This window comes from Dioscorea cayenensis, chromosome 12 (genome assembly GCF_009730915.1).
Source record: "Dioscorea cayenensis subsp. rotundata cultivar TDr96_F1 chromosome 12, TDr96_F1_v2_PseudoChromosome.rev07_lg8_w22 25.fasta, whole genome shotgun sequence".
NCBI lineage: Eukaryota > Viridiplantae > Streptophyta > Magnoliopsida > Dioscoreales > Dioscoreaceae > Dioscorea > Dioscorea cayenensis.
This window is the reverse complement of record NC_052482.1, coordinates 3,640,783-3,929,140: the sequence shown is the minus strand read 5'-3', so window position 1 is coordinate 3,929,140 and position 288,358 is coordinate 3,640,783. Positions and strand designations below refer to the sequence as shown.

Sequence of the window (288,358 nt, the reverse complement as noted above, 5' to 3'; positions counted from 1 at the left end):
GAGCACTATTACCTGGTTTTGACAAAAGAGAGGAACTGCTGAGATCTAGTTCTCTGCAGTTAAATGGAATCCATCCAGAGGATCAACAGAAATCATTTGGCCAATCACTGGAGTATGGTCACCCATCCCGGCCATCTTCAGCAACTGACAAATCTGTGCTCATTGATGTTCAAGGTTTGCTCATTTTTAAGACATTATCCACCTGTGATTTATAATTGTTCTTAGCTCATGCCATTGTATACTAAGTGCTAACGATTCTCTTCTTAATTTTCATATCAATATTTTTCTTTAATTGGAAAAAGGAAGAATTAAACATTGTAGAGTATTTGTTAGATTGATTTTGCTTAAGAAATCATACATTGTTTCTTCAATTATAACTGGCTTGTGTTCGCATATGGTATGAGTGCTAAGAAGTATATTTTGATCTACACTTCATTTGGAAACAGATTCCCGCCCTGATTCGATACTCTTCAGCTTTGGGATCGCAGAACAGTGCACCAGGCGTGAGAAAATCTTGCAGTTTCTTATGTCTGGATCCAATGTTGTAGAAGGAGAAGGCCTGAATATATCTTTATTATCTGAACTAATGGGTCTTCAAACTTTGGCAATCAGCATGTGCCCACAACCTTTGGGCCCGGGAGATGATTTCTTTTTGCATGATTTCAGCCCAAATGGGTCCCAGACATTCATAACCCCAGAAAAGCAGCTATACTGCCCTGAGCTTTTATTGGATTTTGTTGGGGACATGTCCCGTAACTCAAAAATTATGGTGCACCCAGATGGTCGAGTCCTTTTCATGGGTACTGGGGCTGAGATGAAGGATCTACTTTCAATTGTTGCGGAGCTTTACATGGCAAAAAATAGAACACATGGTACTAAGCAATCTATGCTAGTACCATATTTTAGGAGGTATGCATATTCACATTGTTTTGAATCTCATTAATTCTAGGTTTGAGCTATACAACCATTATTCATTATCTGTACTAATATTTGATTTGCTTGTCGGGACTTTTGAATGTTAATTTTTTTATGAGTTCATGTGAAAGCCTCTGGCTACACTTGTAGAGGATTTTCTAATTTGGTGCCAAATAGCCCTTTAGGCAGCAACATCTACTCAAGCACAACTTCATGAGTATACTTGTTGAGAGGATTACATGGTGGTTGCTGCCCTAGTAAAGAATGATTAAAGAAAGAGATCAACTTGTGCATGAAGTGGTTCTTTTGGTTCATTGCAAATTTGATATTATATTTATAGTTAAAGTGTGATCTGATACAATTCTTGGGCTCCTAGTGTCCTTCATTCGAATATTGCATTTTGTTACTCTCAAATTTATACCTTGCTTTTTTGTAAATCTAAATAATTTGGCAACTGGCTATTGAAAGCAGTCTAAAGTGTACTGCTTTTCACTTGCTCAACTGTTGGATTAGAACGAGTCCTCTCTTGATGCTTGGTCATGATAACTCATGATAACTCAACTCGTCATATTTATATAATTTTTCAAGAATTCTTAAGTGTTATGGAAATCAAGAGAAGTGGTCTGGTTTGAAGTTTTCTGGCCAAAATATTTATTGCAAATTCACTTCTTTTGTTGCATAGCAACGCACAAATTTTTTTGTATATACCTTTATATAATTATTGAACTTTATATAGTTGCTTGTCTATAAACATTTTTGTTTATATTTGATGCACGACTCTTTCTTATCTATTTATTTATTTTCTAAGGGACTAGTGCTTTTTTCTCCCTTATGCTAAGAGGTTATATTTGCATTGTTTGTTTGTGAATAGGTGGGGCAAAAATACAAAGACAAACAACCGCAGTTTGTCGGGTTTACAAACTCATGATGTTACTCCACAGAAAAGGTATGGTTTGTGTTATTTTTCTTGATATCTGGAATTGTTTTACATTTTCTTCTTAAAATATAGCCCATGTCATAGCGCATGGTATTTGAACTACTGATTATTCTTCTGGCTAAGGATGAGTTATCTGTTGAACTGCCAAATTAGTAGACTGCTTTATTAGTAGTTATTTCATTCACAAACTATGTTGGACAACTTTTTCCTGATTAACTTCCAAACCCTGAAACCAACTTCAAAATCAATGTGCCAGCTTTTTTTACATTAGGTTTCATTTGACTGGGTTGCTTGTGGAGGAGCTTCCCACTCTAAGAGAGGTGTGATTTTGATAGATGACAAAAAGGAGAAGTATATGATTTAACAGAATGACAAAATCCAATAATGAGTTGATATGCCTATAATCCGACACTTGTGTAGATTACCTTTATCATCTGTCCTTCATGTCTATAGCACACCATATCCACCAATCGCGACCATATCATATCTCCATGATTGTGGATAGACAATTGTCTTGCAAACACATACATGAACCCAAAACTATCTTAAGCACAAAAACTGCCCATTATAAGTTGCATGTCTAACAGAAGTTAAATTGCATGAGAGAAAAGCTGGTGAAGAGTGCACATGATGATAAATGAAATCATTGGAAAAGTGATCTAGCATAAAGTATCATGTGTAAGCCAGCTGATCTACACCATAGTAAGCACTCACTGACTCAAGATATGGTATGACTTAGTTTGTTTGTGGTTTATCATAGCATATGTTGATCGTGATTTCCCTTGCTAATGAGACTTTACACATAAGGTATAAATCAGGGTTTCCGATCGCAATCACTTGGCTGACATGATCTGGTTAATGATAATCAGAGAGATCTGCCAACAGCATTGCTTCTCTGAAACATACATGAACTTTGTCATTGGCTCGTAAGGGTATTTAGTAATTACCAATTTTATGAGTTTGTCCAGAGTTAGTTAGTTTTTGTGTCTTTAAGGTTTTAATGAAATTTAAGTCCCTAATATACAGTATGTCCTATATGCGAAAAGCTTTTAAGTTGTACGATGCTTTCATGGCGTAAAACTTACCTGCTTTTCGGGGTATAGATAATTATTTCTCCATGCTTCTGCATATACTGTATATATATCCATAAGCTTTTGTACAAGGAAAATTTGACTCCTTAAAAATCACCACTTACTAGAATTTTGATGGATAAAATTTTACTCCATAAACAAGTTTTTTTTGTATTTTCCTGTACTTAATGCAATCAAATATTTCAGTTATGGATAAATTTTTACTTCATAAACATTTTTTTTTTAAATCTTCTTCTGAGCTTCTCTTAATGCAATCGTATTTTTCAGTTACTTAGAATGAAAATTTTCATTTATGCTTTTCTGCAACCAATCTTGTCTCTGTTATTTAGTTCTTGAAAAATGTCAGCCAACTCATGAGGCACACAGTACACGTAAAAATATCCTCTTGTACTGAAAGTTATAATTAAATATTGTCTGTCACTTTTTTGTGATGAAGCCCTGAAGCTGTCAAGCTGAAGCCACAAACCAAAAAGCAGCGAAGCAGAAAAGCCGGCAATGAGAGGAATATCCATGGGAAGAATTATTTCAGTGCTTGTGAAAGCCTTCTGACTTTCATTGCAGATGAGAAAGTAAGCAAGACGGCAGTGCATTCACTGAAGAAATCAGGTCCGGAAATAACTCAATTCCTCACCCAGTTGTCAGCCGGAATTGCAGGAACAGGTCTCGCTGTCCTTTTTTCTGTCATGTACCAATTGGCGAGCCAAAGAGTGCCTTTCTGTATCACCAAAGTATTGAACACTGGTTTTGGTTTCAGTTTGGTTTGGCTCTCTTGGGCTGTCAACAGATTAAGGTATACCATCAGCAATGTGAGCAAAAACTTGAACAAGCTGAGCCCAAGCGATGACGGTACTCAAAAAGTTGAAGAGTGCATGAAAGAAATTTTCTTCAGAGCATTAGCGGTGATGGCTGTGGTCATTTTGAGGTTTGCGTAACGCTTTGATCTTTTGCCTGTTCTGTAAATGAAATCTGACTGACTTTTTGTTAGAGTTGATGATTGTAAAACAAATGGTACAGAAAAAAAGTCAGGGTGTCGCTGGAAAGCGGACAAATGTAAGATGAGGTTGCATTGTAATCAAAGATTTATTGACATGTAAATCAATTTTGAGCTTCATTAAGGTTATAATCTGTTGTTTTTCACTTTGTTGACCTGAGCAAAATGTTCTGGTGCAACTGAAATTTGCATGAGCAGCACATTTTAGGGCAAGCCTCATAATTCATTTGTTAAGGATTTATTTTGCATTGATGCCTGCAAAATGGCTTTGCTAGAGTAACTAATGGCTCTGTTATTTAAGTTCATATGTATTGATAAGTCCAGGTACTTAATTGCAATAGCTTAAATTATATGTTGAATTGATATGTTTGGTTTGTATTTAACAAGATATCAGAGTTTGGTTAATTTGTTTACTTGTATTATGACTACTTAAAATATAATAAGTTTAATTTAAAAGGCGTATTAAAGTAATTAATCGTGCATTTTCACAATCACTGAAGTGAAGAATAAACATAAGACTTGCAAGAATTGGAAAATGTAAGTTAGGAAGATGATAAACAAGATCATGCGGAAGTTGATCTTAATTCATCACAAGGTTGAATTGTTGAATCAATTCAGTGATTTTCATTGTTTAAATCAATTTAAAATAATTTAATTTAAACATCCGACTTTAGCATCACTGCATGGTTTTTAGAGACTGACCAGAAAGAAACAGAGCATTTCTTATCATTTTGATGGTGCTAATGACTCATTAGGGAAAGAACAGGTTATCAGCAGCATAGTAGCCTTGAAGAGCAGTAAATATATTTCATAAAAAGGTCATGCTGATTCTTGCATGCATTAATTATTGCAATGAAAGAAAGGCATGTATTTATTGAATATATTAATTGGCATTGATACCAGATTTGATTGAATTTATTACTATACAAGAACCAAGATTGCATAAAGTTGCCATTGCATGAATTTTTCCTGCAGTTCTTGCCTTGAAATAGAGAAAGCCTAGAGTTTCATTTACTCTGGTATCATTTCCATTGCTTTACATTGATTGAAAAATCCATGCAACATGGAGAATTCGATTACTTTCTCAGTAATCGAAGTTGATGATCAAGCTTCATCAGTCTCATCAGAAAAGGGAAGAACTAAGAGCATGAAGCAGTATGTATGGGTTATTCTCCTTAAAACTTGGAAAGTTTTTTCTTTCATTTCACTAACAATTCTTGCATTCCGGAGTTTCCTTAAGAATGTCAAGAAACAAATATTTTTTCCATCCAAAAAAGAAGGATCAGAAAGACGGGGAAAGCTATTGATATTCATCAGAGCGGTTGCTTTGTTTTCATTTCTGGTATATATATTTGAAGCACTCACTCATTTGAATGCCGATGTATTTGATCTTCCCCACAAGGCCTATCAAGCTTGGCTTTATTTTAGAGTAGATTATTTAGCTCCATTGGTCATTGTACTCTCAAGATTTTGCACTGTTCTTTTCATCATTCAATCACTAGACCGTTTTGTATTATGCCTTGGTTGTCTGTGGATCAAGTACAAGAAGTTGAAGCCAAGTATAAATGATCTAGCCTATGATACAGAGGATCCTGCAAATTTTCCCATGGTTCTTGTTCAAATCCCGATGTGCAACGAGAGAGAGGTACGTGAATTTACAATGAATTTTTCACTCTTTTTCTAGATATTTTTCATTCACAAGTTTGTTCCATATTAGGTGTATGCGCTATCGATTTCCAGTGCCTGCAAGTTAGATTGGCCGAGAGAATGCCTGTTGATTCAAGTCCTGGATGATTCGGACGAAGAGAGAATACAACTTCTTGTTCAACGCGAAGTCTCGATGTGGAGGCAGAAAGGTGTAAATATCATCTACAAACATCGATATCACCGAACCGGTTACAAGGCGGGAAATCTGAACTCTGCAATGAGTTATGATTATGTCAAGAACTACAAATTCGTCGCGATATTCGACGCTGATTTTCAGCCAAATCCGGATTTCCTCAAATTAACAGTACCGCATTTCAAAGTATTATATCGTTCTACTCTGAAATTAAAACCAGTTTATTGCTTAGTTGTGATTATTATTCCACTGTTTCTTGATGAATGATTGTAGGGAAATCCAGAGCTTGGTCTTGTGCAAGTTAGATGGTCTTTTGTAAACAAAGATGAGAATCTTCTCACAAGGCTGCAGAACATCAATCTGTCTTTCCATTTTGAGGTGGAGCAGCAGGTTAATGGTGTGTTCTTTAACTTCTTCGGATTCAATGGGACGGCCGGAGTGTGGAGGACCAAAGCTCTTGAGGATTCGGGAGGATGGCTGGAGAGAACTACTGTCGAGGACATGGATATTGCTGTCCGTGCACATTTGAAAGGATGGAAGTTCATTTTCCTGAACCATGTCAAGGTAAAATTCCTTGCTCATATGTTTGGTTCGTATCTAATATGATAGTAGAGCTTTAAAATTTCTCCGAATGATCCAGGTCCTCTGTGAACTTCCCGAGTCTTATGAAACATACAAGAGACAGCAGTATCGGTGGCACTCTGGTCCAATGCAGCTCTTCCGGCTATGCCTACCGAACATAATAACTTCGAAGGTCACTACTTCTGAAACTCCGAACTAATTATAAATTTCTATAACAACTTTACCATCGAAAAATATGACTTGCACTGCAGATATCAATTTGGAAGAAATTCAATCTAATATTCCTGTTTTTCCTGCTGCGGAAGTTGATACTGCCTTTCTACTCATTTACACTATTTTGCATCATTCTCCCACTGACAATGTTCATCCCAGAAGCCGAATTACCAGTTTATGTCATCTGCTACATCCCGGTCTTCATGTCACTCCTCAACATTCTCCCATCGCCGAAATCTTTTCCGTTTATAATCCCCTATCTACTATTTGAGAACACAATCTCTGTGACCAAGTTCAGTGCAATGCTATCAGGATTGTTTCACTTCGGCAATGCTTATGAATGGGTTGTGACTAAAAAGTCCGGGAGGACTTCGGAGTTCCTAAACATGTTTGAAGAGAATACCGACAATGAAAAGACGATGAAGATGAAGAAGAAGTTGAATGGAATTCATAAAAAGGAGTTAGCATTGGCATTGCTGCTTCTTGCAGCATCTGCAAGAAGCTTATTGTTAGCTCATGGTGTGCATTTCTATTTCCTGTTGTTCCAAGGTTTGTCTTTCTTTGTTGTTGGATTAGGCTTGATTGGGGAGCACTGATCAGTCTGAAAGATGAGTGAATTTGGGTTCCATGTTTCACTCAAACTAATTTTTTTTTTCTTGTTGGAGTCTGAACATTGGATTATACCTGAACTTTCTGGTCAAATAAATTCATGATTGTCATTATCAACATCATTGTTTCTTTACTATTTCTCCTTTTATTTTTTATTTTTCTCAGTTTTAGACGGGATGAATAGTTGGTAATAATTCACCACAAAGTACGCAAAGGGGTGACAAATTAAAGCCTTGCTCTCACAGTTGATTATGTACATCCATATTTGTTTGTATTTTTTAGGGCACTTGTTGCTTTGTAAAAAAATAAAAAAATATTTTTTTATTCATATATTTTGGTGAATATTTATTTTTGCCATTGATTTTCTAAATATTTAATCTGATATCTGCATAGGTGGTTTAATTGACTCAAAATTGTATTTCTAAATTTTACATCCTAAGATTGAAGATCATATATACATATTCTCATAAAACACAAATAATATATAGCCAAAGACCAAATAAAATGTTAAATTGTCAAAAAAAAAACCTTCATATTTTTACTCTAATTTTATTGTCATATGAAACATAATATAGAAAATGGAGGACCGGCAAAATAATATATATATTATTGTCAAAATACATTATTGTCAAAATACAACAAGCATCGTCAAAGGGACAGAAAGACATGAAGGTCCATTAGTTACTATAATTTAATGATCACTAAAGATTTATCATATGGGACTAGGGGTGTATTTGAGTCGAGCTGTTTTTGAGCGGCTCGGTGTTCGGTTCGATAATGGCTCATTCGTGTTCAACTCATATTGTAAACGAGTCAAGCTTGAGCTTCATTTTCAAACTCGATTAATAAACTAGCCAAGCTTGAGCAGCCGAGAGCTCGGCTCATTTTGGCTCATGAACACAGTTCACGAAACACAACTCGTGAACAAGCGAACAAGCTCATGAATAAGCTTGTTTATAAGCTCGGTTGTGAGCTCATTTATATATTACATTATATATATATATATATATATTACATTAATATATATATATACAACGATATTATATATCCATGTATATTAACTTAAGTCACACATATAGAGTTTTAAATTACTATTCAAAGGCTCACCTCGTTAAAAACTCGGGTCAACTAATTTATTAAGTTAAATGAGCTCACAAAATAAACGAGCCAAGTTTGAACACCACCAAGCTTGGCTTGTTAAAACTTGTGAACAACTCGTTTATTGTATAATTAAAACTCGTTTATAGTATCATTTACAACTTTATTTACAACAATTATTAATATAATCATTTATAGTGTCATGAATAAGCTTATTTACCGGATTGTTAATAATATTACAAAAAAAAATTATAGATAGTTACATCACAATGTTTATTTTGTTCTTATTGTAATTATTTGTTAATTTATTTAATGAAGATTTTAACAAGCTTGAACTCATGCCTTAATGATTCCATAAACAAGCTTAAATTATTTTTTTACTAAAATAATTTTCAAACTCAAATCGAGTTGAGTTGCACTTGATAATGATTCATTAAATAAGCTTTAAATAATACTTTACTAAATAAAAAATAGAAAAAAAATCAAGCCTTAATCAAGCTAATGAGCCAAGTTTAAGTTTCGAATTTTCTTAAGCTCGAGTATGAAACTCGAAATAAGCTCGGCTAAAATAGTAACTAGCCAAGTTTGAGCCTGAAAAATGAAGCTCGAAGAAAGCTCGGCTTGAGCTCGAGCTCGATGAAAATAATGTTGAGCAGCCAAACTTGAACAAGGCAAATTCGACTCGACTCATCTCGTTTACAGCCTTATATAGGATGGCCTAACAAATTGGGCAATAAAGACCTGCTACGTATTCAATCTATTATATTAAGAACCATAACTATAAATCCTTTTATAATGTAACCCATGCAAAGGTGGAAAAAAGTTCTAAACTTTTATCTCCTTGTATATTTTGTATTGAGTTACTAATAGACTGCGGATGGTTTTCTTGCATATGTTCAATCCTACAATTTTTTTTAAAATTTCAGCATGCAATTATTTTCAAACCAATGGAACATTTTGTTCTATCATTTGATTTATTATATTATATATTAAAGATAATAAAAAGATATTACTTTTGTATTAAAATGCTATATACTAATATTTTTTGTTATCAAGAAAATTTTAAAAATTAATAATTAAAAAAACTGAATTTATGTGTTTATTGCAACTGTAGACCTTTTGTGACAAGTAACAAGTGAACTAGGCAAAAAAAAAAACATTATTTTTTTTAATCGTATATAAAATAATAATAACAGTAATCATAATAATACTAAGCTATATTTTACAAAAAAAAAAAATTGATAAACTAAGATGTTTTAATTAAAAAATAATTAAACAATTATAAATCACAATTAACACATAAAACAATAAAAAAGTGGGCCTAAAAAAAACCTACACGAAAAGGGGTATATATTCAAATTTACCATTGCAAAAAACGAAGGGCTTGTACTTAATATTCACAATTAGTGCTACTTTTAATAATACAAAAACACTAAGGATGTTTTTGCAAAATAACGTCAATGTTTTCAGTTTGCCCGTGCCAAGAAGAGAGAGAGGGAGAGAGAGAGAGATGTCCTTCTCGTTCTTCAGGTCGGCATCGAGGTCACCTCAATGGACCCCATTGGAGCTCGTCTATGCTATCCGCGAAGGCCTTCGTGCCCTCGACACCGAGACTGGCGCCAAGGTGAAATCCTTTCATCGTTGTTCTCTTTCACAATCTTTCTCTCTTTTTTTTTTAATCCCTGTTTTGTGATCATTGCAAGACGCTTTTTATTTTGTTTCCTTTGTTCTTTTGGCGTTGTTTTTGCGTTTAATGTTCTTGGGATTGTTTTTTTGATAGGAAAGATTTAAACTTGATGTTGTGTTATGGATGAATTCCTGAGGTTTGATTTTGCTGATACGTAGAATTGGCGTTTCCGTATTCATTGTTAGAATCTAGTTGTTCTTCCACTTAGTGATCTTGGTATCAATATATTGATAGGAAATATTGCAACTTTGATTTTGTATCCTGAATGATTCCTTAGTTTGTTCTTTTTTATATATGGAGATGGTGTTTCCATTTGTTACTAGTTTATGTGCATTGTTATAATGTTGGATTATTGAAAGCTGATGCACATTCTCTTCTGTTTCCATTGTATGTCTGTCATTTTATTGTTCAATTTAGTGATCTTGGAATCATTGTCTTGATGTTGTATTGCGGAGGAATAAGTTGTTCAGTGTAATTAATATTTAACAGTGACATTTGCACTAGTTTTCATATACATTGCTAGGATGTTTTACATTTTGCTAGCTGATATGGAGTTGATTTTGTTTTCCTTGTATGTTTTTCATTGTGTTTATTTTTATTTTTCTATCAATGACCCTGTCAACTGGAAGGGTAGAGGTTTTGATGTTTTATAATGCAGGAATTCCTTTTGTTGATATATGCTGGTAGCCATTTGATGTTGCATTAGAAGAATTTTTATTTCTTTCCTCACCACTATTGTTTTCCTTCAGTTTAATTTTTTGGTGTGACACTGAAAAAACTGCATCTAAAAAATTCAAAATGGAAATTAGGACAGATCGAATATAGAAACTCAAGGATGAGAAACAAGAAACATGACGTAGAAAATTGTAAACTACAAACATGGAGCGAAAAATAGAAAGTGCTGGTGATGTAACTATTCCTTCTTTCTCTACTAATCAAAAGCTGCATATGACAACATGTTTGTCATGTCTCAACTGACCAAGTGGTAAATGGATTTTCTCACAGTAAGTTTGATTACATGATATGACCTTGCATTGATTACTCCTCAATGTTAATGGTTATTTGGAATGGAACTCTATCTGTGAGAAGAGGGAGTTAAATGCCAAAAGCTCATGTAATATGTTTGTTGCCATGGTAGATATTGTGTTTTTGCTTTCCTGTGCCATCTGTGCTTTCTATTCTTTCCTCTTGATAATGATGACAATAGTCTCTGCTTTTTCATAATATGACCAAGGATTTAGTCACTTTAACCATTTAGCATATTTATCAAGCATGTTCATTTTCTATTGGATTAGGCACTTGAAGAAGTTGAGAAGAATATACTTTCAATGAAACAATTGCTGTCAGGAAATGGGGAGGCAGAACTGGACCCAAATCAGGTTTCACAAGTAGCTGTTGAAGTTTGTAAGGATGACCTTCTATCTCTTTTTGTCCTAAAGTTGCCAACTTTGGGATGGCAAGTGAGTTCATTCTGCTGTTGATACAATTTTCAATTAATATTTAAGACACCTTCAAACTAAATAAAGCTTTTAATACAGGCTAGAAAAGATTTAGGGCGTTGTTGGTGTATTCTGTTGAGCCAGAAAGTTGGTTCTAGTTATTGTTGTGTTGATTATATTGACAACCATGTCGAACTCCTGGACTTCCTTATCGTTTGGTGAGTTATAGAAGTAGAACATTTGTTAAATTTGCTAGTTTATACTTTTAACTAGCTAATTTGGTGATTATAATCTATACTTGTAATTTAGGCATTTTGCTTTAATCCATGCATGCTCACTTGAACTTTCTCACATTTACACTCAATGCCTTTTGTTTCTCCAATGTTGATTGTGTCTACATTTTTTTCTTTTTCTCTTTTTCGAGAATCTGGTTGATGCACTTACTGGGAGGTTACTCTGGGCGATTAGATATGGACATGAGATTTGGAATATGAGCTTACGATGTTCTGTTGTTGACAAGTTAACTTTTGAATTTGCTAGTTTTGTTTTAGGCTTGAAGATTCTCTCTTTGTATAAGTGTGCCAATGACTGCATTTGGATGGTATAACAAGTTACTTTTCTGACCTTGCACATGTTTGAACTTTGAATGTCTTTGTAATTAATTGTATAACTATTTATCATTTCTTAGTGACTTCTTATCCGAGATATTTTTGTGCTGGAGGTGTATTCTAATATGATCCGGAATTTTCTAGCTACCTACATTGTATCAAGAATTAATTACTGGTGACCGAGGCATGTAAGGCTGATTTGGAAACTATAATTGTTGAATAATGTCAATCAGTCTCCTCATTTTTGTTTTTGAGTATTGGCTAGCTGTTAGACTCACTCTATTGCTCCAAGCCTATTGCCTTTTCATTTTTATGTGAGATTGGGCATCTATGGATAATTTTGTAGCTAATATTGGTTCCTGATTTGCCATTTATTTTTTAGAGTTGGAGATTTTCTGGAAATTTCTCTAGAGAAAAATAAACTTTTTTTTGCAAACCAATGACTATGAACTTGGTTTGTGGCAGTGGTTTATAGTGATACTAAGGCTATAATCTATTCACAATTTCCACTTCCGTTATCACATGAATGCCTGTTCTTTCAAATTATTTTCAAGTGCAGTCCATCCTGTTGAAAAAGTGGAAACAAGAACAGATAAAACTTCAAGCATCATGCACCCTTATGCATTGGCAGCTTTTCCTGATTCTTCCAAGTATTAAAATTGTAAAATACATGCTGTTCATATGTAACGTAGAATCTCCTATTTATTCTTGACTAGCTTTATGTTCAATGAACTTCTTGTGTAACATACTGGGATTATTTAGCCCCTGTGAACCAATAGCTTTATTTTCGGTTATTCTTTGTCATTATTAGTTTCTTCATGTTGAGGGTTGACCTCATATTTCCATTAAGAAACATATTCAATTTTCAGCAGTTTACTCCTAAGATCCTGTATTTAGATTTTAACCTGTGAAGTATTTCCCTTATAAATTCTAATATTAATGCAAGCACAAATTTAACTAGTACTAGCCTATCATCTATAGTATGCTCACACTTTATTTGTCATTGGATGCATATGTTGTGAAATGACTCTCTACTGCAGTAATGATGTGTTTGACAAATTTTTAATACCTAGATTGAAAATAACTCATTTGTGGTAGAGTGTAAAAATTATTAATATTTGGGTTTGTGAAGAATGTTGTATAGAAATTGTTAAATAGAAAGCTTTCTTAGACCAGCATATAAGTTGTAGTCTGCTGTAAGGGTTCTACCTTATGCGCTCGGCGAAGGGTGGTTTCGTGCCGAGGGAGGATGACCGATGAAGCCAAGATTGGTCAAATTCCAAGTCCAAACAAGACATTAGTCGTCCGGTGGCCTATATGCGGGTTGCAGTTTCGCATGGTCGAGAATCCCAGCCGGGAGTGCCGAGCGAGGGTACACGGGCATGGTGCCGCAGGTTACCGAGAGCTCGCCAAGCAGCGCGCATGGCGTGATGCACGTGGCCGAGGGATTACGACTGAGGAACCTAGATCGATATGATCATAGGTCGGAGGACCGATATTTGGCTAAGTATGAGCTAATGAGCCAGGTCGGTATGAGTATGGGCGGTGCGATCGATATGGACTTGTACGGTCGGTCGGGCAGATCGGGCGGGCGGAGCGGGAGCTCTTAGCCAGCTGTGAGCCAACATGACACGAGACGCGTGGGCATTAGCGAGTGTCATTACCGAGGGGATGGGCCGAGAGCCAGATTGGCTATCGATAGGCATCGGCACACTTGGGCTGACAGGCAGGCACTATCGGCAGAGTGGGGTGCATTGGCCGGGTGATACCGTGACATGACCGGGCGTGTGTACAGTGCCGTTGTGCGGGACTCTAGCTCGATCTTGATGGTGGCTGGATGAGTCTGAGGTACTGTAGCAGTGTGCTTTCTCGCCACTGTAGCACTGTGTTTGTTGTGATGAGACAACTTAACCCATCTTGGCCGTTGGATTGGAAGCTTGATGTCTTCATCCAAGGGAGGGGTTTGGCTATAAATACCCTCTTTTTCCCTCTTGGTAAAGATAACTAGAGAACTAGAGACTGGCTTACTTGGTGTAGCTAGCTCTTGGGGCTCTGTTCATCTTCATTGGGAGAATGAAAGTCTTGGCTATGTCATGGTGGCTCGTGGTGTATCTCGGTTCATTTAATTGAGAGTTTATCTTTGCTCTCTATTTCCCTGTCGTGTGCTTGTAGTTCCTTGTATCTTCTATGTGGTGGCTGGTTGGACTCCTTAGACCCTAGACCTGGTTTTAGGCGGTCTTTGATGGTGCTTGTTTGCTTGTATGCTTTGTTTACTTGATGGACATACTTGCCTTGCTTGTTTCTTGGGTTGTTTTCAACCTAGGTTTTCAGAGGCTAGCTTGTCGCCTTGGTGGCGTGATGAGCGCCGTACGGTGGATCGTTGGTGCGATCGGCAAAACCGTGAAGTGTGCCATGATGTAACTGATAAGACCTCGTTAAATTTTACTAGAATGCTTCTAACTTCAGCATGGTGTTTGTTATAATTATTTTTCATTGTTCTTAATTGCATTACCTTTTGTTTTTAAAAAAAAAAATATTGTCTTTTAGTGTGTAAGAAACTCTTTATTAGAAATTAGATCATGCCCAATAGGTTGCCCTTTTCTTTTTAAGTTTTCCTTCCATGAGTTTCACTGTTTTATATGCAACTATTAAAATCATCTTATGCAGGTTTATTCTACTAATTATTATTATTATTTTTTGAAACAGCTATAATAATAAAGAAATTGCTTTGAACTGCGGTAACATGTTGAGGGAATGCATCAAGTATCCAACTCTTGCCAAGTAAGTTGTTCAATTATTTTGGTCAAGTTGGAATTATTTATTTTATTTTTATATTTGGTATGTGTTTTATGTTCTGTATTAATTCAATATTGGTTAAATACTTATTGGTCTGTATTATACTAATACCTTCTTTGGCATGATGAATTACATTCATTGTTGATGCTTTGCTCTATTACGTATATAGGTTCTTTTTCTAAGGTCACATTGTTTTCTTCTTATTGGAGGTGAATCCCAATTAAATTTAAAGGAATGCTTATTAATTATGACTAAAGTCATGTAATTAAAGTTATTAAACTGTTATCCCCCCAAATGTTTTAGGAGCAAATTAACTGCCAAATGCAGCTTCTGCAATCTAACATTTAATTCTTCTCAATCAGCAGCATGAGAAATCTAAAATGAAGTTATGTTTTAGTCTGATGTTTTTTCTAGAACAATTTTTTTGTAGTTTTGAAGAAATATAAAATTTGATTGTACTTGATATGCCATTGTAATACGTGAATGATTCCAAGATTATCTTCTTAATAAGAAGGTGCCTTTTCATTTGATCCAAAATCTCTAGATTGAATACTTAGAATGATAGGAATCAATTTTCCTGTCATCTATTAGTGTTTTTTTATTGCAAGCACATAGAATCTAGTCTAAACTATGCATTAAGATCTATAAAACTCTCTTTTGGGTGTTTATGCTTATTTGATGTGTGTTTGTGGGCATTTACTTCAAGTTTCACTCTTAATAATAACAAACCCTTTCCAGTATGATTACAGCTCCCAAGGCAACCAATGATATCTTCTCTTTGGGAAGGTATATAAGGGTTTATAAATATGCATTATTTTGTGTAGGTTTACAGAGAAATTTAAGGTTTTCAAGTCATTCAAATCCTGAAATCAATGTGCAAGATTTCATACTTAAGTTTTTTTTTTATACTTGTAGGTTCCCTACTTATGGTAAGAGAAGATATTTACCAATTTTCTTTTAACATTCTTTAAAAATTAATTATGAGGAGAGAAAATCTATTAAAAACATTATTTATCATTTGAGTTCATATAGAAAGTAATAGTCAAATCATTATAAAAGTTATCCTCAGAATTATTTTGCCTGATATCTTTGGGGTTGGCCCAGAGATATAGAAAGTAATTATCAGATCACCAAGCTAGCATAGTCCACCAACCCCATGGGATTGGCCTAGCACAGCTTGCAGTTCATTTGGTTTTTAATTTAAAAAATAAAAAAAATCCAAAAAACTTAAAAAATTCAATAAATTATAAATAATCAATGAGTAAAATTTAGGAGCATTTAAAAATTATCTTAAAATAATCATGCACATAAAAAAGAGAACCACTAATACGATATATATATCGACTATTGCGCGCGAGAGAGAGAGAAGGGGTTATTGGTTGTGCTAGCCTGTGGCAGGCTGCGAACCCGGGACTGGTCCGATTTCTTAAATCTTCTTCTTTGGATTTTTTGCAAAAAGATATAAACAAAGAAACACAATTAGCAAGTAATCATTGACGTAGGTGTTTGAATAGGAAGTAGTCAGCAAGGTAAAGCATATGATTGTTATGCTAACTAGGCCCCGGGGTTTGAATCATACAAGTTATCTGGGTATGTACAAGAAAAGAAAAGAAAAAACTATATTTTTTGTCTGCCCAACGGTTTTAATTGTAAAAGACATGGCTAAGCAGTGTATAGGCATAAGTAGCTTGAATGACTGTTCTTGATAGATTGCACACTGAGTGTAATGCAAAAATACCAATTAAGCAGCCAAAAAGATTGTAGTAAATAGGCACCAGTAGCTTATGAGCAGCTAGGGTATCAGTAACATAAGCTAAAAAAGCAGGTATACTTCTGGGGATAGAAAGTAAAACCATTTAACCAACAAAAATGCATACTTAACTGTGACATTGACTCCTCCGTTGGCTTCTCATTCTATACTTGAACCATAGACTCTTCCCTGTGCTCCAAATTCTTATTTCACTGCTATCATAAATTAATGAAAATGATTACAAGAGAATAAAATTATGTGCTTATCGTTGACACATTTTTTGACTACTAGGTTATTACTGTATTTTTGACTACTCAATTGCCATTTTTATACTACACTTGTAGGCAATCTATGAAGAAATGTCATCCAAGCAACTTTAAGTAACTTGTGCCTATATGCTTCCTAGTCATGTCTTTTAGAATTAAAACTGTTAGCAGGCAAAAAATCTTTTTTCTTTCTTTTCTTGTGCTTACTCTGATGGCTAGTATAATTAAACCCCGAGACCTTGTTAGCATAGCAATCATATGTTTTATCTTACTGGTTACTTCCTATTTGAACACTTATGCCAAAGATTACTTGCTGATTTGTGTTTGTTTGTTTATATGTTTTTGCTGAAAGTTTTTTTTTTTTCTTCTGGGTCAGTTTATATTATTATTCAACAGGATGTATCTTTTTTTCTTGTTTAGATCTATTTCAAGCATATTTGGAATTGTCAATTTGAAGAAGTTAATTTCAATTATGCAGGATTAAAGAAAAAAAAATGCAAAAGACATATTACAAATAGGAAATTATATCTTAACGAGTTGGAAAAGGAAATTAGTTTATAGCATGTACGTGCAACCAACATTTAGCTATCGTCACATTCAAAGATGGCCAAGGTTATCATGGTTTGAAAAGTTCCTTATGATTGCCCAAGTGATAAGGAAAAGTTAGGGCATAAGGATTATGTGCAGAAAAATATCAAAGAATTTGTTGTGCTAAGAATTAACACCTTGATTGGTACTTATATTAGGAGGAACATCGTAATATTTGATAGTCTCTGAATTTCCAAGTTGGTTTTTGCAATTCTAAGCACACAAAACTATATGGGACATTAATGGAATTGATAAGAGTTCATTCGTTTGTCTCTGTGATATGGAATATTGTGTTCAATGGACATGCATACCTATGCTTCTAAGCTTTTATTTATTTATTTATTTTTTCATCATTAAGAAATACTTGGTTTAAATTCTGCCCAAACATCCTTCAATTTATATTTTTCTTCTTGTTCTTGGTGTTGCAAGAGACTTTATGTGAATGATCATTAGCGCAGCTCATTTAAAGTAATTCCTTTTCAATGTGATGCAATAACATTGCACCTGCGAAGAATGTCAAAAGCCTTCAAACCATTGTCCAGCAAGGATTTCTAGAACCTTGTTGGATTGTTTAGTAAGTAGTGCTGGTAAAAAACTAAGATGGTCAGAGCTTCTCAAGTTTTATTCAGTTTGAGCCCAACTTTAACTAGATTCTCCTAGGCAAACAACAGGAACTGAGCTGAAAGTTTGGAACTAAATTTTGAGCCTGCTTAAGCATGGGTTGGGCCATTCCAACTCAGATTAAAATGGCTTGGTTTAATATTGAAATATATTATTTATAATTACTATTATTTTTCGATGACAACTCAAAATCTTCTCTTTTGGTTAGGGCTTTAGTTTGTTTTGGAGGCTGCTTGGGCTCTAATCACTCCCTTTTGCTAGCAAGTGCATTAGTTGCTCAAGTAATGTAATTAAAGAGTAGAGTGTTGATCTCATGAGGACAATGAATTCTAGTACTAACTTTCATCCTATTATTTAACCAAACAATCAATAATGAAATGGTTTCAAGAATCGAAAGAAAATAAAACTAAATGAACAATCAATGAATCAAGAATCAAGAACGATCTCTATGAATGAGTTCGGGGACAATCTAAACATGAAAGATAGCATTTGGATCATGAATCCACCTAGGAATTCCCTTGCTTCAAGAATCTATCAAGCATCTTTCTCAAGATAATTGGACTATGGAGATTCTTACATTATGCTAATCCCTTTCTTAAGTCAACTAGCAACTAATCCCATAAGAAGTGGATTAAAATCTCTTTGTATTCCCATTCTCCCTACTATTTCATTGCATGTTCCATAAATCCCTCTATTAAGTTTAGCCCTAATCCAAAGGATTTGCATCACTCTATCTCTAGGTGTGCTTACAACCTCTTTCATCTAAGCTAGATCTATCATGCAAAGGATTTCTCAATCTCAATTACATAGATCAAGTGTGAATTAATGAGATCATAATCTATAATTCATGGCATTCAAGCACACGTAATTGAATCACAAGATCAATGAGAAAGTGAGAAACATATTGATAAAAAAGAAATCAAATAATAAGTCCATCTCTGGTTGCATCACAATCCAAGCACCAAAGTATATATCTAGATGCAAGAAATATGAAAACATGATGACTCTCTCGAGCTTCACGTCCTTGTTGAGTTTATGGAACCCTTTCCAAAGAGACTTGCTTCAGAATCTCTCTTGTCTTCGATCCACTTTTTGAACTCTTGGAAGCTTGGCCTAGATTTCTCCATGGCCAAGAATCTTCTCATGTGCCTTTGAGAAACATTAGCAAATGTCCAAAAAGTGCTCTTGAAAAGATCCGTAAAAGTCTTCTAAAAGTCCCCCTCTTCTTGATCACTTACGCTATTTATAGTCATTGAAATTGGGTCTAACCACAGGCTTGATAACTGGCATGTTTCAGCCCATGATTATTGAAATAAAATATCTGAAAATTGAATTTAAGCTGGCCATGGTCGTTGTTCTTGAGCTAACGGCCATGGTTGCTCATCATGGTCTCAAACAAAGCCGTGGTACTTCAGCTGGTGGCCGTGGTTGCTCACCATGGTCTCAACCATGGCCATGGTTACTGTCACGGGTATAATCTCCGTCGATCGGGCCATATGGCACTTGCTCGATGCAAGTCAGCCTCAACAAAGATTTTGCCAAGAAAAAGCTAAGGAAAGAAGATAAGAAGACAAAGGGACACCAAAGTAAAAAGAGAATTTAACTCTCTAAGTGTAAAGAAGGTTTGCAACCAGCCTTAGGGCCAAAAACCAACCTTCCCTTTGGTAGCTTAAAGCAACCCTTTTATAGCCTGTGGCAAAAGGGATAACCTTTCCCGGCCATTTCGGCAAGTGGCGGCCATATCGCGCCATACCGGCCCTTCTGCGCCCACGCTCTACGCTTGTCCAGGTCTTTGCTGCGCCATGCTGTGCCTGTCCACGCCATACCGCAGCACCTTGTGCCATGCTGCGCACACTGCCGAGCCATATTACGCCTTACCACGGCACCCTATGCCATGCTGCACACCTTACTAGGCTATCATCGCGCCTTGCCTGCGCGTGGGTAGCCATTCTTCCTTGTCACAGCCCATGTCGTACCAAGCTTGTGTCAGCCTATCTCCCTCGATATGGGGCTCGGTCAGTCGTGCCCATGTCTTTGCTCAGTCCTGTTTATATTCCCTCGGTCATGTCATGCCTTAGAATATTATTGGCTCTCCCGGCTTGATGTTTCCTGGTATTCCCACGCCTACTCGACCATGGTCTCGACCATGGTGCCCGGTTCCGTATGCGTGTCCCAATCATGCCCTAAGCTTGGTTGTGCGGGAAATTATTCCGGCTCATGACCTAGTGCTGTGTCTGACCGTACAGTCCATGTCTAGTTTTTTGGCGGATGGCCTTCTCTTGGCTATCCACTTGGCTACGTGACCCTGTTAGTCCATGCCAAGGGCGGGTACCACAAAGCCCGTTACAAAACTTCCCCACCTGAAAAGCTCGTTACTTTTCTCCATCATCTCCTGTTGCTCAAAAGCAAAGTTATGCTCGGCAAGGCACCCACTGCCAGTGCTGCGCTTGGCGACTTTAGACGGGGCAAGAGGCTTATAGCTATATGCTAAGTTGAAAGGGTTTTGACCGGTTACTGAAAATTGGTGTAGGTTGTTGAAGAACTGCGCCATGTCCATCAAATCCAGCCAATTATTTTGTGAGGTCAATACATAATGACGGAGGTACTCTTCAAGCAAGGCATTGATGTGCTCAATCTGTCCATCGGTCTGGGGTGATTGGCGGTGGAGAACTTTAGTTCCATCCCTAATAAACAGAACAACGCCGTCCAGAATTTGCCTATGAACCGGGCGTCATGGTCACTCACTATGTGTTGTGGCACACTGAAGTGCTTCACCACATGACGAAGAAAGAAGGTTGCTGCCTTCTCGGCGAGGCAAGTAGCTGGGGTTAGAATGAAGATAACATACTTAGTGACCTGATCAACAACTACCATCATTGAAGACATGTCGTTGACCTTCAGGAAAACGAAGATGAAGTACATGGAAATCGACGCCCATGGTCGATCCGGGACTGGTAGCGGCTGTAGTAGACCCGGCTTATCCTGTTGGCATACATAGCATGACTTGACATAGGCCTCTATGTTACTCTCCATGTTCGGCCAATAGTAGTGCTTGGACAGTAAGGCTTTCATCCTCTCCTTGCCGGGGTGTCCAACCCAACGGGTGTTATGGTCCTCCTTCATTAGATTAAGCCGGAGCTTCCCATCCTTAGGCACAAACAGCTTGCCACCCTTGGCGTGGAGCAACCCGTCCTTCACCCAACATTGGCACACTACTCTTTCCTCAATGTCTCCTATCAGCTTCAAGTACTTGGCGTCGGCCTTCACTACCCCCCTGATTTGTTTAGTTAGGCTCATTGTTTAAAAAGGCGAACGAGGCGTATGCCTTGAGGCGTGCCTCAAGGCGAGGCGGTGGCCGCTTGCCTCAAGGCGTACGGCCCCATGGTCGGTGGCGCAGCCTGCGCCCCAACCAGGTGAGGCGCTCCGCCTCGAGGAGGTGAGCCTCGAGGCGGAAGAGGCGTATGCCCCGTGAAGATAAGAAAAGAAAATCGCGGATGGCTTTGAGGTGGTGGTGATGGCTTTCGGTGGTGGCGGCTTTGAGAAGGGGACGGTTGCGGACTTGCGAAGACCGGAGAAGATGCGGACGGTGGCGGATGGCTTTGAGATAGTGTGGGCCGTGTGGCAGATGGCTTTGAGATGGTGGCGCACTGGCGTCTTTGAGTCGATGATGAGAGGAAAGAGACAGTGGTGGAGGCTAGGGTTTTTTGACCATCATCAAATCAATGGATGATATTATTCTAAAATAAAAATTAATTATAAAATATATATTTTAATAATATGTCAAAGATGTTCACCACCTCTCTTTAGTTGAAAATCATTAAAAATATTAAAAATATTTATAATTTAAATACTAATTTAACACTAATAATTAATATAAATTAAATATTATTCTTTATTCATTATCTACAAATTATTCAAAAATATTTTTTGATATGAAATCAAAACTAACTTTAAATGAACTATGAAATAACTTTAAGTTAAAAAAATATGAAAACCAAAGACAATAAATCATTTTATTATAAATTTTATGACTATTTAGTTTATTTTATCAATTATTATTTATAATTTTCATTTTTTGTTGAGGCTTACGCCTCGGACCGCCTCGAGGCTTACGCCTCGCCTCATAAAAGCAAAACGCCTCAAGTACGCCTTTCGCCTTTTTAAACCTTGGTTAGGTTAGATGCCACTTGAGTCAATGCGGCCACATAATCCATGGTTTGCTTTTGACTGAGAGCATTGAAAACCTAGTTGTGACGGCTGGGTTTTTGCTGCCATTCAAAGTGGTATTTTTGAAGAAATTGCTGCCAGCGAGCTTGCCGTAGCGAGAGTTTCCTCTGTATGGCGAAGTAGGTATTGGCGACATTACCCATCTTGATCACAAAGCGGGTACCCAAGAGGTAAACTCGCCAAACCTAGAGATAGTGGATCACAGCTAGCATCTTCTTCTCGTGGGCGGAATACTTCATCTCTGCATCCTTGATCTTCCAGCTCTCAATGGCTATCCAATGACCCTCCTAGACCAGAACACCCTCCACTACCTTATAAGATGCGTTAGTATGCACTTTAAAGGGTATATTAAAGTTGGGAAGCTTCAGCATTGGTTCACTCAAAGTGGTTGCCTTTAACTTTTTGAAAGCCTTCTTTTGATCTTCCTTCCAAGCCTATGGCCCGTCTTTCTTCAACAGATCAGTCAAGGGTGTCACGATCTTGGAATATCCTTTGATAAACTTTTGGTGGTAGTTGGCTTGCCCGATGAATGAGCGCAATTTTGAGACTTTGCAAGGTGTTGGACATTCTTGGATTGCCTCAACTTTTCTCTGTTCCATGCGGACCTCTCCCTGCGTAATCAAATGACCCAGGAACTTGATGCTACGCTGAGCGAACTGACACTTCTCCAACTTTATGAAGAGCTTGTGCTCTCGCAACCTACAAATCTTGTCTATTGCCTGCTACGAACTAAATCAGAACACATTCTCTTTGAAATAAAAGAGATAGGGGCAAGGTAGTCAAATCGAGATTCGAATCGTGAATCGAAATTCTAAATTTGTGAATCGATAATCGTGAATCGAATCGAATCGTAAGATTCAGTTCACATTTCAAAATCATATATATACATTAATACATATATATATAACATGATTATATATAAAAAAAAATTCTAAGTCATGCATTAAACATAAAATAGTTTGGAAGACATTTTCCTAGTTTGAGATCTTTTTTAAGTTTGGAAGACATTTTCAAGTGTTAAGCAAACCTATATATTGAAAAAAACTTAGTTATTTTAAAAATAATTGAGATTTAAAAATTAATAAAATAGTCACAGAAAGATTAAATTATGTTAAAGATTAGTTTTTAAAATAAAAAGATTTCTTTTCATAACAAGATTTTTAAGATAACAAATTAATTCGATATTAAAATTTTAAAAGAAAACATTATCTTTTAATTAATCTTTGAATTTGTTTTTCGATAACAAATTCAAAGATTAATTAAATAAGGGCCAATTTGTCTTTTTCTTTTTTCTTTTTAATTCAAAACTCATATTAACTAGGAATCGTTGATCTTCTCGATTCATATCGATTCGACCGATTCGGGACCGATTCAAACGATTCATTCACGATTCTAGATCAATGTCGATTCTTTTATAAGATTCGAACCGTTACGGATGAAAAACGATATGAATCGTACGATTCGTATCGAGAATCGTACGATTCTAACTACACTGGATAGGGGTTCGAGCTTGATTTACATAGTGATAGAACAAGAAGACACTCCGGAAAATAAAAGAGAGAACACACATTCCATATAACTCCCAAAATCCGGGGAACTCGACCTTCCTTAGGTCTTTCAGTCGCTCCCCTAGACCAACCCTAGGTCATCCTTTTTATGCTGCGGGACACTCGGGGTCACCGTCCCTTTCCACATCTAAGGGGGACATGTCCTCCAACTTTGGGATTCCTGAACAGCGTGCGGTCCAGGGCAGTATTCACAAACCGGAGCTTCGGGGGAGTTCGCTGCCCGTACGAGCTTTTCGTGGATCCTAATACTAGAAGGTTAAGTGAGATGCCTCCTTAGTCCTTCCTATACTCTTTCGCCCTTGAGACCCTACGCTTCTTGGGTCCACTTCCAGCCTCCGCTAACTTGATTTTCGTCGATGTTCATGAGTCCACTACCTTGCGAATATGACTAGGTTCACTGTTGCGGTTAACGTATTCCTGGCACCTTCGGCAAAATGGTAACAGAGAAGCGGTCCCCTCAAAGAGTGCATCGAGAGTGGCTTCAACTCGCTCCACGACGCTTTCTAGCCGGCCTAATCATGCTCCAAACTGGTCTATTTGGCCCAAATCATAGCGGATACTGAGCATGTCATCAAAGAGGCTCTCATACCTCTCGCATAAGGGTATAGAATGGACCCATCCCTCTGAAGGGAAGCCCACTATGCTGTCCAGCCTTGTGACACTGACTTCGATTCTCCTGCCATCTTAGCTTCTCACTAAGCTTCTAACTCTGATGCCAATTGTCACGAGTATAATCTCCATCGATCGGCCCGTGCGGCACTTGCCCGATGCAAGTTAGTCTCAAAGAAAGTTATGCCAAGAAAAAGCTAAGTAAAGAAGATAAGAGGACTAGGAACACCGAAGTAAAGAGAGAAAATTTAACTCTCTAAGTGTGAAGAAGGTTTACAACCAGCCTTAGGGACAAAAACCATCCTCTCTTTTGGTAGCCCAAAGCATCCCTTTTATAGTTCGTGCCAAAAGGGATAAGTTTTCTCAACCATACCAGTAAGTGGCGGCTATACTGCCCCATACCAGTGTTGCTGCGCCATGCTAGACCTCGCCACGCCATATTGTGGTACCCTGTGTCATGTTGCACACACTGCCAAGCCATGTTGCGCTTCACCGTGGCATCCCGTTCCATACTACACATCTTACCGGGATGTTGTCGTGCCTTGCTTGAGCTTAGGCAGCGATTCTGCCCTGCCATGGCCCATACCACACCGAGCTTGTGTTAGCCTATCTCTCTCGGTATAGGGCTTGGTCAGTTGGTCCCATGCCTTTGCTCGGTCCCGGCTATGTCCATGTCATGTCTTAGAATATTATCGACCTTTCCCAGCCTAATGTTGCCTAGTACTCCCACGCCCACTTGGTCATGGTGCACGGTTTCGCTCGCGTGCCCTAATCACGCCCAAAAGTTGGTTGTGTGGGAAATCATTCCTGCTCATGACCGAGTGTTGTGTCCAACCGTACAGTCAATGTCTTAGTTTTTGGTGGATGGCCCTCTCTCAACTATCCGCTTGGTCACGCGGCTCGGCCACGTCCGTGCTAAGGGCGAGCGTCGCAAAGCCCCATTAGAGTTACCAACTGTGGTTTCTGCTATGCCCGTGATTAAGGCCATGGTGCTCTCTGGATTCAAGATTCTCTTCCATTCAAGTGCAGGACATGCCACGACCCTTACCACAGTTATGGGGGTAACTATTGTTAAAGCCCATTACTATAAAAGCCCATTACTATAAAAGCCCATTTACTCTAGTGTATATAGGCACTTGTAAATATTGAGATGATGATAACTATTTCTCTTTTTTCTCTCTTCATTTATCTATTTTAACATGGTATCAGAAAGGGTTGAGAAGCCTTAACTCGGGTCATCTTCCGGTCATCACCTCCAAGCATCATGTCATCAAACTCTGGAATTAACCGTCTCAACTTCTGGCCAAGATCTATCTTCTCCAGCAAATCTAGAATCTGGATCTTCTCATCCTCTCCTGCTATCTCTAACCATCTTCAACCATCATCTAATATCATCTAATATCTACATCCTTAGCCATCTTCGACCATTCTGGTAAGATCTCAGTTGCCGGGCCTGCCTCCGCCGGCCTTCGTCAAGTCGCTGGCCTTCCTCAAGTCGCCAACCTTCGTGGGATCTAATTTAAAGAATCTTTAAAACACAAAGAGACAGCACAGTGATGGCGCACAGTACCGACACACAGTGACGGCACACAGTACTGACACACAGAAACATGCAATAATAATAAAAAATATGTCGATTCCAATTCAGCCCTCTGATTCGGTTATTGGCAGTAATGCTCTTCTACACATGGATATTCGACTTAATGGTCATAATTATTGTGAGTAGGCATTTTCGCTACGCATGCTTTTGCGATTGGTTGGTCTCGCCACTCATGTAATTAACGATCCTCCTGATGAGGTGACGACTGTTGCGACAGCTATCAAGGCTTGGCGGGTTGTCGATGATCGTGTCATGGGTATCTTATGCATGAGTGCTGATATTTCCATCAGGATGGCCTTTGTTGATCATTTATCAGCAAAAGATATTTGGGACTATCTTCAACAGCGCTATCTACACACCAGTGAGGTACTCCGGTTCTCCCTACTACAAAACCGACTAAGTCTTCAACAACATGATCTATTAATGGAGGAATTCTACACAGTCTTCACTCGTGTATCTGGTCAGTTGGATGCTATGGTGCCGAAGGGATGCTCTAGTTGCAAGAATTATGCCAAAAAACAAAAACATGAGCAGTAGAACCTCATGTTTTAGTCTGTGATGCGCCTTCGCTCCGAGTTTGAGCTAGTACATGTTTAGCTTCTTGGCCATACTCCTTTTCCTACCTTTGTTGAAGCACGTGCAGCTTTGATTGCCGAGGAGACACGTCTTCGTGCACTTGCTACAATTTCAACAATCCCATACACTGTTTTGGCGGCTTCTCATCGGTCTGGAGTGATCACGGGTTCTTCTACAGACACTATCGTCTGCACTTATTGCAAGAAAACAGGCCATAGTGCTCAGAATTGCTTCAATTTACATCTTGAGCAGCTTACTGAGTTTCGGGTCAGGCGCTCCTCTGGATTTCGGCGCGGAGTTACTCCTGGCACTTCTTGTTCAGATCCTCCTGTCAATGCATTTCGATCCGCTGCCTCAATGTCAATATCATGTACTTCTTTTGACATGACCTTCGATGGTTTTAAGCTTTCATCCTGCAGACTTGCTCCTGATGGTACGTATATACAGACCGCCGATGGAATTTCTTGTTCTGTCACACATCAAGGGATTCTTTCTACCTCTCGATTTACTATTCCTCATGTGTCACTTGTTTCTCAGTTGTCTATGAATCTTATGTCTATTGGTCAACTTATCGACCTTTATTATTTTGTTGGATTTGATGATTATTCTTGCTATGTGCAGGACCGTCGGACGAAAGCTGTGATTGGTACTGGCCATCGTCGTAGTGGTTCTCGTGGACTCTACGTTCTAGATCATCTTTCTCTTCCTATTCCTTCCACTATGACCACGCTCTCCACTGTTCCTGCTTCTATGATCTATGTTTAGGGATCTGCTTTTCCTGCTTCTGCTACTTTTCCACAGTGGCATCATCATCGCCTGGGTCATCTATGTGGCTTACATTTGTCTTTCTTAGTTAATCAGGGTGTTTTGGGTTGTGTGTCTATTGATGTTGGTTTTCATTGTTCAGGTTATAAGCTTAGCAAGCAAATACAACCCCCATATTCTTTTTTATTTCGTTCATTCTGATGTTTTGGGTCCTGCTCCTTTTATTTCCAAAGGTGATCACAAATATTATGTCATTTTTATTGATGATTACTCTAGATATACATGGGTCTATTTCATGAAACATCAATCTCTGTTGTTCTCTATCTATCAGTAGTTTGCTAGCATGGCTCACACTCAGTTTTCTATTGTCATTCGTGTTTTTCGTTCTGATTCCGGGGAAGAGTATCTGTCTACTATTTTTCCATTAATTTCTCTCATCTGAGGGTACTCTTTCTCGACTTTCTTGTCTTGGTGCTCAGTAGCAGAATGGGATCTCTGAATGTAAGCATCGTCATATGATTGGGACTACTCGGACTCTTCTGATTTCATTTTTTGTTCCTGCTCATTTTTGAGCTGAGGCCGTTTCCACGACGGTCTATCTCATTAACATGCAACCATCCTCTTCTCTTCAGAGCAAATGTCCTGGAGAAATCTTATTCGATTCTCCTCCTCGCTATAATCATCTTCGAGCCTTTGATTGTGTCTATTATGTCTTACTTACACCTCATGAACATAACAAGTCAACAACTCAATCGATTAAGTGTATCTTTCTTAGGCATGGTCTTGAGCATAAGGGCTACCGTTGTTATGACTCTTCTGCTCGTCGCTTCGCATATCTCGTGATGTCACTTTTCACGAGAGCCGTCTCCTTTTTCCACAGAGTCTATTTCGTTTCTTGGAATTCCTACTTTGGAATTGGTTCCTACCATTGAGCCTTCTGTTGTTCCTTCTTCGTCTCTTACTCCACCTCTAACTCAATCTTCCGTTATACCTTTACCCTCAGCTCCTGAGACTTATCATTTTTACTATCGTCGTCGGCCTAAAGTTCCTCATGATCTCCAGCCCTCCATTCCTGCTTCTTTTGATGCTCCGACCAGTACCACTGATGCAGGGTCTGATGGTCTATTACAGATAATTGCAATAATAATAATTGTCATGCCCCAGCCCCACAGCTGGGCCCGCTGACAGATCGGCCGCATCCAATGGGACTGGGCCCCACTGGATGCAAGGACTCATCTTTGACTTGGTCATAGTCAACCCTAATAAGCAGAATAGGAATAGTAATACAAAACCATAAATAAGTTAACAGAAACCGAATTAATACAAGTATGGGCTTAAACAGCCCTACAGAAATACAGAGTCATACAAACAGTCTACAGACCAAAATATACAGACGGATACAAGTCTTACTCACACAAGGAAGTTCACTACAAAGATACTACAAAGCAGGAAATACGACTCCAAGATACCCCAGATCCTAGACTTGATCTTCTCCTACGAGAACAAAAATCACAGAGTGTATGAGCCACAAGGGCCCAGTAGGATCGTAGAAATAACAGATAATGCAGATATTGCAGAATAATTATAAAAATTCACACAGAAATACAGAAAATGCTTAGAATACAGAAATAATCAAAAATACAAAAACCCCGCAGAAAACAGAGGTGTACATCTCCCTGATTGATAACAGAAATCAACAGCTCGAGGCTGGATCATCGACTGTGAAGTTGGAACTAAACAAAATATCAACAGCCGAAGCCTGATCTTCGACCGCAGTCAGGGGGTAGCGCTACTACAAAAACCATGTGCACATGACTACGACTTACTCCTCCTAGCTGGGCGAGCCAGGAATGAAAATGAACTAAAACCGCAGAAATACGAAATACAGACAGAGAAAGTACCAAATAAATAATGCAAAAATAAATAAATTAAGAAATAAAATAAATAACAAGTAAATAAATAAATAAATCAAATTACTAAATAATTCAATAATTAAATAAATAACAAATACCAAAAATACGGAATTACACGGGTGCGAGAGGCTACCTGGCTCCGAGCTACAGAGTTGAATTCACCAAGTCTCGCAAATTAAGGCTTGCTACAATAATCAAACCCAACAAAGTAAACTACACAGAAATAATTCTTGGGCCGGGCTTAACTTACAACCAAGCCCTTGAGGAAGAATTAACAATCATTTAAACCACAGCCTTAAGTTAAAATCACCAACTAAAATAAAAGGTTAAGCATCTAAACACCCAGTTTAAACAATGAGGATTCACTTAACAAATACACCATGATAATTAAAATTTAGAGCATCTAGGCCAATTAAATCATCAGGACATCTCATTCACAATTTAACAAAAAACATATATAAATAAACTATCATACATGATAAGAGGGTGCCATGTTTTAACATTTAATTGCTACAAATAAATAAGCATAAACAGTACTAATAACACAAGCATTTAAAATCAGGTCTAATTAATGAGGTCTCAGCCAACCTTCTAGTAAGCATCAAACGATTAATAAAATTCAATAATTGAAGACTAAACCAAGCTTCAGAACATCATCAAGTGCATGTTGCATAAATACGTATATAAATAAATCTAAATAAATTAACTCATGAAAACATGCTTGCAAGATTCCAAGTCTTTGAGGATGTATGCACAATATAAATGCAGATCTCATGCTTACTAGTAATCAATACAATTAAAGATTAACTAAGAACATGATTACAATCAACAATTCAGCATGCTTTGCAGGATGACAGATTTACACAAGTGCAAATATATATATCTATATATTTATAAATACAATTTCACAAGGGTATATGAAAATAAATTCCAAAAAGATAATACAAGATGCTACACCTAAATTTTGGAAATATAAAGAAACATACAGAATTATCTATACCATAAGTTAACTAAAGCAAAGGTCCAAAAATTTAATGAAAGAGGTGTGCTCACACTTCAGTACTTACAATCACCATGCTGCACTCACTCTCCAATTAAATAAATACATCTAGCTCAAAAGCAAGATTAGAATTAACACACAATACTAACAACTGAAAATCACCCTTGTGCTAGGATTTTCTCAACATAAGTAGTCAGAGTTTACCCAGGTTTCATTATATAGAAATATACACAACCTTACAAGAATATAGTTATAATTATGCACTAGATGTATGGATCTATATATATAAGATAGACTTCAAAGCATGATTACATGGTCAGGTCCACAAAAGCAAAGGCAAATTTATAAAAACACACACCACGGCTACAGATCCAAGATCAAAGCTACACATATGCATAATTAATTAAGCAAACTAAGGTGATACACACAAGTCATGCTTACTGTCATACTTCAAACAAGACACTAGAATATCAAAACCACCTCAGACAAGGGAGAAGAAGCATGCAATCGAGATCAAAGCACCAACAGCCTCACAAGATCCAAACTCCCAACACAAGAGCAACACACCTACCTCTAAGCTTGCCGGCGAGAAAATCTTCCACCAAAGTCCAAGCTTTAGACCTCTTCCAAGGAGAAAGAGCTTTCAAGATTGAAGAAGATGTCTTCAGCCCAAGCTCTCTAAAAGTAGCTCCAACTCAAGGAAAGACAACCGACCAAATCCGGAGTTCACGGGTAACATGACAGGGAGGTCACGGGTAAAACTAGCAGAGGATGGGCTCCACTTCCTGAAAAAAATATCAGGATGCTCTCTAGTCAACTTGGTTAAAAAACCAAGCTGAAGGACATTACAATAATAATCCAGATAGAAATACAGAAAATGATCAGAATACAGAAATAATCAGAAATACAGAAAATACGTGAAACCAGAAGTTTACATCTCCCTGACTAATAACAGAATCAACAGCTTGAGGCTGGATCTTCGACTCTGAAGTCGGAACAGAAATAATATCAACAACCGAAGCTGGATCTTCGACCACAATCGGAACGAATACGCATGTTCGCTAGCGCTACTACAAAAAAAAATGTTCACATGGCTAGGACTTACTCCTCCTAGCTGGACAATTTGCCAGGAATGGAGATGTACTAAAAACTGCAGAAATATAGAGTACAGACAGAGGAAATACCAAATAAATCACTTCACAATATAAATAAATAGCAAGTATTGAATAATAAACAAAATACCAACATAAATAATGCAAGAACAAAATAATAAATAAATAAATAAATTTCTAAATAATTAAATAACTAACCACACACTAGAAATACTGAATTATGCGGGTGCGAGAGCCTACCTGGCTCCGGCTACAAAGTTGGGTCCTTAGATGCCGCCGGATCTAACCCTCAACTAAAATTCAAGGCCTAAAGCTAGGGTCACTCTAATGAAAAGATCCTAAAGCCAGAAAAAAATTAACTCTTAAGTCAAGGACTAAACCCTAACTAATCACAACACAAGGCTTGAGGAGGGTAAATTAATCAACAACCAAAAAACCCAAGAACACAAATCTAATAATTTGAGTTTATAAATACACCTAAACATTATATATATATATATATATCAGCTAGGATATCATACAAAACAAAAATATAAAATGAGAATACACTTACACATGCACCAAGGCTTCATAATACACATGCACAAATAAATAAATAAATAAATAAATATATATATATACATATATATTTAAAAAAAAAACTTAAACAAAACATGCTTGCAGGATTCCATGTTTATATACGTGTGTGTGTGTACACATAAAGAATTACTCTCTAGTTGCAAGCTTACAACTTCAAGCTTACCGATATAAGTATATATATATATATAACTATATATATACCGATATTAAACTAAGGAAGCATGCTTACAGAACATCAGGCATCTACACTAGTATATATATATAATGAATCAAACAATGGATGCATGCTTACACAATGCAATAAACCAAGATAAGGAACACAAACACCAACAAGATTCAGTCAACATTAAGTAAAACCAGGCACAACAAGTTCAAGCTGCTACAAGAACTAAGGCTGCAAGCATAGGCAAAAGCTCAGAATTTTCTACAAGAACAAGCCTACCTCTAAGCTTGTTGGTGAGTTGCCAGTGTAGGGGTCGATTCTTCAGTCGCCGGAGCTTCCAAGGAAGAGGTTGAGCTGTTGGACTGCTGGTTTGAGATAGAAGAAGGCTGGTTTTGAAGAGGAAGGTTTGCTAAACAATTAAATCAGCTTCAAAAATGCCTCCGAAAGCATCCGCTTAACCAACACTAAGCTTCAATTAAAGTGTTGCATAATTGCAAGCGTACGATTTTCGCCAAGTAGTAAATAAGTTATCGATCGCACGAGGACCAAGCGCAATTACTAATCTATTGCAACAATAGGCTATCTAGGTATTTAAAAGATGTATAGACGGAAGACTAAAAACAAGCAAAATAAACTACACAAATGGAAATGCATGAATCAGGGCTGTTGTCACGCCCCAGCCCCACAGGCAGGCCCGCTGGTAGATCGGCCGCATCCAACGGGGCTGGACCCCACTGGGTGTAAGGCCTTAGATTTGACCTGATCAGAGTCAATAATACAGAACTACAAATAGATCAACATGACAGAGTTAATACATGTTTGGGCTTTAGCAGCCCTACAAAAAACAGTGCCACACAACAGTTTACAAACCAGAAATACAGACAGGATACAAGTCTTACTCACACAGGAAAGTTCAACTAAAAGGTCTATAACTACAGACAGAAAGACGATTCCAAGATAAACCCCCGATCCTAGGCTTACTGTTCTCTTGCGAAAAAGAAAAATCATAGAGTGCATGAGCCACAAGGGCCCAGTAGGATCGCGGAAATAACAGATAATACAGATAATACAGATATGCAGAATAATTATAGTCCAGACAAAAAAATATAGAAAATTCTTAGATTACAGGAGTAATTAGAAACACAAAAAATACGCGAAAACAGAAATGTACATCTCCCTGACTGATAACAGAAATCAACAGCACGAGGCTGGATCATCGACTGTGAAGTCAGAACAGAACAGAACAGAATATCAACATCCGAAGCCTGACCTTCGACCGCAATTAGGGGGTAGCGTTACTACAGTAAACATGTGCACATGGCTAGGACTCACTCCTCCTAGCTGGGCGAGCCAAGAATGGAGATGTACTAAAACCGCAGATATACAGAATACAGATAGAGAAAATACCAAATAAATAATGCAAAAAATAAACAAATAAATAACTAAAACAAAGACCAAGTAAATAAATAGATAAATCAAATTACTAAATAATGCAATAATTAAATAAATAACCAATGCCAGAAATACGGAATTTTGCGGGTGCAAGAGCCTACCTGGCTCCGAGCTACAAAGTCGGGTTCACCAGATCCCGCGAACTAAGGCTTGCTACAATAATCTAACCCAACAAAATAAACTACACTCAGAAATACTTCTTGGGCCAGGCCTAACTTACAACTATAGCCCGAGCTACACAACAAGAATTTAGACAATACTTTATAACCACCAAGTGATAAATAACAACCAGATTTCAAAGCTAAAATCAGAACAACCATGCGCATAAATGTATTCACATATGAAAATAACAATAACATGAATGATTAAAGACAATGCCATGCTTATTTAACAAATATTTAATTGAACCAACAAGAAACAACTAAGCTACAAGTTTAACAAGTTTTAAAAACAGCTTCAAGTCAAACAAACCATCAGATCCCTCATTAACTACATGATTATCTATATATATAAAAAATTATAAAGTAAACAAAAGAAGAATGAAAGGGTCTATACTCTAGTTGACTGCTTAAATCTCATATTAAAACCGCTTAGATATATATATATATGAAAAAAAAAAATCTCCTCAAGTTGACTGTTGAAGAGACTCACAGACAAAGATGAAAACCTTGAATCCTGGTGAAGAATTAAATCCAGAAAAACTCTAATCTCCCTAGCAGCCGCCGAAACCAAGGTGATACGATCGGAGTTCCTCATCACAGTTGTCTCTTTAGTCTAAGAAATCCAAGGGATGGTCGGGTGAACAATAAGGAGTTTCGAAGAGGAAATGGCCTTTAAATGCAAGCTCTAAAAGAAACCAAACTCACCAATAAATCAGCTCAAAACAGCACCCTGACTATATCCGGAATTCACGGGTAAAATGACAAAGAGGGTGGGCTCCGCTTCCTGCAAAAATCAGGATGCTCTTTAGTCAAACTTGGTTAAAGAACCAAGCTGGAGGACATTACAGTTGTGGACTGAAGACCAGGTTTGGTAGGCCTAGGTTAGGGAACTCGCCACAAAGAGTAACGAAGATGCGCTTGAATCTCTACTAGATTTAGGTTAAGGGTAATAATCCTTAGTAACTTGTCACTCTCTTTCAAGAGATAACAAGTTGATTAAGATCGAGCCACCCCCCTACTTTTGTGGTAAGTGAACTTTCTCAAAACCCTATTAAGCTCGATGATTAAACTACAAACTCTCAAGAAACACCTTTCAGTGATTTCAGGATTGACTAGGAATTTTCGAGATCTGGAATAACCTTTCAGTTATTCTTGACCCCTAAGATAGAGCAAGCAAGGCTTTCATGCTTACAAGCTAAGCATCATAAATCCAAAGACAACTCAAATCAATCTACCATTAATTCATAAAAGATCCATATAAGAAACAAACACATCAACCATCACTACTTTGGGCTAATCCCAAACCTAGAGGAAAGTTTTACACTTCCATGTCTTGATTACAAAAGAAAATTAGAGAAGTAAAAGTCATGTAAAAACACAACACATAAGGACTTGGAAAACCCTCCTTATTCTATCCACCAGTTTAATCTCCAGATTTTTTGTAGCTATTCTTCTTCCCTTTTCGGCCTCCTTTAAGAGCCTTTAGAACTCCTTCTTTCTCCAGCCGCCAGTCTCTTTTTTCCTGCCTTTTCCCCTTTGTCCTTCAAAAACCCTATCTTGATGCCCTTTATATCCCCTGTCAGGAACTGGGTCCCAGGAACTTTTACAAACCACATGCGGGTTGTGTATCCTAGAAAGGCTGGCCCACTTAGCAAGTGTTGTTATTGTCCTTTGTGTCTTTGGAACATCCTCAATTCATCCAAGTTTTGGGTCAGCTCCAACTTCCTACATGCAAAGTGACTAAAAGAAGTAGTTTGTGCACAAAGGGTGAATAATTAATTACAAAAGCTAGGAAAATGCATGCTAAATGAAGAACAAACAGCTGAATGCATGGTTATGACTATGCAGTTTATATACCCAACATAAAGCTCCAACAAAACTCCACCAAGCCGACCAGATCCATAATTTCAAGGAGACATGTGGAGTTGGTGGCCTCCACAGTTTCTCCAATCAACAGTCAAAGAAGGGGGTGAACGTTACATTTCAACAGGCACATGATCGTGATTATGATGAGACTTTTTGCTCCTGTGGCTCATCTAACTACAATTCACACTTTGATTGCTGTGGCTACTGTTCGTTCTTGGACTATCTCTCAGATGGATGTGAAGAATGCTTTTCTTTACGGTGATTTACATAAGGTGGTATATATGCATCTGCCTCCTGGCATTGAGACATTTGAAGGTCATGTTTGTCGCCTTCGTCGCGCTCTCTATGGTCTCAAGCAAGCTCCACTTGCTTGGTTTGAGCGGTTTAGTTTTTGTGGTGCGTGCAGCTGGTTTTTCGCCCAACGGTCATAATCCTGCATTATTCATCCATACCTCACCTTGCTCCTGCTCTATGTTGATGATATGTTGATTACTGGTGATGATATGGAGTATGTTGCTTTTATGAAGCAACGTCTCAACCAGCAGCTTATGATGTCTGATTTAGGACCTCTCAGCTATTTTCTGAGGATCGAGGTGACTTCCATAGATGATGGTTACTATCTTTCTCAGCATCGATATATTCAGGACCTCATTGTACGCTCTGACCTTACTGATTCACAAACTGCCGCTACACCTATGGAGCTCCATGTTCAGCTTCGACCCACGGATGCCACGCCATTAGAGGATTCTTTTCGCTATCATCATATTGTAGGCAGTCTTGTCTATCCTACTGTTACCAGGCCTGATATTGCTCATGTTGTTCATGTGTTGAGCCAGTTCGTTAGTACTCCTACTTCAGTTCATTACGGCCATTTACTTCGTGTATTGTGTTATCTGAGGGGGACAGCATCATGAAGTCTGTTTTATGCCCATTCCAGTCCTCTTCAGCTTCACGCTTGGATTCCACTTGGGCGAGTGACCCTGTTGATCGCCGGTCCATCACTGGTTATTGCATATTTCTTGGCACTTCTCTTCTTGCATGGAAGTCCAAGAAACAGACTGTTGTGTCACGTTCTAGCACTGAGGCAGAACTTTGGGCACTTGCTACTATCACATCTAAAATTGTATGGCTACATTTGTTGTTGGTTGAATTTGGTGTCTCATGTGATACTTCTACTCCTTTTCTCTGTGAGAACGCTGGTGCTATACAGATTACCAATGACCCTGTGATGCATGAATTGACCAAGCATATTGGTGTTGATGCATCTTTTATATGTTCACATTGTCAGCAGTCGACCATTGCTTTTTAGTATGTGCCGTTTGAGTCTCAAGTTGCCGATTTCTTTACCAAGGCCCAGACTCGAGAACACATCTGTTCCATCTTCTCAAACTTTGTGTCTCAGATCCTCCTGATCCACCTTGAGTTTGAAGGGGGTGTTAAAGCCCATTACTATAAAGCCCATTAACTCTGGTGTATATATACACTTGTAAACATTGAGATGATGAAAACCATTCTCCCTTTTTCTCTCTTCATTTATCTATTTTAACAATTGTGTTCCTTTCAGAAACGTCGATCTTCATGATTCGGCTTCGAAATGCTCCAAAACCCATCGTTTTTCTTTAGAGATATAAACTATGACCTGGACAGACAATATGAACGAATTAAATACTTGAATAAACAAATTATATCAAACAAACAAGCTAAATGCTTCAAGTTTTAATACAATATATGTTCAATCAAGCACTCATCATTCTTAAATCCCATCTCAACAAAAGGGAATCTTACATCACAACCAAGCATGGTCTAAGTTTGAGTTGAGCCGAGCTCAAATGTGAATGAACCAAGTTCAATATCATCATGGAAGTATTCATCTTTACTACTTTTTTCTGTTCCAATACATGCTGTGCTTAGAAGCTTTATGCCTGATCTCATATGTGTATGTTAACATGGCTTGATTAGAAGCCTTTTAGCAACTATGACATTTCCTGAACATGTGATTTTCTACGATGAGGTTTGGAATTTTTCACTCATTTTGTTAGGCTGCTGTGTAACCCCATAACTAGCAAAATCCAATAGTTGATTCACAAATTGACCTTATATTCCCTATGTTACATAATATTGCGGCAAATGAGTATTGATTTTTCCTATGCATATATCCTATGGATCATTCGCAGAGATTATGGTCTGTCAGCTAGTTTTGACTAGATTTTACAAATTAATATTATATTCATTATGTTACATAATGTTGTACCATATAATATCATTCTCCATATTGCAGATATATTCTGGAATCAACTAGCTTTGAATTGTTCTTCACATATGTAGAACTCCCAAACTTCGATATTGCCTCCGATGCTCTTGCTACTTTTAAGGTTAGTTATGGATTTCCTGAACTTTTTGTTCCTTTATATTTTCTTATCTTGGAAATTGTAGATGATATCTGTTTGGAAATTGTATTTGTGCTTATTACTTGGGAATATTTGACAGGACTTGCTTACTAGACATGAAAATGCGGTTTCTCAATTTCTGAGTTCCAATTTTGAACAGGTCGGCAAATAATTTTGTTGGTGTTGTGCCATAAGTGAATTTCCATTTGTGGTTGTTCTCCCATTTTGGATTTTCACATTGAATTTTGCCTTTTTCCAGTTATAATTTTCTTTATATATTTCATGCAACTCATCTGGTTTAGGGATGTGGTTCCAGTTCTTTGATCGCTACGAAAAGCTATTGACATCGGCAAACTATGTGACAAGAAGGCAATCCTTGAAGGTACTAGTGCAAACTGTCCACTCTTAGGGTTTCTTGCACTTATTAGCAAATCAACAAAGATCTTTTGTATTTCAGTTTCTTTCAGATCTTCTTTTAGAGTCTCCAAATACGCATATTATGAAGCGATATATTCTGGAAGTCCGATATCTAAAAATTATGATGGAATTATTACAGGTATTATTACCTCTTCTTTTGCTTCTATTGCTTTTTATGATCTTATCATGCCAACTCTATATGGGTGTGTATATATACTTCATGCAATATATATATATGGGTTGTCTTTGTTGGCTATTTTGCAGGCTTACTATTAACGTTCACGTGTATACCACAACACCTGGCATGATAGTTATATTGTATTTCGTCCATCTCAACATGTCTTCTATAGAACAATATATTATTAGCTCGCTGGAATTCTATGTTGCCACTTAAAATTGTCTTCTCTTTGTTTGGAGAAATTATTTCTGTTTGCTAATTAGTATACATTGTTGTTTGTATGCTGAGCTTATTGTTTTCCGGCTTTAACATATTTACTCATATGTAGGATTCAAGCAAAAATATTCAGAGATCAGCCTTCCATGTTTTTAAGGTACAGTTGTTTGTTCGAACACTTTCTGTTGTGTTTTGTTATGCGCATGTTTCTTTGTGAGATTCTCTGGGGAGATTACTGCAACTTTTCTGAAGAATAATTAAATTAAGATTACAAAGCATGTAGGAGTGATACATCCCACTTGACAACCTTGACAAAAAACTTTTTGACCATCTTTGATTTATGATTTTCCTGGAATAATATATAAAGGTGATATCTAACAAAATGATTGAAAATCTGAGCTGTAACTAATGTGAGGTCATCTTGTATGGTTGCCCCTTGTAATCACTCATCATTTTCAATTAAGCTTCTCAAAAGCAAGTCCATGTAATTGGCCTCTGAGGGGTAATATCAACAATATCATGTATAAGATGCAAAACTCAAGCACATACTACATGTGATCTATTCAATCAAAAAGTTTATATTAATAATTTATTTCTTGATGCTTATTAATCTTTTATCTAGTCATGTTACAAATTAACTAAACAAACCAACTCTTATAGACTAATACCATAATTCTTGTTAAGCAAATGAATGCTTTTGAACATAATTCTAGTATGACAGATAATTTTATCAATTATAAATAAAATATTTTTTTTATTAATGCTTGCGAGTATATACATTTGTATGTATAATGACCGTTTTACATTACGCACATAATATTTGACTTTGTGCATCCTCGTACCCTTTTTTCTGATCCCAATTTTACGACTAACTGGTAGTTGAGAATCAACTATTAGTTACTCTAATACATTCTAGTATTCTCTCCACTATTTCTTTCGACTTATTTTTTCTGCTTATGGCAGGTATTCGTAGCTAACCCGAATAAACCACAAGAGGTAATTGATACCTTGTTAAAGAATCGTGACATTTTGGTGATGCGTCTTTCTAATCTTCCAACAAGCAAAGGTGAATCTCATATTACCAACTTGTGCATCACTGTGATGCTCTTCGATAATTATATAACTAATCCATTCCTTAAAATGAATCTGTTCTTCAAAACATACTCTTATTCAAATGATCTCATAAATTCTGTGATCCTTGGTACAAATAATATGTAATGTCAAGTCTTTATCTTGTTTGAATCAAACTCGTGCAGTTATATTTTTTTTAACTTTGTGATTCATCGACAAATGTTACTTCGTTTGTTTCTCAAATGATATCAGTTGATGAATGAATGTAATTTTGATTTTCACTTTTTGTTTTTGTGTTTGATTTTTCAAGGTGGTGAAGATGAGCAACAACTTGAGGAGGAGAGAGATCTAATAATACAGGAAATCGAAAGTATGTCATCGTCACCTAATTCCATTTCATAGTTCTCTTTTTTCCTACATAAATCTTGTTTTTGCTTGATAAAATTCTTTATTGTTTCTAATTGGTTCATTGATTAATTTTGCATTTTAGTGAAATTCTTTGTCCGAGATTTTTTATGTTTTTAATGTGATTTAAAAGGTATGTAGTCACAATGATTTAAATAAAATGTTATGTTTTATGAAAGGGGTAATTAACTATTAACCCCTGATAAAAGGTTTTTTTCTTCTTCTCTATTAGTCCCTCTAAGTAACTTATCTTTAAAGTCCTCACATTTGGGGAATTTTATTTATCGGAATGTGTCATTTTTAATCTTAATTCTTGAACGATAAACATACACTGCACATTATAAAATGTTAAGTGCAGGGTTGTGTGAAGTATGTTTTTAATAACAAGGTATGTTCCTTTCAATTTTTCAAAAAATGAACTTTATATATATATATATATATGTATGAGGACCTATCATCTAGCAACGTCTCTGTATTTGAAATCTAATTATGTTCACAATATCCAACCGTTATGATTCATTCATAAATAGTTTTAAATAGTGTTAGATAATGTTATACAATATTATATAGTAATTATGCACAATCTGTACAGTATTTATATGAACAACAGCTTTTTAAATAATCATCTAACAGTTGTGAATAAACATATTTAGTGAACAGTTATTTACGTACAGATGCAGATGACTTAAACTATATATATATATATATATAATGCTTATAAATTTTTGCTAGGTACCTAGAGGTAAGGTTTTTTAGGAAATATATAAATTTAATATTATAAAAATTAAAGAGAGAATGATTTGTATAACCTCCTTCAAAAGGAGATAATTATTAATCCCGCCATTCCATTTCAAGTCTATTTTTAAAAGTTTTATATGTTCCAAATTATCTATCTACATACTTAATTTAAATATTAATTTTTAAATTTAATTTTATCAATTTGTTTTACCCTTATCTGGTAAAAATGGGGAATGTAAATTAAATACTTATGAATTTTTTAATTAATTTTTTTTTACTTTTTTGTGAAATAGTTAATCTGGACAAGAGTAATGTACTATTGTAAAGTTGATATTTGCTTATATACCAAACTTAATATTTTTTTTAAAAAAAAAACTATTTTTTGCCTCTTGCCTACCTTCTCTTTTGCTATTTAATTAGGAAAATTTTAAATTGGAATCAAGATTAAAGTCATTCTAATAAAGGATGTCTAACATATTTTGATACTACCCAAGGAGTAATTATTCAGTGTGTTTTATTAAAGATTAGAACATGAAGTATAACATAGTAATAAAAATATAATGTGGAGATAAATGAAAAAAAAATAAACCATAAAAAAATGTCTTCATATCCAAAAATTTTAATATTTTAAGTTCAATTAGCTTTGGCTCTAAATTAATGGAGGAATAATTAATAACTTGACAGACATGCCATGTCCTTAATGCAAGTAGGACATTACTTGCAACTTAAAACTTCTAAACTTCATTATCTATCTTTAGATTGCCTGTTTTATAGTTTAATCTCAATTACTATTATTACTTCACACTTAAGCATATTCAAGGGTTTGAGTTTCTCATTTTTACACATAAACCCTTGTGATATGTTAATATTTGGATTCTAGAGACCATCCTTTTATATTGCTTAAAACCCCTCTTGATCTTTTTATTTATGTTGTGAAATAACACTTTTTTTTCTTAACTTAATAAATATGTAGATATTGAAGGGTTATGTGAAACCAAAAGCAATTCTTTCTCTAAAAAGTGAGCTATTTTTAATATATAACTTTATGAAAAACATTTATTTAGTTATGTACTTAAATGGATAAACACCAAAAGTATATGAACATATATATATTTATCATTGATTCTCTCAAGTTTGACTTCTCTTTTGGTCCTTGAGACAGATATACATAAATAATATTGATTTATAATAGCATGCAAACAAAATTAGTTTTAATAAAGGTCTGATTTATTTTTATGGGATAAGCAAAAAATAAAAATAAAAAAAAACTACACGTAATTGTGATCAAACAATACATGTCTGTATAGATAAATATGCAAATTTTTAAGGGCTATTTCAATTAAAAAAACTAATTATTATCAACAAATTTTTTTATATTACATCAAATCATAAGGTAAATATTTTACTTAGAAGATGAGTTTGAACTTTAGAATACATGTGGATTAAAAATTTAAAATATTAACTCCATGCATTTGTTTCAAATATCAATATATTGGTATGTTAATCATGTTGAGCAATTTATAATTTCATACATATCTATTGGGTTTGTGTAATACATTAAATTGTTGCTTTAATCCAATCTGTTTTTTTTTTTAATTCTTTATTTAAATATCTCTTACATTAACTCACAAAAAAAAATGACACATATTATTACGTCAATTGTTATATTAAATAAAATGGTCAAACACAAATAAATTTATATAATTTAAGAGTCCAAAAAATATTTTTATAATTTACCGATTAAAACAAATAATGACTATAAATAAATAGATAAATACTGAAGGGTTTTTTGAAAATAAAAAAACCAACCATATCACCTTCTTCTAAAATAAAAATAAAATATTAAGGACTAAATAGCAAATCAAATATTACGTGGAGCCCCTTCACAATTTATGTACATTGTGGAGGAGTTGTTTGAAAATAAAACTATTTTTAAGCAAGATATATTTCCTTTTCAAAATAAATATTAAATTGTCATAACCAATAACCAAATGGTTTATTAGTATTCAAGTTTCTGTTAAAAATTTTTTATAAATAAAAAAAATTCAAATTACAGATGATGACATATCTTTAAAAATATAAATAATAATTATATACGAATGGGCCTACTTTCTATATATATGCATAGGTCCTGCTTCTACAGGGATTATTTGTGCATGCATTAATCTTTCTCAGTTATCTAGTCACTCATCTAATAAAAAACATTCAGGGACTATATAGCAAATAAAATATGGCAGGGAGATGTTTGCAATTATACACAAGAAATACTAAACATGTAAATAAATACATAAAAATTGAGGGGGTTATTTGAAAAAACAAAACTAACTTTATATATATCCCTTTCTCGTTCTCAGTTCTCCATTGTCTTCAATCACCGACTCGTTTCTCTCTTCGTCTTCTTCTTGAAACCCTAATCTCTGGTCATGAACTTCTTCAAATCCGTCTTCTCCGATCCCGATCCCGGCCAAGATCCCACCGAAGATGAACCCTCCGGCGAGGCCCCGGCCGGAGGCAGTGGCGGGTGGAGTTTCGATGGGCTTATCAAGACGATATCCACCAAATCCGAGTCCGTGATCCAGACGTACCGGCGAGATCTCGAAGAGTTCGGGTCCGGCCTCAAGAAGGAGACGGCGGCCTTCCGGGAAGCTGCCGCTCGCGCCGTCAAGGACCTCCCTGGATCCCTCGAGGCTGGTGCTTCCGTCGCGCAGGAGTCCCTTGAGTCCGTTGGCCAAGCCATTGACGATCTAGGAACCTCCGTGTTTCGGGGCACCGCCGAGATCATCTCTCACGGTAAGGAGGCTCTTCTCACTGTCGATGGAGATCCTTCCGATTCCTCGTCGCAGGCAAACACTTCTTCGAAGAGGTACAGTAGATTTGAGGCACAGGTGCTTGCAATCCAAGCGGATCCGGCGACTTTTACGGAGGAGCCGGAGGATGGGGATGAGTTCAAGAAATGGAAGGAGGGCTTCAGGTTGGAGGAGAAGGGGGATGAGATTGAGGGTTTGCTGTATGAGAGTAGTCAATTGGAAGGGTTTGTAGAGAAGTTGGTTCCCAGTGTTGTGGATTTCGATACGTTTTGGAGTAGATATTTTTATAGGGTTCATAAGCTCAAGCTTGCAGAGGATGCGAGGGCTAGTCTTGTGAAGAGAGTGATCTCAAGGGAGGAAGATGAGGAGTTTTTGAGCTGGGAGGTTGATGATGATGATGAGGAGGAGGAGGAGGAGAAGAAGGAGGAGGAGAAGGGAATTCAAGTAAAAGATGAAGAAAAGAAGGAAATTGTTGAAAAAGAATTGGATCATGGAGAAGAAAAGAATGGAATTGTTGAAAAAGAATTGGATCATGGAGAAGAAAAGAATGGAATTGTTGAAAAAGAATTGGATCATGAAGAAGAAAAGAAGGAAATTGTGGAAAAATTGGAGCCCTCAGAGGAGAACAAACCTTTGCAAGTGTCTAAAGATGAGAATTTGGAAGTTGTGGACAATGCTTTATCAGTAATCAATGAAGCAAAGCCTGGAGATGATCAAGTGCCCCCCATGGCTCTTGAAACTACTCCGCACTTGTCGAAGCAAGCATCTAAGCAAGAAGAAGTGGATCTTGAATGGGATGAAATTGAGGATCTTGGAGAGCATGATGATAAGAAGGTTAGTAGTTCTGGTGTTGAGAATCCTAACAAGGTGGACCTGAGAAAGAGACTCAATGTTGCTGAAGATGACGATGATCTCAGTTGGGATATCGAAGATGATGATGATGATGATGATGGACCGGTCAAGGCTTAACTCTATAGGTATATAAAGTTTGGTTTATGAAATTTACTGCATTCTGTTTATTTATTGGAATTATCTCACCTCTCAAGTTTGTGATTTCATTTCAATAATGATTGCATGTCATCTTGTCATTTACGTTGATGTAAATACATGCGTTGTATATCTAGGTTTTCTTAAAGTGCAAGCAGTTCAATAATTCCATGATCTTGTCTTGCAAACTACAAGTGTTTAAAGGGTTTAAACTGTCCTTAACACTCATCACTCTTTCTTTCACGGGTGTTTTATTCAATTTTATCACATTGTTCTACAAATTAGTTCATATCAATTTGTTGGAACTGAGCTTCTATTGTCTTGTTCAGTTATCTCAAGAATTTTGGTGCTATTTGACGCAGAATGTGTTCTTAGACCTGCAATTCCTGCTGATGGTGTTGTTATGTCTTAAACCTAAGAAAAATATATTACACTTGATTAGAATCAAGTTTTGCAACCTCTGCCTGTGGGAAGTCTCTTGCAGGTTTAATGAGAATTTGGTAAAAAAGAAATTCAACTTCTGGTGACTTCTCAAGCTTGGAGGTGTCACGTAGAAAATTAGCATCAACCATGTGTGTATTGGAGGACTCAAAAAACTTGAACTTTATTTCAGTTCAATAATACCCTAAGCATTGAGAATTTCTTCGTGAGCGTGATTAGTAGAAATGGAAACACACTTTATAAACTTGTATTTGTATAGGTGAGTTAGCTGGAATTTCCCAATGATTGAAGATTGAAATTCTAACTTCTTAGCCCTCTCAAGTCCAGTAGTTATTTGTTAGACTTATATCAAGGCCGATATAATGAAAAGAAATGTATATCTAGCTTTATAGAAACATGCTTGTTGGATTCCATTGGCCCTATGTTCACTGCCTCACTGACAACATACTTATTATCTATCAAGGCTATATTGTTGGAAGTTCTATGCATCAAAGCTTAGTAGTTATCATGAATTTTAGGGCTATGTTGATAGCTGTGACACAAATGTTCTGACTGTTATCATGAATTATATTTGTATGCGCTTCCCCTTTCGGAGAAATCCATTCAATCTTCCTAGCTTCTCCCCCCTTAAGTGCATTGCTATTTGCTAACAATCAGGTTGTTCTTGATTTGTGGAATTTTGGCTGATTGTAATCTAAATTGTATACGTTTTCAATGACAAATTATTTGCATAGATTCATTTGTCATTTTGGTGTTTCTTGTTTTTAAGATTCTTATTACTCATTTATGTACCTACCAGCCATCTGAGACTCTCCTTTGTACTTTGGAAGTCTTTTATACGAAAAAAGTTTGTGGTTGTTTGTGTGGTTGAAGAAACATTCATGAATAAATGAAACTTAAACCTAATTAATTAATTATTACGTTCTCTTTTCTTTCTTTTCGGCTGGTCCCTATTGCAGATTTCAGAGCTAGTTAATTAAATTTTATTTATTTTATTATTATTATTATTTGTCTAAAAGACTTGGTGCTTGTTTAACGGACTAAGCTGATTTTAAAGTCATACAAATATTTTGATCCAAGATTTGTTCTCAAAGAAGTACAAATAAATAAATACAACTAATGAAAGAAACCCAATTTTGAAATGATGCTACTATTCCACCAGTCTGGGTGATATCATAACCTTTTTTTTTCATTAGATTTATTTATTTTTAAAAATAATTACAATTAGTTAATAATTGAAAGAAATTATTAATATTTTTTTAAGGTGTAAAGAAATTATTAATATTAATATAATTTATTTTTAGTCAAAAAAAAAAAATACCTACTAAAACATTTATTTAAATTGCTAATTAAGTCAGTTTCAATAGTTCCTCTCTCAAAATGAATTCAAACAAAAAAAACCTCTCCTAAGTTTTGAACAGTAGGTTGATATATTTCATTCATTGCTTTTCTAATGTACAGTGCAACTCTAAAATCATATGGATAGGATTGTGATAATTGTATACCACAAAAGTTATCTCAGCCTATATAGCCCTCCATGAAAATTATATCCATCTATATTTACATATGCATCTAATCAATTGAGGGGCTGTTTGTTTGCAAGGAATGAAGTTGAGGAGGAATGAGATAGGAATGAAAATAAGGGGGAATGGATTAGGAATGGAAGGAAAACTGTGTTTGGTTGGAGGGTATGGGAGAGTAATTTATTGGGAATGAGAAAAGTAAATAGAAAAAATATGTGCAAAATGTCTTTTATGCCTTTATAGAGTAAATATTAAATAAATAAATACATTGGCCAATAATATTATTTTATTTGTAATATGTTGTCATTATTGTCATAATTATTTTTATAATTAATTTTTATAATTAATTTTTACAATCAATCTTCATTATTAATATTGTTGTTTTGTTACAATGTTATCATTTTATTTTTATTATTTTAGAATTAATTTAATTTATTGTTATTATTGTTGTTGTATTTTTATAGTATTAATTTATTTGTAATATGTTATCATTATTATTTGTTTACAATGTTCTCAACATTTTTCCTATATATATAGATAAAGTTTTAAAGTCAAGGGTAAAATGGACATTTCACCATCCAGATTAGGCATTCCTCAACCAATTGGGGTGAATGCCAATCAACCCTCTCCCCTCATCTCATTCCTCATAGATTCCTCCCACATTCCTAAGCCTGCCAACCAAACAAAGCATTGGGCCCATTCCCAATCCAAGCCTTGCAAACAAACAGCCCCTGAAATTACAGTGCAACTCTAAAATCACATGGATAGGATTGAGTTAATTTTGTGTACAACAAAAGTTACCTCAGCTTATATACCCCTCCATGAAAATCATATCCATCTATATTTACATATGCATCTAATCAATTGAAATTACAGTGCAACTCTAAAATCACATGGATAGGATTGAGTTAATTTTGTATACAACAAAAGTTACCTCTGCTTATATACCCCTCCATGAAAATCATATCCATCTATATTTACAAATGCATCTAATCAATTGAAATTTTCATAAAAAAAAAAAAATTACCACTATGTGGGCACTTAATTTAAATCTGACCATAATATCAGAGAGGAACCAACTAACTGAACTAATTAGAGGACATGTAACAAAACACAATATATGGGGTCACAAATAACCAGAGTTCAAGTAACTTGGCACACAAAAGATAGATTTTCACTTGTGACCAGCTTAATCCTAAATGCATACAAAACCCTAGAAAATGAGTACCAAAGAAAAAAAAAAAACTCAAGCGCACACAGCCATATATCCAGAGATTACCATGGAATAATAACACAGTTAACACAAAGCACTTCATATCACTTCCAAAAACAAATTTGTTTTTCTGTTTTTTTTTTAGCACTCAAGCAAGCAAGCAAAGTTTGTAAGTATTTTTTTTTTCCTTTTTCTTTTAAATAGTATATAAACATCACTAATCCCAAAAAAGATGAGCAAAACCAAAGATCAACTTAACCAACATCAGAAGGATAAATTACCCAAATAATAATAACAATAATAACAACAACAATAATAATAATAATAATAACAACTCACACCATGATAGTTGGCAAATAAGGAAGCCGCCTCTTCTGAATTCTAGGTGGAAGATGCCTGACAAATTTCTTTGGTCCAGGACTCCATGGCAAGAAAACCCCAGTTCCATTACTCCCTGGAACTATATTAATTCCATTTGGTGTCTTGGGAGGTTCAAGCATGATCACTGGTCCCCATGTAGCAAAAGAACCACCAATATTGGAACCATATCCAATGATTCCACCTGGTTGACTTACTTCATTAACAAGAGAACCATCTGAACAAGTTTGGTTGTTGGGAGGTTTAACTTTGATGAATGTTATGCAGACTCTTTTGTTTGATGATGGACATACAACATGCCTTGCCATGTCTGCACTATTCCCACGCATCACCAGGAGTGACCTGCAAATCAATCTCATTTGCATCAAAGTTTCATTGCAATCACAAAGCATTTACAATGGTGTGAGAGTTTATAGAAGTAATAATTCATATCAAAGTTCTTTGCAATTAACTAACTAGATGTGATTTTTGGTTCCTACCTAGAGTCTTGCTAGTTTTACTTCTTTTCCTTTTTCAATTGTTCTTGATAAGCTTAACTACGTGAAAAGAAAGCATAGAATTTCGAATGATTTTACTATGTATTAGATCTTGACAATCTATTAAAGTTTACAAGTTTTACTAGTTTTCACATTGCCCCCAAACAAATATGATAAAATTTCTATGACGAGACCATCTTAGAAAATATTTTGATGAATAACTTTTAATTTATTGAATATTTATTTTGCAATTCGCTAATTTTAAAATAACCGTTGTATGATATGATGGTTCTCTTGTGATATTTTCTAAGATAAACTCTTTTTTGTCCAAACAAACACTAGCTCTTAACATGTCAAATAAAATACATACCCTCGTTGCACTGGGAGAGTGAAAGAACCTTTATAGTTTCCTTGCGGATCACTGGTTAGCACTCTTCCAAAAGCCATTGTAGTATCAGAGAGCAAAAGAGTAGAGATGGGATTATCCAGGTGTGGTGGTTTGAAGTATGGCTGTGAGCTTTCATCCTGAATATACAATAAAAGTAATAACAGTAATGTCGTTTCTTTTTTTTTTTTATATCAAGATAGAGAGTAACATGATATAATACAGATATACAAATTAGTATCCTCATATTTCTAATAAATAGAAGATGTACCTCATCAAAGAAGTCGATGATGCAACTTGTTGGTTTTTTGCTTCCAGGTAACAAACGCCATTGAACTAGTTGATCGATGACAGTTTGTAGGACTTGAGGAATTGGTTCCATATTGTCTACATAAACAATGTAAACATTTTTAAGCAAAAAAGAATAAATGAAATTTAGATTTAAAGCACTATTAGTATGTATGAAAAGTTTTTCTTGAAAAGTTCAACTGATCAGGCAACCAAATTTTTTTTATTTCATGGATTTCAAAAACTTATTTTCTAGTGCCTACCATGACCTCAAATGATGAAAGAAATAAGATAACCAACAGGTATCCTGAATCCTAAATGGATATATTACTTAATAAACAATTGGAGCCAGATACACTAATCAAAGGAAGGCTGAAAAAACAGTTAACTAATCAAAGGAACTATTGACATAGTTACCTTAATATACTGTCATTTGATTTGCAAAGGGGATGGATAAGGGAAAAGAAGCAAACAATCTGATGTGGTTGGAAAGTTGTTAAAGCATTAGTTTTATCAAGAGAAAATTTAACATCTTGTGAGCTTCAAGATAGATCTGCAAGAGCTTTGAGAAATTGATTGCAAGTGAAAGACTAAAGACTTAGAGAATCAAGAAGTTACTTGCTGCCTCATCTTTGGTTGGCTGAAACAAGGGAACACCAAGCTGAATGATTTCTCTTTTGCTCCCCTTCATTTGTTTGTTGAAGGAAATGAAAGTTTCACCTGAATAAAAGACGTCGAACGTGTGTTCAAACATAAATCATTATTTTGAAGGGAATAGAAAAATGCTGAGAGTACATAATGCTATCTCCATATAAATAACTGCACCTCTATCACTCTAGATTAGTAGTGCAATATTATTGGAATAACTAATAGCATTCACTTTATTAATTAAGCAAAATTTAGATTTAAATATATCAGCCTGGGATCTTTTAAACTTTAATATGCTGAAGAAACAAGGGTCTAAATCCATGTTTTCCATACCTTCACCAATGAATACATTTAATGGGCTTATAAGGCTATAGATTTCATTATAGAACTTTTCACTTTTACTTGCCACTTTGTGATGCAGTTTTAACTATTAGATATATAGCTGTCGGAATACATCTGACCATTGACCTCTCTTTACTATGCATGCAGCTCACTGGGTTGTTTTCACCTTTGAGGTCTTCCTGTGTCATTTGGGTGGACATTTGAGCAACAACCTCCACGTTAATGTGCTAGGATTTAGGTTTGTTGTACCCTAAGATAAGAGAAACGCCAGCACACAAAGTCAAATATTAGGGAGCGCTTAGCAGGCCTTAAGTTGAGCTCAGATTTCTTAATATCTTCTATTTGATTTTAGTAATTGTGTTTAATTGCATGACAAATCCAGATGATATGTGTTTGGTTTTACCTCTAATATGGTACTAGAACCAGTATAATTAGCCTATTTGTAAAGCAGTTGGTTAAAGAAAACCTAGCAAATATCAAGTCAGGAGCTACATAGTTCTGTTATGGGAAATTATGTAAAAGTATAAATATCCCAAAATGATCTACTTAAATTTTATCAAAATAGCATCTCTTGAGTCTTTTAAAGTGCAGAATGATATTGATATAACTTGTGTAAATTCCCCAAAATACTCTGGCATTCATAATTTCAGAAAGAAGTCATTGTCTAAGTTTGTTATTCCATAAGGTTTAATATGAATTATTGAAAAAGATGACAATATGACCGGCTAAAAGCAAATATAGTAACAAGAAAGTTCAGACATCTACCTTAAAAAAGTAGTATTATTTATACAAATTAGTTTGTCAAATGTAATTGTGGACTCATTGATAGTCATTGAAATGTTTATCCCGTTAATGTTGATAAGTGAGTTGAAAGTTTATTTGAGGAATCTAATTATATAAAGAATACGAATTGTTAAAAATAAAAAGAAAAAAGGATATTTGTTGAGAAGAAACTCAAGTTGTCCGCATGCAAGGCAAATTAAATATATGATGAGCAATTAAGATATCGACATACATATTAAGGAAAATTATGAATGAAATATTAAAATTAGAGAAGACTATCACTAAGCAGTTGCATGTTCAAATATAAAAACATAGTAAAAATGAAAACATGAAGGATATGCTATTAAGATGGGTTTCAATTTATCATTAAAAAAAATACTTAAATACATTGATTAGTAATTTTACTAGCATTATTAACTTGTCCCTAGTATCGAGCTTATATAGAAGTTTATAATATAACCAGAAGTTAATATCACTCATAGATTCGTTTTGGTAATTAGCTTTTTACATCGCAAACAAATTAATTATCACGGCTGAGAAAACATAGCAGATGCAAAACCAAATACATATCAATTTGGTTCAATTATTAAATTAACCATATCATACAAATTTAAATAATGACAAAATGCATAGCAATTAAATCATTGAGGATACCTGAGAGATCTCCCCTTTGACCTGCAAGACGAAGTTCATTTACAAATTCAGAAAGCTTCGACAGCTCTGAATCTGTCAATATATCTTTGTAAAGTTTCAAACCTTTGACAATATTAACCTGATCAAATTTGCAAAAAAAGGTATCACAGAACAAAGTTAAAAATAACCCTCCCCTCACCAGAAAACACCAGAGAAACAAGCAAATATTGCTCCCAAATTTAGTTATCAATGAAAAGTTCTTCTAAGGAAGAAGTATCAAGAAGGAACTCACCATTCTCCCTTTCACTTGTTCTTTGGATACAAATCCTTTGGACACCTTGATTCTCTCTGGAAGTGTCGCACTAACTTCAGGGTCAGAGCGTATCTGATTAGCATCTAAACAAGTTTTTCCACAATGTGATCCTACAGTATCATGGATTTTAGAATATATTTAGAACAAAATGAAAACAAAAATAAAAGTGAATTAATTAAGCTATAAAAACTCCGAAATTTTATTTCTTTCTCTAATATCTGAAATTACTTATTAGGTTTATACATATATATATATATATATATACACACTTAAAAATAAATACAAAAAAAAAAAAACTTTATGGAGGAACATATGTAATTTCAAGATTTCGGAGTTTATGTGTAAAAATTCTATTAGTTATACATATTACATATAATAATTCAAGGTAGCTTTTAACATTTTGGCATTAAATGGTGCAAGGTTTCTGTAAAGATAATATCAATTACTTTATCCTAATTGGCAAACAAATTAAAAATAAATTTAAATAATTAGCTGACCATAGTTATCAATCCAATCAAGAACTAATTGACTTAATTAATTTTATTCACTCCAGGTTACTAAACACAACCTTAACAGAATCAAATAAATAAAATCTCCAAAAAGAAAATTAAATTATATGCCGTTTCCATTAAGAAGATCATAAATTAATTTGACATCCAGATGTATCTAGAGGTCAAAAGACTAACATTATTCAAGCTTATCCCATTTGAATAATAAAAGTTGATGTCATGTGTATGACAAAGCGAATAATTAAAGTTCTATATTCGCATTAGCGTAGTCTACTACGGAACGAAATGGAATTAAGCTATCAAAAGCCAACTGAAACCCGCAACTCATGACACATGAACAATAATTATGGGAGAATAATAACCTGACCCTGACTTGACCCTGATCATGACCTGATGAAAAACCGAATATAACTTTTGATCTCAACCACTCAGCAAGCACAATCTCAATTAACTATGAGATTCCCTAATAAATCATCCGAAAACATAAGCCACTAATGGTCCCCAAAATCCAGCTCATTCAACATGGTTGATGTTTGGGAGCTTCAAACAGAAGTCTAAGCTTCCTAAATCAACTACAGAAAATGTAAAAGAGAATAAAGGAACCTTTAGAATATTCCAAACAGCAATAATTTCAATGTCTTTTGGCATAATATATATATATATATATATTATTTAATATAAATTATTCAATTTTTATTTTTTTTTAAAGGTGCATTGATTTTGTTCTAACTCTAGGAAGGTGTAAAACTGGGATAAATCCTATTTTGTGAAATAGAAAGTAAAGTCATTATATTTAATGTGTTTTTGATAGAGCATAACATACAAACATTATAAAAGGGTCACTTTCTAATTTTTGTGTTTATTTTGGTGTCTGATTTTTCGATAAGATGGGAACGTGAGGGAAGTCACAACTAAGCACCATATATCGAACTATTTTTAATCCATCTAATATATTTTTGCAGAAATACCAACAATTCAATTTCTAATAAAAAATAACTTAAATAGAGAAATTATAAGTCTTTTTTTTCCCAAGTTATAACTACTTTCAGATCAAAGCTCTATCAGTAAAATTGAACATTTTTTCATGTAATAAAAAACTGAAATTTTGTATGAAGTCATATATATACAAAGTTTTAAATTTTATTTTTTTTATAGGCAAATGCAACAAGCATCATAATTAAGAATGAGCGCATAGCCGCACCCGATAGTACGGAGATTAAGTTTTAAACCCGCTCCCGCACAACGATTTTTATGGCAACATATGCACATGGGACAACACCAAACTTCTATATGGGAGCGAAGCTAATCCAATTACAATATTGCCATCTACAAAGATTTTAATTTAGAAGAATATAAAAATAGAATTATAAATTTTACATATATGAAAAAACCAATAATAATAATAATAATAATAATAACACAGTGTACCAACCTCAAATTCAAAGGTCTTGTACACGTGTCAAATTAACGTCCGGTCCCACAGGTTCACCATCAAAAAAAAGTACAACAAATTTCGACCGTGGCTTTTCAAACAGACACCAAATCGCGTGAACTAAAATAGAAAGGTTTAAACCCTAAAATCAAAATTATTAAATTACTAAATTATTAAATTATAGAGAAACTTTTGCAATCCCTTGTCGTATAGAAAACCCCAGCCGCCGCCAGACAAGTAGACAACCATCTCATAATAATAATAACATAATATTAAAAAAAAAATTAACAACAATTTTAAACTAAAATAATATATTTTGAAAATCAAAGAAAAACGGATCTAGAGAACCAAAAATCAAAGAGTATAAATAAATATAAATTAAAAAAAAAAAAAAATTTAGATCGCACTCACCTCGATCGCTGGCACCACCACCAACACCGTCTTCGGGAACCTTCGAATCAATGGAGGAATCATCACCTGATTCCTCCACCGGAGAAACCTCAGCCATCGATTTCTCGACCTCCTTCTCCGAGATCGGAACCTCATCCTTCAGAGGATCCTCCGACGGCCGTCTCCTCTCCGAGACGCGGTGGAGCTCGGCGGCCACGTCGGCGATGGAGAAGTACTTCTGCATGTGAAGCACAGGGATCCAGTTCATCCGTCGTCGATGGATGGCGGCGAACACCGCATCGTACTCTGACGAGTCATCGGAGATTTGAGCGATGTGCCGGCAAAGCGCGTCGATAATCGCGTTCGCCGCCGCGAACTCCCCTCTATACCAAGCTAAGATCGCCTCCCGAGCGAACCCTTCCGGCACCTCAGCCGTCTCCGTCGCCGTCGCCGTCGTCGTCGCCGCCCAAGAACTCATCGATGAGATAGCTTTCTCTTTTTCCGAGCTCTTCTCGTGAGGGCGGGGAAGGAGGGTTTAAGTAGCAGAGAGAATGATGACGTGGCGATCTCTCATTGGTTAGGAGGAGTCCAGTGAAGAAGTGAGGGCTCGATAATGAGAGGTATTTAGAGTCACTCGCTCACCAGGCGGTGACGGGATACTGCTCAGGTGGGAGTCACGTGGGTTTTGCTTTTTTTATTTAATTATTGGACGATATTGCCCCTGTGCTTCGGTTGAACCTTTCATGAGTTTGTTGGGTTTTTTGGTCAATTCGATCGTCTATGTAACATTTTGGGTTCTGTTCAACTTCTAGAATGTTTTTGATATTTCACTGATAATCACTTCTTTTAAATAAAAATGATTAAAATTTATTTTATTTTTAAAATTTCTATTATTTATTATTTTTTATATTTAAATAAAAATATATTTAGTAATTCATTTAAAATATTGGGATATTACTAATTAAATCAAGATATATGTTCCTTTTGCACTGGGATTCTAAAACTTTTAATTTTTTATTTTTTTCCTCAATTATTTTTTTTTTTATAATTTTTAGAAGTTATTTCTTATATCTCTTCAAATAGATCTAGAATCTTTGAAATTTTACTATCATAGAATATGTTTTTATATTCATGAATCATGGGTGATGATATGATCAAAAGTCATATGTAATGACATTTAGGTGGTTATATGAAAACTTACAAATGTCACATTTTAATTTACCTGCAACTACAAAGATATATAATGGAAAAAGAAAAATCCATAATTGACATTATGTTCTATAAGTTTCTTAGAATTTACGCAAAAGGATAAATTAATTAATTATCATATTTATTTTTATTTTTTAGATTTTATTTTTCAGTATTATTTGCGGCTTTCATTTTTTGTTGTTACTCATTTTGTAGTTGTATTTCTTCTTCACTTTAAAATTAACGGATTTTCGAGTCTATTAGTCTTAATTTGTATTCCCGCCTCATATTTTATAGTTTTTAATTTATTAATAATTCTTTTTTCTTTAATTAAATGTTATTTATTTATTTAATATCTTAAAAAAATTATTATATATGCATACATAAACATATATAATTTGTATGAAAAAAGAAGAGACAAGAGAAGACAAATGTTAGCAGAGAGCCCATGCCATAAGAAAACCTACCAAAAGAGGACAAGAGAAACTTAAAAAGCAAAAATGAAAGTGAAAGAATGAAAGAGTGTGACCATGGATGGATGCATGGCCCCATTCCATTCCAATTGCAAAAGGGCCCTGCATTCTTGTTTGCCGGCCATGAGCTCAATTGCAACACTAAACATAAGATCTAACTCTTGATCTCTAATTATCAATCTAAAAACTCATTAAAACTAGATTTATTATAAATGGAATAAAAAAGTGGCGTCTTCAGTTGAATTTGCATTCAACGGCTACCATTATTCTATACACATGTAGTACCAAACAATTTTTAAAAAACAATTATACACAGTAAACAACATTAATTTTACACAGTTCCATGTATAGTAATAGTCATTAGATGATAATTTAACCGCTATCATCAAATATCCTTAGTGAACGGTAATTTTGAGAACTTACGCAGACGCAATGTTTACCTATTAAAAACAAAATTTAGTTATAAACCCCTATAAATAGATGAACCTACATTAGAAAAATAAATTAAACTAATACAAAATCATACTATAAAATGACATATCTACAAATCTAGTGGGTGTTGGCAAGAAATTAAATCTAATTAATAGAGTAATGTTCTCAAATAATAATAATAATAATAATAATAATAATTTTTCAAAAATTATTTTTAAAATTTTCATTGATAGTAAATATTGATTTTTCCATGTAGAGTTTTTTTTTTTTTTTTTATTAGTGATAACAGAATAAATATACCCGGCATAGTTGATGAGCCAAAGATATAATTATAACATTAAAAATCACACAAAAACAAACTAACAAAAACAACTAAATAATGAAATAAATAATAAAATAATGAGCATCAATTCATGAAATAAATTTATCATGCTAACAAACATCAAAGAAACTAAATGATACCAAAATGCTTCATAAAAAGTATATGCTGATATGAAAAGAAGAAACAACTAATATTGGTTAGTGTTGGAGAAAATGGCTAAACAATTGATGGTCATTAATACATTGATTACTGATTCCCAAACATGTGCTACAAAAGTGTTTTTTTTTTTTATATAATAATTAATTTGTGGTTGCCTTTTTTGTTTTTATTAATAATCCAAGTTAATAATAAAACAATAACTTTTTAAAAGTAAAACCTTGAATTATGATGCTGATTGGAAGAAATAGATTTCTCCAAAGAATTTTGAGTATGTTGGATTATTACATGTAAGTTTAGATCACGTTCCCAATGATGAAACATGAAATATAATAATGAGATCACTCCAATTAAAAAATTCCTCTATGTAAATATAAAAATTATTATTTAAGAAAAACGTAAGCTCAATCATGATAAGCAATCAATCCATGAGTTAATATTGTTTTTTAAGAATTTAAAATTAAAATTTGTGAGACAATGTTGTAAATTAAAGGACTAGAAATGAATACAATGAAATAGTTGAAGGACCAAATTGAACTTAAATTGGGTTCAAAAAGGTAAAATAACTTTTTCAGGACCAAAAGTGCAATTTCCCATGCACATGGCTTCAGAATTGTAAGATACATACTTTGGAAATGTGTTTCATGGAAGCTGTTATAATACACTAATAAAAATTGATGACAATTAATATTTCTAAAATGGTCTATTTACATCGGGTTTTTTTTGTATAAAATGTCCGTGTCCTATTGAAGAAACAGGTTCGAACCTCTCAACTCATACAGAATAAAGACACGAATGTATTGAGATATTAACTCCTTATCCTTATCTTATCTGTGTATATATTGACACATGACTTATTTATATTTGCCAAAAAAAAAAAAATACTAGAATAAATGGTCATTCATCAACCACTAAAGAATCTATCAAAACAAAACTAATTCATATTTATTTTTAAAAATACAAAAGATCACTTTAAAAAAAAAATTCTAAAGCATGTTCACGTGTTGATTGTAGCATGATACTGCTGAAAGGTTACATAGAATGATGACAAGTGAATGAGAGAATATGAAAGATGGAGGAAGAACACAGAGCAATCTTCACAACAAAGCATACACATATATAATTATACTATTTGAAAAAAAAAATGTAAATAAAAATTACATATTAACCTACTCAAAAGTGCTTCAGTTCAAAGCAATAGAGAAAGATTGAAATGCACTCATTTTATACATTTCAATAGCTGCTTTAGAACATTAAAGAAAATATTGAATCAACATTACAAAATGATTAAGATCTGAATACTAGAAGAATGATGATCAACTATACTCATACAAGAAAAACATATGAGAAACAACAACATATACATGTACAACTATCCTTGCTAACTCCACAAATACATTGACAATTTATACTTCATTTAGGAGTATCTTAAGCATATGATGCAACAGTCAACTCCAAATTTACATCCTTCAATATAGTTTTGCTCAAGTGTAACTTTTCACATGATGCCAAAGTGAAGAATGAAATCAAAAATGAACCTCTATCAATATCAAGGAACTTAAATTTTTAACAATGATACCATGGATAAGGCATAATACATGACAACATAGATATTTACTCACCACTTATGTGGTTATAGTTGAGCAGGTGACCAATGTGCCTAATTAATGAAGCTCTCTCTAGAGGGAAGTGTAATGCTAATGCTTTTTGAATGACGGTATAAATGGAAAAGGCTGATGCTAGCTAGCAAGCTTGAAAGCGTCGATAAAAAGTCCATAGGTGAATCCCATCTTGAAGTTGTTTAGGAGTGCAAGAGGAAAGGTTACCTTGGGTCGACTGTAATAAAACTTAGTCGCATACTCTGTGAGGAGAACACATACCACAGCAGCTATTACATCATTCACACCTAAGGCACCGAACGATAGAGATATTGTTTGTGCAACATAAAAACCACCCAGCAATGAAATCCCACCAAAGAGTGCTCGCCGAGGACGGCTTTTGAAGTAGTTTCTTGAGACTTCAGGAATGATGCGAATGATATCAACCAATCTCCTCGGTCCTTCATTCTCCTCAACTGCGCTGATACTACGGAACTTGGTTAAATAACTTCTACGAGGAACTCCGGGTCTACTGAATGAATTTTTAGCTCCCACATCTATTCCAACATTGAGGAGACGCACTGGAGCAGTGATTAGACCATATGCCATTGGAATGTCTGAAAAACAAAACAGGTGTGCATATCATGCAACCATATAATTGTTCTACATTGTTTCCATGCCAATTCTTGTTACATCATCCAGTTCCTAGAAGCTTGATCTCTGTTCAGGCTTACAGATAAGAACAAGTCCATATCAAGTACGCAACTAGGCAAAAAATCTATTTCTAATGTGTTAAGAGTAAAGGAATCAGCAAAGACCAATAGAATTTGTCACTGATAGCCTAGTTTAGCACTTTAAGTAATGAAATTTGTGCAGAAATACTACACAATCTAACAAAAACTTAACAAAACAAAATAAAACCAAACCCTCGATCAAGTGTAAAAAAAAAAAAAAATCAGTGTGGCAGGCAAGGCCAAAAGGGTTATCTCCCATAAAACTAAAACTACCTAAATCTACTGAAATATGGGCACTAATTAACATTAGATTTCAAAACCATTAACTTCACACTCTTACTCCTCAATTATCATTTCCTCCATTTTTTTTTTTATCATAACCCATAAAATAGTTGTCTTTTTGAAAGAATCTAAGTTGTAACAGAAGAGGCACAAATTGCAAGAATTATCACCAGAATACTATTTGATAGAAGTAAACAGAAAAAGCGAAAGCTTTATACAATAACCAGCCCTATTGTCTGAGTTTAATCTCCAAATCTTGAACTTTTCCATCACTTCAGCACTATCAATCATTCAAACACAGACCAATAGAGAATCTCACTCACCAAGCAGAGCACAACAAAAATCAAGCCCTAGAAACCACAAATACATCACTACAGACTTCAAAACTCAAAAAGTCCACCAATCAAAGCGCATATACAAAAATCACACAAAATATAACAGCATATTCATCACAGAATCACCAATCTACAAGAAAGCATACAATGAATCGAGAATCAAAACAGATGATCATGATTACTATGATGATGGGCATTCAAGAACGAACCTGGATTGGATGGAGGTCAAGATGAGGCAGCCGCCGGCCGGAAGCTAGCGAGGGAGAAGGGCTTCGGCAGAGTGTGTGTGCCCGAGAGAGAGAGAGAGGAAGGGAATGGACCGCATGGTCTCGTGAGAAATCGGATTCGGGTCCCATTGAATCGGGTTTCGGACAGGTTTAAGGTTGGAGCGGATCCGGATCCGATTTGAATCGGGTTTGGGTCTGGAACAAGGCAGTAGATAGGTTTTTTTTTTTCAGTCTTTGGACAACAGTGAAATTAGTTTGCGGTTAATCTTTTTTTTTAAAAAAAAAAGTAATCTTATGACTCTCTTTTAATTTTGTTTGAGAGATTAATTACTTGTGATTTTGCAAGTAAAATGAAGGGGTAGGTTATAATATATATATATATATATTAAAAGTTAAAATTTAATTTTAATTTAAAATTTTCACATAGTTTATTAATTACTTTTTCTATTTTTAGAATCTTTACCATTAAAATTTTATCTAATATATTAAAGATTAATATCATATATATCATAGTCATCCCTAGGGTGCAATTGAGCCGAGCTGAGCTTTGAAGCATTCGAGCTTAGCTCGACAGAATTAGCTACAGGCTCAAAGTCGATTTGAGACCATACTTATAAGCTTGAGCTTGGCTCGAGATAGTAAACTTAAGCTCGACTAGAAAAAAGAAAGGAATTACCAGCAAGGCAAGACTAAAATGTCTATCTCCCATAAACCAAACTACTTGCATCCATAAACACTATATTTGTTGCAAATATGACTACCAATTGATATCAGATCTCAAATTTATTTCAAAACCAAATTCTTACTCAACCACGATTTTCCGTTCCATTTTCAATCTTGGCCCACAAACAATCTGTTCCTTTTGAAAGAATCTAAACTATAACAGAAGCACAAATTGCAAGGACCATTATCAAAACATTAATTGATAGAAAAAAAAAAAAGGAAAGGGAAACCTTTACACAATAACCAGCTCTATTGTCTTGTTTTCATCATCAAATCTTGAACTGCCAATCACACCAACAACATCAATCATCCAACACAAGCAAAATCAAAGGACAGTACAAAATCAAATAGAACAACAGGGCCCCCCAAACCCACAAACAGATCATCACAAACATCAAAACTCAAAAAACTCAATCAATCAAAGCGCATCGAACAAAATCACACAAAACATAACACCATATGCATCACTGAATCACCAAACAACAAGAAAGCATACCATAAAGCGAGAATCAGAACAGATGATCATGATCATGATCATGAACGAACCTGGATTGAAAGGAGGTCAAGATGGGCGTTGAGGAGGCGGCGGCGTGGCAGCAGCCAGAGAGGAAGAGAAGGGATTTGGCAGCTTGAGAGAGGGAGAGCAGAAGAAAAAAATTAAGTTTTGGAGTGATATAAGGGATAGAGGGTGGCAGGGATTCAGGGAATAGTCACGAGGCACGTGATCGGTCTGAACCTGGTTTGATTTTGAACCCGGTTTGAGTGAGATTATTTGTGAGTCTTTGAACATTAGTGAGATTATTTGATGAGCTCTTTTTTTTAAAAAAAAAAATCAAAAATTAATACCTTATTGTTAATCTTTATGATTTTGTTTTATTTATTATTTTTGGATAAATTTGGGCAGATACATGCTTCTGTGTGAGTGAAAAAGATTAATTACTAATAACTTTGCCTGTAGAATTGAATTGGCATTTTTTTTAAATATATATTTAAAAATTCTACTAATTTTTAATATTTGAATTGCAATCTAGTAGACTAATTTTTAATGTACCAATGTTTATAAAAACAGGAACTCAAAATTAAAAAAAAAAAGTTGTTTTATGTGCGTAGACACACATTAGATGTTTATAAAACTCTATTTGGTTTACTTAAACTTGTCGCTAACATTATTATTCTTTTAGGTAATAAAAATATTAACTTTATATTTATCTTTTTTTTCAATTTTTTTTTAATATAAAAACTCTCTTAATGTTGATTTACTTAAACTTGTCGCTAACATTATTATTCTTTTAGGTAATAAAAATATTAACTTTATATTTATCTTTTTTTTCAATTTTTTTAATATAAAAACTCTCTTAATGTTGATTTACTTAAACTTGTCGCTTACATTATTATTCTTTTAGATAATAAAAATATTAACTTTACTTTTACTTTATTTTCAATTTTTTTAATATAAAAACTCTCTTAAAATGTCGATTTAGATAACTCCCTAAAATTTTAAAGAGGTGAAAAATATACAATCTATATTTTTAAATTTTTTAAATTAGCCTCATAATTTGAACAAATTAATATTTTTATTCCAATATATATATATAAAAAAAAATCAGAGAGAAACCATACAATTCTTTATAAGAGAATGAAGACTAAGCACTGGGTGGCACAATTTACCAACCAAACAAAGAGACTTAAATACAACAACAGCAACAATCATCCTCATCATTATAAATAATAATAATAATAATAATAATAATAATAATAATAATAATAATAATAAAGGCAAAAATATAACAACCACTGGATTGTTTTTAAGCAAAGATCTAGAAAAGACTCTCAAACAAGAGACCTATCAGGTTTTTGTTAAGAAATCAAATTTTGAATACCTTCTTCACTGCTATGAAATTAGAGACACACACACAATATATATATATATATATATAGATAAGCCCAAACTAATATCCTGCTTTGTTTTGCTAAATTATAAAATGAAACAGCTCTTGATAATATGCAAAATCCACAAAAGTTATGGTGAAGATAAATAAAATTTCACAAAGTTTATTTATATAATAAATTTTTGAATAACATGTTTGGACATTTAAACCAGAAAGCATGGAAGCCAACAGCCAATTGTTGCCATGAGCTCATTTTTACCTGAAAGAACAAAAAAACACATCTGAGCAATAGGGAGAAGATTAGAGCAAGAATTGGGCTTTGAAATTCAGATACTTAACGGCAAATTTACATTTCTGAAGGCACTCCGTGGGTCTCGCTTCCGGTTCGTTTAGATTTGTGCTTGGAGCGCTTTTCCCGCTTTTTGCTCCTGCACAAAAGTTAGCAAAATACTTCCAGCAACAAAAATTGAAATGGTAAAAGGAAAATTCATGATTTGTTAATAGTCGAAAGAAAATACTCATCAACAGAGCTTGGATCCAAACAGTTCTTCAGTTTCCGGTCAATATGCCTCATGTCTTTTGCTGTCGGGATCTTCAGTTTTTCAACCTGCAGTCATCCTCGAAAGCATGTGAACAACCACAAAGGCGAAGAAAAGATGAGTAGTTAGGAATAGGTGTGTTATGAAACTTTGGCACATTCAACAGTATATAAGAGCAACTACATTGTTAATTTATCCATCCCCCAACAATTGAGTATCCTGAGCAACTTTGTAATGAACATTTCAATTGAGTTTCTCAACTAGATGATTATATTCCTTGTATTCAACACCATTAAGATTTTGAGTGGAAGGTCTCCGTGAAATTTAAACCGAACCAACAAACAAATTCATGGTTTGATCTATTACTGTTACCAGAACAATGAATGGTTTCCCTTTCAGTCCTCACAATAAACAAACCTTAGTTCCAGCTCAACCATGGTTAATATAAAGCTAACAGTCATCACCATTTTAGTGAACAGTTTTCTATTGGAAGATGTTAAATCCTCATCTAATGACTAAAATAGCAAATACTTACCCTAACCCTAACCAATATCATAATCAGGTAAACTTTCACACTGATGTCACTCCCTTGTGTCAAAAGAAAAGCCCTTCCAAAGTGCTAGTTACAGATCCTAATAGAATATCAATATTGAAGAATATCCTGTACAGTATAATTTCCACAGTCCTGTGCCAGATTTGACCATAAGCTTCAAGAATTAGAGACATTATAGAAAAACATTCACATATGACCGAGTGCTTACCAAAAAGTCAACAGCCTTCAGAGATTCAGTAAGCTCCAAAGTGCTATGGCTGGCGCATTGCCGATTGAATATGCCCTCTAAATAACTGCAGAAATTTATGACTTAATAGAAAACAGTTGGCAACATAAGAAGATAAAAGGTCAAAAGCCTTTCAAGGAAGGAGAAAGAGAAAAAGTGAGAAACCTCTCAAAAATCAAGTACCCTGTGCACCCTCATCTCGACCCTGCACAAAGCTGCCAATGCGAGCTGCACAAAGAGATCTCACGCACTAAAACATAAACTAGTATTTGATGAAAAATTATCTTGCTATTAAATGTGGCACCGACAAAACCAATTTCAACCAAAAAAAAGGAATAAGATGTCATATGAATGCAAAAATTCCAGCCTGAATTATGCAGGTACCCTGTCATGTGCCTATAATTATTAATTGGAAATCTATAAGTAGAATATAGCAACTGTTAAAGCCAAATCAAGGCATCAAATAACCTTAAAAGAATGATGAGATAAATGCCTAAGCATGGCTTAGATCCAGGAAAAAGATGACATACTAAAGAAACATGCACCATAAAAGATGAAAAGACATAAAGGCGCATTTCACTGAAAAGACATAAAAACAAGAATAGAATCATAAGAAAAATGTCCATTAAGCAGTCTGCAATGTAGATAGCATTTACCTGGCCAGGAGGGAAAAGAAGAGGTGCATCAGTCAGCATGATCTTATCTACCTCTGATTTAGCTGTTTCAATGAGATCCTATAGAAAAAGAAAAAAGAGAGTGAAGTTGAAACATTGAGAATTGTACCAAGTTATATACATAACATGATTGGATATTTTCCCTAAACACAAACAAGTATATATAAAACAAATTTTCTCCAAAAACAACACAAATGAATGCCAACAATAACATTTAGACAGCACCTTTCTAGAATAACAATGCTTGGTAGAGTCATCAATTAAGCAAAAGACAAAACCAACAATAAGTTCAAGATACCCTCAAAGGTTATTACAGGAGTTTGGTGAGTATTACCAATCAACAATAAGCCCAATGGCTAGAAAATGAATTTTTCACATGCAATTATCACAATCAAAGACCATCAAGTAACAATATCACACCAGGGTCCTTTCTTTCATATCAGAATCCATCAAATTCATGACCACTAGTTCAAGTCAATGGGTGTTTCTCATTATACAGTGTCATACAAGATGATTTATTTCTCAAGGACGTGATCCGTATTAAGGGAAAAAAAAAGACTGCTTCACTTGTCCACCTCGCTGTCCACCTAAAGTTATCATGTTGTAGTCAATCAAACTATTATAAAGGCCAGATTAAATTTTTAATTATTAGTGGTAACTAGGAAATTTGGTTATTAGATTGAGAATTTCTTTAGAAAGTCTTGTATCCAAAAAAGTTGAATTTATAATGGCCAATTAAGCATAAGCTGATTATCATGTTAGGGACATTTATAAGTTCTACTAGTATTCCCTTTAAATTCCCCATGACATCAGAAGGTCCTTGAACCCTAAACCATAAATCTTAAATCTTAAACCTTGAACCCTAAGGAGAATAAAATGGGAAAAGCAGTTGAAATGTGATATTGTGCCTACTTGAAACAAAAACCAGCAGTGCGGGCCATGATTGCTAAATGGTAAAGAAAAAGAGTAAATAGTAAATAAAAGGGAGCAGCAGTAGCAGCAGAAGAAAGCAGGAAAATTGAAGGAGACCTGGAAATGTCAGGTCCCTCATCATTTACACTTATGGTAGGTGTATTAAGTGTTAGTTATATGTAATTTATGTTATTAGTTCAGTCTGGTTGTTTAAGAGTATATTCCTGGCTTTTAAGGAGGAGACAGACATTTTGAATACAATAAAGTTTGCTTGCATTTAACAAGATAGTTATGGACAGAGTTTGGAATCTATTCCAAATTCTGGCATATTCAATCTATGTAAAACCTAATTCAGCCATCAAGGAAGATGACCTGCTTCTACTCCACATTCTAAAAGTGAGGTCAGGACAATCTCAAATGATATCCCTTGTGGAAGGTAGTATCCTATCATTCTGTATCATAGCCAGGTTACATCCTCGTAATAGAGATGAGCACATAGACCAGAGGGGGAGGTTGCAACATATAGCACAAAAGGTATAAAAGACCAACAACCAAATAGAATTTTGATGAATGTCCAACTAACAGCTGTACAAGATCCACAATGTTAATTTTATGGAGTTTTGCATGTCATAACCAAATGAATGGCATTTTAAAGTTTCAAAATTCTTCAAACTCAACAAAAAGAGAAAGATAAAAGTTGTGTTTGGTTAGTGAGTTAGAGTATGTTATCAAAAAAATCAATTTTGAAAATAGGCTGTCGGAATAATTTTTATGAGTTAACACACTATGACTTTTTTTACCACTAGTTAGAATTAAATATTTTAAACTTAAATTTACTATTAAGTTCATTAGAAGTATTTATTAATATTAATATTTAAAAAAATTCATTAATACATAAAATATTTAAATAATTAATTTTTTATAAAAAACGAAATAAATAAGATAACTCAAACATTGTTTGTTTGAAGCATCTGGCTAGCTTGCTGACCAAAAAAGACCAAAGTAATTAATCTTTGCTATCTATCACCTAAAAGGAATGAACTGCTAGCATCAGGGTTTAAGACAGACTTGTTGAGTCATTTTGGTCCATCTGAATATGAAAATTTTGACACAACTTTGAAGAAGTTTTAGACAAACGGAAATTGTGGAATAATATCCAAAGAAGTTTGAAGAATTAATGACAATGATACAGGACTAACCAGAACAATGATCGTTGGAAATTTCATATGAGAATTAAAACATGAAATCCAGCGATGCGTAGAGCAGTGAAGGCCATGAACTCTATAGGGGGCATTCTCCATTTCTAATCCATACCAAAGACAGATGAGTAAGAACTAAGAAAGGGACAGACATGGGGAATGTGAGAAATCCATAGAGCTAATCAGAGGGAAGCTATCACCTTGAAAGTCAAATACTATGTGCCACAACATACTAAACATACTAGTCTAAACATACTAAACATACATGCGTAATAATTATTCCTAAAACAAAAACCAGAATTACCTTGAACTTGCTTGGTTCATCAATTCTTGATTGGCAGAATTCCTGCAGAAGAAAGAGAAAAGCACCAATTACTATGTGCCACAACATTAATGAGACACTCAGGATATGCAAGACCTTCAAAACTTAGTCATTTTTAGATTTCATACTAAATAGGACATGCAGGAAAATATAAGAGCATGAAAGACAGACTCACCTCCATGTCAGCAACAAAGCCTTTGATTGGACGATAAGGAGCATACACAATAAGATCAAATCCTAAGCTCTGAAAGTACTTGATCATTAAGTATTTATGCAAACAACAAGCAGACTGATGTCATCAAACAAAATACAATAGGAAATGCACCTGAAGGACAAGCATCTCATTATTAAGAATCATCTTATGATCTTGTTGGATTCCTTTACCAAGTTCCTCAGCAGACACATGATTTTCTTCAACTTTGCAGGAAGCATATATGCAAGTTAGCCTGTAAACAGAAAAAAAGGCAAAAGGTGTACTGTATATCAAGATGGTGACCTACTAATTATCAACTAACAATGATATTTGTACTACTTAGCTCCACCTAGAACACAAGAATAATAGCACTACGAGATATTGAATGAAAGCAAACAGGCACTGTGGCATCTGTCGAAGTCATGTAAGTTATGGAGGTGCAAAACCATAAAAATCATGCTAATTAAATTTCCTATTTACGTTGAAGGATGCTAAGATGATAGAATATATCCAATCATTAATGGGGAAGCAAGAGTAACATAGGCTACTAAAACTGGCCACAAGGGCACCATAATCAATCTAAGGTTGACGGGCATAAAAAAAATAAGAAAGATAAAAAGGAAAAGAAATTCAGACATAGAACAAAAGAATTATCACGCACATTATGTGTTTAGGGTGATGCTCCATCACAGACCACTGCAAATAAAACCTTTTAAAGTATATGATAGCTGTTGCCTGTCACAGCGTGAAATAAGATTACTTTCTGAAAGAGTAACTCTGTTTTAAACAAAATGTCACCATAATGCCCATACCTGAATTTTGTGAGGGAACATAAATGCTCCGCAAACTTCTTGAATTTTTTGTTCATAAAACACTTGCATAAGTTGCTCTTCTTCACAACTAAGAGGCTTTGAAGTGGATTGTCTTTCTGTCGTGGAATAGTTGTTTAAGTATCAAGACAGTTAGACCAGCACAAGAAAGCTTGAAATAAAAAGGAAAAGAACATTTGCAAGAACACTTTCAAACTATTAATGAAGTAAATAAATTTTCAGCAAGTACAAAAATAGGAGATGAGCTTACCATTCTCTCTTTGGTCATGGATAGGTTCAGGATAGGATAGTGATCCATCAACACTAACTTCCAGACGTGTGGTACCGTACTTCAAGCAAACAATTATTCTTATTTTAGATAAAGAAGGAAAAATGATCCATACATTGTTGAGAAAGAAAACAACCATGCTCAGTAGGAGAAGAAAATGGTTAAAATGTCATCACAAAAAACATGAGCAAGATGGTTGGTTGTATCAACCTAGTAAATGAATATTAAGCTAAATTCAGGAATTGATTCCACCATAACATTGAATAAAGGTCAATGAAACAATTATCAATGCACATATCCCTGATTCATTTTTACTCAGCAAAAACTATCTTGGGTAGGCTACACCTATAGCAAATAAATTTACATAAAAAAAAAGATTTTTTTTTTAAAAAAAGGCAGCATCAAAAGGTTACCTGCTCCAGCATTTTTGCAGCTCGTTGATTTGCAGTCTCATGCTTTTCGACCTAAACAAAAGTGAGATACCAACACAAGAAGGAAAAGAATCAACTAAAGACATAAAATAAATAAATAAATAATTATCCAGAAGCATGTTTCATGTTTGCTCTTGATACTACCTCCACAATAGGTGAGTGGTACTTCATTCTCCTCCCAAGTCAAAGGTTGAGAGTTTAAATTCCTCCCAATTCAAGGTCGAGGGCTCACGACTTACCCACATTTATCAAAAGAGAAAAAAAGTTTGGCCTTGAAAAACATCTAAATGACACAAATTTCTAAAGAACCAAACAAACTGCTATTGATTGATGACCAGCACAATATGATAAAATTTTACAAGCATTATCACTAATTCCTAGAGAAACTAAAAAATCACACATTGTCACTTGAAGGCATTGAAGAAAAACTGATGTGGGAAGTGATGAGATTACCAGGTCTTCAGGAGAGAAAATCCACCTCGATCGATGGGTAGACGTCTGAAAATCAGCCATTGATCTTCCAATTTTCTTTCTCTTCGATTTCCCCTAAATTTCCAAACTTTTCCCTTGCTTTTTCCAAAATCGGTGAAAGATAAGGACCCACTACGAGAGAGTTTGCCTCGCGTGATCTCCTATCTGATTCTCAGCTCGAGCTCAGCTGTTTACGCAAATGAGCGGCGATTGCTTTCCCGGAGAGAGATGACGGCAAACACTCAACGAGAGAGAGAAGGTGGCGGCCACCCTCAACAAGAGAGAGAGGTGAGGCGGCGACGCCGGTGCTCCAAATGGAGGGAGAGAGAGGTCCCCGCCACACGCGAAGAAGAGAGACGGAGAGGGAAAGGGAGAGAGACAACTACCGAAGTGAAAGGGAGAGAGTTATTAGTGTAAGATTTGAGAGAAAGATGTGCACAAAACAACTTTACACTTTTACTCCTCAACTATGATTTCCTCTTCCATCTTTTTTTATCATAACCCATAAAATAATTGTCTTTTTGAAAGAATCTAAGTTGTAATAGAGGAGGCACAAATTACAAGAATTATCACCAGAATACTATTTGATAGAAGTAAACAGAAAAAGCGAAAGCTTTATACAATAACCAGCCTATTGTCTGAGTTTCCTCTCCAAATCTTGAACTTTTCCATCACTCCAGCACTATCAATCATTCAAACACAGACCGATAGAGAATCTCACTCACCAAGCAGAGCACAACAAAAATCAAGCCCCAGAAATCACAAATACATCACTACAGACTTCAAAACTCAAAAAGTCCATCAATCAAAGCGCATATACAAAAATCACACAAAATATAACAGCATATTCATCACAGAATCACCAATCTACAAGAAAGCATAGTTTGAATCGGGTTTGGGTCTGGAACAAGGCAGCAGATTGGATTTTTTTTCAGTCTTTGAAAAACAGTGAAATTAGTTTGCGGTTCCTCGTTTTTTTTTAAAAAGTAATCTTATGACTCTCTTTTAATTTTGTTTGAGAGATTAATTACTCGTGATTTTGCAAGTAAAATTTAGGGGCAGGTTATAAAAGATATATATTTTTTAAAAGTTAAAATTTAATTTTAATTTAAAATTTTCACATAATTTATTAATTACGTTTTCTATTATTAGAATCTTTACCATTAAAATTTTATCTAATATATTAAAGATTAATATCATATATATCATAGTCACCACTAGGATGCAATTGAACCGAGCTGAGCTTTGAAGCATTCGAGCTCGTCTCGACAGAATTAGCTATAAAAATGTAATATTAAAAAAAGTACTACTATTGTAACAATAGACCTAAAATTGGTTCAACTTGTTTGATTGCACATCAACATAGAGAGCAATTATTTTTTTAAAAAATACAAAAATAATCTCTAAATTATAAGGAAACAAATGAATAGTGTTGAGGTCTGTTATATATTGTTATTATCATCATTCTTTGTTGACTCTTTAATAACCGCTACGCTAACTATTTTGAATGGTTCTTAGTCATAAAGATCCAACTAAATAGTAATCTCCATAAATAAATAAAAAAAAAAACTCTCACCAAACATAGGAGAAAATCATTAAATAAAACAACCAACACATCATTCAAGTTTAGTAAGATGAAAGAGTAATTAGAGAAGCTCATAAGAAAAGCAAAGCCTTTGGAAAGCATGCATAGTACTTTACCATATTCTCTTTGAGAATGGAAAGCTAAGGAAAGTGGGGGGAAGATTACAAGCTTAGGAGCCAAGCATGCTTATTCTCTCTAATGAAGCAAAACACTTAAAAATTTATAGTGACCCACTTCCTCTAACAAAAAGGAAATAGGCCACACACTATGTCCTCTATTCAATCATGGTCTAGGATTCCTTTCACTAGAGAGGTTCATTAACACAATACACATAGCCTTGAAGTCAATATCCTATAAAGATCAATTGTTTGGCTAGCATCCATATTTGTTCAACGAGATTAAGCACTAATTAGGAGAGCTGAACTGAATTCATTTGTACAAATGCCAATGCTAATAATAAAAAGGAAAAAGAAAACAACTTCAATTATTTATTGGCCAAGCAATTCAAAAAAGGTCAATTGTCTGATTGATTGACAAGCTGATATATTCTTTGCTTCTTGCAGGTGATGGGATGTGATATTTTGCTGGGAAAAATCAGCTGCAGCTGTTCTACGATTCTTAGCTAATAATGGAAAGATTCACTATTAAACAAGCTATTAAAGAAAATCACAGGTTTAGGGTGTCTAATCTCTGTCATTTTCAAGCTAATATATTATTTTCCATACCACTAATACTCTAATCATTCTCAGCTTTTCTCTTTTAATGACAGTATCAACTGAGTTTGTGAGCAAACAGAAAGAATATATAGTTTGAGTGAAACTAAGCACTAAGAATTCCTAATCCTTTGTGCACAAGAAAGAAAAGAAAAAGTCTTATAACTTTTGTATCTAATCAAGTAGGCATGAACTTGAGGTTTGATTGGTCATCCCTTTCAAAATATATTAGGGTCAAATAAGCAACTCGCCGGCATAATATAAAAAAAAAAACGATCTTCTCTTTAAATTAAGGAACAAATGGACAATGTCTGGAATTTTTAATAATAAACACATCAAAGGACCAAAGAGGACAGTGAGGCACGTAAGGCAATTAAAAAATAAAAAATTAAAAACAATTTCTACATGCAAGGCCACTAATTTCTATGTGATTCTATTGCTATCATGATGCAGCTAAACTTAGGTTGAGGATTTCTTATCAAGTCAACTTTCTCTAATCCCTCATGTTGTTTCAATAATAGTTCAGTGAACTTGGGCAAGTTTCTTCTACATCCTAAAATAATAGAAGACATGACTTATTTCATGCAGTCACTATCAACTGCTGATTTTTTGTTTGTTTTGCAGGAGATGCCAGAATATTCAGCTCAAGATGTTTGCTAATGTTGAATGGATAAAACAATAGAAGGAAACTTAAACAGAATGATGCAAATAAATAAAATAAACCGCAATTTCCAAGTAAAAAAAGTTGACTGCGATCTAGATATGAAAGGCATTATTCTATGGTCTTCATTGCTCAAATCATTCATATATAAAAAAAAAAAAGGTGCATACTTGAGGAAGCTTCATTGTATGCAGTCCTCTTCATGACAATATTGAAACATCCGAAATGATTCAGTGTTGATCAAAGCTAGGAGATCACCTAACCCCACATATACAAAACTACAAGATGCTGCTAATATGGGAAAAAGAAAAGAGTTGTTTTCACCACAAGTTTCATAAACCATACACAGCTCTCCAAATCAAAAGGAAAACAGTAAATCCCACACCCCCAAGATCCAGATCATAACTACCCCAATGCATAAAATTCATTAATCAACAAACCAAGACAAACCTCGCCAATTTTAACAGATCATCAGTTTCATTGCAAAATATTTCTTCTTGTCGTTGAGTTCATTCATACATTAAGCACTGTTGAGGAGCTTCCAAAGCCGATTGAATGAAAATGAGAAGGATTGGGATCTCACCTGTCACAACCAGTGGCTTCTCGAACTCCGATGAACTCCAGTCCTCTTTGCGTCTTCTCAGTGATAGTTAAAACTAAATGAATTGCGAGGTTAGTTTAGCGAATCGGCGCTGAAGAAAAGAAGAGATCAAAGAGAAAGTCATACCACAGACGCCGACGAAGTACAGGAATCGGATGAGCTTTGAAGCAATGTTTAGGCACGAGGCAACGCCAGAGAGGTTTGAGGCGGCGGCAACGCCGGTGGTGACTCCTGTGAGTCCTAAACAGAGAGAGGAGTGCGGTGGAGAACCCGACAATGAGGGTGAGCGGCAGCGAAGGGAATTAGGGATTTGGGGTTTTCATAAATGGGAAGATAAGGGAATTAGGAATTAGGGAGTTAGGGACCTGAGGCGATGACATAGCGATGGTCTTCCCCGAGGATGATGAGGCGGCGGCGGAGCGGCGCTACGGCGAGAGAGAAGAGGCGGCGGCGGAGCGGCGCTACGGCGAGAGAGAAGAGGCGGCGGCGGAGGCGACGCAGCGAGCCAAAAACAGTGCGAGAGGGTAGTGTTTTGTTGGGGGAGGTTAATGAACTTAAAAAAAGGACAAAAGTGGGTTAGTTTGTTAATATGACCTCCTAAAAATCACATTTTATCATGGACTTTTTTTTCTTTATAATTAGATAAATATATATACACTTTTTAAGATTCAAAATTTGAACGAGTATATTTATATGTTGTTTTAAAATTTTAAGGTATTTTAGAATTTTATTTTTTTAAATAAAATGAGTATCAATTTTTGAAATAAGTATTTAAATCAGTATGTTTTATTAGAAAATTTTTAAAATTTTAATGTGGGTTCAAGAAACAATTTGATTTTATAAATAGAAGAGGAATGAAGTACTGCTCGGGTCGATTTTGAAAATAAAAAATAATTATGAAATCAATATTATAAGAATATTCTTTTAGATTAAAATGTTTCAAATTAGGAAACTTATAAACAAATATTAGTTTACTTTCTCAATATCTATTGTGATTTTTATATTTTTAAAAAAATTTCAATATTTTGATTCTATTTTGTTAAATATTTACTATTTTTTGTTTTTTAATTTGAATCATGAAATTTATATTATTATTTCATGTGCATAATAATTATAAATATTATAATTACAATAATTTTATTTATTTATTTTTAACTGATCTCAGTTAAAAATATTATAAAATTAATTAGAATAAAATATTTATTGGCCAAAAACGAAAAGCACATTCATTATTTTAATAATGTTAATAGTGAATATTAATATTTTAAAAAACCTATTTTAATACATAACTATTTATCTTAAATTATATAATCAAATAAAAAAATATGTAATAACTTGATTTACATAAAATAACAAGTTGATTGATTTCATTCGCATTTATTTAGGACTTAACTCTAAATTTTTTTGTTTATATATGTTTAACTATCTTGGTTTTTGCTTTATTTTTTTCATATATGTACTATTTATATTTTATATAGTTTATATATTTTGAATAGAACTGCAAATAATAATCTTATTTGTTTGTAAATTAAGGAATTCTCATAAGTTTGTAAATTAATTGATTAATTTAGATATCCAATTGATTTTTTTTATCATCTTATTTTTCATGATGTTCATATAATTTATAGAATAAATTATTATGACATTATTTATTTTTATTTATTTTATAATGTTTAATTTTTTAATTTAATTATGATTGTTAATATAAATCTAAAATTCAATTTTGATAATATTATGTTAAGTCAAATATAAATATAACAATTAAATAAAATTTGAAATAATATATTAAGAGAAAATATGTTGATTGACCAGGGATTACCCACGAATAACATGTTTGGGTAATTTGTGGGTAATATTGCAAAGTTAAATTCTTTTTAATTTACCCAGGGATTACCCACCACTATAATACACACAAACAATTTTGCTAGGTAATCCGTGGGAATATTATATTACCCACGAATTACCCATGAACAATTCTCCCACACAAATATTCTCTGGGTATATCGTGGGTAATTTCTAGGCGCGAATTACCCGCATTATTTACCCACAAATTACCAAGGGATGTTTATTACTTGGGTAATTTTGTGGGTAAATCCCAATCTATTCCCTGGGTAAATTTGATATATTTTATTTTATGAATTCCTTTCTATTTCGTGGGTATTCTCTGTGTATATACCCACGAAATGTGTCCCTGGGTAAATTGCCGTGGGTAAAATGAAATTTTCTTGTAGTGTTATAAGCTTGAGCTTGGCTCGAGATAGTAAACTTAAGCTCGAGCTCGCTGCGAGCTCGACTTGAAAGAAGCTCATTTTAGATAAAAACTAGCCGAGCTCGAGTTCGCTTCATGCTAGGCTCGAAAGAAGCTCATTTATGGTAAAAACGAGCCAAGCTCGAGCTCAAGCTCGCTTCTAGCTTGGCTTGAAAAAAAGTTTTTAAAAAATAGTAAATCATAATGACTATTAGTAATAAATTATTTTTAATAGGTATAATACCCGAATTGGTCCCTCTACTTTTCTCTCTTCCCTTTTGATCCATCTACTCACAAATGCTCCCAAGTAGTCCCTCTACTCTTGAAATTGGTTCTACTTACTCCCTTCTACTCTAAAAAAAGACAATTATTGGCTATATTTTCAAGAGTAGAGGGATTAGATGGAAAGAGATTAAGGGTAGAGGGACTAAATTGGGTCATTTTCAAGAGTAGAGGGATTAGTGGGGCGCATTTCTGAGTAGAGGGACCAAAAGGGAAGAGAGAAAAAAGTAGAGGGATCAATTCGGGTATTATACCTTTTTAATACATACTCAAGAAAAAAAAGCACATTTAGCAAACTTGTTTAACAGGTTTGTGACTAGTAAGTTCATTATTATGTTTATTTAACATACTTGTTAGTAGGCTCACGAGTAAACTCATTTACCAAGCTTGTGAACCTGCTTATGAGCTTGATATACGAGCAAGATCATGAGCAGGCTCACGAGCATTAACGAGCCGAGCAGTATGTGGCTTGAGCTCAGCTCGTTTAATAATTCGAGCTCAAATGTTAAGCTCGAGCTTTGCTCGAGTTTGGCTCATTTACTTAATGAACGAGCTTTCTCCGAGCCAAGCTCCGAGTAACTCGCGAGCAGCTTAGTTCATTTACAACCCTAGTCACTACCCAAGAAGAGGTAGTTCTATCGTAATCCAAGAAGAGGTTGGTGCTTGTTTTCTCTTCTTCCTCTTACCTTTTCCCTCCATGTTAACATCTCATAGTCGCTTCTTCTGAGTATACCTTCTGTATTAGTTTGGAGATTGTTTATTTGATACACTGATGTGAGTTTTTGTATTAGTTGATTAAGGAAAATATGAGGGATGGAATTTTGAAAACTTATTAGGAGGTATTATGCATTATTGATTATTAATTTACAATTACAATATTCAAATGTGTATTTTTTTTTTGGTGTAGGGTATTTATTTTATACAAAGATGTGGTCTTTTTGTTATCAACAAAAATATGAGAAGGCAATTTACAGTCTCTATTTGATACCCTTTTATTTATTTATTTATTTATTTATTATCTTGCATTGACTTGCTTCAATCCATTTCCACTTTATAGCTACGCTATATAAGGTTCCTCTCTTTAGATTTAATCCTGAAGCTCATGTGCATAATAATGAAGTTCAACCTGATCTTGTTTTGGTTTATGTAATTTTATTTAATTACATAATGATAAATAACCTGATTTTACATAATGCAAAAAATATTCTCAATAAAAACTCCAGTTTGTATATGTTGTATTAAACTAATAAGAATAACAAAGTCTTCATGCTTGCTGAAAATGTTTAAAGAATACATCAACTTTCATTTCACTTAGTAGGAACATAGAAACAACACTTAAATCATAATTTATATCACTTATTAGTAACTACTAACTTTGTGCCCACGCAATTTTTTTATATAGGTTGGTAATCATTTTTTTGATATGGCACATCACCAAATTTCTACCCATCACAAGGCCAGTATCAACTTAAGCCTTCCAAGCTCCTAAAAAAAGTGATCTCCCTTCCCTTTGATACCTTTTCATCTCCTTCCTGAGCCTCTTCCCTTCATTGATCTCCCTTCCCTCAATGGCCCCTTCGGGGTCATCCAAGGATCTCACCCTTCCCCCTCACCCAGGAACCAAGGCTGGCATCTCTTGGGCAAACATCGTCAGCTCCGAAGCTCCATCCAGCTATTTGGAAATACCCCATCATCTCCTGAAATCATATTTCTACAAAATCAAATCCTCCTCATGATCTGTAATCACTATCAATCCAGAGCCTTGGCTCTTTGCTCAAGATGGCATGCAATCCTTACTCTACCAGAAATTCCTGGGCAAAGCACTCTCCCTCAACCAGGCAAAGCTGGCTTTAGAAGACGCCTAGAGAGGACTAGGTGAGTTCTCGGTGGCGGATCTCCCAAATGGACACTACTACATTCATTGTTCTTCGCAGGAGATGCATAACAAGCTATTGTGGAAGGGTCCTTGGATGGTGGCCGGTCGCATACTTCAACTTACTATTTGGAGAAAAAGATATCAACCAGCATTCGAGCGACTAACTACTACTGTTGTTTGGATCCAACTTTACCATCTATCGATGGAACTTTGGGACGATGAGATCCTTGAAATGGTAACTTCCCAATTTGGCAAGGTTCTTAAGATTGATTCTCACACCACTGAGAGATCTAGTGCTAAATTCGCTAGAGTATGTGTAGAGCTGGATCTTTCTCTTCCTCTTCAACTACAGCGATAACTCTGTCTTTGTTCTTACACTTTATGAAAAGCTTCTGGTGTTTTGCTATCATTGTAGAAAGATAGGCCAATGCGAGACAAACTGTGACCAAACCAACAATCACCTGTGTCCTGGCTAGTATGTGCCCCCTGTATTCATGGATATTGTGTCAGTGCAAACTGGGCATGGAATGCAGGTTAATGGGGCTGGCAAGGAGCAAGACGACATCGTTGTGGACCTCATCATTCTGCTGGTTCCTTCTATTGATGACACCTCCTTTGGGCCTTGGTTGAAGCCGAGATCAGGACGTGGGCCGATATGGGGACAGGGTGGCGCCATGGGGGCTCTCGTGGCAGCAACCATTCCCTGGGAGTCAGTGACATGGCTCCTTGCTTTGTTGACCCTAATCTTGACGCGTGCCCCTCTGCATGGCAGCCAAACCGACATGTGGCAGAAATTTCTCGTCTTCTTAGAGCACGTGGAGGACATGCAGGGCTTGAAGGGCATTCCCTTCATTTCAGCCTTGGCCCCTTCACTCCCTCTTCGGGTCCTGAGGGAGACTTTCTCATTGATCAATGCCCCCTTTTGAATTCTTCGCATGCTCCCGAGGGAGACTTTCCCGTTGCTCCATGGTCTAACACTTTGGCTTCGGATTATGTCTTGCTTCATTGTTTGTGGTTTGTTAGTTGTTTGTTTTGTTTGTTTTTGTTTTTGTATTTTCTTTTTGTGTGTGTGATGGATGCCTTAAGATGATGTTCCTTTCTACCATGCAAGATGGATTAGGGCATCAAGCACACCATTTTTCTCCGTCATCTATCGAAATCATTGGTGGTCACCCCAATCTCATGGACTTCAATACTCATGCTTTCAGACTCGGGGAAGTTCACGAAACCCTCTTACTATGTTTTTATTGTCTATATTGTTGCATTCTATTGATTTAGACACATTGAGGGTAATGTGCATCTTTAAGTGGGGGGTAGAGTTTCGTGAACTTTGAAAATGTTTGCAATTACCCAATAAGGTTTTGTATTTTATTTCATTCAGGCAACTGCAATCATGTCTTGATTCACAACATCTCATTAATTTATGGCAAAATGCTGTGATTTTAATAGCAAAACCATCTTCACTGCCTCCTTTTTTATCTATATAACTTCCTGAAAATATGTTAGCATGAAAAAAATACATGTTTGGTCTGTCACAATGCTCATTAAACAAAGCAAAAGAAAAACAATAGTTCTTAAACAAAATGAAAAACTCTGTCTCTGTCATCAGAAGTCAGGTGTTCATCGTTACCGCCATTCGCACCAAATCCAGTAATGCATACAAAATCACCAGAAAATCACACTAATCAGCCACTTTTCACAATTTCAACCAACCAAAATTCTAAGATCAGGTAAGAAATCATAGATACATATCTAAATAAAGGAAAAGAAAAAAAATTAAATTTTAAATCTTTCGGTGAAATTTTGGAACCCTAGAAATTAATGGACTAAATCAAACTCGGAAATCTAGGACAATCGATGAAACTTAAAGTTAAAACACTGAATCAAATATTCAAATGATCTCAAAATTAACATCATTTCTCCCAAATCAGTGCTTTGAGAAAGAAGAACAACAAACTGAAATCGGTTGATCTATAGAGAGATGGATCTAAACCTTGACACCGGAGAAGGCGTTGGCGTTGATGGAGACGATGGGGAGGCAGCGTTGGTGGAGAAGACGAGAGAAGGTGGTGGAGACGATGGGAGGCGTCGTTGATGGGTGGGTGCTGGTGGAGGCATTGGTGGAGATGATGGGAGGCGTCGTTGATGGGTGGGCGTTGGTGGAGGCGTTGGTGGAGATGATGGGAGGCGTCGTTGATGGGTGGGTGCTGGTGGAGGAGATGGAGACGACGGGGAGGCAGTGTCGATGGAGAAGACGGGAGACGGTGGTGGAGACGATGGAGGTGTCGTTGATGGGTGGGCGCTGGTGGAGGAAATGGATCAGTCTCGTTTTGATTTAAGTGTAATGTTTTAAGTGTAATGGTTTTTCTGGGAACCGTTGGATCATTTGATCCAACGGTCCCTAGGGACATCCCCAGATATGGATTCTAGGGATGTCCCTAGGAGATGTAACCCCATATATATATATATATATATATTTTTAAAAAAGAAAATCCTCATGCCCTCTTCTTCATCTTCTTCCAATTTTCTCGCTCCAATAGACGTCAAACTCAATGGCTCTAATTACAAATAATAGTTCACTACCATTAGTATCATCTCTTACTCCCTCCATTCTTTTTTATTTGTCGTGGTTAACCGAATCTCACATACCAAAAAATTTAGTTATTTCACAAAATTTCATAAAAAATTAGTTATCTTTTCAAAATTACCCCTAATTTATATCTTCAAATTTCTCTCTCATATTTAATTCAAATAAGAGAGTTGAATAGAGTATTAAGGGTAATTTTGGAAAAAATAATAAATGCTTCTTGATGTTAGAAAATGACAAATAAAAAGAAACATGGATTTGTGACAGATAAAAAGAAACGAAAGGAGTACTTGGCTTGGAGGTGCTTGATCATGTGAATGGTACTTCTTTACAGCCTTCTGAGCCCGACCAATCATGGACTCTCACTGATCATCGTACCATGACACTTATTTGTTAGTCTTGTGAGGTCGATGTTCGTATAGAGATTGACTATCTGCTTACTGCTCACGCAATATGGGACCACTTGAGACACATGTTTGACCATTCCAATTTTGCTCGTCAGTATGCCATGTGGGACATTACTCACATACGACAACGTGAGTGCTCCGTTAGGAAGTATGTTAATGAGTTACATTCTATGTGGAGACAGATAGATTCTTTGGAGGCATCTACCTATTTGACATGCAAATGTTGGACAACTCGCACTCAGTCTCTCCAAATGTAGTGCACTTTTGAGTTTTTGATGTGTCTTTGTTATGCTTTTGAGGTTGTTCACAGTCAGTTGCTCAATCAGAACCCCCTTAATTCACTTGATGATACTGTTTGCAGTGTCATTGCTAAAAAGACCAGGATCAGCAAGCTTCCCCCCTAGTCAGTGTCCAAAGCTTCAGCAATGACAGTAGTAATAACTGACGTCACAGTCTCACCTACTACCTCATTCTCATACCATCTCTCCATCCCTCCATGCTGCTTCTGCTATAGTCATAGCTATTGCTTCTTCTGCTAATCTAACCTCTCAGGTTGCTCAACTCACTGAGCAGATTCATACTATATAGTCTAGTACTTCCTCCCTTACATCTGCTGCTTTTGGTCTGTCTTTCTCCTCCTAGATTTTAGATTCTAGTACTACTCATCATATGGCTGCCAATGCCTCTAGCCTAGTTTCTATTTTATACTTCCCACTCATCTCCAGTGTTTGCACTGCTAATAGAAGTCTTCATCCTCTCATGCAGTGCGGTCGACTTCAATCCACTTCATTTGACATTCCCCATGTTCATCATATTTCTGGCTTAACTCTAAACCTTCTCTCCGTTAGCAAGCTCACTGATCATGGTCTCACAGTTACTTTTTCTTCTTCTACTTATTTTGTACAGGACCATCTTATAGGCCAGAGGATTGGAACTGGGCGTAGAGTTGGAGGACTTTATCACCTCGACCATCTTCATCTTCTCGTTCTTCCATCTTCTAACATTGCTGCCTCTGTTTATTTCTCTGTTTATTCTCTTGATAGTCAGGCCCAAGCCTACCCTGCAGAATAGTGGAGAAGAAAGGTTTAGTTATCAAAGGAATGAAGCGTAGTCATTTTTTGTACATCCAGAAATAAGTTAGAAGTAATTACCTAAGCTATTTCAAATCCCCGACCTTCTCCAAGAAGGATATTGTCTATTGGTACCTTGACATTTTCAAAGCAGACTTCTGCATGTCCATGAGGAGCATCATCAAAACCAAATACTTGCAATGGTCTGATTATCTATACCCCAGGAGTATTGATGTCCACCAAGATCATAGACTATTGTTTATGAGTGGATGCAGTAAAATTTGTTTTCCCCTACGCATATGATTGCAGTAATAAAAATAAGTTTTAATAAACAATAAGTAAACCACATATTGTAAATTTGGAATAGTTGGTAACTCACCATCTTATTGAGCTTCATCACCGGCTTTCATCTTCCGGTGATGAGCTATTGACTAATCCCACTCATTATCGCATACTTGTCAGTGCTCTTGTTTATTTGACCATCACTTAGGCCGACATTGCATATGTTGCTCGTGTTCTTAGCCAATTTGTTAGTGATCCCTGCTCCACTCACTATGTTACACTCTTATTGGTTCTTAGTTATTTACGTGGCACTATCACTCGATCTTTATTTTTCTCTACCACGTCATCTCTTGAGCTTCGTGTGTATTCTGATACTGATTAGGTAGGTGATGCTACTAATTTGCAATCCACTACTGGTTTTTGTTTTTTCCTAGGTGACTTACTTATCTCTTGGAAAAGTAAGAAGTAATCTACTATTGCTCTTTCCACTACCGAGGTTGAGTATGGTGTTATGTCCTTCACTGCCAAGGAAGTTTTTTTATTGCGTCAGATTTTGATGGATTTTGGTGTCTCTCTATTTGATCCCACTCCTATTTATTGTGACAACCAGAGTTCCATCAAAATTGCCGCCAATCCTGTGTTTCACGAGCACACGAAGCATCTTGAAGTTGCTCTTCACTTTGTTCGTCATCATTACCTTGCTGGCAGTATTCTTCTTCTGTATGTTACCTCTACACAGCAGCTTATTGATGTCTTCACTAAGGCACATAGTGTCTCTTGATTTTAGTTCCTTGTTGGCAAACTCTCATCTTATAACCCACCGTGAGTTTGAGAGAGCGTGTTAGAGTATACATATATGTATGTATACTTGTATATATCCTGTTCATAAATGCATCTGTACACTTGTATCTATTTATTGGGCTTTTGCCCTAATGAACACAACACACTTCTCTCACTTTTCCTTACAAACATAAAAAAAACACAAAAGAAATATCCTAGAGTTCAAATAAATAAATAAATAAATATATATATATATATATATATAGTTACACATCTTAACACTCACGAAGTATATATATATATATATATATATAATAGAAATCAAGGAAAAATTAGGGAAAAGCTTAAATTACATGAGATACTCAAAACCATCACAAGCACCTACATATACTACATGATCCTGCCACAAAGAATCTGATAAAAAAAAAAAAGCAACTAAAAATTCAAGCATGGAAGAAAAGCTTATAATTATGCTATTTCACATTAGTGAAAGCCTTGCTACTATACCATTTGTCACTAGTAAAAACCTTAGCATATTAACCAAAAAAACCCTTTTATATGAATAAATTAATAATCCGATAAACACAATGGATTAGATTTAACCTTTTAACTTGAAACAATGAATCCTTTACCTAATAATATATCGCCTTTAAATTCTTTCCCCTAATTCCCCAATACCGAAAAGGAAGTCAACCTTGATCAATCACAAATACAAAACATGTAAGATATGGTATTCCCAGTATAGTGCACATAAACCTTTTCTCATAAAGGCTCCATAAGAGCAAGGAGACAACAAAGGTCTTGCACAAACTTCAACCACACATGGAGATTGGAGATGCAATAAGTACTTACCATTAATCTACACCCCTCAACTTTAAAAGTCCAATCCAACCTTGATCTCAAGCAAACAAGAATCTTATAATCTCTTAGTACACTCCAGAGCAAGGAGACAATAGAGTTCTTGTACAAACTCCAACCACAAATGGAGACTAGACTTGCAACAAGTACTTCCAATTAATTTGTACTCCTCAACTCCAAAAACAAAATCCAACCTTGATCTCAAACAAACAAGAACCTCAAAATCTCCGAGTATACTCCATAAGAGCAAGGTGACAATAGAGGTCTTGTACAAACTTCATTTACATATGGAGACTGGAATTGTAACAAACACTTGTCATTAATCTTCACTTCTCAACTCAAAAAAATCTAATCTAGCCTTGATCTCATGCAAACAAGAACCTCACAACCTCTGAGTTCATTGTCTACTACAGTTGTATGTTTGCTCGGTAACTATGTCTTAACTTTATCGCATAAACGCTCCAAGAAAGGAAGGATAAAAAGAGATCATGCTCAAACCCCAATAACACGTGAAAACTAGACTTGAATTTGTGATGAACACTAATCTACATTTCTCCAACCCAAAACGAGGAGCCTTAACTCATAGATAAAACACTATAAAAAATTCTCAAAAACCCTTCATTGATCATCTACTCAAATCTTCAGCAACCAAAAAAAAAAGATTCTTTTCAAATGTTTCTGCAAAATTGAAGTGACAACATAGGATAGGATAAATAATCAACTACATGAAACCACTAAATTATAGCTTGAATTCATAAACAAAACAAATCATCTGTCCTTCACAGTTTTATCTTTTAATCAATTTAAAAGAAGGAAGAAAAAACTTAAATTCATCAAAACAAACATAAACTAACTAAAAAATAAAAAAGCAAACAATTAAAGACACCCAAAACCCCTAACAATCTAGTTAACATAAAGGGAAAAGGAAAGAGGAAAAAGGAGGGAAAAGGGGACCGACCTTCTCCTCTTGGGTTGCCGCATAGCTATAGCTCCAGCCACCACTCCCTCTCTTGCTTGACACCATTGTTTAGATTGATGAATTAGAAGTGAACGGGACAAAAGGAACTCTAGGAGATGAAGAAGAGAACTCTAGATGGAAGGCGCAAAAGAATTAGCCATGTAACAGTGTTAATGTGGACAAATAAGAGTGACGTGAATTACCATGTCAGTTTGCCGTTAATGGTGTAAGAGCCAATAATCAAAATAACCGTAATTCTTAAGTTGGGTGATTCAATTGAAATTTTTTACAATTTAATGATCCAAATAAGAGTACTTAAATAATTAGTGGTGGTAATGGAATGGAGAATCCTCGATCCTAACTAGACGGGGACGGGGATTCCCCAATTCTTTCCCTGTGTGGAAAGGCAAGAAACTTGTCCTTGTTTTATGAAATAGAGTGAGGACGGGGAGAGCATTCCCATAGTGATAAAATTAGATGTTAGCCATTTAAATTTCAAATAATTACAAGTAGGACAAAAAACCATTTTGTAAGTATACGATGGAGTATTTTTGGTAAGTTTCTATATGGTAGTTTATGTTTAATATTATTAATACCATTTACGGGTATATTGCCAAATATATTTATCTTACTTTTAAATAATTCAAAAGGGAGACTGGAAAGTCTGAGTGTCTTACCAAGGAGCAACAGGAAAGTCTCCCTCAGGAGCATGCGAAGAATTCAAAAGGGAGCATTGATCAACGGGAAAGTCTCACTCGGGATCTGAAGAGGAAGTGAAGGGGCCAGGGCTAAAATGACGGGAATGCCCTCCACGTGCCCCAAGATGACGAGAAGTTTCTACCAGGTGTCTGTTGGTCTGCTATACAGGGGGCCGCACGTCAGGATCAGGGCCAACGAAGCAAGAAGGCATGTCACCGACTGCCGGGGAACGGTTGCTGCCATGAAAGCCCCCGCGGCGCCTCCCCGCCCCCGTGTCGGCCCACGTCCTAATCTCGGCTTCAACTAAGGCCCAAAGAAGGCATCGTCAACAGAAGGAATTGGAAAAATGACGGGGTCCACAGTGATGTCGTCCTACTCCTCGCTAGACCCATCAACCCGCATTCCATGCCCGGTTTGCACCAACCCTATATCCATGGATACAGGGGGCACAGACTGGCTGGGATGCAGGTAATTGCTTGTTTGGTCATAGTTTGTCTCACCATGGCCTATCTTTCTGCAACAATAACAAAACACTGGAAGCTTTTTCATAAAGTGCAAGAACAAAGATAAAGTTATCACCGTAGTTAACCCAAGTCCCCTGTTGAAGAGGAAGAGAAAGATTTAGCTCAATACATACTCTAGTGAATTTAGCTCTAGATCTCTCAGTGGTGTGAGAATCAATCTTAAGAACCTTACTGACACGCACCCGAATTACGTGTAACTACAAATGCACGGGTGTCGAAGTAATAATTACTCCGGTGAGTGGGTAGTCGAATCCACAGGGAACAGAAGTATTAGTATTAACTAATTCTTAGTTATCTAGTCGAAATCAATGGATGTGATAAATTGAACTAATTGCAAGAAAAGTTAATGAGTAGGCAAATAGGCAAGAAATAAAGTGAAGGAGTTCTCAATCAATTAATATGAGATACTCGGGCAATGCTCCTCCTAGGATCTAACATGAAGCTCAAGATTGGCTAAATGCTCCTAAACTGAGTCTAATGAGTCGAGGTAATCCAAGAACAACTGGCCCTTGCCTCCAAGCAACCAGTACTAGTCCTCTACAAGGTCCTAGTGGAGAAATCGCTCATTCTCAACACCTCACACCCCATACGATTGCAATAAGCTCTAGGGACACCTAAGAGTGAAACCGATTCCTAATGATAGATCCTGTCCTATTTCCCAGTGAAGGATCCCTAACCCCCTACAAGGTTCCGGTGAAGAAATCTATCAATCTCACGCCTCACACCAAATATGGTTGCATAAAGTCTAGGGAATATAGAGATAGAAAACACTCAATTAAAAGGGAAAGGGGACACTCCACTATTTCATAGCTCACCCTCTCAACACTCTTTAACCATGATGTTCTAACTCTAATGGAGACCTCTCATATCAAAGTAACAAATCAAGCAACGTAGATCAATCACAAAGATCAATAACACATGTAAGCAATGAAATCACAAGGTTAAAACTCAAATCAACTCGGATTAACTAGAAACATAAAGCAAGTCAATACAAAGAATAGATCCTAGGGTTCACATACCCAAATACCCACTAGGGCTTAGCCTTCCATGGGGCAAGTTACAAGACAAAACCATGAAGGAAAACCCCCTTGAATTCGTGATGATGGCCTTGATGGGTCGCCTAACGTCTTGAAGAATAATCCTCCGAAGCTAAGTCGCCGAAGGCTTCCTCTATGCTATGACGGAGAGAAGATAGATCAGAGTTGGTGATGGACGTCCCCAAATATAGCCAAAGGCCTCCTCTAAAACCCTAGCCGCCTTGCCTTCAAAGTGCTCCGCGAAAAACCCCGTAAAAAGTCTCCTAAAAATAGGGCAACCAACCTATTTATAGCTCAAAACCATGTTTATCACGTGCCCTCACACGCCGTGTGAATTTTCCACGCGTCCGCATGGGCTGCAGGAATTTCCACGCGGGCACGTGGACAGTAATTTTGCTATAGTGCTACTATAGTAAAATTGCTACAATGTTTTGCTACAATGCTTTTCACAAATGCGGTCCAAACATTCTCCTCTTGAGGCCACATAGTCGGACACACAACCATGTGGTAGGCTATAAGGCTTTTCTCTATCGACGCGTCTTTGAGAGGTCTTGCAATCTTCACAAAGAGAAGGAACATGAAGATGTGATTGCCTTTGTGCCCTTCCAACTAGTGAATTGACTTGAATCTCCTTGGAAGTTGGCACACAACTCCACATTCATGAACTCCTCTCCTGTCTTGGTCTTTGAATTGCATAAGAACTCGCAACATTGTGCCTTTATAGCCTATCTTTGCTTCTTTATGACTCTTCAAGGTATTCTCAACCTAATTGCACAAAAGAATACCCAATACACGATATGAGACATAAACTATATTTAAAATGATTCTCAACGCATGTAAAACACATATAAAAACATGTTTACTCAAGCACTTATCACTTGCTAAATTGGGAAGCTACTATTTCAAGGATCTCACCATCCCAAAGTTCCATCGGGAGATGGTAAAGCTGGATCCAAATAGCATCAGTAGTTAGTCGCTCGAATGCTGGTTGATATCTTTCTCTCTAAGGAGTAAGTTGAAGGATGTGACTGATCACCGTCCAGGGACCCTCCCACAATAGCTTGCTATGCATCTCCTGCGAAGAACAACAAATGCATTAGTATTCGTTTGGGAGATCTGCCACTAAGAACTCACCTAGTCCTCTCCAGGCGTCATCTAAAGCCAGCTTCGCCTGGCCGAGGGGGAGTGCTTTGCTCAGGATTTTCCCGTAGAGTAAGGACTGCATGCCATCAGAGTAGAGAGCTAGAGCTCTGGATCGATAGTGATTGCGGATCGTGATGAGGATTTGATTTTGTCAAAATGTGATTTCAGGAGATGAGGGGGTATTTCCAAAGAGCTGGATAGAGCTTCGGAGCTAACGATGTTCGCCCAGGAGATGCCAGCCTTGGTTCCTGGTCTAGGGGAAAGGGGTTCCCTAGATGACCCTGAAGGGGCCATTGAGGGAAGGGAGATCAATGAAGGGGAAGAGGCTCAGGAAGGAGATGAAAGAGTATCAAAGGGAAGAGAGATCATTTTTTTTAGGAGCTTGGAAGGCTTAAGTTGATACTGGCCTTGTGATGGGCAGAAATTTGGTGATGTGCCATATCAAAAAATGATTACCAACCTACATAAAAAAAATTGTATGGGCACAAAGTTAGCAGTTACTAATATGTAATATGAATTATGATGTAAGTGTTGTTTCTATGTTCCTAATAAGTGAAATGAAAGTTGAAGTATTCTTTAAACATTTTCAGCAAGCATGAAGACATTGTTATTCTTATTAGTTTAATAAAACATAAACAAGCAGGATTATTGAGATTTTTTTTTTTTTTTTGCATTATGTAAAATCAGGTTATTTATCTTTATGTAATTAAATAAAATTACATAAACCAAAATAAGGTCAGGCTGAACTTCATTACTATGCACATGAGCTTCATGATTAAATATAAAGAGAGGAACCTCATATAGCTTAGCTATAAAGAGGAAATGGATTGAATCAAGTCAATGCAAGGTAATAAATAAATAAATAAAAGGGTATCAAATAGCAACTATCAATGCAAGACCACATCTTTGTATAAAATAAATACCCTACACCAAAAAAAAAAATACACATTTGAATATTGTAATTGTAAATTAATAATCAATAATGCATAATACCTCCTAATAAGTTTTCAAAATTCCATCCCCTCATATTTTCCTTAATCAACTAATACAAAAACTCACATCAGTGTATCAAATAGACAATCTCCAAACAAATACAGAAGGTGTACTAAAAAGAAGCGACTATGAGATGTTAACATGGAGGGCAAAGGGAAGAGGAAGAAGAGAAAATAAGCACCAACCTCTTCTTGGATTACGGTAGAACCACCTCTTCTTGGGCAGTGACTAGGGCTGCAAATGAACTAAGCCGCTCGCGAATTACTCGGAGCTCGGCTCGGAGAAAGCTCGTTCATTAAGTAAATGAGCCGAACTCGAGCCGAGCTCGAGCTTAACATTTAAGCTCGAATTATTAAATGAGTTGAGCTTAAGCCACATACTGCTCGTCCCGTTAATGCTTACGAGCTTGCTCATTATCAATCTCATGAGTAGGCTTGCGAGCTTGGTAAATGAGTTTGCTCGTGAGCCTACTAACAAGTATGTTAAATAAACATAATAATGAACTTACTAGTCGTGAACCTGTTAAACAAGTTTGCTAAATGTGCATTTTTTTCCTGAGTATGAATGGATTTATATATGTATTAAAAATAATTTATTAATAATAGTCATTATGATTTATTATTTTTTAAAACTTTTTTCAAGCTATGCTAGAAGCGAGCTCAAGCTCAAGCTTGGCTTGTTTTTACCATAATGAACTTCTTTCGAGCCTAGCTTGAAGTGAGCTCTAGCTCGGCTCGTTTTTATCAGAAATGAGCTTCTTTTGAGTCGAACTCACAGCGAGCTCGAGCTTAAGTTTACTATCTCGAGCCAAGCTCAAGCTTATAAGTATGGTCTCAAATCGAGTTTGAGCCTGTAGCTAATTCTGTCGAGCTAAGCTCGAATGCTTCAAAGCTCAGCTCGGCTCAATTGCACCCTAGGGATGACTATGATATATATGACATTAATCTTTAATATATTAGATAAAATTTTAATGGTAAAGATTCTAAAAATATAAAAAGTAATTAATAAACTATGTGAAAATTTTAAATTAAAATTAAAATTTAACTTTTAATATATATATATATATATTATAACCTACCCCTTCATTTTACTTGCAAAATCACAAGTAATTAATCTCTCAAACAAAATTAAAAAGAGAGTCATAAGATTACTTTTTTTAAAAAAAATGATGAACTGCAAACTAATTTCACTGTTTTCCAAAGACTGAAAAAAAAATCCAATCTACTGCCTTGTTCCAGACCCAAACCCAATTCAAATCGGATCCGGATCCGCTCCAACCTTAAACCCATCCGAAACCCGATTCAATGGGACCCGAATCCGATTTCTCACGAGACCATGTAGTCCATTCCCTTCCTCTCTCTCTCTCTCTCTCTCTCTCTCTCTCTCTCGGGCACACACACTCTGCCGAAGCCCTTCTCCCTCGCTAGCTTCCGGCCGGCGGCCGCCTCATCTTGACCTCCATCCAATCCAGGTTCGTTCTTGAATGCCCATCATCATAGTAATCATGATCATCTGTTTTGATTCTCGCTTCATTGTATGCTTTCTTGTAGATTGGTGATTCTGTGATGAATATGCTGTTATATTTTGTGTGATTTTTGTATATGCACTTTGATTGATGGATTTTTTGAGTTTTGAAGTCTGTAGTGATGTATTTGTGGTTTCTTGAGCTTGATTTTTGTTGTGCTCTGGTTGGTGAGTGAGATTCTCTATTGGTTTGTGTTTGAATGATTGATAGTGCTGGAGTGATGGAAAAGTTCAAGATTTGGAGAGGAAACTCAGACATTAGGGCTGGTTATTGTATAAAGCTTTCGCTTTTTCTGTTTACTTCTATCAAATAGTATTCTGGTGATAATTCTTGCAATTTGTGCCTTCTTTATTACAACTTAGATTCTTTCAAAAAGACAACTATTTTATGGGTTATGGTAAAAAAAAAAGATGAAAGAGGAAATCATAGTTGAGGTGTAAAAGTGTAAAGTTATTTTGTGCACATCTTTCTCTCAAATCTTACACTAATAACTCTCTCCCTCTCACTTCGGTAGTTGTCTCTCTCCCTTTCCCTCTCCGTCTCTCTTCTTTGCGTGTGGCGGGGACCTCTCTCTCCCTCCATTTGGAGCACCGGCGTCGCCGCCTCACCTCTCTCTCTTGTTGAGGGTGGCCGCCACCTTCTCTCGCTCGTTGAGTTGTTGCCGTCATCTCTCTCCGGGAAAGCAATCATCGCTCATTTGCGTAAACAGCTGAGCTCGAGCTGAGAATCAGATAGGAGATCACGCGAGGCAAACTCTCTCGTAGTGGGTCCTTATCTTTCACCGATTTTGGAAAAAGCAAGGGAAAAGTTTGGAAATTTAGGGGAAATTGAAGAGAAAGAAAATTGGAAGATCAATGGCTGATTTTCAGACGTCTACCCATCGATCGAGGTGGATTTTCTCTCCTGAAGACCTGGTAATGTCATCACTTCCCACATCACTTTTTCTTCAATGCCTTCAAGTGACAATGTGTGATTTTTGAGTTTCTCTAGGAATTAGTGATAATGCTTGTAAAATTTTATCATTTTGTGCTGGTCATCAATCAATAGCAGTTTGTTTGGTTCTTTAGAAATTTGTGTCATTTAGATGTTTTTCAAGGTCAAACTTTTTTTCTTTTTGATAAATGTGGGTAAGCTGTGAGCCCTCGACCTTCGAATTGGGAGGAATTTAAACCCTCAACCTTTGACTTGGGAGGAGAATGAAGTACCACTCACCTATTGTGGAGGTAGTATCAAGAGCAAACATGAAACATGCTTCTGGATAATTATTTATTTATTTATTTTATATGTCTTTAGTTGATTCTTTTCCTTGTTGTGTTGGTATCTCACTTTTTTTTTTTTTTTGTGTTTAGGTCGAAAAGCATGAGACTGCAAATCAACGAGCTGCAAAAATGCTGGAGCAGGTAACCTTTTGATGCTGCCTTTTTAAAAAAAAAAATCTTTTTTTTTTATGTAAATTTATTTGCTATAGGTGTAGCCTACCCAAGATAGTTTTTGCTGAGTAAAAATGAATCAGGGATATGTGCATTGATAATTGTTTCATTGACCTTTATTCAATTTTATGGTGGAATCAATTCCTGAATTTAACTTAATATTCATTTACTAGGTTGATACAACCATCTTGCTCATGTTTTTTGTGATGACATTTTAACCATTTTCTTCTCCTACTGAGCATGGTTGTTTTCTTTCTCAACAATGTATGGATCATTTTTCCTTCTTTATCTAAAATAAGAATAATTGTTTGCTTGAAGTACGGTACCACACGTCTGGAAGTTAGTGTTGATGGATCACTATCCTATCCTGAACCCATCCATGACCAAAGAGAGAATGGTAAGCTCATCTCCTATTTTTGTACTTGCTGAAAATTTATTTACTTCATTAATAGTTTGAAAGTGTTCTTGCAAATGTTCTTTTCCTTTTTATTTCAAGCTTTCTTGTGCTGGTCTAACTGTCTTGATACTTAAACAACTATTCCACGACAGAAAGACAATCCACTTCAAAGCCTCTTAGTTGTGAAGAAGAGCAACTTATGCAAGTGTTTTATGAACAAAAAATTCAAGAAGTTTGCGGAGCATTTATGTTCCCTCACAAAAATTCAGGTATGGGCATTATGGTGACATTTTGTTTAAAACAGAGTTACTCTTTCAGAAAGTAATCTTATTTCACGCTGTGACAGGCAACAGCTATCATATACTTTAAAAGGTTTTATTTGCAGTGGTCTGTGATGGAGCATCACCCTAAACACATAATGTGCGTGATAATTCTTTTGTTCTATGTCTGAATTTCTTTTTCCTTTTTTTTATCTTTCTTATTTTTTTTATGCCCGTCAACCTTAGATTGATTATGGTGCCCTTGTGGCCAGTTTTAGTAGCCTATGTTACTCTTGCTTCCCCATTAATGATTGGATATATTCTATCATCTTAGCATCCTTCAACGTAAATAGGAAATTTAATTAGCATGATTTTTATGGTTTTGCACCTCCATAACTTACATGACTTCGACAGATGCCACAGTGCCTGTTTGCTTTCATTCAATATCTCGTAGTGCTATTATTCTTGTGTTCTAGGTGGAGCTAAGTAGTACAAATATCATTGTTAGTTGATAATTAGTAGGTCACCATCTTGATATACAGTACACCTTTGCCTTTTTCTGTTTACAGGCTAACTTGCATATATGCTTCCTGCAAAGTTGAAGAAAATCATGTGTCTGCTGAGGAACTTGGTAAAGGAATCCAACAAGATCATAAGATGATTCTTAATAATGAGATGCTTGTCCTTCAGGTGCATTTCCTATTGTATTTTGTTTGATGACATCAGTCTGCTTGTTGTTTGCATAAATACTTAATGATCAAGTACTTTCAGAGCTTAGGATTTGATCTTATTGTGTATGCTCCTTATCGTCCAATCGAAGGCTTTGTTGCTGACATGGAGGTGAGTCTGTCTTTCATGCTCTTATATTTTCCTGCATGTCCTATTTAGTATGAAATTTAAAAATGACTAAGTTTTGAAGGTCTTGCATATCCTGAGTGTCTCATTAATGTTGTGGCACATAGTAATTGGTGCTTTTCTCTTTCTTCTGCAGGAATTCTGCCAATCAAGAATTGATGAACCAAGCAAGTTCAAGGTAATTCTGGTTTTTGTTTTAGGAATAATTATTACGCATGTATGTTTAGTATGTTTAGACTAGTAATTGATATTTGACTTTTAACTAGTATCTGGAAGGTTGAAAGCAATTGATCTCCATATTTGATTTTGAACTAGTATCTGTAAGGTTGAATAATTATTGGACATTAATCAAGCTTGAGATCAATTGATCTCCATATTTGACTTTAACTTGTATCTGTTAGGTTGAATCTGTATGATGCTAAATTTCTTGGATGGGCACTGTCAGTTTTGTCTTTTATAACTTTGTGTCAGCAGGAAGGTTTAATACTTGGTGGATAGGTTAAGAAAGATTATGCCTGTGTCAATGTGATTCAAACAGGGGTATGTGAATTAAACCTTTCGGATTCGATTTTTGTTTCTCTTTGAAGTGTGTAACTCACAAATAAGCACTTCTGAGGAAAAAGACCCAAATATGTGTATTTCCTTCATGAGTGCTTATTTTAGGAAGAAAAAAAAACAGTTTTGGTTATTTTTAGAAGTTATTGTACTCTTGAGCAGTCATGTAGGCACGGTTGCTAAAATAGTAAGATTGGTGGCCACCACTAAATAAGAAGCTTTCTTGCTTTTTCATTTTTTATTGCATTGCTATTTTATTCTTCTTTCCTATCTTTATCTGTTTATTTCCCTAATATCTTTCCATTTTATATCATGCAAGAATATCAAAGTGTGTAGTTCTACTCTCCATGAGAAAGTTTGTCCTACAAAAATTAGAAAAATAAATTAATATACATTTCTACAAGTGGATTTGTGTTGAGGAGTGCTAAGGTGATTTATAATGAAGGCAATTAAAATAGATGACGTCAATTTCATGGATGAAAGAAACAAATAACCAAGGATTGGAATACTCACTAGCTCACTGTTGAGTTGAGAATAAGTTTCTTGAGTTGATTAGACCCTTTTGCTAATGAAGGATGAAATGAGCAAATCTGAGCTTACTCCTCATCAACCTTGTTTCTAACAGTATACATCTTTCCTATATCTGATAATCCCAACCTTGTTCTTAGATTTCGGAATAGAAATATGATCTTTTTATAGATTGCTGAAGTGGGTTTTATATGGATAGAAAACTGCAGTATTTAGTATGGAATCAATCTCGACCTTATTCATAACTATCTCCTTAAACATAAGAGCCTTTTCCTAACTTCAAAAATTGTCTATTGTCTCCTAAAACTGAGAAACATGCTCTTAATTCGTAATAAACTTTAATAATAGAAATAACACGTCACTAATGCTTAATATGACTCTGGTAAGTATAAATGATGGGTGGCCTTACATTGTCTTCATTTTTAAAGCCACACTGGCCTCAAGCTTGAACTGAGGATACTACTGTTTAACTGCTTGGATTCACATGTATGACTGTTACTTACCAGCTATGTTGCCTTATTCTTTTTGTCCATGATCTGCTGGAATCTACCTTGATATTGAAATTGCATTGTTACATGGTTCCAATTACACAGACATCTCCCAGCTGCTTCAGCAGGTGAATCTTGAGCACAACAACCACTATATATAAATAAGTGAATCGGGCACAAGTCTACTTGAAATCTGCAACCCTGAACTCTGATTGGAACCTTTTTAAACACTGCCCACATTCCAGTTTGTTTTTATTTGCTACCATAACCTTAAAGTGTGAGGCAGCTCAGGTGGGTTATGTTGAAGTTGCAACTTCGTTGCTCATCCTCACATTTGCTACTGAAATTGATGAGAATGGTCCATTGCTGTGCTTAACAGTGCCCTTTACCTGCGTCATTCTTTTCCCTGCAATCCCATTTAAAGCATAGACTGCAATGTTACCCATTGCTTTTCTCATGGGCTCATCCTTATGTTTATGTTCTTGTGATCCTTTTTGATGTTTTCCCTCTACCTCCAATGTGAAGTAGTTGTTCTCAGCCCTGGTGGCTAGATTTAGACTTCTTGTCACAACTGTAACACTGGCCCTTGGCCTAAGCCAATCACTAGAAAGGGTTTTGTCCAATAGTTGAGTTGGGATAGGTGATAGCTTCCCTCTGATTAGCTCTATGGATTTCTCACATTCCCCATGTCTGTCCCTTTCTTAGTTCTTACTCATCTGTCTTTGGTATGGATGAGAAATGGAGAATACCCCCTATAGAGTTCATGGCCTTCACTGTTCTACGCATCGCTGGATTTCATGTTTTAATTCTCATATGAAATTTCCAACGATCATTGTTCTGGTTAGTCCTGTATCATTGTCATTAATTCTTCAAACTTCTCTGGATATTATTCCACATTTTCCGTTTGTCTGAAACTTCTTCAAAGTTGTGTCAAAATTTTCATATTCAGATGGACCAAAATGACTCAACAAGTCTGTCTTAAACACTGATACTAGCAGTTCATTCCTTTTAGGTGATAGACAGCAAAGATTAATTACTTTGGTCTTTTTTGGTCAGCAAGCTAGCCAGATGCTTCAAACAAGCAATGTTTGAGTTATCTTATTTATTTCTTTTTTTTATAAAAATTAATTATTTAAATATTTGATGTATTAATGAATTTTTTTAAATATTAATATTAATAAATACTTCTAATGAACTTAATAGTAAATTTAAGTTTAAAATATTTAATTCTAACTAGTGGTAAAAAAAGTCATAGTGTGTTAACTCATAAAAATTATTCCGACAACCTATTTTCAAAATTGATTTTTTTGAAAACATACTCTAACTCACTAACCAAACACAACTTTTATCTTTCTCTTTTTGTTGAGTTTGAAGAATTTTGAAACTTTAAAATGCCATTCATTTGGTTATGACATGCAAAACTCCATAAAATTAACATTGTGGATCTTGTACAGCTGTTAGTTGGACATTCATCAAAATTCTATTTGGTTGTTGGTCTTTTATACCTTTTGTGCTATATGTTGCAACCTGCCCCTCTGGTCTATGTGCTCATCTCTATTACGAGGATGTAACCTGGCTATGATACAAAATGATAGGATACTACCTTCCACAAGGGATATCATTTGAGATAGTCCTGACCTCACTTTTAGAATGTGGAGTAGAAGCAGGTCATCTTCCTTGATGGCTGAATTAGGTTTTACATAGATTGAATATGCCAGAATTTGGAATAGATTCCAAACTGTCCATAACTATCTTGTTAAATGTAAGCAAACTTTATTGTATTCAAAATGTCTGTCTCCTCCTTAAAAGCCAGGAATATACTCTTAAACAACCAGACTGAACTAATAACATAAATTACATATAACTAACACTTAATACACCTACCATAAGTGTAAATGATGAGGGACCTGACATTTCCAGGTCTCCTTCAATTTTCCTGCTTTCTTCTGCTGCTACTGCTGCTCCATTTTATTTACTATTTACTCTTTTTCTTTACCATTTAGCAATCATGGCCCGCACTGCTGGTTTTTGTTTCAAGTAGGCACAATATCACATTTCAACTGCTTTTCCCATTTTATTCTCCTTAGGGTTCAAGGTTTAAGATTTAAGATTTATGGTTTAGGGTTCAAGGACCTTCTGATGTCATGGGGAATTTAAAGGGAATAATAGTAGAACTTATAAATGTCCATAACATGATAATCAGCTTATGCTTAATTGGCCATTATAAATTCAACTTTTTTGGATACAAGACTTTCTAAAGAAATTCTCAATCTAATAACCAAATTTCCTAGTTACCACTAATAATTAAAAATTTAATCTGGCCTTTATAATAGTTTGATTGACTACAACATGATAACTTTAGGTGGACAGCGAGGTGGACAAGTGAAGCAGTCTTTTTTTTTCCCTTAATACTGATCACGTCCTTGAGAAATGAATCATCTTGTATGACACTGTATAATGAGAAAACACCCATTGACTTGAACTAGTGGTCATGAATTTGATGGATTCTGATATGAAAGAAAGGACCCTGGTGTGATATTGCTACTTGATGGTCTTTGATTGTGATAATTGCATGTAAAAAATTCATTTTCTAGCCATTGGGCTTATTGTTGATTGTTAATACTCACCAAACTCCTGTAATAACCTTTGAGGGTATCTTGAACTTATTGTTGGTTTTGTCTTTTGCTTAATTGATGACTCTACCAAGCATTGTTATTCTAGAAAGGTGCTGTCTAAATGTTATTGTTGGCATTCATTTGTGTTGTTTTTGGAGAAAATTTGTTTTATATATACTTGTTTGTGTTTAGGGAAAATATCCAATCATGTTATGTATATAACTTGGTACAATTCTCAATGTTTCAACTTCACTCTCTTTTTTCTTTTTCTATAGGATCTCATTGAAACAGCTAAATCAGAGGTAGATAAGATCATGCTGACTGATGCACCTCTTCTTTTCCCTCCTGGCCAGGTAAATGCTATCTACATTGTAGACTGCTTAATGAACATTTTTCTTATGATTCTATTCTTGTTTTTATTTCTTTTCAGTGAAATGCGCCTTTGTGTCTTTTCATCTTTTATGGTGCATGTTTCTTTAGTATGTCATCTTTTTCCTGGATCTAAGCCATGCTTAGGCATTTATCTCATCATTCTTTTAAGGTTATTTGATGCCTTGATTTGGCTTTAACAGTTGCTATATTCTACTTATAGATTTCCAATTAATAATTATAGGCACATGACAGGGTACCTGCATAATTCAGGCTGGAATTTTTGCATTCATATGACATCTTATTCCTTTTTTTTTGGTTGAAATTGGTTTTGTCGGTGCCACATTTAATAGCAAGATAATTTTTCATCAAATACTAGTTTATGTTTTAGTGCGTGAGATCTCTTTGTGCAGCTCGCATTGGCAGCTTTGTGCAGGTCGAATGAGGTGCACAGGGTACTTGATTTTTGAGAGGTTTCTCACTTTTCTCTTTCTCCTTCCTTGAAAGGCTTTGACCTTTTATCTTCTTATGTTGCCAACTGTTTTCTATTAAGTCATAAATTTCTGCAGTTATTTAGAGGGCATATTCAATCGGCAATGCGCCAGCCATAGCACTTTGGAGCTTACTGAATCTCTGAAGGCTGTTGACTTTTTGGTAAGCACTCGGTCATATGTGAATGTTTTTCTATAATGTCTCTAATTCTTGAAGCTTATGGTCAAATCTGGCACAGGACTGTGGAAATTATACTGTACAGGATATTCTTCAATATTGATATTCTATTAGGATCTGTAATTAGCACTTTGGAAGGGCTTTTCTTTTGACACAAGGGAGTGACATCAGTGTGAAAGTTTACCTGATTATGATATTGGTTAGGGTTAGGGTAAGTATTTGCTATTTTAGTCATTAGATGAGGATTTAACATCTTCCAATAGAAAACTGTTCACTAAAATGGTGATGACTGTTAGCTTTATATTAACCATGGTTGAGCTGGAACTAAGGTTTGTTTATTGTGAGGACTGAAAGGGAAACCATTCATCGTTCTGGTAACAGTAATAGATCAAACCATGAATTTGTTTGGTGGTTCGGTTTAAATTTCACGGAGACCTTCCACTCAAAATCTTAATGGTGTTGAATACAAGGAATATAATCATCTAGTTGAGAAACTCAATTGAAATGTTCATTACAAAGTTGCTCAGGATACTCAACTGTTGGGGGATGGATAAATTAACAATGTAGTTGCTCTTATATACTGTTGAATGTGCCAAAGTTTCATAACACACCTATTCCTAACTACTCATCTTTTCTTCGCCTTTGTGGTTGTTCACATGCTTTCGAGGATGACTGCAGGTTGAAAAACTGAAGATCCCGACAGCAAAAGACATGAGGCATATTGACCGGAAACTGAAGAACTGTTTGGATCCAAGCTCTGTTGATGAGTATTTTCTTTCAACTATTAACAAATCATGATTTTTCCTTTTACCATTTCAATTTTTGTTGCTGGAAGTATTTTGCTAACTTTTGTGCAGGAGCAAAAAGCGGGAAAAGCGCTCCAAGCACAAATCTAAACGAACCGGAAGCGAGACCCACGGAGTACCTTCAGAAATGTAAATTTGCCGTAAGTATCTGAATTTCAAAGCCCAATTCTTGCTCTAATCTTCTCCCTAGTGCTCAGATGTGTTTTTTTGTTCTTTCAGGTAAAAATGAGCTCATGGCAACAATTGGCTGTTGGCTTCCATGCTTTCTGGTTTAAATGTCCAAACATGTTATTCAAAAATTTATTATATAAATAAACTTTGTGAAATTTTATTTATCTTCACCATAACTTTTGTGGATTTTGCATATTATCAAGTGCTGTTTCATTTTATAATTTAGCAAAACAAAGCTGGATATTAATTTGGGCTTATCTATATATATATATATATATATATATATTGTGTATGTGTGTCTCTAATTTCATAGCAGTGAAGAAGGTATTCAAAATTTGATTTCTTAACAAAAACCTGATAGGTCTCTTGTTTGTTTGAGAGTCTTTTCTAGATCTTTGCTTAAAAACAATCCAGTGGTTGTTATATTTTTGCCTTTATTATTATTATTATTATTATTATTATTATTATTGATAATGATGAGGATGATTGTTGCTGTTGTTGTATTTAAGTCTCTTTGTTTGGTTGGCAAATTGTGCCACCCAGTGCTTAGTCTTCATTCTCTTATAAAGAATTGTATGGTTTCTCTCTGATTTTTTTTTTTTTAATATATATATTGGAATAAAAATATTAATTTGTTCAAATTATGAGGCTAATTTAAAAAATTTGAAAATATAGATTGTATATTTTTCACCTCTTCAAAATTTTAGGGAGTTATCTAAATCGACATTTTAAGAGAGTTTTTATATTAAAAAAATTGAAAAAAAGTAAAAATAAAGTTAATATTTTTATTATCTAAAAGAATAATAATGTAAGCGACAAGTTTAAGTAAATCAACATTTTAAGAGAGTTTTTATATTAAAAAAAATTGAAAAAAAAGGTAAACATAAAGTTAATATTTTTATTACCTAAAAGAATAATAATGTTAGCGACAAGTTTAAGTAAACCAAATAGAGTTTTATAAACATCTAATGTGTGTCTACGCACATAAAACAACTTTTTTTTTTTAATTTTGAGTTCCTGTTTTTATAAACATTGGTACATTAAAAATTAGTCTATTAGACTGCAATTCAAATGTTAAAAATTAGTAGAATTTTTAAATATATATTTAAAAAAAATACCAATTCAATTCTACAGGCAAAGTTATTAGTAATTAATCTTTTTCACTCACACAGAAGCATGTATCTGCCCAAATTTATCCAAAAATAATAAATAAAACAAAATCATAAAGATTAACAATAAGATATTAATTTTTGATTTTTTTTTTTTTTAAAAAAGAGCTCATCAAATAATATAACTAATGTTCAAAGGCTCACAAATAAAAAACTCAAACCGGGTTCAAAACCCGGTTCAAAATCAAACCGGGTTCAGACCGATCACGTGCATCGTGACTATTCCCTGAATCCCTGCCACCCTCTATCCCTTATATCTCTCCAAAACCTAATTTTTTCTTCTGCTCTCCCTCTCTCAAGCTGCCAAATCCCTTCTCTTCCTCTCTGGCTGCTGCCCCGCCGCCGCCTCCTCAACGCCCATCTTGACCTCCTTTCAATCCAGGTTCGTTCATGATCATGATCATCTGTTCTGATTCTCGCTTTATGGTATGCTTTCTTGTTGTTTGGTGATTCAGTGATGCATATGGTGTTATGTTTTGTGTGATTTTGTTCGATGCGCTTTGATTGATTGAGTTTTTTGAGTTTTGATGTTTGTGATGATCTGTTTGTGGGTTTGGGGGGCCCTGTTGTTCTATTTGATTTTGTACTGTCCTTTGATTTTGCTTGTGTTGGATGATTGATGTTGTTGGTGTGATTGGAAGTTCAAGATTTGATGAGGAAAACAAGACAATAGGGCTGGTTATTGTGTAAAGGTTTCCCTTTTCCTTTTTCTATCAATTAATGTTTTGGTAATGGTCCTTGCAATTTGTGCTTCTGTTATGGTTTAGATTCTTTCAAAAGGAACAGATTGTTTGTGGGCCAAGATTGAAAATGGAACGGGAAATCGTGGTTGAGTAAGAATTTGGTTTTGAAATAAATTTGAGATCTGATATCAATTGGTAGTCATATTTGCAACAAATATAGTGTTTATGGATGCAAGTAGTTTGGTTTATGGGAGTTAGACATTTTAGTCTTGCCTTGCTGGTAATTCCTTTCTTTTTTTCTTTTTTTTTGGACACTTGATAAAAGGTTGGGTTTTGTTTTGTTATGTTTTTGTTTGATTGTGCACTATGTTTGGACAAATTTTATTTAATCTATCATGCCTCAAGGCCATGCACCTAATTGAAGTTTTTTTAACTTTTTCGAATGTATATATATATATAATTTTGGATAGGGGTTGTATTTTATTTTATGATTGATATGCAAGTGTGGTATTTTAGTCAGCATGTGGTTACTGCACATTATTGACTCTCATTTGTCTTGGTGCTGTTTTTTCACTGATGTCCATAGCTAGCTTGGTAATTGCCATCAGAAGTCAGATCCCTTATTAAGCGTTTTGAGTCCTATTTGAACCTTAACAATACCATGTTAGTTAATGATAAACATCTGATATGGAAGATGAGATTCGTCATGCAGATCTTGGAAAGAGAGAATTAATGGAAAGGATGAAAATCCATACCAGATCTTTTATTGTATTTCTATTGTGCTGAAGATGTCTCCGTAGTTTCATAGTGATCATCAACTTTTGGTTCTACAAATAGTCATAGACATCATTAGTCAATTAAAAAGAACCCAACTCACGGAAGAATCCTTGAAATTACTAGCCTAAATAGGAAACCGATTACATGAGAATAGGTTTATGTACATACACAGATACACTTATGTATCATGCTTTTACATCTTCAGCATCCTAATCCAGTGCATGTGTCAAACCAATTACAGCTATAATTAAAGAATGGGTTTAGGAGCCTCAAAATCTATGCTTATTAATGCTTTAGCTCATGGAATCCTCTAACCAAGTTTATTTGGCTATGTGTATCTTTTTAGGTATTTGGCCTTGCTATTTAAAAGTCAAGCAATTGTAGCAAGTAAGTCCTATTTGATGTGTAACTTTTCAGTGCAAATTTTTCTTATGTGTGACACTGGATTTGCTTTTCCTCTTTGCACTCAAGTGTTGATTGCTGTGAATGAACCTTGCAGCCTTTTTTTTGCATCTTCATTATGCCTTCCTTGTCTTAAAAAGCTGTTTTCAGCTTTCACCTTGTACCAAGAGAGTGTAATATTTCGAATAAATTTAGGAACCTTCGGTCAGTCTTTGCTAATTACTGTTTATGGTGGAAGAACTAACTTATTGTTCTAAGTGTTTAGGGCATTTACAGTCCAAGAACTAAATCGTTAGACAAATATCCAAAGTGAAATTGATAGATAGCATACACATCGATGTTCAAGTGGTGGCATGATGTGAATTTTGGATTGAGTATTTTTAGGGAAATAAAAAAAAGGAAACTTGATTTCTTGTATTGGTTGTGTGACTTGATGTTAGGAAGATTGTTTTTCTTTCATATCATCATTCCTCCCTGTGTTCCTTCTATTTTAGTTCGATCTGAAATTGTTTTAGTAAGGGGAGTTGTGTTTGGTTGATAGATAAGCCTAATTCCTCAACCAACCAACCATCTTATCTTGATTTAGTTATTTGAATAAATAATCTAATAATTATGTAAAAATCATTAATATTAATAAACATCTATCATTAATCAAAAAAATAAAATTTTGGTTTTGAATAATATTAATAAGGTTAAAATTTGCTATAACTTAGATGAAATTCCCCTAAACTCATTTATCATAAATATGCTTTCTATATGTCAGCTTGTATTTTGTAACTATCAATTGAAGTGGAAGTTTTGTTTAACCTACTGAATTTGATGTGAAAACTTGATGATAATATTTTATGGAGCATTTCTTGTTTCTATAGCTTAATTTTCTCGGTACTCTTTGTGCTACACCACATGCCTAATTGTTCATCATTATTTTTATCACTCCAGGGCTGCTTTGTGATTGCATTCCTTCCCTTATCTAGGTGATTTTCAAAGGTTAAGAGGCAAAGAAGAATATTCTGAATGGAAATGTCAAAGAGTTGTCTGCTTATTTCGTATTCACCTGAGATCATTAATGGGGAACCTATACTCGTCTCATCAAATTGCCTTCCTGTGAAGGCCGTATATTTTGAGCCTGCGGGGCATGCTTTTCATGATGCTGCACTTAAACTTCTTGGTTTTTATGAGGAAGAAGATGCAGATGCAGATACAGATGACCAAAGTGTTAAGTCTGATGATAGAGGCCAAGCATATAGAGCATCTACAGATTCCTACAGCAGCAAGGGCAAAAAGAAATCCGGTCCTGGAAGCAAGCAGCAAGACCATTATGCACTCTTAGGCTTGGCGCACTTGCGATTCCTGGCTACTGAAGAACAAATAAGAAAAAGTTACCGAGAGACTGCTTTGAAGCACCACCCTGATAAGCAGGCTGCTCTTCTTCTTGCCGAGGAATCAGAAGAGGCTAAGGAAGCAAAAAAGGCTGAGATAGAAAGCCATTTTAAAGCTATTCAAGAAGCTTATGAAGTCTTGATTGATCCTGTGAAAAGGAGGATTTATGATTCTACTGATGAGTTTGATGATGAAGTACCAACTGATTGTGCGCCACAGGACTTCTTCAAGGTCTTTGGTCCAGCATTCATGAGGAATGGGAGATGGTCTGTTGCTCAGCCTGTTCCCTCTCTTGGGGAAGAGAACATTTCAATGCAAGAAGTTGATAGCTTCTATGATTTCTGGTACACTTTTAAGAGCTGGAGGGAGTTCCCCCATGCAGATGAGTTTGATTTAGAGCAAGCTGAGTCTCGTGACCACAAGAGATGGATGGAAAGGCAAAATGCTAAGCTAAGGGAAAAGGCCAAAAAGGAAGAGTATGCTAGAGTTCGATCTCTTGTCGACAATGCTTATAGAAAGGATCCAAGAATTATTCGGAGGAAGGAGGAGGAGAAGGCGGAGAAGCAGCGGAAAAAGGAGGCGAAATACCTGGCTCGAAAATTGCAGGAGGAAGAGGCCGCAAAGGCCGCTGAAGAGGAGAGAATCCGGAAAGAGGAGGACGAGAAAAGAGCAGCAGAAGCTGCTCTAAACCAAAAGAAGTTGAAAGAAAAAGAAAAAAGGCTTATGCGGAAAGAGAGGACACGATTGCGCAGTCTTTCTGCGCCTGTCTTGTCACAACCTCCGCATAATCTCATAGATGATGATGTGGAGAGGCTGTGTGCGACACTTGACATGGAGCAACTCAGGCATTTGTGTGATAACATGGAGAGGAAGGAGGGAATCATTGAAAAAGCTCAACTACTAGCAGATGCATTGAATGGGGAGAAAACAAAAGCAGAGAAGGATTCACAATTGAACAGTTCTGAGAATTCAGGCCCAAAAGCTAACGGTGCGACAGGACAAGTGAAGAAGACAGACAACCCCTTAAGCAACTATGAGAAGAAAGAGAAACCCTGGGCAAAGGATGAGATCGAGATGCTGAGAAAGGGCATGCAGAAGTATCCAAAGGGGACATCAAGGAGGTGGGAGGTTATCTCAGAATATATCGGTACTGGACGGTCAGTTGAAGAGATTCTTAAAGCCACAAAAACTGTGCTTCTTCAGAAGCCTGACTCATCAAAAGCCTTTGATTCTTTTCTTGAGAAGCGGAAACCTGCACAATCCATTGCGTCACCACTTACGTCCAGAATCGAGTCAGAAGGTTTGCCTGCTGTACAAGTGGAAAACACTGCATCCAATTCTATGCCTAGTCAGACTTCCAGCAGTAATGGAACTGGCAAGAATCCAGAAAGCGAACCTATTTCAGTTCCTACTGGAGTTTCATCTGAACAAGACGCATGGTCTGCGACTCAAGAACGTGCTCTTGTTCAGGCTCTTAAGACATTTCCGAAGGAGACAAGCCAACGCTGGGAACGCGTTGCTGCTGCAATTCCTGGGAAAACTGTGAACCAGTGCAAGAAGAAATTTGCTTTGATGAAGGAGAATTTCAGAAGCAAGAAAAATGCTGAGTAAAATGAGCATGTTTTTGTTCATCTGGATTGTTTTCATTATCTTTACAAAAGGCTGCTGGGAAAGGATGAAAATTTTGCTGACTCTTTGAAATTAAGTTGGCATCAAGTTGATTCAAGTGAGAGAGACAAAGAGGGAGGTTGCAGTTCATTTTTACACCTTTTTTATGACTTATGTTATTGTCGGAATTTTGGATGATGTGGTGAATGTTGTATTACCAGAGGAGTGGAATATTGTCGATGTAAATGAACAAAAAATAGTCGACTAATAGTTTGTCAAATTGAACTACACAGATAGCTCATGACAGGCAATTTTTTTAGAAAAAAACGAGTGTGTAATATAGCGCTTGGAGCTCTCAACTTTCTTGGTATGTTTTTGAGTTGGTTTTGCTTCATTAGTGTTGTTCATCATTTCACCTTTAATTAAAATCAGTAGTATTCACTTTTTTTTAAAAAAGAAAAAAGAAAAAATTACAATTTTACCTCCTTGTTGGTTTCCTTGTTATTAATGCTAATATTTTTGGTGCTTGATCATCATTATGTAATTATCTTGAGATCTTGTGCAAATATTATTTCTATTTCTAGTTATTGTGTTTGATAGGAAAATTTGGAATAATTAAGGATAATAAAACACATATTACTAATCAGCTAAACAAGATTATTTTTATCTTTGTCATTCCAGTCTGATTTAAGATCAAAAACCAAAATAACAAAAAGAGAAAAAAAAAAAGTAAGAAATATCATTACACTTTCATCGACTTTCTTACTTCACAATAAACCCAAACCAAAATAATTAAAAAAAATATATAGATACAACAACAACATGCCTTTCATTTCATGCATATAATATTCATAGATACAAGAAAACAAATCCCAATCTCAAAGGTCAAAGACCAAAATGACACCCACTATATATAAATAAGAAAAAGAGCCAAAACAAATAATTAAAACAGTACATATAATTAACACAACCTTCACTCTTAAATATATCTCAATTCTTTTTTTCATCCACACAACATATACGATAATAACAACAACAACAACAATAATAATAAAAACACAACCCATATCATGCATGCATGCATAAATTCAATCTCAAATCAATTGGACGTAGCCTTTCCAACATTAGAACCATTCCTAAGCTTGTTCCTAACACGGTTAATAAAATCATCAGCCTTACCATCAATATTCTTAGTCTCCAACCTCTGAGGTTGTCTTCCTCCTGCCACCGTCGCCGGCACCGGCGCCGGCGCCGGTACCGGAGGTGTTGGTACAGGTAACTGTGCTTGTGGTACTACAACCTTTGGAGCCACTGATGTAGGCACTGATGGTGGCGGCGGTGGTGGTGGTGCTTCTTCTTTCTTGGTGGTGGTGGTTCTCCGGTGAGCCTTACCGGTCTCCGGTGGATTCACCGGAACTTTTTGTTGTGCTTGTTGTTTTTGAATCTCAATCTTTGATGGTACTTGCACTTGGACTCCATCTAAAGGTTTCTTTGGAGGTGGAAGAGTATTGTTGATTTGTTGGGGCTCAATGACAGTTTTGGGAGGCAATGATGGTGTATCATGATGTTGATGTTGTTGATGATGATTATCATGAGAAGATGGATTGTGGTTATTGTTTTCAAGAACTTGTGGAGGTTTGTTTGGTGGTGATTGGTTTGGAGTGGTGGTGGTGGTGGGTTGTTCTTGGTTCTTGAAGGTAAGACGGCGAAGAGGTCGAAAAGCCGAATTGTTGACATTGAAGACATTGAAGAGCTTCTCACACATGCCCATTGGATTTTCCTTCTTGCTCTCCATTTTCTTTTTTTCTTTCTCTTTTTCTTTTTTTTTGAGGGTGGAGGTTTGGAGATGAAGAGAGGGAGGGGGAGAAGGGGTTTTAAAGTTTTGGAGTTTTTGTTTTTGGTTTTGGTTAGGGTTGAGATAAAAGAGTGTGAATGAGACTGAGAAAGTTGGCAAATGGAGGTTGGATTGATATATTCTTTGATTTTTTTTTTTTTCTTTTTCACAAATGCCCTTAGAAAATAGGGTTTTTTATTGGAAGGATACCTCTTTATTATGTGAGAAGTGTAATTTTGTTGGGTGGAGTTTATCTTTATGTTTATCCTATTTGGTTTCAGAATAAGTAATCTTCCCTATTAAATAGGTATAAAGATTATTATTTTTTCTATATTATATATATAGAGTAAACTACCCAGATAGTCCCTAAATTATGGGGTTGTTCTTATTTTGGTCACTGAAGTTCAAAAATTTTAATTGCGTCCCTCAACTATATATTTTTTTTTCCAATCAAGTCTTTCTAGCGAACGGCATTAATGGCAAGCTGACGTGACTCACCACGTCATTGGCAACTTTACATGTCAGCTTGTTTGCTAATTCCGCTTCATTTCCTTTACCTCTACAGTGAACTTTTTTTCTTTCCTAAACTTCTCACTTTCCCTTTCATTCATCCACGAAGAAAGCACTTGATGAGCATGGTGCCGAGCAAGAGACCGAGCAATCGCTGAAGTGGTGTCATGGAGGAGAATAATATTAAGGTAGGTGCTTTTTTTTTTAAGCCCATCGTCTTCTCTTTCCTTGCCCTAAAATAACCTTGGTATCTGATTTTGGTTTTGATTTTTGTCTCATGAAATCAAGTTTTGAAGTGACCATTACCTGCATTTTTTTTTTTGGGGACTCTGGGTGATGGAATAGAAATTTGGTCATTTTTATGAGAGTCCTGCAGTCAAATTCAGCGACAGTTTCTATTATGGAAAGAAATTTCTAAGATAGATATCTAGTTGTCTATATTTCTTATGTGTTCTCAATATTATTCAGGATATGGTAATTGCTTGGTGTAGATAGCTCTCCAGTGAATGAGTGGCATAGAATTCCAAATGGATTAATGCAACATTTGTGACTCTCTTCATCAAACAAAAATTATTTGAAACTATGATAGGCTAATATGTGTTTAAGATGCTATTATTAGAAAGATAATACTTACTTATTAGAATATTTTTACACTTAGTAACTTCATCGGTCAACTAGGAAAGCTGACGTGGAAAGTTGCCAATGACGTAGTGAGCCACGTTAGCTTGCCGTTAATGCCATTTGTCAGAAGGACTTGATTGGAAGAAAATACATAGTCTAGGGACGGGATTGAAATTTTTTGAACTTCAGTGGCCAAAATAGGAACAACTCCATAGTTTAGGAACTATCTAAGTAGTTTACCTTTATATATATAATTAATTTTAAAATTATAGACATTAATAAATATTTATTATTTTAAAAAATTAAGTTTAATATTAAAGTACTATATTTAATTCTTGTTAGTATTAATTAAGTCAAATTTTGGTAAAAATTTTCTTCTTACACAAAAATATATATATATATATATATATATAACTCTTTTAATCACCTATCTTATTTTCTAACCAAACATTGGGGTTTTTTTGTTTTTTTTGTATACATGCCATTTGGTTTATGGAGTATGTAGAACAAATTTTCAAAGATACACAAGCAAAAACCTTATATTTATTTTCATAGTTAAACTTCATATAATTTTATTTCAGTTCTTGAACTTGAAGGGAAGTGCATGAATGATGGTGAAGGGCCTAAACCATGAAAGAAATGAATGATTCCAATTATTATTCAAAATTGAATCAAAATGAATATTTTGGTATTTTTAAGGACTAAATGAATATTTGCTTCGGGGACAAAAATGCACTCAAAGTGGAACCCATTTTTAGACCAAAATGAATAATTTTATGTTTAAGAATTAAAAATAAATTCTTATGTATAATTTGAAAACAAAAATGCACTCAACATAATCATACAAATACACAAAACACTTCCTTCTCCTGTAATTAAAACGACAAACACCGTAAAAAAGACAAATAACTACAGAGATATACCGATTATAATAGCTTAATAAATGACTACCACATGCACCTAAAATGATATATCATGGACCATATTCTCTACAAGTATAAATCTTCTGTCATACAACCCTGTAGAAATGAAAAATACGACTCGTCCTTGTTAGATTTTATATTTTGGTACTAGTGGGCCCTATATGGGCTTTATATGGGCTTAGGGGTCTTACACCAAAAAGTCTCAAGACTTGAGTGGGCTTTAACTTCTATACCTATATATAAACCCATTATAGTTCTATTACACAACCGATGCTGGTACTATATTTCCAACACTCTCTCTCAAGTTCAATCATGCGGTCGAACTCGCAGCACTTAGTACACCGGAGGTCCGTTTATCAGGACTTGTACACTACTTTGTGTCTCAGAGGTCCTACATACATGGACTTGTACACTACTTGTGTCTCAGAGGTCCTATTTTAACTTGACTTGTGTTCCTTCTGGAACCTCAGAGGTTTTTTTACTAGGTCCCACTATAACTTGTCTTTTTTTTATCAGAATCAATTTTTTTCCCCGAAGCTCTGATACCATGTTAGATTTTATATTTTGGTACTAGTGGGCCCTATATGGGCTTTATATGGGCTTAGGGGTCTTACACCAAAAAGTCTCAAGACTTAGTGGCTCAACTTCTATACCTATATATAAACCCATTATAGTTCTATTACACAACCGATGTGGTACTATATTTCCAACAGTCCTTTATAAGAGATCTATACCATGATCTAATAAATAATTAATGAACAGTACTATACAATACTAACAATCTAATGAACAATATATAAACAATATTGTTAGTTTGTTACACTATGTGAGTACAAAATTTTGACATCACACCTATCCACGAATTGCATGAGTACCTTACCACTTGTACTGAGCTAGTGTTGGCTAACACACTTCTTATTTTTTTAAGTCCAAAATGGAAATGCTTTATATATATATATATATAAATTAAAAAAAAAATTGTTCTATAATTCAAGCCTCAAAATGCACTTATACCACCACTGCACACACAAAAGTCTCAAAATGTTCTATGTGGAATTATAACTTGTAGAGGGAGTCTGTATGCAAAATACTCACTTATATTTTAAGGACATATATGCAAATTTTGTTTATATTCCGATAGGACGTTGAGAAAAAAGATCATATATTCTCCCTTCACTAGCTTTGTTTTCTTTTCTTTTTAATTTAATAATAATAGTTATTCTGATTGATCACCAACGGCTGATAATTCTTGGAAGGAGTTGTAAGAACAATGGAAAGATAGTCATGATTTTTTTTTCTTTTTCCCTCCTTTTTTTCCCCTTTTTCATTTTATTATTTTTCATTTTTTTTTTCAAATATTTGAGAAGGTTTAATAAGAGCATCTAATGCTGCTAAGGTTGCTTTTGATTCAATTAAAAGTTAGACTTTGATGTATTATTTTTAATAATTTTAATTAATAGATGCGTTTTCCATATGACAAATATATTTTTTAATGATCTAATCTTATTCGGTTATTCCCTTAAAGCATATATTAAAGTTTGATAAAGAAAACTTCTATTTAAATTTTGCAACAATTAGAAAATTCTTATTTTAATTTTCCTTGTTTTTAATGTAATTCTATTAATTTCCATATCAGAATGGAAATTTTATTATGAAAATATTTTAAGTGTTAGATGCAAATTTTTCACAAGTGTGCTTCCATGTTATTTTAGCTTTATGAAAGAAAAAAAAATTGACAACTGTTTAAATTATAAAATAAATATTTCTGAAAAAAAAACATACAGACTCACTACATAAAAGGATTTTTGGGAGAAAAATAAAATAAAATATATATATGGACAGTCAAACAATAATTTAGATACTCTATTTAAATCACTATATTATTAAAATTTTCCATTAAATCACCTAATTTAAGAATTACAATTATTTTGATCAATGACACTTAAATAAATAGTGCATAGTGGCAATCCACATCACTCTTATCTCGTTACGTCAGCACTTTCATGTGAGTAATAAAGTTTTCTTTTGAGTGGATTATCATGTCAGGTCATTGTTAATGCCGTAAGCACCCCATAGCTAAAATAACTGTAATTTTTAAGTTTGGTGTCTAATTAAAATTTATTATAATTCGATGACTCAAATAAAAATACCAAATAATTAACTAAATGTCTTTGTATTTTAACAAAAAAAAAAAAACAAATCCAAAAGGACATTTAATTAACCAATGCTCAACAATAAATTATCACTAACATTTATATGCATAATTTTTATTTTATGATCAAAATACCCTTTCTATAAGTAAAATACCAAAAAAAAAAGGGTATATCAGTCATAAAATAAATTAAGTATATAAATAACACAAGAATAATCTCTAAATATGATATGGGTGTTTTTTTATAAATGGTATCAATTTCAATATTTAAATAAGACAAGGGGTTATATGCAAAAGACCATTGGAGAATCACATTCCCCCATCTTCTCATCTTATTAATCACATATTCAAATCACAACACAGCATAGCATATTAACTTTACATTAAAATCCATTCCAAATTGAAATTATATAATTCTGAGAATACTTTTAACAATCTAAGATCAATTGACAGAAAGTAATTTGCATAGGAAAATCAGATTCCAACACCAATTAAAGTCAATGACAATTATTGACTAGTCAAAATGATACTCAAAATTTCACATACCAGACTCTGAATCCAATCAATCTAATTCCAATTGAAGAAAGAACAGGGGTTGGTGTTGAATCAAAGCTCCTGAAACATTCAATGTAGCATAATAAAAATTGAGCAAAAATTTGGGCACTAAATCCAGTTTCTGAAGATTTAACTCAGAATGTTGATTGATTTTACTTGCAGGACATGAATTTCATCAGATGTGGCTTTGAGGCGCGGTTGTTCGATCTTTCCACATTTATTTTCTGAATTTTTCAGATTATAGAACTGAGAGAGAGACCGCAGCAGATCGTAGCTCGACACCATCATTTTCCCATTTTAGCTGAGGAGCAGTAGCTCCAGCAATATAAGCCTACAAGGGATACAACAAAGCAAAACATATCAGTGATTATTGTGTAAAGAATAAAAATTAACTCAGCTCTTCTTGCATGTAAATTCAAAAGGACTACTGGTCCCTGAAGTGGATCCGATCTTATATTTTGATCTCTAAGTTAAAAAATGTTCATCTTGGCCATCCAAGTGAGTATAAAATGTTTGATTTTAATCCTTAGTCATCCTTCGTGAGTCCTATGGTAGTCAATTGCTAATGTTGTGACTTAAGTGTTGTGTCACATGGTCCCTGTAACATTAGAAATGATCATATGGATTTGAGCTATGTGGAAAAGCCGGCACAGGGACCATGTGACACAACACGTAAGTCACAACATTAGCAATTGACTACCATAGGACTCAAGAAGGATGACTAAGGATTAAAATCAAACATTAGAAACGATCATATGGATTTGAGCTATGTGGAAAAGCCGGCAACATGGCATGGCATGTAAGTCATCACATCACTAAGTAACTTAGTTTGTGCCATGTGGCTCATGAAATGTGACGGAATGACTAAATTTAATATTTGTGCTCAGTTGGAGGATCAAAAGAAACTTTTATTATTATTATTATTTTGGATATAAGGGACTAAAATGAATGATCAACGTCCACCACCTAAGGAAATAGTTGTGGCTTAACCCAATACAAAATGCCATACACCAATCCTGCAGTTTGAAATTTGTGATCGATCCATTCATACACCAACACTGCTGCATAAAATTTTTGATCTTTTATTTACTCAGTTCTTTCTCAATTGTACACTGGCTAAAATCTATCGAGGATTTCATCTTGTTAATGTGAAAGCTTACCAGAACATCTGATAGCCCCATTGAGAAAATGCATGCGCACAATAATAAGATGTATACCATAAACATTATTTGACAAAGAGGGAAAAAACAAGAGGGCCATTAAAATATAGATGTATACCTTGCCACTGTTAATAGTAGCCACTAAAGCAACATGCTGGTCTTCCAACCCAAACTCGTAGAAGTAGTAACTCCTGAAAATTAAATATATTTGTTGAGGAAGAATAAAATTCGAAGCATAAAAAAAGCCGCACAGAGAAAGATTACAACAGCAATATGTAGCATTATCATCTACAAGTTTTTACCTATTTGACTTAGTTTCATACATAGTAAGTGAGATTTCATATTCTTGATGGCTTTCTCAACGAGAAAGAAGTGTAGCCATGAACCATTCATTGAAGTTCCTGCTGGATCATTACTCAGTAGTCTTCAACAAATAAAAACCCAGTTTTTCCTTCATTGAAATTTATGCATGGGTGTTTCCCGAATTGGTAGATTTATTTTCTTAAAACAAAATAAAATAATACTTTTTGTACAGGGTAGACTGGATAGCTCACCAAATCAACACACACACATTCGCGCGCACACACACACATAAAATAATAAATAAATAGATAATCAGAGAATTGGAGAATGTTTGAACTCTTTTTCCTATTTGAACTCAACAATACTTACAGCAAAGTCTGAGATTTATTATCAGTTTTGTTATTTGTTACCTTACAGTCTCATCTTCCCTGATTTTTATAGTCCGTGCTGAGTACAAATTTGCACCACCTGTGAAGAAAACAGCTATTCAAGTGTTCAAAACTGGATAAATGCAAAAGTAAAGTAAATGATGTTACTAGTTCTCACATGCCATAAACCAGGAAACAAATAGTGATTATAAAAAGTAAAAATCTCAATATTCAGACCACAGTGCCTGCGTGAAACTTACCAGGAACAAATATTTTGGCCGCCTGCTTCAGTGAACCTATATCTGTAATATCTTTTGCCTGTTCACATCAGCATAAAGAACAATTGCATTTGAAGAATCTATAAATAGAATTCCTGATCTGACATTTCCAGCTCACAAAAATCTCTATGTATATAGTTTTTGCACCATATGTCATCTTTCTGCTTTTCAAAGCTGACGAAACAGTTTACAATCAGGAAGCAATGTTCTATAAGAAATGATTTCTCACTCGTCAGGAGAAGCAGTCATGGCAAATCCAGCAAATCATGAAGTGGCTGATTGTAGAATTCATGGAAAAACAGCATAATGCAATAAAAATTTCAGACTAAATAGGACTTATGTATTAAAATTCCTGAAATCCCATAAACTTAACATGCTTGAGCAACCCTAAACTTAGCATGCGCCAATGGTTATTTCATAATTCCAAAAGGGGGTGTTTGGTTGAAATATAAGGACACGGGGTTAAGAAAATCTTTTTCAAATATTGGATTGGAGGGAAAACTTTTATTTGATTTGACTAAAGTTTGACTTGATTAATACTAATAAAAACTAAATACTTTTAAATTAAATTTTTTCTTTTTCTAAATAATAATAAATATTTATGAATATGTATAATCTTTTTCCAAATTAATAATGGTTATGCAAATGGCATACAATTTGTTTATGGACAATGATCCTCAACTAATGTCCAATAAGTTGTTTAGCAATCACAGTTATGTACACAGCATCACAACATTACCTCAAGGAAGGTGATTTTAAGTTGATTTGATGGTCGAATCACCACGCTCACAACTTCTGATCTATATCAAACAAGAAGTACTAAGACAATATTTAATAGCTGTGCATTTAATTAGAAGTTCATAACTAAAGCAATTAGGAACATAAAAGCTACTCGATAGCACCATAACCTTATTAAGATGGGGTGATTTATCTCTGAAACTTTTAAACTGCATAGAATTAACAATATGAGACAGTTACTAAACTATTCTAGATTAGGAAAACTCAATATGGTTAGGTATAAACTAACTTGCCGTTGACAGTTGTCATATTTGGTAAACATTCTAGCAACCTTCTACAGTTGATATTTATCAAGTAGAACACAGTTGTGGCTTTCTCTGCCATGAGGTACCATATCAAACTTCAATATCCGATTGAATAATAAAGTAATGGAAAATAAAAGAGGCCAGCAACAGAATGTGGTAAGATTTGAAAAGATGGCTTAGGAATTCTTGAATCCACAGTCCATCTGAGCCACTATTCAGCCCATTCTTTTTTGTTGTTAAATGTATTATTACTACTACTATTGTTATTATTCATCATAAGCAAAGCTTTGCTACTTGAAGAATCTGAAAACAAAAACGTCATCTGCCGAATTTAGAACATGTTGTTCAACTCAACTTGCAAAATAGAAATAAATATGAAAAATTTGTTGAACCAAGACAAAGAGTGTGAATAGTACAGTTGACAGAAGAACTAACTACATTGTGAAGCAAACTGAAAAACCCAATTTATTAGGTACAAGAATCAATATTTGGAAGGGATCTTGAAAGATTATTTGGAGAAAATAAATGCTTTCTCCTGTGAAATGTATGATTCCAATTTGCTTGGAAGACCAATAATAGTCAATATGAAATAATAAATAACTACAAGATAACAGGGATGAGGGATCAAATGAGATTACCCATCTGGAGATGCGAACCGAGCTGCAAAAGTCTTTGGTTTTGCTTTATCACCATATAGTGATAATCCAGCATTGAAATCCTGTGATAAGAATGAAAAAAATCAGGATGAAGTTGTAAGACTCAATGGATTGATACAAAAAAAAAAAAGATAGATGACATAAGAAATTTGATAGATTTGAAGATGAATCAATAGCTAAAACAGCATTTTGTATACATGAGAATAGATGAAAAGGTTATTGAGAAGAAAAAAAAAAGTTACAAATACTGCAGCAGACATTGTCCCCAATTATGCTCAAAAGTGATTCGAAGTTTCAGTTATGTTAATCTATGCTTAAAATAGTTTCCTTCTAAAGCCAACTTTATATTTTGCCAAATTGAATTCAACCATATTATGAAACTCAATGACCTATGTCCTTATTTATGCTAAATTAGCCTGCGGATTTAACAAAAACAGAATAATGAATTAATGAAAAGTCATGCTCCTTGAAGGAACAGCTAGAATGAGCAGTTGGCTAAGATAAAAAAGGTTAAATGGATGGCCATTAAATGGGATGGCAACCTTCTGTGCAACACACCTATTTTCATCACATAAAGGAATACAATAGTCAATGCCAACCAATCAAAGGACAAGCAAAATTCACTGTTAAAGGAAACAAACAAAGGTTATGCTTTATATGGCATGATCAAAGAAAACCAACGTACACGCTGTCCTTAGTGAGTATTGCCATGTGAAGAACATAGTTTCCTCCTCTGTTACTCTGTATCTCTGAAGTCACCAACAATCCTCCCATTACTGAGTCATCCATTTGGGCAGGAGAAAGCCAAATTTTATTCATAAATTGCTCCATGATATGAATTCTAGACAAATAAAAAAGTGTAGCAAACACCTAGTTAACTAAAGACGCCATCTTGAGCTCCTCTAGCGCATAGTCATTGCATTAACTAAATGGTTACTACAGAGCCCATGCTTAAAGGTATGTCCAAAAATATTTCTTTGGTTTTCTACAAAAACAAACAAAAAGAACAATTTTTGTAATCTATTCCTAAAACTTTGCACACAAAAAGAATCTTTAGCTATTCAGAAGCATTTAAAGGTATGTCCAAAAATATTTCTTTGGTTTTCTAAAAAACAAACAAAAAGAACAATTTTTGTAATCTATTCCTAAAACTTTGCACCCAAAAAGAATCTTTAGCTATTCAGAAGCATTTAAACACAAAAGAATGAGATCACCTTAAACCATAAACATCAAAAATTAAGATTTCCAAGGAAATTTATATTCACAACCAATTTCCCACACGAATGATCAACAAAAGAATAAACCATCAACAAAAAAGAAAAGATCTCCAAGAAATAACAGAATCATAACTAATTTCATCATCAAGCATCAAAAACAAAAAAATTCCACTAAATCACAGCAAGGAAAATAGTATCCATTTCACAACCTCAGGTTCCATAATATCTTCAAACTGAGGAGGGACGCGAATGGAGAAGCCATCACCATAGAACTGGAACCACGACTTGGTGCTGGAGATCCCAGGGAGGAGCGGCTTCCGTGGAGGAGCGACCTCCTGCTCGGCAACGGATAGGGCTGGAATTGGGTTAGAAATCACGGGTAAGGCGAGGGCGACAGCGAGAGAAACCATCGATGCAGCGGCGTTTCCAATGGCGAAGGATCGCCTTGAAGAGCAGTGGAATTTGGGGCTAGGGTTTTGTGGGGGTTTTGGAGGACAAGGCAAGAGAGAAGCCATGGCGTTGGAGATGAAGCATAGAATGGCGATATGAATGAGTGGAAGTGACAACGGTCTTATGGATTTGGGAAAATTACTTAAAACCCCCTAAACTTATCTTAATTAAAATTAATTTTGGAAAATCACTTAAAAAAAATTTGGTTCACGAAATCTTACATTACTAATCCGGAGTAGAATTATGAGAATGTGTTTACTAAAATATGTTGATAAGGATATATCTGATTTTTGTTTCGTCAACAGGACATTAATATATTTTAATAAAATATTCTTAATTAATAAGTGTTAAATAAATTAAAATTATGACATTTACTACTATCAATATTGAAAGTTGGTTAATAATAAATATTTAATATTATTAAAAATAATTTTTAATATTAAAATATTTAATTTTTTATTAATATATAAATGTTAAATAATTCATTTAAAAAAATTAATAATTAAATCAAACTTTATTATTTTAAATAAATATAAATTTTTCCTCTAATTTAATTATTTAATATTTAAAAATTTAACCTCAAATGTTTTTTTTTTTTACAAAATGGACAAGTCACTAAGTCAGGAGCATGCACAGGGCCGCGGATTGAACATCTAACCATGTGCCCTCACCTGGAGACACGGGGCTTGGGTGGTAAGTCCAAACCCACGTCAGGGACCCGGTACCACCACTTACTGTAGGAAAGATTTAAACTGGAGGCAATAAAATTTTCTTATCTCAACCTTAACAAGTGAGGCGCGGATGGATTTGTCATCATAAAAAACCCCAAGGGGTGAAGTTTCATCAAAAACGCACGAGTGGATCGGGAGATGACACGGAGCGCGCCCGTCCCGTCGTGGGACGTCGCGCCGGCGCCGCCGGGGCCGTCCCGGGCGACGGCGGCATCCCGGCCCGGCCCCCGCCCCCATCGTTTGGCATCACATGAAAACCCCCCGGGCCAAGTTTCACGGATTTTGGATGATCGTAGCCAATGTTCGATCGGGGGAGTATGCGTCGGCGTCGGGGCGGCCGGTCAGTCGACTTTGGAATCTCGCCGCATGTGGCTGAACTATCAGCTCATTCACACCTCAAATGTTTTTTTTATCTCCAACAAAATATTTGAAAATTTTTTATTTTTAAAATTTTTAAAAATTGATATTTTGGGAATTATATTGAGTATAATAGATAAAAAAAAATCACATTCCCCAAAATATAAAATTACCATCGTGAAAAGCCCCTAAGTTTAGCTTAATTAAAATTAATTAGGCAACAAAACGAACTAAAGTAAATTCTAACATTTCCAGGGATCAAAAAAACATTAAAAACTCAGAAAACTACTTGAAAGCCCCTAAGTTTACCTTAATTAACATTAATTCGGCAACAAAATCACCTAAAATAAATTCCAACATTTCCAGGGACCAAAACATAAAAACCTCTGTTTCATGACCGTTAACCTTATCCAAACTAAAAACCAACCATCCAATCCAAAGAAACCAAGAACACCACCTCCTTCTTCTTCTTCTCCTTCACTCCCATTCTCACTCCCACCATTCCATCAATGGATCCCATCCTCTTCTCCCCTTCCTCATCCTCTCCTCTCCTCCTCCCTCACCATTCCCTCCTCTCTAAGCCCCCTCCTCCTCCTCCGAGAATCCCATCCCTTTCCAATCCGATCTTTGCATCCCTTTCCAAGCACAACCATGTCTTGTCTTCTCAAAAGAGCTGGATTTCTCACCTCCACCATGGATTGGCCGCTCTCGCTCTCTCCATGGCTGTCAATTTCTCACCTTTCTCAATTGTTGCTCCTGCCTCTGCTTCCGAGTTTGATGTCCTCTATGAGCGGCCGCCTTCTGATTCCTATCTCGTTGATGATGCCAATGTCCTGAGCCGTGTGACGAAGTCCGATCTGAAGCAGTTGTTGTCTGATTTGGAGTCCAGGAAGAACCTCCACATCAATTTCATCACTGTTCGCAAGCTCACTGTATGAATTTCTTTTTATCATCATCGTCATCATCATTACTATTATTATTTTGGTGCTTGGATTTGAATGCACGCTCTTTCTTGTATGAAATTTTAGTGATGGCTTGTAGTACATATCAGTTATTGTAAAATAGTGAGAATTGAATTGAATGTGAGGAACATTGGGGTTATAGGAGAATGTTCATCTTATTTAAGACATAATTTTACAATAATGCTAAGTAATTTTAACTTTTTTTTTTTAATGGGAATCAAGTAATTCATGGTGGAGTGAACATTGTTGATATGAAGCTGTTATTTTCGGATACAAAATGCTGGAAGAACCTCCACATGAATTCCACCACTCTTCGGTGCTCACAAGCTTAGTGTGTTTTTTTAATTCTTTTTTCTCAATTTCTTATGTGAACACAATCTCTTTCTTATTTGCAATTTCAGTGATGGATTGTTGTGAGTATCAGTTATTGAGAATTGGCAAGAAATGAATTGTATGTGAACAAGGTTGGGGTTATTGGGGAGTGTTTACCTTATTTATGGACATAATCATACAATATTTTACTAAAAAGTGATTTTGACAATTTTTATGGGAATTATGTAATTCATGGTGGAGTGAACACTGTGGACTGTTGTGAGTATCAGTTATTGAGCAAGAAATGAATTGTATGTGAACAAGGTTGGGGTCGTTGGGGAGTGTTTTCCTTATTTATGGACATAATCATACAATATTTTACTAAAAAGTGATTTTGACAATTTTTATGGAAATTATGTAATTCATGGTGGAGTGAACACTGTGGACTGTTGTGAGTATCAGTTATTGAGAATTGGCAAGAAATGAATTGTATGTGAACAAGGTTGGGGTCGTTGGGGAGTGTTTACCTTATTTATGGACATAATCATACAATATTACTAAAAAGTGATTTCTGACATTTTTTATGGAAATTATGTAATTCATGGTGGAGTGAACACTGTTGACTTGAAGTAGTCGTTTTCTTATTCAGAGTCCAAGAGGTACCTCTGCTTAATTTCATCACTGTTTTCAAGCTCATTATATGATTTGCATTCCTTTTATTGTTCTCATCGCGTTGAGTGGAATGCAATCTCTTGTTTTTTGGATTTTTAACATAATGTAATTCTGCATGTAGTTTGTTTCGAGTGAGTTGATTTGAATGCACTCTTTCTTCTTTGCATTCTTGCCGTGTTGGACTTGTGCATGATGCATTTTGTTTATTTGGGTGATGGATTGTACTAAATATCAGTTATCCACAATTGGGAAGAATAGGAATGAATGTGAACTAGGTTATGGTTACGAGGGAATTCTCACCTTATGTGAGGATATAGCACTATGCAATAATACAGATTAATGAAGACAATTCCGAGAACTGTTTGATATTCTTTAACACTATAACATATGAGGTCATCCATGTCTATTAATTGTTATAATTGCCTGTGAAATAACTTTTGATAATTCTTAGGTTTCCATGTTTATTTGGCAAAATTTTATTTTGAAGAAGAAAGAAATCCTTAACATTGTCTTCAGTTAAACTTTTGGAATTGATGTTGGCCTTCATCTTTTAGAGCAAGGCAGATGCTTTTGAGTATGCCGACCAAGTGTTGGAGAAGTGGTATCCCACAATTGAAGAAGGAAACAACAAGGGTATTGTCGTGCTTGTTACTAGTCAGAAGGAAGGAGCAATCACTGGTGGACCTGCATTCATTCAAGCTGTTGGAGAAACTGTTCTAGATAATACTGTATCAGAGAACCTTCCAGGTAGGCCATTTGCTTTAGCTATGTATAAATCCTTAAACATTGTTGTGAATTTTATAAACCTGATTGGAAACAATTTCTCCATACCCTCGGGACGATTCTACAATTTGATATATTGAAGCCTGACGGTAAGCTCATAGCACAAATTCTGTGTGACATAGTAGATTTGGGCTCATATATTTCCCTAAGGTGAATGTTCAAATTAACTATCATTCCCTTGGTGCCTAAATGCCATCAAGGAAGGCATTTATTGATGTCAACATTTTGAATTTTGCCTCCTTTGTTGCATAATTCAAAGTACTCTAAACATCTGAAAAAAAGGATATGAATGTGGTGCATAGTGATTGAAAAATAATTTAAGCTTTTGTGAATTTTACATTGCATACCAATGTAACTGAATTTGAGCAAAACAACATGTTTTTGTTAAATGCAAGCTTAATGCCTTTGGGCTGCCAGAATGACAGTAGTTAGTGAGCACTATTCATTGGCTGCATTCTTTCTTCTTAAATTTCTAGAAAAAATATATCCTTGCTTCAGGTTTTAGTACTCTGCTTGAGATTACCTTCTTTTCTTTGGTTGATTGTACTATTAGATAATTATTTTTTAAGTTCATGTTTTGTAGTGTTGGCTACTGAGGAGAAATACAATGAAGCTGTGTATAGCACTGCCAAGCGTCTTGTTGCCGCCATTGATGGACTACCAGATCCCGGCGGGCCAAAGTTTAATGAGAACAAGCGGGAATCAAACTTTAAAACGAGAGAAGAGACCGAAGAGAAGCGCGGGCAGTTCAGCCTTGTGGTTGGGGGATTGCTTGTGATTGCCTTTGTGGTTCCTATGGCTCAATATTATGCATATGTGTCGAAAAAGTAGATGTTCTTTGCACATGTCATGCATTTTCTTGTGCAGAGAGGAAATTGGTCCAGAAATTAGGACCTCTTTGTAAGGGATTCTAGTTTTTACTGAAGTATTGAGATGTGTACAAATGAGTTTTAATTCCACGTTGTTGTGATGTTAAGCATTCATTGCATGTACAAAATTGAGGGTATTATTTTGATGGAGGTTCTTGAGTATGGATTACAAACTTTGCTGTGATTATTGTGAAGTGTGTTTAGTTCATGATGGTCACTTTTGAAATCATGGGAGATTCCTACGCACCGCAGGTTATTGCATTGTATTTTTAAATTATTTTCATGAAAAAGTATTTTATGCCCCCTTACTTAAATAATTTGAAATTTTTATTTTCCCAGATATGCTTTTAAATATACGACGCCAATATTTACTGAAGTGGTACTGTTTATGTATCGTTCACTAGATTTCTGTACTTTAAAACATTGTTTATTCATTGAGTTCTGTTAAATATTGGTTTGATATCTTTGCGATGAAGCCAAATCTTGATCTTTTTAATCCAACGGTCTAGATTGCTCTGTTATTTATATAGGGTTATATTTGTTGGGTGTTGTGTAATGAGAGAAAAGAGAGAAAGTTAGAGAGGGTGAGTTCTTTTGTATTTGATAGTGGAAAGAGTGAAGGTGTAAAGAGAGCTCTTGTTCTTGTTTGATCTCATTAAAGCAAGTAAGACCTTTGTTTTTGAAGTAATGCTAGTTCTTAGAGCTTGGTAACCCTCTTGTGGCTTTGTGCTTGTTTCTTGTACTCTTGTACTCTTGTTATTCCTCATGATATAGTGAAGCATTGTTCTCCCGTAGATGTAGGCTTGTTCTTAGCCGAACCACTTTAAATTGGTGTTTCTTATTTTATTCTTGTGAGATTGGTTGTATGTTATCCTTGTATTGCCCATTCATTGTGTGATTGTTAGGTATTGTGATATTGCACACCATGTGTTCGACGAATTGCCATACTAGTTTTGTGCTTCCTCACTGGTAACAAGTCTTAGTATAGGTCTCTTGTGGCAGAGTGGATTTATTATTGTGGAGTTATGATTCCTTATATATCATTTTTGCACACGTGATAGACTTTCATTACCATGCATGTTAACTTAACCCACATAGTGAATCCGTAGAGGATTATTAAGCAATTCTAACTTGGTGCATTTCTTACTTATCTCTCTCTTTAATGGTACTTGTTGCTTTTGTTAAAAAAAAAAAAAGACAAATATATGGGAAAATATTTATTCATTTTTTTTTTATGAATTGATATGACTCAAACTTTAAAAATAAAAGAAACCTTAAATATGTATAATGTTGGGTTAGTTATAGTAGAGATATGTCTCGCTTAATTAAGTAATTTTAAGTTGAATTATTGTATATAAAAAAATGCCAATATAGGTTTATTTTCTTGCAAGCCTTCCATTCTGAGGGTCAACCACAAAGATATATATATATATATGTATATGAAAAATTTTCAGTTTTTAAGGAAAAAAATCTTTTAACTATAGAAATTTATTCAACCTAGCAAAGTCTCTAATATCACCATTTGTTAATGAACCAAAAATCCAATGCTTAGATAAGTCTTCTAAGTAAGGTTATAATTTTACAGAACTTTGTTGTGTTCAAATTGGGATTAATACTATTTTAATCAAGAATGATCTCAAATTAAGCCTACTTCAAGTTTTATGTATTAAGTTGAGACTCGTCTCATTAAAAAAATTGTAGAATTCAAACTTGGCTCGTAGTATAACTATGGTAATTTAACTACAACGATTAGATCTTAAAATTGCTTCACTATTATGAATTATAATAGCATAGGTTTTGATGAAGCGTACTTGAGAGTATTACTATTAGGACCCGTTTTCGTCTTTTTAAATGGCTTCAATTAATCCCCTTAAAAAGAGGTTCATTACTCACATAAAAATATCACTCTGTTTGTTGCCTGACATCTTTATCTATCCCTATTTGTAAAAGATTATGGATCCATCCCGAGTGGGAATAACCATTCCGCCCAATATTAGATGGAATACTTATTCTATAAGGAGAAAATTACAATTTTGCCCATATTATCAAAGGTTTTCTCCCCAAATCTTATAGCTTCTTTCTCACATAGCAATCTCTCTCTCTCTCTCTCCCATTTCCGACTTCTTCCATCTCCTCAAATTGCAAATCTCCAATAGCTTGATTTTTTGGGTTGCAACAACTGATTTGTTTTTGTTTTTTCATTTGATTTTGAATTTTGCTTGAATTAAAAAAATAATTAATCTATTTAATCAACTTAAAATATTTAATTAAAAAAGTTTACTTTAATTGGTTAATTTAAAAAATAAAAAATTAGAATATTGTAAAAAAGAATTAACAATTAAACTATTTAATTATATCATGAAAATAAATAATCACATTTGAAATACATTAAAAAATTAAAATCATTTAAATATTTTTTATATAAAAATCATTTTTTTATTACAAAAGGTACGATAGTAATTTCTTTTACAGTGTTTCTTAGACGATGCCAATGAACCCAAAACTTTCTTAGTCAATTCAACCAAGTCATCGTGTGGGTCCCAATCCAATATAACTTTTTAATCAATGCATTTATTTCAAAATATTAATTAAAATATCACTTCCATTTGGGATTTTTTAGTTTATTAATAGCATTTGCATATTTATGATATGTGATTTGTTTATATTTTATTAATAAAAAAATATTATATTTATTTTAAAAAAATAATAAATTTTTTTAATAAAAAAAAAAATTGAGATATCAACTCTCTCTAATAATTTTAGTTGAGTGAGTGATTTGTCTATTTTATAAAAAATTATGAATATATATTTAATTTAAGTATTTTGAGATTAAAATTTTATTTTTTAAAATATATTTATTTCAATAATCATAGTTTTATAAAATAATTAAATATTAGTTATCCCATGTGTGGTTAGGCCAAAAGCATTATTATCAACCAAACATCTTATTACATTTTATAAAATCTATTTGTTTGTTTTTAGAAAAATTAATATTAAGGAACATTTATTATTTAGAAAAATAAAATTTTAATTTTAAAAGATTTAATAAATCAATTTATGAATTATTAGGGCTGTAAACGAGCCAGCTTGGCATATTCAAGCTTGCCTCACCACTATATTAATTGAGCCCTAACCGAGCTCGAGCCTACTTCGAGCATTATAAAATTCTATAGTTTAGGCTTGGTTTATTAGTTAAATAAAAGTCAGCAATTTTTTCATAAATAATGCATTATCATTGTTATTAAAAATATATTGTTTTTAAAATAATATTAAACTTTTTTATAATAATATTATAAATTAATGTTATATTTTGCATAAACTTATATTAGAAGGATGTGTAATATTTTTATAACACATTATTATTAATGATCCTATAAATGACTATGTTAATGTTATTATAAACAATTTTATAAATGCTTTATATAAATAAACTTGTTGATGATAATATAAATAATTCTACTAATAATTTTTATAGATAATTCTTATAAATAAATTTGTTAATAATACTATAAAAAAGTCTCTAAAAGATTCTTATAAACAAGCTTTTAATGATATTATAAATGTATTATAAAAATCGTGTTTGGTGGTGTTCAAACTTAGTTCTTTTACTCTACGAGCTTAGAAATTAAGTTCAAAAATCACTTATTTACTTTAATAAACAAGCCGAGCAAACCCCTCAATAAGCTGAGTCTTCCAAGTTTTAAACAAACACATTGGTTTTATTTACAACAATATGAATGAGCAATAGAAGTCAGTCATAATGGTAGAGGCTTTAGTTGCTTAAAAAAGCAGTTAGTTTTGTACTTACATAGCTTTCATTAACCGAATAACTGGTCTATAAAGATTTAAAAAAAAATCAATCTATGGATTTTAATAAAATATAAACCGATTATTGTTTTTTGACAAATAAACGATAAGCACCACCATTTAAAAGAAAAATAAAGATGCATAGACGTGACATTAATATCTCAACATACTTGCACCCTCATCTTATTCCATCTCAAGTCTTCTTTAAAATAAACACTCTACATAAAAAACCGGGTACCAATAGACAAAAAACACTATACTGCATTTCATTCCCAAGTTATAAATTAACAGAATGTATAACGAATTTCTGATTTTTGCAGGGTTGTCCAAGAAAAAAAAAATTTCCGGTATCCAATTCATTCCACTTTCACCTCAGACTCAAACTCATTCCAATTTCCAATATATATATATACAAAGGGAGAGAGAAGAGACACTAACCATTCAAAACCCTAGCGCCGAATCCCCTCTGCCCTTTGGATTCCTTGCGTTGGATCTCATGGCCGGCGACGATGCCGCGGCTCCTCCCACCGCGGAAATGGCATCCGCCTCCCTCACTCCCTCACCTGAGCGCCGGCGACGCGAGTACATCGCCTCCATCGTTGGTCGCGGAGCAGTGCCGGACGAGCTGATTGGCAAGAGGATCCGGGTCGGAGGCTGGGTGAAGACGGGGAGGGAGCAAGGGAAGGGCGCCTTCGCGTTCTTGGAACTCAATGATGGATCTTGCCTTTCGAACCTTCAGGTTATTGTTAACGCCTCCGTGTTTCCTCTTGCCCAGCTTGTGCATACTGGCACGTCGGTGCTTGTTGAGGGCGAGCTCAAGAAGCCACCGGAGGGAGTTAAACAGCGTGTTGAGCTTCATGCTGACCGTGTTCTGGAGGTTGGGCCTGCTGATCCGTCAAGCTATCCCATTCCAAAGACCCGGCTTACGCTTGAGTTTCTCCGGGATATCGTCCACCTCCGACCACGTACCAACACGGTATATGTTTTTGTTTATGTTTTTTTTTCGGTTCTGGATTAGTTTGTAATTTGGTAAAAATCAAGTCTTGACTGGTGTGCATAATGATTTGTGGATTTTGATAATTTAGGATTTATTTTGCCTTGAATTGAAACACTAATGATTCATACAAATAATGATTGGGAAGCGATATGCAATTTGCTATTATATCATGGATCATGAGTTGATAATGTTAATAGCTAATTTGATGAATTTAGAATCTGTAACAAGAATTTATCTTTTTTGGGCGGGGAATAAGTGCATTGGTTCATGAGATCAAGCATTTTGTTCGAGCGAAGAAGACTAGCTTATGGGTTGAGATGGCTTTGATTATTAGCTTGACCCAAAAGGCTTAAAGTTCATTAGTTAATATCTTTTACTAATATCCTCTATAGCCATTAACCTTGCAGGAGGACCTTTTTATCTGTCCATCCATCACTTTGTTGTACTGACATTTACGGCGTTGTCCAGGAAGAAAAATCTATTAACATTGGAGGCTTCTATTTAGCCTTTCATCAATATTAGATGTATGAATATGATCATTGGCCGTTGCCTTTTCTGGAAAAAAGATATTTTTTGAAAGCCAGAAATATGAACTGTCCTATTTATCTTGTGCTCCAGTGATTTTCTGAAACACTTTCTGCCGCAAATTTACTTCTGCTTCCCATATAAATCTTTCTAGGTTTTGTAACATCTCTCAATTGCTTGATTTTTTATGTTTCTGTTTAGACGTTATCTTCTTTATTGCATCAACTTGTGAAGAATCTCTGATTATGTTTTCTTTCCAGATATCTGCAATTGCCCGCATCAGAGATGAACTTGCCTATGCCACACATACATTTTTTAGGGAAAATGGATTCCGCTATGTGCATACTCCAATAATTACCACCAGTGATTGTGAGGGTGCTGGTGAAATGTTCCAAGTAACCACACTATTTAGTGATGCTGAAAAGTTGGAGAAGGACTTGAAGGCCAACCCTCCACCGTCGGAATCTGAAATTGAGGATGCTAGGCTGGTTGTCAAGAAAAATGGGGAGGATGTTGCACATTTGAAATCCTTGAAAGCGAGCAAGGAGGAGATCAGTGCGTCTGTGCTCAAATTGAACAAGGCAAAAGAAAGTCTAGCCAAATTAGAAGAGAGGTTTAACTTAAAACCTGGGATCCCTCAAAAGGATGGGAAGATTGATTACTCACGTGATTTTTTTGGACGACAAGCATTCCTTACTGTATCTGGCCAACTTCAAGTGGAGACTCATGCTTGTGCTGTGGGTAACGTCTATACATTCGGGCCTACTTTTCGAGCTGAACATTCACATACATCAAGACATTTAGCAGAATTCTGGATGATAGAGCCAGAGATAGCGTTTGCTGATCTTGAGGTACCTAATGAAGATTTGACATTTTCTATGTATATTTTAAATTACACTCACATTTCTTGATGAGATTTATTCCGTACACTAGGAATTTTTGGAGTCCTTTCTCGTAACCTAGATAGTTTGTTTGAAGATTTATATTATTTAAGTAAAGTTGGCTTGAGAATCTCAAACAGAGTGGGAGTATGTCAATTGTATTTTTTGGGAATTTGATTAAGAGTTTTAGATTTATATATTTGATGCAGGATGACATGTACTATGCGGAAGAGTATGTCAAATTCCTGTGCAGATGGTTACTTGACCACTGCATTGAGGATATGGAATTCATGGTGAAGAATTATGACAAATCTGCCATTGACCGTCTGAAACTTGTAGCCTCGGAACCATTTAAACGTATTTCCTATACTGAAGCTGTTGAACTTTTATGCTCTGTCACTGACAAGAAGTTTGAGAATAAGGTTGAATGGGGAGTGGATTTAGCATCTGAGCATGAGAGGTAGGCATATATTTGATGTATATGTTGTAAAAGGAGCTCAAGACATTCATTCTTCTTCCATGGTTAAATATTAAACAAGCTGCTTGATTTGATGCAGATACTTGACGGAGGTGATATTCAAAAGGCCTGTCATTGTGTATAATTACCCTAAAGAGATAAAAGCATTTTACATGAGGCTTAATGATGACAAGAAGACTGTTGCAGCTATGGATGTGCTTGTGCCCAAGGTTTGTTACTATCTTTTTACAGTTATTCATGAAACTCACAGTCCCTTCATACTTGCTTGTCTTGTGAGATCTAGGTAGCTTACATCTGTAATGCATTGTGTGTTTGTAAGTTTCTGTAGGAAATTTAGTTTTATAAATATGTCCCTGCATTTTTAATCTGAGATATTGTTATTTTCTTTTACTTTTCCTAGGTTGGTGAGCTGATTGGAGGAAGCCAGAGGGAAGAGCGGTATGATGCTCTTGTGGATAGGTACAAATATTTTGTTTAATTATTCAGTTATTGCCAATTTTAAGTTTGATACTGTGAGTAACAGTTTAATACTGTAGACGGTCCATTTTTTTGCTATATGAACATTTTTTTATCTACTAATTACGTGTTTGTAACGCCGCCTATTAAAAAAATTTCATGAAGGACAAGCTAATGTGCCTATCTAATCTCACCCACTAAATGTTATTTAAAGTAGACAGTCAGTATTGTGGTATTTTTTCATGTATTGCTTAAAAATTACCTTTTATGCACATTGCTGAATTAGAAATTCTTCTGCAATATGCTGTATGCCTATTATAACAAGTTTGATGAATGGTCATCTACTCTTTATGCCAGACCTCTGTATTATATATGTCATTTTCATTTGATATCATTTTACTTCTACATTTTCTTGATTTCTAATTTTGTTTTCAATCAAACGCATCTTTATTTCCTTTTCTTTAGTTTCTCTGCCCCCTTTTAATTGCCTACATTATATTGCATGCACAAGCAAGCCCAACTTTTGAAGATTTGTACCTAACCATGACATTCCATGCTTTCTCTCGGTCACCTTTGTACAAATCCTCCGAGAATCTTATTCTAGTGTTTTCTGACATTAGTTGTTAGCTGCCCTGAATCCCAAGTAGCTGAGGGTACTCATGCTATGTGACAAGTGTGTTCTTTTTTTGGCCATAAATATCAGGAGTATTATTTTAGTGCTTGTGGTCTCCCATTAACATTGCCTCTTCACTTATACTCTATGGAAGTGCATGCAGTTTCTAATTTTCATAACCTCCTTTGTGCATGTCATCCAAACACACCATGATATTTGCATCAGCACCAATTTACATGACATCGGGATTTTTTTTGTACAGAATAACCAGTGCAGGGCTACCTCTTGAGCCATATCATTGGTATCTAGAGCTTCGCAAATTCGGGACTGTCAAACACTGTGGATTTGGTTTGGGCTTTGAAAGGATGATCTTGTTTGCCACCGGTATCGACAACATCCGAGATGTCATTCCTTTCCCTAGGTACCCTGGAAGAGCAGATCTTTAAATTCTACAAATTTTCATGCTTCTATTCAATCTTTAGTTCTAAAATTTTATAAAGTAATTGATTAGTCTTTCTGAAACAAAAGACCAATCAATCATACTTTTGATTATGTTAAAGCCAATTAGTGAAAAGTATTTATGCAAGTTTCAAATCTTTTGATGGAGTTTGACTGAGGAAATTCCATGAAGGATAATATCAATGTGGATTATTATAGATGACTTGTTCATTATCTTTATTAGGGTATAACTTTTGCAAGAGACAGTCAAATTTGTAATTCTGAGTTTTTTTTTTCTTCCAGAAATTCAATTCTAGTATATTTTACATTTTTTTTTTTTAAAAGTTCCTTTTATAGTTGTAACATTTATTTTAAACATAAACTTTTTAAATCTTGCTGTATGGGATACTGTAAGGTTTTTTTTCTGCAGCCGCACATGATTATATTTAGGAGTAATTACCAGAAAGGCTGAAAAAAAATTGCTTCTTTATGGTTCTCCTTACCTAGTGTTTTTCTTAATCTATTTTTAAGTTTATGAAATTATGTTTATAAAATAATTTTTGGGAAATATCGATGGTCACGGACCCAATTTGATAGATATAATTGCCTACGAGGTATAGGTTAATAAAAGCCTATTTTGATAGACATAATCGCTTAGTGGTATAAGTTAATAAGAGCCATGATTTCATGGTTTCAAAGTCATATATATATATATATTGGGTAAATTATGTAAATAGTCACTTAGCTATTTGTGAACATGCCCTTAAGTATATAAATCCTCTAGTTTCTTTTCTAATACTTGTCCAAATAGTTTAGTGACCAAATAGTTAAAATATATATGCGATACAAGTATTAGAAAAGGAACATGGAGCGTTTATATAGGCTTTCATTTAACAAATGGATGGTTAAGATCAATTTCATCCAATGGCTCTCATGAATGGGGTAAGTGTCACATGTCACTAATAATTCATCTAACAACCTCTTATTATGAAAAAAATATTAAAATTATTTATTTAAATTATTAACAGTTGGTTACATTAGTGAGAGTAGAAATAACAGAGTAGAAGTGAGAAAAAAATAAATTATAAAAAAAATTAATGAAAATTATAAAGGTTTGGATGTAAAATTTTTTTAATTTAAAAAATTATTGTGGTTTTTTTTTTAAAAAAACTTAATATTAAAAAAATAATGGGTCCTTTGTTTTTTTAAAAATAAAATTTAAATATTAAAAAATACAGGGGATCATTTATTTAAAATAATAATAATAAAAAAATGTAAAATGTGCATTTCTGTAAATAATTATGAAAATGCGTAATTTGAAAAATAATTAAAAAAAAATATTATTTTAATCAATTAGCCGAAACCCTCTCTCTCTTTTTAATTATTCAACATCTACGGTCTCTTCTCCTCTTGATCCAAATTTTCAGTCTTCTATCTATACATCCTTTTTACACTCTTATGCTTTAGACACATACAAACGATGTTTGGTAATATAATGGCGCTAAGTTATATGGGTTAAAAAAAATGTTGGGTCTAATATTAAGTATCTTAAAATATATAAGATGTTTTCTTTTTATTAATAAAATGGTTTGTTTGAATTGTAAAATAGGAAATTATGTGGTTTGGTTATGGAATCAGGGTATTTTCTGGTTCCAGCTTATTATATTCTAACACGTGTCATATGATATTATTATTATTTTTAATTGTGATTTGGAGACACGTGCTAAGTTTTAATAGGAAGCAGGGAATACTTTGGTTCTGAACTAAAATAATTCTTGGTTTCAGCTTATTATATTCTGACAAGTGTAATACATGATATTATTATTATTTTTAATGCAAACACATTTATTATTTGAAAATTTTAATATACTTTTAACTTAGTGTATGTTGTGTGTGACTCGAGCACATTCGTTTTGTTTTTCATTTCGTGTGAAACAAAAATAACACAGCAATATTTTGAAGTTATTAAATAGTTTCTCTATTTTTCTAAAATTGTGTAATCCTCCTACTATAAATTATAATTTTTTAATTTATCTACTATTTTAAATGAGTGATACGAGTCTCTTTTTTTATTTTTTATTTTATAAGTTTAGAGTTATGGTTTACGGTTCAAAAGAATTGACATGGTTGAATTAAGTTAGAAGAATTGACAACATGGTTGAATTAAGTTAACAGAGAGACTCAAAAGTTATGATTTAAAGTAAAGAAACTAAAAAGATAAGTTTAAAAAAATTAAATAGACTATTAAAAGACTTATACCTATTTTCAAAACATGGCTTTTAAATGTTATTTTTTTTAATAATTTAATACAATCATATCAAATTTATTACAATCCACTAATAAAAAGATTCTAAAATTTAAAAATATACATGTGGATTAATAGATCCACTCTCTAATTTCATCTTCCGATCTCATTGTTTTATTATTATTATTATTATTATTTTTTTTACAAATAAGATAAATCCATGTTAGTCAGGCCAGACGCACAACTAAAAATTAATATGCGGCTAAGTGTCCTCATCCGATGCTATAAAGGAGTAAGCTATAAATAAACACAACACAATCAAGGACTCCTTATATAAGGGAGTAAGCTATAACTGAACACGTCACAATTAAGGATTCATTACCATTACTAAGGCCAGTAGGTTTTGAATTTGGACAGTGAATGTCCTATGCCAATGCTTTCCAAAATGGTCTAATGTCACTTGGCTGCGAACCTTTGACTAAAAAATCTTCAACAAAATAATAATTACATATATATATATATATGTTAAATAGGGTAAATTTTTCTAGTGAGTACTTAAGTTTGACCTTATATCAGTTTGAGCACTAATTTTCAATTTGTATCAAAATGAGTATCAAGTTTTAATTTCATTTTTCCAGCTGGGTAATTGGGGATTTTCGGTGGATTTTTGGTGATATGGACGCCGGAAAAATTGCATGGATACCATGGGTCAACGTCACCAGGGCTATAGTATTCTGGAGAGGGAGGAAAAGAAAAGGATGATGGGAGAGAAACTGACGTGTACGCCCTATGTGGACCAAAAAAAGCCACATTAGTTAAGTGGCTGAGTTGGTGAGTCAGTGACGTGGACTTAGGGCATCCGCGCAAGCTTTTCGGTGTCCACATCATAAAAAATCCAACAGAAATCCCCAATTACCCAGCTGGAGAAATGAAATTAAAATTTGGTGCTCATTTTGATACAAATTGAAAGTTAGTGCTCAATAAAGTCAAACTTAGGTACTCACTAGAAAAATCTACCCGCGTTAAATATCTGAACCAATTTGCTATAAAACTTCATTATTTCAATATACTGCTATGGTAAAAGAATGAAATTTATGCTCAGAGGTTGAATTCATGCTCCTCTCTTTATCTTTAAATTCCTAGTGTTATTATAAAATATGAACTTTATTAATTTTATTTTTTAAATATAAATTTTACTCTTAAAACGTAGAAATATACACAACAATATGAGATCTACCTTGCACATCTCTATATTCCCCTACCGAGAAATGGTAGTAGAATCTAAAATATTTTGATGGTTAACATGTTAGAGAAGCAAAATGAAGAAAAAAGAGAATTAACATATAATAGATCAATAATTAAAACTAGGTAGTGGTCTCTAACCGAATTAAAAAAAAAAAAATGAATATACTTTATAAGACAATAGAAACTTCATTTATTGTCAATGTGTTTAATTAATTTAAACATATTAAAAAATATATAAATAATATGATCATTTCTTTTGGTATTAATTAATTATTTTTTTAATTTTTTTTAAAAATGAGGAATTTTGACATCATTTGTAAATTTTATGGTCGCAGAAACTCCTTGATCAACTAAAATTATATCATAATAATATCTTTTAAAATCTTACTTGTTAAAAAAGTGAATTTTTTTTCCAAAAAAATCTTGTGGTTGTCAAGATTTGAAATAGAGGGGTTGTGTTTCCATAATTTTTTTAGCATACGTGATTTTTTTCTAATTAACAAAAGACTATTATAAAATGTTAATTTTTTTCATTATGTGATAAAAAGTAAATTTGCCAATTCGTTTAAAAAAATCTAATAATATGGCATCTTTAGTGAATAATTATAGCAAAAACACGTAAATATTACTCCAAATAAAATTAACTTTAAAACCAAAAACTTAAATCTATTCATATTATTGACAAAATTTTTAAATGAAATGACAATTTTACTTTTACTTGTACTAAATAAAGAAGGGTGACATCTTAACAAAATTTTCTCTTTTAATAACAACAAAAATTATGTACCCTACAAACCAAGAAGGGTGACATCTTAACAAATTTTTCTCTTTTAATAGCAACAAAAATCATGTACCCTGCAAACCAAAAACAAATCAAGATCCCTTTTTGGATATCAGCAAAACCACATAATAGAAATTTTTCCTTTTGAAAAACCAATCATAAATTCAATTAATTAAGAGTCAATTCTTTGCAACTGGACAGTAAACAATTGGATCTAAACCGGCTTCATAGTTTCTCTACTTGTCTCCCAGCTTTCCGGATCTTCAGCAATGGCAGAGTGTGAAGAGACTATGGTTATCCACTGTTGGTCTACTCCAAGGTCACTCAGCACTTGCCTCATGTACTCCTTTGCTCAGGTTTGATTCTCTTGCCTTCATTTTGATGTTTATGTTTTATGTTTCAGTGTTGTTCCTTCTGAGTTTAAGATTTTTGTGGGGGTTTTTGGAGTTGAAGTTTTGATTTTGAGGTTCATTGAAGTGTTTGTTAGTAGTTATAAGAGGTTCACTCTTGTTCTTGTGCTTTTGTTTTAGCTTTGTGTTTGTGAACTTGGTTGTTAGTGGTGAAGAATTGATTCATTCGGGCCATCTCCAACCTTGCTTTAGTTTTAATGCTTTCAATCAAATTTGGTATGGGATTAGTTCCAATCTGACACAAAATTTTGTACCAAATATGGAAATTGCTACAATGATATGCAACATGTTGGTGTCGCTGTAACAACGCTATATGTTTTTTTATTATTTTTTTATGTTTATTATTTTTTTTTCAGTTTTAATTTTCAGTTTTTTTGTTTTCTCTTTTATTATTATTTTTCTTTTTTTTTTAATAAAATTTATATTTATAATTTTATATTTTAATCAAATTAATAACTTATAATTTAAGTTTGTATTTTTCAATAAATAAAAAATAAAAAATTAACGAAAAATAATACACAAAATATAACTTCATTAAAATTAATGAAAAGCACACGAATAATAAAGAAAAATATAGAAAATAGTCGTAAGATAGATTATCATCGATAGTAATAAGGAAAAAACCACAACATTCAAAACACAACTAATGAAGGCTGAAGTATTTTTTTTATCAATCATATTTTATTTTATATTTAATAAATATTTATAAAAAAATTTAAAAAATAAAATTTATATTTTGAATAATATAATATTTAAATTCAATGGTTAAAAGTGAAAAAGAATTAAAGATGATTAAATTCATTAATAGTATGAATATATACATTGTGAAGTGAGAAAAATGTTCTTAGAATATTCTATTTTAGAGTTAAAAATGGAGATGGTGGTTAAAGAAACTTTCACTATAGAAGTTGTATTTTTATATAATGAAGAGCAAAATATAGAGTTTTAGGTTGAAGATAGCCTTAGGTAGTGTTTGTTTCAAGGGATTTGGAGTTACATGTGCTTTTGATGTATTTCATGTAACTCCAAATCCCTTACCTTTTTAAAATCCGGTGTTTGTTTTGATGTATTTCATTTTTCATGTGCTTTTGAAATATCATCATTGAGGGATTTTGGTTTACAGTCAAAATGACCGTAAAACCAAATTCCGGGAGTTCAAAACTAGTATATATGCATATGTATATATACATATATATATACAGAAATCTATACATATACATATATACACATACATATATATATATATACATAAATATATACATATATATATATATAGAAATCTATACATATACATATATACACATATACATATACACATACATATATATACATAAATATATATAAATATACACATACACATATACATATATACACCTATACGTATATGTATACACATATATATACATATATATACATAAATCTATACATATACACATACACATATATGTATGTACATACATATACATACATATATTTATATATACATACATGTATGTATATACATTCCCTAAATATACCTATATATAGTATGTTTACATATATAAATACACATATATACATATATATATAAATATATATGTATATATACACAAATATATATATATATATATACATATACATATATATATATATATATATATATATATATATATATATATATATACTCATATACATATATGTATATACTGCATATGTACATATCCATACACTTATACACATGTTTTTCAATTCCAGATTTACAAATCCTTCCAAACAAACATAAAATCTTATAATACAGATAATTCGAGTTACATCCAACTAAACACAAGATTTGATCAAGATCAGTATTTTGAAAGCCAAGTATTTCCAGTTACATTGTAACTAGAAATCCACTGCATTTAAAATTACATCCAACCAAACGCTGAGTTGATGTTCTGTATTGTTGTATATATTGATTTTGTTTCAGTATTGTTCCTTTTTCTTTTCTCTGGTGTAATGAAACGGTTAAAGTGGGTGTTGGAGAGTGAAATGATGGTTAGAGTCTAACCCCTTGTTTGGTGACGGGGGATGTGGAAGTCATCTCGCATGGAACAACCAAGTTTTTTCATGGCCTTCCTCTATCATAGCTTGGACACATGTCTCCCAACCACAATATAAAAAAATAACAACATACGTGTTAGGATGTATAGGGGAGGACTACGGAATAATCTGATTCTAGAATTAGACGAGATAACTGAGGGGGAGAGAGGAGGGGAGGAGAATGGATGTTTGAAAAAAATTTATATTTGGTTTAATAAAGGAGTGTGGAGTGGCAGTTTATTTATTTTTGTTTAGTTAGAATGAGGAGTGAGGAGTGAGGAAAGATGTAATGTGCATTTTACCAATTTATCGTTTTATATAAAATTAATCATAATAATATTTGTATACATACGTATCTAGGATTTTTTTGTACAAACTTTGTTAATATTAATATTAATAATAAATATTATTTGTATATTATTATACAAATAATAGTAATAATATTAAATTAACACTATAATTACTCTTTATATATATATATATAATTTTTATATTATTATTATTTTTAAAAAAATATTATTATTAATCTTCAATTGATACATTAAAAAAAATAAGAGAAAAAAATAATATGAAAGATGAAATTATGTTTTAAAAGGATATTATGGTAATTTTTCAAATTGATGAAAGGTAATTTGGTCTTTTTGATAGAGGTTTAAAGTTTTAATTTTTTTAATAGTCCTCTCCCTCCAAAAGATTTGGAAGAGTGGCATGTGAGGGCTTTGGAGGGGTGAAATTCCCCTCCAAACTCCTCCTTACCCCCTTTAAAAAGCCCGGCCAAACAAGGGGTAAAGGGGCGTTTAGTTCATGGAATGGCATTGGGATTGGGATGGAAGTGAAAAAGAAGCGATGGGGACGTGAATTAAACTATGTTTGGTGAGAAATCTATACATACTATTAAAGCAGATGTATATGCTGCTATGAGAGTGTTTTAAGGAATAATTTTAAATTTTTTTACCATATTTAAATTTTTATTTGGTTTAAATATGGTATTAATAAATGAAAATTTTAATTGCCTAGTAAATGTTCATGGACCTTTCAAAACTAAGGTATGCCAAAAGTTTTCGTTTAAGGGGTTATCTATACATATATTTAAAGTAGATGTATAATTAGCTTTGAGAGGGTTTTAGGGAAATTTTTTTAATTTTTTTTAAATAATTTTTCTTATTGCATTTAAGTCTTTGTTTATATTAAATGTGATACTAGTAATGGGAGATAGTTTAATTCCATTTATTTGTTTGCATTAAATGTTCCATTATATGTTTCAAACAAATTATAATTATTAAAAAAAATATTATATGAAAAAAAGTATATCGATAATTTGTAAAATGTTTGAAGTATAGTTATTAGAACCAGTTCAAACATTAGGCTTTGGGTATTAGATTAAAAAGTTTAATCTTCGGGTAAATATTAGGTTAATAAAAATATTTTTAAATATTATTTTAGAATTATAAATCATTTCTTAGTTATTTGATACATAATATATAATATAATATCCATTACTATTTGTTAATTATAAAATAAATAATTTGAAAGAAATAAGCAAATTTTTAATCACTTAATTGTAACTATAAATAAATAAAAAAAATCTTAACAAAGAAAAGCTTCAAGCATAAAGTACGCACTATTTTTTTTACAATTTACTTAATTAATGGAAATTGCGTATCAATTTTCTTTTAGCATAAAAAATAAATATAGCAAAAGATTGGAAAATTTATTCCAAAAAATAAAATCATGCTTACCCTAGTCACAGGAATCCCGATGATTCAGTGGATTTGGTTGGTTTAAGTGGCCCAATTTAGGGATTTTGATTGATTTAGGTACCAAATCATCAAGTCGACAAGTCTATGTTTAATAACTATATGAAAAATAGACACTAGAGTTTGTGGGCCATATATTTTCATTAATTATTTTTGGGTTTTATTGAAAATGGATAGAGTTGTAGTTGAAAATTTGAAAATGTCCAAACGGTGTAGAAAAATTGAAGAGCCGGAATTATGGGAAATCAAATTATAGAAGGTGTTGGAATTGGGCAATTTTACTTGGTTGAGTACTAACATTTGCTCTTATTTCAATTTGAACACCAACTTTCAATTTGTATCAAAATGAGCACTAACTTTGAATTTGATTGCGCCGACATGACATTTGGGTCTTTCCTGCTGGTGCAAATGACGTGTAAATTGGGAGCCACACAAGCATTCCGGCATCCACATCAATGAAAGTTAGTGTCCATTTGATATAAATTGAAAGTTGGTGCTCAAATTGAAATAACAACAAAGTTTAAAACTCAACCAAGAAAATTACCCTATTGGAGTTTCATAAACAGAATGAGTTTCTCAACAAAGTGTATTGGCAAAAATTTGATGAAAAAGAACAATATAATTTAGAGTCAGTTTATTAATCATGAGATTTAATGATCATGAGATTTAATGCTCAAAATAATAATTATTGTGGTTTTGAGTCTTTCAAAATGTTATAAAAAAAGCTATGCAATATATTATTGCTTAATTACATTTATTTTACCCTTTTATTTATCTTCTAAATATTATTTTCATTTTAGTTTTGGGTTGCTCTTCTACTAGGTATTGTTTCATTTGTAGTTAATTTATTAACTTTCTCGTACATGTTCAATGTATAATATTAGAATTTAGGTAATTAAATTACTTTGTTTATATTTTGAATTATATGTCTATATGCAATATTGGCACAAATCTATGTCAATATTGTTTAGTTTTTAATTGTTTTGTTACTATGTACTTGCATCATTTTATTAAATTATTAATTTAGAAAATTTAGGGCCAATAATATGGAGAAAATTCTATTAAAATTTGTGTTACAAATAAAAATATATACTTCAAAACTATTACAACCGCAAAAATCCAAACGCATAGCTAGGGAATTTATCTAGTATATTTCATTAGGAATAAAAAATAAGAGGATGAAATGTTATAAAATTACTTTTATGCCCTTATACAAATAATTTGCATGGATGTATAAAATAGTGAGTTATATTTAATAATAAATAATTTTTATTTATAAAATATTTTGAATATTATTATTTAAAATAATAATTATAATTAAATATTTAACTTAAAATAATTCATTTTAATTATTATTCTCTATAATACTATAATTAAATATTTAAATTAAATAGTTCACTTTAATTATCATTCATTTTATTTATTATAATTTAATATTTAAATTAATTAATTAATATTAATTATTATAATTAATTATTCAAATTAATAAGTTTTATAATTAAATGGTAAATAAGTAATTTACTCCTCGTTCCCTCCGATGTCATCTCATTCCCCTTAAAATTGGGGGCATGGGGATTCCCCTTTCATGCCCCCTCTAAACCCATTCTCATTTCCATTGTGGTATATCTAATCATCGGTATACTACTATTGAGGCATCATCTCTATTCCATTCCCCTATCAATCCGGAATCCAAATTGGCCCTAAGTTTTGCTTTTGGGGCTTATCTTGAAATGTTTATGTAAAAATATGTTTTTAGATTCTCTTTGGGCCCAAAAATGGTGTTGTTTCAAAATTTGTGATTCTTATGTTTATGCTTGATTTTTTTTAATGCCTATGAACTTGCTTGTTGTGGGTGGTGGTTGTGTAATGGACCCAAAATTAGTTCATGTCAGCTGCTTGAGAGAGATTCCATGGCCAAATGAGTGGTGGCCATCCTTCCCTATCAAGCAGGTCTTTTGGGATCTACTCTCCTCACCACTTGTGTGCAACATTGGTGCTTTTGTTGAGAGTCGATATGGGGACCATGATGGGAGGGAGGGGGTGGCTGCCTTCATGTTGGGTCATCTGGCGTATGCACGGGTAATGGCAAGGCCCCCAAATGAAATCGGACCTAGTTGGCTGCTCAAATAGACTAGCTGGCTCTACGCTTGCAATCGACCTTGATCAGGGGTGGCATGTAACGGATCCAGAATTAGTCCCACATCCACTACTTGAGAGAGATTTCATTAGTGCTTTCATTGAGGTCTCATGGGGATCGAGAGAAGAGGACTAGTTTGATTTCCGCTGGGGTCCTTTGGTCTATGCATGGGTAATGACATGTCCCTTAGATGAAATTGGACTTAGCGGACTTTTCACACCCTGAACCTGGCCTAGCCGGACCCAGTGCGCGGACAAACTGCAATAGACCCACAAGGCAGGAGCCTGGTGAACATGCAAGGCCTCTAAGCCTAACATATAGTGGAGAAAGAAATAAACTGATAGAAATACAAAATATAAGTACAACTTAAGGGTTACAACAAGGTTTAAATACATAGTAAAAGAAATACAGAATGACCACAAGAGGTTCTTAAACAACAATATGACTAATAATTAAGACATAAAACACAACTCCAAAGAACAACATCTATTGGAAGCTTGGTAAGGTCCCTGGGTTTACTGCTCTTGATTAGAAAAGGATTTCAAGAAGTCCATGAGCTCACTAGCCCAGTAAGTAATCCAAAACAAGCTAAAAACAAAAATTCAGATCTGAAACATACACAAAAATCAATAACACATAAATAGTGTAATTGAAGAAAATCAAAGTCAAAATGGCAAAGTAGAACGTAACAGATTCCAATGTATGTCTCCAAATTCACTAAAGATGTCAAAGGTCATTTGTTTACCCTTGATAACTCGAGCCACAAATACCATATGGTCGTTCATTGTTTCACCGAATGAACACGATGTTAGATGGCCATTAATTCTTTCACCGAACGGACATGGTGCGAAACTGCAGTTTCATTTTTTTGGAATTTCTTGTCGATGAGGTCAATGATTAACCCCCACTGACAGGGTTACGTATAGCTCATTTGGAGACCAAAACTTTCATACAAATTTTCATAGCCAAAAAACAGAATATTCACAATTGGGAAAATATTCAAGTGATAAATAATAAAGTAAACAAATAAATAATTAAATAAACAAATATAAAAAAATATGCCAATCTTCAAGTCTTAGCCTGATTCCCATGTAAAGATATAATAATAAAAATTTCAACTTAAACAAATATACCAAGATTAGATGGAGAGAAAAAAAATATTTAATCTGCAAATTAAAAGAAAAAGGTTTAAAAGAATGCATTTGGCTGAATTCAAGTAGCTGTATACAAAGTCAATTAAATAATGGAAATATAAACATAATAATTTGAAGATAATGGCAGCATGGTTATAACGAGTTTAGAAAATATTTATCTAAAAGAATAAACAAAAAAAATATGATGATACTCTCAAAAATATAATTTAGTGAATAACTTGGAATAAATTTCTGAAATTTTATAAAAATAAAAAGAAAAATAAATACAAGGGTGTAACTGATTACTTACTTGAGAATCGCCTTATCCCAATTGAAATCCAAGGTTATCTCTCAAGATGATCCTATAACCCCAAGGGGAGAACCAACCAAAATATGAATACTTAAGCATAGAAGAGTTCATGCATTAACTCAAGATGAGTTTAACCCAAAAGCCTAAGAATGTACTAGAAACAATGTGATGATAGAAAAAATAGTTTGTATGTTTCATTAGGAAAAGAGTACAGGGGTATATATAGAGAAATATTAGAGTTTTGTGGTATGGGCCTAATATGGCCTATTAACCAATCTAATTATAACATAACTCTAACAAATAGAAAAGAAGCCAATGCTCAGGATTATAAGGAGTTGCATGAGAGATACATGCACAAAGGCTAAAGATGAGCTAGCCTAAATACCAATAATTCTACAAACAAAGCATGGGTCTTTCTATCAACAATTTAGAAACTCTTAGCTTCAAAAGAAGTGGCAATGGAGGGCATCAACGACTAAGTATATATATATATATATATATCTATACACAAACCAAGGTCTAACTAGAGTAGTAGCTTAACTATGCCAAAACATATACATATATTCACATGATCACAACAAGGGATGTAGACCCATTTAAGAAATATTCTAATATACACATGCACACATATACTGCACGTGAAACCCTATACATAATTGCATGGTTCCTACAGGCTCCCTTTCATGTATATAAATATATAGTTTCATGCATATATAGCTATGGTTTCACGCATATATGTATATATATATATATATATGTATATATATATATATATATGTATATATATATATATATATCCACGAGGCCAAGAGATATATATAACCATGAGGTAGAAGCTTGGGTTTCATGCAAGGATAAGCCCATACAATCATTCAAAAAGGAGCAACTCTTCATGCAAACATAAGCATAGATATGCACACATATATGAGTATATACATAACCCATAGATAGCTAAAAAGAAAAGGCTTTGCAACTAAGCTCACCACCAACTAAACAACATGCAAACTTAATCAAAATGACTAGAAAAAGGCTTCAAGTTCCACTGGTTTTCAGGTATTAACATGGACTGGAAAAGATGTTAGCATGCACTTATGATCGCATGAGTATACAAGTACATGCAACTTATCATGGATTTAACATACAAACGCTCTAAATTCATATTCAAACAAGCTTCTCACACTTCTCATGCATCAAGCTCTACCACCACCAAGAGAGCAAGAGAACCTACCTAAACTTCATGGAAGCACTGACAGTTCACTATTCCTCTTAGCCTCGCTCGAACATCAAGACTAGGGTAGAAGACTGAACTCCGGTGATGGTACGGACTCCTCCTTAACCTTTCCAAGAGAGAAATGTGGAGTGGGAGAATAAAGAAAGAAGAATGGAGAAGAAGGATGGCCACGGGGGGGGTAAAGGCTTGGCCAAGTGGAAAACATGGATGTGATGGAGTTGGAATTTCCTCCGGGAATCCATCATCCCAGCTAAACACCCAAAACAAAGAAACAAGGAGACAAAGAGATGGGGTCAAGTGCAAAACACTAGCTTAGCATCCTAAGCATGCTTTAAGAGTTGGGTGGGGTCCAGAGGCTGCTCAAATAGGTTGGCTGGCTGCACACTAGGGCCTAAAGAGAGTGCCGAGCTTCAATCAAGGGTGGCATGTAACAAACCTAGAATTAGTCCCACAATGGCTACTTGAGAGAGATTCCATGTGCAACAAGTTGATTTTGTTTTAGTATTGTTCTTTTTCTTAGGTATGGTGCCGAAAAATTCTTTTTTTTTTTTTAGGGTTTAGAGTGGGTCTCTTGTTGGAATGAATGTTGTTTGGAGTCAGAATGAATGCTGTTTGGAGTCAAATGTTTTTATTTTAGAGCTCACTGAAATGTTTATTATAACTCATAAATGCTCATTAGTTCCCTTTTTAGGCAAAAGAAATGTGAAAAATTTAGAAATTTTGGCACTTATTTGTAAAAGGTGTTGTACAAACCAAACATATTATCTGGGTCCAATTCAACCCAAAATCTTTAATTGATAAAATGAGAAACCCAAGCCTATATATTTAAATCCATATTTTGCAAACTAACTAATATAGGACTATTAGTTACTCTAACATGCTCTCTTGATGTGTTTGTGTATTTTACCTAATTGCTATGTTGCAAACAAACCAAAGATATTATTTTGGCGTGATTCAACCCAAAAACTTAAGATTATAGAATGATAAACCTAGGGTTATACATTCAATTCCATATTTTCTAGATCAACCAATGAGATACTATTAGTTACTCTTAACATGTTCTACATTGGGTGATTTTATCTCACTACTATTCCATTTTATTGGATATGGAGAACTAAATGATATAGTTTTAAATGATCTTAGAGTCGGCATTATATGGTTGAATGGTGTTTAAAGTCAAATATTTGATTATGGAACTAATCAAAACATTTACCGTAACCATAAAATGCAATCTATTAATCTTTTTAAGTGAAAATGTAGCCATCTTCCCTAAGTAACTGAAGGTTAGAACCACAGGTTTTCACTCAAAATCGTGGAGATTATTGTTCCGAAGCTTTCATTCATTTCTATAATGTTACCCTATTTTTATATATGGATACATGATGGATGCATGGTAACCAAGCTTGGCTAGCAATGCAACTTATGCGTCATCCAAGTGCACATTATGAGCTGTTTCTCAAACTTCTAGGCATAAGAACCAAAAGATTATTGTTGATATAAAAGCCTTAAGTTACCGCCATAATAGCCAAGTGATAAGACATTTGACTTTCATGTGGGAGGTTTAGGGTTCAAGACATTTTTAGGTCACGCCTCTACTCAGTCAATGATGGCAACACACGTAGGATCAACAACGTGATATACAATGGAAGCATAATAAAATATACTAGCAAAAACATTATACAATTACTACAAGTTCAAGGAGAGGTGCACAATATTTTCAAGTCTAGGTGCTACAACTCTTGTTATAGAAAATAGATATAGGAAGCATAAAAAGATCTAGCTACGCTAGCATAACTTTTCCATCAACCACACTACTATGAACACTCTGCAATATGAAAAAGGGGATAACACCAATTTTATGAGCTTGAAAGCCCAATAAACGACCTTGTAAAAATAATTTAACCATGCAAGTTTTTAAAAGAAAAATATCCCAAAATGCTGAAATTAGTTAAATCATAATTAAACAAAAAAGTCAACTCAAAATAATTTGTTTGATCAATCCGTGTTTTACAAATATTTTCAAAATAGAAACCAATATAATAAATATAACTCATTTTATATTCAAAATAAGTTATGACTATTGTTTTACCAGTGCTATAAGTCAGATGCAAACTTGTTCACAACTATTAGTTTCTCGAGTTGGAATATCAAAAGATGTTATTTTAGTACTTACGACATAGTAGTGAAATTGAAATTAATTTCTATTCAGATACATGTCGGTAGGACTACCATGGGTCAGGAAACCCATGGGCTGGCTTGAACCTAGCTCAAAAAAATATAGGATTTGGGCTTAAGAAAATAGCCCAAGCCGGGCTGAGCTCAAATACATAGTCCCGATTGAATTTTAGGCTGGATTTGGGTCATGTGAATTTTAGCCCGGTCTAACCCAACCCAACCCGAATAACTAACTAAATAAATAATATATTTAAATATCAAAATAAATGTGTGTGTATATATATATATATATAAGATGATAAGATGTATTAGGAGTAGACATCTTTTTAGCTTTGCTTTTGTCCTTCAATATATATCTTTGTATAGGATGTTAGGATTTGTGTCTTTTTTCTCACTTTGGTTTTGTCCTTTTTTACTTTGCTTTGGTTGTATTTATTTAATTATGTGACAAAATATTAATGTTGTACAAGTAATTTTATTTATCTATTTGAATTATTTTGTAAAAAATAAAATATTGTTTATTTTTGGGTTGGGATAGGTTGGGCCTGGGCCTAATGAAATTCAAATGGCGCCTGGCTAGGCTTGGGCGAAAATAATTTGGCTCGATTGTGGCCTAGCCCAACCCAACCTGAATATATAGGCTGCTCTTTTGAGTCTAGCCCAACCAAACCTGGCACAATCAAGCCCATGTCCAACCCTACATGTCGGTACGGTCAATGCCTACCTCCATTGGCAAAGAAATAGGAGCAAATGTATTTGAAGGTGTAACAAAAGAAACCAAGTCCAAAATTAGAATCTATTTTCAAGTAAATTAAAAGAATCATTTGAAATAAGTTCTTTTAATACAAGGGTAAATCAAAAACCAACAACATATAAATAGAATTAAATTAAATTAATAGAATTAAATTAATAGATCATATTCAAAATTCTCAAATACATAATAAAATATTTAAAGCTACAGACACATATGTTAGATTTTGTACTAGTGGGCCCTATATGGGTGCTACATAAGCTTAGGTGTCTTACACTAAAAAGCCTCAAGAGTTAGTGACTCAACTCCTATATCTATATATAAACCTATTACATTTCTATCACATAACCGATGTGGGACTATATTTCCAACAACATATAAATGATACAAAAATTTAATATGCTTACATGATTTTGCTTATATAGAAAACCATACATTTAGAAATCCAATTGAATATATAGAATATGGAAATACTTAGAAGAGAATTATCAAAACATTTGACTGCTTTGCCTCTAAGAATTGAAAAACATAACCTGCAACCATAAAAGCTACTTACATTTAGAATCAGCCAAAGGCCTTTTGGGTTCAAAACTCAATCTTATAACTATTGCCTGGTCTCATTTAGCTTTCTCACCATTTAGATTTCACTCAATAGCTAGGATTCATGATTTACTCTATTAATAACAACAATGCATGAGAATTAACTGCAAGACCTATTGATACAACTACAAAAAATCACACTAGATTGTCTATAGGCATCATAGGAGTTTTCACAGAAATATTAGAAGTGAGAACAATGCCAAAGCCAATATGAGAAAAGTACAATTCAATATTCATGACCAATTTAAATAGAGGAGTGACACACAATTCACCATAAAAATAAAAGGAAAATGAATTGTATACCTCAACAATTCAAATCAATGTCCAATCATGAAACCATATGCGGAGTTGATAAAATTTAGCACTCCTAGCCAGGTGATGAATTATAATATGTTCAAACAAGCAATATTTTGGAGGGCTAGATCTAGCAATATCTTGGAGGGCGGAGAAGTGAGAAAATATGTTCCATGTGAATGAAGATGTTCTTACAATTGGGCGACCAAGGCCTAATACTATAGTTGTGCTAGATCTAGTATCTATTATGTAATCAAAACCTAAGAATGTTTTTTTTACTAGTGTTGAGAATAGTCCCACATTGGAAAAAGGAGGAGAAAGTTCACTTGCTTAGATATTCTATCTCCTTTTACCCCTTGAATTAGCTTTTGGGAATGTGTTGGGCCACAAGTGTCTATCTTGGATTATCAGGTGGGTGGTAATTTGATAACTGTTTTTTTTTTGGACAAATCTGCCTTTCATTCTACAAAGTGTGTGTGATTTGGATTAATACTGTTTTTAGTTTCAGGGAAATTTTGGCACTTTATTAAGTTGATTACTGTGACCAACCAAATGCCGTAGCAAAGGATTACCAATAGTATGAGTTCTTAACCACACATAGTTATATCAAGACTTTATTACTATGGTAATCTCATTACAAAGTAATATATCATTATTATGAACCAAACGACCCTTAGTAGTCATTTGCATTTTTTTTTTCCACAATCACTCATTTTTTTCTCTCCACTTGGGTGACACTTGAGAGCTTGTATTTGCTGAGATGCACTAGTCTAAGAAATTCTGATCCTCGGATTAGTTGTACCTTATCAACCAGACTGACATCGGCGAATCTTGCATGGAGGAAACAAAATCAGTCTTAGGATAGAGCTTAGCACACCTAATCCTAAGATTGGATTTCTAAACTTTGTTTTCATGTTTATATTAATTTATTGCATGCTTGACATAATCATATTATATCTTCTAACAGATGTTGCCTTCTCAAATGTAGTGGTTCTTGTGCTTATGCTTTAGCAATATATGTATGAAATTACATATTATTGATGGTGGAACAAATCATTCATTTTTGTATTTTTAGGATTTTCAATGCCATTGCCTCATTTGTATAAATCTGCATAGAGATTGTCTAACTTGATCTTTCTAATTGTTTAGTGTGTATTTTCTAATCTGTCTGTCATTTTCTATTCGTGTCTCATGTAGAGAGATGACATGGAAGTTCTTGATGAACCTCTTTATGGGAATTTTCTGAAAATTACTGGTGTTGAATGTCCCTATCCTCGTGATCTTTGATCCAAAATGGTAAGGCATAATGAGTGCCAACTTTTTTTCTTATTATTTCTGAACAAAAATAGAACACAGCTATAAATTAAATGCAATTTACCTTCGAACCAACGCTTTTATCCGTTCTGTTTTGATGAAAGTTTAGACTTTTAGCTTGGTGACATTTCTTACCCTCAATCTAAATGTTCTGGGCATGTTAAAACATGTCTCTTGTTTTCTACTGTACTGTTGAACTCAAATCAACTAGTCCTTGTTCTATAATAATTCTGTGGATGTTTGATATAATTTATCCTTTGCTTATGACCTCATCATGGTCTGTTTTTTTTTTTTCTGAATTATTATCTTCAACTCATTGTATTTTGATATCAATGGAGCTATATATTTGTTCTTTTAGGTTTCATTCTTGTTGTTCCAGTTCAAGTTTCAACTGCCTTTCTGTGATTGGATTGCTGACCATTTATGTAAGCTAATACAGAGAATTTGTTCTTCTGTTCATCAGGAGTCTGATGGTAATACGATTATCAAAGAGGTGATTTATGGTCCTGGGAAGAAGAAGTATAGGTACTCTAAGGTAAAATTTTATCCTCAGTTACTGATAACCCTATAAAATTTTCATTTGGTTCCTATAACAATTCACTATGGCATGTTAAACACTGATTTCTGGTAGTTGAATTATATGTATGCTTATTATTTATTTATTTATTTTTGATGTGCTTGTCCTATTAGTGCCATTGATTGAATTTGTTTCAGATATTTCATTAGTTTAAGGAGGAGTCTATCCATTGCATGGTAGTAACTCTATATAAAGGACCATAGTCTCTTTATTTGTAATTGAAAAAAAAAAAAAATCATTCAGTAAACACTTCCTGCAATCTATTTCTTATGAAGAAAAATCAAAAGGGCTATTTCCCATATAAAATTTGAAGGAAATCTTCTGGGTACAAGGATTCTTTCATTCTTACCTCCCAAACCAATCACATTGTTGGGAAATTAAGGCAATTTTTGAACTGTTCAAGAGCATTAACTATTTTTATGGACTGATAATGCTTTGATAGGCAAGGAGGAGATTTGTCTTGCTCTATTTAAGGATAGGAATAGAGATAATTTCTTTGTAAACACATCGTTTGACTTAGTTGATACCAATAAAAAAAGAAGCATTGATTTTCGAGATTTTGTACTAGCACTTAATGTAATTCACCCAAATTCTCCACATGAAGATAAAGTTGATTTTTGCATTCAGGCTTTATGATTCAGATGATACATGATTCATTGAATGGAAATATTTCAAGCAAATGGCAATTGCACTGCCATACAAATTTTGAATGAGATTGTATGAAAGGTGGTCAAATTAAAATGGAAATTGTTAGTATCTTGGAATCATCATTGTTGATGATAATGCCAATTCCATACCTAAATGAAGTAACAACAACTTTTCTAGTATTGCATTTAATTCCAAGGCTTATGGCATTGGCACTAGAAGACATTGAGAATTTCTCCACCAATAGAGGAAGACTTCTCAGAATCAACAATGAATTTGCTTATTATTTTGGTATTAGGGGTTTACCACATTACATTTTTTCTTTGTGAGAATATGTGCAAGCCTTTTTTTTTTTTAATTCAAATATGGTAATTGAGATGTGTTCCATAAAGATTTTAATGAATGACTAAAAATTGTTTGAGATGAAGGTATTGCAAAGCTCTTCTAAAAGGCTACTACTGAAGACAACCTTGACTGCATTACTAATATACAAAAAGTGGACCATGTCTTTTTTCCTTATTTTGCCTATTTTGTTGCATGCTACTTTGACAAAGTTTGATTTTGGTACAGTTTATCATGCCATATTTTCTGTCTTCTTCCTTTACTTTTTTAACACCAACAGAGTATGGCGGCACAACGGCTTCCAAATTTGACAAAGGATTTGATGAAGAAAGGAAAGCATTTCATGTTGATCCGCAACCCTCTTTATATCTTGGTAATTTACATGTTTTAGTACACTTTTCCACACATTTTGTTTTCAACTCATTGGAGATGTTTCTTGTTCATCTTGTCACTGTCAGACATCATTAAACAAAGTTATGCCACCATCATTCCTTGAACTGGGTTGGGCAGAACTCGTCTCCATATATTGTGAACAATGTGAACTCGGGAATCCACCGCCGGTAATAGATGCAGAAGATCTTCGACAAAATCCCGAGGTTAGCCATCTATGAGGATAGTGCATCTGATTGCAAAGCTGCATTTGTTGATTATTACTTGCCCTTGCTTATTACTATTAACCATGCCATGCTGTTATTGCCGCCTACAACTAACTTGCATTGCTTATTTTCGGTGACTGCTTACTTTAGTTTAAGCATTGTTACTTTTAGCTACCGAACAATTGAACTGCTTTGTTCTTGCTTCTCACATTTCTTTAATTAAGGACCTCTCTTTAACATACTTTTGTTGAGACATTGTTTAGGTGTCACATGTTTGATGCATTATTTTCCTTTTGATGCTTTTCTTTTGAGATTATACCATGTATGCAATGGAAAGTTCTGCTTTCTGCTCTAGGAGTATTAGCCTCACCATTTTCTGCTGCCTGCAAAGTTTTTGTGATAAAATGACTTACTTCAAATTTAGATTGTACAACGTAATTTGTCACAAACTAGTAAATTAAAGGTTAGTCAATATTCATTAAATGCTATTGTTATTACTGATATGGAAGATAGGAGAAGTGAAAGAATTAATCTTTATTCATTAATCCAATCAAGTGAGAACATAGGCCTTCATATAGAAGCCAAAGATATGAATATACCCCACCGCTTACGTACATACGTACATGTATATATACATATATATATATAACACCCCCCCTCAAACTCAAGGCGGATCATACGTCTTGAGTTTGGATAACATGAACTGATGCTGATCACGTGTCTGTGCCTTAGTGAAAAAATCAGCGACCTGGACCTCAGTAGGAAGATAATGAAGTGACACAGTGTGAGCACGGACATGACAGCGAGTGAAGTGGGCATCGACACCAATATGTTTGGTCAGCTCATGCTTGACTGGATCGGCAGCAATCTGAAGAGCGCCTGTACTATCGCAGTGAATGGGAATGGGCGAATGGATCGGTACACCAAAATCCTGCAGAATCGAACGAATCCAAAGTACCTCCTGTACGGTAGAAGCTAAAGCACGAACCTCAGCCTCAGCACTAGACTTGGCAACAGTCTGCTGTTTCTTAGTCTTCCAAACAACAAGTGAAGACCCAAGAAAGATACAAAAACCAGTGACAGAGACCCGATCATCAGGAGAGCTGGCCCAAGTAGCATTAGAATAGGCCTGTAACTGAAGAGTGGACTGGTGTGAGTAGAATAGACCACGGGAGACAATGCCACGAAGATAGCGCAGCACCCGGAGAAGATGCCCATAATGGACAGAAGTGGGGGCCGCAACGAACTGACTAAGAATATGCACAGCATGAGAAATGTCAGGACGTGAAACAGCAAGATATACCAAGCTACCAACAAGATGCCGATAGCGAGAAGGATCTGATAATGAAACCCCATCGGAAGCACGAAGCTGCAAATGTAACTCCATCGGGGTAGCAGCAGTACGAGTATCTGTCAAGCCAGAGCGATCGAGAAGATCGAGAGTGTAACGCTGCTGAGATAGTCGATAGCCATCAGGATGAGAGGTGATCTCGATACCCAGAAAATAACGAAGCGTACCAAGATCAGTCATCAAGAAAGTCTCACAGTTTCTGCTTCACAAAAGTTATGTGAGCAGAATCATCACCAGTAAGAATCATATCATCCACATATAGAAGGAGAATGGTCCGGCCACGAGGTGAAGAATGAATGAAGACAGCCGGATCATGTATACTCGGAGTAAATCCAGCAGCCTCAACTACTGTGCTGAACCTCTCAAACCAGGCACGTGGAGCCTGTTTGAGACCATAGAGAGCCCTGCGAAGATGACAAACAGAGCCTGGAGGCACTTGAAGGCCAGGAGGAGGAGTCATGTAAACCTCCTCGTTCAGGTCCCCATGAAGAAAGGCGTTGATGGTGGAGGTGGTGGTGATGATCGGCGGGTGATAATGGTGAAGGTGGTGAGGATGATGGTGATGGTCGGTTGATGGTGGCCGGTTGATGGTCGGTGGATGGTTGAGTATGGTAATGAAGGTGGTGAGGTTGATGAAGATGGTGATGGAGGTCGGTTGATGGTGGGGATGTTGTCCGATTGGTGATGGTGGCCGGTTGATGGTCGGTGGATGGTTGAGTGTGGTAATGAAGGTGGTGAGGTTGATGAAGATGGGAAGATTCAGGCTTTTTGAGTTGATGATGAAGGAAGGGATGATGTAGAGAAAGAGTGCCGAGGAAGATGGCCGGAGAACTTGACCGTAGAGGATAGTCGGAGAATGGCCGGAGAAGTTGGCCGGAAAAAAATATTCTAACCTAGCTCGGATACCATGATATGGAAGATAGGAGAAGTGAAAGAATTAATCTTTATTCATTAATCCAATCAAGTGAGAACATAGGCCTTCATATAGAAGCTAAAGATATGAATATACCCCACTGCCTACATACATACGTACATGTATATATACATATATATATATAACAGTTACTATCATCATCATTATTATTATTAAGTGACTATTCAGTTTCATTAACAGCTCAACATAACACTAATTATTAACAACGGAATTGGAAAGCAGATAATTTGTGAATTAGTAAAAGAGATATTGACAATTTGTCAGATCAAAAGCAAGATAAGCATTGAATCATTTGAAGATTATCTTGTATAGTGTTATCTCAATCGAAAAGAAGTAAACAAACTATCTTTGGACAATAGTTCTTTCAATGCCCCTTCTTATGGCAGTAGTTACACTCTTCTAAAGTTATTTTTGATATCTTTTGCATGACTGAATGGCTCTCCACTTTCTATTCTGATTTGATTGAATAAATAGATGCATATACAGTAATTACATGTCGATTTTCAGTGATCTAAGGCTGATTTCTCTCTGCTTATAGTTATACAATTTAATTATGGAAAGATACAAAATGAATAGGTTGTATATAGTTAATATTTGCAATGTCTGACAACATCCCCTCTCAAATTGATGCTGGTGGATCAACAAACCCAAATTTACCAATAAGAAATCAGTGATGCTGTCGAGTAAGAGACTTAGTAAACACATTGGTAATATGCAAGTCTGTGGAAACATGTGGAAGAGAAATGATGCAAGTATTTACAGTTTCTCGAATATAATGGCGATCCACTTCAATTTGCTGGGTGTGTTCATAGTAGACTTTATTAGTAGTAATTTGAATAGCACTTGTATTATCTGCATGGAAAAAAGTCGGAATAGATTGAGGAAATCCAAGTTTAGTTAACAAACACCTAAGCTAGCTTATTTTCCGGGGAAATTTTGATCATTCTCGTAGCCTCAGCTTATAATGGCAAGTGAGAATCAACAGCAAAAATCTTTCTTGAGTGGACTAGTGTCAACATCTCTACAATCAGAAAAGAGATATTGGACAATGGGATAGTGTTGCTGGGGAAGACCTTTTGCGCTATGGTGTGAGCAACTTCATCTCGATTGAACCCTTCCTTGCTTGATTAGGAAGACACTGGAGAATTTGTAAGCCTAATTAGTGACAGATTTTTTTAGAGTAGATTGCGATTTCTGTGGTTGAGCTAGTTAAGACTCTAGATGGAAAGTTCCTTAGGAAGACCCTTCTGTCAGAACATGTCAAGGTCGCACTCAGGAATAAGTGGGAGAGTGTGATGACTTCCATATTGTTTATCTACCCAATGGCTTCTACCTTATTAAATGTGAGCCCCAGGAGATGATGTTGAAGCTTCTATTTGAAGGTCCATAGACTGCTAATAGACTAGTATCACCATTGATGCTGTGACAAGGTTTAGACAAGTAATATTTAAGATAATGATTTGGTCTAGTATAACTATTACAGCAAAATTGTCAAGTGAGCAATTAAATCAAGATAATCATTTCACTACAATAATCTTAGGAATTAAACAACTTCAAGCAAGCAAGCATGCTTTAGAATTGAAACTAGAATTTGGTGTTAGATTGTTGGCAAAATAAATCCAATTAAAGCATGCAGACTAGTGATTAATGGAATGAAAACAATTAAAATGGAAAGAAATGTCAAGCCTTGATTAGGCATGCAATGAACTACCCTAACATTGAATTTGACCCTTCATGCAAGGTATGTCGGCATTAATCCGTGTGTTAGAGTATGGTAACTGAGCAAAGACACCCCTTTGGTTTAGTGCGCTTGGCAAAGGTAAGCTCAAGTGTCACCCAAGAAAGCCAAGAATGATTGAAGAAGAAGATGAGAAGAATGAGGAATGGAGGCTAGTATTTTTTTTTCAACGAGGATGCAGCTATTCAGGAAAAGAAGATGATGATCACAAACCCTAGAGAAAGCCATACACACACACACACATATATAAAAGTAAAATGGTGCTACCCGCTAGTGGGCATCAAGTTATAAAAGGATATGACTATTAGATGGGCATCCAACATGATAGATAATATGAGAGAAGTATGTTGTTCATTAGGGTAAAAGCCCAATAAATAGATACAAGTGTACATATGTTTGTATGTATGAACAGGAAATGGACAAAGTATATATGCATACTATATACGTATACCCTATAACTCTAACATATAACTCTAACATGCTCTCTCAAACTCACGGTGGGTCATAAATCGAGTTTGCCAACTAGGAACTGAAATCGAGAGATAGTATATGCCTTAGTGAAAACATCAGCAAGCTACTGTGTAGAGGCAACATACGGAAGAAGAATACTGCCAGCAAGGTAATGATGACAAACAAAGTGAAGAGCGACTTCAAGATTCTTTGTGCCCAATAAAAAACCAATAGTGGATCATCGATCAGTAGCATCACCTACCCAATCAATATCAGAATAGGCGCGAAGCTCAAGAAATGACATGGCAGAGGTAAATAACGAAGAACCCATAGGAGTGCAGCATAATGAGTGGAGCGGGGAGCACTGACAAACTGGCTAAGAACATGAACAATATATGTAGTATTGGGCCGAGTGATGGTCAAATAAATAAGAGTACCGACAAGTGTGCGATAACAAGTGGGATCAATTAATAGCTCACCATCGGAAGATGAAAGTCGGTAATGAAGCTTAATAGGAGTAGAGACAGTACGAAAGTCTGTGAGATAGGCTCAATGAAGAATATCAAAAATATTCTTATGCTGAGACACCAAGTAGCCACGACAAGAATAAGCAACCTTGAGACTCAAGAAGTAACGAAGAGGACCAAGATCTTTCATCTAAAACTCGGTGTTTAGTCATTGTTTCAGAGAAAGAATAATATCAGGATCATCACTAGAAATAACCATATCGTTAATGTAAAGAAGAAGAATAGTATGACCATGAGAAGTCAGGCGAGTAAACAGGGCGTAATCATGAGAGCTCTCAGTAAAACTAAGAGCAAGAATTACAGTGCGAAAGCGCTTAAATCAAGCGCGAGGAGCCTATTTGAGCCCATAAATAGCCCGACGAAAATGACAGACATACTGAGGAGGATGAGAGAAACCAAGAGGAGGGGTCATGTAAACATCCTTAGAAAGATCCCCATGCAAAAAAGCATTGGTCACATCTAATTGATGAAGTGTCCAGTCACAAACGGCTACAATAGCAAAGAGAAGACGAATAGTTGTCAACTTGGGCACAGGAGCAAATGTCTCCTTATAGTCAATGTAATACTCTTGAGTGAAACCACAAGCAACAAGGCACGCCTTATGACGCTCAATGCTTCCATTAGCCTGGGTCTTAACCCAGTAGATCCACTAATAGTTGATAGGAGTAACATCCGAAGGAATCAGAACAACCTTTCATGTATGCATACGCTGAAGAGTATTGAGTTCCTCTATCATAGCCTGTTACCACTGGCGATGCCTCACAACCTCATGATAAGACTGCGGCTCAGAATGAGAGTGAATACTAGCAAAGAAGGCCTAGAAATCAGGAGAGTAAGTGGAAGAAATCGAATGTGCATACCGGGCAAGAGGAAAACGAGTGCAGTCTGGGTAACGACGGGTATTGCACAACCGCAAGTGCACGGTTTTACCAAGTAGTAAATAAGTTATCGATCCCACAAGGACCAAGTGCGGTTACTAATCTATTACAACATAGGCTATCTAGGCAATTAAAAGATGGGAGAATAAAAACAACAAAGTAGTAGAAAGTACACATATTAGGAATACAGAGATGCAGGGGTGTGGACTAGGATTCAGATTTGGATGATTTAGGTTTGGGAACTCACCACAAAGAGCTATGAATGATGTGTTTGGATCTAAACTTAGTTTGGGTAGATTATTTGAAGGGTAATAATCCTCAACTACTTGTCACTCTCTTTCAAGAGATAATAAGTTGATCTTGATTAGGCCATCTCCTACTTTCGTGGTAGATGAATCCTTTCAAAACCCTAATAAGATCAATGATTAAATGATGAACCCTCAAGAATTACCTTTCAGTAAATTCAGGGTGACTTAAGAGGTTCCAAGATCTTGACTAACCTTTCAGTTAACCTTGATCTCTAAGATAAAGCAAGCAAGGCTTTCACACTCACAAGCTACGTTACTTTAATCAAAAGCCAACTAAAAAAAAAATCTAACTTTAAGCACAAAAGATCCTTACAAAAATGACAACATATCAAACAATCACTACTTTGAGCTAATCACAAACCTAAAGAGAAGTTTTACACTTCCGTGTCTCAATTACAATGGAAAATAGGAAGAATAAAAGTTATGTAAAAACACAGCACAATAGGGCTTGGAAAGCTCCCTATGTTACACAAAGATCTGGTCTTCAGTCTTCCGATCTTCTTCTTCTTCTTCATCCCTTTTCAGAGCCTTTTCCTTCTTTCCATCCGCCACACTCTGCTGTCCCCTTTCTTTCTTCCCTAAAAACCCTTTTATGATGCCTTTTTATAGCTAGTGGTAGGAATTGGGCCCCAGTTAGCTTTACAGACCACAGGAGGATTGTGTGTCTTTGGGAAACTGGTCCTCAGTCTACAGAATTTCTTGGTCAGCTCCAGCCTTCTACAAACAAAATAACTAAAAAGAGTAGTTTGTACAAAAAAGAAAGGGGAAATCATTACAAAGGCTAAGAGAATGCATGATTAATGATGGATCATTAGCTAAATGCACGTGATAATAATACAATTTTTATGTACAACAACAGGAGGCAGCAGGAACATCTTCAGGATAGGATGAGCCTGCAGGGAGAAGAGGCAAATCACCATAACCATCAATTCACCCAGAGGAGAGGGAGGGAGGAACAGAAAGAGTGTCAGAGGAGACGTTAGGAGGAGGCATAATATTGTCAGTGATAGTGACACCTGAAAGAACTACTAAATAAAGTGGAGATAACACATTAGAAGAAAATTGAAGAAAGGAAAGATTCAGATAAATAGAAGAAAAATAAGGTGTGTCTTCAAGAAAGGTAACATGACGGGAAATATGAAGGTGATGAGATAAAGGATCATAGCAGCGATAGCTCTTGTGTTCAGAATAATAGCCTAGAAAAATTCACATGATGGAACGAGGAGAGAGTTTGGTTCGCTCAACAGTGGGCAAAAGAACGAAAAAAATACAACCAAAAGTGCGAAGATGACCAAAAGAGGGAGAATGAGAGTAAAGACATTCATAACGGATGATGCCAGAAAGAGTAGAGGGAGTTCTATTGATGAGATAGACGGAGGTAAGAATAGCCTCAGTTCAGAAAGTTTGAGAAACACAAGAGGTAAAGATAAGAGCACGAGCAATTTCTAAGATGTAATGATGCTTGCGCTCAGCAACACCATTCTGACCAGGTGTGTAAGGATATGATTGCTAAGAGAGAGTGCCATGAGCAGAGAGTAATGTTTGAAAAGATGTAGAGAGATACTGCGTGCACTGTCAGAATAAAAGACTTTAATGCTTTTACCGAATTGAGTATATACCAATTGTGAAGATTGAGAATAAATGGGAAAGACCTCAAATCGAGAACAGATCAAGTAAAGCCAGGTATTTATCCGAAATTCATTAATAAATCAGATATAGTAGAAGAAACCAGCAAGAGATGAAAGTGAGGCAGGGCCCCATACATCAGAGTGAACAAGATCAAAGGTAGATTCTGAAAGAGATTCATGTGAAGAAAAGAGAAGAATGGTGGGTTTAACTAGCTTACAACCCATACATGGATGTAAAGAAGTAGAAGAAACAGAACTAAGACTACCTAAACTTGTTATGAGTTTCAGGTGAGCACTAGACAAGTGACCAAAATGATTGTGGTAATGATCAAGAGAACATAAAGAGGCGGCAATGTCAGAATACTGAAGAGCGGGAAGATAAAGATGGTCTAGGTGATAAAGTCCTCCAACTCTACACCCAGTCCCAATCCTCTGGCCTGTAAGATAGTCCTGCACAGAACAAGTAGAAGAAGAAAAGGTAACTGTGAGACCATGATCAATGAGCTGGCTAACAAAGAGAAGGTTTAGTGATAAGCCAGGAACATGATAGATGTCAGAATGTCAAATAATAAAGTGGGCTGAAGACGACCACACTGCGTGACAAGATGAAGGCTCCCATTAGTAGTGCGAACACTAGAGAATGAATGAGGAGTAGAAATAGAAACTAGGCTAGAGTTATCAGCAATGATGTGATGAGTGGGGTCAGAATCTAAAATCCAGAATGAGAAAAACATACCAGAGGCAGCAGATGTAATAGAGGAAGTACTTGACTGCATAGCATGATGCATGGCATGGATTTGCTCAATAAGCTTAGCAACTTGAGAGTGTAGATCAGCAAAAGAAGCAGGAGCTAAGACTGTAGCAAAAGTAGTATGGGGGGATGGAGAAATAGCATAAGGATGAGGCGGAAGGCGAGACTGTTATTGTTGTTGTTGCTGTTGTTGTTATTGCTGAAGCTTAGGATGCTGACCCTTCACATGTCTAAAACTCTTACAGTAACGACATATGACAGAAGATCTTGGAGAAAGAGACTTGAGAAGAGGGTGGAGAGGTCACAGCAAAAATTGTGTCAGTAGAGATAAGCCTGGGTGAGAGCACGCTTAGCCGGGTCTCCTCTGGAATGACACTAAGTAGTGCGAACACTAGAGAATGAATGAGGAGTAGAAATAGAAACTAGGCTAGAGTTATCAGCAATGATGTGATGAGTGGGGTCAGAATCTAAAATCCAGAATGAGAAAAACATACCAGAGGCAGCAGATGTAATAGAGGAAGTACTTGACTGCATAGCATGATGCATGGCATGGATTTGCTCAATAAGCTTAGCAACTTGAGAGTGTAGATCAGCAAAAGAAGCAGGAGCTAAGACTGTAGCAAAAGTAGTATGGGGGGATGGAGAAATAGCATAAGGATGAGGCGGAAGGCGAGACTGTTATTGTTGTTGTTGCTGTTGTTGTTATTGCTGAAGCTTAGGATGCTGACCCTTCACATGTCTAAAACTCTTACAGTAACGACATATGACAGAAGATCTTGGAGAAAGAGACTTGAGAAGAGGGTGGAGAGGTCACAGCAAAAATTGTGTCAGTAGAGATAAGCCTGGGTGAGAGCACGCTTAGCCGGGTCTCCTCTGGAATGACACTATAAACAACATCATCAAATGAAGGAAGAGGGTCCCAATTGAGCAATTGGCTGTGATAAACTCAAAGCCAAGATGAAGACGCATCAAGAACTCGAAAGTGCGTTGTGATTAGTAAGACCGAGTGCAAAGCTTGCAACATTTGCATGTTAAACAAGTAGACGTCTCCAAAGAATCAATCTGCCTCCATAGAGAACGTAACTTAGTGACATACTCCCTGACAGAGCGCTCACATTATTGTATGTGAGTGATGTCCTACAAAATGGCATACTGACGAGAAGAACTAGAATGCTCAAACATATGACTTAAGTGTTCCCACATTGAATGAGAAGTAAGAAGATGTCCAATCTCCATATGAACATTGATCTCACAAGACTGACAAATAAGTGTCATGGTATGATGATCAGTGAGAGTCCATGATGGGTCAAGCTCAGAAGGCTGGGAAGAAGTACTGTCAACATGACTAAGTAGCTCCAAACCAAGTAAGATAATACGAACGGTATTGAACCATTCTTTGTAATTGAAGTCATTGAGTTTGACGTCCACTGGAGTGAAATATTTTAGAGAAGATAAAGAAGAAGCAGTCATAAAGATTTTTTTTTTAATATATAGACACACACACACACATATATATATATATATATATATATTAAATTTTAGAAAGCTGGTGTTCACTGCATGTGCCAAAAGAGAAAATAATGCATGTCTTGAACTTGAATTGCACGAGAAACAAGATGTTGTTTTTTTTTAAATCTCTATCACTGAGAATATAATAAGGATAAATTTAATCACATGATCCAATATGGTGAGGATTTTGTGGATATGGTTGGGTGGAGAGAAAATAATATAGTGGTGATGATTAAATCTAGTCGGCTGATTGTCGGATCCGGTGATGTGGCTATCAAGACCGGCGGTGGAGTGGAGCTGCACCGGCTGTAGAGTTTGGATTTGCATGAAGATAATATGAGACTAATAGTGGAATGGCTATCGATTAGTGATTGGTGGTCGGCAAGCTGACGAAGCTAATGAGCTAGAGCTTGGACCAGCGAAGAAGAGTCGGTGAACTCGGCAATAGCAAAGAAGAGTTGGAAACAAGCAAAGAAATCAAAATTCAGAGATCAGCAAGCTGGAATAGCAAAGAAATCAAATCCGGAACAAGAAAAGAAGAGCTGGAGCTTGGACCAACGAAGAAGAGTTGGTGAGCCTGTTAACGGCAAAGAAGAGATGGTAACTCGGTCTAAAGTCCGACAGGAATCTGGTGAGATTGCCTGGCCTCTCATACCATGATAGATAATATGAGAGAACTATGTTGTTCGTTAGGGCAGAAGCCCAATAAATAGATATAGGTGTACATATGTTAGTATGTATGAACAAGAAATCTACGAAGTATATATATGTATACTCTATACATATACTCTATAACTCTAACACAATAGTCACAAGATGATGGAGAAGAGAGTAGGTGAAGACTTAGGTTGTTAGTTGTACCTAGGTTCCACCCAAGGTTGTCAGACCCGGTCCAGATATTGACCCTGCTAAGCCTAGGGGTCAGGGGTCAATGGGTTTTTGACCGAGGTGAACTGGGGTCAATAATAAAATATTTAAAAAAAATTATAATAATTAATAATGAGAAAATATAATATCAAAACCATAATTATAATATAAAAAACTACTCAAATTTGATATTTAAATTGATAAATGACCTTATATACACTAGTGTTTTCTATTATGTCATTTATTTTTTCATTTTTTAAATATTTACAAATTTAATATATTAATATATAATTATCGAATTTCTCTCCGTGTTATTTATTTATTGGTTAATTTTGTTAGAATATATAAGAAATTTAATTCAATAATTCTTATCCTTTTATATGGATGATACATATTATCAATAAATTAAATAACTTACCCGATCTCAATTGAGTTTTTGTTTTGTTTTAAATTTTCTTATATTTTTTATTAAGTTAGAATATTTTATTTTTATATTTTATAATAAAATTACACTCATTTAATATTTTATTTTCTTGAATAAAATAAATTTTTATAAAGTATTTACCATAACATATTAATGGATTTTTTTAAATGTTAATTTTTGTTGTTATGTTTATGATATATATATATATATATATATATATATTGTGTAATTCTAATTATTGCCTATAAATTGGAAATTAATATTAATAAATATATATATGATTTTGTGGTTTTTAATGAGAAAATAATAATAAAGTATTAAATATTGTCAAAAATAAATCCTAACATTGTGACCCAGTTGACTCGGCCGGGTCAACAGTTTCCCGGTTGAACCGCTCGGGTCACAGGGTGTTTCCATACCCGGTACAATGGGCTATACCCAGACCGGCTGCATGGGTTTTTTTGGTTGAACCGGCTAAGCCGGTCCAAGTCTAACTACCTTGGTTCCATCCCAACAACATCAACTATAGTTTCTTTCTTAATGGTGTCTGCATTCATAAGCATAAGAATTGTGTTTCTCATATGATTGATGCCAACAACATAGTTTTTATTGATAGGGTAGGAATAGAAGGACAGCTCCAATAAAAGCTCTGTGAAGAAATAAAGAAGAGTCATATTGATATTGGACAAGCTTAAACTAAAGCAAGCTAGATCGGAACTTCTTAAACCATGCATGGGGGGCTTGTTTTAAGTTATACAAAGAGTGATTCAACTTACAAACTTCTGAAGTAGAAGAGGAAACAATCCAGGATGTGCCATGTTGATATCTTCTTTGAGATCATGAAGTAGAAGAGGAAAACAAACCAGGTGTCATGTTGGTATCCTCTTTGAGATCACCATGAAAAAAGCATTTTTGATATCTATTTGTTGAAATGGCTAACCCTATGAGATAGTAATACCAAAAACTATTCGCACTATAGTAATTTTAGCCACAAAGCATATATCTCCTTATAGGCCACCCCATGCTCTTGTCAATTACTAAGAGAAACCAACCTAGTAGTCTAGACTCCAATTAGAGCAAAGTTTCATGGAGTAAACCCATTTACACCCAATAGGTTTTACTTAGGATGGACATGAAACACTATCCCAAATCTAATTATCCAAAAGACCCTGAAGTTTCACTTGCATTTGCATGTTGCCATCACTCATGGTTAATTGCCTATGAGTAAGTAGATGGAACTAAAATAGAGGATAAAGCAACACGAAAAGGTGTATTAGAAGAGCTATACTAATTAGGAGGATGGAAGACTATAGTAGAGCATCTCAATATATGTAGAACATGATCAGATGGTAGATCCGGAGTAGGAAGGGACAGGGATGGAACCAGGACTTATTGATGTGTGTGTGTGTTGCGGGAGGGAGGGGGCGGGGGTGAGGGCAAACTGTCAAAAAAATATTTCAGTCAACATAACAATTGCATTCGATACAAAATAATGCGATATTGTGACATTTAATTAAAACAATCACAAAAAAACATAAAACATTTATCTATAATAATTATAAACACAGTCACTAAAACAATTAAAGCTAAAATGAAAATGATTTTAAGGATTAACAATGATTTTAAACCTTAATTTACTATTAAGAAAATAAAAGGAAACAAGAACACTTACTAAATCGATGAGGCGCTGGACTGGCATCGGTATTGGGGAAGTCTAGTCGGAGCTAATGAAGTGGTTGAAAGTAGAAGCAGACTCAGAAATTATAGATAAGCGGGACGAATTGTAAAAAAAAAATTAATTATTAAAATTTTACAAAATTTATAAAAATTTATTTATATGTTAATTTATAGTTTAGAATGAGCATCAAACAATAAATTTTTATAAAAACTTTACTATAAATATAATTTTATATATTATATAGGTTAATCGGTAAAAACTAAAAACTAAAACATATATTTTTGGAAAAAAATATATTAAGTAATTTATAAAAATATCAATACATAAAATAATAAATTTTTATAAATTTATTTAAAATTTAGTATTTTTGAAATTATAGACATTAATTTGTATATAAAAAATTGATATTTTTTATAAAATAAAAATAAAAAAACGCTAAAAAAAGATATAGAGATATGTAAAAAATATAAAAATACAACAACCTATATATAGATATAGATATAGATATAGATATAGATATAGATATAGATATTTATAGATCTATAGAGAGAGAGACACATAGAGAGAGAGAGAGAGAGAGAGAGAGAGAGGAGGTCGCCCCCCTCCGGGCCCTTCCCCCTCTCCCTTCGCCTCTGTTTGGAAGCCAGCTGCTGTCTTGGAAACGCTGCTGTCTTGGAAACGCTGCTTGGGATGGATGTTGTTGCTCAGCCTGATGCACTGCTTTGAATAAGTGTGAGGGAGAGAGATGGGTGTCTTGATGGTAAAGAGTGGTGGTGCTGGGGTGTTGCTTGTGTGGGAGAGTCAGATAAAAGTTTGTGGTGTTGGTGGATGAGGGGCTGCTGGCCGGACTGGCATGGCCGAAGGGGGGCTGGTTGCCCAGTTCCATGGATCTGGCCAAACAAAAAAGAGTCCTGCCGGTGCTGAGGGGGGGCTGAAGCCCCTGCTAATCCCCCCTTGGTTCCGTCCCTGGGAAGGGATGGGGGTCAATGTTATTAAGGATGAAAGGCGCACCCTAGGCTCTAGGACCTTATATTGTCCTAGGCACAAGGTGAGAAAAAAGCTCTCACCTAAGCAAAGTAAGGCGCTTGCAGAGACAAATATACATACATACATACATACATATATATATATATATAATAAGATTTAACTTTAATATAAAACAATTATGATATTAATTACATCAAAAGATTGTTTTAAGACTAATAACTTTGAAGTTTAACATGTTCTTCCTAAAAACTATTCAAAATATAACTAATTAAAAATCATCATTAGATTCAAGTTCTAAATCAATGTTTCAATCTTCACTTAAATTTTCTCCAAAATTATAGCCATCTCGATTCTGCTCTTCTTTATTGACAACTTCCACTTCAACAACAAAAATTCTTAATCTAGATTATGATTGTGATCTAGTTACTGATGATGGTTTTCCACCCGTTAAAGCACTTACTACTGCATTCTATATCAACGCATCATCATCAAATACTGATTCATTTTTTGTATCATCTGAAGCCGCAACCATCTTTTCTATCAACTGTTCATTATTTTCATCCACGTCTGCTAATGAAATCGAATTGTAATGGACTATATTTATAAGAGTATTACTCCTTTTATGTCATTTATGAAGTTTTAAAGAAGGTTTTAACTTTTAAGCATAGCAAATTAATTTTTCAAAAAAATGAAAAACCAAACAAACCCATTTTGCTCTACATCTTCCCGCATAGGCATCATTAGGCAAGGACATTAACAATACGTACTGGTGGTGGTGATGGATGTTGTTTATCCACATACCTGAGGTATGAACCGTTTAGGAGAGGAAGACAATTCATCAAAGCTAGGAAAAAAGCAACATCGGGAAATAATTGATCACAAGTTGGGATGAAAAACTGATTTTTAAATAAAACAACATTAGAAGAAATGCAAAGCTTCTTAAAGGCAAAATCATAGCAAAGAAAGGCTTTATGATTTGTACTACATCTCATAAATGCACATTGAATAGATTCAGTAGAAAATTTATGACGTTCATGAAAGGTAAATGATAAATAAACACAACTAAGGGTATGTAGATGCAAATACTAAGGGTGTTGTTGATAAAGATGAAAATAAAGATACTCAAGATGTAAAGTTTTTAGCTAATTAACTAATATTACCTGGACTATATCACGATGCATACCGGTGTACACATATATACAAGTGAACACATGCATTAACTAATATGTGCTAAGCTCATACACTTAAGAAGGCTTTGGAAAATCAAAACACATATATGAAATCCTTGCTCTAGGTTTATAAAGAAACTGCACTAATGACACTTGAGCAAAGCTCTAAGCTAACTCCTTTCTATCTATAAGCAAGATTTGCCAGCCACACATGGTCCATATCATAAAGAAGGATAGGACCACCACAATAACAATACCAATAAGAATAGGAGCAAGAAAGTAAAGGAAATGAAGATCCAACTTAAAGAAATCTGTTAGCAACATGTTTGCAAGTCAAGCTAGTCATAGCTTAACGTTCAGCTACCAGTCTCAGCTTAAGATTTTTTTTTTTCATACAGAGCGGGAGCTGAAAATTGTCTCTCTGGCTCTCTTGGATTCTCTCCTTTGATGTATGTGTCCCAGCTCTCGACCACTACATAAACAAGCAATTGGCTTGGGATCAAGATACATTTTTTTTATTCATTTTCCAGGGCAAGGAAGAGAACAAAAAATCGCAAAGGATGGCAATCTCATTTTGATTTTTTTTTCATACACAGCGGGAACTGAAGATTGTCTCTCTAGCACTCTTGGATTCTTTTCTGAGGTATGTGTATCACCTCTGGACCACTACATAAACAAGCATATGTCCCAGCTCTCGACCAGTACATAATCAAGCACTTGGTTTAGGAACATGTTGAAGAATATTACTCTGAACCTCGTCACATGGCTCTACAGCATGCTCTACTGTGTACGTTGCATGGCGTAGAGTGAGCGGATTGGATGGCTGCATGGGAAGACCAACAGTGATTGGATGTTCCCTTTTTATCTTAGCTTTTATGTGTCTTTGCTTTTTATCCTTTTTGTTGTTTACTTTAGAGTACTGTGTCAGTAGCTTAGTCAACTTTGTTGTTTCTATTAATATGCACTCTTGTATTCTCCAGAAGCCAAGTTTAATCAGTTTAAGCTTCAACTCACTTCTCATTTGTCTACACATGTGTGCATGCTGAGAATATTGTGAGTGTTATCCCTTCTCCTCTAAACCTATCAGTGGTATCAGAGCCTGGTTGTGAGCTCGACCTTGAAGCAAGATGGCTGCGAATGGCAGTGGGTCGTCGCAGGTCAATGTGCCTCCGTTTAATGGAGATGGCTACAACCTGTGGAGCTTAAAGATGGAGACCATTCTCCTCTCTCGTGATTTATGGGGAATGGTGGAGAAGGGTTATAATGAAGAAGAAGAAGATGAGCACAAGAGAACAGAGAATATTAAAAGAAATGCAAAGGCCCTATGTCTAATACAGCAAACTCTGGATGCGAAGGTTCTCATCCGAATTTCACAAACAAGGAATGCAAAGAAGGCTTGGGACATTCTAAAGGGTGAATACCAAGGCTGCGCCAAGAATGCTGCTGCTCAGCTTCATTCTCACCGACAAGACTTCGAGAATACGCGTATGAAGAACGGAGAAAAGGTGCAAGACTACATTAGCAGGGTGCTAACTGTAATGTACCATATACGAGCCCTGGGAGAGGAGCTCAGTGATCCGGCTGTAGTTGGGAAGATTCTCCGAAGTCTATCCTCAAGGTTCAACCATGTGGTATCTTCTATTATTGAATCAAAGGATCTGAGTTCTCTCACCATTGAAGAACTCAGTGGGTCTCTCAGAGGTCATGAAGGGAGACTGGACGTTGATCAAGACCACATAGAGGAGAAGGCATTGTATGTCAAGGGTGCCACATTTCAAGGTGGCCGAGGAGGTAGAGGTCGCGGTCGAGGGTCCTACAGAGGGCGAGGATGTGGTCGAGGCTGGAATTCAGAACAAGGGCAAGGACAATGGAGCCCAGATCAAAGCCAAGGTCGCACTTCTGAAAGCAGCAAGCAAAATAAAGGAGTACAATGTTATGCTTGCAAAAAAATTCGGTCACATAAAATCACAATGCCGATATAGAAGCAAAGAAGGAAACGTTACCGAAGAAGCAAAGGAGGCTGATGAAGGTTTACTCTTTATGGCTTCTAGTGAAAATGCAAACGAAGGAGGAGGAACATGGCTGATAGACAGCGGATGTTCTAATCACATGTCAGGTAACAAACTTCTCTTTCAAAACATAGAAGAGGTGCCAAACAAAACTACTAGGTTAGGGGATGGAAAGACTCTAACAGTGCGAGGAGTTGGTTCGGTTACACTCCGCTCAAATGCTGGAACGACGCATACCCTGACCAACGTGCAGTTTGTGCCGAATCTTGCGCACAACCTGTTAAGCGTTGGGCAATTAATGAGCTCTGGCTTTATGGTGGAATTCTCGGGAGGGGAATGTACTATTAGAAACGATGCAACTAAAGCTAAGGTGGCTCAAGTTTGCATGACTTCGCACATGTTGTTTCCACTTGAAGCGGATGATGTGGGTTCGGCCAACGTTGCAAGAGTTGGTGGAGTATCTGACCTTTGGCATAAGAGACTGGGCCACCTAAACCTAAAGAGCATGAAGTGTCTGTCAGAGAAACAAATGGTCACTGGTCTCCCCGATGTGACAACAATAGAACCTTGTGAAGCATGTTGTCTAGGTAAACAATCTCGATGTGAATTTCCCATCGGGCAAGCACGAAGAGCTGCAGCACCACTAGAGCTTATTCACAGAGACCTTGTCGGACCTATGCAGACGCCTTCCATCGGAGGTAATCTTTACTTCTTCTTGCTGACTGATGATCATTCTAGACATTTGTGGGTGTATTTTCTTCAGCGAAAGTCTGAGGCTCTGGAAAAGTTCAAAGTTTTCAAGCTTCTAGTTGAGAAGCAACTGTCACTACCTGTGAAGATACTTCGAACAGATCGCGGAAGCGAGTTTACATCTCGAGAGTTCAAATCATTCTTGGAAGCCTCGGGCATCCGGCAGCAGTTAACAGCACCGCGATCACCCCAATAGAATGGGGTTGCCGAACGAAAAAACCGCACTGTGACCGAGATGGCGAGGACAATGTTGAAGACGACAATGATGCCAATGGGGTTCTGGGTTGAGGCGGTGGCCACAGCTGTTCACATTCTAAATCGTTCTCCGACAAGTGCAAATGGAGACCAGACACCATATGAAGTGTTGACGGGGTTAAAGCCGAGTGTAAACCATCTCAAGGTGTTTGGCTGTTTGACCCACTCTCTGGTCAACCCGTAGCAGAGGCAAAAATTCGACTCCAAGTTATCATCTGGGATTCTCATTGGATATTGTGATAATGCCAAAGCTTATAAAGTGTTTGACCCTATCTCAAGGCGAGTTCAAATCAGCAGGAATGTAAAGTTCTTTGAGAACAAGCACTGGGATTGGGGAAATGAAGCCGAGTCAACAATTCCTACGCCATGTGTTGACTCAGATGATGATGCGGATCAACATCAAGTGGATAATTCTCCATCGTCCATTTCAGCAGATGAGCAGTTGAGATCCATCCAAGATAATTACATATCTTCATAGTCCACAAACACTGACGAAGATGGCAGTCCTCCCTCAAGGTATCGAAGCATAACTGAAATTTATGATGAATGCTCATTTGCACTAACCGCTGCAGATCCCACCTCATTCGAAGAAGCTTCGAAATATGAAGATTGGATGACTGCCATGCAAGAGGAGATGCGAGCCATTCACAGGAATAAAACCTGGGAGCTCTCAACCCTACCAGAAGGGAAGAAGGTGATCGGTTTGAAGTGGGTTTACAAGTCGAAGTTCAATCCGGATGGCACTTTGTTGAAGAAGAAAGCAAGAATAGTTGCAAAGGGATACAGTCAACTTGTGGGCATTGATTTTATGGAAGCATTCTCCCCAGTTGCACGAATGGAAACCGTTCGTCTCTTCCTTGCCGTTGGGATCCAAAGAAGCTGGAAAATCTATCAATTGGACGTAAAGTCGGCATTTTTAAATGGAGAACTCAAGGAGGAGGTGTACGTGATGCAACCGAAAGGGTTTAGTATCAAGGGTAAGGAAGAGCAAGTCTACAGGCTTCATAAGGCTCTCTACGGTCTCCGGCAAGCTCCGCGAGCCTGGTACAGCCGCATTGACTCACACTTCCAGCAGATGGGCTTCATCCGAAGTACAAACGAACCCACAATTTATAGGAAGCATGGAAGGAATTCAGATATACTAATATTGTGCTTATATGTAGATGATATCATCTACATGAGCAGCTCCAACGAAATGTTGATTCACTTCAAAGATAGCATGAAGAAAGAGTTCGAGATGTCAAACTTAGGTCAGCTGAGATACTTCCTGGGATTAGAGGTGGTGTAGTCTGAACATTCGTTGTTTTTGTCTCAGAAGAAGTATACTGAAGATCTCTTGAACAAAGCTGGGATGCTCCACTGCAATCCTGCAACCAGTCCAATGAATATAAATGAGAAACTACACTCTAATGACAACTCTGGATTGGCTGATCCTACAAAGTATCGGTAGCTGGTTGGTGGTTTACTATACTTGACAAACTCTCGTCCAGAAATTATGCACGCTGTCGCGGTTGTCTCCTGATTCATGCATGCTCCATCCATGCATCACTATGGCGCGGTTAAGAGGATTCTGCGCTATCTTAATGGTACCATTGGTTATGGAATCCAGTACCTGAAGAATGAAGAGTTCAAGCTCACAGGTTACTCCGAGAGCGACTGGGGAGGCTCACCTGACGACCGACGCAGCACAACAGGGTGGATCTTCACACTCGGATCAGGTGCGATTGCTTGGTGCTCTAAGAAGCAGCCAATTACAGCTCTCTCGAGCACTGAGGCGGAGTATATCTCCGTTACATCAGCCGCTTATGAAGCTGTTTGGTTGCGACGTTTGCTAGAAGATATGAATGAAAAACAAGTTAACTCCTGTGTGATCATGTGTGACAATAAATCGGCAATCTCTATTGCTCACAATCCGGTGCTACATGGGCGTACGAAGCATATAGATACAAGGTATCATTTTATTCGTGATTTGATTAAGGATGGAATTATTGAAATCGTGTATTGTAGCACACACGATCAGCTCGCGGATGTCTTCACAAAGGGCCTGCCAAGTTACAAGTTCAAAGGATTCAGAAATGCTCTCGGCTTACGAAGTTCAGAGTAAGGGGAGCGTGTTGAAGAATATTACTCTGAACCTCGTCACATGGCTCTACAGCATGCTCTACTGTGTACGTTGCATGGCGTAGAGTGAGCGGATTGGATGGCTGCATGGGAAGACCAACAGTGATTGGATGTTCCCTTTTTATCTTAGCTTTTATGTGTCTTTGCTTTTTATCCTTTTTGTTGTTTACTTTAGAGTACTGTGTCAGTAGCTTAGTCAACTTTGTTGTTTCTATTAATATGCACTCTTGTATTCTCCAGAAGCCAAGTTTAATCAGTTTAAGCTTCAACTCACTTCTCATTTGTCTACACATGTGTGCATGCTGAGAATATTGTGAGTGTTATCCCTTCTCCTCTAAACCTATCAGAACAAGCTACTTTTTTTTTTATCCGCTTTCCCGGGTATGGAAGAGAACGAAAAATGGCAAAATATGGCAGTCTCATACAAAGCGAAGCTGAAGATTGTCTCTCTAGCTCTATTAGATAGATGCCTTTCTGAGATATGTGTCCCAACTCTCGACCTCTACATAAGCAAGTACTTGGGTTAATTAGGAGCAAGCAACCTTTTTTTTCTGCTTTGCTGGGTAGGGAAAAGAACGAAAAATGGTAAAAGATGGTTGCCTTGTTTTCATGATGGATGGGTAAGATGGTTTTGATTTATAGGCATTGTCTAAGACCAATCCGCTAGGCCAGGCAAGGAAAATACAACATATAACTGTTTTCACCAACTACTTTCGGGTAACCCTGAGGAATGTGGACGATTACTTCTACCAATTCAATGTATCTCTAAAATATGAAGATACTTACTTTATTATTGGAAAGGGTATTTGTAGCAACTTAAAGAAATCTGTTAGCAACATTGTTACAGGTTAAGCTAGTCTCAGCTACCAGTCTCAGCTTAAGTTTTTTTTTTCATACAGAGTGGGAGCTGAAGATAATCCTCCAAGATATGTGTCCCAGCTCTTAGCCACTACATAGCAAGCACTTGGCTTGGGAGGAACTTACTTTTTTTTTATATCTGTTTTTTTTAGGCAAGGAAGGAAACGAAAAATGGCAAAAGATAGCAGTCTCAGCTTAAGTTTTTTTTCATACAGATCGAGAGCTAAAGATCGTCTTTTGATATCTTAGATTCTACCCTAAGGTATGTGCCCTAGCTTTTGACCACTACATAAGCAAGCACTTGGATTAGGAGCAAACTACTTTTTTTTATCTGCTTTGCCAGGCAGGGAAGAGAACGAAAAATGGCAAAAGATGCCAGCATTGTTTTCTTGATGGAAGGGCAAGATGGTTTTGATTTAGAGGTATTGTTTAAGGCCAATCTGCCAGGCAGGCAAGGAAAAGACAACATATAGCTGTTTTCACCAACCATTTTTGGGTAACCTTGAGGAATGTGGACGATTACTTCTACCAATACTATGTGTCTCTGAATTATGAAGATGATCTCCTTGTTGTTGGGAAGGACATTTGTAGAAGAGTTATTTACAAGCTGCATTATATATGACACTGAGATGGGAAATAAACATTTTGCGTGTGATGGGGCAAACAGTCTCGTTACCATAGGACCTCTAGCTCATGTGAACAATGAACAGAGCTGCAGGTCAACATATACATATATATATATGCACACTTAAATGCAAATGATTGAAGGTCATATATGTATAATACATATATACTAGCACAAATGGTTGTGGTCCAGATACGTATGCATTTTTATATAAATGGTTGCTTTTTAGTGTCTAGCAACAATTCAATTCAAAGTAACAAAAGCATGGTTGAAAGCAAATATAGATATACACACAACTATTAATATCAAATACTAATTAACTGCCAACATGGAGATTATGCATGCGGGTATCCAGAAGTCTATCCTCTAAAACATGACATAAACTACATCTACTCCTACACTAATGAAACAAAACCACTTACCTCTCACACTCACCGATGATAATAGTGAAACTATGCTCGACCTCACCACCAAAACCTTGATGAGTAGTAGTAGCCCGTGGAGCTAGATCCATAAGCTAGCCTTGGTTTCTCTTAAGGGTACGATGTGACGAAAGAGCACTAGAGACACTAACATGATAGGTTGAGGAAAACATGCATATATGGATTCACAAATTCTTTAGATACGAGAGAAAGATATGCTAATGCCACTTCGAGCCCAACCTCCAATTCCTAGCATGGAATGAAGTCTTAAGTGGAGGGGTCCATATTTGATGCGGCAAAATCAAGAAGCCAAGACTTTGATAATGAATTATCATTACCTTGAAGCCTTGGAGCTGAGAAGGTTAAACCTATCATTTATTGTATTATTTCAAAAGTAAGAATAGTTGGTTGAGCATTTTGATTAACAACTGACATAGTTGAGGGTCTAGTTTGAATCTGATCAGTAAAGAGTTGCCACTAGTTGCTTGAAAACAGTGGTCTAGCGATTTTAAGGACATATTTAACAATCTTTGATGACATGCCCTTGACTTTTGTAATAATTATAAAAATTTTTGGTATAATTTGCAGTAATGTGCCCATAATTCTTGCAACTAAAACACTGATCCATACTTATATCTCTACAGTTGCTTTCCCATGAGCTGAAAAATGCCATGTGTGTTGCAGTAATTTTCTCCTGTTCAAGAGTGGTTTGTGGTAGACACTCTTCAAAAGCTGTTGGATATGGGCCAACCCAAGCCCATCTCATGTACACTCAAAACCTAACGTTGTGAACCCTATAGAAAACATTTAGTCTTATGTTGGGTAATCAGAAAACCTTTCACCACTTTGTATAGATTCTCTGCTTTGTTCACTGTGCAAAGTGTTTTTTTGAGAGTAATTATGCATGGTTTTACACCACATGCGCCTTCGCGCTTGACTGGTTGGGTGCCTCATTTTTAGTATTCTTGCTTTTATTATATTCTCTTTGCCATCTCAATAGTCATATTTAAGACAATTGATTACTTTTCAACGGATATTTTTTTGGCTCATTAGATGGCCTTCACTATATAAAGATTTATTCTATGATAAAACTCTCCCAATCTTAACAATCATCGAGAACCCTAGCACTATCTTTTTCTTTTTTATCTCCGTTCTCTTTCAAAGACTGAACCTTGGTTGACACTTGAGCTTTTCTCTTTGCCAAACGTGCTATGCAAAGAGTTCATCTTGCTTATAGGGTTAGAGTATCCTAGCCCATGGAGTAAAGTCGTTACAACTGCACGAAAGAGGCTAATTTAATTTTAGGATAGTGCTTAGCACGCCTAATCCTAGGCTAGATCTTTCCATAACTGTTTTCATTAAAATTAATCATGTTATTAACCTAATTCCCTACTATAATTGCAGAATATTTCCAACAACCTAACATTGAATTACTCTTTTGATTAATAGTATGCTTTTTGAATATTTGTGAACTTGACCGAAATACATATATTATTGTTGTTAAACTGTTATCTTCAAACTTACTAATTACATGCTCCAAACTGCAACTTCTATTTTGTATTATGATATATGATATATATTCTTAGTATTCAATATCAAACTACAACCTACATGTATTAGCTAATTGCTTAGCATCATTGTTTTCTATTTCCTGTATTATGCCTTTGCTACTTGATTGTTATGTGCTACTGCTGCATAAATTCTAAATTAATTTTGTTTACCTGCTTATACTTGTTGTTGTATGTCTTGTATTATTGCATTGTTGTTGTAATATGTCATACTAGTTGCCCCCTTCACCATTGATTAACACACTCTTCATATTATGTCAGGCACATAATCTAATATCTCTTCTAGGCTTGCAAAATTTGGCAGCAAGGTTAACTTTAGAAGGTGAAAAAACCAAACTGAGTTCTAGTTTTTCACCTGAGGACTGCATACTGCTCCCACTCAAATTTTCACATGCTGCCATAGAATTTTTAACATTATATCTTATTGACACTGTGATGAATACTTTGATTTTAAGACTACTAAGGATATTTGGTATGCCTTAGAGAAGGAGTATGGTCCTAAAAATGTAATTAGGATTAGCTGTCTTAGTATAGAATTTGAAAACAACAAAACATGGTAGATGGAGTTGATATGGGTGATCAAATCCATACTTTTCAGGATTACTTTAAGTGCTATAAAGATGTGTGGCACCATTTATAATCAAAGCCACGTTGTCTCTATTCTCTTGAACAAAATCCTATCATTTTAGTTTAGTTTTGCAAATGGTCTTCGGCATAAGAATGACTCCTTGGACCTTATGGAAGTCTACAACGCTATTAGATTGGAGGAGACAAACTAAATCTTTTCTAAGAGTGTGGATCCTCATGAGGGTCGAATTTATTTGCCTGAGCATAGTGATAGTCCTTAGAGTTCTCATTTTTCTCCTAGAGGTTATCTGTTTTTCCCAAAAGAGAAGTCCTTCAAGACCAAGGAAAAACCTTCCCATTCTCGTACTCATCCTTCTTAGTACGCTAAACCTTATGCCTCTAAATTATCTGACAAAAATCCAAAAGTTTGCTTTGTTTGTTGTAGGACCAACCATATCACTCGAGATTGGTTCTACAGGAAGACTAAACTAATCCAAAAAAAAAATTCAAGTTCACCCAAACCACAAATCAGTGTGCTTGAGATGGGTAATTGTTACTCACTTTAGGTCAGTTTCCTTAGTTCCTTCTATCAACTTAGTTTATCAAAACCTAGAGTGGTGGTTAGATTATAGTGCTAACACCCACATTTGTGTTGATCGTTTCTTGTTCTTCACTTTCTAAGTCTCACATGGAGGATGTGTGACCCTTGAAAATTGATCTGTAGCACACATGCTAGGGAGAGGATGCATCAACTTGAAGATGACATCTGGAAAATTTCTCACCTTGTTAGACATTCAACACGTAGCCAACATTCTAAAAAATCTAATTAGTGGTTCTCGTCTTATCCAAAGTGGTTATAACATTGTATTAGAAGCTAATTGTCTTGTAATCTCTAGGGGAAATCTATTTGTTGGAAAAGGTATTGTATCTAGTGGTCTTTTTAGAGTTAGTGTTTGTGAACCCTTTTATTTATCTCTCAATGAAAGTTCTAAATGTTCCTTTTCTTCATCTGTTGTATTGAATGTTGAATCTTGTGAAATCTGGTATGGAAGATTTGGTCATTTGAACTTTGGAACCATTAGAAGGTTAATGAATTTTGACTTGACTCTTAAATCCAAATTTGATCAAAGTTCTAAATGTCAAGTCTGTGTTCAAGCCTAACTACCCAAGAAATCTTTCCAAAACATCAACTGAAATTCTAATTTGCGAGAAGTAATTCATAGTGACATTTGTGATTCTAATAAAACTCCTACTAGATCTAGTAATCCATATATTGTTATACCAAAGCTGAAGCCGAATATCATTTAAGTAATTCATAGTGACATTTGTGATTCCAATAAAACTCCTACTAGGCTCTAATATCATGTTAATTCAATCTAAAACAAGTAAACAAGCTATTGAAGAAAGAATGTAATTTGAGAACTAAAAGAATCGTTCTTTTCATTTAAAATACAATTCAGGCACAACTCTTTTAAAATAAGAGTGGGATTAGGGTATTTTAAACTTAACCCAAAGGGCATTACTACCCTTATACTGAAAAATACAGTAATACTCTAACATATAGAAAATCAAAAATAGCTTTGAAATGATCCTATTAGAAGGGCTAAGGAAAGCCTGCAAACAATACCGTTAAACCCGGGAAGTGCCTAATAATAATCCCGTTTATTAACATGTATAAAATGTAACTGAAATCTTGACTTTCTGTCTTCTATTGGAACTATCATTGGTTATAATTACAGAATATTTATCTAATTAACTAGAGTATTTTTGAGATAAAAATGATAGAATTTTATTATATCAATAAATAAATTGCATTAGAGTGGGCAAACATAGGCATCTTCGACCATAGAACATTGAAAGTTATCTTTTAGTTTTTTGGTGATATAACATAATATTCAAGAACTCATTATCCAATCTTACCTGTAAGAAACATATTTTTATCAATTTAATCAACAGCTAGAGCTATGTGATCATTTTGTCCTACATTCATAATTTTTTTTTTCTTGAATTGTCACTTGTTGAAAATTTTGACTTCAATATGGATTTATTTGTTGCATTGTGCAGGCCGTGTTAAATGATTTATGTCATGATCTGGGCATTCCTTTCCAAAAATCAATGTTGAAGTATGGAAAACTTCTACTAAATAGCACTTCCTTACTTTATCTTTTTGAATTTCAAATGCTTAACTTCCTAGATTTTCTTTAGTCTTTTCCTTTACATGCTATAAGAGTAATTACAGTTTCATTACATATGTGTTACAAAATGTTGTAGAACTGTTGCTTTATAAATATCAAGCATGTTGAGTGTCAGATTGCAAATTGAATTCAAGCAGACCTAGGTTTGTTCAAGGGCCATCTTTATACAGGAATAATCTACACTAAGTTATGCACAAATAAAATAAATTTCTGATACGATTATTCGGTATTTTAAAGATTAAACAAGTTTTTTTTATGGCTTTGACAGTGATTCACCTACTTTACATATAATTTTTGTAGGTGGGAAGCTGGTCCAAAACCTGTAGATGGACTTTGGGCTCCTTGGTGGTACAAAGATGCACATAAATCTACTGGTTTCACAACATCACGGAGGACATACTCTATGGTATGGGTCTTGTTTTATTGTAATGTACTTGCTTTTTATATCATGAGCTAATGTTGTCACAAAATACTCTCTCCTATGGGAAACAAAAAATTAATCGAATGAGATTAACTTTGAACCTTAGCTAAGTTTAAAGAAAAAAAAATCTAATTTTGGAAGCATGGTCCTTCGAAAATTATCTGAGTTAGCTTGTGTTTCAGAAAGCCTCTCTCTACCTTATGATGTTAGTTTGAGTTTTAGAAAGCCGATTGAGATTGAAACTCCTAATATAATGTTCTTGAGCATAGGTAAAAATCTTTTCCTTATGCAAATGTGGTTTTTCTAAGTTCTGTGGTTATCCATCTTTATTTTCTACTTTTTTATTTTTGTTTATTTCTTTGTGTGATATAATTCTTTATCAATTAAATGTGGTTGCCACATTGCTCTTCACTAAATGAGTATCAGAGCTATGGTTTCTTTTCATTCAACGTTGAGAAATTATGTATTTGCAATTTAAAGTTATGCTCTTAATTGGAAATTACTTTGCAGACTACAATTGCTCTTTTTACAGTAAAAGTATGATACATGGTAGTAAAGACCCATTGCAATTTTGAACCCAAGTTTGAGGGTTAGAATTGATGTTTGAAGTCATATAAATAGTGTTCCTGTTTTTCCTAGGAGGGGAGTGTGAGTTTTGGAGAAATGGGAAAGATAAGACTCTCATTGTAATACTGCTTATTATGGTGAAAATCTTCTTCTCCTCTATGGGTTTTCCTAAAATTTTGGGGTTTTGGTGTCAATCTCTTTGTATCCCTCATGTTATGTTTGTTTCTTGTGATATCATTGCTTTCAATTGAGTTGAGTAGGATTATTACACTACTCAACAGAATTATTTAATAGTTGTTGTATCATTACATTCAATTTATGACTAGTGGATGCTAAATTTTGTTTGTTTTTTTTTTTTTTTGGCAAAATATTATCACAAATCCCTTTTGCTAAAAGAACAGATAGAGCATCCGAGAGTGGCACAAGCCATCGGTTATTGCATCCACCGCATGCCATCAATTGCCATGGCCTACTGATTGCATGCTCAAACTGCATCAAGTGATTTTCACTACAAATGCCTTGTTGCTTGTTCAATGCAGACTAAAAATATTATTCTTGGCTAATTGAACCAAAAAACTTAAGCCAATATGAGAGACCTAGGCTTATATATTTTGCTTTATATTTATCAACGTAAAAGATATGAGACTAGTAGTTAATCTAATACGCATTTGATGCATGTTGCAAAGAAACCAAGAGAATTAATTAACCAAACGATGATATCATGTTAGATGCAAACTAAACAAATTTTCAGAGTCCAATTCAACCCAAAAGCTTAAGTTAATACAACGAGAGAGCTAAGCTTATATATTCATTTTTGTATTTACCAACTTAAATAAGCGTGAGACTATTAGTTAATCCAACACTTCCGACCATCATTTTCTCTATTTTGAATACTGCACTTTGTTGTCTTCATCATGGCAATTAGGATTCTAACATTCCTTTTATCTTTGTGGACATACCTCAGCCGTTTTCTTCAGCACTTTATGACTTGCTAGAGCAAAGTTTGCCTTTCTATAACATGCTTAGACGTCACACGAGGCAAAAATCTTCTTTTAGCCCATCTTTACCTCTGCCTAGCTTCCTTATTCCTGCTAATGAGAAGCTGCTCGCTTGGGTTGGTGATGAGCTGTTACCTCATAACTGTGCAAAGGTATCAGAAATTAGTATAAAGTCACACAAATAAGTGCTGAATTTATTTTATTAATCTAACCATCTTATCATATGTACTATGTTCTCTCAAGGTTTCAATATTTGACTCAATTGTTCAAGGTGTTGATGTTGTGTGGGAAGTACTCTGTATCCATGACAGAAAGGTGTTCAAGCTTGAAGAGCATTTAGACAGGTCAGTAATTCCAAATTTCTGAACATACAACTTTTTATAAATTAATGTTGACCATTATAACATCATAATATCTAAATCTTTGATACTTAGTTATTTTGTCTAGTTTGGTATTCATTGAATCGAAATCTATACTCTGATTTAATAAGTGGTGAACATAATACTCATCCTTATTTTCATTTTAGAATTCTTTATTCAGCCAAAGCTTTAGCCTTCAACGATGTTCCAATTCGTGAAGAGGTGACTTTTTAAGATTCCATTTTTACGTTCTTAATTCTATAATATATTATGCCTCGTGGTGCATATGAACATTGATTTACATCTATACTTTGGATTCTTATGGTAATTCATTTTAAGAATTCATTGTTTTGTCATTTCTAAAATTGACTGAGGCATTTATTGAACTTCAGATTAAGGGAGCTATCTTCAAAACACTCATATCAAATGGCATGTTTGATAATGCTCACATCAGACTTACTTTAACTCGTGGGAAAAAGGTAGATTTGTAAAGTTTATTATTCATATGTTCATAATTTTCTTTTAGGTTTTTTGAGAGTCTTAACTAAGCTGATTTGGAAGCAACTATTGCTATAATTCAATGTTGCATCATAATAACAGTAAGCAACTGTTACTGTAATTCAATCTTGCATCATAATAGCTGTTTCCCTCTAGTGTTCTTATTGTGTATTCTCTTCTTCAGGTCACATCTGGAATGAGTGCAACCTTTAACCATAATGGATGCACACTAATTGGTAAATCTAAATACACAGTTTAATTTCTCGCTAATGACTTCGTCAAGCAATAGGTTTTTTAAGAAAAAAAAAATGGAAAAAGTTTGAGAATTTGAGAGGTTAAGAACATGTACTGAACTATAGACATTTTTTTTTGTGACTAATTTATATTCCTGAGATAATATGTAGATATTCTAGCCATGAAGTTCTTGAAATAATTCTCATTCTAATATATAAATTGACATTCTAACTACTTTCTTTATATATTCCAGTGCTTGCTGAGTGGAAACAACCAGTTTATGACAATTCAAGCGGTATAAAACTTGTTACTGTATCCACAAGTCGGAATTCATCCATTGTAAGATTCATGCTTATTTTCTTTATTATTAATATTGATCATCTCTTTTTCAATGAATGAGTTATCAAACTAGATTTCAATTCTTTCGACTCTTGTTAAAATTCTTAGTGCCTAATCTTCCATCTTAAGGTATGTATTGTGCTATGACAATATTGTGTCATGAAATAATGTAATAATATGTATAGGTTAATTTGCTGCATAATTCTCTTCTTTGATTGATATCTCATAAATGATATTCTACAAAAATTCAATATTCCTTTGTGATATTATTATTCATGCATCATAAAGTGTCTTTTGCTTTTGTTGATAGCCGCATGGGTTAATTGTTGACTTCATGTATTCATTGTGCTGTGATTAAAGTTTATGTTGTTGTTTGAAATTAAAATATAATTGTTTCTGACATTTCTACACACCAGACCACAATTGTTTCTTAAATGAAGATGCAATGTGAAGGAAAATAAGAATTTTCACTACCCTTAATTGGCTCAATGGTGAAATTTGCTTCACTGGTCACTTGTCATTAGCAACATCATATAATGATACATTTCCTTAATTGCACTCCTTTCAATTCAATTTTATCCATGTATCACTATGTATATCTTAACACATTCTGAACTTGAACAACTAAATTTCTTTTTGTCTTCTTCTAGTGCATAGATTCAATGATCCATCATAATAATCTCATCAACAATGAACTGGCAAAGGTTCTGTTGTTAATCCTTGACATACTCTTATACGTATAGCTTGTTAAATTTGATGGATTGATGTACTTGCTTAGAATTTTAACTTGTTGGACTTGCAGATAGAAGGAAAAGTTGCCAATGCAAGTGATGCAATTATATTGGACAAAGATGGCTTTGTGTCAGAGGCTAATGCTACAAACATGGTAAGGACATCACAAATCGTAATTATTAGAGTAATTGTTAGTCCCACATTGGATAATAATTTTGTAAATATGAATGCAAATATATAAGCCCAAGACTCTCATCCTATTGGCTTTAAGATTTTTGGTTGAATCAAACCCAAATTAGCATCGAACATAGTATTAAAGCATGATTTGTTTGGTTTGTTGGCGATGTAGCAGTTAAAATAGACTAGCATGTATTAAAAGTGGACATATTAGACTATAACTATGGATTTGAATATATAAGCATGTGTGTCTTGTCCTATTACCGTATGAAAGTTTGGTTATATTGGTTGATTTAGTTTGTTTGAACGTGGCTAATTAAAATAGTGCAGCATGTATCTAGGGCCATTGAATGAGTTTATACATCTGTTTTTGTTCTCATTTTTTGTTATGTAGTTCTTAGTGAAGAAAGGACAGGTATCAACTCCTCTTGCTGACTACCAACTTCCAGGCATCACTCGGGAAACTGTGAGTTCCATTGATATGCATTCTTCATATTAAGTAAATTATATCTACGACAGGGATCAAGCAAATCCTATTTTTTTCTCGATGTCCTTAAGAATTTTTTTTTATCACCATCCACCTACCCAAACAAGAAACTTGTGTTGTATTTTAGGATGTTTCGTCTTTTCTAAACTACAAGGTCATTCACATCAATGAAAAAAGTATCTATTGATTTTTCACTTATCCACTAAAATACTGCCTTTTGTTTATGTTGATTCACTCTTCACTAGTCTGAACTGCTATGCATTCTTTATGTTTAGTATAGTAACTAAATTAGCAATGGATGCAAGTTTGACAAATGAGAATAAGTGTTACTATTGGCGAATGAACCATCTTTCGTCATCCCAATCTATCTTATTTGATCGCTAACATGGCAAAAAACTCTAAATTCTCTAGAGAAGGCCATGAAATATCAAAATGATGATCTGACTTTTTTATCCATTTCACAAGTGTAGTAGCATGTTGAAAAGTAAATAATGTATTGAACTACTTTCAGGAACTCATTTGACTAGTATTACAAAATTTATTTTGAAATTGCAGGTGATGGAACTTGTTAGAAAAGATAATATTGTGTTACATGAGAGACGTATCAGTTCATCTGAGTTTCATGCTGCTGATGAGGTTTTTATATTCTTCAATGAAATAAAGTTTTTCCAAATTGGCATATCTTTATGTTTCCTTTTTTATTTTCCCCAATATGACATGTTAAGAATAATGACAAGCTCATTTGTTGGTCTTAATGTTTCTAACCAAATGCTCTTCTTCTGAATTTTTTATTGAAACTTGTATCACTACATGAAGGATTTGCAGTAAAAAAGAGGACTATTTTACTCTTGACTTAATGATAAAATCTTTATCACATCAATTTACCATTTTATCATTATGCTTCTCAGTGTTGTGAATTTGCTTTTCGAACTTGTATGCGATTAAGAATGCAATTTGTTATGGCTTGCATTTTCAATATTGTTTGCATTCTATGATTGATCTTTAAGTTGAGATCACTCAAGCATTTCATCTCTGTTGTACTTGTCCTTCACTTTAGCCATTACCTGAATTTTCAAAACTTCTTATTTCTATTCAATAAATTTTATTTCAAGTAACAAATAAACTCTATTAACTAATTTATCTTCTGTTAATATTTGCTATTGCAGGTGTTGATTACAGGAACAATGGGAGAACTCATACCAGTCAGTCCTTATTTTTCCTGTCCATAAAATTTGTTTGTTCTACAATTCTTTTTGAGAAAGGCAACAAGCGCCGGAACCCAGGGATGGACACGTGGGGGAGCAACGCTCACCACCGAACCGTGCCCTCCCTCACCTTGCGCGAGATGGGGATCGAACTCGGGGAGCCACGCTCGACACTCGAGGCGAACACCCTACGCAAGGGACCCGATGCCAATAGACCAAATGGTCGTTGGCTGTTCTACAATTCTTGTTACCAAGCATATAAAATTCATCATTAAATTTATACATTAATTTTCTACTCCCAAGACTATCCAATGCTTACAATTTCAATCCAAATGTTTGACACAAACAAGAGTGCATGGTCAAATCTAATCATATTCCTTTCCAAATCATCCTGACTGTTCTTATGAACATACCAATCAATTATTACAATGACAACTTGAATTCATTTTTTGTTAATACAATTGGAATCAACAAGATATGTTCTATTGGTTGTAATTCATTGTCAAAGTACATATTATAGCACTGTGACAACTCAGTCAACATTGTATCAAATGTCTTACAGATCATTAGTTATCGCATGAAAGTAGTATCTGAACTTTTTATCATTTTCTGCCGGAGAAGTGTACAATTAAGATTATGTTTTTCAACAGGTAGTTATGATTGATGGCCGCGTCATTGGAACCGGAGAAGTGGGTCCTGTCACTAAACAAATACAGAATGCCTACAAAGTTCTGATGACAAACTCAGGTGTGCCGATACCGAAGCATTTGGAAGCATAACTAGAAATAACCAGGTAAACTTTGTAAAAAATTTTCTTGTTGGTACAAACTTACACTCTCAATTACTTATCGTTGTATTTGCACTAGTCTGAAGATTTCATATGTGAAACTATCTTTAAAAAAACTCAATTTCAGCAACAAAATGAGATTTTGCTGATATCTTCACAGCTTGTATATTTATACAATGCGAAAATCGGAGATTATTGAATATCTGCTGAGATTGTGAGCATGTTTCAGTTAGACATTAATCATTTTCAATGTGTAAAGAGCTTTATATCATTTTGCATGACCTCCAACCAATTGCGCGGTCCGATATTGAGAATAGAGAATACGAAATTTGCTAAAGTTTTGACATTGTTACAATGGAAATAGTAACAGTTTGGTAAATAATTTAGAAATGAATGTGCACCATGGATTTCTGCATCTAGATTTTTTTTTTTTTGGGTAAAATGTATTGGTTTTTCTTAAATCATGAGTTGAAACTTTGCAGGATATGCATTTGGTTTTGGCGATCATTATGCGATTTCGATGGTGATGAACTTAATGATGAATGCAAGCTTTATTGGAGAGTCAATGAAATGTTAATGTTTGAACTTAAATTGCAAATAAGATTTTAATGTTTTCTTGTTGCATTTGTTATTCTGAAAAAATGTGTAATAAAATTTCCCTGCACTTCAAAATGGTGAATTTGATGTTGAAAGTTGAACTTTATCAAAAGGTCCAATTTTGACCTATATTTAGAAAGTCCCTATCTTTTGAAATATTACTTTTCAAGGACAAAATATATTTACAGGAACTATTAAAACGAAGGAAAGACAGAAAATTTTCAAAAAATAATTAGAAACAATTGAAGTAATTTTTAAAATTTTAATAATTAAAAATATGAAAATAATCGCATCAAAACCATGTGGCTCAATACTACATTTTTTTTTTATATTTATACGCCTCAACTAGTGTATTACCACTTGGTTATTGGAGTGTAAACATTGAAATAATTTAATTATAATTTAAAATATATTTTATTTTTATTTTAAAACAAAGAAAAATGAGTAATATATATATATATACCTTGTCTATCTAGAGATGGCCACGGGCCGTCAGGAAAACCGGCCCGGCCCGCCGGTTCAATGACCCGGCGGACCGGTTCATTGACCGGTAACCGGCCCGTACTGTAGATGGGCCGGTTACGGGTTGAGGTTTTCCCAACCCGTGACCAGCGGCCCGTCGGGTCAAAACCCGGTTCCAAACCGAGTTAATGTTATTGTTTGTTTTTCAATACCAAGTACATGTTGGTCATGGGATTTGAACCCATGATCTTAAACTTGGATAGCAAAAACCCAACCACTTGAGCTACAATTTGTTTCTAATATTTATTGGAAAAAATTATATATACATAGATGTAGGATATGGATCAAAATATTTTACATATATATTTAATTTATAAAAAATTAAGAAACCATATAATAAATTAAAAAATTATGCAAATCAATTAGTAAAATATCAAAGTATCAAACAATAAATTTTCATAAATATTTTTTTAAAAAATAATTATTTTGTTAATCTTCTTTTGGCTCATAAGCACCAAGTCCCTACATATGCACTCTTAAATTCTCTTAAATAGCGCACTCTTATTTGCCACATATATATTAGATTATTTTGTTTCAATTTATAAAATAAAAAAAATTACAAAAATTTGTTTTCAAATTATGTATATCAATTTATAAAAAGATATATTAGTAAAAAAAAATATCTTTAAATAATGGTTCACACCATATTATGTTGATTTGTAACTTTTTTTCAATGACAACATGATAAGCACAATAATAACCCTATTGTTAGAGACCAAAGTAAAATCTAGAGCCAACCCTAATTATAATAAATAAATAAGTTGATGATAACTTCAATTTAAAATAAGAATACTACTTGATATATATACATTTTGTTACACTTAAAAGAGTGTGCTAATAATTTAATTTGATAGATAAATAAATTAAAAATGTAGCATTTTTTATCTTTTTTAAAAATTATTTTGATATATTTTAAAATTTTTTAAGTTATTATAAATTATTTTAAATTTTTTGTTGTTTGGGATTAAATTTAAAAAATATTTTGCAACTTATTTATATTTATTTATATTTTACACTAGAAAAAGAAAAATTTGTAGGTCAATTGGTTAATGTTATTTTCCCATGTGAGAGGTCCTATGTTCAAACCCCATCCATGACAATTGGTTTTTGTTATTTACAAAAACCCGGCGGGTTCTGTGATAAGCCGGGCCGGGTCTAGTTCATTCACAGATTGAACCGGACCCGGTGGGCCTGCCGGGTCAACCCGGCCCGGCGGGTCTCCTCTGTAGCACGGGCCGGTTCCGGGTCCGGCTTCTAGTGAACCGGACCCGGCGGGGCCGGTTAACCGGCCCGTGCCCACCTCTATGTCTATCCGTAATATTTCAAAATTTAAAGCACTAGCATAACCCAATGGTAAAGCACTAGCATAGCCCAATGGAAAGAGGGGTGAGTAACTTGGGTCATTCAGTGAGTGAGTTAGCACAAATCCATAAGAATATACCAAAATACACAATATAAATCATCCAAATAATTCTTTAATAATAACACAAATAGTTTAGGACATAATCACCTACAACATAATCATTGATACAAAATAATGAACGATAATGTCAAAAAAACCTTTTACCCTAACTAGGGCTTTACAAATCAATTCCACAAAATACTGAACCCAAGATCCAATTTATAAAACAAGTTGAACATCAAACCAAGCTTTTATAATATGCAAATAGATAATAACAGTTCCACATATATGTGTGTATATATATATATATATATAGATAACAAACTATGTAATACGAGTTTCAAAATTCATAAAACACGATACTCACCGCCAAAACCACAAATTTAATATGACACTATAAAAAAGACTCAACATAGTCTAAGAACCTCTCTAAACCTTCATCGTGCTCTAGGCTAGGTTCAGAGCCGTCAAGATACTCATGTCCTTGACGTTGACCCATCGGTCCACCGTGTGGTGACCCCGGCTTCCTGATGAACATCCAGTCAGGGTTCTACTCTCCCGCCTAAACTGGACCAATAAGTCTGTCGGTCTTCCACGTCATCTCAACAGGTTGGCAGTGAAAACCGCCTACTGCAGTAGGATGCCACTAACCAAGGAATATAAACATACATCTCACAACGAGGAGTCCATAAGCAGGACAATAATCAATAATCAAAATTTTTGTCATTTCCCCAAGGAAATGATGAATGCAAAGCATAACCAAAGTTTTGCAAAGCCAAACAATTCACGACTTACAAAGCAAGTATCATACTAAAATTCTTTTCGTTGAACAATAACATTTTTCAAGTATGAAACATCAATAAATAAACTCATTTTAAGTCTAACAAAACCTCGATTTAAGTATAGAAGCTAATAAAACTTAGCTCAAACAATAAAATATAACTATAGGTATTCTCCTAGTAGAATTATACATAAACAATCTCACTCACAACTTAGATGATTTTACTTCCCCAAACACTAATTTTCTGCTAGTTCCTTGCCTCGAGCCAAAGCTTCACCTCCTTGCCAAAGCACACCAAAACACCACCAAGAATTAGCAAAATAAATCAAACAATGAAACCCTAAGTCTCTCTAACAAACAACCCTAAATCGATCATAGGGTTGGCTCAAAGCTAGGTCTAAAGGTCACCAATGAATTCCTAAGGGTTTAAGCTTCAATCAAATCCAAAGAAATCAAAGAAACAACTAAAGTTTATTGGTGCTACATTACTGTTATAGTCATATTGACCCTAACACAAAGGCTTTCTCTCGATTTACATTATCTAACCAAAAAATTTCTTTACAAACATTCACACAAATGAGTAATAATGACATTGACTTCAATTTGAGCTTATAACCAACCCAATCCATAGTGTATTTCTAGGTTTTTAAAAATTTTCAAAAACAAAGAAAAACGAGAGAAATGCAGAAGAAAAACCTTGGATCAAAGCCTTACTGAATTCATGAGTAAGAAAGGAAGAAGTTTGGTTTTTGATTTGCCGGTTATGGTTGCCTAAAAAAATTCTCTAGGGTTTAGGTGCTCGGCCGAAAGAAACAAAGAAAGGGAAAGAAGGAATTAATGAAGAATTCGTGTTGCTACAGTAACAACCTGCTAAGTTATGCTAAAAAACTATGGTGCTTGACTGACTATAGTTACTTAAAAAAAAAAAACTGGTTATAACAACTTCTGTACTTGTCTTTTGAGCACCTTTTACACAGAGGGGATGATCACCATTTGTCATGTGAATCTAATAAATCCATAATATTTTAAATCTAAAAATAAAAAAATAATCATCATTAATCAATTAAGTAGACTGTAAGATTAAGACTAATACTGCAGGATGGATAGCTTGTTACTTGGATTGCCTACGTGAATAAAGTTTTCGATGTTTTCAATATCCAGAAGTTTTGGACGGGCACGTTTGCATCCACACAAGACATGAAACCAAATAATTAAAAAATGTAAAAAGTTTTGGATTGGATGAGGCAATGCATGGCAGATTCCAGTGCTATCCAGCCACATAAATGCTACTTTAGGCATAATAAAAGGCACATGAATGAGAACTGAAAATAAAATAAAATAAAATGTGTAATAAAAATAATTATATTGGTCACCCTAGTCTCGTCTCAAGTTTGATTTGTAAAATTTTTATTATCTAAATTTAAAATATATCATATACAACAAAGTTACAAAAACTCCGGTGTCAAGTGAAAGAGTAGACTTACAATTCAATCTTTATATCATCGAGTGATGATGTATTTTTAACTATGCACATATCTCATTGTTAATGTTTGTTATATTTATCAGAAATAAAATTGTAAAAATGGGTAAAAAAAAATAGAAAGGACTTGGGGAAAATCATTAATAAAAAAAACCTATAGATCAGTTGAAAAATAGGGAGAACTCACATGCCACTTTGTAATTTTTCAAGAACAATAAAGTCATTTTGATTAACATTATTTTTCAAATGAATTTATATATTAAAACTCATATTCAAAAAAAAAAAAAAATTATGTGGATCACAACTAAACAGCACCAAACATGGAACTCATGCATAAAATAAACAATAAAATGAAGTTACAAAACATAGAGGCTGCTTTCCTCATATGGCAGTGGGTCACTTTCCATAAAATTTAAGGAAGTCATCCATATCAGTGCCCTACAAACTAGGGTCACTTTATCAATGGTAGGACACATGGAACCCTACAATAAGGACAACTACATCTCTATAAAATTCCACTTCCTGCCTTCTCACTTTGCACTCACAAACAAAGAGACCATAAACAACACTACTTTTAGCTCTGTCATTGGGCCCACTTTTCTCCTTTCAATTTTAATATTATAAAATATTATTTTTATTTTATATATATTTTTATAGTTTAATCATTATATGCACATAGATAGATCATCTTGTCATTATTTAATTTTTAAATTCAATACTATAATACAGTTAAATATATCTATATTATTGTTATGTATAGATTGAAAGAATGATAGTTTATGTATGATATCATTTAGTCCTGAAAATGGAATAATATGTTAATTTATTAATTGAATGATGCTTTGAATGAATACTATTAATGTAACAAATTTTTATATATTATATTTTAACTATGATGGATATCATTGACAGAGAATACATTGTGGTTGTTAATGTTTTTTTTTTTTTAGAATTTTTACATGAAGTGTAGCAATTGATGCAAATAATGTTGAAATATATTTGATAGTTTAACATTAAAGCATTATTATTTAAAATCATTTTATATACTAGATAATCTTATTGTTGAAAATATCTATGTTTAGAAATAGAAATTCTATAATAGTATAATTAATGTGATGTCTTCTCATAAATAATAATAATAATTATTATTATTATTACTCCACCTATCACTCAATATTCAAATATATCAAAATATTTTTTAAAATCATATCATATAAATGATTCATACATGCACCATATTAAGGCATAAAATGAAATACATACAGCAATAAGTAGTAGAAACCTGAGTCATTCAATTATTGAAAAAAAGTGTATCTTTTTATAAAGTAATCAGTACTTTACCCAGAATTATTTAGAGTTTGTTGCTCCTACGAAATCAATGTGCCAAAGACCAAAATAATAAAATTAAAAAATACAAATTTATTGTCATTATTTCATGTTGCTCCACCTATGGCCTAAATTTTTTTTTTCTAAATTATATCATATAACTATAAAAAAACTTAAAAAATAAAAAACAATTTTTATTTTGATGTCCTTGTCCCTTTAATTTTGGTGGAAACTTTTCATCATGAAGGCTAAACTTAATGAACAATTTTGGTTCAGTGCATTTGTAATGAACTATTCAACCATTCAACTATTCAACTATTCAAATGTTTCTCTCATAAGTCTAATCACTTGACTAATTGACATTGCAAAAATATTGAGTCCACCAAACAAGGACAAATCATATCACTAAAACATCAAAACACATAGAGATGAAGGTGCTATGCCAACAATATCTCATTATTATTTTTCATATACCTTCTTACCAAATAAAGCTTATTAAATCATTCAATTAAAATTTCATTTTCCTAGAAAAAAAAAATGAAAGGGTCATTTTTATAGTTCATTTATTTAGTTATTTTCTAATTAAAATAAAGAAACAACAATTAATTGTGGATAAATTTAATAAATTTATATGTTTACAAACAAATATATTTTTATTTCAAACTACAAATTTTATTGCAGTTGAGTTTTTTCTGTTTTTTTTAATGTTTGTTTAATTTATAATATATTATGTCATGCATCATCTTTAATAAAATCAGAATTTTTTTTTACTCCCTTCATTCTAAAATATAAGTTGTTTTTAAGAAATAATTTTAGTTGTAAAAAACAAATCATTGAATTAAAATTTAATTTTTATAGAAAAAAGAAAAGGGTCATTTATATAGTTTATTTATTTAGCCCTTTTATAATGAAAATAAAGAAACGACAATTAATGACATTACTACAATGGATAAATTTAAAAAATTCATATGTTAACAAATGATATATTTTTTAATGATGTAATTACTAAAATGATACTTCTACTTATGCATATCTTCCTTTTTAATCCTTCAACTTTAATTTAAATTTTTCATGCCCCTCTACTATTTTTATTGAAAAATCTTAGTTTAAATATAAACGGGTGTTTTTCCCATTATGGTGACCAACATAAATTAATTTATGCTAACGTAAATTTATTTATGTTTTAAAATATATTAAAAAATATATTTTTAATAAAAAAATATATTAAAATAATAATAACAGGTTTGAATCCTTTTGTTTGAAATTAAACCCATTCACCTAATTAACCCTCATCCTTGTTGAAGAAGATAAAACCTAGTTTACCCTCTCAATTCATCACCGATCACCATCGCTTTCATTCTAGTGAAAGTCTCTAATATGAGGTAGACCAATTACACATATTTATATTTACCTATTTTTTCATTATAAAAAATATTATTTAAAAAAAACAAAAATATGTATATTTTTTTTAAAAAAAAAAACAAGAAAAAGCATCATGGTGACCCACACTTCCATTCAAAAAGAGCAGACAAAAGTTACAAATTAAAACAGAGATTTCCAGAAACACCCTCATAAAGGACAAATTTCAAACAGACCCTCTATTAGTGTTACACATGGGTCTCCGTGCCCACCCTCCAAGTCCTACCCACCCCCTCCTCGTAAGTCTTAACGGGCCTCCTGAACCCGTAACCCGTTAATTCTTTTACCCGAATCCACTCCACCTTCTTCCGGATTCGGATCAACTTCCACCCTCCTCCGACCCGTTAATTTCTTCATCCATATCCGGCTCTGGTTCTCCTATCCGAATCCGATTCCGATATCTAACTCTTATAAACTGTTTGATTATTAAACTCCTCTCGGTTTATTTATTTATTTAGTTAGAGATTTTATTAAGTATTTATTTTTTTAAAAAAATATTATTTTAAAATTTTTATTAAATATTTTCTATAATTTTTATTAAATCATATTCAATTATATATTTTATTAAATCATATTTTAAATATAAAAATATAATTTTTTTTTATAAGTTTTAGATTACCAACTGACTTTAATTTATTTTTTTAATCCATGTAAATTAGTTAAACTTGACAAATATAAAAGATGGGAGGACTATTCAACCATACATTTTATTATTAAATTATATTTTAAATAAATATAATTAATATAATTTTTTAATAAATTTTTTAAATTACTAATTAATTTTAATTGATTTTTTTAATTAATAATTAAAATAGACAAATAAAAAGAATCGAAAAGAATAATTTGTTAATAATTCGATTTTCCGGTTACTCCAAAACCCAAATCAAACAAGTTTATCTTCTACCCGAATCCATTTGCAGCTCCCATTCAATCCAAACACTGTCCTTCCACATTCGGATCTCATTCCATTAATCAAACCCGAACCCGTTTATTCAAATCCAAGCAATTCTCTAGTTTCGGATTCAAGCCCACTACCAATCCAACCGAGCCCGTTACTGATTGGGTACGGGCTCCTCTTTCCAGCCCGAGAGCCCGAACCCGATATGTACTTCTCTCTCTCTCTCACGACAACCAGCGCCACCGCCACCATCTCGTCTCCATCGCCATTGCTCCATTTCTCGAGCTCTCAAACCCTAATCCTCTCCAATCGAGAGTAACCATGGGCTGCGTCCATGGCAAGTGCTGCTGCTGCCGCTTGTGTTGCTATACCTGTAATCCTTGCTGTTGCTCCGACTCTGGTTCCCAAGCCAACAACCACTGCTGTGTCGGCGATCAACGATCCCCCGATCATCTCCTACAACGCCCAACTCTCACCGGAGACTCCGTCGGCACGGCCCTGATCCCTTCCGCCGACCTTTGCCTCTATTACTCCACCCTCAGCCAGCGCGGTCACTACCCTGACTCTCCTGATCGTGAGAACCAGGACTGCTTCATCGTCCGCACCAACCTCCATGGCCGGGTAGACGCACACTTCTTCGCCGTCTTCGACGGCCATGGCCAGCTTGGCGCTCGCTGCGCCGCCTTTGTCAGGGACCGTCTCGTTGAGGCTTTGTCCGCTGATGGTTCCCTCTTTGACGACCCCGCCAGGGCCTACCAATCTGCGTTCCTTGCCACGAACTCGGAGCTCCATGAGAGCGAGATCGACGACTCGATGAGCGGCACCACGGCCATCGCCGTGCTGGTTTCGGGTGCCACCATGTGCGTCGCGAATGTGGGGGATTCGAGAGCGGTGGCTGGGGTTTGGAGGAATGGTTCAGTTGTGGCTGAGGATTTATCGCGTGATCAAACTCCATTTAGGAAGGATGAGTATGAGAGAGTGAGGAGGTGTGGAGCTAGGGTTTTGAGTGTGGATCAGGTGGAGGGGGTGAAGGACCCTGATGTGCAGAGCTGGGGGGATGAGGAGAACGATGATGGTGATCCCCCAAGGCTGTGGGTGCCCAATGGGATGTACCCAGGGACTGCATTCACTAGGAGCGTCGGGGATTCGACGGCAGAGAGCATTGGGGTTATTGCAGAGCCAGAAGTGTTGACATTGAAGATTTCGCCAGAACATCTCTTCTTTGTCGTCGCCAGTGATGGTGTGTTTGAGTTCCTATCAAGTCAGGCTGTGGTTGATATGGTAAGCCTTGCATTATTGATTCTTTGCTTATTTATTTAGCTAATTGATATATACTTCTATGAATGTTATTGAATGAGAGGATTTTGTGAATATTATTTGCTTGCATGCTTTTTTCAACCAGAATGTTTGTCGTTGTCATGTGTTATTATGTGATGTTTGATGCATGTTTCATGGAATATGTTCTCTGATACTTTACTTTTTACGGTTGAAACTCCGACAATCATTGCCCCTCTTCTTGGAAGTCTTGAGTTCTTCCTAGTAGAATTTGCTAGAAATTGTTCATTAATTCGTTCAAAATATTAAAAAAGAAACCTGTTAATTCATTTGTCCATTTTTCATGATGATGTAGTTAAATAGAATTTTTGTCTTCGTAGTTTTTATGGTAATGCGGCAAAAAAGATATTCATGTTCCTAGCTGTTACAATACTTCTGGCCCGATGTACACTCCTTTTAAGAAATGTAGTTGTCGTTCATGCATCCTAGGATACATGAGCTAGTTTGAAGACCGTATCAACTTGCTAATTTTATTTACAGCAGCTTGAATTATAATGACGATGACAATGATGATGATGACGTGTGCATTTACTTCTAGTTTGCATATGCAACATCATGTCTCTGATCATAGAGATTAAAATTTCTTTAGAACAGATGTTCGTATTAAAATGTACTGTAAAAATCGAGACTATGGTGAGTTTTTTCAATAACCTTGGGAATTTTATTCTAATATAGTGTGCTTGGCCAGTGGATATAGGTTCCTCAGTTTGATAGAAAATGACCAAGTACTAAACCTTAAAAAATAGGTATGGACTCACCAACTCAGAATATACTGAAGTTTAGACAATGCCAGTGGACTGGTGATTTAAAATATTAGACTCCATAAAATAGATTAGTTAATGCCCATGCAAGAAACCAAACCACATGAATGCCTTTTGACTTTGAACTTTGTGAGCCTCCTTTATTACCACCATTTAAGTGTGCACATTCTACTCAAACTAGAAAATGTTGAAGAAACCAAAACTATGGTTTATTTAAAGATTTAAAAATTGTAGGGCCATAAAACAAAGTTTCATAGACTAGAAGAATGGGATACTAGGAGAGTGAAATGGATCTTCAATGCACAAGGTTCCTTATGGCATAATAGAAAATTGTCTTCGAAGGTAAAAAGATTTGCCTTACCCTAAACTTCTTACACCAAAAGCAACAACTATTTCCTCACTAATGGTTACCACCAATTACATTCATACTGATGCTTAACAATTAAAATTTATAATTTTTGAGTTCTTTTGACCTCCTTTTGGGTAGTGTGCTTTTATCTTAATTTGATCTTTTTTTCCATTTTAATGTTAGTTTAACTATATAGGCTTGGATCTCAAACATCTTTTCACTCTAGCTGAACTCTGTAAGATTTTTTCAATGAGGGCTACGAACAATATTCAAAGGCTGTTTATGATCATGAACATGATCCCTTGTTAAAATATATGCCATAGTACATCAATTAACTTACCAAAAATTACTGGAGCTCATACTTTTGTAAATCAAAGATGTGAAGTAGAACTCACTCAGCACTTATATAGTTTTATATTTTATCTATCATCAGCAGCAATTATGGCTCTATCTCAACAGTTTTCTCATATTACTATATATTAAAGAAAAATCATACCAAACAGAACTGTTTGATGATAGCATTTAATTGTTTTATGATCATCTTTATGCTCTGCATGCCTCAAACTTGTTATCTTTTCAGGTTGCCAAGTTTATAGATCCCCGAGAGGCTTGTTCAGCTATTGCTGCAGAATCCCACAGGTTATGGTTAGAGCATGAAAATCGAACAGATGACATAACCATCATAGTTGTACACATCAAAGACGTGAGCAATTTGGTTCTAAGTTCACTTTTGTTGAGTATATATCATAGCTATATTTATACTTGGTTTGTGATCTGAATATTCTCCTTAAATTTCATCAGTCAGGTATCGGGACAATAGATGCAGCAAGTCAAACCACCAATAAATCTTCCATAGAAATTTCAGATAAAGGAAAAGATAAAACTGCTACCCAAGAATCAGATATTTGCCATCAAGAAAAAGGGAATTTACCCATAATGCAGTCTTGTCCCGTTGACTCTTCCACGGAACGAAGTCCTGCATGTGTTGCTCCTTCTCCAACACACTCTGTACTAAGAAATGGTAATTTTCTATTGCCATACTTTAGTGTTCTCATTTCTCAGAATAATCTATACCATGGTTCCTTAGTTAATCCAGCCAGATGTATGTTTGATTTGATATAGTTAGTTGCTATAACCTTTCTGCCTCTTCTAATTTTGTCTTTGATTTATTGAAGTCAGTTCATCTCATTACACCAGTGATACAGTACGTCTTTTGAAATTTAGTGAGTAGTAGTTGAAAGGCAAGTTGGTTACAATCACTGAGGTCTTGGGTGAATAATCCCAGTTCATGATAATTTAATTTAGTTTCAGAAGAGCATGATACTTTAAAATCATCACAAAAATGAGTATCTTATCACTGCTTGAAATTCACTTAGGTGAGAAAGCTTGCTCAAAAAAATCACTTGAATATTCTGCTTGATAATCATTACATGCATAGCGAGAGTTGATTATCAAGTCTCAAGAAGCTAAATATGGCTAAGAGCCTCGGATTCATCCTGATTTAGTGGTTGACTGTGTAATTCCTATGCTTATTGGTGTGTGTTTGGAAGTTTGTAAATGAAGGAGAAATTTCATTTGAGAAGAAGCAACTAGCTAGATAACTAAGATGATACTTTGGGAACAAGAAGTGAGCACACAAGGTGCAGGAAACAAATGAGTTAGGTCCCTGCATCATATGATCACCCAGCTTTTTTTCATAAACAAATCTATCTTCTAAGACTCAAGTATGTGGAATAAATTCTAGCAATCTATAGAATTCAGCAAATGAATTAGAAGCGAGTGGAAATAACCACCAAACAACCTAAAATCAGGACAAAGTTAAGATTTAGATAGAATTTATGTATATCTATTCCAGTGATGTGTTCCTCACACTTGAACCTTAGAAGTGTGTGGAAATAATCATCAAGCAATCATGAAACCAGGATAAAGTTCAGATTTAGAATCATAGATCGAAGGTATACCTTTTCTTCACTGATGTGTTCCTCGAACTCGAACCTTAGATATTCCTACACTAAAACACACCTGATATTATTAATCTACACTGTAGATTTAGTCATTAAGACTCAAAACTTTTCTAATCATTTTGCCATCCTTGGAAGTATGAGATGTTAGAATGTCATTCAGGGTATATATATATATATATATATAATATCATTTGGTGTGTCTCTAACTCATCTATTTCTTAATGGTTGTTAGGATGAATATGGTAATTGAAGATGCCTTTGCAACAACTGTGAGAGTTTAAAGACGACCTAATTCGGAATCCTTATGCTCTTTGTTATCTGTAATTCACTTGTAAATACCTTGTTGGATTCCAAATCTTCCGGGTGAGCTTTTACTGCCCAAAGTCATAAGGGAATGTGAAAAAGCATCATCGTCATTTGGTAAATCCACTTACATGGGCAGATTCCAACTTCTGAATCTTTTCTGAATCTCGGGGTTGTGACTGGCAATAAGGAGAACAAGTTCAAGTTCAAGTTCAAGTTCAAGGCACTATGAACAAACCATGTACTATTTTTCATGTTTTGCTGAATACTTTTGACCTGATATGTGTATAATTTGAGAAAATTTGTGCAGTACTGCATCTTTCTTCTGATGAAGTCTGAAATCTGAAGATGTTGATGTTGCTTTGCATTTGCTTTTCTGCCTGTGAATATGTAAAATAATAGCTCCCAAGAGTTTTTATTGTTAAGGAAGTGTTTTGAGTTGATGGGTTGGAGGGTTTTTAAATATATATTTTTTTAAAGAATGGTTTTTGTTATGTGTGGCAGCCTAGTATTTTTGGATGTAGGAAATAAGATGGGGGTTAGTGAAGGATGGTTTTTGTATTTTATTAAATGCAGGAATAAGATGGGGACAAGCAATAGATGCTTTCTTTGGGCTGCTTTTTTTTTTATTTAATTTGTTTAAAAAACTTTCATGTCTTTCTTTTCTTTTTCTCTAGTTGCTATTAATCCAATATATAAACATGAAACTGGGTTTTTGTCAAAATTAATAAAAATACAAAAAGACCAAAATCCTAAAAAAGGAAACCAATGTCAGTGCTTTTGGATTTTTCGTGTGATTAACTGTTCTCAAATTTCTTATAAAATTGAAGGTGTTTTTCTAGTTTTTTTAATATTTTTAAAGATTCAGAGAATAATCTCTCCATCCACGACACACATGGAAGGTACAAGCAAACAATGAAATCTGAATATTACTCTGATAAATTTTCAAAATTTTCTTGAACAAATAATTAAAAGCACTTAACCTCAACTCCATTCGGACAATAAAATGTTTGCACAACAAGAGTTACATCTCTAAACTAGTAATAATCTCAAACAATAAATCAAAGACAATCATAATAACCAATCTCATGTTCAAAATTCCAAATGAACAAAGCTGAAGTTGCAGATATAAATATTGAAAAAGGCATAACAAAAATTCAATCAGAAATACCAACAGATGTGCACAGCCATAAAAACCTGGTTCATTAGATAATAGATCAAGTCTCTACATATTGTACAACATTTTCATTCTTTCATCTTCCATGCATAGTTAGGACTCTAACACTGACTAGTGAAAAAACTATAGAATCACAAAATTTCTTGGATAGAGGGCTCAAAAATAAAGTGCAAGCTTTTCATCTATCTTGTCTTGCACTCGACGGCACTGATGCAGCAGCACAGCCAACTTATCCGGTGTCTTCACCGCAGATGGCGCAACTTCCTGTTTGTGTGTCTTAGTTGGAGAGACTTCACTGAGTAAATAATTTCTTCCAATGTCCACATCCATGCCCTTGTTACTGGTTAAGGAAAGATCAGCAGCTTCACCGAACACAACTGGAACACCCTCAGATGAAGTCGATACCGGTTGTTGCGCCAATGGTTTATCACATATAACTCCAAACATTTCATCAAAAGTTGGTTTGGTTGATAATGAATGCGATGCATCTTCCACTTCAAAGCTTGAATTTTCATCTAATATCCTTAGGGTGGGCCCGGGGAGTGCTGCGACGCCACTCCGGCTAGGAGAATCAATCCCACAAGGCCGATCCAAGATGTAAGCATCTGAGAGTCTCAGATTAGCCAATTTCATCAACTGCCAGTTATATATACGTCGAAAGACTGCAATCCATCTGGGGACTATGTGATAACTTGAACCATGAAGTTCAAGACCGACACCTTTCTGTAGCATCACATTGGCCTCCACTGTAGCTAGGTCTTCAGTTAAAAGGTGACTTGATTGAGTAAGATACCGAACCAAACATTCTTCGAGTGCTAACTTGTGTTCTTGGATCTGTTGAGGCAAGGGGTAGCCTTGATTCAGCCAATATGAGATGTCAGGAAAACTTGGTAGTCTGCATTCCTCCAATTTATGGACAAGTGATTGGATTCTTGAGGCCGAATTCCAATCTATACTTGGCAAGAACAGCTGTGTTGCGATCTGCTCAGTGCTAGACTTATCTAACAAATTAATCTCAGGACACGGCCAGTGGTTTGGATTAATGGAAGCCGCAGCCAGAATTTCCTCCGCCGACCTGGCAATTGCTTCATTGAAGGCCAATACACAATGCTCGGGACCTGCTTTAGAGGAATCAATATTTTCTATGACCTCCAGAGAACATTTCAAGTAATTTGCAACTAATTCCCGGATATTCACCAAACGAAGTGCAGGTTGAAGAGGTGAATGTTCTGCTAGCCATTGTAGGCCCTCTCTCAAGTTATCATCCTCAAAGAAGCAATTCAGTTGCTCTTGACTGTGGTCACCAGCTAGGAAGATAATTGAAAAAAAGTTTATCTTTGTTTTGTCCACATCCTGAAGGCCGAGTCTTTGAATCAATAATAGAGGAGAATCAGAAGCTTCATCTTTCTGTATATCGATACATACTATCAGAAGAGGCAAGCTGGATCCAGGTGGTAGTGACTGAACAAGATTGTGGAGTCTATTTCTCTGTGTTTCGTATGGAATAGCTTTTGACACAAGAAACATTGCACAGCTCATACCAGAAACAATATCATCTTCAGAGCTTGGCATACTATTGCCGATTATGGCTTCCCTGATAACTGACAAACAACACATTTGCTGGGGACTGATTTGAGTGTCGATCCACTTCTTCCAAATTGACAAGTTCGATGAAGATACAAGAAGATCATCATCATCTTCTTCTTCTGTATTTTTTCCTACGGAGCTTTGAGAGCAACCATTGTGAGGCCAGATCATAAGCATGGTTCTCCAAGACATTTCCCTTGGATATAGACAACTAATTTCCAGCAGATGCATTTTGCATAAGGATTTCTAGCACTCAATGTTGCTGCAACTAATTCTGACACATTCAATCTTGACCATGATTTTGACAATCTACTGAATCTATTTCTTGCTGCCTGATCAATGTCAAGGCTTCCAGTAGCATGATTCGATTGCTGTAATCAAAGATGGAGAAACACAATCAGAGATAAATTGTTCAACCCATAAAGAATTTGCTACAAACATGGAATATCACTTACAGGCTGACTAAAACGAATAGGTGGTCCAAGTGAAAGTGAACTTAGTGCTAGACTTGCTAGAAACAGTTTCCGCTCCCGCGTTTCTCTCTGGACTAATGCTTGCTGCTTCCATTTCCTGATGATGACAAATATGAGCAAAATTTTAAATTCTGCTTTAACATGACAGAACACATGAAAGGTGAAGACATTAAAAACCAGACAAGTGGTAACCTCAAGATATTTTTCAATTTTTCATTAGAAAGTTTTTCTTTCTGCTGATGTGTCGGCATTGATGCCACCACTTCTGATTTGCTGTCTGAGGCCATCTGGTGTTCTGAGTTCTCTGATTCCTTAACATAATTAGAGTCTGACCTTCCTATGGCACCATTTTGAATTATATTTTCTTCAAATTTTGGCATGCTCATCTCTTCAGTCATCCCTTCTCCAGGTGAATCTTCAATGGGTTCATCCACTAGATCATACTCTACTGGCATCAAATTTCTTGCAAAAGGATCTACTGGTATAAAACTAGCCTCTGAAAAAGTAGCCTCTACCATGTCACCTTCATGCTCACCACTCACAACTGTGGCTGCCTCTTCATCTACGTCTGGGGTAACAACCTCAATAGATTCAGCTTCGAAGTCCAGCATTTCATCTTCAACAATGGCAGGCAGAGCTTCTAAGCTAGAAGTGGCTCCCTGATCCACCATGCTGACAATATTTGGAGCAAATTCTCTATCTTCCCCGAGGCATGAGATTGATTGCCCAGAATACACATCATCAATCACCCTATGCGACTGCTTCTGGTGAACAAGTTCTGAACACTTGGTCGGGAAATCATTATCACTATTTCTAAAGAGACCAACTTTCACCATATACATCTCCTCATACTTCCTCAACACAAACCCATGATATTCTAGTAGGGCTTCTATATCCTCACCCTGAATAAACATGATGAAAGAGACACCAAGGTGGTCAAATTTACAGCAAAAACTGAAAAACAAACAAAAGCATGACCAAAAGATTACCTCCATGCCAAGCCATTTTACAATATGCTGAACAGGAATCCCTTGGTTATTCTGAAGACCAATGTGTAGAGAAGCCAGAGCCTGTGTTCGTGTCTGCACAATGGGGGAGCTGTATTCTTATACTGAAAGCATTGCAGAGGGGAATAATATAAAGCTATAAAATATATGTATACAGGGGCGGAACCGGAGCCCCCCTCGGCTCCAGCAAAGCTGCCCTCCGGAAAGAGAGATATTTGAAAGATAAGGGTTCATTTAGACTAATGTGATAATTGTTTACTTACATATTCTCAATGTAAAATGTGGGTGTGCTTGAATGGTTAGTAGGTATGATTTAAGGGCATGTCATATGTTACTGTGCAGGTTTGAATCTTGCTTGTGAATTTTGTTTTAAAACTCTATTTTTTTATTTTAAAAATTACAGAAATTTCAATAAAAATTTAAAAATTACATGTTTATTTAAAAAAAATTAGTAATTAATAAAAAAAAAGCTCATGAGATGGCACGTCAAATATACTACATTTTTTACAAATAAATTATAGTTTGGTTGCCTATATTAAGAGGGATCGATCTTTAGTCTTTTCAGAAAATACAAAACCAAGAGATAACTACATTCTCTCACTCATATATCTCATACGTTTAGCATCGACAATGGCAATAGTTCAAATTGTGGTTTATATATATATATATATATTCCAATTATTGTTATATTTTCACACTATTCTTTTTGGAGATAATTGTTTTGTTGGATGAAATTTTTTTTTACTTTTTACCTTAGGCCCCTTTACCAACTAGTCCTGGTTCCGCCACAATATGTGTATATATATATATGAGTTGACAAAACATAATAGCTTCAGACCTTATAAGAACATGTAAAACAAGACCAAATGGATGATTTTCAATTAGATATGTTCAACTCTTATGTCATTGATTTTCAATTAGTTGGCTCACACAACCTTTTTCTTTTTGGCCTTTATGACATTAGTAGCCCTTCATTTCACAATATTATACACTACTCAATCAATATCTAAGAGATGAGAACATAGGGATAGATACCTATCTGAAGTGATATTCACCCAAAAAATGTTCTCCTTTCCTATGTCTACATAATGCATTTACCAAATTTATGAAATTCAAATTAGATCCTACATGAAGCTAGACAAGAAAAACAGATGAAGCAAATTATTGTTAGAAGCAAATTATTTACAAATAAAGAGAATATCCCATTAAGGCTAAACTACAAAATTTACATAGGCTTAATCTCCCTATCTTTCAAGCAGTCTTAATTTTGTTCCAGGCTCATCTAATGGCAAAAGCAACCTTATTACCCAACTTTTCTAGGGTTGTCATATCCTAATGTACCATAAGAGGCATCCTGAACATTTAGGATAAATATGTTTGCTGATAGTATGAATGTAAGGAAATGCTGTTCTACATCTATGCATAGACAACAAAGAACAAGTACCTTAGCAAAATGCGCATGCATCAAGCAAGCCTGAAGATAAGTTGCTTTTTTAGCAAGCCTGAAAAAGGCAATATAATTACCCGTCCTACATGCTCTGCAACAACAAAATAACTGTATTATTTGGATCAGGTAGCATGCAACTTCAGTTGAAAACAATGACAAATAAAACACAGAAAATACCTTGCTACATTGCGTGCAAACATAATTTCAGGGCTGCATCTCACCTCAGGAGCCATCTTTGCTAGATCTAGTGAGAGCTCCGCAGGTTCCACCTGACATTGGCGGCTCAGTTTTTGAAAAATGTCAATGGTTAACACCTTGAACTATAGACAAGAAGTCACTTACTTTATATCCAGGATGTCTATCAAGTTTAAGAAGAGCATAATAGCCGCGAAATTCTTTTTCTGTCTCCACACTCTTCCCTTTTTTCCTATGATCATCATAAATTTGAAACAGCTCAACTGATGTCTTGTTCATCTGTTCAATGTTTAGGTGGGCATCAAATCCCTCAGAAAAGCCTTCTCCTTTCTCATATTCACACAACTCATGCATTGCAATGATATGCAATCTTATCTGGTACACACACAAAAGGTTTTTTAGTGATGACTAATGGTAGTGTTAGTGGAACATGAGCATAAACAATGCAGGAAAGAATAATACCATTTGTTCCAGCATAGTTATAGCATCTTGATTGAAAATGTGTTGCATTCTAAGGTCCATTCTTATTGCTCGCATTCTATCCCATAAGAAGTTGTAGATACCAAGAAAATTATCACTATATGGTTGACCCAACATATCCAGAAGATAATCAATTGTCTTCTGCAAAACTGGCAAAGGCCTTATCAAGTCAGCATCTCGCTCGGCAGTCCTATTATACTGTTATCAGATAAGAACTTCCATCATGCTTCTGGATATAGGTATGAAAGCTGATCTCAGAACAAATCCTGTCTTTTGGATGAGAAACAACTCATCCATTACCTTTTTAACAGCAAGATATTGGGTTGTTTGGTTTCTTTCTCCATTCAAGCGCTCATATTTATCAAGATCTCCCTTCCTTTCACGTTCCTCCCTTTCTGATTCTGAAGAATAAGGTCACAGATTCAAATTAAATATTCATAGTTTCTCAATAGATATAAGAGGGAATATTGGAAAAAGTTATGATACCTATGCACTGTTTAGATGGCTTAGAGGATAAAATAAACATCAAAGACATGGAAATACAAATAAAACCATGGACAAACCTGGGCACATATCTGGGCATAAGCCAATTACAGCATCAGATGAATCAGAGCCTCCATATTCGGGTCAAAGTACCTCCAGAAGCTGAAGCCTTGGTTTCATCAGCAGAGCGATCATTCACAGATCGTGGGTCCAGTGAAGCTCCATGTTTTTTCCCCAAAGGCTTGTGCTTAACAAGATCTTGCAGTTTCCGCATAGGTTGGCTTAATTCAACATTGAAGCGCAGCAACCGCTTAGCTTTAGCTTGCACTTCTCTGCATTTAAAATCTAGTTCAGAAACTTTACTAAAAAAAAATAAAAAATCTGGTTCAGAATAGCTGAAACATTATTTTGAAGGCTGAAATACAACGATACAAAGCAACCTGCTCCCTATTATAGACTGGGAAAGAAAAGCTGAGAATTACTAAGAGAATGATTATTACCCATCATCATCAGCTTGAGCAGATGCCAAATCTAATGGCGTAGCAGCAGATTGTGATGGTGGAGACCTGGTCCTTTTAGGAGCATTTAAGTGTGTAGACTTGAGTGGAGGAAGGGTTCCTCTATCATATGAATTGGAATAAGGCTCAACAGGAGGAATGATCTGATCGGGAGGAGGGGATCTAGCATGAACAGATGGAAACTTCCCCTGATTATTAAATCTTGGATGGGACACATCAAGCCTGAGAACAAATTCTGGAAAATGTCATACATCCAAATATAGGATGCTGTTGCCAAAAGTATTAATGATATGAAAAAAATGGCCAACTAAGAAAAAAATTTTTCAATTTTGCTCTTTCACTAACAAACTCGGCCAAAACAAAAGTATCAGTCATGTAGAAAGGCTCTTTATTATCAAATCAATCACATAAATATTACCTTTCGGAATCAACTTGAGTAGAAGATACAACCAAAGGTGAATCCAATGAAGCCAAAGGAGGACTAATCCCTTTGGGAGCATTCATAAAGGATGGATGGGGTGCAGCAAGGCTGCTACCATCATATATTCCAGCATAGGAGACCTTCTGACGAGCTGGTGATCTACAGTTCAAATTTTTTTGATTTAAAATCACATAAAATGATATGCTATTCAAACTAAATTATTAAATGTGGAATGATATGTTAAATAAGAAGCAATACAATTACAAACAAATATACATATGATGAATTTATGCTAGTTGAAAAAAGGAGGGGAAGCCTAGATTTATACAAGGGAATGATTTCAAAACATCCTTTGTAGGGAGCTTGTGAAAGAGCTTCCACAGTTTGCAATGGCATAGTTTCATCAGCAAACTTAGATGTCCACCACCAAGAAGCAACCCACACAAAACAAAACAAGTTGAGAAGTGTGCTGTCATTTTGTCAAAATATATGGATCCTATTTTTCCTTAGTTCTGGTATATATAAACATCAAGGTTCTAAAACATGCTGGTTGTTCTATGGTGGCTAGGGTTTTTAATCATGGTTGGTTGATGTAAGGTAGTGTGCCAGAGCCTATAGCATTATACCCTGCACATAGGATATGATTTTTGAGGGTCATATGAGGAGTATACACGCATGTATACACAAATGTGCACACAAGAAATAACAAAACTAAGTTTATGTTTTAGTTCTCGCCAGACATGTGATTGTTTGAAAAGAGGTTAAAATTGCACTAGAGAGAACTAACCTTTTAGCTCCCTCTACAGGACTATTAGAAGTCTGGATAGGGATGTTCTTTTGCAAAGCCAGAGATGCTGGACTCATGGGCTTTGATGTTTCAGTAGTTCCATTCAGATACTGGACAAGAGTGTCTGATCTACATTCAGATATTGCAATAGATGTTAACATATACATATAAAACAACCTAAAACTAACTGAAAAGAAGTTACAATAATGATTGTATTTGTCCACGATGAGAAAAAAATGGAAAAATAAGAGAATTCTTTTATTTACCTCAAAGTATTTGCACTTGAAGGATGATGATTCTTTAAAAACTGATTATTAGTAGATGCCAAAGGGGGAGAACTATTCCTATTGGAATCAGGGAAGTTGAGGGGTTTATTTGACAACTTAGCTTCGCCATCATAAGCTTTAGTCGGAGGGAAGCGTTGATGATTTCTTAGATACACAAGGTTGACAGGCTGCACTGGTTGACTAGCCATTTTATGAGATGCAACAAACCTATATTGGAAAAAAGAAATGAGTACTAACATGTTCAACAAAGTACAGTGACATAGATTTGCAGAAATTTTCTTTTAACAAATAGTAAAAGAAGCACATTTGAAGGAATATATAACATTACAAGATCAAAGTTGATGGTAACTTTATTAATTTCCTAAAACTCTGAAAGAATCCTTATTCATCAAATTCTAAGACAGTACATATACCCTTATTCCTTTGTTTGCCAGTGTTATTAGAATATAAACTTTTCAAAGGCGATCATGAACAAAAGTAATTCAAGAAGTAGTGGAGTTGCGTTGCAAGGGTGGGCACATTTACAATTTACTACCATATGTCATATAAAAAGTGCTCTGAAGTGCATATATGAAATGAATTGTTCCAAAATAAGAGAAAATTTTAGCACAGGAAAAGGTGGGCCTTGATTCACTGATGAAACTACTCACTAGCAATTAAAATTTCAAGAGTATAAAGTTGAGAAAATAACCCCTTCACAGGTTTAATAGTAAGGCTGCATAAATTCAACCATCCTCAGAATTTGCATTTGTGTGTGCATTGTGCATTTGGCAGCTATGCAGCAACTCATGAGATGGTATCATATATCACACAGCTGACTTTTGGTGATTCAAACATGATATGTTCACCAAATGACTGTCATATTGATGTCTTCAAAGAGCTTCCAAAGCATTGTAACGATTAATCAGCTCAACAAGCAAAGTAAAATATCAAAAGATCCAAATGAGCCACATTCAAACAATGGACAAAAATCAACAAAACTCAAAGGGAATAAGCTAAAAATATTAAGAAAAATCCCATTCAATCATATAAAAAATATCTAAAAACAGTGAATGATCAACAAAACTAATTAAACCTGACGTTAATTAGAGATCAACACTCCATAACAAAAGTCATAGAACATACAACCCAAGGCAAAATCAAAATTCATCTAAGCAACAAAAACTCAAAAAATTCACATAAACCCCGCTTAATAAGATTATAACAAAACTAAAAATTAACAAACAATATCAACCAAACCACACACACACTCACAAAAAAACAAAAGGCCAACAACAACATACAAAGGATGGAACATCATAACTCTTAAAAATCAATAACATCAATAAAATAAAATAAAAAATAATCATCAAAAGAGAACCAAAAAGAAGATAACTGTACCCTTGAGATTGAGGCGGCATGCGAGGGTCCGGGGGGGCGGGATTTCTGGGAGCAGAGAGATTAGGGTTGGAAGGAGTGGGATTTGAGGGTCGGGTGGCGAAAGGATTGAAGCTTTGAGGACGACTCGATGGACCAGAGGTCTTGCTGAAGCCCCCGAACTCCATGGACGAAGCCTCGAGCTTCAACGATGGAAGACTGAATTGAATTCAATCTGAGCTTTTGAAATTATATGTATTGAGATTCCGAAGTTGATCGCCGAATCGGAGACGGAGTGGATGTTAATGGGCGCTGAAACCCAAGCCCAAGCCCAAGCCCAAACCCAAGCCCATACACAAACCAAGCCCAAGCCCAAGTGAAACCTTTAGTAATTTTTTGTTCGGTTGATGTAATGGTTTATCTAAAGAGAAAGTGATTAGTTTTGTTATAGTGGATGATTTTGGTGTGCTTTTTTAGTCCAAGTGATTTATGTCTAGTTCTTGGTAAATTTATGATGTGTCCAAAAAAATAATAATAAAATATAATATTTTTTTAAATAAACTTGTCACACGTATCCATATATATATATATATAACGTTTTTTTCTCATAATACTTTTATTGTTTAAACAAATGTGAAAACAGTGGCCAACTACATATATAAACTCACCAAACTTGTATCACATATTATATAGAAAAATATGTAGTTTTTAATTAAAATAGATAAATAGTTAATCAAGTTAATATGACCACTAAATTTTTGTTTTAAAAAAAAATACATATGTAGTAAGACATGATACTATTTGCATCACTTGGCTAGCGAAAAAAAGGACTAAGTTAAATATGTGTGACTAAATTGTTAAAAGATGGAAAAAAATAGTTACCCATGTGTTTAAAATACAAATAAAGAAACTTACTCATGCTAATGGTTGGTAGCCATTAATTTAGACTTTCAAGACATGTTAATGGTTGGTAGCCATTATTCTTAACTTTGAAGCCACCCATGTGTTGTTTTCATATAAAAGATTTGCCTATAAAAGGAAAAGATCTTTGGATGATGAAAGCGTGTCTAAGTTCATAAGTGTTCTTATAAACAAGGGAGAAATCAAAAGAGGGCAAGTGTGATAGTTCTTGAGCAAAATTATTGTAAAATCCTCTAGAGTATTCTTAGAGGTGTGACACACAAAAGTGAGAATGTGTGAAGTGTAATTTTGTACTCTTGAACAATTCTTCATAGTGGGTAGTAAGTACAACAATAGCAGGAAATAAGATGTAATCCATTAAGGGTGAACCTGTGTAAATTATGGTATCTTGTTTCTTCTTTACTCTACTCTTTTATATTATTTTATATCGTTCTTGTTAAGTGGAATGTAGGTCATGCAACCCTACAAATTCTTAACAACTAGTATCAGAACCAAGTCGCTGAGAAGAAAAATGACGACTAGTGAAGAGGGATCTACTTTGGGATTTGAAAAATTCAATGTCATGGATTTTGCCTTTTGGAAGATGCAGATAGAAGACTATCTATATAGTAAAAAATTGCATCTACCATTAGGAACAAAATCTAAAACTATGAAGGAAGAAGAATTTAAGCTCCTTGACAAGGAAGTGCTAAGGGTTATCCGTCTTACCCTCTCAAAAAATGTTGCTCACAATGTGGTGAAGGAAACAACCACAACATGCATGATAAAGGCTTTATCTTATATGGATGAAAAGCCTCCTAGAAACAACAAGCTACATTTTGTGTAGAAACTCTTCAACTTGAATATGACAGAAGGTGCATCTGTTGTTGAACACTTAAACTGTTTCAATACTATAGTCAATTAGTTGATATCAGTGAAGATTCAATCTGATGATGAGATGCATTCTCTTGTATTGTTAGCATCTTTGCCTAATAGTTAGGAACCAATGAAAATAGCTATGTCTAACTCTTTAGGCAGTGCTAAGCTAAAAATTGTAGAAATAAAAAATGTAGTTGTTGTAGAAGAAATTCGCTGAAAAGACTTTGGGAGGCCTCTACTTCTAACTCTGTTTTAAATATTGATAGAGGCAAAAGCTTTGACAGGAACAACGACAAAAGGCAACAGAGGAAGGTCCAAAAGCAACAGAAGTAAATCTACAAATAGTAGACTTCAGTGTTGGAACTGTGGTAAAACAAGGCATCTGAAGAGAAATTGCAAAAGCCCTGGAAAAAATGATGGCAAGAATCAAGATGTTGTAAATGTTACAACTGAAGAGATACATTATGCTTTACTGCTTTCTATTAATTGTACTAATGACTTTTGGGTAATTGATTCAGGGGCTTCTTTCCACACTACTGCAAATCTGAAAATTCTGAAAAACTATGTGGTAAGAAATCATGGAAAGGTGTATCTTCTTAATGGAGAACCTTTGGATATCATTGGCATAGGTGATGTTAGCCTACAGATGGCAAATGTCTCAACTTGGAAGATTCATAGGGTTAGGCATGTACCTAAACTAATGAAAAATTTAATTTCTGTTGAGACAGTTGGATGATGAAGGTTATGCAGTATCCTTCAATGTAGTATCTGGAAGGTTACTAAGGGTGCCATGGTAATTGTTCATGGAACCAAAGCTGGTTCTTTATACACTAACTTCAATTGCAAAGACATGGTTGCAGTGGCTGATGTTGCAAGCAAAACAGAACTGGCATAATAGATTGGGATATATGAGTAAAAAAAGAATAAAAATCTTACACTCTAATGAAAAGTTATCTGGTTTGAAAATTATTGAACACAGGTTGTGTGAAAGCTATATCTATAGCAAACAAAAGAATATCAAATTTTTAAAAGAAGGTGTTAAGCCAAAGTCTACCAAGTTAGAGTTGGTGCATACAAATGTAAGGGGGCCTTCTGCAGTTGCTTCTCTTGGAGGGCCTAACTACTATGTAATCTTTATTAATGACTCAAGCAGAAAGGTATGGGTCTATTTTCTCAAACATAAGTCTGAAGGTTTTTTTCTTTTTCAGGACTTGGAAGATCATGGTTGAGAATGAGACATGCTTAAAAGTAGAGAGCTTGAGATCAGACAAAAATGGAGAATATACAAATGAGGAGTTTAAGTAGTATTGTGCTAATAATGGTATAGTAATAATCAAGACTCTTCCAGGAAACCACAACAAAATGGTGTAGCAGAAATGATGAACAGAACTTTGAAAGAACGTGCTTGGAGCATAAGATTACATGCAGGATTGCCTAAGATGCTTTGGGCAGAGGTAGTAAGCACAACAGCCTATTTGATCAATAGAAGTCATTCCACACCATTAGACTTCAAGCTGCCTAAGGAAGTCTAGAGTGGTAAATAGGTAAAAATTTCTCATCTAAAGGTTTTTAGTTATATTTCTTATATTCATATTGATGCTACCGTCAGGAGTAAATTAGACGCCAAATCCAAATGTTATTTTATTAGATATGGGGACTCAGAGATTGCTTACAGATTTTGGGATAGCCAAACCCGAAAGATTATCAGAAGCAAAGATGTGATCTTTAATGAAGAGATTTTGTACAAAGACAAAATAACAATAGATTCAGGGAGTTCAAAAACAGATAATAAAGTAACAGAGATGATTTAGTTAAGGGATCTTTGACACATACTATAAAAGCTGGTCTTGAGGAAGACATACAAAGAACTACATCCATTAGGAGATCTAGCAGAATTAACAGACCACCACAGAGGTATTCTCCTTCCCTTTACTACATTTTACTAACTTACAGAGGTGAACCTGAATGTTATGAAGAAGCGGTTCAAGTAGAAGACTCTGGCAAGTGGGAGTTAGCTATAAAAGATAAGATGAACTCATTGATAACAAACAACACATGACAACTTACTGAATTACCAAAAGATGAAAAGGCTTTGCAAAATAAATAGGTCTACAGAATTAAACAAGAACCAAATGATTGTACAAAATATAAAGCAAGGCTTGTAGTCAAGGGCTTTCAGCAAAAGGAAGGTATTGACTATATTGAAATATTTTCTCTTGTTGTTAAACTAATTACTATTAGAACTGTACTTTCAATAGTGGCAAAAGAAGACTTGTTCCTAGAATAGTTAGATGTAAAAACAACATTCCTTTATGGTGACTTTGGAGGAAAATATTTACATGGTGTAGCCACAAGGGTTGAAGAACAAGGAAAGGAGAATATGATTTGAAAACTTTAGAAAAGTTTGTATGGTCTTAAACAAGGCCCCAGACAGTGGTATAAGAAGTTTGACAATTTCATGAGCAATAATGGATTTCACATATGTCAGCCCGATCACTGTTGCTACATTAAATTTGTGGGTAACTCTTATATTATTTTACTGCTATATGTTGATGACATGTTGATAGTAGGTAAATGCAAACAAGAGATTAACAAGCTAAAGGCTGAGCTGTCAAAGGAGTTTGCTATGAAAGACTTGGGAGTTGCCAAACAAATACTTGGAATGAAGATTGAGAGAAACAATGGTATCTTAACATTGTCATAAGAAGAATATGTGAAGAAGGTATTAAACAAATTTCACAAGAAGAATGCGAAGCTGGTGAGTACTCCCTTAGCACAACATTTTAAATTATCAAAGGAATGCTCAACCTCTATTGATCAAGAAAAAAAACCATATGGCTTGAGTGCCTTATGCTTTTACTATCGGTAGCCTTATATATGTTATGGCTTGTACCAGACCTGACATTGCATATGCAGTGGGAGTTGTGAGCACTAAGCAGATATATGAACAATCAGGGGAAGCAATATTGGGAAGCTGTAAAATGGATCTTCAAAAATCTGAGAGGCACAACAGGATATGTCTTATACTTCAAAAGGTCAACTTTTGAATTATATGGTTTTGTTGATGTAGATATGGCAGGAGATATAGATAGCAGAAAGAGTAAGAGTACTACTAGGTATATCTATACTTTGGGAGGTACAGTGATAAGTTGGGTCTCTAAGCTACGGAAAAATAGTGGTACTTTCTACCATAGAGGCAGAATATATAGTAGTAACTGAAGCTAGCAAAAAGATGGTATGGTAGTCATTCTTAAAAGAACTTGGGCAGGGCACAAGAAAAAAAGAAACCCTATACAGTGATAGCCATAGTTCTATACATCTAGCTAGAAATCCTGTCTATCATGCCAGAACAAAACACATTCAAGTAAGATACCATTATATCAGAACAGTCTTGGAAGATGAAATGTTGGTATTGGAGAAAATTTTTAAAAGTCAAAATCCAGCTGATATGCTAACAAAAAATTGTTTCCATTCAGAAGCTGAAGTTGTGTGCAACTTTCAGTTGGTCTTCTCCATAAATAAGATGGAGTCGCTATCACTGCAGTACAAGCATAATACTTGATTTATCTCCAAGTGGGAGATTGTTAAAAAAAAATGGTGATAAATACATTACCCATGTGTTCAAAATACAAATAAAGAAACTTACTCATGTTAATAGTTGGTAGCCATTAATTTTGACCTTAAAAGCATATTAATGGTTGGTAGCAATAATTCTAGACTTTGAAGCCACCCATGTGTTGTTTTCATCTAAAATCTTTGTTTATAAAAGAAAAAGATCTTTGGATGATGAAGTGTGTCTAAGTTCATAAGTGTTCTTATGAACAAGTAAGGGAGAAATCAAAAGAGAGTGAGTGTGATAGTTCTTGAGCAAAATTATTGTAAAATCATTTGAGTATTCTTAAAGGTGTGAAGTTTAATTTTGTACTCTTAAATAATTTTGTCCTTGGTGTTAATTCCGTCAGTTAAGTGAGTGGAAAATGTCACAAATGCCCATGTGAGATGAAAAACCAAAAGGTGGATGGAGTTTCCCTCCAAGTCTTGTCACATTAAATGTGATGTGTGATCATGTTTTTTTAAAGCTTCTTTGTCAGAATTTTTGCCTTTTTTACTTTTCTTCATCTCATTCTTCTTGAACTTATTCTTTTTCATCTTGTTTGGGTTGCCGATGGAGAATATCAACACTTCAACTTCTTTTTCATCTTGTTTGGGTTGCCGGTGAAGAATATCAACACTTCAACTTCTTCTTTTCATCTTCTTTTTCAACATGTAAGTCTGTTCTTTTATTTCTTCTTCTTCTTCATTCTTTCGTAGTTGTGGAATCTTACAAACTATTTAAAATTTATGTAGGTGTCTTCTTCTTCTTCTTCTTCATTCTTTTGTAGTTGTGGAATCTTACAAACTATTTAAAATTTCATGTAGGTGTCATTAACAATAAAAACTTTTTATGTTGTTGCGCGATACAAAAGGAGAAGGACATGTGCTTCAATTTACGGTCTTAAGCTCATAGGAGACAGTCATGGTTAAGATATGCGCGTGTTAGGCCCTGGATGTTTCTCAAGTGAGAGTGAAGTTCGTGACACCTAATTCATGCAAAACACTTTGCTCAATTGAGTTTGACGCGGGCTTTCAATGCATGTGCCATATATACCATACTTTCAACAAATTTGTCGTGGACATCACCATTGAGGAAATGAGTTGGTCTGTGGATGGAAACTAGGGCTTCCTGTTCTCATTGTAAAACAACAATGACTACAATTATTAATTACTTTTCTTTTATGTGTTCCTGTATATTAGACATCTTTCCCGTGTATTACAATCATTCCCTGTGTATTAATTAACCAACGTTCTTGTGTATTTTGTGTGATTTCTGTTTATTGCCACATACGGAGTCCTCATCTTCGAAATGCCAATGGTGATTGCATGCTCCATAAGGTTATTCTCCATATACACCTACAAATATTTTCCGTGTAGTGTCATTCATTACTGTGTATTTATATGTGTTTGCGTGTGCTTTTTTTAAGTTCTTGTGTAATATATTATGTTCTTGTGTACAATATGCATTACTGTGTAATAAATTTGGTGTGTATCATGTTCATCCGCAAAGTTTAAACTTATGAATATGCTTGCCAATGAACTTGAATAATCAAACAGGCGGGATACACACCTCTGCCATGAGATACTTAAGAATGTTGAACAAATTGTTGAGGACAGTCATTTTTTTGAGGATGGGTTGATCCCCTAAAGACAAGTACAAAGTCATTGGCAACCACAACGTACAGTGCAGTCAACCTCTACTTTCGGGGTTGCTCTTGCAGAAGATGAGAAGTACATGGCCTACCAAGTAAGCATGCATGTGTTGCGATCATGCAAATAGACACTAATGTGCATTGTTACGTAAAAACTTCACTAACGACAAGCGTGAGCTTCCGAATTTGACTGCCAATTTCAAAGAAACGCCCTGGGTGTCTAAGAAAGAAAAGAATCGATTCACAAGCCTTCGATGTCCGCGATTTATATTGTAGCCGGTGCCATCAACCAGGTCATAATCGTAGATCATGCAATACATTTATAGTGGACTAAAAGTGGGCAATCCATAATGTGAACGGATGTAATTTGTTTTTATTTTTGCCACGAACTGTGTATGTTTTGATGTTGTTGCGTAGTTGACTGGGTACCTGTGTATTAATTCCCTTTCTTATGTATTGTTTCCATTTTTTGTGTAGTAATTTCATTTATTGTATATTATTTCTGTTGAGTGTGTAGTAGTTTTATTTTTTGTGTATTATTTCGGTTTGGTGAGTGTTATTTCTGTTTACTGTTTATTGAGTCTATTTCCTGGGTATTACCTTCTTTTGGTGTGTATTATTTATGTTTTCTGTGTATTGTCTGTATTTTTCCTGTTACGCATTTCATTTGATGTGCATCATATTCTGAGTACATTTCGGATTTATAACCAATTTTGTAATTACAAACAACAATATTAGTTACTTACCAAAAAAAAAAGACAAGTAATAATATGGATACTGATTTATCTCAGGCTCGGCGTTTAAGTCTATAGTTGTCTCCTTCATCATATATAGCACAACGTTAAAATTAAGAAAACCCTAATTTATATAGTTAGTAAACATATATATAAATATATATAAAGTTGTGGCTACTAGCTCAAGTGCTAGTGAAACTCGCTTTATAGGGGGCTCGTAAAGCCTTTATAAGCCAAAAATATAAGCCAAGGTCCAGGTCCAAGAGAAGAAAGACAGACTTTCTAAGCCGCTTACCCAGAACTAGTGCTTTCCTATCCATAGACGGGGTCGAATAATGAATCCCAAAAAATAGACGACGGGATAAATAAAGCTCTCCTACGGAAGAGAAAGGGAAAAAGCAACGAAAGCTATGATGTGAGGTTAGATCCATGAGCATACAATGATCAAAGTCAAATTAGTGAAAAAAAGGCCTTTGAACTCTCATTATATATATATATATATATATATATATATATTTGCATAGACCAATTTTTCAAAATTATAAAAAAATAAAAACTAAATTATAAATTCAATAATTCTTCAAAATTGCAGAAAAACTTAATATATATTTTGGGTTTTTTCCGAATAACTCAGTAAATATGTAATGAAGTATGAAGTTGAATAAATTATAATTTTATTTAAAAAAATTACCAAAAAAAAAAAAGTAAGATAGCATGACAAGAAAGAAGCAAAGAAATTGGATAGATCATTAATAGTGATTGACATTCTTACAAAATAAAATACTTTTTATTAACCAAGTTAAAAAGCATTCTATTAATTACTTATAAAATAATAATTAAATATTATTTAAAACTATCTTAATTTTTAAAGAAAATTTAAATACTATAAATTTATATAAAAAATAAATTTTAAATTTATTATCTTCGAAATAAAAAAAAGTTTCAAATTCAATTTTTAACAAGATAATAATAATAATAATAATAATAATAATAATTAATAATAATATCCAAACTTTGGTTTCAATCCGAATCCCAACGACTTCACGCACAAACCATCCTCGCCCAGCGGTTTCCAAGGAAAAAAATAGGGTTACAATTGTCATTTCAGGCGGTTGAAACGATGGGACAATTAATACTTTTCAAACGTTTTCTCTCAGGGGCATTAGTGTAATTTCACAGAGATTTTAACACCTCCATTTTCTCTGTCAACTACTAATGGGCTGAAAAGTAAATAAAAGAAAAAGGAGGGACTTGTGAGGAAACTCAATACTTTGGGGGATTAAATGAAATTAGAGTAATGCTATATGAGCTTACACGAACCAGCCACACAACTGATGTGGCTGGTGACGTGGCAGCTGTTATCTCTCCACACTTTTATTTTTTTTATTTTAAAAATTTTTAAAATTTGATAATGAGAGACATTTTCTCTCTCTCTCTCTCTGATCCCTCGATTGCCCTCGCATGGGTCAAAGCCAACCTTCAGCCCCACCTCCCCCCTGCCAAGATAGCTGTCGTGACCGTCAGAAACGAGGTTCTCACTAGTAATGACACCGCTGTCATGGCCCCCTTGTTCCGGCTATGCGATCTCTCCGATCGGCTCTTAACTCTCTCGGTCTCCGCTTCATAACCGTCACTACTCCTCACTTGCTTACCATTCTCGCGAACTCCTTTCCGCTGTCGGCTGGGCGGTTCTGGCGGGAGCTCATCCCGTACCTCTGCCCCCTGTTGGACTTCCTCGCTGAAATAGGATCCCCATTCTTCATCAATGCGTACCCGTACGCCCTATTCGAGCCAAATCCCGGGGTGTTCGACCCCGGATCGGGCCTCAAGTACGAGAACATGCTCGACGCCCAGGCGGACGCTGTCTACGCCGCGATCTCAACGGCGACAGGAGCGAAAAAGGTTGGAGGTTATGGTTTCAAAGACTGGGTGGCTCTCAGATGGGGACGAGAATGAGCTTGGAGCTATGGCGGCAAACGCGACCAAGTACAACGAGAATCTGATGAAGATGGTGGCGGAGGGGAAGGGAATGCCGACGAGGTCTTCTCAAGTGCTCCAAGTGTACGTCTTTGCTTTGTTCAACGAGAATCTGAAGCCAGTGCCGAAGTCCGAAAGGAATTACAGGCTTTTCAAGCCTGATGGCATGCCGGCATACGACCTCGGTATCAAGCCGGAGACAGAGAACTCGACGACTAGTGACAGCGGAAGCAGCTGTGGAGGGTCGTCGGATGACGTAGATGACGGAGAGAGAGAAAATGTCTCTCATTATCAAAATTTTAAAATATTTAAAAATAATAATAATAATGAGGAGAGAGAACAGTTGCCACGTCACCAGCCACATCAGTAGTGTGGCTGGTTCGTGTAAGCCGTTCTATATAGCATTACTCATGGGATAATATAAACTTTCCAGGGATTTTTAGATACTTCCCCGTTATACAAACATTTTTTTTAATAAATAAGGTATAATACCCTAGTTGGTCCCTCTACTTTTCTCTCTCTTCCCTTTTGGTCCCTCTACTCAGAAATGCTCCCGATTAGTCCCTCTACTTTTGAAAATGTGCCCACTTAGTTAAAAATGTTCCCAACCAATACCTCTACTTTTAGAAATGTGCCCACTTACATTTTCAAAAGTAGGGGGATTAATCGGGAGCATTTCTGAGTAGAGGGACCAAAAGAGAAGAGAGAGAAAAATACATGGACTATTTTGGTGATTATACCAATAAATAAATAATTATTTTCATGAAATAAAATTTAAGGAAAATAACGGAAAATAAGAGCAATTCTTCAAATTTATTAAATCTTCGAAAACATCTTTATTTTTTTTTAAAAAAAAATTACTTTTTAAGTTAAATATGATTATGATAAAAATATATATCGGGAGGTTTTAATAATTTTTTTTAATATTTTATAATATTTTCAATTTCACACAATTAAATAGAACAAATCATATTTTTATTTCAATTTTGGGGGGTATGCATACGTAAGAGTGGATACTTTATCTCCGCCCTCACCCAAACTTGGATGAATAATAATATTTTCAATACCATATACACCCCACCCCAATTTGCCATTATCCTGCCCTATTTAGCCCTACCTCATTTATCCTTAATACCATACTATGGATTTTTCAATCCTCCGTCAGATACGGATATACATGCACATACTAATTTAATTGTTACTATAAGAACATATAGTTAAATTTACAATAATACATTAATAAGTTAAATTAAAATCTACAGTACTAAACGGGGTTGGATAGAGCAATTTTAGTTATTTACTATATCTAATTTTTCGGGTAAATTTTTTAGTAGATCATTAAACTTTGGCTCATTTCATTTTGATCACTAAACTTCAATTTACATCAATTTAGTCACTCAACTTTAATTTGATTTTATTCGGTAATAAATCAATGGATTTTTGCCCCCAAATGAATGATATGGCTCTTTTTCAATGACATAGCCACTCTAATAGACTTAATAATATGTCATGGAGAGGACTGACTTAAATTTTTAGACATCCATGTAATCAATTGGGGGTTGAAAATCTTTGATTTATTGCCCGTTGGAATTAAATTAAAGTTGAATGACTAAATTGATACAAATTGAAGTTTGATAATCAAAGTGATAATAAACCAAAGTTTAGTTACCTACTTAAAAAATTTACCCATAACTTTTACTACAACCTCCAAACAAAATCCCTGCCACACTTTTGTTCTCGCTTTCCAAAGAAAAAAAAGAAAGTCCAATCGGAGTGAAAACCATAAGTGACAAACATTTTGTTTTATAATTTTTTTCATAACAAAATATATTTTATATGGAAACTTATTGATTAAGTGTCACCTTTTTCTTAAAATATATTTTGATAAAAATATAAACAATTGTATATTTTTTTTAAGTCTTTGACTCCCAGATTTCGAAGTGCTATAAAAAATGTTTTTAAAGACAACCATTATATGATCTAATAGCAAGTCATCCGAGTGGTAAGTGATATTATAAAAATATAGGACCGAGATAAATTAGGGGTAAAAAATAAAATACACATAGATATTACATAAAAATCCCCTAAATAATTAGGGGTAAAAACCAAAAACAAAGATAAAAAAATTTAATAAGTGAGATAATTATAGGAGTTATAAACTCTTTATAATAATAAAAAGATAACTAGTACTCTTTTTATACTAAAATAATACATTAACTCTCAATAATATTTGTCCCACTTTATTTCTCCCCCACTTCTTTATTTACAGAGAGGAAATGGTGTGCTACATCTCACCAAACCAAGCCATAATTTTTAACTTTGCACAACCGCCGTAAAAAAAAATAATAGCCAGCAAATGGCTTTAAAGCTAATAGTTTAAGTAGCCAATGTTTTGGTAACATTGTTGTTTTGACTAACAAATAAGTGGTGCAAGATTGAATCTCTCGTATTACGGTATTATACATATTATATAATATTATTGAAATATTATAATCCATATTATTCATTAAATCTTTCGTGGATGAAACTGTATTATTTACCCTGTCAGGATTGTAAAACAAAAATAATTTATCATCATGCAGTTGTAATTTTTAATATATCATCAAAGATACATCAGTTGCTGGTTACTTTCATTAAAAAAAAAACACTCTTAAATGTTTCTGTCATTTTTTTTTAAATAAATCCAAACAACTGCATATTAAAAAAATACTTAATTTATTTTAGTAAGAAAATATAATTGTGGCACAACTATAAATTTTTAATTTTAAAAAAAATTCGTACGACTTCTCATTTCTCATCCCTTAAGGCCTTGTTTGGATTGACTTATCAAAAAAACACTTTTTTTAAATTTAATAGAAGTGCTTCTGGAAAAAGTGTTTTTCAGAGAGTAAGCGTTTTTATATTTTGTGTTTATATTAAACTTTTTACTCAGAAAAAAGTGTAGTTGTCAGAAAATAAAAGTTTAAAAAAGCAGTTTTTTTGTTTTAAATTTCTGTCTGCATAATTTATAAAAAAGCACTTCCTGGGTTTTTCCAAAAATCTCATCCAAATGTGCCCTAATTATCATACCCACCCCACTTTGAACTTTGAAGAAGCTAATTCAAAAATCCAATTTTTTAAGAACTAGAGAGGATGAGGTTCCGCCAACTACTGCTCAGAAATCCTGCTACCCGTCCTCATCCCTGCCCTAATTCCTTGCTCCAATCCCTAATTCCCCAATCCCCACCTTCCCGGATTCTCGTCCAAGTTCGTCACCAACCCCTCCGCATCTCCTCTATAAATCCCCTGCCGTCCCGTTTCAAAACCTTATCAACTCCAATCACTCTTCCGGGCAGGAGGATTGTCGTTGCCATGGCTTCGTCTGGATCCGTTCAGAAGTCGGAGGAGGAGTGGAGGGCTATCCTCTCAACGGAGCAGTTTCGGATTCTTCGCCAGAAGGGCACTGAGTGAGATACCCCTAATTTCTCCTCTTTGATGTTGATATTGTGAATTTTTGTGTGTGGGTTTGGATGGGAGGGAGAAGCAAAGGACTAGGGGTGGAGGAAGGAGGACTTGTGTTTTCATTTTTGTTTTTGTTTTGTTTTGTTTCTTTTGGATGGATGGGAGAAAATTGTTGATAAAGTTGTCCTTTTTCCGTTTTCCATGATTTTGCTTCAATTCAAGCAAATGCTGGGGCTTTCCTTGAAATAGATTTTATGTTTGTGGGTGTTTGGATTGGGATTTGGGGAGAAGTAGAGGAAAAGGAGTGAAGTAAAAGAGGGTAATTTGTGTTCTTTTTTTTTTGGTTGAATGGGAAGAATAAAGATTTATAGGCAAATTAAGGCAAAGAAAAAAAAAATGTTGATAAAGTTTCTATTTTTCTTCATATTTTTCATTATTTTCTCTCAATCGAAACTTGTCCTATATAGATGGATTCTGTGTTTGTGAATGATGGACTTGTTTGGAGATTTGTTTTTAATTGTTCTTTATGAATTAGTAATTTAGACTGATTAACCTTAAATTCTTTATAATTCTTTGTTGTATGTCTTATTCTTCAAATCAGAGTGAAGTTTAGGAAGTTCCTGTGAAAGAGAATCAATTTTATGGTTTAAGGTGGTTGTGTTTATTTAAAATAACCTTTATTTGAAGACCATGTCTTACATGTTTATGAACTGCAATTCTAATTTTTTCCTTGTTTATTAAAGTATGAAGAAGTGTTTCAGTTGTCATTTGAGTATCTTACTGTCGTTTCAGTTTAGCGCTCTACTCCTCAATTATACAGAAGCCATTGTTTGAAATTCTAGCTGTTTTTTTGGATATCACCATCTGATGATTTTGTGTGTGCGTGTTGGACTTGTATGTAAGCTTGATCTGGTTTTCTTGAAAACCGGATTTTAATGAGAACAAAGAGCACTCAGGAATATATTTTTCGTGAATTATTTAAGGGTGAAAGTAGATAAGTAACTGTAGGAATGATATTTGTATTCTTTTGTCATGCTGATATTCTATCAGTAATGTATATGAAGGATGCGAGTTTTTACCAACTCAATTGATAATGATTTTTTTATCTACTTACTCATTTTTACGTGTGGAATTTGATATGCGAAATGGATAAATCCTCAGATGATTGATTACAGATATTAGAAACTAGTGATCTATGTTAGCATTCTTCTCCAAACTGTGGTTTCCTTGATACTTGTCATCATCAGTCTGTGTCTATCACTTGCATGCTTGTGAGATTCTTGTGATCATCTTAAGATCAGGAACTGTATCCATGCTAAATGTTTCATGCTTTTTGCTAGATGTATCTGATGCTCATGCTGCCATTTGTTTTCCATTTAGGTATCCAGGCACGGGTGAATATGACAAGTTCTTCGGGGAAGGTATTTATGAATGTGCAGGTTGTGGCACACCCTTGTACAAATCTACCACTAAGTTCAACTCCGGCTGTGGTTGGCCTGCATTCTTTGAAGGTCTTCCCGGAGCGATCACTCGAACAGTATGTTTATTTTCTTTTGATTACCCTTCGGTATTATCCTTCAAATTCTAATGTCTTTGTTCTGTGACGTACATTGTTAGCCTGATCCCGACGGGAGGAGGATTGAAATTACTTGCACAGCTTGTGGTGGACATTTGGGTCATGTTTTCAAGGGTGAGGGTTTCAAGACTCCGACTGATGAGCGTCATTGTGTCAATAGCATTTCGATCAAGTTCAAGGCTGGCTCTGATTAATTCTCTGAGCATGTCTTTGGTTATGAACTTGTAATATTGCCTCTTGCAAACCTTCTGCACTTTTTAAGTGCAAGTAGCACTTCTATGTGCATGCATGCTGCTATCTTGTCATTAATTTTACTTTTTAACACTCATCTGTCTATGATCCTCTATTTAACTTATAAATAAATCATGCTACCTCGGCGGGCTTTTTCTTTTTTTCTGAGCATTTTATGATTATCTATTTATCAGTGTTATTTATCTGGACATAAATTATTATTATTATTATTATTATTATTATTATTACTGCTATTTTTGTTTAAAAAAATGTTAATAAATAGGAAATTCTTTAAAGCACTTCCTAACTTGTCACCGACAGCACAACTATCAAAATAACTTTTTTTTTTTTTGAAATTCTAAATGAACACACTTAGGGCTTGTTTGGTGGATAAGAAAAATAGGATAGAATAGACTATCATATGCTGCTACTATCATTTGTTTGGTGTGCCAATAGGATATGATAGTTTTATCATATTGTCTTATTTTATCCTATCTATCACATGATAATTAATCCTATGGGGAGTCAGTATGGAAACAAGTAGTGTCATAACCAACCTATACAGTAGCTAAAATTAATCCATTACTGTAGATTTTTCAGCTCATTATTGTAGCAGCCTGGTAGTGTAGCAACTCGAGTTTTCATTTCTTTCTCCATTTTCTTCTTCTTCTTCTTCATTTCTCTTATTTGGCCGAACCAACCTTTTTCCTGAAAATTTTTCTGGTAACTTTTTTCCGGTGGACTCAAACTAGAAACTTCTTCCTCGCTCGCTCGTGAGTATCCTAAGAGCTTTATCTAAGTTTTCATTTCCGTATTATACTTGTATTTAATCATTTTTTTCAATTTTTTGTAAATCCTAGATTTTAGAGCTTGAATGTGGATGATTGTAGGCTCAAATTGAAGCCCTTGTCCTTGTTATTCATTTTTGTGAATGTTTGTAAAAAAATTTCTTAGTTGTATGATGTAAATCGAGAGAAAACCTTTGTTATTAGGGCCGGTTTACTGTAGCAATTCTTGGTTACTGTAATAATATTGTAGCACCAGTGAATTTTAGTTGTTTCTTTGGCTTCTTTGGCTTTTTTGGCATAGAGTGAAGCTTAGACCCTTAGGAATTCATTGGTAACTTTTAGACCTAGTTTTGAGCCAACCGTAGGATCGATTTAGGGTTGTTTGTTAGAGAAATTTATGGTTTCATTGTTTGATTTATTTTGCTTATTCTTATTGGTGTTTTGTTGTGCTTTGGCAAAGAGATGAAGTATTGGCTCGAGGCAAGGAACTAACAGAGGATTAGCATTCGGAGAAACGAAATCATCAAAGTTGTGAGTGAGATTCATTGTGCATAATTCTACTAGGAAATTACTGATATATATATTATATTGCTTGAGTAAGGTTTTGTGGGTTTTTATATTTGAATCGAGATGTTTATTGCCTTGAAACAAGTTATTTTATTTATGTTTAATGTTTGCAAAATAGTATTTTTGTTCAGCGGAAAGGATTTCTAGATTGATACTTGATTTGTAAGTTGTGAGTTGATTTTGTGTTAAAAACTTTGAACATGCTTGTATGTTCATCATTTCCTTGTGGAAATGACAGTGATTCTTGATTATTGAGTTTTGTGCTGGCTATTGGACTCCATGTGGAGTATACTTGTATTATTTAGTGTGTATGGTGGTATCCTACTGCATTAGGCAGTCTCCACGGCCAGCATATTGAAGTGGCGCGATCTTTGTTCGACCAATTCAGGAGGAGGTACATAACCCTAATTGGACGGTTATCAAGGAGCGGGAGTCACCATATAGTGAACCGATGTGTCAACATCAAGGGCATGAGTACCTTGATTGCTCTGAACCTAGCCACGGCCATGGTGAAGGTTTAGAGAGATTTCTAGACCACTACTTGCTGGGTGCGTTGCGATGTCATCTTAATTTGTGGTGACGGGGCGAAACCCAGCTGTCACTCTTTAGGGTGCATTTGGATTAGGGTAATGATTACTCAGGAATGGGAATAAACACAAGTTTTAATGATAACACCCATTTGGATACGTCTAGCAATGGGGATTAAATCTGGACCTCCGGAATTAAAGGCTAATTTCCATTACCCCAAATCTGAGGGTAATGGGGAGGAATTGATGCGATTTGACATATTTACCCCTTTCCATAATTGCTTATCGATCAAGATGGTTTGAAGAAAGCGCAAGAGGCCGTTTAGAGAAGGCGCCGCCACCATCGGAGATTCTCCCTACAACACCGATGGACCCTTCGACGATGGTCATTGTTGAAGATTCAGAGAAACAAATGGAGTTCATTCTCATCTCCTTCATCTTTGATGTAAACTCAACTTCTTTTATCGCTTTCTCATCGTCCTCATCTTTTTTCTTGTTTATTTGCCATTCCTTATTTTTGAATTTTTTTTTCCTATTTTTGTTTTTTTTTGTTAGTGCAAAAGCATTTTAATTGGCATTATTTGATACCTAGTCAAGGTGATATGAAAACCATTGTGATGTGGTATAAATGATGACATGGAAAGCATGATGATGTGACAAGAAGCCTTGGCTTAGAGACAAATATCTTTAAAAATCTTGGTGGAGCTATTTTTGGTAAGAGAATCAAGCAAGCTTAAACTTGAAGGCAAAATCTCATCATGCATCATATTTAGGTGATTTGATTGAAGACTAACTATGGATTGGAGGCTAATTGAAGAAATACCTATCAATGGTATGATTGGAGATTGAAGACATGCCAAATTGAAGAGATACCTATTGTTCGTATGATTGGCAAGATTGATTGAAGATCTATTCTTGGGAAGATTTGAAAGCCAAACTTGGGTGAATTGAAGATTAAGTTTGGATAATTTTATAAAGAAGCACAAAGTCGTGCGCTTCTTGCGAAGGACTACATGATGAGAAATTAAGGAGGTAGGCTAGTTGCCAGTAGTTGAGATCGAAGATCTGGCTGTATTGACTTAGACTAAGCATGACCAGGAGGTTGATGGATCTTGAGGTTCCTTAACAATGGAACCAGGACTTAATTAAGTCAGCAGTCAGGGTCATGTTGTAAGTTGAGTTACAATAAGAGTTGCAACAGCTAATTTTGAAAGGTTCTAAAGTTAGTAGTGACAGAGATTTTAAAAGAGGTATGAGCTATTTTTGGGGCGTTGAGGCATCTATATAAGATACCTTACTCTGAGATTGTATGTGACACGCGAGCTAAAGATAGTGTGGGCATTAGACAATCTACAGAGGGTAGTGATCTTTATTTTGTGAGTGTGAATAATAAAGTGTTTGTACTTATGTATTTTAACCTCTTTTAGTGGATTGTTTATCTCTGGGCTTGGCCCCCCAGACATAGGTAAGTTAACGCTAAACTGGGTTACCAATTTCGTGTGTTTGTTTGATTTGTGTGAGATTTGTATGAGTATTTGAGTGTCCTCTAAACCCACAAATCACACCAATGGAACTAACATTTTTTATATTTGAGAAAATTGTTAATCAATGATTTTGTCTCTTGTGGTCATCATTATGTGATAATGTTTGTAAATTTGCATGATTATGCAAACAATTGATTATCTTTTCTTTGTACAGATAAACCCAAGAAAACTTTGATTCTGTTGTACACTTTGGTGGGAACAAGGTTGGCTATTCACACATTGTTGCTAATCATAGATTCATATTACATTGCTGTTAAACATGCGCCATTGTTGTTAAATGATTTATTTTAACTCCGAATATGTGCTTATGAAAACCAACAATGCAAAATAAGCTCCTCTTCTCTGAAATTGCTCGCATACCCTGTAAAACTGCGTAAGTGCTAAAATAACCCTATGAATCTCGTAATCTACAGTACATCCATAGGAAAATTATTTTATTTGTTTATATACACCTTTTTATTACTTGTCAATTTAAAAATTTTATGAATATATATACACACACACACACATATATTAGATATTTATTTATTTGTTATTTATCCTACCAACATAGATGGGGAGAAGAAAAGTTACAAAGTAAATAAAAATTGTTTATAAACACATATAAGCAAAAATAGTTTTCATAAGGGTATATTAACATAACCGCTTTTTGTGTGTGGATATATATATGCAAAAAGAGAAAAAAAGTGTCATGTATGTGTATGTCTTTCAAAGATATGCTTAATTATTAGAAATAAATATTGGTACCAAAACCGTACCAGTAAAAGGTAGAGAAAAGGTAAAGTGATTACAAAATTTTCAATGGTCAATATGAAAAAGAATAACAACACCTGAATTTTCCACAAAGAAAGGGAACTTTTGTGACAAATCCAGGTAGTCATATGAAAATGTTTTTTAGGGACTGTTTGGATAGCAAGAAATTATGACATAATCCATACAATATGACATAATTTAACATTTTCTGAGAATTATGCCATATTGACTGTTTGAGTACTTATTTTAAAGTATAAAATTATGTCATAATATAGGTATTATGGCATAAAAAAATATTCCACAAAGAGTGGAATATTTTCTCATTACAAAAAGTCTCTTTTGTTTTTTATCCAGCCACCAGCCATCGGTCCACCAACGATCCGGCCAACCACCGGAGACCCGCCACCGGTCCGGCCGGCCTCCGGCGACTACCCACCAGCGATCCGACCAGCCTCCGGCGACCGGCCACTGGTCCGGCCGGCCTCCGATGACACACCGGCTGTCCACAGATGGTCTGGTAGACCTCTCACGGCCGCCCACCGGTCCACCAGCAGTCCGGTGGCCTACCGGTTGGCCTCCAACGACCGTTCACCGGTGGTCCACCGGTGGTCCGGCCGACCTCCGGCGACAGGCCACCAGTCCACCGGCAGTCCGGTAGTCTATCGCCCAGTCTCCGTAATTTTTTTAAAATTTTATTAACTAAACACTTATTCTGTAAGAATAAAATATGGCACAATTTCTGTAATAATCATTTGCACTTCCGACATAATAAAATTATGCCATATTTTTTTATTTTGCAACCAAACATGCCCTGTGAAAAACACTAATCCGGGAAGTTGGTGGCAAAAATTAATACAGTTGTTGCATAAGTGCTTATATAGATTGGACTTTCTTGTCATTTAGTAGGAAATATTATTTTGTACCAAAATAGGATATATATATATATATATATATATAGAAATCTAAGGTTATCTATAATTTAGTGTTAGCCTATTGCATATACTGATATTTTATTGTCCAATGCCTCTCTTTTAGATGATATAGATTTGCTTCTATTTTGACCGGATCCCATGAAACTAAAAATTTTCATTTCTCTTTGTTATGCTTATGGCTATAAAAGTTTATAATATTGAGGATCAACAAAGCAGAGAGCTTTTCCAGTGACATATAATTGAAAGGGCAAAAATACTTAGTGCAAAAGGTACTACTATGATGGATTCCATTATCATGTTTAGAGTTTGATGTTGGTTATATGAATTCCTTTATGGTTAATATGTTGTGTGTTATTTGCAGAAGTTGATTGAAACTAAAGTGGGTTCAACATTCTATTGGGAAAAAATTTGTCTGGTAAAATTTCAAATTTTAATATCATTGTTTGTGCTTGTTTTCCTAATTATTTTGCATGAGCATTCTCGTAATCTATAATGATGTTCCTGTGATTATAAGATGTGTTATCCATGACATCCCATTGTTCAAGAATATGTGTCACCTTGAAGAGTAGCTCAATATGATTCTTAGCAAAGATACTCTAGATATTATTGAAATTTATTTCAAATTAGATTTGTTGCATAAGTTTATAGCTCAATTTATATATATTCTAATTATTTTGAATCATGAATCTCAATGTTCAAAGTCAGATTTTCAGTTATTTTACAATCATGTCCCTCAATAAAAACAATATTTGATAGTTTTTTTATTATTTAAAACAAAAATATATGTTATGTTGGATTTACTAGGACTTCAAATCCCTAGTAATTTGTGTATCGGAAAGAAAATTGAAAATGAAAAAAATCATGTTGTATGTCGAATTTTGTATCAGTGAGCTTCTGTGTCTGTATCTTAATCCTTATTTGAAGACAATGAAAAGAGTTATAATTTATGTACTACACTTGAATACCTTTATAAAATCAGTTATTCATGTTTAGATTCATATAGCTTTATCTATATAAAGACAGGGATTGATAAATGTGGGTACTAATTTAGTTGTTGTAATAGGACATATCTCCCAGTGCTCCTATTATATTTAGGCTATGTAAACATGAGTTCCTTCTCATCATTAGTTCATGTCACTGAAATATATCTAAATGTTTTATTACATTCTTTAAATTACATTATTTATTTATTTATTTATTTATTCCATCTCATGCTATTGGTATAGTAAATTATCAGTTTAACGAATTATTTTTGTTTTTAATTTAGTTAAACATGTGTTATTTTATTAAAAAAATATAGGAAAATTTTCAAAAAATAAACCTTGTGGTTGTCGGATTTTGCAAAAAAGGGACAAAAAAAAAGAATTTTGATTTACTACCTTGTGGATTCTCTGCGTGGCAAAAAGGGAAAAACCGTGACGACCGTTAGTTCTTGCTTACGTGGCAAGGGCAAAGTCGACATTTGACATAAAAAAAATATTTTCCTATGAGTTGGCGTTTTAATGTGTTATGCTAATTAATTTGGATGATTAATGTGCTAATTAAACACGCATTCATTGTTGTAGGTCACTTACCTCGATTGGCACCCTTGTTTAGACAAAGAAGTGGTTCTTCTTTCTGAAGAGTAAAACTAGATTTCTTCAAAATTTGTTGTAATCACCTGCCACCTTGTTCCACCTACATGCTCTGATTAATAACAACACAATAGTACCCATCGAGGAAATCAAATAACTCTACACCTTAGTTCCCATCTTCATGCTATGTTTCCCTCTTGTTGTTGGATCTTTACTTTGAAAATAATCTAAGGCTAGGTTTCAACACAAGAAACAAGCAAAGGTGGAAGAGAAATGAAGGGTAAACAAACAAGGGCAAGGGAATAGGCACTATGGGGTTGCAACCCCCGAATGATCCAAAAACCTAGCAATTGAGGTGCTTGAAAAACCCTAGTCCCAAAGAGAACATTTTCTTGTCTGAACGATGGATGACATTAAAACCAAGGTGAGGTGCCAACTCATATGTCAAATGTCAACTTTGCCCTTGCCACGTAAGCAAGAACTAACAGTCGTTACGGTTTTCCCCTTTTTGCCATGCAGAGAAACCACAAGGTAGTATATCAAATTTTATTTTTCTTTTGTCCCTCTTTTGCAAAACCCGACAACCACAATGTTTATTTTTGAAATTTTCCCAAAAATATATGTAATTCAAAATTTTAAATCATATTCTTTGGAGTTCAATCAAGTATTATAAGAATGTCAAACACAAAATCCAAATAAGCATACAATAAAGAATTAAGATCTCATGGTCAGCACAAGGCAAAAGAAAAGAAATCAAATTTAACAATATGATATCTTCTGTTGCATAAATATTATATAAAAATTGCATTATAAAATGCCAAAATTGTGATATATGATGATGGATATCAAAACTATCACATATTATTGTTTTGAACCTATATGATGAAGTCCTAGTAAATCCAACATAACATGATATCAAAACTTCAAGTTTAATTTCCTCATTGTGAGCCTATATGATGATGGAGGAATTATTGTAGATTCACAAAATTTTGTTTACTTTTATTGGTGCCAAATCTAGAAAAATAGTGATATCATGTGATAAGAATCAATAATTTGAACTTGATTTTATTCCCTCAAGCCTTAAGTCTCACGGCAAATAAAAACCAACCAAAACTCATACAAAATTGGTTTTCTTTTCATTATTAAATGTTGCATGTCCCATTCCCTTTTTTAATTTAAACAATCATCTTCCTTTTGTTTTTCATACTACAATTCTTACATCATTTTGGGTATTTTTTTTTCTATCATACATTTGCCAATATTAATGTGCCATTAAAATTTTTAGATATGACCGACAAAAATATGGACGAGATTGAAGAACTTCAACTAAATTGTGTAGTGTATGTGTTGTATTTTTTTATATTAAAATTTATGATCATCCTATGTTTGGCGAGGCAACGTAATAATAGAATTGGCACAATTCAAAGAGAGATGGATGAGAGGGTTCAGTACATGATGGTCGAGTTCTTAGAGGTGTTTTAACAAAACCTAATGCATTACGAGTCCCGCACGGTAACTAAAATCTTCTTTAAACCATTCTTTGAGTATTTTGATAGCATTAGAATGATCATACAACTAGTCGAGTAATAAAAAAATATTTGTCCATCCATTAGGTTTCTATTACTTGGTTGATGCGGGCTATGCAAATTGTCCTGGGTTTCTCGCACCTTTCAAGGACAACGATATCATTTAAGTCCTGGGTGGATGGCCATCAACCACTTACACCTCAAGAGCTTTTTAACATGAAGCATGCAAGTGCAAGAAATGTGATCGAGAGGGCATTTGGCCTTTTAAAAACTTGCTGGAAAATTTTGTCTAGCTCAAGTTTTTATAACATAATCACTCAATGACGCATTATAAATGCATGTTGCTTGCTACATAATTTTATTAGAAGGGAGATGGCAGAAGATCCTGCAGAGGATGAAGTTGATAATCTACCTTTAGAAGAAAATATAGAAGAGAATACTACTAATATTACAACTATTGAACAATAGATGAGTGGAACCAATTTAGGCTTAATATGGCTACATACATGTTTAACAATTTGCATTGAATTAATCCAATTGATTTATGTCCTTGAATTGAGAATGAGAGCTGTCATGTTATGTATTCATCTTATCTAGTGTTTGCCTTTATATTGCTCATGTAATAGTGTTATGTAATCTTTTGTGTTGTTTGTTTATTTGGTAAATTTTGTGTTTATAATCATATCTTTTATATTTCATGCTAGAAATTTGCTTAATACTTGGCAATTAACTAGGTTTCTAGTTCATTAACTTGTGTATGAATTATAACAAATTATGTCTTTTTTTGTTGGTAATTTGATTTATGTCTACCATGATAACATTCACTTACTTAGTATGTCTATTATACATTTGTATTTTGTTCTCCTAAGTATGGAGCTAGATTCACAACAAAGGGGTAGGGGACAAAACAAGCGTTTCTAGACTTCCAAAGAAGATAAAGCCTTGATTGAGGCATTGGTCAAGTTATTAGTTAATCCCGCGTGGTGAGCTAAAAATGGGTTTCGAAATGGGTACCTTCTTCAATTGGAGAGGATGATAAAGGAAAAGATCCCTCAAACCATTCTTAAAGCCATGCCGAACATTGAGTCGCGAGTTAAACTTCTTAGAAGCAAGACTACTGCTATTGAAGATTTACTACACATCAGCGGTTTTGTTTTGAACCATGAAGACAGTACTATTGAGTGCGAGAAAAGCACATACGATGAATATGTCAAGGTAGAAATAATAATATTTCATAGTTATGCAGTAATATAAACATGTCTTGATTTATTATTAACTATGTTTTTCATGCCATATAGAGTCACAAAGAAGCAGTTGGGCTTTATGGCAGATCTTTTCTCTTTTTTAATGAGCTGACTCAGGTTTTTACAAAAGATAGAGCACATGGCAGTGCAAGTGGTGACATTGGCGATAATGCTAACCAATATATGCGTGATAGTATCAATTTGGAGGTTGATGAAGGCTTCTCTCAAATGGCTAATGACGAGTTTTTCATACCCATGCAGGAACATACTGACATTCCACCACATATGCCATCGGATAGTAGTGCCTCAAAACATCTGCATGTGAAAAAAGAAATACTGATGATAAGGATCCGACAATGGAGAAAATTTTGAACATATTCAACATTTTGTTGAAATGATTGGTCCAGGATTTCAAACAATGGCTGAAACTGCAACCTGCAATGTTGAAGTTACTGTCCGTAATGCTGAAACTGCGGCTCGTAATGCTGAACTTGCTGTTCGTCAAGAAGCATATCGCTGAGAAATTGAAGAGAGAAAAAAATTACTATATGTTTTTTGAAAACATGGGAATGTGTGTGGACAATGTTTGGTTGCTTCAAAGGAAGTGTACTTGTTTTTTGTTTTAGTTATTCGAAGGAAATGTATTTTTTAATCTTTTGTTACATTATACTTAATGTATTTGCTTTTTGTTAGATTTTTGCAATATAGATCTTTTTTGGTATGCAAATATATGGCTTTTAAATTTTACATACCTTTAACCCATAATTTAGATAGTATTTTCTGTTTATTTAGTCAATGGGTTACAAAGATATTATTTAAAATGAAGTAGTTTTAATTATAATCATTAAAATGGATAATAATATATGAACTATTTTGTAAATATTTAATTATAATCATTAAAATGGATAATAATTTCTAAATTATTTAAAATGGAGTAGTTTCAACTTTTTTTTTAAAAAAAATAATACACCAAATATAAATTTATAATACCTAATTATACTATTAAAATTACTAATGATTGAAGTGAATTATTTAATTAATATTTGATAATAGTTTAAGTACATAAGATATACGAAATATTTCACAAATTAAAAATTTGTCATAAATAATATGAATATATTATTTATTAGCATTAAGGGGCAAAATAGTAAATTTATCACATTTTCCCTTTCCACTTGTCCCATTCCCAATGAATTTTATTGCAACCAAACACTATTTTCTGTTTTCATTACCATTACCATTCATTCCTATTTCCATTACCATTACCATTCATTTCATTCACATTCCTATTATGCAATCCTAACGCACCCTTAGGAGAGTAGTCTTCTACAAATTTGATTTGACGACGAGTATTATGTTTTATGGATTTGCAAACTCGTATTATATAGTTTATTTTATATACTGAACCGTTCTGATCTATATGTGCATTGTTATAAAAGCTTGGTTTGATGCTCAACTAGTTTTATAGTGTAAAACCTGCCTTTGTATTTCGTGGATTTGTTGGTGAAAACCATAGTTGGGGTAAAAAGGTTTTCTTTATGCTATCCTTTGTTATATTGTATTTATGATTACTGTTATATGTATTTATGTTCTAAACTAGTTATATTATTAGTAAAATATTATTCTTGTAATTTATGGTGTATTTTGGTATATTTTTGCATATTTGTGCTAACCCATTCACTGAGTGACCTAGGTTACTCACATGTCATTCTTCTTCCCAAGCTGTTGCAGGTAGTAGTGCAGTAGAGTGGCGGCGTGCTGGACATTTGTTATCCTTTCATCATCTGTGTTCATTTTTCAATCTCATCTGATTCTCATGTATGTTTGTTTGACCATGAACATGTTATATGAGTCTTGGATCCACTAGTATGTTGGAAACTCTGTTGCATGGTTGTGTATTTGAATACCTACTTAAACTCTTATGTATATGTAGTTGCTTCTGTTGTGGTTACTTACCTGCGTGTTTGTGAATCACTCTATTTTGATACTTATTGTTGTTATTGTTGTTACTTCCATTGCGAGTCTTTATATTTCTCTACTCTGTCCTTGTGTTTATTATTGTTGATTTCAAGTTTATTCGTCAGCTTTGCGGTGACTCGAGGGTTGAGTGATGGGGTATCCCTCCTCGAGTTGTCGCGACTGTTGTCTCGTCCTGTGAGCCTGTGGATTGGGGCGTGACAAGTAAGATATGATAAAAAATCAAATTTATTTTTTGCCCTATTATTTAGTTTCTTTCCTCCTATGGCTTCAATGTATCCCTTTTTTTAATCTTTTAAACCCTATATTTGAGAAAACAAGCTTGTCAACAACTAAATAGGACACTAATTTTACTATTTTAAGTAGGGGTTTTCGCATTTGAAGTGGTTGAAGGGTTTTTCCGTCGATCTCATACTTGAATAGGTTATTTTTATCTAAATCTCTTCTTATTTTTAGTTTTTTAGTCGGATGATTTTTTTTTTCAAATTGATTTGATGCAATGTATTTATTTTGCTATATTGATGACTTTTGTGTATGATTTTCTTCAAGGAAATAGGTATGAATTATAATTTTTGTAAGTTGGTGATATTACAATCAATATATTTGTGGACATTATTTATTAGTTATTTATTTTTAAAAAATGTAATGGAAACTAATAAATCTATCAATAAGTAAATTATTAAGGAAAACAAAAAAAAAATCTATTTTATAAAAATATATATAACTATATTATAAAGAATAATTTTGTTTATTTACATACAATTTATATCATATCTTGTCATTATCAAGTCCACATCAAACGTAAAATAGAATAATAAAATGCTATCTAATGGCTTATCCGGTGGACATCATACATAAAATAGGATATGAGATTATCATACCCATATTCCTTTCTACTCTTATCCAGTTCTATATCATATCCGTCTATATCCTATCTAGTCCATCAAATAGGCCCTTAAAGTATATTTATTTTAGCTGCAGGATGATATTTAAATATTGGGATTATCTGTATTTAAATAGCTTACTAACATGTAATAAAATCATTTAATATTGTATTTTGAAAATTCGTAATATTCATTCAGGAAATTATAATTTTGATGATGAATTAAATAATCTCACATAAAAAATTATTTGTTTATATGCCTGATTATTGCATAATTCTAACAAATTTTAACTAAAGAAAATATTTGTCCCCAACCCCAATGAAAAGTTACACCCTCTAACATAGAGAGGATGGCAGGACAAGCAGTGGAGTTCTTGTATTTCTGAAAATATTTAATATAAAAAAATCAAAAAAATTATTTTAAAAAAGAAAAAAATCATTAGAATCAAATGCTTTTATTTAAAACCAAACATTTAGGACAAAGATCACTGGGTCTATTTGCATTTAGCACCATTATATAAGATATTTGTATCTTTACAGTAGAGACAAGTTATTATCATTGGACTAATCCATGGTTGTTAATATCAACTCATTTAAATATTTTATAAAATAATAATAATAATAATAATAATTTTATAAAATACTTAAAAATTATTATAGAGGAAAGGATTATATGAAAGGGTGATAATGATGTCAGATTTTATCCCCTTCAAATAGAAACTTTGATTTCTTAAATAACGTGCATCTACACTATTCTTTTTTCTATTTAAATTACATCAAAACTATATAAATTTCTAAATTTTAAAACTCATAAAATATTATAATACCCAAAAATTTTAAACCCAAATCCAATAAAATCATATACTCTAAATTTTAAATACATAAACCTTAAATTAAAATAAATAGAAAAATAACTACTGATGTGGCAAATTTGAGGGGATAAAGGTGTCACATTGAATCCTAATTCTATTATTATTTATATAATTAATTAATTATTAAAATGAAAATTTCGGATAAAGATAAAACTATTAAAACCTCAAATACAAATTAATAAATCAATATTAAAAAATAAAACAATCATTGTTCATAAATGGCCCCAAAATCCGGGAAAAATCCAAACAAGCAACATCATTCATTGACTGGTAATTTTCATAGTCTTCATTGAATTCTCTCAATCTCCTGCAGCTCTTTGTGGAGAAAAACCAAGGAGTAGCCATGGCTACTGGTAGAGAAGGTGGTGACTCAGTAATGGAGGTGCCTCTCTTGGAAAGAGACTCGTCCACTGCTTCTTCTTCATCGCTTTGGGTTGTGGTCGCCAGCACCGCCGTCGCCGTCGCCGGTTCTTTTGTGTTTGGTTGCTCGGTATGACTTGTTGTTTTTTCAATTCTATTCTTACTTTAGATTAGTTTGATCCTGGAACTTAGTGTGGAATTGAGGAAAAGGGGGAAGGAATAAGGAAAATGTGGACCTTTTTGTTTGTTTGAGGAGGAAAGATGAGATTTTTTTTTTTTTAAATTATTGTTTTATTATGAAAAGGTGCAGAAAAGGAGGATAATTAAGATGTTTTGCTACTTTTAATTTGTGATTTACTCAAGAGTTTTGCCTTTTGATTTACTTTCCATCATGTTGTTTCATTAATCGAAGCTCATTGATCATTAGGATGTTTTTGGTTTGAGAGGAATGAAGGGAATGGGAAAGGTATATTGAGGAATATGAATAAAGATGTAGAATTTTCTTGTTTGTTTGATTGAGTGGGAAATATGAAATATTTATCAGCAGAGGCATAAAAGCAAGATAAATAAATGTGCTTGTTTGTGTAACTTGTGGTTTACTCAAAAATTTTATTGCTTGATTCCCTTTCTATCATTTCTTCATAGACCAAATCTCAATTTGATTGTAAAAGTTGAAAATTAGTAGAAGTGCTAAGCTTTAGTCTACGAAGGAAAAGGGGAGAGAATGTTAGGAAAGAAAAATACTTAATTTTTTTCTTGTTTTGTTTGTTTGATTAGATGAAATTTATCTAAAATTCGGGTAAAAACAAGATAATTTCTTCTCTTGATTTTCATGCTCTCATTTCTTCATCAACCAAAGTTCAGGGTATAGATAATAGGTTCATCAATGATTTAGTTTTCATCTAATTAATCAAATAAATTTTTCATAGTCAGGCTGAACATGTTAAGATTTTTATAAATTTATATTTCAGGTGGGATTTTCTTCTCCAGCACAGTCTGGAATTATGAGAGATCTTCACCTTTCCTTTGCCTGAGGTGAGGTTCTTCATTGTTGTTAGTACACAAGACTTGCAATACCTTTTTTGTTTCTTGAAAATATTTATCTATTTGTTTCTCACTGATTCAAAAAATGGTTCTAGACTGAAATTTTTTTGCCTCATCAGTGAGAAACTCAACATTTTCTTAATGTTTTTTTGTATGTTTTGTCGTGAAGAAACCTTTTTGTCTTTGTATATTTGTTTCTGCAGTACTCTGTATTTGGCTCAATCTTGACAATTGGAGCAATGATAGGTGCTGTAATGAGTGGAAGAGTCACAGATATGATTGGTAGAAAATTGGTAACTTAATGTGTTCCATTTCTTTTCTTTGTTTCAGTTTCCATCAAACCTCTATAATTGTTTCAGAATAAATAGATGGACAATCATGATCATTAACTTTTGATATTCTAATCCAGGCAATGGCTACATCTGACTTTTTCTGCATTGTGGGATGGCTTGCCATATTCTTCGCCAAGGTTTTCATTTTGTTTTGATTGCTTTTAAAATCTGAAAAAAGGACTGTTGAACTACACGCTGTAAAAGATCAACAAGATCCTACGTACTAAATACGACTATGATAAATCCACCATCCAATGTATCCTCTTCAATTTCTAGTTTTATGAAATTTCATTTATTTGGTTATCGTTGCCATAATGTTAGCTTAAATGCTGAAGGGTGTTTGGTGGCTTGATCTTGGAAGGCTTTCAGTTGGCTATGGTATTGGACTTCTTTCATACATTGTGAGCACCTTAATCCAACATAATTTTTATGTATGCTGTATATTGCAATATGCTCGAGGATGACTATTGGATATAAATAAGTAGGTACATGCTTATCTAAGTAATCAAAATACATAATCTTAATGTGATAATATGTGAAAAAAAAAACATAATTGAACATGTTCATGCACCATCAAGATATTAATAAATCGAATAAAATTGGTTATGAAAAATAAATTGATATTTTTTTTAGATGGCTAAGTAGTGGTATCATGTGAAAATTCTTTGTGTATAAACTATAAATTTCAGTTGAAATGGCCAAACAGGTTCCAGTGTACATAGCAGAAATAACACCCAAAAATCTCAGAGGTGGATTTACAACTGTAAATCAGGTGCAAAAGAAATTTTTTTCCATGGATGAATGCATTTGAAGTGGTTTGTCCTTAGTGTCTTATTGTTAATTTCACAGTTGATGATATGTTGTGGGTCATCCCTAGCCTTCTTGTTCGGAACATTTTTAACTTGGCGTACCCTGGCTTTACTAGGTATATTTCCTTAAAACTCGGATATTTCCATAAATTATCTTATCTTAATTTTTTTTTATGTTGTTTTATTAACAATAACTGCAGACTTTTTAGATCATTTTGTTTCTTAGAAAGTTAGCATGGGAAAGAGTGTATGACATGGTTATTTAATGTGGGTAGTTTTGCTTGAAACCTTTATTGTGAAAAATGAATGTCAGTAACCTGACTGGGTTATTGGTTGAGAGATATTGCAGCTGATATGTCAATAAATTGCTTAATAGTGATGCGTTAATATTGGTTTTGGATAATGGTTTCTTCATGATTATCTAGGCAAATAAAATTAGATTTTTCAGTTCTACCACTAGATGACATCAGGCCATATGATGTATTTTGTCTGAAATCACGAGTCATGTGTATGACTTTCTTTGAAAATCCATGTTAGTATTGTTTGTTAATTTGAGAACGGTTTGATGTAATTTTTTTTCCTTTTTGTTCTTAAATTAAACTAATCCTGCACATAAAAAATATTGTGTGAACTGCTGACCTCTAATTATGTTGGATAGAGGTGTCCAATCTCATATTTGTCAACATTGGCCTTTCAATAACTATGAAACATTAATTTTTTGGCCCTTGAGAAATGCTTCTGCTGTATTGAATCAGATTTTTCCTTTTAGGGTAATTAGCTGCAGATGAAAGTTATGGACTATACTCGAACACGTCTGTCATTCGGCAAATAATTTTTTAACTTTTCTGTCACAGGAGTTTTTCCGTGTCTGCTGCAACTTGTCGGCCTCCTATTTATTCCTGAGTCTCCTAGATGGCTGGTTGGTCACATGCTGCATATACTTACCGGCACTGTTTTATTTCCCATTATTCAGTCACTAGTGAAGTGTTGGATACTTTAATTAATATTTTTCTAGATAATGATCAACTTTTAATTACTGTAGCTAAGTTTTGGTACATGATGATAGTTGTGGATACTGCTTGGATATTTTGTATATGATCATTGAAGATAATTATACTGTCGAATATTATGAGTGTTAAAATTTTCTGATGTGAATGATTGGAATCTTTCAGCATGCTCTTATAAAATATTAAGAGTGACATCATACCATAAACAGTTCACTTGAAGTTTAGTGAACTACATGATAAGCATGAGAAACGTGCATAATTTAAATCAAAATTGGAAAAAAAAAAAATTGAGCACACCGTCTATCCTGTTAATTTATTTAATCTGGTTAAACTTGTCAAGGTGATGTTTATGTTCTTTAAAATGTTGTATGATGTATCTATACTACCTGATTGGTTTCGTAAGTCCATACGACTATTGATTCCATGTATGCTCTTGGATGATAGGTCGAAATCATAAGAAATGCAATTAAAAAAAATAAAACAAGGTGATTTAGTGGTTTGAATTCTTCTGAACTTCTAACCCTGAATGCGATGGTTCATTATGCAGGCAAAGGTTGGCCATCATGCTAGATTCGAGGCAGCTTTACAGAGTCTACGTGGGAAGGAAACTGACATCTCACTGGAAGCTGAGGAGATCAAGGTACTATATATTTGCTCCTGTGAATCAAAATTACTAAATATGCACATATAGAGTATCTATGGCTAATGTGGAAGAGCCTTGATTTCTTCACAGGATTTCACTGAAACCCTTCAACGCTCACCGAAGACTACTGTGCTAGATTTGTTTCAGAAGAAGTATCTTCATTCAGTTGTTGTAAGTATGACTTAAGTTTGAGTATACAATGCCACAGTATACACTCTTAATTAATGCTAGATTTAATAATCAGGTCGGAGTTGGATTAATGGTGTTTCAGCAATTTGGTGGTGTGAATGCAGTTTGCTTTTATGCGAGTGCAATATTTGTTTCAGCAGGTAAGTAAAGCTGGAAATATTTTGCCTAACTTCCCTGATTTATGAATAAAGATTGAAATTTCTCTCAGGTTTCTCGAGTGATATTGGATCGATAGCAATGGTTATTATCCAGGTGCTCATTTCATCATCTTGGATCCTTCTATTTCATTGTTTGCATGAAATAAACATAAGACAGACTCTTATTTACAGATTCCGATGACTACATTGGGTGTGTTTTTGATGGATGTATCTGGAAGAAGACCGCTTTTAATGGTAAGCAATTTAGTTGAACATAACAAATATATCTTCACCGTACTCATACAACTGCTGTATACTGCAGATTTCAGCAGCGGGCACATGCTTGGGCTGTTTCCTAGTTGGAATGTCATTCCTCTTTAAGGTTTATATCTATATCTCATTTATGAAAAGTTTTAATCGGCTTTCTAATCTCCAAAAAAGTTGCTGTTTTTCTTTATACCCATGTAAAATATATTCCATAACCCTGTTGTCTTTCTGTCTCCCCAATGTTACTGACCATGCTCTTTGTTTAACTTAGTGGTGGCAAGGGCCTAATGATGCACACTAAAATGACAAAAATGCCGTTGATAGCTCAATAGAAAATTGTCCTAATTTTAGGGGCATAGAAGAAAGGAAAAATTGCTTGCATACCCCTATAAAACCATGAAATTGTTTAAATACCCCCATAAAAATACTATTTGCTTGCATACCCTCATAAAACTAACTTTTTTACTTATATATTTCTACCGCTAGTTACCGTTAGTCACCGTTAGGGTTTATGGAATTAATCATACTTCCCACTTAACCCAACTTAATAAAATTACCTAATTACCCTTAACATCATCCAAGGTCATAATTTTTAGTATGAAATTATTTGTTATTTTTTAGTATGAAATTACCCAATTACCCTTAACATCATCTAACTACCCTTAACATTATCCAAAATTACCCAATTACCCTTAACCATAGTATGAAATTATTTGTTATATATTGTTACACGTAATTTTTACCTATTTTTAGGTTGTGTTTGTAAAGAGCATGTGATAATCTAAAATGTTTTAGAGATGCTTGTAAAAACCTTAAATAATGAATTTACTCAAAAATTCTTGATTTTTAATAATTTTTAAAAATAATTAAAGCGTATATAAAAAAATTATATTGGTTATCTATAATTTAAATAATTTAAGTCTATAAAATATAATAAAAAATTTTGATAGGTATATTAACAAACTTATAATGGTCATTTGTTGAATGAAATGAGTAATGTCTACAAAATAAGAAGAAAAAAATTTCAAAGGGTATATAAGCAAACCCACTTTGGTAATTTACCCTTATTCCATCCATTGATTTAACACCATTAAAAGTCAACTTAACCATAGGGGCATAGAAGCAAATATAATTGATTTGTAGGGGTATACAAACAAATATCATTTTTATGGGGGTATTTAAGCAAACTCATGATTTTACAGGGGTATGCAAGTAAAAATCCCAAGAAGAAAAAACTGAATGGTATTCTGGGGATTTTCGTAATTTAATTGAAACTTTCACCTCATTGCTGTTAATCAACTTACTTTGTAAGGATATATAGATAAATGGTATCTTTTGCAGTTTGGATAGATAATTTGACTTATTTTGAGGGATGTATACTCACAAAATGCGAAACTTTTTTTTTTCTTTAATGTTTTGCTGGCTAAAGAGAATATGTCACTCAAATTTAAAAAAAAAAAATCGAGAATTAACTTTTGTTGAAGACAGGGGCATGAACTTTTGATGAATGTGAACCCTTTCTTCGCATTGGTGGGAATACTGGTAATTCTGTTCTACAGATATTATAAATATTCTGTCGATTATGCATTTCGATTGACAATTGCTGCTTCTGTTTTTTTTTTCCGAGCTTAGGTGTTTACTGGATCATTCTCATTGGGCATGGGAGGAATCCCATGGGTCATAATGTCGGAGGTAATTGCAATCATGTCAATAATTGTCTGAGTGTTTTCTGGTTTTTCTTTACATTTATAAACACCAGCAGAATCTTGAAAAGAAATATTTACTCTTTTGAAGTTTCTAAGTACATACATACCCTTTAGTTAAGTCAGACTATTTTTTACTGTTAATTGGCCATTAGAATGTAGAAAATGACACTTCTACCGTTATTTGTATGGCCGGCAGAATATTAAAACAACTTTATAGATTGATTTAAGTTCTACTTATAATACATAATTTAAGATCTTATATTTGAAATATTAAGCCGCATTTGTTTTGTCTTATTGATACAGATATTTCCAATAAACATGAAAGCATCAGCAGGAAGCCTTGTAACTTTAATTAGTTGGTTTGGTTCCTGGATTGTTTCATATGCTTTCAACTTTCTCATGGCCTGGAATTCAGCAGGTGTTTGATCACAAGCTGCTTTTTTTTTTTTCTGTTTTTATATCAAATTTCGTATTTTGTATATCTAAGAATTGAAAATGTTTCTGCATCATTGTGCAGGCACATTCTTTATGTTCGCCACCGTTTGTGGTCTTACTGTTTTATTTGTGGCGAAGCTTGTGCCGGAGACCAAAGACCGAACACTGGAAGAGATACAAGCTTCAATGAATTCCTTCTCTCTCGGAAAACCACGAATTCAACATCCTTGATCGATAACTTCATACTAACATTTTGAAACTTTTTTAACATCAATTACTGCAAAAACTTGACTCGGTTCTTATGAGAACACTGCAAAACTTTTCTTAAGCATGAATTGCAGCTTAACAATCTCAGTGGTTTTTATTAGGAATTAATCATTTGTTTTTATAATTCATGAATATTCACCATGGTTGCTTAATACCATGGGTTATGTTCTAGCCTCTAAGGTATTTTCTATTTTTAAATAAAATACGTTTGTTTTGATACCGTGTTAGATACAAATCAAACATTGGAAGTACAATTAAAGCTAAGTTGCATGCATTGTATAAACATTGATCTGGGCGTGTTACATATGAAGATTGATTTGTTAGTCCTTGGGTGTCTTTGCTGATTGAAAATAGCATAACTTGAGGTTTGGTGTATTTCTTAATTTATTTGTTTTTGTTTGGTTTTTTTCATAAACTTTTGAAGCAATCTAGTTGTGTTTATGGATGTGTTTATTGTGAATGTTGATTTTTGAGGTTAAAAGGTTGAAAGCTTTGTTCATCTTGTTTGTTTTTGAGATTAACTGTTTCAGCTTTGTATTTTGTATTTTTTATGTTTTTTTTATCTGCTTCACTTTGTCTATAAGTCAAGGAGATTTACAGTTGTTTTTTTATTTTTAATTTTTATTAAAATTAAAGTTGAAAGCTTTTTACTTAAACGTTTATTAAAATTAAAGTTGAAAATTTATCGTATAAAAATTTTAGCGAAGTACAACACAAGCAAAAGACAAGCTTATTCTTAGTTAATATAATTGTTTGTCTATATGATTTGATCAATAATTTATATTAGTCATAAATTAATACTGGTTGCTTTAGCTTATCAACAAGAAAATATGGTGAATAGTTTTTTAAAATTTAATTCTTTAATATAGTGTTTGGATTCAAAAGCAGAAGAAAAAATAAGGAGAGGAAAAGTAAAGTTTTAACCTTTGTTTGGATAGACAAATTTTATGAAAGGAAAGGAAAAGAGGGTTTTTTTTGTTAAGAAGGGAAAGAAAAGAAAAGGACATATAATAATATGATTTACCAATTATACCTTATTATTAAATAAAAAATTACTTATTTCTATTTACAGATATTATAAATATCTGTAATAAATTCACATTCTAAGTAGCTTTTTTTAATAAATATAATAATTATTATAATTATAATAATTATTATAATTATCATTATTATTTTGATTATTATACTTTAATTTTGTCTCTTCTCAAATACCACAATTTATTCTTCTTTTGAAAGTATATCATACATTATTTAAAGACTAATTCCTCCTACAGCTTTATTGAATCATCACAAAATCACTTTATCATATTGTTAGTAAACATATTCTAATATTTTAATTCATAGTACAATAATCATGTTGAATTTTATTTGAACTTCGAATAAAATTTGGATAGCAAAGAATTCTATTGAGATAGATTCTTCTAAGGATGAATTGACAAATAAAAAATATAACATAAACAAACAAATAAACAAATAAGCAAACAAAAAAGAAATACATAAAAATAATAATCTGCAATGGGTGTCATGTGAATACCTGATTAAAATAAAATTAGATTGAAAAAAGTGAAAAAAGAAACTTATGAAGTGGCGTTATGTAATTAATTTTAAAATTAAGGGTATTAAGGTTTTTTAAAAAATTTTAAATTTTTTGTGAAGTTCTCCCTCCCCCGGCACCCCAAATCGGGGGACCAGAAAAAGTGGATTTTCGGAGGGTTTCAGAGGGCCAGAGTTAATCATTCTTTTTCCTTCATGAAATTAAAAATATCTATCCAAACAACGGAAGGACTCACTCTGACCTTCCAATGCCCTCACTTTACTTAATTTTCCCTCTTTGGCCCTCAATCCGAACAAAGCATAAGTATTTTTTAGTAATTAATTATTAAAAATTTAAAAATATAATTATATACTAATAATTATATTAACTATTAAGAAAATAAGTGCGGAATATTGAAAGGTGAAAACAAATCATATTTCTTTATCATAAAACAAACATAAAATAATACAAAGCTTATCATAATAATTTTGCAATTTTTTATCAAGTACTTGGGGGAATCAAATGGTGAACAATTATTGAACATCAAACATAATACAGTACAAGTAGTTGTGCTTGATATGTTCCTTTAGTCAATCATGTATATTTTATTGAAATAGGAGCATCCCCTAAAAACGGTGTATAAGAATTTCATCTCGTACAACTCAAATAGTAATACATAAATACTGGTTTCAATAAATATATAATAAAATGTTCAAAACTTCTTAACCTTTTGATCGCCCTCGAAAATACGAAAATAATAAAAATCCAAAATTTTGTTTTTCCCAAAATTGTAAGATGAATATTTCTTCAATGTATTGTATCTCATTTACAAGGTGTTTATGTGTTTATATAGACAATAAAATCTAAACTTAGACCTTATTATATAAGGAAATAAGGCTAAGAGGAATATTTTAAACAATAATGTCTAAAATATTTTAAAATAATAATAATAATGATAAATCATACCTAAAATATCAAATATAATCATTCTTAAAATGTCTCATTACTCAAGAGATGTTTCATGGATCAATCAAACATAAAAGGCAATGCTAGCTTTCAAGGCTTCAAATTGAACACTTTCTTAGGTTTTCCTTTGTTTTTTCCTGCAGATGATGCTATAAACCTCATGGTTTGGTTGTCATTGAGGGTTTATAGGAGATTTAGCTTCCATCATGGCTACATTTCTGGCCAAAGAAGGATCACCATATTTCTTTGTCTATTATTCATTAATAAACTTAACTTCACTTAGAAATTTGAATAAGAATGCTAAACTTATATAAATGATTTTATTACGGAGCTCGCTAAATTGTATCAATATATTTCTAGCTTAATTGATTTACTTAGATCCATGGATATAACCAGATGCTGACTTAGGTGAAGTGTGAATAGTGTAGTTTGTGTATTTCCCAATAGGATCATGATATGTATTATTCAACTGTAAACAACCTATCAGAAATTACATGGAACTTCAGCTTTATTCTCATGAATAAACATTGACAACAAACAAGCTATTAAATTTGAATTGATTTAAAATTTTAACTAAAAATAGAAACCTTGAATTTTGAAAAATGAATTATGAATTTTTTATTCTAAAATTTTTTAATTTTAATAAAAAAGAAAATGAAACACAAATTGACAAACAGAAACTACATAACTAATAGCATTTTTGCAAATAAAGAAATTCACAAGGGGCAACTAGTAACACAAATTTGGAATGATATCAACTAAAAGTAGGCCAATGTGCACATAGTACAATCACAATGATAATGATCATAATCAAAACCATGAAATATTATGATGATGATGAAAATAGCAACACAAATTTGGAATGATACCTCCTAAAAGTGGGCCAATGTGCACATAGTACAATCACAATGATAATGATCATAATCAAAACCATGAAATATTATGATGATGATGAAAATAGCAACACAAATTTGGAATGATACCTCCTAAAAGTGGGCCAATGTGCAAATAGTACAATTATATATATATACATACATAATATAAAGTTTATCTCCTTAAAGCCTTTACACGCCATTTGGAGCATGCCAATTGGTGATTTTGAAAATTTTTTTAATTATTGTTATTATAATAAAATTGATTGATGAGGCACATAATTACAGGATGTGAGCCTTAACTCTTTTAAACATTTGTTTATGATTTTGTTTTTTTTTTATTCCCTATTGCCGGACAGTTGATGCGAAAATGGGTCACTTTATCCCTTTTATGTTTAATTTTTATATATATATAGAAAATGTTAACCTAGCCCCTCACATTCCAACCTAGCCGCCATTTGGTGTGTGCCGATTGGTGTTTTTTGTAATTTTTTTCAAAAAATTTATTATGATACTAGCCGCCATTTGGTGCATGCCGATTGGTGTTTGTTTAATTTTTTTTTAAAAAAATTATTATGATATATTGAATTGGAATGGATTGATGAGTCTTGAAGGGATGGAAGCCTAACTTTTTCTTGTCTAACATATTCATCAATAGCAAATTTCACAAAAATAATAAATATATATATATATATATAATAAACAAATAGGTAAAAGAAATGAATTATAAATATAAAAAAATTTTAACCTAGTCGCCTCACATTCCAACCTAACCATTTTTTTCCACCTTTCTTCCTCCATCCGCTTCTCAATCTCCAAAGGTCAAGTCATCGCCGGCGCCGTCACCTCTCAAGCTCAAACGACTCCCACATAAGGGAACAGAAATAGCATGATGGATCGCAAACTGTGCAATTGGATAAGCTCTGTGACTCGCTATCAACGGGACGGAACCCCTCTAATGTCACCCGCCAGAAACACACATCCGGTGTACCCCTTCTTTGGTTATCAAAGATTACTTTGCAATGTTACAATGAAATCAGTATTTTTTATGGTTTTTATTTTATTTTTCCATTCATGAATATTTATTTGTTTTGGTCATAAACAACTTGGTACCATTCACTAACGACGTAAGTTTCGCTGCCTCCGGCACCACAACGGTATCCTTGGCAATGGCGGCAGGCTTTTCACAGATGCACCTCAAACCAGTCTCTTAATCCTGAGGACACTAATTAGAACGTTGTTCGATCTCCATCGGATCGGAATTTCTAGGGTTTGTTGTCTTTTGGCAGAACTGAAATACTGATTTATTTACTTTTACTAGGCATTCTCCCCGGCTTCGCATCAGAGTTGTTAAAATTTTGTTAGGAGTTTTGAGGCGATATTATACATAAAATAATATAATTAAGCAACTCCTCCATAAAAATTATTTTATACTTTGGATTTCAAAGGTCTTATGGACATTTATTGCATAAATAATTAGGTATAATTATTTTTTTCAATTATTAATATTATAAGTAGTATAAATAAAACTTAAATGTTATAAAAAATTAAAATTGTTCCTTGAAACCTGAGATTATACATCTAAACAACTATTTTATACCTTGGATTTCAAAAGTCTTATGGACAATTATTGCATAAATAATTAAGTGTAGTTAATATTTTTTAATTATTAATATTATAAGTAATATAAATAAAAACTTAAATGTTATAAAAAAATTAAGATTGTTCCTTGAAACACTCTCGAAATAGATTATATATCTACTTTAATAGTATATATAGATTAGTTTCGTTTTTTTATGTTTAGTTTTTGTTTTGATTCGATTTTAAGAGTTCTTATATTGGTGTTCATACATGTATAGACATTAAAAATAATTTTGTATATTTTATTTGATTATTTTATTTGTTACATTATATATATATATATATATGTGTTATATGATGATTGAGGAGCCATGATGATCACCATTTGCTGCATGCTGTTTTTAATTATGATGTATTGCATTGAAATTAATTGAGAAGCCATGATTAAAGCAATGTGAGTCTACTTTTTTTTATCATCATCAATAGTGAATTTCACAAAAAAAATTCAATAAGCCAAATGAGTTGGATTATAAAAATATAAAAATGGAGCACGTGAGAGAGAGAGGATATGTGATATGTGAAACAAGAGGATCAAATGTGTTAGAGAGAGATCACGTGTAAGAGATGGAATCATACTATATAAATTTATTATATACTTTATTTATTAAATGAAAATAGGAAGAACAAATCACGTAACGGCAAAAAACACCAGTTGCCTTGTGACATTATTAATCAACATTGATTTCTTTTATTGTTGTTGAAGCCGAGGAAGTCAAGATTTTGCTAAATATGAGGCTCATAGGAATAATAAATGCATTTTTGTCAGAAACCCTATTCTTGTTGAAATCATATATGAATATAACTTTAAAAGAATAGATGATGTAGACATTAGAGTCAAGATAGCCATCATTTCAAGTATTAGATTGTACACGTGATGATTGTCTCTAACTTTTATTCTCTTATACTGTGTCCACAATCATTTTCTTATGTTTTATACTATAGATATGTATGCCATAGATATTGATCCAAAAAAAAAAAAATTATATACGGCCATTTTTAACGTTATTAATAATTCTGAATGTAAATAAGTATTTATAATTCTGAAAGAAAACAACTTTATGTTTGTGTATTTAATTTGGTTTCTGTTATTTCTTTTTATTGTTTTCAAATAAATAACTAAATAAATAAATAAGGGTTTCATTTGGGCCCGGCCTTGATTTACGAATTAGATTTAGATAGGCAAATGACGTGTTTGATTGAATGCTTGAGCGGATCCTCTGGGAAAAAAAAGGAAGCTTTGCTGAGTTACTTTGTCGTTATTGGTCTTGATTATTGTGCAATTGAATTTATTTCTTTGTTTGATTCCTCTTGATTATTTATTAATTTTTTATATGATAGTTTGAACTGTTGAAAATTGTCTTTTTGGTAATTTGGTTAAGGAGGGAATAGTCAAGTTCTTTTATTCTTCAATTATGGCCAACAATTGTTTATGTAGAGAACATTTCATTTTTGATAGAAATCATGAGATTTATGGTATTTTAAGGATGTGAGTTTCAGATTTGTTAGAGCTTTATAAGAAACCATGAACTGAGATGTATTTGGTGGATATGTTCAATATGTGTTGAGCTTAATAATTGTGTTCTTAGTGTCACCATCAGTTACTACTATAGAGAACATAAGTAAATTTTCTATGTTACTGATATGAATAAAATGATGGACTTGACATTCCTTTATCCTTTCGGGAAAGATTAAGTATATAGAAGACGAATCATATAAAATTTCTATGTAGAATGCATCCGAGGAAACCAATAATTAGTGATTTATAAGAAGGAATTAGAGATAATCATGGCGTAAGTTTTGATACATTGGATGTTTGCTTATAGAATTTATATGCAGGGAATGTCTTCCTGATATAGATGCAGTTGTTATTAGGATCTAGTCACACCACTTTTTTGGAAAGTATGATCTTTTTTTAATCTGTCTTCTTTTGGATTTTATCATAATTTTAACATTTTAACTTACATTTTTTTTCTAAAAAAAATACTAATTGAAAACAAATCTACACTTCTTTTAAAAAAATCTGACAAAATATGATGAATATCTTTAACTAAACATAAAAAAAAAATAATATAAAAAATTAACCAAAGAAAAACAACACAAGGCAACCATCTCTCTCTCTCTCTCTCTCTCTCTCTCTATATATATATATATATATATATGCATTTCTAAGGTAATAGTAGCTATCCCAAAAGCAATGTATATATATAACACCTGATAGAAATACAGTCATCTTCCCAAACAATCATCAGCCTCCTAGATCAAACATGGTAACACTCCAACAAAAATACATATCATCAGCCTAATTTCCCTACAATTCCAAGATTCTCTTTTATTCATCCTTCCTTATTATTATTGTTCAATTGTCAACCTATTTGTTCTTTTTTTAGCAATAAAAAAACATATTATAGTTACAGCTTTAAGTTATCTTTCCTTATGATGATTTAATGTAATTTGCAATGTTAGTAAAGCAAAACAAAAGAAAGATAATGAGTACATCCAAATTCAAGACAATTTGTGTTTTTTGCGGTAGTAACCTAGGGAAGAAAAAAATTTACCAAGATGCAGCCATTGATTTGGGCAAAGAACTGGTTTGGCTTCCTCCTTTTACTTAATTTTAATTGCACTTTTCATCACTCTCTCTTCCTTTCCATCATTTTTCTCTATTATTGTTCTTATAATCATATAGCCTATTCATTTCTATGTGCTCAACTAGAAATACCTTAAATAACATAGCAAATTCTTTCAGGTGGTGAAAAACATTAATATAGTATATGAAGGAGGCAATATTGGATTAATGGGCTTGATATCTCAAACTGTCTTTGATGGTGGAAGACATGTTCTTGGGTATGATTATTATTATTATTATTATTATTATTATTATTATTATTATTATTATTATTATTATTATTTTGAAAAAATTATTAAAAGGCCATTCATTTAAAAAAAAAAACTTAAGATATTAACATTTTTCCCCCATATATTCAGTATCATTCCCGAAGCCCTAATGGATAAAGAGGTATGAAAAACAAATATTGAATTTTATGACAAACTCTTCAAAAACAAAAACTCAAACCACAAATACTAATGCCTCTTCAGTAATATATTGGTTTGTGAATTTGTCAGATCACTGGCATCACTATGAGAGAAGTAAAACCAGTTGCAGACATGCACCAAAGGAAAGCAAAGATGGCTCACAATTTTGATGCCTTTATTGCTTTACCTGGTTAGTGCATAAACAAACATTTCATATTTATTATATGCTCGCTACCATTATTTTATTTTGTTATCATTCTTTTATCATTCATTATGCAAAAGAACACAAATCCTCTCACAAATCATTATATTTTAATGTTCTTGACATAAATAACCAAAATACAAAAAAAAAAAAAAAATACTCATTAATCTTAATTGAAATTGTTATGCATGAGGTTATGACACTCTTGAGGAATTTTTTGAAGTAATTACTTGGGCACAATTAGGCATACATAACAAGCCGGCAAATCAACACCAGTTGTACACATACACAATGGAAATTATGAACAAAACATGTCTAACTTGTTCTTTGTTTTAGGTCGGATTACTGAATATTGATGGTTACTACAACTCATTACTTTCTTTCATTGACCAAGCTGCGGAAGAAGGTTTTATCAACCCAATTGAACGGCATATCATTGTCTCTGCTTCAAATGCAAAAGAGCTGATTGAGAAACTCTAAGTAATGTTTACAATTTTTTTTAATAATATTTACTAAATTTTAGTTTCTTGACAATTATTGTTAATTGTTTAGAATTTTACTGAAATTACAGGACTACGAACCATATCATAAAGAAGTTGCATTAAAACTAAATTGGAACTCTGAGCAGCTCAGACATTCCTAAAACAATGTAATTTTTACTGACATATAAAGATATAATGAAGAACAACATTATAGACAAATTTGACCGGTCGAAGACTTCAACCTATGTTTGAAAATATCAAGTGAACTACAAATGCATCTTGGCCTAGCCATGATTTATGTAAAAAAAAAAAAAGAAAGAAAGAAAAATTTCATATAACTATAATACTTGCATATCGATTAATAAATACAAAATGAAATGCATAACAAATTGATTAGTGTGATTATCCTTGAGAATCTAATATAAAACTAAATTATTCTATGTATTAGTTAGCATAGAATAATTTTTTCTTATATCATCTCAAATAACATCTTCACATGGCTTACTTAGAAAAACATTCACTAATACATTATTCTTTGACAGATCGAAAATACTACTAGCCATAAGAAGGGAGGCAAAGAGTCGACCCCAAACCATCATCAGATCCATGGAGTTGACTCATCAAAGAACAATGCCAGGAAGTCTCTCAAATCCATTACATCTCACAAAATCCCATCATTAGTTACTCTGATCAACCTCAACCTTCATGTTGCCATGAATGACAACGTTAGACACTCCACTGAATCTGATGTACATCCATAATAACAACCATGAATGAAGTGGAGTTGTTGCACTTTTTTCTCTGTTGTTGTTACTCTTTGGAATTGGGGATGAGAAATTGAACAACTTTTTTCTATTTAATTCAAGTAATTTTGTTTACTAATATTTTAATAATAACCTTTGAGTTAATTATGAAATTGAGTAAATATGAAGGACACCTCAGTTAAATTACGTAACTCTTCCTAACTTACTTCCTAACTTACTTGAGAATATAAATCAAATAGGTGAAACCATCACAACTCAACTTTTCGAGCATGAATGTAAAACAGAAAACTATGTTATAATTTATTAATGTATGAATAAATCCTTACAAAATAGCTGGTTTTTTTCCCAAACTTACTATATATCTTTTAACCAATAAAAGTTATCAACAAATGAAATATTTATTACATTTTTAATTTTTTTTAAAAAAAAATTAAATAAATAAATAAATAAAAGGGGATACGTCTTCTAGGGACGTCCCCAGAATCCATATCTGGGGACGTCCCTAGGAGCCGTTAAATCATTTGATCTAACGGCTCCTATAATGTCCCAAAAAACCAAACTGAAATTTCTGTTTACCAAAACCTGGCGGAGGCCTTCTCCCCCGTCTCCACCAACACCTCCACCACCGTCTCTTATTCCACCAACGCCTCCACAACATCCACTGTCTTCGCCTCCACCAACGCCTTCTCCCCGTCGTATCCACCAACGCCTCCACCACCGTCTCTGCCTCCACCAACGCCTTCTCCGGTGTCAAGGGTTTAGATCCATCTCTCTATAGATCAACCAATTTCTTTCAATTTCTTTTTGTTGTTCTTCTTTCTCTAAACAATTGTTTTTCTGATTGATTTGGGTGTTGATTTGTTCCTGAAATGCTGTTAATTTTGAGATGGAAAAATATTTCATTTGATTCGCTGTTGACGAAATATTTATCGTGAAAATCAGGATGTTATTAGATGGAGATTGTTGCTATAAAGATGTGCTTTATTTATTTATTTATTTTTTGATTAATTGGTTGATGCACTTGTTTATATGAATCAAAGTTTGAATTTTGTTGATATTGAGGAATCTAAGGATTTTTTTCCCTTTGTGACTTAGGCTGCAGCATTATGAGTTTGAAGTTTGAATTTTGTTGAAATTTCAGTTTGGTTTTTTGGGACATTATAGGAGCCGTTAAATCAAATGATCTAACAGCTCCTAGGGACATCCCCAGATATGGATTCTGGGGACGTCCCTAGAAAACGTATCCCCTAAATAAAATAACATATAAATTTAAAATACAAATAAAAAAATGAAATGACTTTCATATATAAACCCGTAGCATCAGCACGGGTCTCCCACACTAGTCTCCCACACTAGCAATGATAATGATCATAATCGTAATCATGATGATGATCATCATCATCATAATCATGAAATATTATGACGATGATGGTGATGATGATGATGATGCTTAACAAATATTAGACAAGTAAAAATTTAGGTTAATCAAAATTACAACTTTCCCTGCTAGCAAAGATTAGTGCTTATGATCAAACAAAAGTTCAGAAACAACTGTTAGAACACAACCAAAATTCAAAAATCACTGATTCATTAGAATAAAAAGGTCAATGCATTCTTGAATCCTGTAAAGTTGCAAACCCTAATGTCAAAAGAAGGAAAACAATCGAAAATAATCACCAAAACCAACTACAACTCAGAAGCATCAAAGCATCAACAGCAATAAAATTATAACTGTAATCGCAGAAGCCCTAACATCAAAGCAAACCAAAACAGACAACCCGTTCGAGCACTGTCAGAACTATATATACACAAAACATGGAATTATCGACATTATTCTACAAAAAGATTTTCATGCTTGAAAATTTTCACATTGGAATGGGTCGTTAACTAGTTATTCAGCGAAAGAGAAGCATTACTCCTTTTTGGTTGAAATCTTCAGCCTCTTGTTACTACTGGGAGAAGCTTTCGCTTCAAACTTTCTAGGAGATCTTTCATCCATAACCTTTGGAACGGTAAATGAGAAGCTGGATGGGGAAATTTTACCTTTGTATTCAGGATATGCTTCAAGAAACTTTTCTACCTCCACACCACTTCTCACTTTCTTCCCATTTGGCATTATATAATGAGCATCCATTTTTGAGCAATCCCTTCTCATTATCAACATCCGCTCAGTGTTCGGGGGTGCCTTAGGGATGTTAGGCTTATCAAAAACCCAGATACGAGTGTTGTCATACTCTAAATCAGCGGGATCATCACAAGTCACACCAGGTTTCTTGTTGCAGTACCACGGGTTTTCAATAAAATTATGTCTGATGCTCTCAAACTCTTCTTTTGTTGGAATAAACCTCCATTTGGAACATTCTCCACATTGAACTGCATATGCTCCGACCGAATCTTTGTTACCTTTACATCTCTGTTGGCATGCCAAATGGCCCAAGTGTAGTGCATAAGTAAGCAAAATTTGTCATGAAATTTAAAAAAGTTTGAAGAACTTTCAGGAAGGAAAATTCATAAGAAAAGCATTAAAAAAGAAAAAAAAAAGTCAAACTTGTGTACCTTCCGCCAAGATTCTGTCATATTAAGTAATGAAAATAATAATGAGAATTGCCTATCATAATCAGATTGCTCAATGCAGCATTAGAGTGCCAGTATATAAACAACTATAAAAAATAAAACTGTCTAAAATTGAAGTATAAGTACCACAATTCATATCAATTAGCTAGATCACAGCTGAAGACAGTGCTAGTGACTCTAGACAGGCTGCTGATGCCCATGTAGAAAGAACATAGACTTCAGATACAATAACAGTCTAGAAACAAAAGAATATAAAAAAATCGATTTATAAACAAAATGACATATCACTCTGATAATCAAGGTCCCACCCAAAGCTTATTTAAACGGTCAGCATTCCTTCTACTAAAAATGCCCACGCAAGATATTTGGAGAAAAATAACATGCAATCAGCAATTCATTAGTTAAGACAAAAAAGACTAGTAATAAATCAAGACAACATAAACGTTTACACATATACCACTTAGAGTCTATTGATGGCTAATAGGCAAAATAATTCATAATATGATAAAATGATAAATCATATTGCTCAGCAGTCTTCTTAGAAGAGAAATCTAGACACAATGTAAGCTAACATCTTATCTTAGAACAACCAAACCAAGAGATTCATAACATCTCTGCGGGGAATACAAGTAAAAACCTAAAAGGTACTTAATTTAAGGCCCTAAAAGCTGGTATTTTCCTCCAGTCTCTATTCTAAACTAGAATGATCACTAGAACAATCAATCTTCGTAGAGCTACCAACAACCTGAAGAAGTGCTTAATCTCTCTATTTCTAAACTAAACTACATTGGTCACTAGGGCAATCAATCTTCTTAAATCTACTGACATCTTAAAGCAAATCACCATACTTTTTCAATCTTATTCTCCAAAATAAACCTACAGAAGAACCATGAATTTTCTTGAATTCAATCACATCCTGAATAAGACCAACATAAGCTTTCACCTGTAAAAAATATACATCAAACGCAAACACAAGCACAAATTTTCTTTTTTCTATTGTCACTGAAACCCTAAATTTCAAAAAACAAACTATCGATTAAAAAAACGCAGTTTTTCATAAATCCATGGATATCCAAAAGAAGAACAACAAAGCTATCACCTTTAGCCTCACAAATCAACATTCAAAACTAAACAACCAAATTGCTTCCCATAATTTGAAGATAAAGAAGAAAAACCAAAATCAAAAGTCAAACAAATAAAATACGAAAATCAGACCTCCAAAAACTTGGACATGATCGCGTGGCCGCCGTTTCCACCACCGGATCACTTGCGAGAATGGGATCTCGGTGGGCAAAGGGCTTCGTTGTCTCTCAGCTAGGGCACCCAAAGAGAGGATTGAAAGCTGAAAAAAAAAAAGAAAAGAAAAATCCTTGGAAACAGAGAAGATACACCAACGATGCTAGATTTTGTACTTTTATTAGTTATATTATTATTATTTATTTTTTTCCCTTATTTTTTATTTATTTTTATTTTTGAAAATTTTTTTATCTCCGCAACTTCACAACAATAAAATAAAATTATATATAAAAAACGTCCTATTGTAAAAATGAATATGAAACATTCAATTGTTTTTCGTTTCACTGCACGCGATAGTAATAATAGATTTCCGAATGTAAAATTTAATTTACAGTTTACACCCTATATTTAAGACGTGTAAGCTAAATGTTCAATATTCAATGCATGCACATCACATTTGTACAAAAAAACAAAAACAAAACAAAAGTAATTATAGTTTACTCTCAAAATTTAAATTAAATTTATTTATAAAAAAATACTCCTATTTACAAAATATTTATTTATGTATTCTTATAAGTATTATAATTATTATATGATGTTGATTAGATTTATTAATAAAAAATACTCCTATTTACAAAATATTTATTTATGTATTCTTATAAGTATTATAATTATTATATGATGTTGATTAGATTTATTAATAAAAAATACTCCTATTTACAAAATATTTATTTATATAAGTATTATAATTATTATATGATGATAATGCATTAAGATCGTGCATAATATATCTTTGTATTTTTGGAAGATATTCGTCTGTGATATTTTTTAGTGTATTTTAGGTAGTTAAGAGCTAGATGCTATATATGTAGACATAAGTGTAGCGGGTGATTAGAAACGATATTTTTATATATAATGATCGTGATGAAAGGAAGAGAATCATTAATCATAGTTATACCTTGAAACCTAAAGTATTTTCATAATAGTCATCCCTCAACAAAATATACCATTGTTTATATTCAAAAATATAATATGATCATTGTGCAAATAATTACATTTCTATACATAAAAATAATTTATTTTTTAAACTAAGATCATATATATCTTTGTATTTTTGGTAGATATTCTTCTGTGATATTTTCTTTAGTGTATTTTAGGTAGTTAAGAGCTAGATGCTATATATGTAGACATAATTGTAGGAGGTGGTTGGAAATAATATTTTTATATATAATGATCGTGATGAAAGGAAGAGGTCATAGTTTTACCTTAAAACAAAAAATACCATTTTTTATATTTAAAAATATAATATGATCATTGTGCAAATAATTACATTTTTATGCATAAAAATAATTGATTTTTTAAACTAGAATAGCTTGTTAGGTTAAGGAACCACATGTTAACTAACGTGTGTCTCAAACTTTGCTCATCAAAAAATAAAAAACAGGAGATCATGGATTACACAAAGATAATATGAATTAATCAATTAATTAATGAGTGGAAGACAGAGAGAATAACAGGGAAGATAATTTATTTAAATAATTAAATTATATTACAATACATCCTTGACATAATGCTTGAACAGTTAATAATATACACTTGTTTATTTTTTCCCCTCTTTGAAGTTTTGAACTTCCGGAAGCTTTATAAGACTTCCTAGACCACTGTTACATGATAAATTTCTCTCTTTTTTTATTTTATTTTTTTATTTTTTATTTTTTTTTTGAGGTTTTGACCTCTAGAAGCCCTATTATAATAGGATAAATCTACGAAGCCAGCCTTTAATATATTTCTTTTGGCAAATATATTTTTTTATATATAAAATGAATCTCTTAGATAAGAAATCCAAATTTATGCTATTTATTTTAGAAGTTTCTCATTTTGACGTTGAGAAAAATCTAATAATATTAAAAAAAAAAACATCTATTGCAACTATAACGAATATTTGAAAATAGTCAGAATTTTTACAAGTTTGATTCACACAAAAAAAAATATAAAATACACATAAAACTTACATTTATCCATTCTTACACTTGTGAAAAAAACTAAAAAATATAAAGCAAAAGAATAAAAACCTTACTTTTGTTTTTTTCTTTTTTTCTCTTACCTTCTTCTTTTCATATTTTCTCGATGATTTAAAAGCTTATCATCATGATGAGCATTATAGCCAGAGAGTTACATCAAATTTTAACTTTAACTTTAATCATCTTCGACCATTGTAAATAAGAAAACCTTAATATTAAAACTCCATAACTTTATGTAGATCTAATTAATATTCTATTAAGCCTTCCGTTACATGAGCCACATACGTGAGAATAATTTATTCTCACAACTTGCACCAATACTTGTTGGTTGTTTATAATATTCATACATAATATTGCTTGATATATAATATATATATATATATATATTTGATTAATTGGACAAACCATTCTTTACTACACTATGTTGCCCGATATATATATAAAATATTTGAATATAGGATCCCTATATATACATAGAATTAATATATTGTCAAGGCAAGCCAACCATACATAATTGGCAATTACTCCAATGGGAAAGCATTAAGTTGAAGAAGATGAAGAGGTTGAGGAAGACGAAGAGTAGCCAATACCATGGCGAGTGGAGGGTAAGAACATGAAAACTAGAGAAGAAAGAGCACCAAGAGCAGGAGGCAAAGCTTTGAGCAAAGCCTTCTCTTTGGATAGAAGAGAAGGATAAAAGCAAGAAATAGTGTTAGTATCCAAGAGGACTAAAACAGCAAACACCATCAAAGAGAGGAAGGCATGGATAAAGTCTTTGAGCTTGAGCTTGGACTTAGAGCTTGTGGAGGAGGAACCAGTCCAAAGGCCATTAGTGGTGAGAAGGCCATACTGGAGCTTGCCATCAGAGGTGGTGGTGCTGTCAGTGAAGGTGGAGAAGAAGCAGAATAAGGCAGAAAGGGAGAGCAAGATGGCAGTGAAGGTTTTGTTGGTGGTGTTGCACTTGCCATTGTTGGTGAGGAGAGGGTTGAGGAATTGGAAGAAGAAGGTGGTGCCAGTGGGGAGGAGCTTGATGATGTTTGAGAGGAGTTGGAAGAGTGTTGTTGTTGTTGTAGTAGTAGTACTTGTTGATGATCCCATGGTTGAAGTTGTTTGATGTTTTGTGGAGATATGAATGATGTACTTGTTGTTGTTGTTGTTGTTGTTGTTTATATGGTATGGATTGAGAGAATGGTAGTTTTGGTGGGGAATGGTAGATTGAATTGAAGTTATGACCTTTATTTTATATTGTTCTTGAATATATCTTGTTGGTGGATGAAGGAAGAGAATATTGTTATATCTAACTCTTCATTGTGATTATGACTAGAAGATAGAGAATGAAAAACTATGTACAAATTAAAAGAATTTAATATGTTTTTATCCACATGGGTACTTTGGTTGGCTGTTTTTTTTTTGGCATTTGTTTGGCTGGATTTAAGGTTGCAAATAACTCTGTAAAGATTAGGTATTGAGAAATTCGGTCTTTGGTTCAGTGGAGTTGTGAAGTGTCGAGATATAGTTTGTACATATATATATTACAAATAAATACATTAGAAGCAAACATGCTAAGGTTGAGAATTCATTCATGTGTTTATATATATATATATATATTTATATATTTTAGAAGGGTGATCAGTACTTAAAATTTAGAAAAACATGCGGAATTAATTCCTTATTCTCATTTTAACGTTAATAAGATTCACATGAGAAGTCCACACCACGGCAGAGTTAAAAGGACCCAAAAATAGAGAAACCTTGTGAAGCATGTTTCAGTATTTAATTGTATGTTGGAGAAAGCTCGCTAGATTTGTATATGTATTATTATTAATTATTATTATTATTATTATTATTATTATTATTATTATTATTTAGACAAATGCGATGAGCAATTGAAACTTAACAGCCGTGTAGAGTTAATGTCTCACGCACTCTTATTTTGGCAAAGGTTATAAGCACTTGAAACTTAAGAGATGTAGAGTTAAGCATTTGAAACTTAAGAGATGTGCGGAGAATCCTTGCGAAACATATTTTAGTTGGTACTCAAAAGAGGTAGATTTTGTTCTACATTGAAGACAATACACTTAGTTTTGTGTGTGTAATATTGTTATGTTATTTTCCAAGCTACTCTTCATAGGCAAGATTAGTGAAGATAATTACATTAATGTTAAGTATGGAATGACTTTGTATTTTTTGTTGTTAGACCTAATAGAAGTTTTTATTATTAGAATATATATTTATAATATTTACTCTTAACTAATTCAATAGATTTATCTAATGGACGGCTCAAGAAATGATTGATACCAAATTTTTTTTAAAAAAAAAAAAAGATTTGAAGAAAAAAGTAGATATTTTGATAAATGAGATGTCAAGCATCATGCCTTTATGGATTAGAGAAAATCTCAATCTAATTTTCATTTCATTATTAAACACTAAGATGTTGAATTGGTCGTTTGTGTTTCTTTGGAAGTGACTTAGGTTGTCAAGAGATACTTTTGTCATTGATAGAATTAGGAAAAAAATAAAATAAAATTGTTTAATTTTTTTTTAAAAGAAATAAAACTTAAGTTATTTTTTTAAAATATGTATAAAAAAATAAATAATTATAAATAAAACTCTATATAATTGTCACTTCCCCACATCTTTACATACTATCATCATATCAAACCATATCATATCATGATAATTGAAAACAAAACATATCTCATGGGCCCCATACAATATACATAAAATAATGTTTTTTTCTATTAATATTGAGTTTTTAGATATTGTTAATTAAATCTGATTATATATGGCATATGAGTTTACCCCCTATTACATAACGTGCAATCTTAACACAAATCAACACCATTATTATTATTAATTAATTTTATTTTATTTTATTTGAATTTTTAACTTTTTAGTTGAGAGCATAATAAAATACCAGCTATGCTATGTAAAGAATCGTAGAATCAACATCATTTTAATTTTTTTAATTTTATAAAATATAAAATATATTTTTAATTTATTGATACTTTTTAAATCGTGTTTCGAATTTTGAAAGCTCTTTGCTTGAGAGACATAAATTTCTTTTTGCAATGTAATGGTTGAAAGTTATCAAACATTTTTAAACTATAAAGTTTTACATTCCAACAAGACTTTAAGAGAAATATATATACATATATATGTACATGTGTGCTAGTTTTTAAGTGAGAAAGGGACAGCTATTATGATCCATATTCTATTTATCTAAACAAATGTACACAAAAACCAATTATTTTTCTTGTTGTCTAGGTATATGCAGATCCAACCATTGCTTCTAATAATTTACTTAGTTTTCTATTTTAAGTCATTTTATGAACTGTGTACTTTATTTTAAAGTTATCACTAATTTTTAAATTAAATAAAAATTTCCAACTCAATCATTAGATTTTTAATTTTAATCAACACCGTTTGGTTTAAGTGATTAGTTTTAGTGTGTTGTGCATAATAGTAAGAGTTAAAATTCTTTATAGAAGAATTTACATGCTTTTTGACATGTGTATTTGAAGCATTAACTCGCACCTAATATAGATATTAACATTGTAAAAAAAAAACCTCATTTATTAAGTGTGAAGTTTGTATTGCATCAAAAGAAAGAGAAATTATTTTTTCTAAAAGCACTAATATACTCCCTCCCTCAGTTTTTTTTTATATTTCATGTTAACCGAATTTTATATGTAAAAAAATTTAATTATTTCATAAAATTTTATCTCGTTATCTTTTTAAAATTATCCCTAATTTATATCTTTATATTTATCTTTTATATTTAATTTCAGAAAGAGAATTGAATAGAGTGTTAAAAATAATTTAAAAAAGGATAATAAATATTTTTTTGATTTGATGATAGATAAAAAAAAAATTGAATTTGTGATAGATAAAAAGAAACAGTAAAGATTTTATCATGGAAGAAAAATAAAAAATTCTTTCAAAAGATTTTTCAAATCACAACACAAAATATTATTAAAAATATTTAAAATGACTGTTTCTAGAACACCATATTTCTTATTTTTCTTTTTAAATTACAAGATTTCCAAAGATAATGAATATATTTATTATTGATATTTTTAAAATAATTTCTTATCCTTATCTACAAACTTGATAGTTGATGCGTACGAGAGACGGTTTGGATTTCTTTTTCTTCCAAAATTATGAAATAAACAAACACATATTAAATCTTTTTAATAGAATAAACAATTTTAATGTTTTTAATTAAAAAATTACTCAAAACTCCTTTATTTTTCATTCCAATTACTTTTCTATTTATCTTTTATCTTTGTTTTTTTTTAAAGTTTTTTAATCAAGTGTTTTTTTTAATATTTTAATAAAAATATCAAAAATACCTCACTCATAAATTAGAGCAAAAAATAAAAAAACATTCGGTTTAAACTTCACTTCGCACAAACAAAAGACACAGGTGTTGTAAAATTCAATCTCTTCTTACACTGTGTATAATAATTAATAAGTAGCTCATCACATTTGTCAAAGAAAAAAAAAAAAGCGATGGTACAAATACAAGACGGTAAGATAGAAATAATTTTTAATTTTAACTTAATTTAAAACCTAAGAAAATTACATGAATTATTTTCAATATTTATTAAATCCAAACAAGCCATATAAAACAATTCTTTCTTAAATGAAAATATTATTCTTTTCAAGGGTATATCTAGAAATATCACAAAAAAAAATAATTGAAAAACTGAATACCAGAGCGAAAAAAAGAGAAAGAGAAAGAGTTTGGTCTTGGATTTGGTTATCTTTTTCTTGGCGAGAGGTTTGTTCGGAGACGACGATGGCCGCGAAGTCAAACCCCACCGTTGCCTAATCACCACGATCCTACTCCGGCGATCACCGGAGAACGCTACTCGGATGGTCTTTTCTACCGCCGGTGGCCTCGGCGGGTGGGCGGGCGGCAGGAGACGGAGGTTAAGGGCGGGGCTGCTGCTGCTGCTCGCCGGTGGTTCAACGGTCGTTGGGAGAGCGAGAAGAGGATGAGGAAGGGTAAGGGTAGTGGTAGTGGTGGTGGTGGTGGCCGGAATGGGCTGTTTCCTCACTCTCTTAGGATCATCTCGTCTTGCCTCAAGACGGTGTCAGCGAACGCTGGGTCTGTTGCTTCTACAGTCCGATCGGCCGGTGCCTCTGTCGCTGCCTCGATCGCCGTCCCTGCCGAGGAGGAGAAAGATCAGGTCTTTCTTTTTCTTTGTTTCTTCTCTGGTTGTTGTTTTTCTAGTTGGCTTTCGTGAATCGATGATCTTTTTGTGAATTCTTATCTTAATGTTTCTTTTCTGTTGTTTTGTTTATAATTTCTAGTGGATTTGGTGAATTGTGATCTTGTAGTGGATACTTGTCTAAATAATGGTTTTCTGCTGGTTCTTCTTGAAAGTTTGGTCTTTGGTACCGTTGTGTACTTTGTGGTAATGCATTTGAGTGAGTTTAGTTCCCAAGTGAATTATGGTACAGTGGGCAAAAGTTGATAATTAGATGATCTGGAGGTGCAATTATTTCAGTTTCCTTGTATGGGTAGAATGAAAAAAAGGGAAATTTTGAGATCGGTGATGATTGGATTTGTGAAGTATTCATGATTGATCCCTTCCTATGAGACAACAGAAATTTATGGTCATGCCTATTGAGCTTTTATATAAGACTTTGAATGGAATACGGTAAATTTGCTGGAATGACGTGCTTTCAGTTTAAAGTGTCTGCTTTTCTTGGAACCTTTGTTTGTTACAAAATTTCTAGGATTAGAATAATACCTTACTTCTCTATTTTCTAACCAATCAAGGAACTTTTCCTTCAAGAATAACCATTCAGGTTAAAGTGTCTGCTTTTTCTTGGGACTCCTGTCTGTTCCAAAATTTTTCATATTGGTGTGATACGTTACTTCTCTATTTCCTAACCAATCAAGGAAGTGCTCCTTCAAGAATAACCATTATTCATTAGAGAGGTTCAGGAAATTTTATCTAATATTCTCCTCATTTTTTGATTATTCCTCAGTCAACTGGCCATGAAAAGGTCACGACATCGACATTAGATCCAGTAAAATGTGTTAGACTGCATTTTGTTTGGTTATAGGAATTTATAAACTGTGACAGTTAACTTTTGCTGCCATTTTAAGCCTTGATTGTGTAATTAAGAATTTGAAGTATTGCATGTATTCTTGTTAACTTTTAGATGCTGCTGCTTAATGTTTGAACCAACAGGCATCTTTTCAGCTGTCTTCTTAGTGATGCAGTAAGTTAGACCTTGACATGGCATTTGCAATAGGACAAGATGCACACTCCAAGCTTCACTTTGAAGATATTTATAGAATGTGAATTCTCCGTTTTCTCTTTACTTGTTTCCTTTTGGCTCATTAACAACAGCTATTATACCACTATTGTGGCTTTAAGGAGATAGAAAAAGCTGGTTGAACAACTAATTGCTTCTTATTGGTAAGGTGAGCTCATACTTCTTTTTATATATAACTGTCAAAAGACACATTTATTGGTTTTTATAACTGCCAAAAGACACACATTTATTGATTTTTATAACTGTCAAAAGACACACATTTATTGGTTTTTATAGTGCTGCAACTTAAATGCAAATTTACTGATGTAGTTTTAGTGATGATAGCTTTATCCTTTGATTATGCAATCATCTTCTGACTGTAATTTGATCGCAAAAATGTGGAGATTCAAGAATACCTTCTCACGGGAGGCAAGTGAATATCAAGTGATACATGATACAATAAGGACTGATGATCAACAAAATGCCTTCTTATTTGCTGTGTGGTTTTTTATTTTTATTTTTTATGCAAAGTCAGATTTAGAAATAGTTGAAAACATGGCCGATATTATTTTGTCATTAGTAGACAGTTCTATAAATAAATTCAGGGTTTTGCAGGCATTTGAAGGCCCTAGTTTGGTTTCGGTTACTTTTTGAATTATCTCAAGGATATTATGTTATGGTATCTCGCTAAATAGTTTTATGTAGCTTTTGTTAATGCCAATTGACATTGTTTTTCATGCAGTATCCTTCTCTTATCTTATTATTATTATTTTTATCAAGTCTCAGTCTTGTGTCTCTATTAATTTTTTTTTTTCTACATCGTCTTCTCATTTATGGTTCCTACTTCATCTCAAAACCTGTTATTTTCATCTTTTAAATTCAATTTATAATCAAAGGAACTTGAAGGTGCTAGTACTATTGAGTGCTGGAAGCCCTCTCAGTTTTCTTTTGAGTATGAATATATGCTATCTTGTTTTCTTTGTATTGGTAGGTCCCTCCACATGTTGTTAGTCTCATTTTCTTTTGTGTTGTTCATAAGTGCACACTAAAAAGTTGATGCATCTTTGTAGCTTAGAACTCACTGCTGGCCTTAGCTCTTGGATTTTTCATGTTTGAGTGCTATTGACTTTAGTTATGAGCTGAGGAATTGAGATTTTCATATGCCAGTTAGGCAATGAGAACTTCCAAGACCTTGATGTGATGAATGAGAAAGGTAGATAGAGCCTAGCTTAAAGTGGGTTGGGGATTCTTGTTTATGATTATGATTGAAAATTCTTTCCTTTATAAAGTTTTGAATGGCATTTGATACACAGGTTTCATGGTGACTTAATACGATAAAGATTTTCTTAAAACTTAGAACTTAGAAAAGAATGGGACTTCTGCTTGATTCTAAGAATGTAAATTCATATCGATCATCTATAAGGTGGATGCTTTTGATGTGATGACCATGTAATTCTGCTCTTTAAGGGTATTAATCATATTTTTTTCTTGGAGGGTGGTTTATTTTAGAAAACTTTGTGAATTAAAACCCTCTATTTCTTTAGTAGCATAGCCATGATTATCTTATCTAACTTGTGTGTTGCTGCGTTTTTTCCCACCTCAAATAAAAGGATAAAGAAGTCTGTGTGTGGGTGGGTGTATTTGCTGATTTTTTTCTGCTTTATATGGTTTAGCTCAGATTTTAACTTCCATTTGTAGTGATGGATAGTTGTTTTGTGTAATTCATTTGTGAATGGTTCCTTCAACAGGTTCTATGGGCTGGATTTGACAAGCTAGAACTTGGTCCATCTTCCTTCAAACATGTTCTTCTGCTAGGCTATTCTAATGGATTTCAAGTACTTGATGTTGAGGATGCCTCCAGTGTATGTGAACTTGTATCAAAACGTGATGGCCCAGTTACATTCCTACAGATGCAGCCCACTCCTGCAAAATCAGATAGTAGTGAAGGATTTAAGGCATCACATCCCTTGCTATTGGTTGTTGCTGGCGATGAAACCAAGGGAATGGGTACGGTTCAAGGTGGCCGTCTGAGTGCATTAATCAAGGAGACCACAAAAGAGCCTCAACCAGGAAATTGCTTTTCCACTCCTACCGTTGTTCGGTTCTACTCGCTTAAATCTCACAGCTATGTTCATGTTCTGAGATTTCGATCTGCTGTATATATGGTCCGATGCAGCCCTCGAATAGTTGCCATTGCCCTTGCAGCACAAGTAAGGAGCTTGAGCTAGCATTCAACTGACACTTATGTTATGTGCATGTGATATTTTAACTGAACTTAACGTAGTACTTGAACATTTGTGACAACATGATTGTTTTGTGGCAGATATATTGCTTTGATGCATTGACTCTTGAGAATAAATTCAGTGTCTTGACTTATCCTTTACAAGGAGCAGCTGGGTTTAACATTGGTTATGGACCTATGGCTGTTGGTCCAAGGTGGTTAGCTTATGCTCCCAACAATCCTTTGCTGTCTAATACTGCACGCCTCAGTCCACAGAACCTAACACCCTCTCCAGGTGTTAGCCCATCAACATCACCTGGCAATGGTAGTTTAGTTGCTCGTTATGCTATGGAGTCAAGTAAACATTTGGCTGCTGGAATTCTTAATCTAGGTGATATGGGATACAAAACTTTGTCAAAATACTGTCAAGAGCTTTTACCTGATGGTTCCACTTCTCCTTTATCAACAGGTTCAAGCAGGAAGGTTGGAAGACTTCCGCCTTCAGCTCATCTTAGTGAGGCTGATAATGCAGGAATGGTTGGTGTCAAATTAATTGTTTATGCTATTGCAGTTAAACATATCTTGCTTAGAGATCCCTTCAAATTGTGTTTATATATATACATATTAATGCATATGCATAGATTATTCTTCATTATGCATGCACTTTTTTTTCCAATTTTTAAGTGATTGCTGACATTTAGTCTGTAATGTTGCAGGTCGTGGTCAAGGATTTTGTCTCGAAAGAGGTCATTTCACAATTCAGGGCTCACACAAGCCCAATATCTGCTTTGTGTTTTGACCCTAGTGGTACACTTCTGGTTACAACTTCAGTACATGGACACAATATAAATGTCTTCAGGATTATGCCAAGGCCCATGCCAAATAGTTCAAATCCAGTTTGTTATGATTGGGCTAATTCTCACGTCCATCTTTACAAACTTTATCGGGGTATTACAGCAGCTGTAAGCACCTGATAAATTTCATTCTAAATAGATATTGCAATTGGCATTATGTTCTGTAATTCCTTACTTATTGGCTCATGATGTAATTTCTTTAATGTAGGTCATACAAGACATTTGTTTTAGTCCCTCTAGCCAGTGGATAGCGATTGTTTCATCCAGGGGTACCTGTCATATATTCGTTTTATCCCCTTTTGGTGGTGATGCTATTCTTCTGCCACAAAGTCCGAACTGTGATGGGCCAATTCTTGTTCCTAATCTTACATCACCATGGTGGTCAACTTCATCGTACAATACTGATCAGCAATTTCTTCTTCCGCCTCCTCCCCCCACTACACTTTCTGTGGTTAGTAGGATAAAAAATGGTAACAGTGGATGGCTCAACACAGTTAGCAATGTTGCTGCATCTGCAGCTGGAAAAGTACTTGTGCCATCAGGTGCTATTGCAGCTGTTTTCCACAATTCCATATATCGTGATAATTTACCAGCTCATTTGAAGGCTAATTCCTTGGAAAATCTTCTGGTTTATTCTCCATCTGGCCATTTAGTTCAGCATGTGCTTGTCCCATCTTTGGGTGCTGAGTCATGTGATGACAGCTCAGGAACTGGAGCCAGCCCCCTTTTGCAACTTCAGGATGATGAGTTACATGTAAATGCTGAACCAGTTCAATGGTGGGATGTATGTAGAAAAATGAATTGGCCTGAAAGAGAAGAAAGTGTTTCAAACATTGTCTTGGATAAGCAGCAAAACACTAATATGGCTATTTATCCATCTGATTTTGAAGATAATGATGCTATATTTTCTGTGTCACCAACTGGTATCCCTGTCTGTAAGGAACGTACAGAATCTTGTGCAAGACCTCACTGGTATCTATCTAATGCAGAAGTACAGATTAACTCATGCAGAATACCAATATGGCAGAAACCAAAGGTGCCTTGTGTTAGCTTGTCTGTTCAATTTTGTTGTTTTTGGTTTTTGGTTTTTGGTTTTTGTGTCTTTGAAACTAGGGACTTCAGTATTGTTAAATATGTTGTTTTTAGATTTGCTTCTATGTGATGACCCCGAGAGCAAGCAGTGAACCCACTGATGATTTTGCTGGTGAAGAACTTGAAATTGAGAGGTTACCAAACCATGAGGTTGAAATTAGAAGAAAGAATTTGCTTCCTGTTTTCGAGCAATTTCAAGGTGTCCAATCAGATTGGAATGACAGGTAACATTTGCTTTAATTTTTGTCATTCCACTATCTGTAATACTTTATTGGAGTTCATTACTCTCCCTTCTAGCTTTTTTTTTGTTTTTCCCCCTTTAATAATGACCTCTACAAATAACATATAAGTCATCTTCCTTGAAAAATGATGCTTCCTGTTATCATATTGAAAGAAAGAATTGTGTGTTATTCAATGTGGTCATTCATGCTCGACATGTTAGTTTCTTCACCCTCATATTATTCATGCTTATGGAATATTGCTTCATTAGTGAACTCAACTGAATACCAACTTTCTAGTATAGGATGAAACTGTATAATGCCTAATATTAATGCATATTTGATCTGTGAATTAAGGTTTATTTAAAGCCACAAGGCATCACAAGAGTTTCTGGAAATGGATAGAGAGTTGCACAGTGAGACAAACAAATCTAGAGTTAAAGAAGCAGCCAGGCTTTGGATAACTTTACTCACCTTGCTTCATTAATTGGGATTCCCAAGTATTTGCTTCTTTCATTAGGCGAGTTAAAATCTTTTGTAAACTCTGACTTCATCAATACCTTACTTCCAAATCAAATACAAGGCAACTATGTAGTGTTTGGGCCTAAATATTTAAAGGTGTATTAGAGTTTGAAGCTTACAAGTACACCACTTATGGAAGTGTGACTACACGTCAACTTTCCTTCACTTCATTGATGTTGTACTTCACCCCCACTTCACCCACAAATGAACACAAAGATGAACCTTGGGACCTCACATTGGCCATCTTGACAAGAAATTCTTTATATGAAGATATCTATCACACTGGCTGTAGTTTGGTCAGGCAAACACCTTGTTTGCACGTTAACAATGCTTTTCAAAAGAGCATTTTAGATTTGGGATTCTGAAAATTTATAGACTGAACCTTGTTATAAACTTAATTAGCGTGAAATTTTTGTGAATGTGTCAGTGGATTACTATGTTTCTTTAACTAAATGGGTTTGCTTTTGGCATTTAAGAAGTTTTTTATTTTTTAATTTTTTTGTTCTATACACGTGATAAAGTCCTGGTATAATCTGTGAATTAACATGGCATGAAAACATTTCATTTTTTAAGATCAAATTCTTATTAATAATCACTGAGGATCATAGCATCCTTGTTCCTGCTGCTATTCCTAAACTCTACATGAGACTTCTTCTTAGCACCCTCTTTTATGGTTACAAATAAATGTTGAGGACAATTCTATTACCATAAAATGTGATGCACTCCTTGGAATCATACTTTTTAATGAAACTTTTCTGCCTCTTTTCACCTGTTGAATGATATAATTGGTGAGTACTCAGTAAACTGGTGAAATCTGCCATGTGCATTTGTTGCATATAATTTTACAGTTTGCATTGCAATATTATAATATATCATCTTGTTAGAACATCCACACTAGTTGATTGATGGCCTTTTCTAGGAATCTTACTGGAGGAAGATGTTGGAATTCATCTACAGAGACTATCTTGTCTCTTACAGATAATAGGATGATGAAGAATGATGCTGGTATTATGGACTCGAGACCTGCATCTCTTGCATCTGGGCCAGATATCGGTAGCAGTAGCATCTAAATTATTCAAGATGTTAATTTGGTTTTCTTCCCTCGTTTTCTATCATCTAGGGCATTGCCCTTTTCTTTAATGTGGTTTAATCTTTTTGGGTAGGTCCTTGTAAACCTCGAAGCTTGCACCCAGAAACTGTCCAGAGCCCATCCCTTATGGCTTGTTGTGGGGGAGAAGATGGTGTAGGATTGATGACTCCAGGAACCCAATTAACTGCATCCACCACAGCACCAGAAATATGCTGTGACAAAAATTGCTCCCCTTTCCATTATGAACACTACTGCAGTGACTCCCCTACAGATAGCTCTCTTATAAATAGCTTTTCCAACTCTGGAAGTAGCTCATCACCTGTTGTTAGACTCTGCAATAAAGAGGCTCAGTCTTCAAGCAGTGAAATTACGGAACAAGTTGGTACTGTTGATTCGTTTAATTCAATGGAGTTCACTCAGTATCTCCATGAAGGCTATTGCAAAATATCAGAACTCAATGACTGTTGTGAGTTAACTGAAGCTGTCACTGATGTTGACAGCAGCAGCAGCCACTGCGAGAGAGAAAAGCCTGAGGAAGATGGTGACAATGATGAGATGTTGGGAGGTGTATTTGCCTTCTGCGAAGAAGGTATGTATCTATAACTGCGTTGAATTATTTCTTGGTGATCCTACAACCAATATCATTTCAACAGGATTTCATATTTTATCAAACAGGTTGAATACCACGCCCTGTCAATCCCAATGTAGATGGAACATACAACCCCCTCACCATTTTTATAATCAAGTATTTTCTGGAAAGGTTGTCTTCGCCCCCATACAGTGACCTACTTGTACTCTATGACCATAAGTTCTTTATGGTGTTCTCTTGTTGGTATTCAAAAAGTAAGATAAAATTTTTTTCATTTTCTTGATGATGGACGTGATTGGAGGCAATCACAAGAAAATCTTCCTGCTGTTTTATGTCATCCCTGGTATTCACCTGTACATTCTGTAGAATTGGATGTGTAACTAGTATTTAGATCTCGCATTTATGTTTCCCTACCTCAAGATGATGAAGAGTCTTCATCAACGTCTGATTGTATAGATGTGAGTTGTGTTAAAAAACTAGTTCTTAGGCTGATTCATGGCCAACTTTGGTTTGAGCATTTTAACCAATCTAGTTGTTATGTTCATGTATTGCTTTATTATTGAAAATAATGATGCCTTGTTAAACCTTTTTTGCATATGTATGAAGTATTCTTTGTCATTAAATTGTTGCTGAAAGTCAATGTCCATTTTCATATATAAATAGTTTTCAGCAGATGCATTCATTGAAGTGGATTTGGTGATCCACAAAATGTGTGGCATGTTAAAGCATAGAAACATTGGTGAAAAGTAATATGCCTTCCATTGAAAATAATGTACGAATTTTTTCTTTAATTTCTTCATAAATTCATATCAACGCTGACTATACAGGTGAGGAGACTAAAGACATCATTATTTGGAAAAAGGTAAATAGGAGCTGACTTTTTTAAATTTCTTTTGGAGAATATATTAAGAAGAATTTATCACCCATTTAGTATGCTAAAGAATACCTTCTGGTTAGTATATTATGTTAGCGGAGAAATATACGATGTTCTTGTTTTGCCTGGGTGCCATTCGGCGGTTGACTCCATAAACTTTTCTGTTCATTGAAACTTCCAATAACTGCAGACTGGGTTTTGGCCCCTAATAAATCTGTATACTGTTCATAGTATGCTTCACTGTCAACGCCATCTAAAATGCTTACTAATTTACCATGTTTTTTGTCAATAACTAGCTGCCCATCTTTAGCTATGTTGCCAACTGACACACTAATACGCTGAATCTGTAATTTTGGATTAAGTTTATCTTGCTGAACCATGACTACTGCACCAAGAATTTCGCCCAGAAATATGTCCTGCATATCAGCAAAATCCAAAATAGAAGCTGATTAGGCATGGAAATGATTGACAAATTTTTTTTGTAAAGGAATATAAATGTACTGATCAATGATACCATATGGTGGTACAGTTTATTTATCCGTTGCAGATTATGCAGCAATGACAGCAATTTGTGAGCAAATTTGGCTTCTGGAGTCTTGTAAACCAGTTCCAACCTGTTTAACATAGTCGGATAAGAAGTCACTTTGCGCTGAGCATTTAAAGGAATAAGTGTTATTTTAAGATCTGATTCCAGGACTGTTTTTGCAGCTAAAGGGTCAAGAAACATGTTGAACTCTGCATATTTGTTCGATGGAATGGTAAAGATATTTCCGTTCTGTTCATTGTCTTTGGGAATATGGCCTCCGACGATGAATACTTCCTGCATATACAGCGTATGTTAAATTGCTTATATAATAGATGGTTTTTGTTGCGATCATGTCTGGATATTGTAAATTCAGAAATCAGTCAGAAAACCTGAAGAACTTTAGCATCGTTAAATCTATAGATTATGAGTAACTAGTTTGGATATGTCACGTATCAATGGAGCAAAGTTAGATTAGAACTGATGAAATTCTCTTACCTGAATAACTGAAGTGGCATTCTTGTCGGAAAGAAGAATATTGGCCAAGTTTGTCAGGGGTCCGTTTGTCAAGATAGTAATCTTCTCCTTAGGATAAACTGCCTTTGTAACAGACTGCCAAACTTCAAAAGCTAATGCTTGTCTTCGTTCAGGATGGTCTGTGTCTCGTGGAGCTCCATGTTTTACAGAATTGTCGGCGGTATACCTGGCTCCATAAAAGTAGAAAAACTTTACATTAGTGATGCATTGATCGGAAGAAAATGGCCTCACTTTCATCTAAAGACTCGGTGAACATATAATTTTGCTGAAATCTTGCACATCAGTAAAAAAGTTGTTTCAATTTCTTAAATGCTGTACAGTTTCCATAAGCATGTCGATATCTTATTCCTTTTAATTTGTTATCAGAATCATCAGCTTGTCATATCTTAGTGACACAGATAGAAACAAGAATTTAAGGTATAAAGCATCAATCATAAGGTTTCAAAAAAGTGCAGAATGCTTGCATTGTTATTGCATGACACTTATTGTGGCAAGATTAGTTTGTCATGAATGATTAGTGCCAGTGGCACATGATTTTTACTTAGCTCATACATCTCTAATGCACTGTGACATTAAACAATATATTGATGTGAATCATAAGTGTTTGCATGATCATGTCCTAGTCTATATACTTTTATGATACCTATCATTTACAGTTTCACTATATCTTCAGCTTCAGCTATGGTGCTTTTAAGTATTATATTTAGGATTATCTTCTTTCAGTGTGGGAGACACTTGCAATCTCACTTGTTCATCTTTAATTAGGTCAGAATGTGATCAGTAAGTTTTTTTTTATCAGTTTATACTGCTACTTAGTGAAGAAGCCTTAGGCCATATTGCTTGCAAACTGATTTAGCTTTACTGTTTCATAAGAACAAGATTGCCGCTTCGGTTCTATTTGACTGTTGAGAATTCTAGCATTTAGTGCCAAATTAATCTGTATTCTCATAAAGTAGAGCAATTGATGATGGTTTGTACAGAAAGTGTAAGGTTGAGTTTGATCAATAAAACACTGCCACTAAAACAAACAAGTCTCAGATAACTTAGGTGGAAGGGTATTGTCACATGAACATTTAGCAAGGAAACACATGCTTCATCATTTAATCAATTAACTTTAAGGTTAAATTTAATCTGCAAGAACTAAGGATAAAACTTACCGTCTAGGACTTCGAGGCAATGTATGACCAAGTCCATATAGTGTATCGGAGTCGATAAAACCACCGTGACCAAGAGGTATAGCCTTGACATATGTGCAGCTCAAAGGTGAAGTTCCTTGCGCGGTTAGATTACCTAATCCGACAGGAATGTCGTCCCGGCCCATCATATGCAACACATCGTAGATAATATCAATTGTTGCAGCATTTGCCCAACCATTGCCACTCACTAATATTCCCTGAATGCAAAAGAGATATTTGCATTATGAGTTTCTGATATTTTGCAAACATGACTTCAGAATCATGTTAAACCTTCTTTACCTTTAGATTTATGAGTTCGACGGGTACTTTTAGGAGATATATAAGAGTGAGGAAATCTCCGGCACTCATGTCCATGTCAAAGATCACTGGTTTTCCGAGCTTTCTGTCTGAAAATGTTGGTTTGTAGAAGACTTCTCTGTAATAAGGATACTCGGTGGTGAAATTGAATCGCCCCGACTGCTGAGGAAGGTTTAGATCCTGCAATCCATAGATCAATTAAAACCGAAGTGAAAACACTTGAATGCACTAATATATTGGTGCATGGAGAGTTTACAGAAATTTTGGTGTAAATTGCAGAAACTAAAATGCGAAAAAGATGCGTAATTTAGGTGATTGAAGAGAGTTAAGATTAATGAATCCTTCTTCACTTCTCATATTGCAATGCCATTGATAATTGCAATGTGAAAGTGTACATACATATATATATATATATATATATATATATGTTCATCTGTTGAACACTTACAGTCAAGAAACTGATGAAGTACTCTCTGTCTAGAGGGCTTTGAGCATCTCGATTCGGTTTCGCTTTATGAGCAACAAGCACCCGAACAGCTTCCGGACCGGTTATCTCCTTGGTGTATCCATCCTAATTGCATCTTTTAATATTGAAAGTTAAAATCCATAGAATACAATGACCGAATTGTTCAATTAAGACGAAAGAGCGAAAGAGAACCTGGCATTTCCCTTTATCTTTTCCTTTTACTATACAAAATGGATCTTGAACTCCAGTCTGAACATGACCACTGTGTACTCCTTTTTTCTTAAGATTAAACTTTGGAATATCACGGCCGTCGAAGAATGGATTTGAGCCGTCGTGAGCTCCATATGGTTTGTTCGAAGTAATGACAGTAATGTTCAGATAATGCATCTCAGCAAATTCATTTTCGCCGTTACTTTTATGAGCATTGAGCATTGTTGATATGGCAACACCCGAAGTAAAAGAGTCCCACATGAAAAAACTCTGCATGAAATCAGTACGAAAATGATGCTAGTTAAAAGAATACTGAAAACATTGCCGTGCATCTCAGAGATTAAGTTACCGTGTAAAACTGATCGCCAACCCATGTATCTCGAGTAAATTTTAAGGATTGGAAACAGTACTGTGCTTCGTATGTATTCTGGCTTCGTTCGAATGCCATAAAGAACTTCTTGTTTACGGGGATAGTATTTGTAGCGTCGAGAGGAACAAGAGTGATTGGAATCCCCGAATGAAAGACCTACATTGACCGCAATGAATAAGATACATAACGATACAAATTATTCGAAAACTATGATGTGCAGAAACTTTCTATACCTGATATGCTGCAAATGGATCACCAAACATGTTGTACTCTGCATAAGGATTACTGTGAAAGCTTGTAAATATGTTTCCTCGATCACCGCATTGTTGAGGCATGCACAATGATGTCGAGTTTTTCGGGCAACAACCAGTCGGGTTCTTCGCCCTCACACCACCACCCATGACATAAATATGCTCGATGTTTTTCTTAAGTTGAGGATTAGTCATGAGAAGTAGTGCAAGGTTTGTATGCGATCCAATGAGAAACACAGTAGTAGGACCGGCCGATATGGTATCGATCATCACTTGCTGTGTCGTCGGTTGGTGCAGCGGAGAATATTTCCTAGGACCCTGCTTTCGCATTAGATACAAATGAACCATTCAATTATTTTATCACTACCACGATGTTTACCTGCGGAAGGAATGCCCGTCTTATGCCGTAATTAGTGTCGATATCTAATCGTCCGCCGCTTCCTTTCGGAATTGCTTGCCTATACCGGCAGTATCCTGCTGTCGACATTCCCTGAAAATTTAACAACAAGGCATCAGGTAACAATTGCACATTGCCAACATAGAGAAGGCATAAAAATGCAGAAAAAGTGTATCTTTTTCGATACTTGTTCAATTAGAGGTAGATATCCGCCGACATTTGGAAGTATGGTACTATTATCTAATATACCACCTTCGCCTCCTACTCCGACAGCAATGTCGTCGCGGCCCATCATATAAAGAAGGTCATATACTTGATTTACAGCATGCCCTGCATCGTTCCATGCATTTGCACTGACAGTGATTGCCTGTTATCATGGAATTATTAGAAAATTGATGAAATTATGACTTCGAAGAACTGTTCGATGTTCGACTTATTGAAAAAAGAAAGATCAAGTTGCATGGTGACATCAGTTTTAATCATGAGAGTGATCATAGAAAACAATTAGAACAGAATGAATGTGGTATTACCAAACCTTGATTTTTTTTTTTTTTTCTATTCATAACTTTACAAGTGTAGAGGAGTTGGTGGATTCAGTTAGTCAAAGCAAAATCATACTGCCTACCAAATTGTTGGCAAATTTATTATGAAAAAAAAAATTCAACTCTATCCTTCTTTCAAACCTTCAACAAGCCATGATCACATTAAAAAACATCATTGTTTTTAAGAAGGGAAGGAATCACTTCTTAGAGATTGGGGACATTATTATGACAACAGAGAATGAAACTCAAGAACCAAAACAACAGTGTTAACTTGAAAACAACAGTAAAGAAGAAAACAAAACAATACCTTGAGATCAATCACAGACTGGTTCTGCTTCAAGAGATATAAAATAGCGAAGAAATCATCGGTATCGACATCAGTATCCAAAAGAATCCGGTGAGTCTTGGCATCACCAACAACAACAACCAATACAAGAATCAAGAACAAAAACCTCACAAACATCATCACAACCAAGAAATTACACACAATGCAAATTTGCAAGTCAAAGATCAAACTCCAACAAAAAATTCTATATGTGAGATAAAGGAACCAGATATAGGAACCAAAACAACTTATTCAAGCAATTTATTTACTGGATATGAATGTGGAATAAATGCAGGGGGGGCCAAGAAAGGAAGGCAAGGTGTAAATGAGACAAGTGCAGAAACAATGAAAGAAGGTGGGATATGGTTGGAAAAAAATGAGAAGACTTGGATATTAGTACTAGTAGTAGAAGGAAGGTAAGAAAGAAAGTCTGGAAATATGTATAGAACAAGAGTTTTCCTTTCTAGATTGCTATAATTGCCATAATTATGCTTTGAATAGCCTTCATCTCCTTCCCTCTCTCACAGTACTACCATGGTGCCACATCTTCCATCTTTATAGAGCCACAATCCTTACCAGCCATTGAAGACATACATCCATATAAGCCCAAGGTTCCCGTTTCCCGTTTCCCTTCTCTGTTTCCTTCTTTTGTCAATTGTTGATAGTTATTAGACCCGGATCGGTCCGGTTGACCTGATGCTTAAACCGGTCCAGGTCTCTATTAACAAAGTTTTCAAACTCGGACAGGGCATCGACCAAGAAAAAGTTAAGGGTCATGGGTTGAGGGGTTCAACTGGGGTGAATCGGGGTTGAACCGGGATCAACAATTTTTATTAAAAATAATCTAAATTTTAGTTATATATAATCAAAAAATCAAATATTGAAGAATAAAAAATAAATAAATAAAAAACATGACTTTTAAAATTTTTAGCAAGTAATTTACATAAATAAATATTGAAGTACACCATATTAAAAATGTGAAATACACCAAATAACATAAAAATAAACTAGTATAAAATTAATTAAAAAATATAAAAATATTCAACGAGGAAATAAACAACTAAGAAATCTATAAAAATTGAAACATAAAAATATTCCCTTGGTCTTCCCTTTCTTAGTTTTAATTTTACATTATAACCCCCTAACATTAGTATATTAAAAATAAAATAAGAATTATTTTTTTTTTTGTGCAAACCCGGGTTGATAACCCGGCAAAGTCATCGAGTCACCGGTTTGATCGGCCGGGTTGGCGGTTTTATTAAAATATGGTTTTATATATTAGACCTGACTGGTTTTAAGACAGGGTCCGGGTCAATCCGGTCCGACCGTCCGGTCCGGTTCGGTCAGGATTTGAAAGCATTGCTAATTAAACCATTTATGTAATCAACTCGCTTTAACTCGGTCAAATCCGGTGACCCGGCCGTGTTTTCATAATTCGGCCGAGTCAATGTTTTTTTTAAATGACCTTTTCATCTTTTCATTTTTTCTTTTAAGTTGAAAGGTATATATATAATTTTGTCAAATTTGTGTTTTTTTTCATTTTCTATTACTTTCAAATAAGATATTAACAATTGTTTTTTTTTTATTTTTTTAATCAAATTATTTATTTGATCACAAATAATTCATGAATATTATTATATATCATTATATAATTAAAAATAATTTATATTTTTAGAAATATTATTTTTAAAATTTTCTATTAACCCAGTATTGACCCAAATAAGCCGACAATTGAACTAATTGACCAGAGACCTAGAGCCTTAAGATCAATGCCCGGGTTGGGTCTAATAACTATACTATTGTTAGAGTGGCAAACATTTCTGTTTTGGATTAATACAAGCATTGATCGCCAAATAAATAATTTTGATTTTGAATTTTTGTATATATAAAAAAAATATATTCAGGGAGAGGTTATGTTTTATAAAACTTCCCGTACTTTATTTAAACTAGTTTAGAACATGTGGCTCTTTAAAAAATTAATAAATTAAAAAAATTTTTAAAAAATATCTGCTGTTAAGGTGAGAAGGTGCATGGCTGGCAAGTGATGCAATGTAGGCAGTACAAGTTTCACGTTGCACTTAGTTGGCACTTTAGCTTTCATTGTCCATCTCTATCAGCATATGCCATATACATATACAAACTGTGGCGACAATTGAGTTGAGGATGGTCCCATTATTGTATGCCTTTTGTTTTCAAAATTCTTCATTCATTTTTTATGTAAATTTATATGCACGTTTTTTTCTTTTCAATGAAGTTCTTAGAATTATCTGGTTAAATAATTATATTGAGGGGTTACGTTGCCAATTTGAATTGTCTATTCAATACTCAATAGTTTAATTAAAGTATTGTGAAATTAAATAAATTGAAATTCATCTTATGCTATTCCTCTGAATATATACGATCCTAGAAGCGATAAATATCTAGTTAGAGGAAGCTATTTCAGCAATGAAACATAGCCTTGATTTTTTTGGATTACAGATGTGATTGCTATGATGCTAAACATTAGACCTGAATAAGATGTAAAATCGCAGAAGCTCATCCCAGTGTCACTTACGATAGATGATCTTCTCTCAATATTGATTTTTTTTTTTCCGAAGTGACCGACCTTCACTATCTTATCTTCCAAGTTGTCCTTTTGTATAAATTGTTATTCACCACTAGTGGATGTTGAGGTTGTGCCTATTTTGTCATTCTTGTTGTAATGTTTTGTTCGTCTATGTTGAAACTCTAAAAATTATTTGGTGAAATGATGATATTAGATGGTTGCGTTGCAAACTTGAATTGTATTCAATAATTCAACTAAAATATTATGAAACTAAATACATCAAAATTCATCCCATGCTATTCCTTAGAATATATATGATACTGGATGCGATAAATATTATGTTAGTGGAAACTACATCTATAATGAAATATAGTCTTGATTTTTTTGGACCATGAATGTGGCTGATATAATGTTAATTATTGGACCTAGATAAGGTGCAAAATCACCGAAACTCATCCTGGTGTCACTTATGACGGATGATCCTCTCATAATATTGATTTTTTCCCCAAGTGGTATCCCCTCCACTAAGCTGTCCTTTTATATAAATCATCATTAATCATTGGGTGAATGTTGAGGTTATGCCTGTTTTATCATTCTTGTTGTAATGTTTTATTATGGTTGCATTGTTCTACTTCTTTACAACTATTTTTATTTCTAATAAAATTATGATTCATGCTTTTTTTTTTTAAAATAAACAACCTTTAACTTGTAACTTGTAATTGAAAAGGAGAATTACATACCAAGTAGAGTTTTTATAGTTAATTAACTTGGTTGAGTTCAATATGTTTCAAGTCAAAATTTATCTATTTTGATTCCTAAACTTGACCAATTGTTCATTTAGATTCCTTAAACTATTTTCCCCAAATTTATATCAATCAAGAAAGATGAAAATGATCAAATTTCTACCCTTAGCTTCAAAATTTGTTCAAAAATGTGGCATTGAGTCCTTGCACATTGTGATTGGTTGGTGTCCAACTCAGTTCAAAAGTTTATAAAAAGTGACTCAACCATGCAAATGAAACCAAATTGAGTTTGGGTGATGATTTGGTGAACTTCCCCGGGACCTACTGTGGGGTCCATCCCACAGTTCCCAGTTTCACGTTCCCGTTTCCCATGTTAGGTTTTAATATTTTCAAAATGGGAACCGGATGATATTTTTAAATTATTTTTTAACAAAATGGTAAGCCCTATTAGAAGTACGCGCAAGTGCAACACACCTGTGTACTCACTTTTACCGAGTTAAAGTTCAAATCTGTCTTTTTTACAAGAACAAAAATATCTTATATAATATATCTTATTTCAATAAACTAAGGGTTATCGATGAATGTTTGTTAGTGTGATAAAAATGTAAGCTGATAAATATTTTTTTATTAATTTTTTTTTTCCTTGATGGATTTAAAAAATATTAAATATTAAACAAATCAAATAGATAACGAAGGATATCCTCCAAATAACATGATAACAGATGTGTTTAATAAAAGTTTTCTAATTGTCCCTATGAAAGTTGGACTTTGATATGTACAATAAACTATATGCATTTATTGAGCTATTATTTTAAAATATAGAAGGATTAAAAAAATCCCTTAAAATTGAATTATTTTTTTTAAATAAAGTTCTCTTCTATTATTGATTTAAATAATTTTTAATTTAAATCAAGGGAAAATTATTTATTAGTCCTTGTAATTTTTTAAATTTTCACTGCAGTCCCTCTGATATTTTAATTTTTTTTACGATCCCTCTTTTTTCAATTTACTTATTTCTCAATCCTTACATTTGTTTATTTTATAAAAAAAATTCAATTTTGCCCCGCTTAAGAAATGTACTTCCCGTTTATAAGTATATTTTTTTATTTAATATTGTGTGTTTATATGTATCTACGTAAATTTTATTTAATATGTAACGTTTTAGTTTAATATTTGTTTTTGATATTTAATATCTTAGTTTGTTGTTTATTATTTTGTGTTTCCGTTTAAAATCACTGAAGGACATTTTTGACAAAATTACTGAAAAGTAAGTTGTGAGATAAAGAAAAGACTTTTTGAGAATATGAATTAATTCAAAGATTTTTTTGATTTAATGAGAAAGTTAACGGATGATATAAAATTTTTTTTCTTAAATCAATACTAAAAAATAAATTTACAAATGAGAGTTAAAATGAGACTCACCTCACATAAAGGTCTAAGGCTCTCAGTATCTCATCTCGGATTAGCTTAGAGTTTGTGGTTTTTGTAAAATTGGATCAAATATTTAAAAAAAAAAATTAAATTATTGAAAAAGCATATTATTTTTATATTTTTATATTTTTAAATTTCATTTTAATAAAATGCATATTCTGTTAAGTTAATATTTTTTTCAAGAGCACACACTATAAAACCTGAATGAGAAAGAATAACAATTAAATAGAAATGGATAGAATGAATGAGCCATGATGTGGCCATGATCTTAATATCATGAGGTTGTTTAATAATAATTAAAAAAAATAAAGAATGAGTCAAAGTCTAATCTAAGCATTAAGTATAATTTAAGAGTAATTAAAATGATTGAAATGTGATTAGATTGGAAATAAATAGCACATGCAGCGGCGGCCCTCACGCGTGACCACATGAGCATGAGATTCCATGAATTAGTGGATAATAATTATATTAATTATAAATTAATATTTATTAATTAATTCTCTTAATTATAATCATATTAATAATAATGTATTTAATTAAACCTTATCATTTAATGCAAATGGGGACCCTAAAAGTTAGGAAGTTTGAGGGAGAAGAATACTCAAATGAAATTATTCTTTTTTTTTTTTAATTAAAGAAATGCATCCTTGTCAACGCACTGGTTTTTGTTTTTTAATGCTTATCTTTGGTATTACACTTTAATAGAGATTAGAGACCATACATATTCCATCTTTAAATTTTTTATTTATTTTAATTATTTATTCTCTAATATAAGATTTTGACCTAGTGAGTTGGAAGGAAGTACTGACATAGATTTAATTATTTAAATAAATATATTTTAAGATTTTAACATTAGTGAATATTTATTATATTTTTATTTTAAATTTTTAAGTATTTAATTTTTATTAATATACCAACTATCTCTTCACTTATTGACACCGAGTCTTTATGTATGATGTTTGTTTTCAGAGAAGATATAAGATTGAATTTTAAAATTTATACAAAATAAATAAATAAGTGCTTATTGAAATTGCTTTATGCATATATGTGTTTGTGTATAAATTCTTTCAAATAAGGATGTCTGGTGTCTATTTATTAAAATTGGTAAACATATATATGGTTTATTAGCTTAAGTTTTTTGTTAGAATTATGTCTTGGGTTTTAGCCATAAATCATTTCATATTATTAATAAGATGGAGTAACTTCACTTATGGTCACATCAAGATTAGTTTGCACGGTCCCCCAAAACTTTTGGTTATTAAAAGATCATCAACTAACATTCTTGAAAAATTGGCCGAAAGAGATGAAATCAAAATCCAAATTAAATAAATTGCATGGATTGCATTTGAATGGATGGTTTCTACTTGAAGAGATGATGATTAGGAGAGAAAGATTAAAAAATAAAAAAAATTAATTAAAAAAGTGGGTTTAGGGTTGATGCATGGTTGGGTGAAGAACAAGGAAAGGAAGTCAATGAAATGAGGAGCAATCAATAAAGCAAGGTTTAAAATCTATAAAATTAATGAAAGAGAAGTTGTAGACTTGTTATGAATTCTTGTACATCCTATTTAACTAAGTCCTTGAGAATATTTAAAGCTGACCTTTTACTTGTACTTGGTGGAAGATATGCAATTCATGGTGTCATGTGGAAATAATAAAAAAAAAGGTTTTTTTTATTATTATTATTAGTGTTTTGTACTTGTCTATAATTTCATTTGGTATTTATTTAAATTTTATTAAAACTTTTTAGAGTTTTTTTTATATTGTATATATAAAAGTTCTACCTAACATTTAATGGGAATAATTTATGATGAGTAAATAAAAAGGGTTTGCTATGAATGGAGGTATTATTTTATTTAAAAAAATAAAAAAATAAAGGTGAAATTTGATTATAGTAGTTGTAAAATAAAACTTTAAAATACTTTCAGTGTTTAAGATGATTTTTTTTTGTGTTATAATAATTAAAGGTTTCAATAAAGAGAAAAAAATATTAAATTTTAGCTAAATTTTAATTTAAAAACAGTGACATTTTGAATGACTTGGAAAACAAGGGATGAGATTGTGAATAACCTTGTGATGAGTTGGAAGGTGGTCATTATATATATATATATATATATTGGTGAGCGGAAGAGCACTATAAAAAATGGAATTAGGGCTTAAGTTTGAGCTTCCCATGATCCCAATTGCTTGGAGAACAAACATATAGTTTGTTTTTTTTTTTAAAAATTATTTTTGTTGGATCTTGTTATCTGGCATGTTAGATCTTGTCATCTTGTCACCTTTTTAGCCTTCTCTCAAATACTCGGGCTCGGGCTTTGGTTTGGGTTTGGGTTTGACCGGCTCAACCTTCAGTTAGAACTAATTAAATAAAATTTGGATTTTATTTTTTATAGCATTCAGGTTTTATGTTTGAAGTTAGTACTTAATTTATGTTTTTAAAAGTGTTTTCATTAAATAAATTATTTTAGAATTTCTTTTAAAAAGAAAAAAAAAGATATTTTTTAACTTTTGAAATAAACATGAAAATGATTTATTATTTTAAATAAATATTTTGGTTAAGTGACACTAATTTAAGAGAGAAAAACTCATTCATATGATTTATTTATAATTAACTCTATTGAATTTTTTTTTACTCATGGTTATATATTAACCTAACATGGATGATGAAATTAAGTATTTGTACTTTTTTTTAATTTTTTTATAAATATGGACAAACCATAAACTCTCAACGATTATATTCAAATTTGAAAGAAATTTTTTCTCTAATTCATTAAAATGTGGAGTTAATTGTAGTATTTTCTCAAATATTTTGATTTAAAAAATCAAGCTATAATTAACTCAAGTGATTTAGAAAGAAAAAAACTCATTTAAATTTTTTTTTTGATAAATCATTTTTATTTTTTTACTTTCAAACAACCCTTAAAGCTCTAACTTAACCAATATATATGACGATATAAAAATTAATATAAAATATAAATAGCCCGGAACAATAATAGGATGAATGATGTAGACCTAATTGTGTCCTACAAGATGAGACGTAGTACTATGAAAATGAGACATGATCCGAAAGTTGAGGCAGAACCTTTTTCTTTGTAGGGCCCCATCCCTTTGCAAGTGTCCTAATTATTTGTGATTTCATTAATGTATGATTTGTAATCTTGGGAATTGGAAAGTGTCAAAAATACTTAATTTTCTCTTCAATGGCTTGACTTTGACTATTAATTTTTTTAAGACAACAAACATATACTCTGGTTTAATACAACATATTTTAGGAGTTCAAGTGGGGGTTTTTTGCAACCAAATTAGATTTTTAAGGGGCATATATAGCATTTAGTTTCATTGAGAGGTATACATATAATTAAATTAACTTTTAAAAGATCCAAATAAAAGAATTAATACAAAAATATTGGAGTAATTATTTAAATAATTATATAGTTTTTTATAAAGCAAATAATTGAATTATATAGAGTTAATCTCGTGATCTCACTTTTTTTTTTCTCCAAAAGTACTCTATCATTTTCAATTAATTGCAAGAACATCATATGCTAGTCCCATATGAACAACGAGGAAGATAAGAAATAAATATATACGGATTTGTAATAATAAAAAAATAAAAGATTATAAAGTACTGTGCTTCAAACTTCAAATTTTTTTTACAAGTCCTTGTACTCCTTGTACTTCTTTGACTTTTAGAAATATTTTGATTTAATCCAATTTATTTTTTAATTTAAATAAATTACTATTTTACCTTTATTAATATCACTCATCACTATTTTTTCTCCTTCGCTGGTGAGCTCTAGTGATTTATTGGTAGAAAACTGAGTTTAGATTTATGTGGCCATTTGGTTACTCAAGGTTAGAGATAGGCCAGTGGGAAAACTTGTCTGATTGGGGCAAGACAAGCTTGGTTCATCGGCCTCACTTAGTCAAGACTCACCTGTTGTGGTGAGGTAGCCCCTCTGCATTAGCAAACTTGTACCGGTTCTAGCTTAAGCTTGCCAAGAAAATAAAGTCATAGAAGGGTAGTATAGTAATTTCATACTAACAAGGACGTTGAAGAAAAGTGAGTATTGAAATAGTGCCAGGGACATGGAGGACTTTTGAATCTTGCTAGGAACCTCCAAGTAGTTTCCCTGATAAAAATTAGTACTTTATTATCCACCTTATTTGAATGTAATAATTTTTAAAAAATATTTATTTACTTATTTTATGCAAATAGATAAAATTTTAAAGGATGTCATAGCATTTGGTTATATTGAGATGTATACATGTAATTAGATGAATTTTCAGTAATACATAGGTGAAAAACCTAATACAAAAAAATAAATAATTTAATTATGTGAAGTTCATCTCGTGCTCAATTTTTTCCTTACAAAAGGACTCACTCATTTTCAATGAATTACAAGGGTATCGTATATTGGCCCTCATATCATAATAAACTTACAAGATTAGAAATGAACACATGGACTTATTATAATATATAAAAAAAAAAACCATGGGATAATTCTAAACCTCAATATGCCCTAGAAGCCCTTTGAGACTTTCTATATATTAGACTTTGAGAAGTATTCCCATTTAATCCAATTTGTTTGTAATTTAAATAAATTTATCTCAAGTTGTTATTTTAAATATTGATAATGAATAAATAGTCCCTCTGAAATTTGGTTATTCACAAAAAAAACGCTTCTGAGTTTGAGTATTCAAAAAAGATTCATTTTTTTCCTAATAATGTATTTTTCTGTCTTTCTGTCATAAAGGTAGCTGACATGGACGGAAATGTCTCTCAGCTTTTTAAACTAAAATACATAATATTAAATGAAAATTTCAGATATTAAATGGAAATGTCAAATATTAAACGAAAAGATACTATATATTAAATGAAAACTTATCAAGTTAAACAAAAACACATAATGTTAAATGAAAACTATATATTTTAAGTGTGAAGTACATGTTGTAAGATAAAATAAACTGATGGAGTGAACTGCATTAATTGAAAAAGAAGCTGTCATAAAAAGGAGAGATTGTCTAGTAAATTCAAATGTTAGAGGTCTGTCTAGGATGTTTTGAAACTTTCAGGGACATATAATTCATTTTCCCTTTTAAATATCACTGAGCTTCATTTTTCTTCTTTTATTGGCAATTACAGGTTACTTGGTGGCGAGAAATTGGGTTGAGGCTTGTTCAATCACTTGGCTCTCTGTTATTGGGGAGAGCCTAGTGGTGGATCTTGCTTGGTTGGCGTGAGGGTAAGCTTACTTGGCCTGTAAGGGGCGAGCTCACACCAGCGGAATTGGTGAGCTCATGCCAAGAACTCTCTTACTCCAAGCACAAGCTTGTTAGGAAAATGAAAGAAAAAAAGTAATAGAAGAGTAACTTAGTAATTTCATAGTAACAAGGATATTGAAGATGCAAATTTAAAGGATATTGAAGATGCAAATTTAAATAGAGGCTTTTAGACTGAAATAATTCTAGGGACTTAGGGGTTTATTTGAATTTTGCTAAAGACCACTGAGTCGTTTTTCTCTAATAAAAATAAGTGATTTATTATCCACTTAATATGAGTGTATTTTTTTTTATAAAACTATTCATAAATTTATTTTATGTAAACAAATAGAATTTTGGCATTCGGTTTTATTGAGGGGTATACATATAATTAGGTGAATTTCCATTAACATAAAGGTGAAAAGATCAATATAAAGATATTGGAGCAATTATTTAGATAATTAGATAATTTTTATATAAAAAAAATAACTTATAGGGAGTTCATCTTGTCACCCTACATTTTCCTTCTGACATGACACTCATTTTCAATTAATTGCGAGGGCATCATACATCAACTCTTACATCATAAGAGAAATCATGCAAATAAATAGAATTTTAAATGGTATACATAGCATTTGATTTTATTGATAAGTATGCATGTAATTAATTGAATTATTTGTTATACAAAGGTGAAAAACCTAATACAAAAATATTGGAGCAATTAGTTAGATAATTAAATAATTTTTTATAAAGTAAATAATTGAATTATATAGAGTTCATCTTGTGGTGTATCTTTTTCCTGCTAAAGGATCCTCTCATTCTCAATTCATTGCAAATGCATCATATGTGTGCTCTTGCATCATAAAAAGCTGTGGAAATGTGGAAGATTAGAAATAAACACATGGACTTGTAATAATAATAATAATAATAAAAGAATCATGAGGTAGTTTTCAGACTTCGGGATGCAAAAGCTGTGGAAATGTGGAAGATTAGAAATAAACT

General features: G+C 34.0%; 21 protein-coding genes, 1 long non-coding RNA gene and 3 pseudogenes across 37 annotated transcripts in view; 15 read left to right on the top strand and 10 right to left on the bottom strand.

Annotated features, from left to right (window-relative positions):
- LOC120273639 overlaps window positions 1–4,066 on the top strand; it is a 5,990-nt gene extending 1,924 nt beyond the window's left edge. The window contains exons 2-5 of the mRNA XM_039280314.1: window positions 1–174; window positions 447–909; window positions 1,787–1,861; window positions 3,380–4,066. The exon at window positions 1–174 is cut by the window's left edge and continues 7 nt beyond it. Coding sequence (XP_039136248.1) covers window positions 1–174; window positions 447–909; window positions 1,787–1,861; window positions 3,380–3,875 — 1,208 coding nt within the window. The 3' untranslated portion in view covers window positions 3,876–4,066. The remainder of the gene's footprint in view (window positions 175–446; window positions 910–1,786; window positions 1,862–3,379) is intronic.
- Window positions 4,067–5,038: 972 nt separating this feature from the next.
- On the top strand, window positions 5,039–7,258 carry LOC120273930 (xyloglucan glycosyltransferase 4-like). The gene is made up of 5 exons (XM_039280679.1): window positions 5,039–5,579; window positions 5,652–5,960; window positions 6,048–6,338; window positions 6,415–6,528; window positions 6,608–7,258. The coding sequence occupies exons 1-5, from the start codon at window positions 5,082–5,084 to the stop codon at window positions 7,163–7,165; spliced, it is 1,770 nt and encodes a 589-aa protein (XP_039136613.1). The 5' UTR covers window positions 5,039–5,081; the 3' UTR covers window positions 7,166–7,258.
- Window positions 7,259–9,786: 2,528 nt separating this feature from the next.
- On the top strand, window positions 9,787–40,465 carry LOC120273901 (calcium-binding protein 39-like). Of its 2 annotated transcripts, none has more exons than XM_039280641.1 (11): window positions 9,787–9,900; window positions 11,259–11,423; window positions 11,502–11,620; window positions 14,717–14,791; window positions 37,901–37,994; window positions 38,110–38,169; window positions 38,326–38,391; window positions 38,467–38,565; window positions 38,933–38,977; window positions 39,784–39,886; window positions 40,202–40,465. In XM_039280641.1, exons 1-11 carry the CDS (start codon window positions 9,787–9,789, stop codon window positions 40,291–40,293), a joined length of 1,032 nt encoding a protein of 343 aa, XP_039136575.1. In that variant the 3' UTR covers window positions 40,294–40,465. The 2 variants fall into 2 exon arrangements, with proteins under 2 accessions (XP_039136575.1, XP_039136576.1); XM_039280642.1 differs by lacking the exon at window positions 9,787–9,900 and adding an exon at window positions 9,907–10,099.
- Window positions 28,675–31,039, bottom strand: LOC120273902. 2 transcript variants are annotated; one of them, XR_005540650.1, is made up of 3 exons: window positions 30,861–31,039; window positions 29,423–29,474; window positions 28,675–29,211 (listed from the first exon to the last, which is right to left on the bottom strand). It is a non-coding gene; the product is annotated as an uncharacterized LOC120273902 (long non-coding RNA). The 2 variants fall into 2 exon arrangements; XR_005540649.1 differs by having other exon boundaries at window positions 28,675–28,870; window positions 30,861–31,036.
- A 2,935-nt stretch (window positions 40,466–43,400) lies between the features above and the next one.
- LOC120273493 (BSD domain-containing protein C22A12.14c) lies at window positions 43,401–50,688 on the top strand. 3 transcript variants are annotated; one of them, XM_039280122.1, is made up of 2 exons: window positions 43,401–44,818; window positions 50,670–50,688. In XM_039280122.1, exon 1 carries the CDS (start codon window positions 43,458–43,460, stop codon window positions 44,808–44,810), a length of 1,353 nt encoding a protein of 450 aa, XP_039136056.1. In that variant the 5' UTR covers window positions 43,401–43,457; the 3' UTR covers window positions 44,811–44,818; window positions 50,670–50,688. The 3 variants fall into 3 exon arrangements, with proteins under 3 accessions (XP_039136056.1, XP_039136055.1, XP_039136054.1); XM_039280121.1 differs by lacking the exon at window positions 50,670–50,688 and adding an exon at window positions 45,191–45,940; XM_039280120.1 differs by lacking the exon at window positions 50,670–50,688 and adding an exon at window positions 45,158–45,940.
- On the bottom strand, window positions 48,260–55,103 carry LOC120273492 (RNA demethylase ALKBH10B-like). The gene is made up of 7 exons (XM_039280119.1): window positions 54,604–55,103; window positions 52,231–52,361; window positions 51,960–52,077; window positions 50,151–50,252; window positions 49,516–49,631; window positions 49,230–49,384; window positions 48,260–48,725 (listed from the first exon to the last, which is right to left on the bottom strand). Exons 1-7 carry the CDS (start codon window positions 55,058–55,060, stop codon window positions 48,341–48,343), a joined length of 1,464 nt encoding a protein of 487 aa, XP_039136053.1. The 5' UTR covers window positions 55,061–55,103; the 3' UTR covers window positions 48,260–48,340.
- Window positions 55,104–58,452: 3,349 nt separating this feature from the next.
- On the bottom strand, window positions 58,453–61,710 carry LOC120272964 (uncharacterized protein ycf20). 3 transcript variants are annotated; one of them, XM_039279598.1, is made up of 4 exons: window positions 61,599–61,704; window positions 61,283–61,333; window positions 60,312–60,524; window positions 58,453–59,368 (listed from the first exon to the last, which is right to left on the bottom strand). In XM_039279598.1, the coding sequence occupies exon 4, from the start codon at window positions 59,358–59,360 to the stop codon at window positions 58,893–58,895; it is 468 nt and encodes a 155-aa protein (XP_039135532.1). In that variant the 5' UTR covers window positions 59,361–59,368; window positions 60,312–60,524; window positions 61,283–61,333; window positions 61,599–61,704; the 3' UTR covers window positions 58,453–58,892. The 3 variants fall into 3 exon arrangements, with proteins under 3 accessions (XP_039135532.1, XP_039135533.1, XP_039135531.1); XM_039279599.1 differs by lacking the exon at window positions 61,283–61,333; XM_039279597.1 differs by lacking the exons at window positions 60,312–60,524; window positions 61,283–61,333 and having other exon boundaries at window positions 61,599–61,710.
- Window positions 61,711–63,005: 1,295 nt separating this feature from the next.
- Window positions 63,006–73,657, bottom strand: LOC120273682 (annotated as a pseudogene).
- Window positions 73,658–90,904: 17,247 nt separating this feature from the next.
- LOC120273117 (cyclin-H1-1-like) lies at window positions 90,905–99,751 on the top strand. Its single transcript, XM_039279766.1, has 14 exons — window positions 90,905–91,302; window positions 91,738–91,788; window positions 92,137–92,215; window positions 92,368–92,498; window positions 92,562–92,635; window positions 93,045–93,165; window positions 93,247–93,315; window positions 93,467–93,508; window positions 97,792–97,869; window positions 98,299–98,354; window positions 98,455–98,539; window positions 99,233–99,321; window positions 99,412–99,500; window positions 99,580–99,751. The coding sequence occupies exons 1-13, from the start codon at window positions 91,243–91,245 to the stop codon at window positions 99,491–99,493; spliced, it is 1,017 nt and encodes a 338-aa protein (XP_039135700.1). The 5' UTR covers window positions 90,905–91,242; the 3' UTR covers window positions 99,494–99,500; window positions 99,580–99,751.
- Window positions 99,752–100,974: 1,223 nt separating this feature from the next.
- LOC120273688 (dnaJ homolog subfamily C member 2-like) lies at window positions 100,975–105,745 on the top strand. Of its 3 annotated transcripts, XM_039280373.1 has the most exons (3): window positions 100,978–101,082; window positions 102,507–102,547; window positions 103,502–105,745. In XM_039280373.1, exon 3 carries the CDS (start codon window positions 103,577–103,579, stop codon window positions 105,551–105,553), a length of 1,977 nt encoding a protein of 658 aa, XP_039136307.1. In that variant the 5' UTR covers window positions 100,978–101,082; window positions 102,507–102,547; window positions 103,502–103,576; the 3' UTR covers window positions 105,554–105,745. The 3 variants fall into 3 exon arrangements, with proteins under 3 accessions (XP_039136306.1, XP_039136307.1, XP_039136308.1); XM_039280372.1 differs by lacking the exon at window positions 102,507–102,547 and having other exon boundaries at window positions 100,975–101,082; XM_039280374.1 differs by lacking the exon at window positions 102,507–102,547 and having other exon boundaries at window positions 103,537–105,745.
- Window positions 105,746–106,649: 904 nt separating this feature from the next.
- Window positions 106,650–107,345, bottom strand: LOC120273116 (formin-like protein 14). The gene has a single exon (XM_039279765.1). The coding sequence runs from the start codon at window positions 107,343–107,345 to the stop codon at window positions 106,650–106,652; it is 696 nt and encodes a 231-aa protein (XP_039135699.1).
- A 4,566-nt stretch (window positions 107,346–111,911) lies between these two features.
- LOC120273346 lies at window positions 111,912–117,699 on the bottom strand. 2 transcript variants are annotated; one of them, XR_005540502.1, is made up of 8 exons: window positions 117,380–117,699; window positions 115,936–116,015; window positions 114,994–115,054; window positions 114,237–114,294; window positions 114,019–114,076; window positions 113,424–113,496; window positions 112,302–112,476; window positions 111,912–112,205 (listed from the first exon to the last, which is right to left on the bottom strand). XR_005540502.1 is itself a non-coding variant. In XM_039279971.1 (7 exons), the coding sequence occupies exons 1-7, from the start codon at window positions 117,683–117,685 to the stop codon at window positions 112,384–112,386; spliced, it is 729 nt and encodes a 242-aa protein (XP_039135905.1). In that variant the 5' UTR covers window positions 117,686–117,699; the 3' UTR covers window positions 112,212–112,383. The 2 variants fall into 2 exon arrangements, 1 of the variants encoding a protein (XP_039135905.1); XM_039279971.1 differs by lacking the exon at window positions 111,912–112,205 and having other exon boundaries at window positions 112,212–112,476.
- A 1,438-nt stretch (window positions 117,700–119,137) lies between these two features.
- On the top strand, window positions 119,138–122,493 carry LOC120274167 (UPF0603 protein OsI_019212, chloroplastic). Its single transcript, XM_039280938.1, has 3 exons — window positions 119,138–119,640; window positions 121,209–121,401; window positions 122,021–122,493. The coding sequence occupies exons 1-3, from the start codon at window positions 119,218–119,220 to the stop codon at window positions 122,266–122,268; spliced, it is 864 nt and encodes a 287-aa protein (XP_039136872.1). The 5' UTR covers window positions 119,138–119,217; the 3' UTR covers window positions 122,269–122,493.
- A 4,021-nt stretch (window positions 122,494–126,514) lies between these two features.
- LOC120273756 (asparagine--tRNA ligase, cytoplasmic 3-like) lies at window positions 126,515–130,807 on the top strand. Its single transcript, XM_039280458.1, has 6 exons — window positions 126,515–127,089; window positions 127,896–128,486; window positions 128,726–128,976; window positions 129,074–129,203; window positions 129,395–129,453; window positions 130,326–130,807. Exons 1-6 carry the CDS (start codon window positions 126,610–126,612, stop codon window positions 130,507–130,509), a joined length of 1,695 nt encoding a protein of 564 aa, XP_039136392.1. The 5' UTR covers window positions 126,515–126,609; the 3' UTR covers window positions 130,510–130,807.
- Window positions 130,808–148,906: 18,099 nt separating this feature from the next.
- LOC120273912 (branched-chain-amino-acid aminotransferase-like protein 2) lies at window positions 148,907–185,027 on the top strand. Its single transcript, XM_039280658.1, has 19 exons — window positions 148,907–148,924; window positions 149,406–149,477; window positions 150,787–150,879; window positions 150,965–151,102; window positions 177,541–177,599; window positions 177,972–178,083; window positions 179,624–179,809; window positions 179,901–180,001; window positions 180,184–180,238; window positions 180,409–180,495; window positions 180,699–180,750; window positions 181,002–181,087; window positions 181,738–181,791; window positions 181,890–181,973; window positions 182,391–182,462; window positions 183,039–183,119; window positions 183,650–183,685; window positions 184,339–184,481; window positions 184,958–185,027. The coding sequence occupies exons 1-18, from the start codon at window positions 148,922–148,924 to the stop codon at window positions 184,465–184,467; spliced, it is 1,500 nt and encodes a 499-aa protein (XP_039136592.1). The 5' UTR covers window positions 148,907–148,921; the 3' UTR covers window positions 184,468–184,481; window positions 184,958–185,027.
- An 8,116-nt stretch (window positions 185,028–193,143) lies between these two features.
- On the top strand, window positions 193,144–197,971 carry LOC120272978 (probable protein phosphatase 2C 35). Its single transcript, XM_039279623.1, has 4 exons — window positions 193,144–194,181; window positions 195,926–196,048; window positions 196,147–196,366; window positions 197,542–197,971. Exons 1-4 carry the CDS (start codon window positions 193,222–193,224, stop codon window positions 197,544–197,546), a joined length of 1,308 nt encoding a protein of 435 aa, XP_039135557.1. The 5' UTR covers window positions 193,144–193,221; the 3' UTR covers window positions 197,547–197,971.
- Window positions 197,972–198,799: 828 nt separating this feature from the next.
- LOC120273513 (SAC3 family protein B) lies at window positions 198,800–208,077 on the bottom strand. Its single transcript, XM_039280147.1, is given in 18 exon segments — window positions 198,800–200,508; window positions 200,510–200,575; window positions 200,577–200,747; window positions 200,832–200,946; window positions 201,042–201,751; window positions 201,839–201,931; window positions 203,301–203,394; window positions 203,481–203,572; window positions 203,646–203,873; window positions 203,961–204,176; window positions 204,279–204,379; window positions 204,542–204,604; window positions 204,642–204,793; window positions 204,962–205,201; window positions 205,398–205,559; window positions 206,188–206,316; window positions 206,454–206,681; window positions 207,855–208,077. Coding segments are annotated over 18 exon segments (4,587 nt in total). The 5' UTR covers window positions 208,019–208,077; the 3' UTR covers window positions 198,800–198,945.
- Window positions 208,078–217,000: 8,923 nt separating this feature from the next.
- Window positions 217,001–217,936, top strand: LOC120273115 (annotated as a pseudogene).
- A 2,733-nt stretch (window positions 217,937–220,669) lies between these two features.
- Window positions 220,670–222,975, top strand: LOC120273030 (peptide methionine sulfoxide reductase B5-like). The gene is made up of 3 exons (XM_039279667.1): window positions 220,670–221,012; window positions 222,388–222,544; window positions 222,625–222,975. The coding sequence occupies exons 1-3, from the start codon at window positions 220,699–220,701 to the stop codon at window positions 222,775–222,777; spliced, it is 624 nt and encodes a 207-aa protein (XP_039135601.1). The 5' UTR covers window positions 220,670–220,698; the 3' UTR covers window positions 222,778–222,975.
- Window positions 222,976–236,232: 13,257 nt separating this feature from the next.
- Window positions 236,233–243,368, top strand: LOC120273849 (sugar transporter ERD6-like 5). 3 transcript variants are annotated; one of them, XM_039280573.1, is made up of 18 exons: window positions 236,233–236,491; window positions 237,333–237,396; window positions 237,609–237,698; window positions 237,815–237,874; window positions 238,073–238,138; window positions 238,444–238,509; window positions 238,587–238,662; window positions 239,401–239,465; window positions 240,101–240,193; window positions 240,287–240,367; window positions 240,441–240,525; window positions 240,594–240,637; window positions 240,715–240,777; window positions 240,845–240,904; window positions 242,278–242,331; window positions 242,422–242,481; window positions 242,799–242,913; window positions 243,013–243,368. In XM_039280573.1, the coding sequence occupies exons 3-18, from the start codon at window positions 237,645–237,647 to the stop codon at window positions 243,159–243,161; spliced, it is 1,191 nt and encodes a 396-aa protein (XP_039136507.1). In that variant the 5' UTR covers window positions 236,233–236,491; window positions 237,333–237,396; window positions 237,609–237,644; the 3' UTR covers window positions 243,162–243,368. The 3 variants fall into 3 exon arrangements, with proteins under 3 accessions (XP_039136507.1, XP_039136508.1, XP_039136509.1); XM_039280574.1 differs by having other exon boundaries at window positions 236,234–236,491; window positions 237,652–237,698; XM_039280575.1 differs by lacking the exons at window positions 236,233–236,491; window positions 237,333–237,396; window positions 237,609–237,698 and having other exon boundaries at window positions 238,059–238,138.
- A 7,328-nt stretch (window positions 243,369–250,696) lies between these two features.
- Window positions 250,697–252,088, top strand: LOC120273997 (annotated as a pseudogene).
- Window positions 252,089–254,387: 2,299 nt separating this feature from the next.
- LOC120273097 (methyl-CpG-binding domain-containing protein 4-like) lies at window positions 254,388–256,648 on the bottom strand. The gene is made up of 2 exons (XM_039279746.1): window positions 256,481–256,648; window positions 254,388–255,104 (listed from the first exon to the last, which is right to left on the bottom strand). The coding sequence occupies exons 1-2, from the start codon at window positions 256,496–256,498 to the stop codon at window positions 254,604–254,606; spliced, it is 519 nt and encodes a 172-aa protein (XP_039135680.1). The 5' UTR covers window positions 256,499–256,648; the 3' UTR covers window positions 254,388–254,603.
- Window positions 256,649–258,737: 2,089 nt separating this feature from the next.
- On the bottom strand, window positions 258,738–259,673 carry LOC120273463 (protein DMP2-like). The gene has a single exon (XM_039280089.1). It carries the CDS (start codon window positions 259,618–259,620, stop codon window positions 259,063–259,065), a length of 558 nt encoding a protein of 185 aa, XP_039136023.1. The 5' UTR covers window positions 259,621–259,673; the 3' UTR covers window positions 258,738–259,062.
- A 3,573-nt stretch (window positions 259,674–263,246) lies between these two features.
- LOC120273336 (autophagy-related protein 18h-like) lies at window positions 263,247–271,982 on the top strand. Of its 4 annotated transcripts, none has more exons than XM_039279958.1 (10): window positions 263,247–263,720; window positions 266,550–267,011; window positions 267,125–267,413; window positions 267,492–267,559; window positions 267,739–267,984; window positions 268,085–268,912; window positions 269,023–269,192; window positions 270,628–270,761; window positions 270,872–271,387; window positions 271,474–271,982. In XM_039279958.1, the coding sequence occupies exons 1-10, from the start codon at window positions 263,526–263,528 to the stop codon at window positions 271,476–271,478; spliced, it is 2,913 nt and encodes a 970-aa protein (XP_039135892.1). In that variant the 5' UTR covers window positions 263,247–263,525; the 3' UTR covers window positions 271,479–271,982. The 4 variants fall into 4 exon arrangements, with proteins under 4 accessions (XP_039135892.1, XP_039135891.1, XP_039135893.1 ...); XM_039279959.1 differs by adding an exon at window positions 264,735–264,970 and having other exon boundaries at window positions 263,603–263,720; window positions 267,125–267,559; XM_039279960.1 differs by adding an exon at window positions 264,897–264,970 and having other exon boundaries at window positions 263,638–263,720; window positions 267,125–267,559.
- A 166-nt stretch (window positions 271,983–272,148) lies between these two features.
- On the bottom strand, window positions 272,149–277,920 carry LOC120274052. 2 transcript variants are annotated; one of them, XM_039280799.1, is made up of 12 exons: window positions 277,358–277,914; window positions 276,696–276,875; window positions 276,491–276,601; window positions 276,094–276,429; window positions 275,840–276,016; window positions 275,473–275,760; window positions 275,263–275,385; window positions 274,797–274,994; window positions 274,479–274,714; window positions 273,283–273,487; window positions 272,776–273,081; window positions 272,149–272,677 (listed from the first exon to the last, which is right to left on the bottom strand). In XM_039280799.1, the coding sequence occupies exons 1-12, from the start codon at window positions 277,514–277,516 to the stop codon at window positions 272,354–272,356; spliced, it is 2,643 nt and encodes an 880-aa protein (XP_039136733.1). In that variant the 5' UTR covers window positions 277,517–277,914; the 3' UTR covers window positions 272,149–272,353. The 2 variants fall into 2 exon arrangements, 1 of the variants encoding a protein (XP_039136733.1); XR_005540689.1 differs by lacking the exons at window positions 272,149–272,677; window positions 272,776–273,081; window positions 273,283–273,487; window positions 274,479–274,714 and having other exon boundaries at window positions 274,856–274,994; window positions 275,263–275,395; window positions 277,358–277,920.
- Between the last annotated feature and the right edge of the window lie 10,438 nt (window positions 277,921–288,358).

Excerpts from the sequence above, each read along its gene's own strand:
- LOC120273930 (XM_039280679.1), top strand. The coding sequence starts at position 5,082 with ATGAAGCAGTATGTATGGGTTATTCTCCTTAAAACTTGGAAAGTTTTT. Across the intron at positions 5,961-6,047 it reads TAACAGTACCGCATTTCAAA|GGAAATCCAGAGCTTGGTCT; the intron begins GTATTATATCGT and ends GAATGATTGTAG. Across the intron at positions 6,529-6,607 it reads CGAACATAATAACTTCGAAG|ATATCAATTTGGAAGAAATT; the intron begins GTCACTACTTCT and ends CTTGCACTGCAG.
- LOC120273901 (XM_039280641.1), top strand. The coding sequence starts at position 9,787 with ATGTCCTTCTCGTTCTTCAGGTCGGCATCGAGGTCACCTCAATGGACC. Across the intron at positions 9,901-11,258 it reads ACACCGAGACTGGCGCCAAG|GCACTTGAAGAAGTTGAGAA; the intron begins GTGAAATCCTTT and ends CTATTGGATTAG. Across the intron at positions 37,995-38,109 it reads ATGCTCTTGCTACTTTTAAG|GACTTGCTTACTAGACATGA; the intron begins GTTAGTTATGGA and ends AATATTTGACAG.
- LOC120273493 (XM_039280122.1), top strand. The coding sequence starts at position 43,458 with ATGAACTTCTTCAAATCCGTCTTCTCCGATCCCGATCCCGGCCAAGAT.
- LOC120273492 (XM_039280119.1), bottom strand. The coding sequence starts at position 55,060 with ATGAGTTCTTGGGCGGCGACGACGACGGCGACGGCGACGGAGACGGCT. Across the intron at positions 49,385-49,515 it reads TCATCGACTTCTTTGATGAG|GATGAAAGCTCACAGCCATA; the intron begins GTACATCTTCTA and ends TTGTATATTCAG. Across the intron at positions 48,726-49,229 it reads ACTCTCCCAGTGCAACGAGG|GTCACTCCTGGTGATGCGTG; the intron begins GTATGTATTTTA and ends ATTGATTTGCAG.
- LOC120272964 (XM_039279597.1), bottom strand. The coding sequence starts at position 59,360 with ATGGCATATGGTCTAATCACTGCTCCAGTGCGTCTCCTCAATGTTGGA.
- LOC120273117 (XM_039279766.1), top strand. The coding sequence starts at position 91,243 with ATGGCTGATTTTCAGACGTCTACCCATCGATCGAGGTGGATTTTCTCT. Across the intron at positions 92,499-92,561 it reads ATTCAGGTATGGGCATTATG|GCAACAGCTATCATATACTT; the intron begins GTGACATTTTGT and ends ACGCTGTGACAG. Across the intron at positions 93,166-93,246 it reads ATGAGATGCTTGTCCTTCAG|AGCTTAGGATTTGATCTTAT; the intron begins GTGCATTTCCTA and ends AAGTACTTTCAG.
- LOC120273688 (XM_039280372.1), top strand. The coding sequence starts at position 103,577 with ATGGAAATGTCAAAGAGTTGTCTGCTTATTTCGTATTCACCTGAGATC.
- LOC120273116 (XM_039279765.1), bottom strand. The coding sequence starts at position 107,345 with ATGGAGAGCAAGAAGGAAAATCCAATGGGCATGTGTGAGAAGCTCTTC.
- LOC120273346 (XM_039279971.1), bottom strand. The coding sequence starts at position 117,685 with ATGGCTTCTCTCTTGCCTTGTCCTCCAAAACCCCCACAAAACCCTAGC. Across the intron at positions 115,055-115,935 it reads CGGTTCGCATCTCCAGATGG|ATCAGAAGTTGTGAGCGTGG; the intron begins GTAATCTCATTT and ends TGTTTGATATAG. Across the intron at positions 114,077-114,236 it reads GGCCAAAATATTTGTTCCTG|GTGGTGCAAATTTGTACTCA; the intron begins GTAAGTTTCACG and ends TTTTCTTCACAG.
- LOC120274167 (XM_039280938.1), top strand. The coding sequence starts at position 119,218 with ATGGATCCCATCCTCTTCTCCCCTTCCTCATCCTCTCCTCTCCTCCTC. Across the intron at positions 119,641-121,208 it reads TCACTGTTCGCAAGCTCACT|AGCAAGGCAGATGCTTTTGA; the intron begins GTATGAATTTCT and ends TTCATCTTTTAG. Across the intron at positions 121,402-122,020 it reads TGTATCAGAGAACCTTCCAG|TGTTGGCTACTGAGGAGAAA; the intron begins GTAGGCCATTTG and ends CATGTTTTGTAG.
- LOC120273756 (XM_039280458.1), top strand. The coding sequence starts at position 126,610 with ATGGCCGGCGACGATGCCGCGGCTCCTCCCACCGCGGAAATGGCATCC. Across the intron at positions 128,487-128,725 it reads TAGCGTTTGCTGATCTTGAG|GATGACATGTACTATGCGGA; the intron begins GTACCTAATGAA and ends TATTTGATGCAG. Across the intron at positions 129,454-130,325 it reads TATGATGCTCTTGTGGATAG|AATAACCAGTGCAGGGCTAC; the intron begins GTACAAATATTT and ends TTTTTTGTACAG.
- LOC120273912 (XM_039280658.1), top strand. Across the intron at positions 180,751-181,001 it reads TAATGGATGCACACTAATTG|TGCTTGCTGAGTGGAAACAA; the intron begins GTAAATCTAAAT and ends TATATATTCCAG. Across the intron at positions 181,974-182,390 it reads AGGCTAATGCTACAAACATG|TTCTTAGTGAAGAAAGGACA; the intron begins GTAAGGACATCA and ends TTTGTTATGTAG.
- LOC120272978 (XM_039279623.1), top strand. The coding sequence starts at position 193,222 with ATGGGCTGCGTCCATGGCAAGTGCTGCTGCTGCCGCTTGTGTTGCTAT. Across the intron at positions 194,182-195,925 it reads GTCAGGCTGTGGTTGATATG|GTTGCCAAGTTTATAGATCC; the intron begins GTAAGCCTTGCA and ends TTATCTTTTCAG. Across the intron at positions 196,049-196,146 it reads TAGTTGTACACATCAAAGAC|TCAGGTATCGGGACAATAGA; the intron begins GTGAGCAATTTG and ends AAATTTCATCAG.
- LOC120273030 (XM_039279667.1), top strand. The coding sequence starts at position 220,699 with ATGAGGTTCCGCCAACTACTGCTCAGAAATCCTGCTACCCGTCCTCAT. Across the intron at positions 221,013-222,387 it reads CTTCGCCAGAAGGGCACTGA|GTATCCAGGCACGGGTGAAT; the intron begins GTGAGATACCCC and ends TTTTCCATTTAG. Across the intron at positions 222,545-222,624 it reads CCGGAGCGATCACTCGAACA|CCTGATCCCGACGGGAGGAG; the intron begins GTATGTTTATTT and ends GTACATTGTTAG.
- LOC120273849 (XM_039280573.1), top strand. The coding sequence starts at position 237,645 with ATGATAGGTGCTGTAATGAGTGGAAGAGTCACAGATATGATTGGTAGA. Across the intron at positions 238,139-238,443 it reads TTGGACTTCTTTCATACATT|GTTCCAGTGTACATAGCAGA; the intron begins GTGAGCACCTTA and ends ATGGCCAAACAG. Across the intron at positions 239,466-240,100 it reads CTGAGTCTCCTAGATGGCTG|GCAAAGGTTGGCCATCATGC; the intron begins GTTGGTCACATG and ends TTCATTATGCAG.
- LOC120273463 (XM_039280089.1), bottom strand. The coding sequence starts at position 259,620 with ATGGGATCATCAACAAGTACTACTACTACAACAACAACAACACTCTTC.
- LOC120273336 (XM_039279957.1), top strand. The coding sequence starts at position 263,526 with ATGAGGAAGGGTAAGGGTAGTGGTAGTGGTGGTGGTGGTGGCCGGAAT. Across the intron at positions 267,560-267,738 it reads AGGCTGATAATGCAGGAATG|GTCGTGGTCAAGGATTTTGT; the intron begins GTTGGTGTCAAA and ends GTAATGTTGCAG. Across the intron at positions 268,913-269,022 it reads CAATATGGCAGAAACCAAAG|ATTTGCTTCTATGTGATGAC; the intron begins GTGCCTTGTGTT and ends TGTTGTTTTTAG.
- LOC120274052 (XM_039280799.1), bottom strand. The coding sequence starts at position 277,516 with ATGATGTTTGTGAGGTTTTTGTTCTTGATTCTTGTATTGGTTGTTGTT. Across the intron at positions 274,995-275,262 it reads ACTTCATCAGTTTCTTGACT|GATCTAAACCTTCCTCAGCA; the intron begins GTAAGTGTTCAA and ends TATGGATTGCAG. Across the intron at positions 272,678-272,775 it reads ATAAACTGTACCACCATATG|GACATATTTCTGGGCGAAAT; the intron begins GTATCATTGATC and ends GCTGATATGCAG.